The following is a 288358-nucleotide window of genomic DNA, read 5'->3' as shown; positions in this document are numbered from 1 at the left end:
TATCAAATTACGATTTTCAATTTTAAAATATGAACCTATAACAAAAAAAAATAAAATATATTTAATAAATAAAAGAAAGCAATTTTTAACATTATATGTTTTTATACTTATCTGAGTATATGGGAAAGAGGCAACAGGAACCAACAACATTTTACACTTTGAAATGTACTTATACTCTTCAAAATTGTCTATGTGATTAAAATGCTTAACACTATAATAAATATTGTCTTTTATTCACAAACTTTTATAACTTTTTTCGGCAACGACGTCCACTTTGAATATCAGATTTTAAATTAAATCCTCAAAGAAATCTTTCTAAGGCATAGATTCAGAACAACAGTTGTTATTTTCTAGATTGATGAAAAAGTACATAGACTTTAAGAAAATATACTTAAACACTCAAAACGTAAGAATTTTTTTCATTAATTATATCTATACTTTCATAAAATTCAATGAATTAATTCTTAAATTTTGGAAAAATATGAATTTCGAACATAAAAAGTATGAACAGATTCTTAAATTTTAAGAATAAGTTCTTAATACCGAATACAGGGATAACGGTAAAATATCCCTTGTTTTTCGATCAATGAAAAAATACATTCATTTTAAGAAAAATTACTTAAAAACACAAAATTTATGAACTTCTTACAAATGTATTTTTGAAAATAGATTTTTTTCAATTTTAGAAGGGAAAAAGTCAATTTTAAAAATTATTTTAGCTCAAAATACAACTGATTGGAAAATAATAGTAAATTTCATTCATAAAAGTATGTCCAGATTCTATGATTCAGCAAAATATTCTTTCAAATTGGAGTTAGAAGTTTATGAATTTATTCATAAACTTTCGTATTCGTTCTTAAAAAAAATTCATAAAAATATTTTCCATAGGAAAATTTTTATGAAAACTGATTCTTAAATTTTATGAATCTTTCTTAAAACTAAACTTTTTTTTTAAGAATTTGTGCTTAAATTTAGTGAATTTTTCTTAAAAATGTATGAATTTTGGTTTATGAACGAGATTCATAGTTTTTAAGAATAATACTTTTTTCAGTGTAAATGGAAATTTTTTGAACTGCGGCGGTATCGGTACGGAGATTCGCAAATCGCAAAAGTGTTAACCTTTTCCGCGCACAAATTTCACATCCGCTATTTTTCTATAGTTGATGGGATTTTTGTGTGGTATTGTGGGTGGTAGTTTTGATGGGGGCTTTAAAAAATTGTATCTTCTATATGTTTGTGTGTATTTATAGTCGTTTTCATTTTATGACACTTAAACAACAGGATTTGCTATTTCACATATCAAATGGAAAAGTTATCTAAGGATATGTGGGTAAGGATGGGGGGTGGAATGTATAACTACCCTAACTTATACCCATTTTCGTATGTATAGCAAAGGCACCTTGAGGAATTCAAACATGAATATAGGTACGAGTATAAGCTAGTGTGTAGGTTATCAATATTCGAATATTTTACAGAGGTATTTTGGATATAAAGAAAGTGATTCGCTGTACAGTGGTGTTGAAATGTTATGAGCTGAAACTGAATCGGAACCGATAGGTAAATCGCAGCCGAAAATGATAAAATTCTTTCGAAACTGGGTAAATCATAACTGTCACTATATTGAATTGGACTGCCAAAACTGTAAATTCGTAGCCAAAGCTGAACTAAAAAATCACTGTCAAAATCAATAAATAACAGCAGAAATCGATCCTAGCAGAAGAAGGAAACTAGTAAATTTCAGCTTAAAACAAATTGAAGCTGATTAATCGTTGCCAAAGATGGAATATTACAATCAAAATTGATAAATCGTTGCTTAAACTAATGAATCGTACTGCCAAAACTGATAAATCGGATACGTAACTAGAATAAAAATTCCAGCTAAAACAAGTTAATGGCAGCAAAAAATAGTATCGGAACCAAAACAAAATAAATAATAGCTTGAACTAATAAATCGCCACCAAAATCGGTAAGTCGTAGCCAAGTTGGAAAATTGCAGTCAAAACTGAAAAATCGTAGGGAAAACTTATAAATCGTACCCAAAGCTGAACTATTAAATTACACTCAAACAAATAACGCAAACGATTAGTCTAAGGAAAGTTGGAAAATCCCAACCAAAATCGGATAGTGAGATAATATTTTTCCACGATAGAGAATGTGAAAAAAGTGGGTCTTAAAAGTCCGTCAGTCCATCTGCCTGTCATTCTGTCAGGATGTTTGTCGGTCTGTATAAGGGGCTACAGCCTAAACGGATGAGTTGATCCTCTTCAAATTTGGTATGTAGCAATTGTTGGGTCTTTTTCAGAGGGCTTTTTGGAATTAATTTTTTTGAACCAAAAATAACGGTTCCTGTCATACACCAATTTTGGAAAAGTTTAATTTTTTCACACACGGCTGGTACGATTTTGATCAAAAAATTCAAGTATTAGTTTTTATCCTTTCATAAAAAAAGTTTTTTTCAAAAACCGATATTAACGGTACTTCCCATAAAACCGTTTTTTAAATCTAAAAGTTGAGATTTAAAAAACGGTTCTATGGGAAATTAGTTGAATTTCAAGGAATTTTTGTATGCAAAAACATTTATATTGCCTAAATATACCTAAATCAAAAACAAAATTTTGAAAAAAAATAATTTTTCGATTTTTAAAACAAATTTGAAATTTCTTTTTGAAAAATCAAATTTTCGAAAACGTGACATTGATTTTTTATAAATTTTGGTTTCACGTGTTGATTATAAATTTCTACAACTTGGCAAACCAAGTTTTTAATTAAAAAGTTTTTAGTTCTAAGAGCAAGTCGACCATTTTATTTAGATAGAAGATGGTCTCACCTAAAATATGATAAAAGTGTTTTTGGTGTTTTTTTGTATTCGAGTAGGGTTGCCGAGTACTTACTCGTATTTAAGAGCTCCCACCCGATATTTTTTAAATAGAAGAAGGTTTTAATATGTCATAAATTAAAAATAAGTGTTTTTGGTATTATTATAAGCGATTTGAGTAGGGTTGCCAAGTAATTGCTCGTATTTAAGAGTTCGCAACTACTGTTTTTTAGATAAAAGAAAGTATCAGCTAAAGTTCAGTGCATACTTAAGTCTTTTATTGTATAAAAAGTCATACATTTTTGTGCAAAAAAGGTTTTTTGTTTGTTTGTTTTTTTTTTTAATAGGGTTACCATGTTTGAAGGCTTACATTCCATAAATTATTTCAATAATTGTTGTCACTTTTAAGGCTTTTGTTTGAAATATTAAAAATTTTCTTATATTACGAATCTACAAAGAAAAGAAAATTAGCTATTTGACACTTTATCCTTTAAATTAGGGTTGCCACATACATGTTCCTATTTTAAAAGTGGCTGCTATATTTTAAGCCAGTTCTTTTAGTAATAAATCTAGAAGGTAATTGGTCCGTTGAAAACAATGAACAGGAACATAAGTTCATAAAAGATACGTGTAGAGTTATGTCCCACCTGCGATTTTTTTGATGAATAGATTTCCCAAATAATGCAACTTTACTGGCTTCACAGTGTTATGCAACAGAGCTAAAATTGTAGAGTAATGTCCAATCTTTCAACAACAACAATATGGACATTTTTCCGTCTTAAGTGAGACACAAGTGCATAATGAAATAGTGGAATTATGTCCCAGTAAGGTGGGACATGAGTTCATTATGTCCCTGCATCGCAATTTTAAAAATGCTTGTGTCTAATTATTTTAATTTTGATTTGGATGTTTTTTTTTAAATAACATTTGTAGAATTTTCCTGAGCACCACTGTTTCAAAATTCACAGTTTACATTCTTCCAATACATATTTGAAATATCGAAGCCCCATAGGAATGCATACCTATATAAAGGTAACCCAGAGAGCCTGTCTCTGCCTGCTTTTCCTCTTGTGTAGTGTTGTGTTGTGTCGATCCGAAAATATGTATCATGATTTTGAAATTTGTATAAATTTTGAATAACGCAAGGCACAAAATCCAATTTCGTGACTTTCTGAATAATGTACATATTTGTTGTTTGTTGTTTTGTGTTATCTTCTCCACAACACCCCTATCTCCTCACCACCCACCCACCTATTCTCATTCAGAAAAAGATATACTGCACCACATCTACCACGTATTCGTTTTAACATGCAAAAACCTTATATTTCTATACCTTTAGTTCAAGGAAAGCTAAGGAAAAAAAATAATAAATAAATGTTTTCAAAAACTAAGCCTAAGGATACCTGACAAGAGTATAGTAGGTATGAAGAAGTATTATATAGCAACAACAACAAGATTAATAAATACATGGACGATACGATAAAAGAAGCACATAGAAAATCAAATAACAAAACTATGTTTGTAAAAGAGAGCTCTCTTGATGGTATACCTTTGTACCCAGGACCAAAAACTCTCTCCCCCCTCCCTCCCTTTAAATAAGAAAATAAAACAAATTTTTAAAGAACCCAGAAATAAACTCACAATTCTCTCGTCGAGGTAAAAACTTGGGTTTTTGGTTGCCTTTTGAAATATTATATTAGGAAGAATAATTGTATATTTGAAAATGGGCTTCTTTTCTATATGTACCTTACCAACCAACAAAAAAAAAAAAAAAACGGAGTCCATATTTATGTTTCTATGTTTATCCTGTCCTGGTGGTTGGCCGGAAGGAACATTTTTCCATGAAATGTTGTTATATCTTCTAATAAACATATATGAATACGAAAATATTATATTATTTTTTCTTCATGTTTTTTTTTTTTTTTTTTTGAGATTCGGTTGGGATCCAATTTATGTTTGGACTCATGTATTGAAATATAGAAGATATATTTAGAAGGTACAAGAGTTTAAGTTTAAGGCACTACCAGTAACAAGCTTTGGTATAGTTGAGTTCCTATTTAAATTAAGAGGTTTTAGATTATTTAAAAATCTTTATTTTTGTCCCAATTATGGACTGAATTTTATGGAAAGATTTTTTTTTAAACGCTGTGGTTTTCACGGTGTGGTCAAACGTGAAAATCCGACAGTATTTGAATAAAATAGGTAATACAATTTATAAAGTTTTTTTTTGACAATTGGATACCGGACTGACTTAAAAATAAGTAAAATCATACATTTTGATGCCCAATAATGTACAGAAAAGTATAAGTAAGTTCTAAAAGACGTTTTCTTTGGAATTCATGCCCGGAGAATTACCACACCGATCTAATACTTAAATTTTGTTTATAGAGGAATAACGTGACATTCTTACCCATAACCTCATCTTGCATATTCCGTACACCACAGATTTTTCGTATTTTCCATATTAATATGATTAAGTATACCGAATTTCATGACTTTCCGTGTAAAAATGAAATTCCACACCGAACAACAACCGCCGCACGGCTTTTTGAGAGCTATATCACTACCGCACCACAGCCGCACCATGATCAAAAATGTCTATTCTCCTGCATCATCACCGAACCGCAGCCGCATGGTGCGGCGAAATATAATCCCACTAGAGTGCGGGCGGCCAAGCAATGTTTTTTTTTTCAAGTAGAAATTGAATTTCTATTTTTACTCGGGTTTTCGTCAACTAGTCAATGCTACAGTCAAAAATTGAAAAAATATGCCTAATTTTTGTGGTGCAATCTCTATTCCTGAGCTGACCACAGGTTTTCAATTGGGTTAAGGTCAGGACGGTTGCCCAGTTCAATCCAAAACATAAATTTTCAACGAGAGTCACTTTTGAGGTCCGAAGATACCGGGTAAGTGTCGGGAGAAAAAGTTCAAAAGAAAAACTCCAACCCGGCCATATTGTTCAAGGGTCAAATTATCCCCTTTAAAATCATGTTTGGGCTGTTTCATATCTGAAGTCCCCGCAAGACTGAGGCCATAAGAGGGAATGATGATTAGAACCCAATATGCAGAAGTTTTGACGCAAGTGCTGCTTCTCTCGGACATTTTCGGTACCAAACTCGGTTTTGAAACAGGATCTTTCTCTATGCCCTCAAAACCAACAAAAATCAAATCAAAAAATTGTTGTTGTGGATTGACCTGGCAACCGTCCTGACCTCAATCCAATTGAAAACCTGTGGTCAATCAGTAAAAAAGGCTCGGGAATAGAGATTGCACTACAAAAATTAGACATATTTCTTCAATTTTTGATGTATTGTTTCATGACGATAAAATCAAAAATATTTGCGAAAAGCTGCGATTCACTGATGCCTTAAAGATAAAACACACTTATACAAAAACCAAACTAAACACACTTAACTTTATGTATTTGGTAAGGTAATGACATACATATAGACTTGCTGCGGAAACCTGCGGATGGTCAATTTATTGAGTTTTAAAAATTTTGAAAAATATAGTTTTTTTTTACTGGGGGATATTACTGAAAAAAAGAGACGTTTTTAAAAAAAATAAAATGCACGACTGGGTAGTACGAACTTGCTCTTAGAGTTAAAGTTGCTTAAATTTTTAAGACTTTTTATATAGAAATTTGGAAAAAAATAAAATTGTTTAAAAAAAAAAATAAAATAAAATCTGAAATTAAATTGCGCTCCAAAGCAAGTATGCAGTTTTAATTGATATATTAACATGCATTTTTAGAAAAAAAAATTTCAAAATCGTTAGAGCCGTTTTTTAAAAATCTAATTTTTTATAAATAATTTTTCAGAAAAAAAGTTGTAAAATAAAATTGGTACCTATGCCATTTTGTAGAATCCACTAATCAACATCTAAAAACAAAATTTCAAAAAAATTCAATGTCCCGTTTTAGAAAATTTGATTTTTCAAAAAAAAAATTTCAAAATTTTTTTAAAAATCCAAAAATTATTTTTTTCGTTTATATTTAGATTCTATAAATGCTTCTTCACAAAAAGTTTCGTTGAAATCGAATTAGCAGTTTCGGAGATAATCGGATTTGAAAAAAACGGTTCTATGGCAGGTACCGTTAATAATGATGTTCAAAAAAAAATTTTTTCATTGGAAGATAGGCCTTAGCTTAAAACTTACAGTTGTTTTTTTAAACAAAATCGTTGGAGCCGTTTTTGAGATATTTCAATTTTACTAAAATCGGTATATGACAAGTACCGTTATTTTCGGTCCAAAAAAATTAATTCCAAAAACCCCTCTGGAGAGTCGCCAAATAACGCTACATACCAAGTTTGACATTAATCGGTCCATCCGTTTAGGCTGTAGCTCCTTATACAGACAGACAGACAGACGGACTTCCGGGACCCACTTTTTTGGCATTCTCTACCATCGTAATGTCATGGAAAAATGTTATCTCAACTTTTTTTTTTGTACGAATGCATAACTTGATATATAGTACCTATATCGCAAGTAAAAACGGCTTATGTGAAATTGAAGTGGAGAACATTACCAAAAATTCATGTCTTAACTACTTGCTTGTACGATTTATGGTTTTCACTAAAAATGTCAAAAACGTTTAGAAAGTCTATAAAATCAATGCCTTTGTGTTCTACTCAAAAACTGATGATTTTTCAACGAACTTTAATTCGACGGGCATAAGATGTCCATACATTAAATTGTTATGGCTATTTTCTCTTCTTTATACAACATACACCGAACAAAAATCACGTTTCAATAATTTCTCATATTTTCTTGAAAAATTTCACTGGGCAATTTTTGATTCGTTATATTAACCAGAACTTTCCACTTTTAGGTACCTATATGAGTCTGAATACAATTTGACTGGAATAAATAAAGTTTCTCAAATAAAAATACATACAAATTAATTGTTTCAAATTTGTCCTTTTACTTCTTCACTTTCTGGTTAATGATACATTCAAACCCGTTTAAGTGAAACGACAAAAACTTTAGCTTTATTCATTTTTCAGTAAAGCTAATTTTTTTTGTAATAAATGAGTTTTTCTGTTAGCCGAGTTAAGTCAAGCGGGTTGTACTGTACATATTTATTTTAAGAAGTGGATTATTTTCCATTAATGTATATATGGTTTAAAGACAAAATAAAACATAAAATAATTTTGGCCGCCTAAATCTTGCAAATCAACCTATGTGCGACAGAGGTCATGAGTTTTGATTGAAAAATTTAACTTTATTCACACAAAGCCAATACTTACCTAAAAATAACTACCAAAAACTAACATGTCCCAAAATCTACCCACACTATATTTATTTTTCATCCGAAAAACAAAAAATTATTTTATACATTTTTTAGCTGAATAATTTATATTTGTTCTGAGAAAAAATAGCGCACGTTTTATTAATTGCAATATCCTTTGCTGCTGGTTTATTAAACTCTTTTGCAAATACTCTCCTCCCACACCTACCGCATATAAGCACTTGTATTCGGTATATTATTGTTTTAACAAAATTATTTCAATAACTTGCATTTCACGTTTTAAAAAAGAAACAAAAATAACAGCAAACAGAACGCTTAACAAAAAAAAAACCATTCAATTTTTACAATATCCTCAATATAGTATGCAGGAGCATGTACCTTGCCATCAGTTGTATTCGTTTTATTTTCATTTCTTTCAAAAAAAAATTTAAAATAAAACAAAATAACACACAAATCCCAGTCATTATGAAAAATTTTGTTCCTGGAAATCATTTTATTTTTGAAACAACCCACACACACACACACACTTATTATATATCCATCCCCCGGATACAAAAGCACCACCCTTGCAATTAATTTGAATTTATACATTAAAAAGGACACAAAAGTAAAAAATTTAAAAAAATGAAAATAAAATTGTACATTTTGTTGAACATTCCTGCATTTCAACTCTCGCATGGAAGGATATTTTTTTGTTTCATTTTTTTTCTGTGGTAGGTAGGTTATCCTTGCAGTTTTCAACTTCATACATGTGCCTTCATTTTATATCCCGAAATAAATTGTCATTGTCCAAAAATGTGCGGGATCGGGTTGATATGTTTTCTGCTTTTGATGGGATAAAGTTTAAGGATTCTCCTGCTGCCGTTTCTGCAACAGAATATTCAGGAACTCGTTGTGTTAAACAGATTGGTTTGGGGCTTTGGTTGGTTTAACATGTTGCTACAACAAAAAGGATGACCACGTATTTATTTTTTTAATTTTTACCTGTTTCGATGTAATTTTTTATTTTTTTGTTCAAGTCCACCCTCTGCATATGGATAGAATTAAGGTATAGCGAGGCCTTGAGGGAAAATGGGGGGTGAATATGTGGGTGGGTTGGGAATTGTGTGATGGGGGAACCCTTATCGGTTACAATGCATACAATTGCCAGCAACAGCATCAGACAACATTGTCGGCATTTTAATTAAAAAACATTTTCTGACAATGTCACCGAAATTTTTATTCAAACTTTTTATTTCAAAAATAAACAAAAAACAAAAAACAAAAAAAAATTGTTTCTGTATTTGTTTTTTTTTATTTAACTTTTTTTTTTGTTTTGTGTGTTTTTGTATAGTTTTTGAAACTGATATGAGTGCATTTTTATCACAATTAGTTCTTTTTATTTTTGTATTTTTTTTTTGTTTCGAAAAACTTTTTACGGGGAATTATATATGTTCATATGTGATGGAAATATGTATTTTTGAATTGAATAGGCTTTTTGTTTCTTTGATTTATACACAGTTTTTTTTTTTATTTTGAAAAAAGGTTTTAATTCTACAAATGTAAATGAGGTTGTATTACATCTGATTAAAAATTTTTTGCAATTTTGTTTAATTCATGAGAAATATAAAGCGATTCGTTTTCATAATTTACGTATTACTTTTTTTTTCTGGCAATATGTGGTTATTTTAGATGCGTTAATTTTAATGATAAATTTTTGTAAGCAAGTTGATAGTTTATAGATATAACTTGTCGTAAAACACTTTTACAAACTTATTGACGTAGAAAAAACAATTAACCATCAGTCACAAATAAGCTGGATTTCGACGGACAGACAAGCATCTTCCCTTGCAACTAGGACCACCTTCTTAAGAAACAATTTCTAACCTCGGTTGCAAAATAACCGAAGTTGTAAAATAACCAAAAATAACCGTGGTCAAAAAGCGGCTATAAACGGGTTATTAAAATTTTCTGGTTAATTTTGAGTATTTTCGGAGGTTGGTTTTGGGTTAAATTTATACTCAAAATAAACCTTTTAGTCATAAAAGGTTGGTTTCAAAAATTCCTTTTTAAATCAAGGTGATATTTTGGGTATTAATTTACTTTTTTTTTAAACCCAAGTTACTTTCTGGTGGTTTTTAACCAATTTTTATTTGTTAAATAATAACTAAAGTTGGAATTTGGTATTTTAATAACCAAGTTTTTTTAAAAGTATTTTAATAACTCTTTTTTTTACCCAAAGTTTTAAATAAGTTTTTAAATAACGTTTGTATTTGTGTTTTAAGGGTTACAAAATAAGCAAATTTTGATTCCAAATTTTAAGTAAGCTATTTTTAAGCTAGAAATTATCCAAAATAGATCTTAGGTTTAAAACAAAATTTTAAATTACTCATTTTTTCATTACTTCGACCAATTTAAAAATTAACTGACCATTTTCGGTTGTGGAGACGCTCCTGGAACGTCTCTGAGACGTCTTTTTAACCAGATTTGGAACTTTCCGGTTAATTAACCCAGCTTAACATCCAGCTTATTTATGGTTTTCTAACCAAAAATTGTTATTTGGGTTTACATTAATTTTGTTTTAAATAAACTTGCCAAAATTCTTATTTTATTTTTACGATCAATCAAATACCTTCTTATAAAAAATCAATTTAATTTGCATTTTTAAGAATATACAATTTTTTACCAATAAAGACTAAATTTTCGAGGAAAAATAAATAATTTGAAGGTGTTAAATTCAATAGAGCAAAGTTATCAATCATTAAAATTGGCTTTCAAACCGAACTTATGGGATATTTTTAAAACAAAATAAAAAAAAAGCGAATAAACCCTTCTGGAGTTCTGACCCAAATCTTATACTTAAACCCATGTGCATTACCTCAATCAAAATGAAAAAATAAATTCAAAGAAACAAAAAAAAACAAAGAAGAAAAACTACAAAAACAGAAATATATTTCCGATAAGCTAAAGCCACATCGCTTAGCTTGTCAATATAATAATATTGATAAAAGCAATTTCCTATTATTTTTCTTTTTCTTATTTTGGAAAGGCAATTTCTTTTGTCTACTTTTTTTTCCTCCATATAAGAATACAAAAAAAAAAGTAGAAAAGAAAATGGAGAGCAGAATAAAAAAAACAACCCAAATAGCATCATTAAAAACTCAAAAATACTTTGGGTTGTTATTCCACTTATCCTCTCAACATCACTCATCCCATCAAATATATACCCTGCCTACCAACCCTGAGTTCATTCAACTTGACTTTACCCCCCGAAAATCCATCAGTGTTAGGTATATCTATCCCGTATACATATACACAGCTCTCCACTTTTTCCACAGCTACAATAACACACATATACTTATTTAAGTCCATTCTTGCGTCAAAATGTTTACTTTCAAGAATTTTCTTATACTTAAATCTCCATTGTGAAAAAAGGTGCTTATTGAAGACCGGAAACAGAGGCTTGAAAATATCATGGACGAAGAATAAGTCCTAACAAGGCGCCAATTTTCGAGGACGACAAGTTGACAATGAATGATATTTGGTTTTTCTGCTATTGGTGTTTTCTAAACAATTTTCGGTCCAAAAAATTTTGGAACGGTCATATATTTTTATAAGCAAATTTACGCAAAATATTCAAGTTCTTTGACGCAAAAAAGTTTTTGGATGTAGAACTGTAAGCAGGCAATTTTTCACGATTTTCTATTTTTTTAAGTTCAATGTGTACTGTCCGAAATTGATATCTTAGAAAAAGTATTGAAATTGTACCAAGCAATATGCATATCAAAAGAAAGGTAATTTCTCATTTCGTTCAAGTGTGAAAACTAAACAAATATTGGAGACTTGGTCTTCGAGTTCTAACTCCCCAAAGTTAGTTTTACCAATTTTTGACTCAAAAACCTGTTTCTTTCTGTCTTTGAACAACGTAAAACATCTTTTGTATGTAGAACTTTAAGCACGCAATTTGTAACTATTTTCTTTTTTTAGAAGTTCAAAGTGTTGTGTCTAAAATCCATATTTTAGAAAAAGTACTTGATTTGTATCAAGCAATATGGATATCAAAAGAAAGATCATTTCCCATTCCGTTCAGGTGTGAAAACTTAACAAACTTTAGAGACTTGGTCTTCGAGTTCTAACTGCCCAAAGTTAGTTTTACCAATTTTCGACTCAAAAACCTGTTTCTTTCTGTCTTTGAACAAGGTAAAACATCTTTTGTATGTAGAACTTTAAGCACGCAATTTGTAACTATTTTCTTTTTTTAGAAGTTCAAAGTGTTGTGTCTAAAATCCATATTTTAGAAAAAGTACTTGATTTGTATCAAGCAATATGGATATCAAAAGAAAGATCATTTCCCATTCCGTTCAGGTATGAAAACTTAAAAAACTTTAGAGACTTGGTCTTCGAGTTCTAACTGCCCAAAGTTAGTTTTACCAATTTTCGACTCAAAAACCTGTTTTTTCTCTGTCTTTGAACTTTAAAACGGCCCTGTGCAACACTCACCTCCACCAAAAAAAAAGAACCCGATACCATCAAGTATTTTTTCCACTTTAATATCGATAGAGCAAACAAAATAACAACAACAACAAGAAATAAAAATAAATAAAAGAAAAAGCATCCATCGGACAGAAAAAAAAAACATCCTTCATATCATAAAAACCGCCCAACTGTAAAGTCAAACAAATTTGGACACGTTTTCCACATCAGTGCTCTTGCTCAACACTATACACCATCATCGTCATCATCAACAACATCACCATCACCTTCACCATCTTTCAACGATAGAGTCGAGTCTTGAGATGAAGGACGAAAACAACATATACGAAGAGTGAGTCGATACCTACCAATTTATAATAATTATAATTAAGATAATTAAGCTCAAGCATTTTCTCTAAATTCCTTTCAGGTGTAGCTAAACCTACACCTATTGTGTTATTCGGATATCGGGGGGTGAGGGGATTGGGCTTTAGCTTTGGGCTTTCAACGGATCTCGGACAATAAGCCCGGAAATGTCGATGAAATCTGGTTTAGAGAGACACAGAGAAGACTTTGCTGATGTTTGTGTTTGTTTGTTTCGTTAGCCTCGTTCCTCTTAATCCTCTAAGTAAATACATGACAAGGAGTCTTGTGTATATTATTCTTCTCGTATATGAAAGAAAGGAAGAAGGACCTGCACACACACAGATTGTTGTTTCCGATTGTCAAGGTGTTGATTGAAGGTGGCCTAAAGATTCCTTCTGGTTTGGATGGCTTTTCTTCTGTATTTTCATTTTTTGTTCTTCTACTCATCTCGAGAACGGAATTTCTTAATTATCCTTAAGTGGGTTGGCTGAGAAGATTCTGCTTGAAGGCACACACAAGGACTCCCATCAGGAACATCAGTCATTGTACCTTTTGGTTTTGGGTGTTTTTTTTTTTTTTTCTCGATTTTGGTGGGTTTCATTTTCTTCTCACCAGGATAATGACTTTTAACACTCAAAGGACTGACTATACCTTTCAGAATTTTCTACACTTTGAACACAACTGATGGCTTTAACTTGTCGTCGTCGAACGACTTGTTATTTTCACTACGCAGCAGTGTGGTTTTCTGCAGGACCTTATTTCACTTGTCGAAAAGGAAACATTTTTCAGGGTAAAGCTTTGAATTTAATTTAAAATCTTGACGGGATGTTTATAATATGCGTCTGTCATCGTGCAGAACCGCACACCTTTTCCTTTATGTTAATGGGGTAATTTGGAAAATTAATCACCTCCGCCGGAAGGATACATAGGGTAAATTAGGGCATTATGGCATACCTAAGCACAAACTCAAATAACTTTACTACGGACTACAATTTTTACTTCAATCATTTTTTTTAATTAAATTTCATAAAAACGTAACATAAATAAATTATTTAAGAATAAAAATTCAAGCTTTTTAACAAAAAATAAATTAAATTAAAAATAGTCCAAAAAAAACCATATTGCCCTATGTACGGGCAATATGGCGAACCCCATTTACTTCGGAACCCTTTACTTTTTTTACGTATATTCAGCATTTCTGAAATAAAATTGTAAATAAGTTTCATAAAATTAACGTTAAATTGAGGTTATTTTCAAATTTAAAAAAATGCAGAGTTACTTTTGAAATTAGTTTTACATAAGGGCATTATGGCGCAGTCAGGTATAATATAGCGCCATAATGCCCTTATTACATCTGCGCCATATTGCAAGATATACACATATTCACAAAACTCCAAAAACTAAACACAATTCTTACTTCAGTTAAAATATAACAAGTGATATAACCAAACCAAAACTGTACTCTGCGTTTCACTCTTTACAACAAACACGTGCACTGTATACTTACCGAGATACACACAAACAAAAACAAAGCGATATTATATTGGAACCCAGAACCGGTATATTTTTTTTGTTTTCTTTTTTGTTTGGCACAAAAATAAAAGCACTGACCTGCGATCGTCACAAGGCTAGTGTTCGACGAAGGCCAAAGTTTCTGCATTGGTTTTATTTAAATGCGAGTATTGAAAGTATGGTAGTTGAGAGGTGCGCCATAATGCCCGGTGCGCCATAATGCCCGAAGTTACCCTACATCTACGCAGTTGTTGTTGTTTTCTCTTTTTTTTTTTTTATTTTTTTGAAGGAAATACATATTTTTGCTGGATCATTAAACATTTTTGGTTTTTCTTCTGGTTTCTATAATGTGCGTTTTAGTCATTCTCATTCATATGGAGAGGGCGGTTTTTTGAATTGCAGGCGGGAGTGTGGAATTTTTTGTTGATTTATTGTGTGTCGAAGGGGGTGTGACAGATATTCTTTTTTTATTGTAATCATTTTTTTTTTTTTTGTTGCTTTATTATTTTTCTTCAACAATAATGCGTCGTCGTCTCTAAATGAAACCAAATTATGTAGCTGTATATGATGGGAATAATTTTGCTTCCTTTGCGGTTTTACGCGTCGTTAAGTCGTTCATATTTATGTTGGGTGGAGAGAGAAAGAGAGGGTGACCCAGTTTGTTGTACTTTGAAAATTAATTTTTTTTTTATAATTCTTTAACGGAAGCTTGAAATATAGCAAAGTGTTCAGTTATGGACTGATGTTTAAGTAGAGAAGGTTTTTAAGTGTAATTATGTGATAGGCATCAATCTAGATTTGATGATAGCTTCTACTTGATACAGTTTTTCTAATTAAATGCTTTACATTAAAACCTGGTTTAGTTTGTAATCGTTTATCTCATATAAATGTTTTGGATTATATAAATGTAGGCATATTAGGGTGGGTCAAAAAAATCAAAATTCTTTTTTTTATTTATTTTGTGCTCCGAAAAATCGATTGCTAGACAACTCTAGAATATACACACCAAATATGAGCTCTTTATATTAATGGGAAGGTCCTCCGTTTCGCAATTTTCCATTTTTACATTAAGCTCCTACTAAAAAAATCATTTTATTATTAATTGACTTTTTAGCAAATTTCTTTACATCTCCTTGTAGAACGCACTACAAAAAAGTTCTTAAACACTTTTTTTGTTTATCTAACCGTTTAATAGATATTTGAGGTCCAAAAATCGAGAACATTTTTAAAAAGTCGTTTTTTGTTCTTAATTTTGTAACAAATTGAAAAATCATAATAATAAAACGCGCAAAACATATTTTTGTAGAAAACTGATTGCTCCACAAAAAAGGTCTTATTAACTTTTTTCATTAATCTAACCATTCTAAAGTTTTTCGAGGTCAAAGTTAAAAAAAATTATAAAAACATTTACAATCTGCCTTATGTATGTTTTTTTACTTGTTCTATAGGGCAAGTATTGGTTTCGTCGTTTTAATCAAAACCAACATTACGATGACGGAGAATTCCAAAAAAATGGGTCCATCTGTACACATTTGCACAGCCTTAACGCGTTTATGGATTTTCTTCAAATTTGGTACAGATGATTTTATGGAATTCTGAAAGTTGGTTTTTTTTTGTTTTTTTTATATCTCGTTTAGAACGCATACCTCCCATACAAAAAAATACGATATTGCGAATTTCTCGAAAACGGCTCTAACGATTTTGATTAAACTTTGTATACGTAATATTTAAAGCAATGGCAAGAGCAAGTACGTGCGACCCCAGTCGTGCATTTTATTTTCCATTTGAATACGGATGATATAAAAATTTATCTCTCGCGTAGAGATTTTGTTATTCGCGTTAATGCAGATCTTCAGATGATTTAGGTACATGGATTAAATAAATCAAAATTGGTAGAACTGTTTTGCAACTTATGAATACAGTTTTGAAAATATGTATTTTTTTTTTTTTTTTTCAAAATCCAAAAATTTAGTTTTATGAACATTTTACAGCTTTTGATAAAAATTTTTTTTTAATTTGCATTTTCTTTTGTATTTTTTTTTTAATTATAATTTTTTATTTTCAAAAAAAACTTATTCCAACATGGAGATAAACAAACCAAAAAACAGACTTATAAAAAGAGTCGCGACCTAAATTGCCAACCTAGAAACTGCGAGTGGCTTGAAAAACAAGCAATCCAATAATTTTTTTTTGGGTATTTGACCCAAGAAGGTAATCAAAATTATTTGTTGGTAAGTAGTTATTTTTCAATGAAAAAGGATCTTAAAAAGTGTAATTAAATAATATAAAAATTACTTACCATATTTTACAATTTGTGTTAAGTTATAACCAATAAGATATTTCAATATAAAAAAGTTACGCATACACCACAGTGATCCGCAGTTAGGACGCAAACAAAATAATTAAAACAAAATTATAGCTGTCTTAGCAATTACATCAGTCCACCTTTGTTGATCATTCAATAAATATCAAAATTTCGGAGCCACTAATTATCGCAACCTGAAATGGGTAAAGCATTATGTTTCAAACAAAATGGCGGAAGTTTGATGAACTTTTTACTGATTAGAAAAAATACTGCGAAAATTATGTAGTATCTAATAAGTTTTTAGTACCAAGTACCAAGTTCTGCTATATTACTTTTTTGTTAATTTTTTCTTTTTCAGCTTTCGTAAAAAAAAACACTTTAAACTCTCACCTTAAATTTATCAAAATTAAAGAAACTTGCTTTATTGAAAAAAATATGCTTTAAATAAAGCTGATATATCTAGGTATATTATAAAAGTATATACATGGTGTCCCACAGTCACCGCCCCAAATGAAACCATGGATTCCTGAGGTAATTTTAAGTCGAAAAACTTAAGAGGTAATTTTCTCGTTTTCGTCCCGTTTTCGAGTTACCACGGTTTTTATGATTTTTTCTCTTTTGTCCTCTAACTGGCCTTATCTTTGCCAAACTACGTTTGATTAAAAAGATTTTTTTGCAACCAATCAAGAATTTATTGCAGTTTAAGTTTGGCTCAAAACTTTTTTTTCTGCGGACAACCGTTTCTCCACAATTTTTCATCAAACACAATTTTCTTCGTTTTTTAAGTTGTTTTTTACACTTTCATATCATTTAAGTCAAAAAAAAACACGTTAATGAGTACAACTTTTTTGTGCTTTTTATTAAAGCCCAGTTTATTTTCATATCCAAAGAGCACACAAAATTAAGTAATCCATAACATTTTGAAGATGTTCTCCCTCTTATTTCTTGATTTAGGTCACACTCTATTAAATTTAAAGTCGCCTTTCGAAACGGGAAATTTTAAAATTTGTATGCGATTTGACAGATTTTTCATTTTTAATGGAGACTTTAAAAAATATAATGGAGAGTGAATAAATTGGGCCTTAGATAAAAAAAAAACTAGCAAAATCTTAGAAGATGGCTTCAAATATCAAATCAATAACCAATAATAGAATTTTTAATTTTATTTCAGTGTAGTTGAATATTATATTGGTTGCCATAATTTTCAAAACTTTCTTATCAATATTATTAAACTAAAATGCCCTCAAAACTGTATTGTGACAATGTGACACATTATCAATAACCATTATTTATTACTATTTCCAAAGATAAAAACTTTACTTAAAAGATTCTCAAAAACTAAAATGTTATTTATCATTATACTTATTCTTCTTAGCCCTCAAGCTTAACCCACCTACACCACTATCTTTGTCTTATAGATAAACACTTCAAGAAGTCCATTAAAAGCTTAAGAAAATTCCCTTGAGGAAATTCCTTTTGCAAAAGTGTAGGTACATCGCGATAAATAATTTCATTTCATTTCAACAAAAACTTAAACTGAAATAATTCTCAAAATAACTTCCACGAGTCCCACGAGTCTGCTACTTTTTCTGCAACGAGGGAGGTTTAACAAAGTATCAACATACCTGAAACAATTTCCCAGAATTGTAAACGATTATAGCCAACCCAAGTGAGTAAAAGTTTAAACAAAACTTAACAAAACAAAAAAAAAAAAAACTGAAGGAAAAAAGAAAAGAAACAACTTTGGAGCTGCTGCAAAATAAATATAATAAAGAATAACCTAACTACAAACATTTATCTAATTTCAAAAGTAATTAAAACTGGAAGCAGCTGCACTAAAATACCGTTACATGCAGTAAGTCTGTATGTACTTTTACATATTTGTTTATATCATCCTAGAGATACCCTACCCTCTACCCAACTCTCGTGGAACAGAGACAAATAATATATAAAATATAGAAAGGACGACTCCGACGACGAACGCAACGAAGAGTAACAACATGCATCCGAACGAATCCGAAAGTATGCAGGAATTCAATTCAGGTGCATGTTTAATTACAATTTATTCTGCAAATGTAATTTATTTCCCTGTATGCAGTAGTGAATGAGAGTTCCATTGTTGTAAAGTTGTGAAAGTATGTGAACGCGAAAGTTTTTTTTTTTTTTTTGTTATTTCATAAAAAATTTAGAAAGAACCCAAGGAACTATTTAAATACTCATCTCCAAAGTGAAGAGAGCAACAGGAACAAGAATATATGAGTGTTCGGGGTACAATGGGGTTGAAAAGTTATCCAATGGCAGCTGCATATTTCACATAATTCACACGCGGGCGTTATAAACTCATATAAATTTCGAAATTTTTACATTTAAATAGTATAATTGCTTAGGGTGTACATTGTACATATGAGGGGTTAATGATGTAAAAAAGAAGTATTTAGATGGGGTTGGGTCTGCTTTGTCAAGTAGTACCTACAAAAAAAAAAAGGAACTTCAGATTAAATTTAATTTAGATGTAATTTCCTCTGTAATGACCCTCACTCCATTTGGAATGCAAGTTCACATCTACTTTTAAAATTGAAGTACCTACAACTTACATACTCGTACATGTTTTAATATTTATTTCACTTGGAGAGCTCACGAAATATGGTTTGAAGAGTTTTTAGGACTTTATAATCTGCTGCTGATGGAGTCTTATTCCAAAATAAGAAGAACGAAAGGTTACTGTCAGATAAATTACTAATTAAATAAGTAAAAAAACTAAATCGTCTAAATTGTTTATTTTTGAATCACAGAAAGGTTTAGTTTTGTAAATCTCCCGTTTAAGTTTTTCAACGGAAAAATGTTACACATACGCCATAGTGACGCACTTCGATAATAATTATATGTGTGTATATTTCCGTTTAATTGAACTTATTTTTTTTCAAATTTTAAATAAAATTAAAGTTAAACTGAAGATGTTCATGCATTTAAAAGAGCTTTTAAATGTTTTTTAATATTCCCCTTTGAGTTAAGTTTTAGTTAAAGATAAACCGCAGTATCGACGATTAAGGTGCAGCAACTTTGAAATGATTTTTCTTTATTCTTCGCAGAAATCCCAACGTTTTAGTTTACACTAGGCTTTATGGCGACGAGTGAGAGACTTTTTCTTTCCTGTAAAATAATGTCAAAAGGTGTCCCTGGTGATTTTTTCTACTGAAGATGTCCTATATATACTTTCAACGTGGTTATATTAAAATATTTCAATAAAAATAATACTACTTTTTTTGTTAGGATTTATAAAGGCTTTTGATTCCAATTAAGCATTTCTGTTTATAATCAAGTTGAATTGAATCTTTTTTTCAGGTACTTTTTAATAAATAATTAGATGAACTCTTCTGAATTCAACTAACAATAAATATGCCCAGCCAAATTTAAAAGATTAATTTACATTTTATAACGAAATTTGTTTGAAAAAAAACATGAATTTTTTTTAATTTTGTCTTCAAAAATCTGAGTTTAAGGATCAATTTTGCAAATTTTTCTAACTTTTAGAAAATGTAGGTTTACTGTAGAAGTTGTCATTCTGTTTAAATAACTTTGAACTAAATTTGTAAAAAAGTTGCCCTCATCGGTTTATTAACCCTCTGTCAGCATACGGGTGCAAATTTGACAGGACAAACATTAAAAGTGGTCACAAAAAAGTGTCTTTTTAAGGGTGAAAATACATTTTTTTGAATTGTGAATACAATATTCAAATTCCTCGGAATATTCTACATCAATTTCATATATGATTCTATATAAAAAATAGTGAGATCGAAAAAAGTTCTAGTGAAATTTTCACTTCCCCGAAGAGATTTTGCTCCTTAAATACCTATTATAAAAAATTAAATTAATCAAACGAAACGTTTTTATTAAAATTTGGCTAAAATTTATCTTATAAATGCCATAGTTAGAACTAGACCAAATTGAAATTGGACTACACTGGAAGCACTTTCAAATAAAAACAAAAGTTTTTTAGAAAAAAAGATTATATGAAAATGGGAGCTGTTCGGCTTGGTTTTTTCTAGTGCTACCATTTTTTAGTTTTTAGTTGTTTTTTGACATTCAACAAGAACTGCATACCTATTTATATTAAAACTACCAAATTCTGATAACTTTTTCACCTTTCAGCTTCGATCAATTGGTTATTTAGTTTCAATGTATTAAATGTTACGCATACACCATAGTGAACCCTTTGAATACAAATAAAATAAAACAGTTTTTTTGACAATACACTTTTGATTTTTGAGATTGAAGTAACAAATGAAAGCAGAGTTACATTGACTTTTTTGTTAATTGTCTTTATTATTATACAATACATAAATGTTTTGTCTATAGAGTTTGAGAGAAACATAAAAAAATGTCATTTATAGGCTACTTTTTTTTAATTTAGCAGCACTTGCCACAATGACATGTCAGGATTTAATATCCTTACAGCCATTTAATTATACATTTATGTACATATTTAAAAAAATTTCAAAAATGATATTTCTTTTGCATTTTGTTGCTGTAGGGAACTGACATATTTTAGAAATTTGGGTCGAATGTAATTTCACCTTGTTCGATAAAGACAAATTTTTTTAACTGTTAAGGGCGAAGAAGTGATTTAAAATAAAATGCACGACTGAGTCACACGAACTTGCTTAAATTTTTAAGACTTTTTATATAGAAATTTGGAAAATGTAGGTACCGACTATGTCGGTACAAAAAAAAAATAAAATAAAAATTCGTTTTTTAAAAAATTAAAATAAAATTTGAAATCAAATTGCCCTCCAAAACAATTATGCAGTTTTGATTAATAAATTAAGATGCATTTTTAGAACAAAAATTTTCAAAGTCGTTAGAGCCGTTTTTTAAAAAAATTAATTTTTTATAAATAATTTTTGGGAAAAAAAGTTTTAAAATAAAATTGGAATGCCATTTTGTAGAAATCACTAATCAATATCTTAAAACAAAATTTCAAAAAAATTCAATGTCCCGTTTTCGAAAATTTGATTTTTCAAAAAAAAATTTTTAAAAGTTTTTAAAATATCCAAATATATTTTTTTTTTGAAATGTTGTTTTTGGCTTACATTAAAATTATATAATGCTTTTTCACAAAAAGTTTCGTTGAAATCGGATTTGAAAAAATCTATGGCAGGTGCCGTTAACTTGTCTTAAAACTTACATTTGAATTTTTTTAAACAAAATCGTTATAGCCGTTTTTGAGCAATTTCAACTTTACTAAAAAATTAATTCCAAAAACCCCTCTGGAGAGTCGCCAAATAACGCTACATACCAAGTTTAACATTAATCGGTCCATCCGTTTGGGCTGTGGCTCCTTATACAGACAGACAGACAGACGGACTTCCGGGACTCACTTTTTTGGCATTCTCTTCCATCGTAATATCATGGAAAAATTTTAACTCAACTTTTTTTTTTGTAAGAATGCATAACTTGATATATAGTACCTACATATATATCGCAAGTAAAAATATGTATGCGAAGCTTCATTTGGCGTTGGACATCCATGTTGAAAAAAGTGCAGCATTATTTTTATAAACTTTTTTAAGTTAATGTTTTTACTAGGAAGTTTTAGGAAATTGTTCTAACAACAACAACAAGTCGATATTGCCAAATTTATAACTAACTGGATCAATTTCAGACATTATCAAAAGCTAATAAAAGCTTAAAAGTTTGAATTTTCCAAGTCTAATATTTTCAAAAAATTGTAAATATTTACGAATACTTGCCCATCTTACTGTAATATCACAAAAAACTTGTCTATTCCCCGAAGGCTATATAGGAACTTGTGTTCCTTTTAGACATCAGATTCCTATACTCGTAGCATCAAGCAAGAACATTTCACTTGAAAAGTTAAGTTTTCGAACAAAACTCTATCTGGTAGAACGGCGCGTAACTCACACAAACAAACAAAAAAAAAGTAAGAAAAAAAAAAACAAACTTTTCACGCTAAAGAATTTTCCTCATATGGATGTGGCTATCATCAGCATCATATACCCATTTACTCATCTCCTTTCCTGAATTATGAGTTCAAACAACAAAAACAACAACAAAACAGTAACTAAATCGAAAGAAAAAAAAAAAGTAACGCCCGCCACCGCCAATAGTTCGCAAAAAGCGTTACTGCTCTGCTTACTGAAAATGACGTGGAAAAAGATGATGATGACGACGATGATGATGACTATGATCGGATGTTCTACTAAGAAATACTATACGCTGAAAAGCGCAGCGCCAGTAACAACTCGGTAACTCGGGTAGAGAATCGGTAGGTATATTCTCGAAGGAAAAAACTCGTTAAAAGTAATTTTCTTGAGGAACGCACGCTCCACTAGTCAGCAGCGTTCGGGGTGCGGCATGCGGCAGATATCTCTTGTCTCGAAGAAAATGAACGGAAAAAAATCTTGCGAGGAAGAAAAATGAAGAAAAATTCTTTCCAAAGTTACTGATGCTGCTGCTGCTTGGGGTTTGGGAGGATGCTACTTCTTCTGTTGTTGCAAGTATAGTTTCTTTATAGGGTTGTCTTTGCCAGGGGGTTGCGTCGTTGTAACAGCAGTCAACTGCAGGAAGAACAGAGTAGAAGAGAAGGAAATAATAATTCCAGCTGAATGTTAAAGTTTTTGATTGTAATGCTTCGCGCATTGTTAAGCGTTAAGATAATCATCCATAATTGCAGCGCTTTACCGTGCGTCGTCGTTGCTTTATGGAGCTTCTATAACAACGATGTATGCCTCACAATGTGAAAGTGGGAGTTGGTGTATGTGTGTCGGATCCTGGCGCGCGTATACCTGCTGACGAGGATGACGATGATATACTCAACTCACGCCATCTTAATTCTCGTTGAAATATTTTTCTTTTGCTAGATAAGTACTTCTGGTAACAGAAAAGCATAATAAATGGAAAAAAAGGCTGAGTTTGAGGGGGATTCACCAAATAAAACAAACTTTTCCCACCAGCAAAATCGGGAGCCCACCGCGACTTGCAGAAGGTATATATAAATGTAGATTCCACACACATCAAATATAAACAAATGGGACGCGATAGATGGGTATCTTGCCTAAGAGATGGGACCGAGAGAAAAAAGTACCTATAACCAAGAAAAAATAAAGATGAGAAAGCAGATTTGAAAGGAGCTGGAGAGGATGCATGATCTGCTGCCACCTGCTCTATTTCTCATCCATATTCTATTAAATGAGCGAAGGGTTTTCTTTTACACACAAAAGCGGTTTTTTTTTTTGCTTTTCGTGTCGTTGATGTGTGTGTTTATGGTAAATTCATCCTTAAGTGGATATTCTATACCGCATCGTGTCGACAGATAGGCGGTGGAAACTGCTTATGGCGGCAATATGGCGACCGGAACTCTGAGAAAAGTGTAAATTTATGAATAAACATATCTTTTGGGGAAGCTTATGTAGGGTTTTCTATGTTGCAGAGATCTGCCAGGCGACACAGGTTCACTATAAGATGTGTTTGTGTTTACACAAAAAAAAAACATTTTTGGAAAGTCTTATTTTTTCAAAGACGCTCTTAAAACCTTAGGTAAGCAAAGCACACTTATGGAGTGCATCATTTGCGTGTGACAGGACCGTATTTTTATTTTTTGCTAACGCGAAATTTTTTTATACAAGTAAAAGGAACTAGGTAAGTGCCAGTGTCATGAAGGATTATGTTGTGGAAAGGGTCTCTGTTATGGATAGCTGGTAAAAAAGAAACATGTAAGTACTTATATTATGCAAGGAAATATACAATATTGCCTAGGTAATTTGTAGTTGGTGTATTTTTTAAGAAGTAGAAGTTTTCATTCATTATTCAAAGACTTTCACATGAAATTTGAACTCACTTAAGTTCATCACAGATGACAAAAGTGTTCCTTGGTTTGGAAGATGTTTTTGTTTAAATAAAAATAAATAAAAAGAACCCTGTTCTGTTGAACAAAAACATCAAAGTTTTCCAAATTCTTCTGATTTACCTTTTTTAAATTTTCGTACTTATAAAAACTCAAAATATGTTATTAAGGTGGGTCGTTTTTGGGTTTTTTTTTCGAATTTCAAAACTTGTGAATGGTGAAGACTAAGAAGGGGTTAAAAAATAATCAAAATCGGTTAATATCTTCAATCCGCGCATCGGCTCTAAAGCTTGAAAAAATATTAAAAAAAAAATTGTATTTTTACAAAAAAATAATCAAACACCCTAACATCTTTTTTTTTTAATAAAATAGCTTTGGACAACCTTTATATTAGCTAAATGTTTAGTAGACAAAAAAATTGTTCAAATTGGGTAGGGACTTCCGTTCGCACATGCGTTTTGAAATATGTCGAAATATGACAAAATTCCTATTTTTACGAAAAAAATCGTCAAAAATCATTTACACGGCCATTTCTTGACGAAAAGTTAGTCATGAAATTTGGGACACTGAAGCATATTAGTATGAGAAATACGAAAAATCTTCCATCTTTTATTTTTTCAATAATGTGGTTCCAAAATGGCGGACAGAATAAGCGTTTATTGAATTTTCTTTTACAAAACTGAATATAAGCTAGAAATTTTTCTAAATTGATGTCAAAAAGATGTTCGAAAAATAAGTTAATATTGAATATGATAAAAAAGGATTGCCACTTTTAAAACTATAGCTCTTATCTGGCAACCCTATTTTAAACGGAAAATTGTCAAATAACTAATACTGTGATATCTTTGTAGTTTAATCAAATAAAAATTTTCTTAAATTTAAAACAAAATTCTAAATAGTGAGAAAAATTAATAAAATAATATAAGGAATGAAGGACTACAAATATGAGAAATAAAAACACTATTAGGGCTTCTTTGATCAAAAGAGAATGAAATTTTACACACTTAAGGTTATAGCGATCAGGAAAATTTTGTAAATAGATATTTTGTGATGTTTTCATTAGATTTGAAACACAAATGCTATATCTATTTTTAAATTACAAATTAAAAATAATATCTATTAAAAATAAAAAAATGTTGCATTAAAAAATAAATTTTAATGTTATTGCAACTGAAAAATATTTGCATGGCAAATAATAATAATTTGCATTAAAAAAAATATCGCAAATAAAAAATTTTCTCAATATAAAAAAAAATCATTGAATATTTTTACTTAATATTCGTCGAATTTCTTACAACTTTGGCTATTTGACCATACATTAGTTAATTCAACTATACTACTAAGCCCTTAAGGCCAAATAGTCAAAATTGTAAATACCTAGAAATCAATATTTATTTTTTCATATTTTTAATACAAATATTTTTCCGTTGCAATAAAAGTTTTTTTAGTGCAATTTTTTCAGTTGCAATAAAAAAAATCATTTATTGCGTATGTGTAATATAATTTAATTTATTGCAATTAAAAAAAATTAATATAGGTACTATGTATATATTAATTTTTGTAATTGCAATATCTAAATGATTTTTTTTTTAATTTCAAATTCATTTTTTTTTGTCAATTGATATTTTTACAACCCTGAATAATAATAACAGAGCTTTTGTGAAAATAATATTATAATGGCCTTCAGCGTAAGGCCATTTTAAACACTTTAATTACTCTAAAATACTGTTTTTACGTAGCAAAAATGACATACGTATCTTGACTCTTGTAGAAAATTTTCACAAATAAATAGAACCTTGTAATTTTTTTTGTTTGGTGAAACAGAAACCCACAAGAAACTTGAAAGCTCACAAATTCGTTACTTGTAAAATACAAGTTTCGGTGAAACAGAAAATGGATTTTTTCACAAATTTAAAATTTAAAAAGTACAATTTTGTGATCACAAGAAACTGGTGAGACAAAATTTATCGATTTTTTCACAAATACTGTGAAAATTACTTGTAATTAAAAATTTGTAAGTTGGTGAAAGAGGGCCCAGGACTGGTAATAGAGTTCACAAGACGAACGTAGATATCCATAGTCTACTATTGTCTTCTTAGAAATTATTAATTCTTGACTTTCTCTGCGATTGACCATAAAAACAGTTATACCTACTACTACATACTACCTACTACGTCTTTTCAGAATTAAATAATTGTTTACATTATGCTCATTAGTAAAAATGTTTTAAAATTCTAAATTTCAATTTTTTACCACTTTCCTTAATTTAAAGATGCCATTTACAAGTGCAAATTTTTAAATTTGTATGTGATTTGACATTTTAAATTTTAATTTTAGGTAATATAATGGATAGTGAATAAACTGGTGCAACGAAAATAAACTCTTAAGAAATTGCGAGCATTTAGTTTTTACCATTGGCGGAGTACCTAAATTAAAATTTTTTATAGAAGTAACCTTATATAACTTTTTCTGAAAGTTTTGTTTGTGAATTCAAATGTTTATTTTAAAAGTAACGGTTTTTAAACACTAGCGACATCTGAATTTAAAATATATTAAGATATCCTAGACACAATCCAAATTACCGGTTCGTAAAGTTTTGTTAGAATATCTAGAGCTTCACTTTTTGAAAGCTTTCATACAGTGAAGTCTGTAAAAAGATAATCAAAGAAACAAGTTTCCTTGAAAATTATAAGAAGAAGATAAACAGTGTATTATCCTGCCAAATTTTTAAGGTAAAGAAAACTTTTTGAGAATTCTTATTTTTTGAAAGAAAAATGAGACTAAGTGCCGGTTTGTTCACAGTCGATTCTCTTTTAATCAAGGATTATTCCATACAAAAATCCTTGATTAAAAGATAATCGAGTGTCAACAAACCGGCCCTAAATGAGTGATGTAAAGGGAGATGTGCGTGACTGGTGTTTGATTATAAAATTTTTATATGGAATTCATTTTGGCTACATGATTTTCAGAGAATATTCCACTTTATTAAGATCAAAGAACTATAAAATGTAGACTAGGGTGTCGCTTATTTTGAACATTTGGTCAGATAAAAATAACCGACAATATCAGACTCTATTAAATATTGAAATTGATGGCTACTTTTCACTTTCTAACCTTGTTTAAAAAAAAAAATAAAAAAAATGTTTACCTTTAACTATTCATAGTACTGAAAACATTTGCCTTTTTTGAGTTTTTAAGACAAAAAGTTTTTCGATAATTTGTATGAAAAGTTTTAAAATGATATACACTCCTGCTCAAAATTAACGCACGCTGTTTTTCTTCCATAGTATTACCCCTGTATCTCATTTTAAATGGCTTTAAAATTCTTTGGTCTATTTTTGTTTTGTGTTTGCTTATTGTTTACCAAGTCTCAAAAATGCTAAACTGCGACAGTATTATTAACCAAAAAAAAAGATAAATCAAATTTAACAACTCAACGGGCCTTACTAATAATCAAATTTAAAGCTCAGTTAAATATTTAACTGAGCTTTAAATATTTCTCCATACCAATAACCAATTTAATAGGCAGGTTAAGGGTTAACGCCACGTTAATTTTATAGCTGGAAAACTGAACTATAAACGCACGGTTAAATTAAAACGCACGATTTGCACTGTCATTTGACAGCAAAAAAAAAAAACATTCGTCAAGTCAACCAGTTATTGCGAAAAATTAATAATATTGGCGGCAAATTATTAAATATGTAAGTAAATGGAAAAATGTATTTGTTTATAAATATTTATAAACATAATATAATATTCATTACTTTCAGAAAAGGCTGAAAAAGAAAACTTAAAAAGAAATAGATCTGCAAATTTTCATCGTCGTACTTCACGATGGATGAACTTTTTTTGTATGCACTTTTGGCCTCCTTGCTTTGGCTCCATTTTTTTAACTTTTACAACCAAAATAAAAATATATGAAGGTATGTAGGTATTTTGTACTTATGTTTTGTTCATTATTATCTACATTACATGCAAAAAATGTCACTTCAATGATGTCATTTTGACAACAAATGTAATAGATCTGGTAATAGAAGCACAATTGGTAAGGCCCAACGTCTAAAAACTGATATTGAAATATTTTTTGTTTTTTTTTTTTTTTTTAATTTTAAAAAATGGAAGCAAGTGACAGTTCTTTCCAATAATTTTATTCAATACTCGGTATTGTCTCCTCTTGTGCATGTGACAACCTGGACTCGTCTAATCATTCCACGAATTAGCTTTTGAAGGTTTTGTTGTAACTCTTCCTCCAGTGCATTTTTCAATTGATCAAGACTGCTTGGAGGTGGATTTCGGTAGCGAATGCACGTTTTCGACATTTCTAAGACATGTTCTATTGAATTTAAATCGGGATTTCTGTGTGGTCAATCCAAAACTGGCATATTAAACTCTTGAAGATATTCTCAAATCACTCTAGCATGCATTATCGTGCACCAGACTAAATTGTGGACCAAATCTAGGAGTAATTGGAACCGCATGCTGTTCGAGAATATCAGTCAAGTATCTTTGGGTACTTAACGTAGGTTTAGGAGAGCTCACTAACTCCGTACGTGTTGTAAAGCAAATAAAATCAATGATCTGATCCGGATCACGGGAACAATAAAACACAGCTATTGTTGTTTTGAAATTAAACTAAAATACTATTTGGATTAATTTTTAAAAACTGCTACCTTACATTCCTAAGAACTATCGAAGGGGGTAAAAGATGCTGTATATTCATTATACTGATTGGCTAAAATCCTTTATTTCCACGTACTTTAAATGCAAAATTTTGTGCCTTAGAATACAGGTTGAGCAAAATACTGTTTGTCAAACTTCAGTTAAAAATATACAAAGAATTGTAAAGCTTTTATTAGCCCTAAAACTTAACAGCTAACTCTTGAATTCCATCTATCTCATAAAAAAAAAACTATAATTTCTTATAAATATTTTTAAATTTATTTATTTTTATTTGTTTTTATTAAAAAGATGTACAATTTACAATAACAAATAATTTTTTTTATAAAACATTTTTTTTATATTATGCAAACTTACAATTATATATATATATATTAAATATTTAATATTAAAATCTTTTTTAAAATACATACATTGGCATATTAATTTTATTAAAATTTGATTTGAACTTTTTAAACACTTAAATACAATACTGTTTTTTTTTTTCTTTTATTATTATTATTATTTTTTTGTTTATCTAATAACACAATCTGTAAGGTACTCAATTGTTTTGTTTTTAGCTTCTCGATAGCTAATTTACATATATACGCCTCATTGGAAAACTCTCACTATAATTATCGATTTGTGCATTTCTCTCTTAATTTGCTGTCATTTTTTCTTCTCGAACTTTCTTACCAAACGCAACTAACTCATCAACCATATCATACTTAACCAAATCTAGTACAATTCCTGTTAAGCGTTTCTTGAATAACGGTGTTGTTTTTTCGTTCAATAATTCAAATTCCTCCACCAAAACTCGACTCTTCTTTTCCATTTCCAAATCGATATTATTATTTTGCTCTTGGTTTCTGTCTTCGGAATCTGATCCTTCAGAAGAAAGTTCATGTATCGCTTCGGAGACTTCATCCAAATCTGGCAAATCACTTGAGTCACAAATGAAGAAAGGCACTGAAAATATCGCCATGCAGAAACCATAAGGTCCATAGGTTTTAAGGTGACTATTTAAAACTGATCGAGGAAATATGACCTCAGGATCTAAATTAAAGAGCCGCAAATGTTCAGTTAAAGTTGCATGGTAGACATTTATAAATTCATCAAAATGAGCATCTCGAAGTTCCTTTTCAGTGCAAGCAAACAGATAGTGTACGATATCTAAGACCGGAGAAGCATATCGAGACATTTGGAAATCGATGAGTTTAGCATCGATAGGGTTGTTGCATTCCTGAAAGATAAAGAGAAAAAAGAAATCGTTAAGTTTTGAGTTAAGATAGGTAAATATCGAAAAATAAACTATTTTAAAGATTTTGACATAAGTTACAACACTATAATCGCTTAGATTAGAACTGACCACTAAGTTTCGTTAAGTTTTCATGAGTTACTATTTCATTAGAAAAGTGACAGCTAGTATTTGACAGGTTTCTAATACCCCAGAAGATATTGAAAGAAATCAAGTAAACTTAACGAAAAATTTGGATAAAAGCTTTAAAGTCATAACAAGGCTTAAAAATTGAAAAAAAACGGAATTTGACAGTTGGAGATAAAAGTTTGTTTCATCAAAACGCATTTAACACCTCGTAGTGTCAAAAATATCACCACGCAATAAAAATACAAATCGAAGACTGTAAAATTTCTATCGTAAACATTTTTTTTTGTTATCAAAAACAACAACTCCTTGAAACGGCGCCAAAAATACAATTTATCTATCAAATTGCAGACGCACGTGTTGGCATTAAAAAAAATTCGCCAAATCGATTCTATGCGAATCATCTATAGGTATCAAGGCTATGTCATTGACTATCATCAGTATGCGGTATGCACAAACTTGTACAAATTCTTATCTACGCAAAATTTGTATTTGAAATATAATAACAATAAAAACAGCTTGCAACGCTTCGTTATCGTAAAAACCATGAAAATCGTGATAAGATTTTCCATTCACCGGAATTCGGAAGATCTCTTGTTCAAGAGTGAACAAAAACAATAACAACAAAAAAATTATAAAACAAACAAAGCTTAATAAATAACTCGACGAAACTAGTTTCACAGAGTATATTCGCCCCTGCTTTGGAGAGAAGTCACAAGCCATTGTCTAAATGTTATCACGATAATGCAGCTGCTTCAATGCGCATTCACTTTCAAAACTAGGTTAAACACTCACTATATTTCTACCCCTCATAAGGCTTTATCAACAAAAAAAATTATGAAACAATAAACATTTTGCATAGTTACTTACGTCATAACGATAAAGAACGTTATTGTTCCAGAAGTCACCGTGACAGATCACCGCATACGGCGCACATCCACCTCCATCGACAGATCTCAATCCAATTTCTTTGAACGTATCTTCGAATATTTGCACCACTTTCATTAGTTCTGTTCGATTTGATCGATGTTTATCGTCGGCGATCATTTCCTTTGTACGGCGAACATATTTCTTGGCAAATTCAATGGTAACTTGGTCCATGGTTGGAGTGTAGAGATTGTCATTGAAACGTAACTCTCCAATGAGCTTTTGAAATAATTCCGGTTTCTTAGCTTGTATGACAAATGACATTGCGTGATATTTTGCCAAAGCTTTCAAAGCTGAAATGGCAAGTTCGAAAGTTGGTAAGTTCGAACGGGAATTTCGACTGAATCCGCCTTGGATTAGATCTTCGAAAATGAAAAACTCTTCAAGATCCTTGAGTGATGCGTGATAAACTTTTGGTATAGCATTGAAAGCTTCCTCCACTGGGATTCTCTCTTCCTCTTGGATTTCTTGAAAAGCTCGCAAAACATCATTGTACATGAAAGCTTCACGTTTGTAGTAATCAGCAACTCTCATGTGTATCCTGCGGGCTGGATTGGATGGAGCGATTTTTAAGACGCAAAAAAATGGTTCCCTTGTTTTGTTGGGACAACTGATCTTGGCTTGTAACACCAGTCCATAAGAATTCTCACCAATACCAGCCAATTGGCTAGTCTCCAAAATATACTTATTGTCAAAACCTTCCTTTTGGACAATTTTTGCTATTGCTTCCAGCAAACCTAATGGTAGAACCTCTGAAGTCATCTTTTTTCTGACAGTTTTATTTTCTTCTAAAAAGTTTTCTCTTTTAACAAAATTGTGTTGCCTTTCTAATGGTTGAACACTGACTGATAGCTCTTCGAAACATCTATAAAGCTTTTATACACGTTGTGTTTAGGTTCTATTTCGTTTTTTATTTTGCTTCTAATCTCAAGTATCTAACGCTGATTGAGTGGTGGCAGCGGCAATGGCGGTGAGCGACGCACGACGATGTATATCAGTGCTATAGTGCACTTATAGAAGCGTTATAGTAGTAAGTGTGTATCAGTAGGGGTTGTTGCTTTTGTGAGTATTTGAGTATCGACTTAGTTGCTTAGAACTTTTGTAAGAAAGCTTTTTTGTTCGCGCTGCTCACGATGATGAAGGGTATTAGTGCTATCAATTGCAGCAATGCATTTGAAAGGTGTGTGCGGTGTAAATATGCAATATATTGAAGGTGTCAATAGTATTTGTTGCAACTCAATAAAAAACAAAGGGTTGACGCGCAATTTGTGTGATGAGTGACCTATAAATAGAGGAAATTGTAATATTGCACTCGGAAAAGAATACTTCTATAAGAGAGCGAGAACAAGGGTTGAATGAACTTAGGGGTATTTATAAGAATTATAACGAAGTGGTGTGTACGTTTGCAAGGTCGTTTAATGTGGGAATTTTTTTTTTTTTTTTTTGTTATGTGATGTTGTTTTGTGTTTGGAGAGGATTTTGAACTCTAGAAGAGTTTTGTGTTCTGTTGAATGAAATAAAGCTTTTTTTTTTGTATTTTCGTGGGTCTGATGGGAAAAGCTTTTGTTGTTTTGTTTACGTTTTGAGTATAGGGTGAATGACTGACTGAAGGTCAGTGTTACACACTCATATGATGTAATTTTGGCGGCATAAATTATGTGAAGCGTCAGAAAAGGTTTGTAGACGAAAAATGGAATTAATAATTGTTTGTAATTTATAGATGGCATAAGTTTATCATAACGATTGTTAGATATGAGTGGATTTGGAATAAGTGGACTTTGAAAATTTGCGGCTTGGGTTTATTGAACTTTTGAAGTGTTTTTTTTTTTAGAAATATTGAACTACGTGACTCACGTCAGTTAGACTATAATTATATAATAAATAATAATAATAAAAATAAGAACAGAACCTTTTGGGATATTTGGTTTGGGATATTTGGTTTACAATCTAATTGTTAAAATTGGATAATAAATTGGGAATAAGTTTCCAGAAAGTAGGTATAAGCTTGTAATTGTCCTTCTGGATTTGAAACGACGATGCAGAAGGCTCAACTTTGCTCATCTGGACAATACGCCTGTCATCTACGACGGTCTTTTTTCTTTTTCTACCGCACGTTTCGGGTTTTTCGTTGAGTTTATTGCATTGGCTACCATTGTAGGGGACCATCCTAATATAACCTTGAATTTCCAAGTAGGTTTTCCCTTCTTCAAGCAGCTTTCGTATAAGTTTCCGTAATCCGAACTGCAGTGTTTTGCTCTTCGAACTTTTAATAGATTAAAACCGAAACAAATCGTTTTTTGTTGAAAAATTGTTCAAATTATATGAGTACTTACTTTTAAAGCAAAAATAAATATTCTAAGCTATAAACCGCTTTTAAATTCTTCAAAAATAACTTTAACTACTATTATTTTGAACAGGCCAAATTAGAAAGAACAACCAAAGGTCAATGAAAAATTATTTAGCACCTTCTTTTTCATTTTAAACCTACGATACATTTATTAGTAATTGACCGTTACAAACTTTGACATCAAAGAAATTAAATTTTTAACCGTAAAAGCACAGTAAATATAAAAAATGTTATTTTGTTGCAGGCACTACTATTATTTTGAACACAGCTGTACATCTAAGCTCTTTTATTAACATATTCATACTTTTACTTCTTGCATGTCAACTGGGCATCCAAATTTTGATGCCATTAGAAAAGTAATCTAATCAGTTTCATGTACGTCAACTTGCCTGCACGTGTTAACTTACAAACTGCCTGAGGGGTTCGCCAAGTTGACCTCAGAAATCGGAGGCAAGCCTCCATGTTTTGTATTGTTCCATTTGTAAGTCCAACTTAATGCTGGTGGTTTTGCATTTGCTTGTATCAAGAGGTCTTTAAAAAGCTTTTTACAAGTCTAACCGAAGTGTACCATCTTACACTTTTGTGATAATCGAATACAATCTTCTTTTAATGCCTTTAAAACGTTTTGAAGTAGATTGAGGTAAACTAAAAAAAAAAAACAATTAGGGTCATTTGCTGACAAGAAACTTTAATATTTATGGTGTATATAAACAACGTTATAGGGTCTACCTGAATTGTTTTTAATAATAATAATAATAATTTTAACTATGAACGATTCCGACAAACAATTTGGGTTCTATAAAGCTTTACAGATGCAATTTTTGCTTCTGTTAAGCATTATAGAAGGAAAATTGTTAGTAGGGATGTCCTACCAAATTTCGGTGTAAAAAGTTATACTCGAAAAGACATACTAAAAAAACACTTTTGACTCAAATGAAAACTATACCCATAAGTGAAATACTGAATGTTGCCATAATATTTTGAATCGAACAAACCTTTTTAATAGCCGTTACCTGTTGGAGGTAGTAGACTTTTTATGAGAAAACGATAAATCTAGTACTACAAACTATATACATAAGCCGCGTTCCTTTGAATGTGGTAGTTTACTCATAAGTAGATAATCTATAGTTAGTACATTTTCTACTAGAACTGCTCATACTCTTCTTCCCGAGTAGACGGAATTTGCATTGATTTCGTTGAAAGTGTGTTCTTTTAAAATTTGAACATCGAGCTAGTCGAGCAGAGGAGTGATAGATTACAAGATTACTAATCAACTAGGTACTCATGAGTAGTCTACCATCTCCGAAAGAACACTTTTAAAAGCCGCATTTATTAAAAATTTAAAATTTATGGTAGGTTCATCATGACATTTTCAAGAGGTCATCAAAAGTGCTAGAACACTAAACCAATTCGTAATATTAGCCCTGTTCCATTGGAGGTGGTAGTCTACCAATAGTAAATATTTTGGTTAATCAAGTAGTATCATCTACTCATGCTCTTCTTTCGGAGTAGATAAGATTTGCAGCGGCGGCCTTACGAATTGCGAGGCTCCAGGCGGCAGGTCTTTGTGAGGCCCCTTTGTCCTTCTTGATAAATATTTGATGCGAAAGAAGGTCTGCTTGTTTGGTGTTTGGATTTCTCTTGTTTGACAAGTTCCATTTAAGTTTTAGATTAGGTATTTAAAATAGTTTATATTGAAAGATTTACAAAAGAAATTTCTGGGACAAAATTCGTCAGAGTGGAGAGATTTTATTTTACTCTCTAAGCGCTATCTTCTTCGAAAAAAAGGACAGTTTTTGAAATTGGGAACAGAATCAGAGCAAAAATATTTAAATATGACTAAATTCGCAAGTCTCAAACTGAGTGTGGAAAAGGCATATATTTAAGGCTTATAAAGTATATAAATGGGTCAAAGGAACGCAGCTGTTATAACAGAAAATCATGGTTTTTATTCAAAATAAATTCTCTGTCATCATTAAATTGCAAAACTTCTATTTTAATTTTATTTTTCCACTGATTACCAAAATGCAAACAAAAATTTTGAGTTTGTTTTGTAAACAGAATATCCCCTTTAGAAAACGAAAGCAACTGTGTTATGCGATTTGACCGATCTTCAATTATTTCGAGGCGCGATATTCAAGTAGGTAGATACTACATAATAAATTTTTCAAATATGTTTTAAATGTATAAATTATTTTAGTTAATAGCCTCGCGCGACAAACCAAGAAAACTTTGCAAAAAGAGGTATAGATTTTTTTCACTATATTTTTGTTTTATTTAAAACTTTTGATTTTGATTCTTAAGAGCAAGGCAAGAGCGAGGCCCCGCTACGCTATGTAATAATCTGAATAAATAGTTTAGAATCAAAATCAAAAGTTTTAAATAAAAAATATAATGAAAAAAATTTATAAATATTTTAAAAAGTTTTCTTGGGTTTTTGCGAGAGGCCCCCGCAAGAGCGAGGCCGCCACTGACAATTTGTATTGAATTCGTTGAAATTGCGTTCCATTGAAAATCTCTAGTAAACTATTAGTAGTACTTTGCCACCTCCCAAAGGAACAGGTCTATTATGTACTAGTTATCTCAGACATAATTCTTAATTAGCACATTGAACCCATAACAACAAACAAAATTTTGCAACTTTGTATCAAAAGACTAACTACACTATACAATACATTGTAACATAACAGCTTTACTGAAAATTAAATAAATTAAAAGTCTCAATTCAATGAAAGATCATTCACCCTTAGCTTCAATAATACAAAAAAGCTTTGATACTTCAAAGATAAACCTCTGCCTAGGTAACATAAAAATAAGCTTTTCAAAAATTCTAAATAATTATGATTGGATCCTTCTGGAACATGAGTACCTACCTATTTAATTTATTGTTTCTATGTTGATAATATTTTTCAATACCTAATTCATTGAACTAATTGCACGAGTACCTTAGATAATATTTATGTCAATGAACCTCTCTCTAATCAATTTGCCAAAAATCCCCCAAGATACGATAAGCCTTATGAGCATATTACTGACATTCCGCAAAATTCAATTAAAAAAAGCTTTTTGCAGCGAGCAAAACATACCTGTGTTCAATTTGCGAGAGAGCCCAGAGAACATGAATCATTATGATTTCCTCTCCTTATTATATTTTTTTGCTCTTATCAGTATTTTTGTACTCAATAAGTTCAATCACCTTTTGACCATGAACACGGCTTATTTATCATTCAATCTTGTAAAATATTTTATAACAACCCCCAAGCACCAGACCTCACTTGATGACATAACTTGCATTTTATTCAATTTCCTCGTTCAAATTGCACACTGCTGTCAACAGCAGCAAAAAGCACCGCCATTTATCCTACCACCTGTCATCGCACAAGCAAGCAAGAGTTGAATGCACTCACTGGCTCGTGGGTATATAAAAGTGACGTATGAGACTCATTCAGCACACTAATTACACCAACAACTAGCGCAAATATTCTTCGTTCAATAAATTCAAGTGGCAGTGGGTGACCTCGAATTATATGCGTTCGTGTGAAAAAATGGAAAGAAGAAGGAGGAGAGACTGGGTGCTTTTATATTTATTATTCTAATCGATTCTATTTGCGCACGATCGTTAGATAGTTTCCTGAATTAATAGATAAATCGCGCAAACACTGCTAGCGCATATAAAAATGGCAATGATATCATCTTTTTCCATCGCTCTCCAAGCTAAATGCTATTTTGCAAAAGTTAATGACATTGCAATTGAGTCGACCTTGAGAGTAAAAACTACGAGTATATAATACAACAACAATAAAGTAGATACCCGCATGTTGTGTCGATATACTAGTATCGACTGAGTGCAGAGAAGGAACTTTTTTTTGTTTTGTTTTTATTCAACAACAACAACAACATGGATGTGTGTATGTATCCACATTATGGAAGAGCTTTTTTGCAATCTAGGGCAGTGGCCCAATGGGGAACCGAGTCACGCTCATGACACGAAGAGGAAAAAATGTAAACAACCAAAGGCGGAAGCAATATTCTGTGGAATGTGTATCGTAAAAGCTTTTTTCAATTCATTACTTTTTATTTTTATTTGTCGTGTAAATTTGGATGTGCAAACTGGTTGTTTGGGGAAAAGGGGAGGTGATTTGTTTTGTTATTGCGATCGTCATCGGTTTGCCTGGAGTCAGAAAACGTCAGAATTGTGGAGTTGGTTATTTTTGGATGAGATAATTTTGTTATTTAGGTTCTTATAATGATTCTTTAATTTATGTATTGTATTTTGTATGATTGTTGGTTATACTAATTATTTCTCTTTCTTATGTGATTTAGGATCAAAAGCATGTGCATAACCCTCTCAGGGCCGTTAGAGCTTATTCCTGGGAATATTCATTTTTTTATATTGACTTCATTAAGGACTTTGCACATGAGAGCGACCAACGAATGAACGAATGGACGAACAAATGAGATTTAACACATTTCAACGACTCAATTTCAAACAAAAAATGATTCAAATTATAAGAAACCAATTGATACTAATGTTAGAATACTAAAATTTGCATTTTGGTTGCTAAAATAAGAAAAATTTGTAAAAACAATTTGGTAGTTACGAATTGCAGTTTGGTTGCTACGAATTGTCAAACTCTATTCGCGTTCCACATACCATCCACACTACAACGAATAAATTGTTCGCGCGCGACTTAACCTCAAAATTACTCTTGTTTTTGTTTTCTATTATACAATTCGTCGCTGTCTGCGAATTGAAATATTAACTCATGTGAAAGATATGTCAAAATATGCGACCATCCACAGTTCGCAGTTCGTAGTTCGTAGTTCGTAGCTCATGTGCAAAGTCCTTTAGTCTGATGATAGGCTAAAGTGCCATTCGTAGGGATATGCGAACTGCGTCTGCGAATTGCTAATAGTCGCTGAATTTGACATTTCATTCATATGAGTGGTCGCAGAGAGCTGCCCGACAAACAATTTTGGTTCTATAAAGCTTTACAGATGCAATTGTTGCTTCTATAAAGCATTATAGAAGCAAAATTGTTAGTAGGGTGCGAACTATAATACAAAAATTGAAACTAAATCAAAAATGAGGTTTAATTCGTGCGAATTATTTGTTCGTAACTTTGTGGAATGCGTTTTGTATTGGTTGATTTTGAAAAAGCATTCGATCGACAACCACGAGATCTGATATGGGTGGCCCTCAGACAACGAGGAGTTCCGGAAACCTATGTGCGGATAATTATGGACATGTATGATGGAGCAGTAACTAAAGTAAGATGTGCAGCTGGAGTCACCGAAGAATTCGAAATCACAGTAGGTGTACACCAGGGAAGCGTCTTGAGTCCTCTGCTCTTTATTACCGTTCTTGATTACCTGCTTGAAGGCAAAGTGACGGACCCAAAAGTGCATCAGTTATTCTTTGCTGACGATGGAGCCATCATAAGTGAAGACCCGATATCCCTGCAACGAGCACTTGATGTATGGGTGGATGTTCTAGAAGGTAGTGGGTACCGCATAAGCGCGAAAAAGACAGAATACCTATGCTGCCCATTTTCTGATCCACACAGGCCTATTCCTGACATTTATTTGAATGGTGTAGTGCTTCCCAAGTGTGAAAAGTTTAAATATCTGGGGTCTATGATAAATAACGAAGGTACTTGTGATGACGATATCAATCATCGCGTAAGCGTAGGGTGGATGAAGTGGCGGGAAAATTCTGCCATCTTCTGTGATCGAAAAATGCCCCCTAAGCTGAAAGGAAGACTCTACACCGCAGTTGTGCGTCCAGCACTCACATACGGTTCACAATGTTGGACTATGTACAAAAAGTATGAGAGTAAGTTAACGGCAGCTGAGATGAAGATGCTTCGTATCACAGCAGGAGTAACAAAGCTTGATAGAATTAGAAGTACGAAGATCCGAGGAAGCCTTCATGTTAAAAACACCATCTCCCAAAACCGGGAGGCTTGCCGCCGATTTCTGAGGTCAACCCGGCGAACCCCACAGGCGGATCACTAGTGTGAAGCAGTTACGTGGGATAGTTATGATCCCCTCGACATCGAGATCATAACAGCGCCGAGAAAAAGGAAGAAGAAAAGACCGCAAATTTAAATTTGACAGTTCGCAGATCGGAGTTGTTGGTCGCATAAAAAATATTAAAATGTGTTTATTTTGTATTTTTAACCAGTTTTACACAATATTCTATATTTATATTATGTAAATATTATAATCATTTATTCTTATTTGAATTGTTTTAAAGTGAATAAGTTAATAATTGCTTTAAAAGAAGATTTTAAAAATTATTCGCAGATGCAGTTCGTAGCTCATATGAATGGCACTTAACTGATGATTGAAAAATCAGGACTTAGCTAAATAAACCAAAATGAACATATGCCTGCACAAGTTTATGACTTTATATCACGCATATGCGCATTTTAGCAAGCCTTATTGGGTACTATTAACCGTTTCCATATTAAGGTATCAGTATAATATTAGATGGTGGAAATTTTATCGTGATTAACAACTTGATATAAAAATATAATATTCCTTATACCAGCAATTTTTAACTAATACGAAAACCATGGTTTAAGAAGAGAAGGAATGATCATAAGAGTCGCCATTTTACAAAATGGAGTAATAAGTTTTTGACTTTTAATTTCGCAAAGTCAAAAGCAACAATAATTTCCAAGACAAATTTGGAAACAACAACAATTTCAATGGGGCAGCTGTCAAAAACTTAGGAAGTCATAATTATTTTCTTTCATCTGACAGTTCTCGATACAGACTTTCTTCGCGTGATCATACCTACTTTTCTTATACCATGTACGAAAACTACTCATAAGTAAAACACTGAACGCTGCTACACAATTTTGAATCGAACATACCTTTTTAATAGCCGCGTTCCTTTGGAGGTTGTATTATACTACATCATGAGCAGTAGATCTAGATCTAGTATTTCCAAAGGCTCCAAAATCAATCTTATCTTACAGCACTTTTTGTGTGGAAGTTCCATAGTTTCAAACATATTTATACTTGAAAATAAAATATGGAGAAATAGGTAACTTTCCTAATCTCTCAAAGTGAAAACTGACAATCCATTCCATACTTTACTAAGCCTGACGGATACAAGTTGAAAAGTTATCGCGGTAATAGGTACACTTGAGCCTAGTACGCAGATCGCGCTTAATTTTAGCTGAACTTTTTCCCTCCAAAAATCAGTTAAATTTTGAAGTCTAAAATTTATAGAGAATACCTACTAGAATTTTATTAGTAGGTTTCTATTTTTCTTACATTGACATTATTCGTTTGATAGTCTAATTGACAATTTGAAAAATAAGGGAAAAATCAGAGATGAAAAATGTGTTCTACCAAAATTAACACTGTTATACAAAATCTATTTTAAAAGTTTGTATTTACAAAATTTGATCTTTGGCAGAATATGTAGTAGTAATAGGAAACCAAAATTAGGTTTTGTTTTTTTGCTGGAACTGTATGAGAGTTAAAATTTAGCTCATCGAATAGGTGTATCGACCGAAAAACATCTTTGTGAACTCAGAGGTTATTTAAGGAAACACAAAATTCGTTTCTAATTTGTTGGACAAAATTTGGTAAAAATAACAAAATTTGGTAAAAATAAACTAATTAAATGTTACTTCTTCAAACCTCGAATGTATTGCTGGCAGGTATAACAAGCAAAAAATTGAATAAACGAAAAAAAAACCTTAAGCAAGATGAATTTTGAAAGAACCAAATCAGTTTCCTCTATAACAAAATTCACTAAATGTGATAATTGATATAATAACCCATCAAAATATTATTCAAAGAATTCCATGCTCCTAAAAAAAAATAAACAACAACAAATTACGTCTCAATATTCTTAGAAATATCTATTCTTAAGAACACACATCGCATTTATAATGAAGCTCGAAGCTTTGCAAAACATCAAACATATAAGTTTAAAACGCATTTGTCCTACCTGCGAAGAAGAATCAGCATCAACAATCCTCGTTTGTTTTTTTGTTTTTTTTTTTTTTTCAACCTTGAATTCAGAATTCGTGTTTTTTATTTTTTTTTTTTTGTTCTGCAACCTTGAACATCTCTTAGACGAACATACCTAATCTTGATACGAATAAGAAAAGAAAAAAAACTCGATGAAATTTGATGAAGTTTGGTTGCAGTTGAAGGACAAACTTGGGTATGTTTATGTTGATAAAGAACGTTTGTATTCGAAATTATTTGTTATTTTCTTGTGCACACTTTTGCATAGATAATGCGCAAAAATACAGTCGAGTCTGCTTAACTGATATGCAAATTTTAAAATAATCAAAATAAATTATGTTAATTGATATGCAAATTTTAAAGCAGTGTTGTGAATTTGAAAAATATAATGAAGAATATCAAATCCTGTGTTTTCTTCTCATTTCAAAAATCACTTAGGGCGGAATTCATATTCGTCACTCAAGTTAAGAAATATCTTAAGCATTCGCTCAGGTGAATTCTTATTCATAGTCATCACTGGAGTTGAAATTTTTCTCAAGTAAACGTCTGAGGAGGCTTTTTTACTTGAGAAAACGCTTAAGTTTTTTTTCAATCAGTTGACATTAAAACGCAAGTGTCATTGCGAGCGTTTGTTTTTTGTATTATTTAACCATTCAAATGTGTTCTAAATTTTATAATAAAATAAATGAATCGCGAATATTTGTTTGAGTTGTACAGGTGGGAAGACGAATTCGACGAGTATATTGGCGAATTATTAAAAAAATGTTTTTTTTGATGACAGTTAATTCAAATCTTTCAAATTTTCGAGTTTAAGAAAAAAATTCCCTTTAGACAAGATATATTTTTTACTCAAGTGACAGCCCTATTTTTAATTACCTTGAGCGATTCTTGAAATATTTCTCAACTTACTGGAGTTGAGAAAAATCTTAACTCGAGTAACGACTATTAATTCCGCTCTTAAACACTCAGAACTTTCAGTTCAAAACGGATTCAACTTGCATAACTTCAATGAACTTCAGTTCTATTACAGAGTAAAGTAAACAAACAGAACAAAAAACAATTGAACGCAATTTTCTTTAAATATTGAGTGCGTTCAGACCACCATGAACAATTTCTTGCTAGCGTATTTTGTTTATTATTTCATTTAAACGAATTACGCAAAAGTGAGAATTTTGAGTAAATTTAATTTTTGATAATAAAAGGTCTAACAATTAATTCAAATACATAATTACATTTCTATCGATGGCACTTCAGGGGTAGACAGACAATTAATAACATAAGCAATTTTGAATGAAACTTACCTTATCGATGTGTACCCTTTATCATAAATCTTTGTTCTCACTTTGAACAGACATTAAGCTAACAATTATTGTGCATTGTTTAGGTTTGGAAGAACCACAAAAAGTTCCCGGTTATACTACTGACCCATATAATTTTTGAGAACAAACATTCAAAAACAAAGAGACACGAGACGAAAAAATGATTAAGATTGCTTTAATGAAAATTACGTCTCACATTTACCGACTAATGATGATCATGTGAGAGTTTACTGATCGTGTTTTAAATATGCACCCACTGCCACTTATTGACATACAAATTATATTTTTAATCTTTTTTTTTTATTTGAATTAACTTTTCCGTTTTAATATTGACATTAATATTTTAGAACAACATTTAAGCAAATATAAATAAAAAAAAATTAAAACTTAATATTATTTGAAAAAATAATCAAAATAAATTAAGTTAAAACTAATAAAAAAAAATAATACATAAGAAAGAACTACATTAAGCTAAAACAACGGAAAAGCAACTGAGGTTGTAAGCTGCTAATTGTGTTAGCGGGACCCTTTTATAAGCGAACAAAAAAATTTTGATTTTGTTTGCTTTGCTTGCAGAAATAAAAGGGAACCACGAAAAATTAAGTTAATGTGTAAGTAGGGTGTGTGTTGAATACACACACAAACAAATAATTACACTGACACACTGACGACTGACCAAAAAGTGTTACATATTTGGTCAAACAAAAAAAAGTATGACGAATACCATGGCTCGCAGGTGTATGGTCAAAGTCTTTGGGTGAATGTGGTGAGTCAACAACAAGAAGTGTTGAGCCAAATTTTAGGTAGGTGCAGGTTATAATGAAGAGAAATTTTTGGGAAGCTTAACTTAAATATGATGGTAGAACGGATTGGGGTGAGGTATTGTAGCACATGTTTTCAAAAGTTCGCATTTTTTTTAGAATTTTTTTTGATAAATATTAGTTTAACAGTAAAAAGTGATAAAGTCAAACAAGCATATATCATTATGTAATCCTGATTTTGGTCTAATAGAACCTTGCCGTTTCAGAAAGGGGGTAATTTCTATATATCACACCCGTTGCTTCTTTCTAAAATATGATATTTCAATTTATCGTACTTGTCATTTCCACGGTGGCTTTTTTTATTAAATAATACAAATTAAAAATTAAATAGGTAAAATAGGTTTTGAAATTAGTTAAAACAAAATTAAACATTCAATACTAAATTAAGGACTTTAATTAAGGTATACATACATAGATAAAACGTACATAGCACCCAAATGACTTTATTTATTGATATAAGTTAGTTATTTTGGAGCTTCTTAAGATTCCACTGTGGCAACTGCTTTGACATAGGTTAAATACCACTTTTTATTACGCATTCAACCATACTTTTAGCATCCTAAAATGATCCACAAACAATTGTATAGTTTTATTGATTTTTAAGCAAAAAAAAGTTACGCATACACCACAGTGACCATCAAAGCTTTTTTTTTTCTAAGCATGAGAGAAGTGTGTAAGAAAAGTCCTGGTTTTCGGACGCCTCCCCCCGAAATATACAATTAAAAAAAAAAAAAAAACATTTGTCTTTATCTCCGAAACAATTACCTACTTTAACCGAAAATGTTGTTTTTACAAAGTTGCAGGAAATATATTTTTTTTCTGTGTGAGCATTATTCTTAAGGTTGTTATTTTATTTTTTGTTTTTTAGTCCTTGAGAAAGTAATATTATTTTTACATGCGATATAATATGTAAGTACATACATCGGTAGATACTATATAATTCCATGACATTTCGATGATAGAGAATGCAAGAAAGTGTGTTTCAAAATTTTGCTTGTGTGTCTATCGGTATTTATTTCGAGTTCCAGCCTAAAGCAAAGAAGTGAATTACTTAAAACTTCGTATTTTTTTCTGATTCGCTAAAGGGGAAATTGAAATTTTTTTTAGGACCAAAATCAACGGTACATTCTTTCCATATGACGAATATAAAAAAAGTGTTTTCTCTTTGGATTTAAAAAAAAAAGTACAAAATATGGCTTAAGATAGGAAACAAATTATAAAACAAAACCACGCCTACACCTTCAATATTGTACTTTATCTTTTTTGAAGCCAAAAAGAAAACCCATTCTTTAATGTTAACACAAACATTAGTTGCTGTGATGAAGGGTTTTCAAAATTTTATACAAAGAAAATATGGTGCAAACAAAATTCTCAAAAAGAGTACTTTTCGTGAAAAAAAAGTGTTTTTTTGTCCATACCATTAGGTACACCAAATTAATTATAATTTTGAAAAAAAACAGACTGCCTATATTTCTTTCTACAAAACAGCTGTTTTTTTTTAATAATGTTACATGAAATCTTACGTTTTTTTGAGTAATTAAAGTGTAAATTTGAATAAATAGGCCAAAATTGTAAACAATGATAAAAATTTTTTTTTTTGAATTCAAGCTTTTTTCATTTTTTGAATTTTACTAGAACATGTTCTATAGTATACTAATGTAAAATTTTTTTTACACCATCAGAAAATAGACATTTTAACGAAAGTCATGCTCACCGACTTTTTGAAAAAAGCTGATATTTTGACACGTGAATTTTCGATTGAAAATAAGGGTGTTTTTTTTTTGGTATTAAGTCAAAATAAGGTGAACAAATTAATATTTTAAATCAAATAAATTACAGTGTATTTGGGACATAATAAGGTAAGTTTTCACCAAATTTCGTAGAAAAATTTTTGTTTTTGAAAAAGATGGAAATAAAAAACCAAAAACTCGGTTTTTTGATTTTTTCACATAAATTTTAAAGGTTATGTGAAAAAATTGTTGATACAAAAGTTGTAGATCTTTTTATTACCTACAACTTTGCCATATAACTTTTTTCTATAGGATTTGTAGTTTTGCCGGAAATCGAGATATACCATTTACCATTAAAAACTCAACCCACCCACTTCCCGAACTCGGCTCGCCCGTAATTTATTTTTCCTTTCATTCTTATCATATTCCCCTCCTTTTCCAATGGGTTTCATCCTACTATGATTTTTTTGTACTTTTTAATGTTTTTGAAGGCATCGCCACTGGTCTATGAGCATAAAATCGGTAAAATCTCGGAATCCAGGGAAAGTCGATGAATCTGTAAAACTAGTAGAGGGCTGCATTATTAAAAGGCCAAATAATAATAGACGCCAAACTATGAAACATGAAAATGACGTTTTCCAAAAGTTCGAATACGGGTAGCGGGGAAACCACGCAACTTAAAATTAAATCATTATAGATTCACTTCCTTACAGTCCTAGAGAACATCCCTACAAAGTTTGAGCAGAATCTAAAATGAGACATCAATTCCGATTGAACGCTTGCATACGGAATGACAGCAAACGGTCCTTAAATATTGTTGTAATCGACAGCGGTGAATTTTTTGTTTTTAACTTTCTTATTTGAACTTTTAATAATTCAGCCCTATACTAGTTTTACAGATTCATCGACTTTCCATGGATTCCGAGGTATAAATCTAATTTGACTTAACTATAAGATGTTTTCCCGCTTAAATTAAGTGGATTTATTTTAAATGTGCACATACACATATAAAATTTCCAACTTTTTACAAAAAGTTTTTCCTTGTGGTCATGTTCCTCATAATAACTTACTTGTAGTCTTTATTTTGCAGCTCCAGCTCCTTTGTCAATCACATATTCCAATCTTATTTGTTAATATGTGCTTTCTTTAAATTGCCAAAATACATTTGTAGAAACTTAAAAAGATAAAAGACTTTTAAAGTCCCAAGTCCACAATAAGTTTAACAAAAGAAAAAAAAAAAGATGTAAATTACTTTTTGTAAACGCACTGATCAATCATAAAAATAAATATAAAAAAAAACCCACGGAATTTACTTACCAAAAGAGAAAACAAAAACGAGCCGTCAAAAGATCGTTGAAATATTTTTTCATCATCATTATCAAAACTGTAATAGCAATATTTTATGAAGAAAGAAATGACAAAGATCAATGAACTTCAGGTGGGCCAAACCTCATTTGTATGCCAGTTGGATATGAGCATCTTTTTTTCATTTTGTGACAATTATTTTTACCTTCGCACTACTGACCGACTGCGTGTGATAGCCCGCCTTTGTACGAACGAGCTCATTGGCCACTTAAGTAAACAGAGTGCGAGTAAACGAGTTCCCCCTAAAAATAGATTCTCTCCCCGTGTGTTTTACGTACCTTTTTGACAACCTTCTTTAATCTAACGCTTGCCAATGGCACGAAAGTGAAAGTGGTTTGGCGATCATGGTTGCCCTGGACAGTTCTGGGGTCATTGACCAGCAAAGACTATAAAAAATAAATTAGATACCTGCTAGGTGTTTGAAATTTTTTTGGAAGGTTTTGATAACTCGTTAAGATTTATGCAATGATTATGATGAAATTAACATAACAAAATAGATAGTTTGATTATCTTTTGAATTCAAAATAAGCTATATTCGTTAGTTTCTAACCATCTTAAGGCGGTATCGAAATAGCGCCTAATTTTGCAATTTTATTAAACCTGATGCAGGTCATAAAATTTGATTAACTTTTTCTATCACAAAATTTGCAATTTGCATTTTAGTCATTTCAGTTCTGCACATTTTTATTAGAATTCAAACTCTGTAGTAAGGTCCCAAGGCATGAATTGTTTTATTTATTTATTTTAACTTGACGTTTTTATTTAAAAATATTTTTTTTCCAAAGTACTGTTAAAAAATCAATTTTAATTTTAGTGAAAGATTTTAAAATCTAAAAAACAAAACAAAAAAGGCGTCTATTGTAGGGGAGATGGGGGTACATTTGACACTTAGTTTTTAACCCTCTACTGCATGAATTGATATTAGCGGACGAAAAAATTAAAAAATGCTTTACATGGGTTCTTTTGGTTGGTTTAAAAAATTTGTTTATAAGCCAAATTTGGCTTCGTATGTATTAAGGGTTAACAATTTTTACTAATTCTATTTATTCAGATTATGTAAAGAATAAAATTAAAAATATCAGGAGATAAATATTTATCATTTAAAAACAAAATAAAGTAAAATAAATACATTGCATTATAAAAGGTTGAGAATTAATTCAAATTTGGCTTATTTTAAGCCATATATATATTTTTTCTGATTCACATTCTTTCCACTGTCAAAGTAAGTCTTGCTCCAACATTTTCACCCACTCCTAGATCTTAAAAAAAACTTAAAAGTTATAAAATGATTGAAAAATATTATAGGTGAGCCTCCCTCCCCCTTAATTTTTTGTGGTTACGCCCCTGGAAATGGGGTTAACATAAAAAAAATATCTCTAAAAGTGAAGGGGCTCCATTTCTGAAGTAAAACATAGCTTCCAAGCAAAATAAAAATGTAAAGGAACAAAATTTTTCAACAAAAAAATTTAACAAATTGTGTAGATTTAAAACCCCTTAATGCATACGAAGCCAAATATGGCTTCCGTACTTTTTTCCCTCTCAAGACCAGGCCAATAATTTTTTTTTTCAATAAAAATTGGTTCATAGCATACATAATAAGACAATCGATCAAAAATAAATTTTTAATTCCACTTTTCTTACCAAACAAACGCAGTAATTAACACTTAAAGTATGAATATATTCTACACTTTCGATTTCAATGCACACGACTGATCGACTCACCTGTGATCATAAAATACACCTTTATTTTGTGTCGGACACACGAAAAAACTATCTCTATGGGTTCTCAGAAACACAAAGAAGAGGATTGTATTTAATCTTTACCATTTTTTTGTGACAGAGAAGAGAAAAGTGCATACAAACAGACAAAACCATATTTGGCTTCGTATGCAGTAGAGGGTTTTAAAGGTCTGTATTTTCGAAAACTGTTAATTTTTTCCAATGTTTTGTATTTGATTTATTGACTATTCAAGATTATACTAACAGTAATTTTTTTTGTTTTACCATATTACAACATTTAAAAAAGAATGTTTTCTAAAAAAAGTCATTTTGTCAAAAGTGCCACATTTGACTTTAAAAGGGGTACATTTGACAATGGTGGATTAAACCCCACATCGTGTGCATTATATTTTTAAAACTATCAGCGAATCTTGCTTGTCTATTGTTTAATTAGAAAAAAAAAATTAATTTTTGGTTTTAAACAATCTACTAAACAATATAACGAAAAAAAAATCAAAAAAATTATTTTCTAAAAAGAAGAAGAAAAAACAAAAAACCATAAAATATTTCAAAAAAACTCTCCATTTAAATCTTAATCAAAATTAATCGATATCGATTTATTTTAAAATAATTTATTTAATATATAATTCCCCAAAATCAACTTAAAACTGTGCCCACATTGCAAAAGTCAAAGGTGAACCGAAGGAGCCACAGAACTGTTTTTCTTTTTTTTTCAATAACTAATACTATTTTTTTACAAAGCTGGTTTTAATTTACTTAATTTTAAGCTTAGTGCTATCAAAATATTGATTCACCATAAAAAAAAACTGTTTTATTAGGTTCAGAAATCGCTTACATACCGGTGGTCAAAAATTAGATCAGAAATACAGAAAACACGAAAACACGTGGTACTTCGCGAAAAGTTAATGAAAGACTGCGAAATTTCTCAAAATTTCTTTAAATCAAACTAAGCTTCTTTCTTCATCCAAACTATTGTTAATTAAGGGCACGATCATACCGAAAAACGCAAAGTCAAATGTGCCCCGGTTTCAAATGTATCTCCGCTTACCCTACCTTCTGTGCTTCATATAAAGTTCAATATGCCTTTGGCTTTAACTGCAATTAACATTTTCATCATGCGAGAATTTTTTGTTAGGATTTAACAAAATACATACATACATACATACATAATATGTAGCTGAACGTAACTTTGAATTGGATTTGCAAAACCAAGAGAAGAATTTTCTGTATTAAAAGTACGAAATTTCAGTATAAAAAAGGTTACGTATACGCCACAGTAACCCATTTCGATATTTTGTAACAGAATGGTTGTGGGGAAATTTTTTTTTAAATTTATTAAATAAATATTTTACCTATGTACCATAAAAAAAAGTTCAGGCCAAAAAACATATATTAAGGTACTAAGTGGATCAGAGGCTTTTCTGTTTTGAGTAGTGCATTCGCTTAGTACGTTTTAAATCTTTTCGAAAGTACATAAATTAATGCCAAATAGAAAACTACAGAGATATTTTATGTATTCAAATAAATGTTAGCTTTTTATGTAGTTTTTGCCAGTTCTACTAGACCTTATTTGGACGTTTGAGCCACTGCTGAAACTTTTTCGTTTTTTTTGAAAACCATAAATCAAGCTGACAATTTTTAGAAAAAAAAAAATAAATAAAAAAATGTGATAGTTTTTGTACAAAAGTAGAAAGTGATTACTTAAGAATGCGTTTGTGAACGTATTATATTATTTTAGAAAGATTTGTCCGAAACGTCAATCAGAACGGATGCATTATTAGAAAATTGTCCAATATCGATTGAAACGGATACCATATCAGCCATATTAATTCCAAACTATAAAACTAGTTTTATTTGGAACTAGTTTTATATGAAAAAAAGTTTAGTGAATATATTAAGTTTTATTATTTAGATCAATCAGTAGAATTACCGTATTTAAATGAATGGCTTCGAGTTTCAGTTATCAAATCTCTCAATCTCAAAATTGTGTTTAGCAAATGAGTTTGCAATGTTTTTTTCACAAAATATTGTGCATCTGTTTTCCAACTTACCCTTACAAATACGTCCTCAGCAACAATTTTAAGATACAAACCAACACACAAAAAGGCAGCTTCTGCATCAAATGAGACTGGTGATGCTACAAAATCTACACATGAGAGATCACTTACTAAAGTTTAGCTTGCCTACAAAACCGCGCACAATAAAGGAGCATTATATTACCCGGAAGCTGCTTCTAACCTTTCAATTAGGATTGTTCCAAAAATTATAAGGAATTTCAAAATTGTAACAATTTATTATGCCCTTTTCACAACGAATTAAAATCTAGATTTTGAGCAAAAATTTATTCGATTTTAGTTTCCATAGTCTAATTCATAATAATCTAGATTACGACAGAATCTCTCCAAAATGCAATTGGTTTTGAATAAATCACTATCGGGTTGGTCCTCGTAAAATAGCTATAACCCCGCAGTCTATGAAGTTAGTAGTAACACACACAAGTTGTTGTTGTTCACTCAAAACCTTAAATGTAAATTGATTACTCATAAAATTAAAGTGGTGTAACTCCTTGCAATTATTGCATTTCGATATAACAATATATTAAAAGCAAAAAAACAATATATTAAAAGCAAAAAAACGCAAGGGGCCTTATCACGGATTGCATTCGTATCGAAAATTTGCTACGATTCCCGAAAAATTTCCGATTCGAATGGAATTCGTGAATCTTGATAGGGCCCAATGTTTCTGATACTAGTCCCACACAGTTTCCACACTATCCCCCCTAAAAGCACCTTTATGCCATATGGAGTTTTATGAATTAACCGGCTGGGCCGGCCTAATCACGAATTGAAATAATCTACGAACAAGAAAAAATAATCACACAATCCGTTCGTATTAAAAAATTTCACACTAACTGTCATTCATTACGAACGAAATTTCTGGGGGTCTATTACGTAAAACGAAACGAGCGGCAAGTCAACGATACTGAAGTAAACGATAGTCACGACAAAGAGCGATTATGTAAAACAAGAAAGTCGTTTGGCCAAACTAGACCGAAAAAAATATTTTTTTTTAGACTCACATGAATTCTACCAGCAAACGCAATAATATTGTGACAGCTGAACGAAAACGAAAGTTAAACGATAGGTAAATGGCAGTCGTAAAGATTAACGAGTATCGTTGAAGTAAAACGATTATCGTAATACGTAGTCGCATTTCAACGAAAAAGAAATAGTTTTAACGATAATCGTTTTACAGAATAGGGCCCCTGATCATTAAAAGGGTTTGGTCGGATTGACTTGTTTTTAGTCTCTCTGGATTCTTCATTCAAAAATACTTATTATCATGTATAGAATGTATAGAATAGGTCAGAAAAAAAAATAATTCAATTTTATTAACCTAAACCTCCCAGTTCGACTTAAAAGATTGCAATATTTATAAAAATTTTAAGGTGAGTTATGTTGTTCAAACAAAGATAGGTATTTCTAAAAATTTTAGCCTATTTCAGACCGAGAATCTCGTTCATGACGCTTCTTATTAGGTTAAGCAAATCTTAATCCCTTTTAATTACCTCTTTCTCAGTAATTACTTCTCACTGTAAGAAATAACACCCACTAATGATTTTTATTCTTACGAAGAAAAAGAAAAAACATACAAATTAAACCTAATTCTTCTTCTTCCTTTTTTTCTCGGCGCTGTTATGATCTCGATGTCGAGGGGATCATAACCTTCCCACGTTACTGCTTCACACTAGTGATCCGCCTGTGGGGTTCGCCGGGTTGACCTCAGAAATCGGCGGCAAGCCTCCCGGTTTTGTATTGTTCCGTTTCTGAGGCCAATTGAATGCTGGTGTTTTTGCATTTGCTTGTACCAGGAGTTTTTAGGCCTACCTTTCTTTTTATTTCTTTTTATTTTACAAATTAAACCTAATGTCTAGTAAATTTTTAACTTTTTTTATTATTTAATTTTTATTTACATCAATTTCCAACTATAGTAAATTGTATTCCGTATTCAGCAAAAAAAATAATAGAAAAACAAAAAAAAAAAAAGTTGTAGTAGTAATTTCCAACAAAATACATATGAGTTCACAATAATATATATATTATTTAATAATAAAAAAAAAGAATTACAAATATATATTAAAGTTTAAATAGATAAATTTGAAGAAAGCCTTTTTTTCAAAAAAAATAGGTTTTCCTTGAGTAACAGAAAAAATTCTTCATTGATTGCAGGTCATAAATTTATTGGTGCTCTTATTTTATAAAGTTTATTTTTTATTATTAATTCGTCTTCTTTTTTTTTTTTTTTTTGTTGTTTGTTGTCCTTTTAGATGTTACTCTTTTCGGTTCTTTTCTCGATTCTTTCTATTTCTCTCTTTATTATTCTTTTTATTTAACTATAAACTATATAATGCATTACAAACTAGGTAATAAGAATACAAACTTAGAACAAAAAAGAGGAGAAAGATACAACTAAATGGAGAATTAGGGGGCGGGGAGGAGTGTTTCTTCTGTTTTTTGTTTGTTTTTATTTTGTTTTTTCTTCTTGAAGGAGACACACGTGGCAGACCAATATATTTCTCCAGTTTTGGCGGTTTTCATTTGCGTTGTATTATTTTAGAATTTATTCATCAAAAAAATGATGATTGATTATAATGTGTGTAATGCTTTTGTTTTGTTTTTTGATTTTGGAATTTTTTGTTTTTATTATTTCTTTTAATTTATTAATTATTAAATGGAGATGGAGTAGCATTTAAACTACGGAGTCTTTGCGAATCCTGAAAAAAAAAACAAAATTAATAAACAAAATCAGGTTATTTTGAGTTTTCTAACATACCACATGTAATTTTCAGTCTGTGGAGCTCTCATGACGCCAACGCCGCCACCCAAACGACGATAATTCATGCAGCCACATAGGCGCCATTGGTTGGTCTCAGGATCATAAACCTCAATTGTTTTCAAATACGCTGACCCATCAAAGCCACCAACAGCGTATAGTTGTCCATTAACTACAGCTAGACCAACCTTTTAGAACAAACAAAATTATAAAAGTCTTCTTTTAGAACAAAAGATTTGTTAAACTTACTCCACTTCGTCTAGATGTCATAGCAACAATTGGACTCCAGGTATTTGTATGTGGATTATAGCGTTCGGCAGATGATAGTTCCATGCAATCATCGCGTCCGCCAACGGCATAAATGTAATTGTTGAATACAGCACAGCCTAAGTGTTTTCGCCGCGTTGACATTGGATTAACGGCACACCATTTATTTTGTCTAAATTTTATTAATCAAATTAATTTAAGCCTCTCATTATATTAATGTTTAAAAACAAACCTAGGATCATAACGTTCGACAGTGTTGAGTGGGCACTGTCCATCTGAGCCACCGATAGCATACAAATAGCCTCCAAGAACGGCTACAGCAACTCCGAGTCTTCGAGTTGTCATTGGAGCCACCTAAATAAAAAAAAAACCAATCCATTAACAATCAACTCAAAACATTCCAAAATCTTCTTCTCACCTTTGACCATTTATTTTCTTTGGGATCATATCTTTCAACATGGTTCAAACATTGCACCCCATCTTGTCCGCCAACGGCATACAGAAATCCATCAAGGACTGCCACACCCACACTTGTGCGGCATGATGTAGTCGGTGCTACATCGCAGGACCATTGGTTTGTCTGAGGATCATACCTCTCGATGCTGTTCAAATAGCTCTGGCCATCGTGACCACCAACAGCATAAAGTAAATCATTCAAAACTGCGACTCCAACGCCACAGCGACGCTTGCTCATGGGCGCCACCATCTTCCAGTCATTTGTCTGGGGATCGAAACGTTCCACCGATGCGATAGCATCGCCCGAACACCATCCACCCACGGCGAAGAGAACCTCACCGCGACGTGTTGGCTTTCGCGGACGAGTACGTGGACCCTGCATCAATGGACGTTCTTGTGGAAGCAATAAATAATTTTTGGCCTCATCGACCAAGTCTCGGCAGGCTTCATCGGATCGAACTAGCAGATCAGAGCCCACAGTGCCAACAAGGAATTTGGGACTTAATAGGGGCAATCGGACGTGTTGGAGGACCTGAGCTAAATGTTGTCTTCGATCGGCCACATTGTACTTCAACCAGGACATCACTGCATTGAAGACTTGCTCCTCGGATCGAACATTCAGCTCATCGCTGCAAATTATATCGACCAGCTGGCCGACGGGCAACAACAGGAACTCCTCACTCTCCATAACCTCTTGGAAGTTGTGCTGTGTGAATTTGTCAGCAATGCGTAGCAGTTCCCGGCACGAATGTGTATCGGCAAATGCTCGTATGCCCAAGCAATTTGTCGGATCCAATTGCCTTTTGAGAAACTCACAACAAATGTCCTGGATCTCGACGAGTTGCAAGAGACAAGCTGCTGGCAGCAGTGTTTGGACATTGGATTCCTCGACAATGATGTGTGCCGTATAACAAAAATCAATTAAAAGTTCCATGGCATTTTCATCGATGTCGCGTATAGTGACTTCGGTTTGTCGTGACTCCTCCAGCTCACCTGTAAACATGGCCCGGAAGTAGGGGCTGCATGCGGACAGGATCACTCGATGGGCAAAGATTTTGCGCCCGCCTACATTCAACACAACATCGCACAACTCACGGTGACGCCGTAGGAGATTCAACTCCGACAGTGTCACCTTGGGATGCTTCTCTGAGGTGTGCGATAGACGCGCCGGCGACGGCGGCCGATCCCCCAATAGTGGATCGCCCATTCTGTTTGCCGCCAAACGCAGCGGGGCAGAAGCCCAGCCCCACACAGCGTCTATCTGAAATTATAAAAAAACGTTGAGATTAAATTTAAATTTTTTGCTTGAGGTTAAATCCATAATGAAGAGTTTCAAATGAAAAGTAACTTTTTGATAATAAAAGTAAGTATTTTGGAGAAGAGATCTTTAAATTCATAAGGATAATTAAAAATATATTTTCAAGATATTTCAATTAAATTAGTTAAGAAACAAGCGATATAAGTGCAGTCGATCGTATCAATGGAGGAAAATTTGAACTTTTAGCCATGGACTGGACAAAATTTATATTTTATTCCACTCTTAGCAAATTATAATTATTTAAATAGGGGCCAAGGATTTGTTATAGGAAAAAGAGTTTTTTCTTTGAAAGTCTCATAGCTGAGGCCCTAGCAAGTAAGTTGATACAATCGAGTGTGCTCGATACAATCTAGTATCGGCAGCATTTAATTTGGTTTAATGGAGAACGCTCGATTGTACCAATATACTTAAAAGCGAATAATTCGAAAACTGTATTCTATACCTGTCTTGAAAAAACTCAAAATATAGAAAAATAACTAAGTGATTATGAAATACATATTTAATATTGGAAAAGGCTATTTACAATCAACTGCCAAATGAAAATTTAGAGCAATACTTCACCCATCCTATCAAAATACTGGATACTGAAAATTAAAGGAGCATGCAAAATTCGTAAACTCAATAATTCAGACGATGTAGCTATCATAAGCGATAATCAGGCACATGAACTCGCTTATCTGAATTTTAACGTCAGAGTAACTCTTATCTGGGTCTTACATATGGGTAATTCCATGGAAGGGTTTCTGCCGACTTAACTTACTAAAAAGTCAAACAAAAAACAACCATAACCCTTCCATAGAATTACCGATTATGTCACATTGGCATTAAATTTAGTAAGCGAGCCAGGAAAGGATCAGCCTTTTATGACTAACTTGAAAAAAACACTCCTCTAGAAGTTATGAAATCAAATTATTTTATATATTCTTAGTTGAACTAAATAAAATAGCATTAGCAATTGTGTATAAATTCTATCGAAAAGAAAAAGCCCACTTTCTATAAAACCCAAACAAAATAATGTGTAGAGCTTGGCAAAACAATGCCTGTGTAAAAGGACATCCCTCATAACAAATTTTGAAGGAGTAATAGTAACTGTCGTGAGTGAAAAATTCATAGACTCAATGAACAATACAAGTTTTGTGAGTTTGATATCAACTATTTTCACTTTAAAAGGCTATAACGAAGATAAAAATAGAACTCGTCTCCAAGCATAATTCCAGCAATTGAAAAGCTAAAGGGTCGTTGGAGTTATGACTTTAGGAAATTTTCTAGCCATTTGTTTTAGCTAAACGAGAGGATATAATGAAAGAAGACAATGAACTGACGCGAAGAGTTGGACTGGGAAAGAAACTTTCACAATACTGTATGTACTGTGCATAAATCAATAATTAAAGACGAGAAACGGTCTCGCCACCACATTCCTACCTGATAAGAGGAATGAGAAAAATGGAAAACATCATTTTGGAATCATTGCTCAGATTGAGGGCAATTGTATGGGTTTCAGTTTTTTTTTAGAAATTGAATATGGTTTGCTGGAGTTCAAGCTGGCTGGAAGAGAATTTTGAGTGCGACCTTGAGGTACCTAACTCAGCTCTGATGCTATTAAGCAAGTAAAAGATAGAATCTCATTCTCTGTTTTCATGCCCGTGCGTTTAAATAGTTTGCAAGATTCGAACGCTTAAGTGAAATGCGGTTTTGCATGGAAATTACCCTCTTCAAAGCTTTGTCAATTCTACACCAGAGACTTTTTAACCTGGAATTATTAATGTTAGCTTTATCAATGCTCAAAAGACAGGACAAAAAAAAACAAATTAAATGACATTTCTTTTTAGAAGTAAAGGTTTCCATGGGAACAGTTAGGAAAGTAATTCCCTCATAGTCATTTTTTTATTACTCAAAGTGAGCTAATTATCAAAATAAAGGTAAGCCCTGCCAACTCAAAAAGTAGTGTATTAAAGGAATATTCCGATATTCAAAAGGGACAAAAACTAGGCCAGTAAAAAACATCAGTTTAACTCTAATCAACTCTAATAAAAAAAAACGGTACCTTTAAACAAAGGATTAACTCCATGTTTTTGTGTTTTTTGTCATTACACCAGACAATACCTCCTATCTTCTCAACGTCCAAACAGCGATATGCATCTTTCTTGCAAATCAGACACTAATTACTTCTTAATTAACTTAAAACAACAACCCATTTTTCCCAAAATAACACGAACAAAAAAAAAAGTGTATGTAGGTTAACATTTTTTTACTTGCGATATAGGTACTATAGGGCAAGTTTAGGATTCGTAAAAAAAATCGAACTCGAGATAACAATTTTACATGACATTACGATGATGGAGAATGCCAAAAAAGTGGGTCCGGCAATTCTGTCTGTCTGTCTGTCTGTCTGTCTGTCTGTCTGTCTGTCCGTCTGTCTCTATCTGGAGCTGCAGCCTAAACGAGTGAAGTGATTTTCTTCAAACTTGGTAGTTAGCAGTTTTTGGTGATTCCCTAGAGGGGAAATTGAAATTTTTTTTTTATGACCAAAACTAACGGTACCTGCCATATAACGGAAATAGAAAAGTTAATTTTTTTCAAAAACGGCTCTAACGATTTTGATTAAAATTTTTGTGTGTAATACTACACATAAGGGCCAACTTTTTAAATAAAAAAAATATTTTTTGTACCGTTATTAACGGTACCTGTCATAGAACGGTTTTTTTCGTTTCTGAATATCTCGTACAAAATTAACCCGATTTAAATGAAAATTTTTATACAAAAGTGTGTTAGTTAAGATAATATTAAAATTTTAGAAAATTTTCAAAAAACGCATTTTTGGTTTTTTAAAAAATATTTCAAAATTTTTTTTTGAAAAATCAATTTTTTGAAAACGGATCAATGAAAAATTTTGAAATTTAGTTTTTATGTGTAAATTAATTATTTCTTCAAAATGGCATACCAACTTTTTTTTTGAAAAATGTTAAAAAAATTTTATATATAAAAAATTATTTTTTTAAAAAACGGCTCCTACAATTTTCAAAATTTTTTTTCTAAAAATACCTTTTTATACGAGAAATAAAATGGCATATTTGTTTTTTTTTTTAAGATATTTTAAAACGGAGTTTTATTAATTATAAAAACAGATTTAATTTTTTTATACTACTTATGAAATTTCTTCAAAATATCGAATTTTAAATTTCTTGAATAAAAAGCTTTAACATTATAGTTACTTTAAGCATAAGAGCAAGTACGTGCGACCCCAGTCGTGCAATTTATTACATCTAGATACCTGCGTAGGTAGTACATAGATCCAAATAACAATCAAAATGTCCTTGAATGCTTTTCTCTCGTCGTAGTATAATTGATATGGCAAAGATATATGTAGGTACACAAACGAAAAACAAAACAACGCAGAAATTATAAAAGACAAATTATGCTTTTGTGTACGCATGGCTCAGAAAAAAAAAACACACAAAAAAAAAATAACAATCCTTAAAGATAGGTCAATAACTCAAACAAAAAATGAAAGAAAAAAAAAATAAATAAATTTTGAAACAAAAACCTTGAGGATAACCTATCTACTTTACCTTCCAGCCTACAACCTACAAAACTTGGTGGCTCTGTACACCATTCATTTAACACTCATTTTCAATGTAAACAAAGGTCAAACTGATGAATTTATCAAAAAAAGTTGTTACAAGCAAAAGTGGAGAGTATCCATGACAGAAAAGGAAGGTATTGTACCTAACAATTTACGTTGTTTGTTTTGTGTAACAACACTTTTTGATGACCATTTGTTTAGAGGCTTAAATACGCGATGGTAAATTAACAACAACAAAAAACGCCTTCCGCCCGAACACCTGTCTCTCATAATCAACTTGCAACGGATGTGTGTGGTGCGCCCACAATACACAATTTTGTTCCCTCAATTATTCATCATTATGTGTAGCAACTACTGCAGGGCCGCCGCTACCATATGTGCGAAATGTGCGGCGCACAAAGGCGCCAACCGTTTAGGGGCGGAAAATTAAGAGATCGATTTAACTCAATTTATAGAGCACGCTCCAAGTCTACGGAAAAAAAACAATTGTTTTCTTTAAAATAATTTAACGTGTTAACATTTTCATCACTACGTAGTGCTCACACACAATCTACTAAAAATCTGTATATTTTGTTCAACATTGCTTATTTTATTGATGAAAAAGAACAGCAAAAATACACAGTTGAGAAAATCACCGACAAAGGCCCAGATAAAAGGAAAAAAAAAAAGTTTTGTGTCTCTAAGTAAAGTATTCACCAAGCGCTCATAGCTTTATGAGCGCTCATACCGGCTCTAAAACATAGCTTAAATTTAGTAGTTCATGATGCTGCAAATATTTCGCACGAAACTATAAATTTTCTTAATGTCATTCAAGAAATGTATGTGTTCTTTTCGGCTTCCACAAAGAGATGATCCATAATCTTACAACATGTGCCAGATATTAAATTGAAAGCTTTAAGCGCTACGCAATGGTCTACAAAAATAGATGCAGGCCACCCATTACGGTACAATCTCGAAAAAATATTTGATGCTTTTTGGAAATCTCGGAGAGTAATTCTTCGGAATAGGATTCCACAACATCACATAAGGCTCATTCGCTTGCATTAAACATTCAAACCTATAAATTTATTTGCTCGGTAGTAATTTGGTTTGATATTTTGAACAACATAAATGCTTTGAGCAAAATGATGCAAAATCCAACAATCAATACTCAAATGTGTGTTAATCTTTTAGATAAATTAATAATTAATTAATAAATAAAAAATTATTTAGGGTCCACTATGTGCCAACAAAGATTCACTAATTTAGAATCTAAGAACGGTTCGATTCCAAGCAAATCATAGAAGACTTTGTTTCTATTAAAGTGAGAAGGGTTCAATTCTACTAGCATAGCATAAAATAATGCGAATGCATTATATGTTTATTTATTTATTATTATTTCATCAAACAGATATGCATTTTATACATATTTAATTAAAATTACTAGATAAATTAGTTACCACTCAGGTTACTTAAAATAAATAATAGCTGTTTTTTAAATATATTTCTATTGTAAGCTAAAGAAATCGACATCGTTAGAAATAGCATTAGTTCTCGTAAACATCTAGTAAAAGGCTCATTTTGGATATAATTAAATCTATGGAAAGGTTAAAAGAATAAGCATCTGGATCGAAGATACCTTGAAGAAGCATAAATCTTTATCAATGATACCAAATAAGGACAGTTTATATTTTTATTTAATATGTCCCTTACAAAAATAACACAAAAAAAATTACGACAAACCGGAAGCTTTATTAGGCCAATAAGTTGACAACGAGTTTCATACAAGGGCATTCGAATGTTCCAATGTAAACGATACATCACAAGTCTTGTAAAACGTTTTTGTATATATGTTCAAGCCTTTCTGAGGCATTTTTATAAAATGGGCTCCAAATAACAGAGCAGTATTCTAAAACGAATCGAACAAAGGAATTGAAAAGGGATTTGAGGGTATACGAATCGGTGAACTCTTTGGTGTTCCTCGATATGAAACCTAACATTCCCTTTAGCTACAATGTAGTCAATGTGAAGGTCAAAGCTTAGTTTTTGATCAAATACCTATGACCCCGAGATCCTTCTTTTCAGTGATTCTGATCAGAGGTGTATTACCAATTTTATACTCATAAAACAGGGGACTGGGAACGATAATAAGACATAACTTGGCACTTAGACACATTGAGAAAAAGTTGTTTGTTTTTTACACCACGCATCAAGATCTTCTTGAAGAAGTATACAATCGGAATACGACTTTATTTGACAGTAGATTTTTAAGTCGTTGGCAAATAAAAGTTTTTTTAGAGAGAGGGAATATCATTAATAAGAATTAAAAATAGTAAAGGACCTAGGTGGCTTCCTTGAGGGACGCCGGAAGAAACATTGATAGGATGGGAATTTACATTATTTAAATGGACGTATTGGATACGATCACATAAATACGATTGTAACCATTTAAGAATGTTGGAATGAAAACCAAAATTATTTAATAATGTATGAACATTTCTGTAATAATTATTATTAATATTTTTTGCAATATTCAATATAAAATCTATATTTATTAACACATTAGCTATAATACATATACAGGGTGTCCCAAAAGTAATGGATCAAACGAAATATGCTGATAGGCCACCTTTAGGGCTCTCAGAATTTGGTAACTTGTTCACCCCAAATCCTTACGGTTTTCGATTTAATGCAATTTTTGTGAAATTTTGAAAAATCCCGACTTTGCAACAGTATTTTGCTTCCTCCGCTCATAATTGATTTTTGTTTTTCACAATTCTTTCACTAAAACATTGCCTAATAATAAGAAATAATTAATTAATCAAAATATTTTTCATTTCATACGCCATTTTGCTGCAAATTAATTTACAGTTCCATGTTTTATAAAAACTCAATTTCTTTCTTTTATTTCAGAGCAACACCCTGAAAAAAATTTGTATGGTGTGGCACTGGTTTATTATTTTGAAAACTTGCCGTGTTATTGCAGTTTTCAAAAATGTATACAAATTTCCAAAGTTGAAATTAGAAAGAAAGATATTACAATTTGAATGCAAAAAAACAGACGTTTTCAGAGCAAAATAACAAACAAAAATCGAGGCTTTTGTTCAAAAAGAAATAAACAGTCGAGAAAATGTGTTTATTTTTCTTTGTTATTTTTCTGTGAAAAGCCCTGTTTTGTTGCTTTTAAATTGTAATATCTTCAGTTCTAACTTCAACTTTGGAAACTTTTATACATTTTTGAAAACTGCAACAACACAACAAGTTTTCAAAATAATAAATCAGTGCCACATCATACGAATTTTTTTCAGGGTGTTGCTCTGAAATAAAAGAAAGAAATTGAGTTTTTATAAAACATGGAACTGTTAATTAATTTGCAGCAAAATGGCATATGAAATGAAAAATATTTTGATTAATTAATTATTTCTTATTATTAGGCAATGTTTTAGTGAAAGAATTGTGAAAAACAAAAATCAATTATGAGCGGAGGAAGCAAAATACTGTTGCAAAGTCGGGATTTTTCGAAATTTCACAAAAACTGCATTAAATCGAAAACCGTAAGGATTTGGGATGAACAAGTTACCAAATTCTGAGAGCCCTAAAGTTGACCTAGCAGCATATTTCGTTTGATCCATTACTTTTGGGACACCCTGTAGAATTTATTTTTATGTTATTAATTTATTTCAAATAAATGTAAATTAATTTTGTAAAAAAGAATAATGCATTATTGCTTATTTTGTTGGTTTTGATTCTTAAAAAAGATAAAATTGGGATTGGGTTTGAAAAAGATTAAGTTGTAATTGGATTTGATATTCCCTCATAAAACGTAGGGCGGCATTTTGGGCTCTGGCACGCGGGCGCCAAAACAACCCAGTGGCGGCCCTGCAAATACTAGCAAACGTGATTAAAAGACACTCATTGGTTTGGTTGAAGGATGACGAGGGGAGGAGGTAGAACTTCCCTGTGGGTCTTATTTCTTTCATGGTTTACCAACTTTTCAATTAATTTCTTTGCCAGAAAGAAAAGAAAGACGACTCAACTTTTTCTCTCTCCAAGTTTGCACCACGACCTTTGTTCTTCTTCTTCTCCACTCATCGTATACTGGAGTTGATGATGAATGGAGAATTCAGAAAAGATCTTGGGAGAAAAAAAGACATACAATAAATCAATCCAAAAACCCTCAAAGTTATATTTTTGTCGTATCTACAAATTCCATTCCCAGAATTATTATTGCCCAATATTTTCTTACCTAAAAATAGTATAAATGCTTTGGAGAGGAGTGGAGACGGGGATCGAAATGTAAATGGAAGAAAAATAGAAACAACATGACACACAAAAAAAAACACGGGGTGTTACGCCCGAAATTCAAGGGACTTTTGCTGTGTGAAAAGGGGGTCGGGGGCGGAAGGGCGCACGTAGTCAGTCAGTATAGATGAAAGAATTACACACACACACACACACAAAGCCAGCTGCTTTTCAATGCAAAATTTTCACAATTCCCATCGACATTTTCACTTGAAATAATTAAAATTCACTAAAATACACATTAAATTAAACAAATTATGAAATTTTTTAAACAAACCTTTGTGGTTCTTTTATCCACGGAGGAGCCAAAACACGAAAACCAATTGCAGTGAATTTTCAACAGCGTCGACAAACACTCCACTTTCTTAAAACGGCGGCATTTATTTGCATTCTTTTTTGTCAAATTCCTTTTTAATAATATGGAATTTATCGATTTGAAATGTATTTCATCTATTTGCTGATATTTTTCACACGAATTTTTTCAAAAAAAAATAAAATTTTCTCACGAAAAAATTAGAAAATGAAAATTTTCTCTCGTTCTCGTCTCACTCGCCTTCGTTGTCGATTTTATATTTTTTTTTTCTCTCTCTTGTTGTTGACTTTTTGTGTGCTGATGGTTGGTAGATATGGCTGGCTACTTTTGTGCTGGTTTTTTGTGGAAAGTTTTTCTATTTTTTCTACAATGAATAAAAATGGTTGCTCGAGTTTTTTGGTGGGGGAATGTTGGTAGAAGTGTTTGTCATTTTGGGTAAAGGGGTGTGTTCAAATGGTAGGGAATTTATTTTTTATATATGAATTGTTTTAAGGTCGTGTTTATACCAAGACTCTACTCAAGTGAAAGTGATTAATTTGAACATTGACTTAATATATATGGACTGCTAGAAGCATATTCAGGTTGGTTCCACTTGTTTCTTCGCGATACTAGCGCCCTAAAAAAAAGCGGAGAATAAGTGCAACATTTTTGATGAAGTGCGAAAGGAACAAATATAGAAAAACAGAGAAAGCACTACCTTTTAACGACAGATGTCATTCACTAAAAGTTTCCTCTTTTCGCCGTCTAAGGTTATACCGCTAGTAGAGCTAGAAAGATGTGGAATCATTTTTTTTTTTAATTTTTGTATGGAAAAGTCAAACGACTAGCAGTCCATATATAATAGGTCAATGAATTTGAAACATACAAATGTTGTGTGAATTGAGGCCTGGCTACACAATAGGTGTGTTTTTTATTACCACCGGTCTTAACTGGACAAAAAAAACGCAGTCGGGACTAAGCAATTTACATGTTAAATGCAACAACACTTTAGCCCCTTGGGCTTAGTTGCTTAGCACGGAGAATTCTCTGGGCTTAACTTTTTCAACAGATTTAAATCTGTGCTACCAAATTAACTTGTTCGTAAATTGTTTAGAATTTGTTTAAAAACATCAAAACTGATGTTTGGAATGACAATTATTATTTTAAATATTTATTTAATGATTAGTTAAACTATTTTTTTTCAAAAACACACAAGAAAACCCAAAAGCGAAAAAAATGATAACTTTATATTTTTTTGTGTCAGCTGATTTCGGAACATTTAGTATGCAGTGCTGCCAATTTTTCTCGCTAAGCCCCGAGGCGTTTTTTTTAACCAGTTAAGCCCGGTGGTAATAAAAAAAACACCTAGTGTTGTGCCCAATCACGTTCCAAATCACGTAGCCCCCGCATGTGATTTTTCAATCGATTGAAAAATCACCGTGTAGCCCGGCACTTGGTTATCATTAGCTGTGTTTTGTTTTCCTCGTGATCCGGATCAGATCATTGTTTTTATTAGCTTTACAACAAAAGAAGGATTTTGTTTTGTTATTGTAGCTGCGTTCCTTTGGAAATATTTATCTACTTTTTAGTACTTAAAGCTGCTTTGAACTACTTTTTCAGTATCGCAAATAAATCAATGATCTGATCCGGATCACGAGGAAAATAAAACACAGCTATTTTCATTGAACCAAAAATTATTTCCAATTTTGAAAGGTAGATTGCTTTTGTACATCGGTAGGGAGAATTTGAAGCGAAACGAAATTTTCCATGCACAAAATAGTCAGCTATGTGCCTGGCTACACAGTGATTTTTCAATCGATTGAAAAATCACATGCGGTGGCTACACACTGTTGTGCCCAATCACGTTCCACTTTTACATTTTTCTAGGAACAAATGTCAAAAAGAGGAAAAATTTAGCAATGGATCTGTACTGCCCTCAGAAAATTCAGTTCCCTTCATGAGCATCTTCCCCCCTCACTCATCATCCCTCTTGCCTACAACCCGACAAACAATTTTGGTTCTATAAAGCTTTACAAATGCAATTGTTGCTTCTGTAAAGCAACAATTGACGCGCAACCCTATGTAGTTCATCTATCTTCCGATACTCCTATAGTCACATGAGTAATCTGCGGTGTCACTTCTATTTGTAATTATTCAATGCTTCGAACATTATTTGTCCACGCAAGATTAAGTGGAGACTTTTTCTTTACAGCGGCTTCAAATATTTATATTTTGCGCGTGAACTGCGTACTGCTTGGAAAAATATTCAAGACAAAATTTGTCCCGAGAAAAAATTTGTTTGAAGCCTTAACTCAAAAGTGAAAAGGTATACAAAAGTAAAAATTTTCAAACGCATTTTTGTATAGTTTTTCGGCCCTCAAAATTAAAACAAATGATGCAGAAAGCTTATTTTTTGGTCTAATAAACAATTTTTATACTCTTTTTCACAAAACAATTGCGCTAGCCAGAAAAAAAAAGTGAAAAAGTACAAAAGTGAAAATATTTTATGTGAACTTTTGATCATATGATTGAAATTTAAATTTTTTAGGTTTTATTTGGGCTTTAATGATCTTTATTTTTGGATGCAATTAATGAAACACTAATTCATCTTTTTGTTACCCTACGTTTCGCCGGTTTCTTTCCAGCTTCCTCAGGGGATTTTTTATTTGATTTTAGTGGTGAAAAATTAAATTTTAGTACATTTTTATTATTGTTGTTTGAATTTAAAATTTTTAAATAAATAATTTAATAAATGAACATGAAAAACTAAACAAAAACACTACAACAAAAACTTAGAGCTATTATCACAATTTCTTATCACAGACTTTAATTTATGGCAACACTATATGTGTATATATAGTATATATATAGTGTTGCCATAAATTAAAGTCTGTGATAAGAAATTGTGATAATAGCTCTAAGTTTTTGTTGTAGTGTTTTTGTTTAGTTTTTCATGTTCATTTATTAAATTATTTATTTAAAAATTTTAAATTCAAACAACAATAATAAAAATGTACTAAAATTTAATTTTTCACCACTAAAATCAAATAAAAAATCCCCTGAGGAAGCTGGAAAGAAACCGGCGAAACGTAGGGTAACAAAAAGATGAATTAGTGTTTCATTAATTGCATCCAAAAATAAAGATCATTAAAGCCCAAATAAAACCTAAGAAAATATTTTTTTTCTGGCTAGCGCAATTGTTTTGTGAAAAAGAGCATACAAATTGTTTTTTTAGGCCAAAAAATAAGCTTTATGCAACATTTGTTTTAATTTTCCAGCCCGTAAAACTATACAAAAACGCGTTTGAAAATTTTCACTTTTTGAGCCAATGTAGTTAAGGCTTTAAGCCTTGAGAAATAAAATTTTTCCCGATCGTTAGGCCAAAATCGACTCGTGAAAAGTCGGCATTATAGCGGAATGGTCCTATATAGGTAAATGAAACTGTCATTCAGTCGTTTGTTTTTAAAATTTAATTTATCGTGGCTTTTAGCTAACACGTCTAGAGATAAAAATTGTGGAGATAAAATTTACTTTAGGCTTGAAAGTAAACATTTAAAATATTTTGGATCAAAAAATTTTTATTCAACTTTTAATTTTTTTTTGAAACACATCAACTCCGTCACATCCCTGTTTACTCGTCTAGTTTTCTTTCCTTTTTTTTCTTCCAACAAAAAAATTTGTTATTTCATTTTTCCTCACAGCTGAGAGCCAACGTTTCACTTGACACTTTTTGTGGTTGACAAAAGCTAAAAAAGCGAGTCAACCACTTTTCGAAGACGAGAGTACGAGAGACAACAATAAAAAAGATGACAAAATTTGTCTAGACGTTTCATATATTTGGCGTATATTTTTTTTTTCATCCGTAAACAAGATTGCGACAAAAAACGTTCATCATTTTTCTTGGTTGATTTTCACCCACAAAAGGAAATAATAAACAACAAAAATTACTTTTTAACCTTTTAACAAAAAATAAAAGTTGCATTAAAAAACTTTTTGTTAAAAAATGCAAAGTGTTATCAATACCGTCAAAGGTACGGCCTTAGGAGTCGCTGAATATTTAACTCCAGTTCTCAAGGTAAAAAAACTACTTTTCTATTTCTTTTGTGAATGTGAAAGTTCTCCCACATTCTCTTGTCACAAAAAAAGACGAAAATTCCAATTTGAAACTCTGGCCAATGAACGAAGAAAAAAGATGATTCATTCATTCAATTGTTTGTTGTTTTGTTATTTTGTATAGGAAAGCAAATTTAGGGAAACAGGAGTTTTGACTCCAGAAGAATTTGTTGCCGCTGGCGAGCATTTAGTGCACCACTGTCCTACGTGGCAATGGGCAGCCGGAGATGAGTCCAAAGCAAAGCCTTATCTGCCCAAAGGTGAGTTTGATCATCTGCCAACAAATTGGACATTATTCTTTTAGAAATGCGATTGCACTTTTTTGTTTTGTATTTATTTTGAATTGCAGATAAGCAATTCTTAATAACTCGCAATGTTGCTTGTTCGCGACGTTGCAAGCAAATGGAATATGTGGGCGAGGAGATTGTGGTTGAGAATGAGGGTGGCGATGGTTGGGTGGAGACACATCAGCTGAATGAGGATGGAGTCGCCGAGTTGGATGAGAAAGTGTGCGAGATGACATTGAGTGGAAGGGATGACGACGATGAAGATGTTCAAGATATGGACGAGCACATCAATCAGCAGCAGAATGAGGATGATGACGACGATGATGATGAGGCTATTGATATGGAAGAGTTTGAAGAGAATGGAATGTTGGAGTTAGTTGATCCAGTAAGTATTTAGTTTTTTTTATGGGGATGACGAATGAGTCAGAGCACCTCATCTCCAAGCGCACAGCAATTAGTTTGATCTCGAACGATGATAATAGTCTATTGAATAGACCTTTTTGGATGGAACAAATTCGTTCAAGACTTTTTATTGGCGATTATGATTCCTTGGCATACAAGAATACTCTAGCCAAAAGTGCTACTAAATCCGTTGGTGCATTTCTGAGAAAACGGCAACACTGGTCGGTTTTCAGTTTTTTTGATTTAACTCGAAAACCAAGCTTGACTTTGAAATGGTTCAAAGACACTTTTCATAGCAAATTAAATTTTCTGTCAAGTTAAGATGGTTAAAAAATTTTTAAAATTATTTTTGACTAAAATTCTAACCTAAAATCAAAGAAAAAAAAGTTAAAAAATTGACAATTTTATTTTTTTTTACTAAATCAAGGGGCATTTTGTGTATGTAGCCGGGACGTCCAAACTTTGTACTAATGAAATAAAGTAGAGGTAAAATCCTTTGATAATATGCAATTTTTAATTTTTTTTCTCAAGAAACAACTTAAATGTACCTATTCAAAAATTAGCACTTTTTCTAAATTTTTGACTTTTTTAGTTAAAAGCAAGTTTTTAAAACTCCATAAAATCGTATTAATTGGTAACTTTTAGACTTTTAAAGTAAGCATACTTCGAGGGATTGATTTAATATAAACTAAATATGACAAACAAAAAAATTTATTTGCATCCTTATGGCCTTTTGTGCAATTTTGTGTATGTGCATTTTTATAAATTCGGGTCGAATGGATGGGCAGAGAGCCATTAGCTTTGGTCTATTGCATAGAAGAACATTTAATACCAACATTTTTACTGTTTTCAATGGCCTGAAAAACAATTCTTGTAAAATCCGCGACCAACGAAAAGTTTCTCTTGAAAAACGAAAAAAATACTCTAATGAGTTTGAAACAAAATAGCTCAGGCAAATTAGTAAATCAAATTGCACTTTTCGCGGGACAAATTTTTTTCATAAAACGTGTTTAGGTGAATGTCCTTATCGTAAAATTGAATTTTTTGGGATGATAAGATATCGGGAACAGCCGCCATCTTGGAAAAGAGGTCGGTGCCGTTTTTATTTTATAACTCCATTTTTACTCATTTAAACCAAAAATGTCCGAGGATAAACTTATTATCAATTAAATTATCTAAAAAATGATATACAAATGAATTCCGTGAGTTAGTTAAATTCAATTTTATAGTCGGTCAAAGTCCGGGTTCTTCTCGCAAGGTTAAGACAATATGACATTTTTTCAAATAGCTGAAGAACTTTTGATTTGTTTGGGATTTTCTTAAAAAATGAATTATAGCACTTTTAATTATCTATGAAATGAGCCCTTTATCGTTACTGTAACCAACATAATGTATAAGTTATCTAACGTCGAAGTTCACATTCTACCAGTCAAAAGTGAGAAAATATCAAGTTTTCTTCTATTAGACCGAGCAAATTTTTGAAGTGGAGGTATAACCAAAATATAAGTAAACAGTTTTTTAACTATATTCGTCTAAATATTGAATTCAAAGTTTGAAATCTTTAATGTTAACCTTTATATGGTTTTCGAGGTTTTAAATGAAGTGAATTTTCCAATTAATGTGAATAAGCTAAAGTGACACTATTTAAAATTCTAAATATAAGAACTGATGCCCTGTCATTTTTCCTAAACATGAACACCTCAATCTCAGCATTACGATAAGTATAACTCAAGATATGAGGTGTGTAAGCCGTTATGTTTTCGAGACTATTGTGTTTAATTTTTGATTGTTTATTTGAACTATTGAAATTCCAAATATGTTCAGTTAAAAAATCGTATATCATGACTTCGACGTTTGGTTGCTTCTACAATGTGATGGTTACAAAAACAATAAAAGGTTCATTTCATAGATAATTAAAAGTGCTATATTTCATTCTTTTAGAAAATCCCAAACAAATCAAAAGTTCTTCAGATATTTTAAAAAATGTCATATTGTCTTAACCTTGAGAGAAGAACCCGGACTTTGACCGACTATAAAATTGAATTTAACTAACTCATGGAATTCATTTGTATATCATTTTTTAGATAATTTAATTGATAATAAGTCTATCCTCGGACATTTTTGGTTTAAATGAGTAAAAATGGAGTTATAAAATAAAAACGGCACCGACCTCTTTTCCAAGATGGCGACTGTTCACGATATCTTATCATCCCAAAAAATTCACTTTTACGATAAGGACATTCACCTAAACACGTTCCATGAAAAAAATTTGTCCCGCGAAAAGTGCAATTTGATTTACTAATTTGCCTGAGCTATTTTGTTTCAAACTCATTAGAGTATTTTTTTCGTTTTTCAAGAGAAACTTTTCGTTGGTCGCGGATTTTACAAGAATTGTTTTTCAGGCCATTGAAAACAGTAAAAGAGTTGGTATTAAATGTTCTTCTATGCAATAGACCAAAGCTAATGGCTCTCTGTCCATCCATTCGACCCGAATTTATAAAAATGCACATACACAAAATTGCACAAAAGGCCATAAGGATGCAAATAAATTTTTTTGTTTGTCATATTTAGTTTATATTAAATCAATCCCTCGAAGTATGCTTACTTTAAAAGTCTAAAAGTTACCAATTAATACGATTTTATGGAGTTTTAAAAACTTGCTTTTAACTAAAAAAGTCAAAAATTTAGAAAAAGTGTTATTTTTTGAATAGGTACATTTAAGTTGTTTCTTGAGAAAAAAAATTAAAAATTGCATATTATCAAAGGATTTTACCTCTACTTTATTTCATTAGTACAAAGTTTGGACGTCCCGGCTACATACACAAAATGCCCCTTGATTTAGTAAAAAAAAATAAAATTGTCAATTTTTTAACTTTTTTTTCTTTGATTTTAGGTTAGAATTTTAGTCAAAAATAATTTTAAAAATTTTGTAACCATCTTAACTTGACAGAAAATTTAATTTGCTATGAAAAGTGTCTTTGAACCATTTCAAAGTCAAGCTTGGTTTTCGAGTTAAATCAAAAAAACTGAAAACCGACCAGTGTTGCCGTTTTCTCAGAAATGCACCAACGGATTTAGTAGCACTTTTGGCTAGAGTATTCTTGTATGCCAAGGAATCATAATCGCCAATAAAAAGTCTTGAACGAATTTGTTCTATTTTTGCTCTGGAGCTCGGGTCTATTAAATAGACTATAAGGGCAATTCAATTTTTTTTCTAGCTGAGAGAGTCTATAAGTTAGCGCACAATAAGCGATAAGATTGTGTTTAGTCAACGAAAAAGACTGTATTTTTTCTTCTTCTTTCACAAATGAAATTACATTAAATTTATGAAGTATAATTGCTTCTCAATTGCGAGCAATTGTATTACGTTGCATCAAATTTTTGCACGTTTAAAATTAAATACAAATTATGGACATGAGTAAATGGCACGTACCTACTAGCTTTTATAGTTTCAATGAATAAATGAAATGGAGAGGAATGTGACATGCAGATTTATTATGTCCCGCTCTTAATATGACCGATTTAGTTTTTTTCAATCTTTGATTTATTGGTGCATTGTCCAGAATATTGTTCGTTGCGGTATTTGAAATTAGGCTTGATAGTAAGAAAACTAGCGGTTCAAGACTCAGCTTCAATACTTTCCAATTGGGTCAGTTGGAAACATCTTAGGTAATTCGTCAGAGCGGATTTAGTCCGATTACAAACGAATCGGCCAGTTAAGAACCCCTGCACACTACAGACTTTCTATCGGCCGATAGTTTAGTCGGGTTGGGCTCCTAGTGTGCGCACAGGCAGCCGACTAAATAGTTGGGTCGCTAGGAAATATTTTAGTTTGAAGGCAATTGTGTAACTTTTTTTTCGATCAAACAAACTTTTTGATCGGCCGATACTTAATCGTTGTAGTGTGCGCACTTTCATACATTTTGATACTGATTAGAGCCCCCGCACACTACAAACTTTATATCGGCCGATAGTTTAGTCGGGTTGGGCTCCTAGTGTGCGCACAGGCAGCCGACTAAATAGTTGGGTCGCTAGGAAATATTTTAGTTTGAAGGCAATTGTGTAACTTTTTTTTCGATCAAACAAACTTTTTGATCGGCCGATACTTAATCGGTGTAGTGTGCGCATTCTAATACATTTTCATACTGATTAAGAGACCGACTAAACTGTCGGCCGATAGAAAGTTTGTAGTGTGCGGGGGCTCTTATACATGTCGGATTAACACCTCGAAGCATATTTCGTATGAAATCGGAGAATTTCCGCTCCGACAGATTACTTTGCTAGGGCCGAGATTCGTAAATATGCATCATTTTAAACAGGTTTAAAATTTTAGTGCGTATTTTTGAGTATTTCCTAATTTTATAGCAAAATGCTTAACAGCAACAATATTAGCTGTGTTCCTTTGGTCTTAAGTATCTACTGCAAAGTACTTCTCGTTGTGTTCAACTCCATTTCTTCTATAGAAAAAATTACTTTGAATGGATTTAGAAGTACTAAAGAGTACTTTGCTGAGCCCAAAGGAACACAGCCATTATCAACACAAAGAATTATAAACACAACTTAAAAATTCATACTCTGAAAGTTGATATCAACATAAATTTTGTTTTTTTAAGAATAAAGAATAAAACATTTAGAAACAAGTGACAATAATGTTGTCCTAACCTAACCTAACCTCTTTCATTGTGGTGACGAAAATGTCTCTTGCATCTCCCAGGCACATTCTTTTGAAACCAAATCCAGGTTTCTGGGGGTTTCCAAACTTGGTGTAACGTCTTGAAGATATTTTGAAACTATACCACACCACTGATATTATAGAATAGATTTTTTTCTGTACAAGAAATATAGTGAGTGTTTAGGGCAAGTTTAGGGTTTTGTTAAAAAAAAAATTAAAATCGACATATCAATCAGACATTACGATGATAGAAAATGCCAAAATTGTGGGTCTCGGAATTCTATCTGTCAGTCGATATTTACCTAGAGCTAAAGCCTTAACCGTTTCAGAGATTTTCTTTTAACTTGATAGTTAACAGTTTTCCCCAATGGCGGATTGAAATTTCAAAAACCTGCTCTAACTAAAATTTTTGTGTATAATTTAGTAGGTGAAACCCTTTTTTTTTTAATAAAAACTATTTTTGAACCGTTATTAAGGGTACCTCCGATACAACCATATTTTTACATTACATTATATTACATATTAATCAAATCCGAAGATGAATCTTCGGACTAGACACACTTACAGCTTCGGAAACTTAGTCCATTTGGCTGATACAGCACAATACATTTATACAACAGAGAAAGACAATAGAAAGAACAACAGAAACACATATAACACATAACTACGTGGCACAGAGGGGGAGACATCGTTGACAATTGTCTCATGTTATCGCACAGGTGGCTTCAGTTAAGCTGGCGATTTAGAAAAAACTTCTGAGCCGACCGCTGGGTTCGAACCCACGGTGTCTGGCTCTGAAGTCATCTACCTATTCCTCTGTGCCATGGCCACCTGCACTATATTTTTGATTTCTGAATTTCTTCTAAACCACTAACCCGACTTCAACAGAAATTTATATTCGAGTTCGCAAGGTCAAGATTTACCAGATGGCGTAACACTTTCTTCAAAACTCGCCGCAAGAGAGCAGAAGTTTCGTCACAAAATTTATCTGTTTACATGTTTATGAATTTTTTTTATTTTACTTTTACCACAAGAAAAAATTCTACACAAATCGATTTTCCAAAAAATTAACTTATTTGTAATAAGTTAATAACAAGAAAAAAAATGTTTTCGGAATTTTTCAATAGTTCCTCATGGTTTCGGAGAGAAAAATATCTCAGAGCCAGAGCTCAAATTTAAAAAAAGAGTGGAACGAATGGAGTGAACGAATGGAGACTTGCCATAGTATCCTCCATTTGTACAACTACAATGGTATGAATCTTTTAAACACCCAAAACAAAATTTTGTCTTCAACCTTGGATTATAGCTTAGAACTCTGCCAACGACCGACCAAAATTTATAGTCGGTCAGGTTTAAAAAAAAACCACAATCATTGATATACTTACCTTTAACCTTTAATAGCGTAAATAGGTTAATGATGATGAAATGCATAATTTTTCAAAAGTTCATTGAAATTCTGGCTTATGCTGATGATATTGACAATCCTACGTGATATAGTAAAAGGAAAAGAAAATTATATGCTGTAATCATTCTCTTAAATAGAAGCACTTGTGAAATAGATTTGAAAGCAAGACAATTTCCAAGTAGGTACCTTTCTGATAGGAAATCTAGTCTCTCATAAGAGCGGTTCGGGTTTCTTTGAATTTGTTTCCTAACTGCCTAATGATTGTTAAAACATTTAAAAACAAATATTTTGCGATGGAGGAATAAATAGCTTTTCTAGTCCAGGGTTACGAACACTAATTCTTAGCCCTGGATCAGAAAGGCTATACTGCTTACTAGACTATTGTATCAAAAAATATTGTATTTTAAAACTTCAGCCCCTTTGTAGTTTTAAAGCTAAAAATAAAAGTGACTGATTAAAATGCTAAAGAATTGTTCTTATTATAGAGACTGCTGTTTTGGTTTAATTTTAGATTCAATAAACTATAAACTTTTTGTTCACTAACTAGGCTGTGGCTACAAGAAAACCCGAATCATCCAAAGCATCGACTTCGGATGGTCGTGATAGTGGTGATGGTGGTGACTCAGTTTTACACACAAGGACTTATGATTTGCACATTACTTATGACAAGTACTATCAGACACCACGTCTCTGGGTAGTTGGATATGATGAGGTAAGCTCTACAATCATGAATCATTTTTCATAATCCTTTTTTTATATATATTTTTTGAAAATAGAACCGCAAACCACTAACAGTTGAACAGATGTACGAAGATGTTAGCCAAGATCACGCCAAAAAGACTGTCACCATGGAAAGCCATCCACATTTGCCCGGTCCGAATATGGCTTCTGTACATCCTTGTCGTCATGCTGATATCATGAAGAAGATTATTCAAACTGTCGAAGAAGGCGGTGGTCAATTGGGGGTGCATCTTTATTTGATTATATTCCTTAAATTCGTTCAAACTGTCATACCAACTATTGAGTATGACTTTACACAGAATTTCACAATGTAAAATCGTAGAAAAAAAAACATTAGATGGCATGACTGAGTTGGATAAAGACGTATTTTGACAGAAGAGGGTTTCAATTTTTTATTTAGGATGGAAGTTCTTTAAAAAAAATATTCCCCAGGCACTTAGTGGTTGGGATAGGAGTCACTTTCATCACGATTGCTTGTGGGTATATCTCTATTGCTTGTGGGTATATCTCTAGGTAAAGCTCAAAACAATGTATTACCAACGTTTATAAGAGTTTACAGCTGGCTGGAAATAATTGCGATTCATTTGTTTTGGGCTATAACAATGAGTTCATCAAATACTTATTTAATTACCGACCTTAATCCAAATTTAGATGTTCTCCCTATTTCTAAGACTCTTCAATCATGGTAGTTTTTTCCCAACTCAGTACAATGCTGCGGGTTTTTTGTCTAATTTTTTATTAATTCGCTTTCACTTCAAATTTTGTCTTGTTAATATGAATCCATCAGAATATCATCCCTATCACATATTCCATTGTTATTGGAATTATTTGTCGTCGAGTCTCCCATTATCCATTAGCTGTGGAAAATATCATACAAATTCCCATTACGATTAGATAATGTAATTAACTGATAACAATGGAATTTATGAAATGGCTTAGTATCACATCATAACTATATTTTTGCTTGCATTTGCTTGCTTTCGAAACAAAAAGTCACCCCTCTCTCCCAGCGAGACGATATTAATGAGAAAGAAAAACAAGAGTTAAGGCTGCATTATTCGGATAAGTGTAAGGTTATAATTAAAAATAATAATAATTCAATTTTAATTTTCTTTTTCTTCTGCGTCAGCTTAAGGCACACTAAAAAAATAAAATATTTTATTATTATAAATTTCAATTGTAAACATAACGATTTTAAATTTTACATTACATTCATAAATGTTTTTATTCAAATCTAAAACAAACAAGAAGAAAAAAAAAAAACAGAAATCTTTATATAAGTGCAACAACAAGAAAAAAACAATTTATTCATTAGTTCTATTTTATAAAACAAATAAATATATTATAAAAAATATATCTACATATATATTATAAAATTAAAACATAAAATAAACAATTTTGAAATAGTGGTTCCTTTCAAGAAAAATAAAGGGACCCAGGTTTGCAATGCAAATAAAAAAATTTTGTTTTATTTTATTCATGACACCGTTAAAATAAACAATTAAATTTCTTTTAAAGTCTTGAATGCATATTCAGATGATAAGAAATGTCTGTTGATACATTTTGAATAAAATTCTTTGAGCCGCAAACGATATTTTTAAATAAACTTAAAATAATTGAAATGGTCAGATTCCTTATTTGATTATTGTGCAGAAAAAAAAACTAACAATAGTCGCTTGAAGGTATAACTACAACGGGCACTTTTTGCAAAAAGTGAAAATTTTCAGAAGCATTTTGTGATAAACAAATGATAAGATAGCAACATTTAAAAATTAAAATAATGATGCAGAAAGCTTATTTTTTTATTTCAAAAACAATTTTTGTACTTTTTTCTAAAATCAAATGGCCATAATAGTTACACCTAAATATTCGTGTGGTCTTTGAATAAATTTTGGTAACCTTTTTTGAGAAATCAAAAACTCCAAAAAATGGTTAGGTATTTTTACAAAAGTTAATTTTTTTAAATTAAGAAAAATCACACCTAGAATAATATTCTCTTACTCTGGCCTGTCACGAATTCTATTCGTATCGGAAATTTGCTACGATTCACGAAAAAACAATCACGGAATCCGTTCGTAATGGAAAATTTCATACAACTCGTCACTACGATCGGATTTTGTGATTTTTTTTCCGATACGAATGGAATTCGTGATAAGCGGCCCTACTATCTGTTAGTATGTAAGGTTTGAAGAACCTTAACTATGAATGTATGTATGTCAATCGGTGTGGGATTCATCCATCCATTTCTAAAAGCCAGTCACACTTGAATACAAATTCCTCCTTACTTTTTGTACTTGAACAAAAATCCGTTAAATTAGGTATTGTGTAGTGTAACATTAAATGAATCATTGAAAAGAATGGAAAATGTGAAACAGAAAATGTGTGTGTGAAATGGAAAATGTGAAAAACTTGTGAGGTAATTTTCTCGTTTTTACTTCGTTCTTAAGTTATAACGGTTTTTATTTTTTAATTTGTTGTGCTTGTTTAAAAATGGAAATATGTATTCTTATTTTGTATAAAACAGTTTAATTACCTATACATCATTCACAAGACGAGAACGTTAAATTTTTTTCAACCTTTTCTATTTAAAAATTTATTGAGATAGGAAGCATTTGAGTCTGTCAGTTTGTATTGTTGCCGATTCTGAAAAAATAGTGCAATAGCAATGCAGTTTTTTTAATGATGATGTAACCAACAATAAGATTATTAGAACCATAAGAGATCACTTTTCCCTGATTCCCAAACATTCGGTTGAAATGTTAAGCTGGGTCCACACTAGGTTGATCAACACGTTCAACATGCGTTCCAAATCAACATAAGCGCTGTTCCATTGGAGGTGGCAGTTTACTCGTGAGTAGAAATCTAGTACACTACAACTACACATTCCTATCTCCTCGAGTAGAAGATCATGTGTTAATTCTAGTAAGTATAAAATCTAATCATGAGTAAACTACCACCTCCAATGGAACGGGGCTATAATGAACAGTAAAACCTTTCCAAACTTGGTCAATTGATGTGTTGGCTCAAATATGCCGATTCCGGCAAAATCGTTAAGCCTTAACTACACAGGTTCAAAAAGTGAAAAAGTACAAAAATGAAAATTTTCAAACGCATTTTTGCAATTTGAATACTCTTTTTCACAAAACAATTGCGCTAGCCAGAAAAACAATATTTTCACTTTTGTACTGTTTCAAAAAGTGGTGTATATAGTTAAGCATTTAAGAATTTTAAATCTTTTGTTTCTCATTAGATGGGAGATAGAATTTTGAAATGAGTTCGAAAAAGAGAACAGATTTTTTTCACTTTTTCAAGTTCGCTGTAGTTATGGCTTTATTGGAAAAGCAACTTTTTCACTTTCCTACTACATATCGATTTCTTAATCATCATACAAAAATATTTTTCAGGCTACCAAAAAAAGTCCCCATAACATACCCTATTTTAACTAAATACCTCATATTTTTACTCTTAATCTTAACACATAGATGTCTCTCGCAATATCTTCCAAAAAAAGAGTATTTTGGCATCACTTATTTGCATATATATATCATCTCTCTCACTCTCCCACCCATATATTCATACCTTTTCTGCGATTTCACTCTTCGTCGTGTGTCCCACATACGAGCAAATACATAAGCAAGAAATTATTATATATATAAGATCTGCAAAGAGTATTCACTATTTTAGCCGCCATATTTTATTTCAAATATACCAAGAATTTTTTCTCCTCTCCCTCGACAGCATTCGTCTCTCGCTCTTCTACTTTCAACACAAAAAAAAACCAACCAACAACTCAGCTTCGACATTTATTTCGTTTTCCCATTACCAATAGCAAGTTCATATTCCTGTGTGGTGGCGACGAATTGAATTGTATAGTGACTTTAACCGTGTGTGACTTCAATTTTTCCCTGATAGCAACCAGCAAAAAAAATCCCATCAATCTTCTCTTCTTTGAAAATAACAAAATTCCCAACAACCAAAGTTTTTGTTTTTGATTTCAATTCCCAAATATCCGGTTTCGCGAGTGTAAAAATTATTGCTCTGCTCCATAAAAAGAACCGTAAGATAGAAAAAAAAAATCTTCCATCAGCAGAGAAAAAAAAATTCTCTGCGAGCGACGAACGAGTCGTGTGTGTGTGTGTATGTATGCGGGTATTGTTGGATGGAGAAGCATAGAGAAAATTCTTCTTATATACACACAACAGCGAGTATATAAATATACTTTACCTTCCCTTTTGGTTTCTATCTACCATCACCGTCATCATCGCTCATCGTCGTCGTCAGTAGAATTTCTTTTGGTCGTGCAACGTACGCGTGTGTACGTGTAGATAGAGTGGAGATTTTCTCGACGTGTGAAATCGGAGAAAAAATTTAGTTATTCTCAGAGAAGAAAAAAAAAAACAATAATAGAAGTGAAATTTCTGGCAAATTTTATTCGTATTCTACAATTCGAATGAATTTACTTCGAATTTGATCGATTGATTCGAAAAAAAAAGAAACGTGAAAAAATCGAATCGAAATCAGATACCCAGTGCTAAAGGGAAATTTTTTCTTCCTCATTCTTTTTTTTTTCTACATCATATCAGTGACTTTGCCGTTCGTCGTCGTTATCATCCTCTCTCTATCTCTCTCCGAGGGATTTGTATTGACAGGCTACTCTCGCGCTCTCGCTTGCTCTCTCTGTTTTAGTGCATTACACTATATATTTATATGTATATGTTGCGATAATTGGGATTTTTTTTTTTTCTGGTGAAAATATATGTAATTTTATTTCTTAATTCCTATTAAATAGAGAGAAGAAAGTTTTAAGAAAAAGAGGAATTTCTTTCCTTTGAATTGAAAAAAAGTGAAGTGAGAAAAAAACTTCAAGAGAAGGAGAGGAAATTTATTAGCGCTGCGTATACAACAGCAGCCCACCCCCTTTGACCTCCCACCCGTTTTTTTTTTACCTACGTCGTTGTCGGGTTAACCATAGCCAACTTCACAAACTGTATACATACACAATAAAATTTATTGGCGACGACAAGTACAAGCAAAAGCAAGCTCCAAGACGAGCAGCAGCTAGTACACGACGACACTTTTTTTTTTTTGTTGGAGAGTGAGAAGAAAAAATCGCTATTAGAAGCGTTTTGTTGATTAATATTTTTCTTCTACACTCGTTCAATTCCATTTTGGAATAACCAAAAACCGTCTAAATGATGGCGTTGCCAATGAACTCTTTATATTCGCTTACGTGGGGCGATTATGGAAGCTCGCTTGTGTCGGCCATTCAACTTTTGCGCTGCCATGGTGATTTGGTAGACTGCACCTTGGCGGCTGGCGGCCGAAGTTTCCCAGCTCATAAAATAGTCTTATGTGCAGCTAGTCCTTTTCTTTTGGAATTGCTAAAGGTAAGTATTTTGTTCCAAAAACAAAATTCATTAATAGGTGCTCTTATTGTTATCACAATTTAAATTCTTATCATCTCCCGCCCAATTTGATTTCTTTTCTAATAAACTGAGTAGCGAACTCTGCTGCAAAGTTGATGATGTGAGTGGTTGTAGAGACCATGAACGTGATACTTACAAGTGTCAAATTGGCAGAGTGGTGTTTTTAACCATTTACCACTTTCGAGTTTAGCTCGCTCCTGAGATTGAGCTTAAGATATTTTGTAAACAGAGATCATTTAATTTATAGTTGTTGTTGCCTCCTCTGCCTCTGCTTTTTGCCTTTTCAGAGTCTACACATCACACACATTCATAAATGATAAATAATATATAAAAGGCATTCTGCTGCTGCTTTCTGCAACACCACACAGAGAGGAAAGAGAAGTGCCCTCTTTTGTTTTTCTTGTACCTTACTCTACTCTACCTATATAATATTTTCTTAGCAAAATCGACCGACGAACGAGCCATGAGCAACGACGACAACCGACACCAACAGCGCACAGAGAAGTGTGTTGGTGTTTTTTTTAGTTTAGTTAAAATGTTCAATTCCCTCACTGAGAAGAGGAAGAATTAAAGTGGCTCTGGCTCTGACTCTGCCTCCGTCTCTGGGTTTGAGTGTTGATTCCTCTCAATCTTTGGTGGATTTGTGACTCTAGCTCTACCCTCTGCTCAATTCTCGACAAATGTCCGGAGACGGAGATTTGGATAGCCTCTCGCTTAAAAAGTTTGTTTACAATCATTATCATCCTCGTGGTGGCCACCACCACAATCATGAGACACATCAAAAATGCTCTAGATTCCCTCTCGATTTGGTTTGTTTTGTTATCCCTCCAACTCATGGTGACACCTTTTTCAGGTGTTTCTTTTCCCAATCACACAAGTCCCAATTAGAAGGATTTATTTAAAGAGATTGAACAACAAAAAACCTAACAAACATTATCAACCCTTAAAAAATCTAGTTTTGAGATGAGACTGAATTGGATTTCTAAGTTGGATATAAGCAAAGGCAAAAAACTAAGCAGGGGTAATTTTTGTATTTCTCAGGAAAGAAAAAGGGAAGAAAAACAAAAAAATATTATACCTACATTGATTGATGCTCTGGCTCTGACTCTGCTGCTGCTGCTGCTTGCTGCTCTTCTCTAAAAATTAATGTTTTGAGTACAGTTTCTCTTTGCTGTTGTCCACATTTTTTTTTATTTTTTTTTTATATGATTTTTGCTTTCTTCTTCCAAATCGAGTTGCGTTTTTGGTCGTCTGTAAAAATTTGAAAAGAGTGAATAAAATGAGAAATCATACATACATTTATATAATATATATTAAATGAGCAGTGAGCGAGGATTGTTTTGGTTGCTCAATAAAATTGAATTCTTGTGTTTTGTGTCTGTGAGACACAAGCACTGTTGATCAGTTATTTTATATGAAATAGTTCTTTGGTGGTGGTTAAGGAAGAAAGGTTGCTCTGGGTAATTTATTTTTGTTCCCTTTTGATTTGTTAGGTTGGTGTGAGATATGCGGGAGATGAACTATTGGAACACATGTTTTTAATGATTGTTTAGTTTTGGTTTGTCCATTTTTTGATTCACTGATTGAGGAAACCTTATGAATTTAGATCATTTTCTAAAAAAAAAAAAATATGGGAAAGAAGCTCTTAGATAAAAATATAGCAGTTTTCTAATAACAAGCAAGGCAAATGACACATGCTTATGTGGAGCCAGTTCATAAGCGATGCTCAAGGCCTACCACTAAGTAGTCTTGTCTATGACGTAAAAATTCTTCACAGTTGGCGACAGTATTGTGACGAGCTTTTAAATGAAAAATTTCCCAGGATATGCTTTCCAACAGCCGAACCTAATTTAGACGAACTACCCGACCTTACAGTCGACGAAGTTAGTGTGGAGGTGAAGAACTCCAAGAAAGGAAAAACGATTGGTCCAGACGAATTACCCTTTGAGTTCTGGAAGAAGATGGGATACATCGTTTCTAAATGGCTCACGATTCTCATCTCCAAATGCCAAATCAGTCGAGAGAAAGTTACCTTCTTCCAATCTACAAAGGAAAAGGGGACTCACGAAACTGTGATAACTACCAATACATTAAGCTGATGCCACACACCGTTGAACCGGTGTCTGATGACCAGCGCGGGTTTGTCTGGGGTAAATCAACCACAGATGCAATACAGATTTTAAGAATCCGAATGGAAAAACACCGTGATTCGTCAAGGGATTTGCATATTGTGCTAGTTGATTTCGAAAAGGCATTCGATAGACAACCACGAGATCTGATATGGGTGTCCTTGAGACAGCGAGGGATTCCGGAAACGTACGTGTGAATGATCATGGACATGTAGGAGTAAGTAAAAACGAAGGTAAAATGCCCCGCAGGATTCACCGAAGAGTTCCCAATCAAAGTCGGTGTGCACCAGGGAAGCGTCCTGAGTCCTTTGCCCTTTATCACAGTCCTTGATTTTTTGCTTGAAGGAAAAGTGACGGATCCAAAAGTAAATCAGTTATTATTTGCTGATGATGGAGCCATCATTATTGAAAATCCAACATCCTTGCAACGAGCACTTGATGTATGGGTGGATGGGATGTTCTGGAGAGAAGTGGATACCGCATTAGTTCGAAAAATATCCAGACGCCTCTATTCCGGACACCTACCGGGATTGAACAATTCTTCCCAAGTGTGAAAAGTACAAATATCTTGGATTTATGATGAAAACTTATGAGAGTAAATTGACAGCCGCTGAGATGAAGATGCTTCGCATGAAAGCAGGATGCAGGAGTAACAAAAGCTTGATCGAATCAGAATCAAGAAAATCCGAGCAAGACTTAACGTCAAAAATACCGTCTTGGATAAAATACAGCATGACCGCTTATAAAATTCAGCATGACCGCTTAAGCTGGTACTGTCATGTACAAAGAAGAAACCCTGAGAACCCAGTTCAGAAGGCGATCGCATACGACGTTCCAACGCAATCGCGAAGAAGAGGTAGGCCTTAGAACTTATGGAGAAATGAGATAGATCTCAAGAAAATGTACTGAAAAGTGAAATAAGAGCTTAAGCTCATTTTTATTGCATACCAACCAATTTCCCACATTAAACATTCAAAAACTTGGAGCTAGAATGTTAAAATCATATATATAAAAAAATACACAAATACCAATAGAGGGAAAAAAGATGATTCAAACAAGGAAACATTTGACGACCTTCTTGAGAAAACGTGTGATAAGTGCCCGAAATACGAAGTTAACTTTCTATACATTTTATATGGGTTGAACTAGTTAGAGAATTTGTGTACCTATTTTGGACTCATTTAAACTGACAACGGTGCACATATCTTCTTCAAGCTAAGAAGGCATTTATGCAGTAAAGCGTCCTCTCTCAAAGAACTTCGGAACACATGTATGGATCCTGTATGGGTCGGAGACATAGACATTGGTTTATTCAAAAAGATGAGTTCAAACTCATTTAGAATGTTTTCTTGAGATCGATTCCAATGAAATACTTTAAAAAGTGTTAAGTGCATTTGACCTCTTGAAAGGGCTAGTAAAAACCTTCAAGGCTGCTTTGATAGAAAGATTCTTCGAGTAAATTAAACATGCTTTGCAGAGATATTGACTTGGTACGAAAGTTCAAAACATCAGCTAAGATTCCTGAGAACCGAACAGTGTATGAGCACTGATGAATGAAACATGCCCTTTAAGGCAGACCGGATTACAGCGCATTGATGTTGCTTATCCCGGAATTTACAACTTTGCGAAACAAAGAGCTGCTCGTCTTTACAGTGTTTTTTGCTTTTAAAGATAACATAAAATGAATGATATTTTAAGATTATTCTTTTAATTTAGTGAAGGCAACATTTCCTTCGCTATCATAACTATAAATAAAATTGCATAGTTATTTGTTGTAAATCCCCCTTCATGGTCTGTAAGAAATTCATAGCCATGTTCGTCGGTATCGATATTTTTAATGAATAGAAAAATATGTATACACACACAAGTATATGCGCTCTTGGGTTCGTAGTTCATAGTTAATGATTTAATGAGCTCACAATGTCGTGATTCATGACTTAACTGCAATAAATTATTCAAAAGCTATCTATATGATTCATATTTAAAAAAAAGTGCTTAATACTGATGTCATTACATCGATCAATATTCTCTTCAAGTCACCTAGAACCCTAACAATTTTATCTAGAATTTTGCACCTTAAGTCGTTGAATGTTATTTTCAAGGCGGAGTTATGCTTTGGAAGCTATTTTCTATTTTTGTACGATTTGTCACAAATGACTCGGTCCCGAATAACTACGGATTAGTAGAAAACCAGGAATAACTTCAAACTCGTACAAAAGCGTTCTTAAAACTTCTTTTCCCTTTAACCGTTCAAGTGAAATTTCAAACAAAATATCTTGCCAATTTCACAATGCCAGCGTAGTTTCAGACTGATATACTGACGTCGCTAATATTAACAGGAACGTTTTGAGCTTCATGAGGTCTGTAAGACATGACACCAATTTGAAAATAAAAGATTGCTGAAAATGAAATAGAAGAAGCCTGGGCAATATAAACATATGTACATTTATGCTGTGTTCCATTAGATGTAATTTGTCACTTTAGGTTTCTTGAGTTCCAGAGATTTTTTTCTGTCAGATTAATATAGTATAAAATTTGTTTAAAAAATGTTAAGTTTGATTTTCATTTCTTGGTATTTTCGGAAAGCTTTAACCCCGAAAAGAAAAAGTAACTGACTATGTACTACATTTTTTCCCTTGCTTTTGTAGAAGTAATGACACTTAGTTGATATGTAGGTAAGGACCAAGTTGGACCTAGTGACACTTCAACTCTAGATCTTTAGATCATTTTTTATGGTTTGGCTTTTGTGGAAGTACTCCAAATAACCCACCCGAAACTACACTTGTTAAGCATGGTATCGATCCTGAAAGAACAATATCACAGCGTTGATGAATTTCAGATTATATAATATCTGAAGTTAATATAACCAATTTGAATAGAGAGAATTTTAACACCCCGACAAAATCGAGGACATCATAAAACTGTTTAGGGCAAATGTAAATATTGTAAAAAAAATAATTATTAATTAGGGTGGTGCAAAAAATGTTTCTTTTTTCATTTTTCGAAAAATTTAGATTTTAATGACACAGAAAATTTCTAAGTTGTGTTCTTTGATACAATGAGTTTAAATTGATTTTTTTCGTATTAGGGTGGATCTAAAACAGTTGCTTGTGAAATTCGAAAAAAATCAAATCTTCGATAATTTTGGTCCAATGGTTATGGACCGAATTATCGAAGAAAAAAAAATTCCATTAGGGTGGTTTAAATTTCTTTTACTAATTATTGAAAAAAATTAATTTTCACTTAGAGAAAGTTTGTAAAACATGGTTTATAAAATACATACATATGAAAAAAAAAATTTTTTTTGAACACCCTAATTAAAAATATTTTTTTCCATCGATAATTTGTTTCAAATGTGAACCACTCGGTTTTTTATATTCCGCTATGAAAAGTAGAAAAGAATATGTATTTTTTTTTTGCGCCACCCTAATGTAACACGGTTTACAAATTTTCTGTATTATTAAAAACAATATTTTCGAAAACTAAAAAAGGAAACATTTTTTTGCTTATACCAAACTCATTCTGTGGTCATTTTTTAAATTTTTTTTCTGACGTTTATGAACTTAATAGGCGGATCTTAGTGAAAAGCAGATACGTGGGAGATTTATGATCCCCTCCACATCGTGATTATAATAGCGCCGAATATAAAAAGGAAGATTGTGGCTGATTGTGTTTTTTTAAAAAATATTATTCAGTGGCGAAAAATTAATGAATACTTAAGTGCACCTGTAAATGTTTTGTTTTTCCTACTTTACCTTCAAATTATCTGATACACCTGCCGACAACCGATTTACAGGTACCTACCTAGCTGTGTAAGTTAAAAACAAACTGTTCGGCAGTCAGTTCAAATATGCGTTACCATATCACCTTTTATAACCACCTTCCAAACCTTAAATTCTTGGGTTCTTAAAAACAATAGTTAGAGATAACAAAATAGTTCGGTAGGTATTCATGTTTGAAAAAGGATCGTAAGAACTTTCACTTTTTAATAAGTGTGATCTAGTTGTTTCTGTGTGTATTTGTATTCATATTCATTGTTGATTAACGTATCAAACCATTGTATGTATGTATAATATATGTATTTAGCTGCGACCAACTTTCAATACTCTCGTTCGAAAAAAAGTGCGTTGAACTGTCGATGTCGGTGGAACATTAAAATTCTTTTTCCTCCTCTCTGTTTACAAAATGTATACTTCTTCTCTTTAACCGTCCACTCATCTATATTAAAGGGCAACGGGAACGGTATAAATTAATTGTAAATGATGAGAGCAACTGAAACATCATTTATAAAGAGAAAATTGTTCATGTTCATCTCTTAAGTCGATGATATTCAAAATGTTTTTTTTTTTTTTTTTCATTTTTGAGTACCAAACCATCTGTATCTTTTGGTCTCAAATTTCAAAATAAACATTTGTATACACATTGTGATAATTTCATTTGTTTTCAACTCTCTTTTGTGTTCAATTTGAACTCACCAACAACACCTATGTACTTATCTTATTTATGTAAATATTCATTCATCTTTTGTTATTATTTTGATTTTTTGTTTATATTTATGTTTTTTCTTATTTTTTTTTTTGCAGAACACCCCATGTAAACATCCAGTGGTAATGCTTGCCGGTGTAAATGCCAATGATCTAGAGGCTCTACTTGAATTTGTTTATCGCGGCGAAGTAAGTGTTGATCACGCTCAGCTGCCATCATTGTTGCAGGCAGCACAATGTCTTAATATTCAAGGGCTAGCCCCACAAACAGTTACAAAAGATGATTATACACATTCAATTCAATTGCAACATATGATACCACAACATGTTAAGACCGTTATTGATGTATGCCAGGAAGAGGTAAGTTATCAAATTTGTATCTGTGATAAATTTAGTTACTTTAATTATTAGCTGCTTTCCTTTGGCAACACTTATCTGCTACTAAGTACTTAAAGCTGATTTGAAATACTTTTTCAATAGAGCAAAAGTAGTTCAAGGTAGATTTAAGTACTAAGTAGTAGATAAATGTTGCCAAAGGAACGCAGCTAATAAATATTATAAGAATTATAGCAAAATCTGATTTCCAAGAAAGACATCTTACAATTATTCGCTTTTCATGTGCAGTGGAAAACTAGAATGTATTCCGTTTGAAATTGAATTTTATTTTGAACCATTAGCTTCGGATGTTATTTTGATTTATGCGGGCTGTCTTAAAAATTTCGGGAAACAGTAATTAAAACCAGAAATTTATAAACAGAAATGCTTTATTGCTTTTAAAAATTAACAATTTCTTGAAGCACTTTGAACAATCCGAAGTTTACAGCTGTAAAACGTGGGTTTTGACAGCCTCAACTGCTTCTTGGGGTGATGCAAAGCATTTGTCCAAGCATCAGATACATTATCTGATATTAGGACATTTTTTCGATATAATTTCATTTTTTCGATTTCAAATTAATTGAAAAATGATGTCAAAACACGAACTGAAAGATGAGGTCTGAGACAACTTGAATGTATGTATTCAATAATGCCAAAGGTGTCAAATGTTTTCAAAATCTGTCATCATAAATGGTGTCACCTAACCCAATTTGGTGTCCCATGCTCACTTTTATTTAACATTGTGGTAAACGATCTAATATTAAGCCTTGGAAATATTTAGAGTGGTTGCATTGCATACACAAAAAAAGAGTCGCCATTGCCGTATCAGGAAAGCGAAGCTAAATATGTGCGTCTTTTTTTTTTGTTACACCTCAGATACATTCTTTAAGACAAAATTTGTTTAATAAACGAATATACAAAAAAGAGTCAGAAAGGTTTGCTCCTCAACCTTGCGAAAAGCTTCTTCTTCTCCCTTTTTCGGCGCTGTTATGATCTTGATCTCAAGGGGATCATAACTCTTGCAATAAATGGTTCAATATGTTACCTCACAAAGCACAGTGGGTACCTTCCCATACAAAGTGTGGTCAAAATTAAAATGCTTACATTATTTTAAAGAAAATGCACAAAAAACTGCAAAATATTTATAAAATTAGGTTTTTAATAGTTTTTATGCATATGAAAAATGCCGTAAATCGAGCATAATTGTGCATCAAATTGGGTAGTGTTAGTTTTTTTTTTACTAAATGTTATTCATTTTACATTTTCATATAAACTTTTCTTGAAAAAAAACATTTTTTTTAATATATGTACATAATGTTAGTCTAATCAAATAAGTACATTTATTTGCGCCTCCCTATATAACTCGAGAAAAGGAAAAAAACGGGAAAAATATATATGTACTGTTATGTATTTTGAAAGGTAGAACATTATTCTACATTTCAGTACCACTTTTGTAGCGGGAAATCGTGGGAAACCAACTAAGGGGGAATTTCATAGTCGTTACTCAAGCTAAGATTTTTCTTAACTTAAGCCTTCACCCTGAGTAGAGTAAAATATTGCCTTGACAAAATATTTTTTTTCAATCAAACTCACAAAATTTGACTGATTTGAGGAAACTATCATCTAAAATTATATATTTTTTAATAATTCCCGTAGCGTTTATTTCTTTAATGTTAAATATCGTCTGTCGCAACAAAAACAAAACCAAAATTGTGGATAGTTTAAAAGTGAACTTAATGTTTCTTTTTTACAAAAACGACGGAACGGACGCAACGGATTCTATGGGTTGGGGCCTGTATACCACTTCCCAATATACCGACTCATAATTCAGAATTTATTTGCAATCATAATCGCTTTATCAAAAGCTCCAGCTTAATAATTTAGATGGGAAATTCCTAAAAATCTGCTTTGATATCACAATGGATCTATTAATAGTCGAAGTATGTCAATCGTTTATTTAAGTACATATTTGTCTTAAATATTATTAATTTTAAATTTGATTTGGCTTGGAAAGCGTCCATGACTTTGTCTAAGCTCAAGATGAGATGAGTAAGTAATTCAGTAAAATCTCTTTCAAGAAATTTTGTTTAATAAAACAACCTCGATTTTGAACAATCATCGGGAAATTCCGAAGGAATCTAAGGGATTAAGCTCTTTGATCAATGAAATAAATTAACCAAAATGGTTATATGAAATGAAACTGGACGTGGACGTACTCTAATAACTAAGTTTGGTCAAACTAAATACTCAAATGATACTTTGTTTTCAGGACCAAGAACAACTGATTGCTACTATAAACACCGCTCCCCAACAGACCGTACATGCTCAAGTAGTCGAAGACATTCAACATCAACAAGGCCCAATAATTCAAGATGTAGGTGAGGTTAAAGATGCTATCAACCAATTCTTGCCAGCCCGTAAAAGGAGACCGCGTGTTAAGAAAATGTCACGTAAGTTATCAATTAATAAATAAAAAGTCTGCAGTTATTATAATTCATTCCATTACAGCTACTGAATCAAAAATTGCAAGGACCGACGGAATGGAAAGTATCATGCCATCACCAATAACGACAAATCAAAATCAAACACAAACTATTACCCAGACACATGAAAATGGCGAAACTATTTCAATGGCAGCATCGACACCAATCAAGACAGAAATTCTCAAGACAAACGAATCAATTACCTTCTCGGATGCTAGTTTAACACCAACAACAACAACAAATGTATCGGCTACTTCAACTGGTGATGGTTCAACAACAAAAATTGGAAGTGGAAGTAAGTCGTAATCAATTTTACAGATTTTATTAATTAAATAATTGTGTTGCTTTAAGAAGGAAGATCAAGATCACAATCTGAGCAGCCAGCAACTTGTCCCATATGCTATGCAGTTATACGCCAATCAAGAAACCTAAGACGCCATTTAGAACTACGGCATTTTGCTAAACCTGGAGTCAAAAAAGAACGAAAGGGTAATAAAGAGTTAAGAAAGAGTCTAGATTTCAAATTCATTCAATTTTATTTGTAGTTGTCCCAGGTGGAACCAAAAAACTACTCACAACATCAAGCACAGCAAATTCTAGTACGAATACAACAACAGTAGTCAGCGGAACTATACCCCAAGTTCAAACAGTGCAATCCCTACACACAGTTCAAGCAGTGCAAGTCAAAAAGGAACCCGATTCCATCTCAACAGGTGGCAATCAAGTATCTGTAGCTGTAAGCACATCATCACAGCAACAACAACAACAGCAGCAACAGCAACAACAACAGCAACAGGTCCAAGTACAGCAACAACAACATCAACAAGTTCACCATCAAATAATTGATCAATCGGGTAATATAACAACTGCAACTGGCAATGGACAACCAACAATTGTGACACAACAAGAGCACACAGATGGCACAACATCGTTGTCTATAGCTCAAGTTCAAACGCTGCAGGGCCATCAATTGATAGGCAATATCAATCAGGTGAATATGCATGAATACCATCATCACCAACACCAGTTGTGAGACATATAGAAACATAAATAAAAAAAAAAATACAATCCAACCACGACCACCACAACTTAAAAAAAAAAAAAAAAAAATCAACCAATCCAATCAACCTACCTCCAACTTCTTATTTTATTTCTTTGCTTTTCTTTATTTTGTAAGTAAAATTAACTTTATACTTAACACTTTTTTTACTTTTCTTCAAAGCTTTTGTTTGTATAGTTAACTTAATAGTTTAGTTGTATTGGTAGTAGTGCAGGAATGTTGGAAATTTTGGTTTTTCGTTGGGTGTATTGAAAATGTTTCGTTTTAAATTTTAAAATATTTTAGATAATCTAATTTAAATATTTAGTCAGCTTCCCAAGTATACATAGTCAACTAGATTATAATCTTTGTTATTTAGAAAAACCTATATATTTTTTTGAGTGTATTAGATGAGTTAAGGGAAAAGTTCATTTTTAATTTTGTGCAATAGATCTGTTACAAATCTGTATATTAAAAACTATTTTTATTTTTTAACTTTTTTTTGTACAAGTCAACGAAATTTAAGTTTACAAGTCGGATACATTTTAGTTTTTTTTTTTCACATTTAACGTTCTTAAATGCAGCTCCATGTAGTCAATTAATCTGCCAAAGAATCTAAGAGTTCCTTGTTGTACTTTAAGTCTCGAACGTTTATTGAGTTGCTAGCTAATGAATGTAATTGAAATATCAAAAAGAGTGAGGCATAATTTAGTGTACAAAATTGAAGATACAAATTGTAATATTTATAAACAACATATGATACAGTAATATACAGTAATATAATAACCTTTTAAATATAATAAAAAGTAGTTTCACAGATTTTTTACAAAAAAAGATATACAAATTAAAACTGACTGTAAGATCACACATTTTTGATAGCTCAATCCTAGTAGGTAGATCGACCTAAATTTTAGATTCCATACAAAATTCTCTTAAAAATTGAGCCGAACTAAAATATATTCAAGAACTGCCGGCAGTTCCTGTTACAAATCTTATTTTTGTTTCCAATTTTTAATATTGTATCTGCCACAATTTATAGCAAGGAAAACGGGGGAAAAAATATTGGGCCATATTCATAGACACTCTCTAAACGGCTTCTGGAGTTTATTCTATTCAAATCACAAAATGTGAAAAACCCCAGTCTAAGATAAACTGGGGTCTAAAAACGACTATGAATATGGTCCATTAGCTTTAATTTAGTGCAATCTACGTACTAGACTTTAAAGACAAAGTTTATCCATCATTAAAAATACAGCACATTGGCATGTAATTAATACAAAAATAGCTATGAGCACAACAGAAGATTTCTAAAAATGACACACTTTGCACGATAAAGCTATGCATGAACCAAAACCTTAAATTATTTAAAAGAGTTCTTATCGATTTTTTTTTTTATGGAAAAAGGAGTAGGAAGGGGTATAAGATTTGGTCTAAGTGTCCACCACTATCAAAGCCTGTATCGTTTTCCTTAGATAGTTTATTTATATAAAGGTGTCAAGAAAAATAAAAATGTTGGATAAAAAAACCCACAGTCAAAGAAGGATACGAGAAAAAAAAATGTTTTTGGACTAAATAAGAAAAGTTTTTCCGAGGTGTTTTGTTTCGGTGACGAGCAAAGATGAATTTTGGAATTTAACAACAACCTTTTTACTCCTTGAGATTTTTTTTCCTTCGATGATTTTTTGAACAAAAGCTTCATATTCGCTTATCTCGCATCAAATATCCATTCTTTAAAAAAATTTGACGTATTATTATTATAAAAGTACAAAATGTGCCAAGGGTTCGAACTGTTTTCCTACTATCTATCTACTCTATTGAATAATCTAGGAATAGGGAAACATAAAAATTAATTGATAACGAAGAAAAAAATAACAAAAATAATAAAAAATTATTAAAATTATTTTAATTTTAAGTGGAGTGATCGAAAATCGACCAAAATAAGGCCTCTTAGTAAGGGTACGACAGATCTAACTGATGAGCCCACTGTCGTACCTGGGCGAAACGCTTTATAAATTTTTGGAGTTGAGGTCACTTGAACTTGTGTTAAAAATTAATTGTCTCAAAAAAGAATGGCAAAATTTCCTTAATGTAAATTGAAAAAAGTAGCTTCAAAAAATTGAATTTCGACTTAAAGTTTTCAAAAAGGGACAGCCAGAGATTTAATTAACTATTGCCTTAACTTTTGTTTTCTGAGATAACATTTCTCAGCATCTTTAAATTCTTACACAACGCATATTTAAAGCTTGTGATTATGCTGTAGACGATTTAATGGTTTTTCTTGTCTTTAAAAAATGAAACAAAGTTTCTGGTTGCTCCAAGGCACGAAAATAAATTTCAAAAAAATTATACATTTTCGACATGCTGGACAAAACCTAGTTAATAAAAATGCTCTTTGTGCTGAAGACTCATCTGGCGAAGAGATAAATTCTAAAGCATTGAGTTCAAAGCTTTATATTTTTTTTTCTTCAATAGAAATAAAGTACAGTTGTTTTTAATATTTTATAAATTTAGGTAGATTAGCGGCGATACAGTCAGGAGTAATATTTTACTAATTAAAGGATTTTAACCTTTACTAAACTGCTTGCCATCAATCAGCCAACTGAAATATACATAGTTTTCAATTTAAAAAATACACTTTTTAAGAACTTGTATCCCAACTAAACCTAAATTTGTTAGTTGGATGAGTAAGAAAAATCACTTTAGTCTTCAATGGTCCTTTATATATTTTAAAACTTTATTTACATGTTACTACTTAGTTAATAAGATAAATCGGCTCTAGCTAAACAATATTTAACAAACTTAATTTATTTCACACGGTGATTGTTTTTTTTTTATATTTAATAATACTTTTTTTTTAATAAATAAAGCATATTTTTTTACACATTTTTTACACTAATTGAAAATCGCTTGTCAATCAACATATCTAATTTTATTTTTATTAACAAAGGTGCTAAAAAGGGTTGAATTTTGGTTTAAAAAAACATCATGTGTATTTATATAATCTTATATCCTATAGAAAAATATATATATTTTATTATGTTAAACATATTTATTTACTTAAACTACAAGTCTTGAAAATTTATTGTTTTATTCTATTTCTTTTCTTCTTATTTTGATTTAAGTTTGTAAAAAAAAACATATTTAAGCCTGTAGATATATTTATATATATAATATATTTATGTAGTTAAAATTGAAAAAAAGAAAAAAATAATAAAAATGAATTTCTTCTCAATTATACATAAAAAACAAAAAAAAAATCATTTTTTTTTCTTTATTTATTTATTATTTTTTATCTTCTTTGCATTTTGTAGATTTCATTATTGTTTGTACTCTCTATTTCCAAATGTGCCTTTCTCAAACCTCCCTCCTCCCTTATGTGATTAAAAAAAAAAATACATTATTTACGTATATAATACAAAAAACCAAATTGAATTTATATTAATTAATAGCAAATAACCAAATTCATGTTGACCAATTCTTGTCTTTTTTTTCTTCAATTTTTTCTCTTTTCATCTCCACAAAACAAAAAAAAATCAATAAAAAAATAAAAAATATTGAAAAAAAAATCTCAAAAAAAAAAAATCGTTAAACAAAAATTCCATTGTAGCAGAAAAATCATAACATTTTGGTTAAAAAGGTTTTTATTTTAAAAGGCAACAATAATACGTAATGATGATCAAAACCAAATTCGCCCGATGACAACAGGTTATATTTCATAAACCTGGTGCCGACGGCGGAGACCAATGCAACCTCGACTATCACAACAACTGCAGAGCATCGACAACGGCAACAACAGGGTCATAATCAGCAGGTAATACGACAACAGTTTTACCATCATGAGCAACAGCATCAGCAGTATGTTGAAGAACATCATTTACAACAACATCAACATATTAGCCACCATCACCATCATGTTGTTGAGTCGAGTGAGGTCATCGAAGAATCGGACGAACAGCATTATCATGAACTCGATCATTATAAACCGGAAGAGCCAGATGGGGAAGAGCATCATCTGATTGAAGAAGAACCTCCCCATGATGGAAATGTCGATCGACCACCTCCTGATCATGACCCTCTTGATGATGACGATGATGACGAGGAGCAATTCTTTCTCAAATGAAACAAAGCAAACAAAAATATATACAAAAACAAAAGAATGATATCAAAAATTGATCATAATGGATTTTTTTAAATTTAATTTTTTTCTAAACTTTAAGTTCAGGTGCTGTAAATACTTAATTAAAATTAGTAAGTAGGTGTAAACATAAATTATTATGTAAAACAAGAAAAAAAAATAAACAAAAAATTATAATTAACTTGATTGTGTATAAATGTGTGTCAACTTGTAAGCAAAACTAACTTTTAATTATAAAAAACAAACAAAATCTACATACATAAATATATATTTGTATTTTTAAAATGTAAAACAAATTTAAAATTTCTATCTCGAGACATTTAAGGCAAAATTTTGTTGTAAAATATGATAAAAACCTAAAAAATAATATTTATTAAAAATTTCTATATATATACAAAGTTATATATAAATTTAAAAAATAAAAAAAATACCAACGTAGTTTGATATATGTAATAATAAAAACAAAAAAAAATATAGCGTCGGTGAAACCAGAAAAGTGTGTAACTCCAAATTTTCTGAAAATTAGATTTGAATGCCATCTGTTAGACAAACCTGATATCTACCGTTCCCTAAACTGGGAATCCCCTTAAAGTTCATAGTTTTTATTTTATTAGCAAATTAGAAAATGAAAACTCATACAAATGCCTTCAAAACGATTTTGTTTTTTTGTTCTCCTATAAAATTTCCTAAAATGGAGTTATACACTTTTCTGGTTTCACCGACGATAGATATTATTATTATGTATGTAAACGGTGTAATAAGTATTTTTTAAAAAAAGCAAACAAAACAATTTTTAAATTATAAAACAAAAAGTAGCACAACAAACTTAAAATAAATTAATATTGAATTTGATTCAACATAAAGAAAAACAAAAAAATGTTTTAAAATGTAATTAAATTAAAAATTAGTAAAAAGTAAAAAGAAAAAAAAAATGAATTATAAAAAAAAGTGTTTAAAATTTAACTAAAATTATTTTATGTATCTTAAATTAAAAAAAATTGCAATCGTAAGTGGAAGAGATGGAAGTAAATATAGAGTAAAATGAAAAACAAAAATACGTGGAATATATATAAAAAAAAAGAAATCATTGAAAAAGAAAACGCAATAAATGAGTTTGTTCGTAAATTTATTTTAAAAGTTTTTTTAATTTCTATATTTTCGTTCAAGTGCGTTGGTACGTATTTTGGAAAAATTTGTTGCTTCATCATCTCATGAGAAAATTTGTTTTTTTTTCGAAAACTTTTTGCACCTATTTTTCATATAAAACCACTTAAACTAGAACTGATATGGAAGTTAATTCGAATAGAAGACGACATTATCAATGCAGTTTTTTTTCGCATGGATTTAAAAATAGGATTGAATGTTGTTCCTCATGCAATTGAAATTTTTCGGTGGAATGCAGAAAAAGTGGCAGTTTATTCCAGGCAAAAAAAAAAAAAAAAATATTTCGAGAGAAAAGTTTTCCACGTGACTTACAATTGGATTGGTTTGTCTGTGAGATGTCAACGAGTTCTTTTGTTTGATCTGAAATGTTCGTCAATAACGAGTTAAAAATACACATCAACCACGACCTCAAAACTACTCGAATGCAATGTAAAATGAACTACTCTATTATTCTACTCTATTCCTAAAGTGGAATAAAATCTACTACTTTCAAAATGAGAAGTCCGAATGTGAAATTTTTGCTCCTGTTAACTCGTTTCTGAATGGGAAAAGCATTCGAATACAAAAAAACTGTTGCAACAAATATGATAGGGAAACAAACCAGGAATGTGTTAGGATTTTGAAAGAAAATCAAAGTGTTTAAGAAAATAAATTTTATTTTTCGGGTAATATTCAAGCTGAAATATAACACAAAATAAAAAAATGATTTGTTGACGCTAAGAAAATATATGAAGAGTCAGCAAATAAACACAAAATGTGCTTGAATTTTAAGTTGAAGTAAAATAATAATCAACTTCCGGTGTAAAGATGATGCTTTTCAATTAGGGTAGTGTTTTCGATCATACAAAAAGCAGGTGCATTCATGAATTCAACCAGGCTATATGAAAACCGTAAAAAAATCCCAAAATATGCATTTAAGGCCTTCGATGTTTTAAAGGAAAAAAAATATGTAATTATGCACAAAAATATATCGACTATTCGTACAAAAACTCTTTCGAATAGAAACACAAACATTCAAGGATATTTCTGAATTCAAAGCTTGTTCTGTCTGAAGGTTTATTTTAACAAAAAGCCAAACCTAAAAATAACTGATACCTATAACAAAATTAAGATCCCTTTTAAATTCTCGTAAGTAAAAATTCCTTTAAGTTTTAAACGTTACAATTTTTTTCTTGGTTTTAAAGGTTTCAAATTAAATATCAAGAAGAAGATTTTGAAAGTATCAATTTTGATTCGTCTAAAAAAAATCAATGAGACATAAAGAAAAAATTTGAATGTCTACAAAAATATACCAAGTCTAAGAAACCAGATAAGAATTTCAATAGGATGTATTTCATTCAATGGATGGTAGGTAAGTAACTGTCAAATATATTTATTAATTTACTGTGCATGTTCAGGGAAAATTGTGGACTAGATTATACAGGGTGTCCCAAAAGTAATGGATCAAACGAAATATGCTGATTGGGGAACTTAAGGGCTCTCAGAATTTGGTAACTTGTTCATCCCAAATCCTTACGGTTTTCGATTTAATGCAATATTTGTGAAATTTCGAAAAATTCCTACTTGGCAACAGTATTTTGCTTCCTGCGCCCATTATTGATTTTTGTTTTTTTAAATTCTTTTACGAAAACACTGCCAAATAATTAGGAACAATAAATTAATCAATATATTTTTTATTCCATACGCCATTTCGCTGCAAATTAACTAACAGTTTCAAGTTTTATAAAAAATCTATTTCTAACTTTTATTTGAGAGCAACACCGCAAACAAATTTCGTACGGTGTGACACTGGTTTATTATTTTAAAAACTTGTCCCAGTATTGCAGTTTTCAAAAAAGTATAAAAGTTTCCAAAGTTTAAGCTAGATCGCAAATTATTACAATTTTAATTCAACAAAACAGGGTTTTTCAGAGCAAAAAACAAACAAAAATAAACAAATTTTCTTGAACAGTTGTTTGTTTATTTCTCTTTGAACAAAAGCCTCTCTTTTTGTTTGAATTTTTTCTTTGAGAAACCTTGTTTTGTTGAATTCAAATTGCAATATTTTGCGATCTAACTTCAACTTTGGAAATATTTATACTTTTTTGAAAACTGCAATACTGGGACAAGTTTTTAAAATAATAAACCAGTGTCACACCGTACGAAATTTGTTTGCGGTGTTGCTCTCAAATAAAAGTTAGAAATAGATTTTTTATAAAACTTGAAACTGTTAGTTAATTTGCAGCGAAATGGCGTATGGAATAAAAAATATATTGATTAATTTATTGTTCCTAATTATTTTGCAATGTTTTCGTGAAAGAATTTAAAAAAACAAAAATCAATAATGGGCGCAGGAAGCAAAATACTGTTGCCAAGTAGGAATTTTTCGAAATTTCACAAATATTGCATTAAATCGAAAACCGTAAGGATTTGGGATGAACAAGTTACCAAATTCTGAGAGCCCTTAAGTTACCCAATCAGCATATTTCGTTTGATCCATTACTTTTGGGACACCCTGTATAGTGTAAGCTATTTTCTGAACGGAAATTACGTAGACGATTAAATCGATAAGAGATTTTTCTTGGATTTAAGTCTCGAATTAAGTTTTTGTTCAACGATATATGTTCATACCAAATAGACCTATGCATTTTGGTACAAAAAATACAATTCAATTTTTTTCGGATTTTCGAAAAAAAAACAAGGTTAACCCCTTCCCGAAAAAATGCATTTAAAAATTTCCTCCAAATCCATCGATTTGAGGTCTGGTTTTAGAGTTTGAATTTGAACAAATATTCAAAGATAAGCGAACAGAAACATTTTCACAAAAAAATGCATTTTAAAAAATTTCCTCTAAATCCATTGAGTGAGGTACCAAAAGAAAGGAAAAGAAAGCCCTAATCGTGATTAAAATTGAAACCCAAAGGTTTCATTAAGGTAGGCTTACTGAGTTATTTGCAATCGATATATTTTTTTCTAACTTTTGCAGGCAGACATCTAAGTCTCGAAACAACCTTTTATTCAAAGACATGAGTTCATATGAGACATATGCATTTAGGTAAAAAAATAATAATCAATTATTTTCGGATTTTCGAAAAAAAAATCAAGGTTAGCCCCTTACCGAAAAAAATGCATTTTGAAAAATCCAAAACTTTCCTTGAGGTCATGTTTCAGAGTTTTTTGCAATCGAAATATTATTTTTAATGTTTAAGGGTTTTAAAGGGAAAAAACTAGTTTATTTTTTTTTTTCTTACTTTCGGAAGCTGATAATATGCATTTGCATCAAATTTCGAAAGGAAATAGCATAGCTACATAATTTGAAAGAAAATAGAATATGGTCTTACACTTACCTTTATCAATAGTCTTCGAAAATCCTTCTAATTTGCTCAAATGAAAAACCCACCATTAATTTTGTAATATAATTTATATTTTCCTACATTTCTTTATTTTTTACATCGACAACTTAATCCGAAAAAAAAAATATATTTATATGTTGTATATACATTTTACAATATAACAAAAATAAAATTAAAAAAATAAATTTTTCAATAAAAAAAAAAATAAAACAAAGTTAGGGAAAAATCCTAACGTTTCACAATGAAAATACATATATTTTTTTTGTTTTAAAAAACTGTAGAAAATGCATGGAAGAGAGGAGGACGAGAGGGTTTAATAAAAATAATTTAAATTGAATGTGTTTTTATTATTTTTTTTTTTATTAAAAATGGACGCGCGGGGTAGGTCATTTTAAACGGAGGTAAAAATCCTGGCACTATTTGATTTTTTTTTTTGATAAAACAAATTTATTAATATTTTTTGTTTTGTTTTTAAATTTATTTCTTAAATTTACTTATTTTGAAATTATTTTTATTTTTTGTTTTCTTTAATTTCCTAGAGGCACAACTACAAAATGTTACACTGCAAAATGTGTGTAGGTTATATTTTTTTTTTGATTTCTTTTCTTTTTGGGATGATTTAAAGGAGGACTTTATTTGGGGGGAGAATCCCTTTAAGTACAGGTCTCGATTAGTTTTGAAAAAAAAAACCGATCCTTTAAGCTTTTCATTCGTATTATAACCTCAACACATTGTTGTTTTTTAATTATTTTGTTTTCACTACAGAACTAAGTTTTGGTTTTATTTGCGTCCCCATTTGCTCAGCCTTTTAAGATTAAAACACTCTCCAAAGAATTTGTCCAGAGAATGATAAAGATGTGGCCTAACACCGGCCAAACCGTGATCTTCATCAGGGTAGCTCTGTAAAAAAGAAAAAAAATAAAGTTTTAATCAAGTTAGAAAATGCAGATAAGTCGACTTACGATTTGTTTGAAGAGAATATCCCTTCGTTCTAAATTTTTGGCTAAGATCATTGCTTGTTGGTAATGGACATTATCGTCTAGAGTTCCATGGACCAGCAGGAATTTCTTTCCTTTGAATTTCGTGGCCAAAGTACTCAATCGGGAGTTGGCATAACCTTGTGGGTTTTCATCGGGAACTCCCATATATCGTTCCGTGTAAATGGAATCTGTACACAAAGTTACATTATGACTCAATATTGACCAAAAAATGATATGATCTTACCATAATAAGCCCAATCTGTTACGGGAGCTATTGAAGCTGCACATTTAAATGTTCCTGACTGATCGTTAGCCAAAGCCATTGCAGCTGCATAACCACCATAACTCCATCCCCAGATACCAGTTCGATTAGCATCAATATAAGGCAACTTTTGATGCAGTGATCTATCATGATAAAAAAGGGTATTTAATTCGAATTCGTCTAAAGCTCTGTTTTGGGAAAATTTTACCTTGTAACATCAATTTGATCGGTGATTTCGACAGTTCCCAACTTCAAGTAAATCGAATGAAGCAGTTTATCACCTCTCAAGCCCGATCCTCGTCCATCAATCTTTGCATAGATCACCGATTGATTCGATGACAAATAAGTACCCCAATCCATACCCCATTTGTCAATAACAGAGTAAGAGTCTGGCCCGCCATAGACATCAACAAGCATTGGATACTTTGTATCGCCACTACGATCAACATTTGGAGGCAATTGAAGGAGAACTTTAGCTGTGAATCCATTGGCAATGTTGATTGTGTGGATTTCTTGCTCTGGCATGGCAATGGTTGCCAATTCATTCTTCAAATTTGAATTTATTTCCCAATCATAGACTTTATTGATAAGAACCTCTCCTGTGGACAAAAAAACCATACATTTTGGAACTTGCTAGATCAATAAATTGTCTTACCATTAGAGTATGACCATTCGTAGACAGCATGAGCTGGGACACCTGGACCCAGAGAACTTATCACAACATAATTGGACTCACTGAATTCAGCTCCAAAATAACTTTGTTGGGTACCTAATTTCGAAAAAAATTAGGTTAAATCCGATAGAAGAAACATATTTGTTTAAATTGCTTCTATAAAGCCTTATAGAAGCTTTACAGAAGTAATTTATTTTTTTGATACTTACCATCAATAACAAGATTACATGTAAGGCATTGTGGCTTTTGGTCTTTTGCTGCTTTAATTGCATAAACATGCAAAGAATTTGAGGCATTTTCGGTATTGGCCGTATAGAAGATAATATTTCGTTCTGCATCCCAATGAAGTATCGCTGTTACCACATACTTTCCGCTAGTAATTGGCAATACAGCACCATTGGAATTTTTTGTCGATAAAAGACTTATATGTCTGAAATTACCATCCGAATCTTGTCGATGTGGCAGTAACAATGCAATTTCACTGCCATCTCTATTCTTTAAAGGTTCCGTAAACAAATCAACCCAACCGGTCTTTGATTCTATACTAAAAGGTTCGGTCCTGCGAAGTCCTTCGAAGACTTGTATATAAGCGGCATTCTGAATACGATTCATCCATACCGAGAGGACATTTTGATCGTTTAACCATGTTACGACGGTTATAATGTGACTCTGAGTGTTAAGAGCACTTGGAACGGGTACACCCGTCAAGAAATCATTGGATTTCATAGCCAATTGTAAATCAGCGGTGAAAAGTTTAACAAAGGGATTTGGTGAACCAGCTTTGGGATAGGCAACAGGTTGATTCCATGGGTATTGGTATCGTAAATCTCCAGCTTCACCATAATAAGGGAAATTGATGATTTTCGTCGGTGAATCATCAAATTGTATAAATGCAATTTTTGTACCATTTGGATTAAACCAAACGGCGGAATTTGTTCCAAAGACTTCTTCTTCATAGACCCAATCTGGAATGCCATTCAAAATGGTTGGACTTGTACTTGTGGTTAATTGAATTTCATCACTATCGAATGCTGTTGGTTTGTAGTAAAGATTTCTTTCGAAATTGATAATGAGGGCATTGCCAACGGGTGACCATTGGACTAGATAGAGACGTTCTTGGTTGCCTTTGATCTTGAGTGGTTGTACGGCACCAGTTTCAAGATCAACAATATCATATTCGGCTTGAAAACTATGTCGAAAGATCTTTAAAAAAAGAAAACAAAAAATTATATTATTTTTCAAATACGATCCACATAGATTCCACAATGTAGAAATCACTTACCTTGAGATGATTTTTCCCCAAAAGTAGATATTTTCCATCGGCGGATTTTTCAAAAACTGAATATTGTTGTTTATCATCATGCCATAATTGTGTTTGTTTACCGTTGGCAACATTATATTCATAAACGTGCTACAATGGAATATAAAAATTATTAATTGTTCTATTTTTTATAAATTTTGTTCGATCTTACATTAAGTTCCTTATACATAATATTTGCTCCCGATGTCCATGATCCATTGAATCTTCTCGCTTGTAATTTCCCCGTTAAAATATCATCTAGCTTAATACCATTGCCGGTTTGTGCTGAGGGTAGATCATTTGATTCGCTGCTATTTACTAATAAGATTACAGCTACGGTAATGAGACCGATTAGGACAATAGCGCCAATCACTCCCAAGATTATACGAATATTTCGAATTCGTTTTTTGGAATAAATTAGGTCCTGGAATTGAAAAATAAGATTTTTTTGTATGAGTAATTGAAGTTTTGAAATAGTTTAGGTAGAAATTCAGTGATTTAATTCATTCATTCATCCTATTTTTCAAAAAATGTCTGGATTATTTCGAGTACAAACAAACTGACTTCGAATAAGCAGGAAAAAATTCCTAAAAAGGTATACAGAGGTCTTCTGTATGTTTTCCCTTAAACCTCTATCAAGTTTCCATTGGAGTATGAAAAGCGGAATTTCCCCAAAAACTAGGTTTGCAGGATAGTTACCAAATGTTGCTGAAAAAAATGTTTGAATTCTTAGCAGTTTTGAAAAGTTTTTGAAAATTATTTCATATTGACTCTAGATTATGGGTGTTTTCATATACGTCGGAAATCTGCGTCAGTCCAATCGTCTTTCTGCTTTGCTGCATTAATGAACACACCAATTCTGCAGAATGTTTGCAGGCCTGCGTTGGTACAATTTTCAGCAGTCACTGAGTGTTCATAAACGTCAGAAAAAAAATATAAAAAAATTACCACAGAATGAGTTTTGTTTAAGCAAAAAAACATTTCTTTTTCAGTTCCCGAAAATATTGTTTTTAATAACACGAAAAATTTGTAAACCGTGTTACATTAGGGTGGCTAAAAAAAAATACTTTCTTTAAAAAAAAAAATAATAAAAACACCGAGTAGTTCACATTTAAAACAAATTATCTATGGAAAAAATATTTTTAATTAGGGTGTTCAAGAAAGTTTTTTTATGCGTTTGAAAAAAAAGAAATGATTTTTAGTGCACAGAAAGTTTGTTAAGTGCGTTTTTGCTATAGTAATATTAAATTCATGCCGAATTAATTAAATTGAATTTGGTTGAATGTTAAATATACCATTTTTCTGAGCGCCCTAATTCGAAAATACCTACCCCAATTTTACATTATATTTCATAAACCATGTTTTACAAACTTTCTCTGCAGTGAAAAATAATTTTTGTAATTAATTAAAAAAAAAGTTTGAACCCCCCTAATGGAAATTTTTTTTTTCTTCGATAATTTGGTCAAAACAATATTCACGTTGATTTTTTTGGAATTCTTCAAGCAACTGTAGAAGATAACATTTCTTAGAGCCACCCTAATACGAAAATAATTTAATATAAACTCATTATCTCAAAAAACACGATTTCGAAATTTTCTGTGTCATTTAAATTTAAATTTTTCGAAAAATGAAAAAAGAAACATTTTTTGCACCACCCTAATTAATATTTTTGCTTTTCATTTTTTTCTAACAATATTTAAGTTTATTAACAAAAAAAATCGAATCAAGAGCCAAATAAATTTCTTCTTGAGTTCTGCAGCAATAAAATTTTGGCTGCGCAATCTGCCCGATGTTGACGACATACTGACGTTTATGAACAGCAGAACTGCAGTTAGACTATCGCAGATCTGACTTTATGAACACGACTAACGCAGGCCTAAGTTAGGCAGACGTTTATGAAAACACCATATATCGTCGTCGCGGTCGGTCCAAAGGAAAAACTCACTAACTACATACGTTTTCAATACAGCAGTTAGTAAGTTTTTCCTTTGAACCGACTCACGATATAATAATTTGCATAACCGTTTAAATTTTTCAATGAAAAAGATTACGCATACACCACAGTGACCAACTAAGTTTAACCTAAAAAAAACTAAGAAAAATAACTAAGAAAATTAATCGCTGAAATTGTGAAACAATTAAACTGAAGTTGACGATTTACATGTGCGGTTCTGAGATCCCGAAATGCGACATTGTAGTTTTTACCCGGGGCGAAAAAAGCGTGATTACCCGCAAATTATCTCATTTTGGTTCTAGTTAAAACAGTAGCTTCATTTGAAACCCTGATTTGTGTAATTTTAAAATACTCATCTACGCATTGTGACTAAATATATTTAAAGATTATATAAGATTAAATATATAAGTATTTTATATAAAGCTTATAATATTTCAGTTTACCCTTCTGAAGCAATATTTTTATTTTTTATTTGTAAAAAGATGATATAAATTTTCAAAATTTTAAGAACCAATTAAAAAATACCGAATTCTTTTCGCTGATAGTATAGTCTTAAAATTTGTACAGTCTTTCTCCTTTTGCAATTTTTATTCTTGCTCCGTCAGATACTCTAACCCCAAACCTGCCCTTCGTAATGTGTATCAGTTTTACACATATGGTCGTACTCTCAGTTCATAAAAGAGTGTGTTTATTTTTTTCTTTTTTTTTTTTTTGTTATTTTTCATTTTTCCTGAACTAATCAAACTCCCTTTAGTAATAACGATAAGTGCGTCGGGGAATTTTTCATTTTTTAAGTTATTGCAAATGACCAAGTATTGGTTTTGTGTAAAAAACAAAACGTAAATTACAATCGAGTAAATAAATCGAGAGAGCAAAAAATTAAAGAAGCTTCAAAATTATACCAATTACAATTTAAATAAGTAATTTTAAAATGTTAGTAATTTATGTGTGCTTCATTTTACACTTTGGATTCAATTCTGTTAAACATTAAGACATTAAATCCTTAATCCATACAAGCAACTACTTACGACACAGTTGAGTGTTTAATTTTATGGCAATTGCTTTTTTAAAATGAAATTGTGTATGTTTAAAAAGAAATACCATCAAGGATTTCCTTATATCCTTGCGTTAGCAACAGACAACACAAAAAAAAAAATAATAAAATCAAATCCCTGAAATCAACGCAATTTTGCAGAATACAAATTGTTAATATAAAAACGGCAATAAAAATAAATCTATTCTTTTGTCTGTTGCTAGATGCCTACTTGAATTACATCATTATTGGTTTTCAATTACAATAAATTCCTTAATTTTGAAGAAGGAAATCTAAAAATTTAAATAAATTTAATGAAGATTATTTAAAAAGGCTTTATAAGATTTTTGTGGTAAATGATTGAATCTAAATAAATTGAATTCCACGAAACAGAAAGAAAAACTTCATATTAATGACTAAATTTTCAATCAACAAATTCAAACTTGTGCCAAAAGAGTACACTTATAATTATAATTTTTAAATAAAGTTATTTAAATCAATTATTTTCGAGATAATCGATTTAAAATTATTTTCGAAATTCCCAAATTTCGACTTTTAAATCGACTATTTCGAAAATAATTAATTTAAATAATTTTATTTAAAAATGATAATTACGTGTACTCTTTTGGCTTTTGAAAAAGGTATCATTCATAGCTGTAAGTGTTGCCGTCGTTCATTAATAATTTTTTTTTTTTGTTTTAAGTCAATTTTTATAAAATTGCCCTTCCCGCCTAAATGGGGGAGATAGACCCCCCTCCCATAGTAGAAAATTATTGTATTGAACTCCTCTATAAAACGCCGTCATCAATTCTCATCTTATCGCACTCGTACCCGTAAGTGCACTTTTTCTCATTAACTCTTCTCTATTTTGAAAGTTTGTTGATGTATGTACATGTAAAAAATTTAGGAAATTTGATAGTCTATAAAAAGTATTAAGAATGATTTTTAGATCGGATGGCAATTGGATGAGATAAACATTAAAATCCGTTTTTTAGTCCGAAATTTCAACAGTTTTTCGACAATAACTTTTTATTGGTAAGAGCTATCAAAAATTTTGTCTTAACAAAACTGTAGAGAACGTGATATTCTATAAAAGTAAACAGAAATAATTACTCTACGGCCAATAACGGCGGAGAAAATCAAGTATTTTCTTTTTTCAGCTTTTTTTTTTAAATGGCGCACGAAGCAAAGGGTTATTTTGTTCGAACTTTGTGGTTTTAGAATCCTCAAAAGGGCCTCTTTAAAATAAAACAATAAAATTCTTCTTAGCTGTATTTGTAGATATATTTTGCTAATTTTTCCTGGACTATAACTAAAAAATGCAAATGCAACCTGCAAAAAGACAAAGTAAAACAAAAAAAGAAAAAATGAGGGAAGTTATAAAGCTTTTTGAAAATAAGTCCGAATGCCGAAGTAACAGAAAGTTTCTTAAATATCTATTAATTTATGACAACACTCTTTTCAAAAAGGAAGCAATTAAATGTTTTCAATTCATCTGCTTCTTTGTAGCCTTTTTTTCTTTTATAACGAATATAAATCTCTGCTCGTTATAATTCCTTGAAACAAAAAGTATGTTCTCGATTGAAATTCACAAGTAACATAAAATGTACTTCCTTTCAGATACCATTTTTGTGCTTCCATATTTATTGTAAAGTTTCAAGGTTTAGAAAATGATACGATGTAAAGGTACATTATTTTGAGCATCCTTATCAAGGCCTAGAAGTAAAACTCTTGTAGTATCATTTTCCAATGTATCTCAAAATGTTAGATATAAATATTTACATCAAGAGAAAAGTTTACTTCAATAAAAAAAGGCAGAATATGGATTCTAGGCTAAAGAAGGATTTAAAAAATCATTACTTTAAGCGTTCATCAAAATATTTATAGTCAATTAGATGCGAAATCTCTTTTTTTTTATTCTTCAACATGAATATTTTTTTTATTCCATATCGTATATATAATTCATTTCTTTTCCATTGCTTCTTTCAGCCATACTGATTCCCATCGTAACCCATTTCCCGTAGTACTACGTGTTTTTAATTTTTCCATGCCATTAATTTCGAAATCGCTATATCACTCTTTTTATATGTATATCGAGATGATTTAAGAGGCTCTTTCTTTTGTTTTTATTCATTTTCCAAACATTTAGTTATGTTAAAGACTAGGTTAAGTTGTTTTTTTTTTTTGGAGGAAATGTTATGTTTTGTATGGTTGACAACTTGAAGATCTCTTTCATTTCAAGGTTTTTGAGGATATCGACGTTTGACAATGGAGACTAAGTAAGAGCGGAAGCTGGAAGATTTATCGATAGAGGTCAACACACAAGTTTAAAAATAATGGTTCAATAACTTGGTTGAAAGACTGCGATTATGTCACAAACTATTAGCTGTCAAAAGCTAGTGTTCAATAAGCCTTATGTCTGTAATGGCGGGTTCTTTACACCGATTTCCGTTTTCTCAGAACAACTGCCTCATTTTTTTCATTTTCAGAAACAAAGGTAGTACCTACTTCTTGGTAAATCGATTTTAATTTTTGCGAGTATCAGTGTTTGTTAACACAGTTTTGTCTGCGACTTTTTGTTGTCGTGTCCGTTCTAACTTCCGCCAGTAAAGTTATCGTAATAAGTTGAAGAGGCTTTTCAATTTTAAATTTCACGCCACTTAAGTCACGAAAAAGCATAATCCCCAAGCAATCATACAAAACTATATAAACCTACCTAATACATTACACATAGTTCGAAGTCTGTGAATGCAAATTCCTTCTCACATAAAATCGCCGCTGCTGGACAGTGTCTCTTCTCTACCGTGTGTTGTCGTCGTCGCCGTCATCGTCAAAGTTGATTCTATAAGTGAAAGCATAACCAAGCACAACGTGTGACGATGTGGCAAATAATTATGTTCAACCCACAACACGCTGCTGCACCTTATAATGGACACTACTTGCATCATATAATCTCTCTATCTCTTTCTCTCTCTATCTTGTCACAGTCACAACAACTATATAGAATTCCATTCGAATCACGTATTAGCAAATGCGGGTGGCACTTTGAGGAGACACAAAGTTTTGAATATTGCAGCTTAAACTATTGAAAAAGACGACACGTGAAAGATAGAAGACAGACAGCAAAATTAAAGACGAACTAAAATATTAAGAATTCAATGCACGCATTTGGTGGTTTTAAAGCTATACCCTTTGCACTCACTTGAATTGCACCCGTTCGGTTTGCTAGCCGCTTTGGTTTATACGATTCCATAGAATATGTCCAGGGGTGGAGTTATTATAAGGCGAAACTTTTATACTTCTAGAATTTTTACGGAAAAACCATTCCAACTTCTATAAAGCCTTATGAAAGTTATTGTTATTTTTAAATGTGTTTATCGTGCATTCATAAATAACTATAAACTCTTACTTTCCGAATTTCTTGCTTCTATAAAATAACTTATCGAAGTCTTACCGATTTATCGATAAAAAAATTTAAAATATGTACTTGTATATAATTTTAAAGAAATTGTTACAGAAGTTATAACTTCTACAAGAAATCTGATTTAAAGAAAACTTTATAGAAGTCTTACACAAGCTTCATTGTGTAAAATTTCAATGTTTCCATTGTTGAAATAGCTTTTGTGTTAATTTAAAGGATTCCTATTCCGGTCACCTTAAAAAAAAAACTTCGTTTTATAAATATCTCTTTCCGAAATACCAGCTTGTTCTTTCTTCTATAAAGTTAATGTTGAAGACTTAACGAAGGTTAATAAACATACTTAAAACTCTTTAAATTAACTTTAAAGAAGTTTTTATAGAAGTTATAACTTGTACAAGAATTTATTTCTGAAGAAAACTTTATAGAAGCTAAACCGGGTGAGGTTTTATTTTTCTAATGTTTAAAACCTGTTTCACTCTTATTCCAGCCCTGACACACACAGAATCATTATATTATGATGTATGCAGTCATATACTGTGAAATAGGCAAAAGGAAGTGTTAATTATCCTTTTTTTTTGTGGTGGCGAGTCGAGTTAGCGAACGAGGTTTATATTTTACTTTGCATGCTAATTATGACATTTGAATATACACTCGTATAGTATATCTTTTGAAAGGGCGACACTTTTAGGTATGTACCGAACTTACTATAGGCAAAGTTTTTTTTTTTTGTTGCTTTTGTCATTTTATCAAAATTTATGCGACATCACGTCCGACGAGCTTCCCATAATAAGATAAAACCATCAGGAAAGAACCTTCTATGTTATAGTAGGTAGAGGTACTTGGTTTATGATGGGTAACACAAAAAAAAAAATCAAAGCTGCAGATTGAATCATTTTTTCCTTTGAAAAATTCAAACACACCATCAGAGATGACCAAAAAATTCCAAGTACCTATATAATATTTTTTTGTTTGCATTTTGCTTTTAACTTTGAGATACAAAGTAGGTACAACGAGTATTTTTATTTATATTTTTTTTTTTTGTTTAACTATATTTTTGTTTTGCTTTTTTTTCAAAAGAATTGAATTCAATGGGAAGAATATTGTGCTTTGCATTTCAATAAGAGGGTTTGACAGTTTTGAAGACAACATCATGTCTCACTTTCTGGTCTCTCTTTTTTTTATGCCGGTTTTTACTTCGACTTGGCTTTATACCTTACAACATGGGGACGGCTCTGTGTAAAGCTTTTGATTTATGAACCGTAAAAACAGAGTAATAAAGTAATTAGCTTTAACGTACACAGACGGAAGTGTTGTGACATATTTGTTGTTGTTTTTCTTTGTTTTTTGTAGGTAATATGCTGTCGGCAGCGGGCTTCAATTCATCGGAAGTGAAGATTGTTTGTTTCATGATAAAGGTGTGATGTAGATTTGACGAGGCGACGACGACAAAGATGATGAGAGAGTTATTAGAATTATTTGAAAATAAATACGCGCATTAATGTATTTGATGATGTGGATGAATTAGTTGTGATTGATGTTTCTAAATGATTTCAAGCTCTAAAAGATTATGAGTGTCCTTCAAAGTGAGATGACATAGTCCTTTGTATATAAATAATAAATAACAATCATTGCAAAAGGAAGTGCGATACTATTCGAAGCATGAAACTTCAACATTCAAGTGTCAATTAAGATAAATGAAATGATTAATGGCTCTTTAATGTTTTTGAAATCGGTAATAAACATTCAAGATAATCTTTTAACCGTAGGTAAGTATCATTGCTTTTTCCAAAGTTTAATTGAAATTTATTTTTTCATACTGAAAATTGTACTTAAATTGAGTAGAAGAATATCCGGTACCTGAAAGCCCAGAAAAGTTATTCTAGTGTTTCTTGCTTATAAATTCAGGTTTCATATAGAATTTCTTCTGTTCAGGAGATATAGCTCGATAAAAACTTAAAAAAATCTTATCTCGAAAACATATTCATTCTATTTTTTGTAAATGCAATTTCCGAGTCCCTAAGGTCAAAATATGTATAAATTGCTTATTTTTGAAATCAATTCTGTTAATGCTGTTAATTAAAATGTTTCCACATAAAAATAAAAAGATTTTCTGTTTATGTTGAATCGGGCTTTTTTGGTCACTTCCTTCTATATGCAAATAAAAATCTTTATTTCATACTTTTCCCCAACGTTTCGTCTTAAGAGAAATTAAGAGCTGTGTAATTTTCTGTTATATAATTCAAATTTAAATTCAAATTGTTTTTCATTTAGTTTTTCTGAAGTTTAACTTTTATTTATTAAATGTCAATAATTTATATTTTTATTTTAGAAAATTCAAAAGTTTTTAATTATTAATCATCTGTCAATTAATAAATGTAACAAAATAATATTTTCATGTAATTTTTGTAATTAGTGTAAAAAGTTTTCAATATAATATTTAACAGATTTAATAAAATACCCCTGAAGAAGTCGAGAAATTACGACGAAACGTAGGGAAAAAGTTTGAAATAAAGATTTTTATTTGCATATAGAAGGAAGTGACAAAAAAAGCCCGATTCAACATAAACAATTATAGTTCAAATAATTGGTCAAATTATCATTAATTCAAAAGATTTTCTGCTTAAATTAAGTGGATTTCTTTTAGACATTCAAGAAATTAAGAAGATTTGTCCGCTTAATTTAATGTGAAATCCGCTTGTATTTAGGTGTTAATTTTTTTCTGTGAACGATACGGCTTGTTGCACAGACTAACTTATTCAATGTAGATCTTTAACAAAATTCTAAAAGTGTTTAACCATCTTCGAATTTTCATTTTTAACACTTGCTGATTGCATTTTGTGACACCGGACAAAAACTAAACTATATTTTTTTTTCCGAGCGAGGTCTTAGAACCCCGCATGTAAATGTTCAAGTTAAGTTAGTTATTTATTTTAAAATTTAATCAGCTATTAAATATTTTTTTAATTTTGGGTGAACTTATTTGGTCACTGTGGTGTATGCGTAACCTTTTTTTTTTTTGAAAATTGTTAGTTCTTGTCAATCAAATCCACACAATTTCCGTTGCCCAGTTTAATTATAATTTATCAATAAATTTAACTTATGAAAGCCTACGAAAATTTTGAAGAATTCTGTGTAGAATTTCAAAAGGAGACGAATTCAATGTTTTAGTGTAACACCCGTGACGATGAGATGTATCATATTAATTCAATTATTTTAGCTAGATTCAAATTTATTTTTTAAACTAGACATTAAGGTTCCGGTGTCTACAATTTTTCTAACGCGAGTAAGTGATTTCAAGCGATATCATAGCCCTTATCATAAGTTTTGATTTCTTTACTGAAAAAAAAGTTTAATAGCTGATTTAATCAAAATCCGTTTTTTCGCTATCGGAAAATTTTAGATTTAGAAAAACAAACTAATAATTTTGTTTACCTTTATGACCAAAAACACGATCTTATCTTTTTAACATTTTATAATTATTTTTCTTGATAAAGTAAATATTAACTCTATTACAGTTGCTATACTTATCAATTAGTTCGATCAAACATTTCTTTATATTAAGATATTTCATTACACTTGAAAAACAAAAAAAAAAAAAAAACCTAATGAATTAGTGTCCGAAGCTTATCGCTACAACAAGAAACGGAAAGCCCGTCAACCATTTAAGGCTGATTTTAATCTACTAGGTACAATCACAAAATTTATGTCAAAAGTAATATTTATTAGATTATCAACAGAACAATTATTATGAAAAAGGTATTGAATAGTAAAAAAATCATTATTTCGCTCAAATATGTATAATCTAAGCAAGTTCTAAGTTCAATTTAAGTTGTAAATTAATAAAATCCAAAGCGTTTTTTATTTTCCTTTTTAATATTGGTCTAATACATTAACAAGTCTCAATTTAAACTAAAACGATAAGATTAGTTTTTTTAAGACTGCAGAACACGTTCACAAATAAGTACTAAACAACTTCAAGGTTGAGAAAAAAGAAATGCACTTAAAAAAGCAAAATCATTATAGTTAGTATTCTTATCACATCCATTATAGTTTGAGCTTAGTGGATTTAAAATTGATTGTTTTTGTCAATTCATACCACGAATTTGATAAATAGATCATTAGAAAACCATTGCACTCCTACACTCTGTTGAAAATGCCCCAGTTACCCAAAAAGATATTGCCAAACAATGAAAATCTCAAAGCCAAGTTATAATCCGATATCAATAAGATTGAGTAAACAAAAAGGTTTCATAAATCTCGGATTCCACATGAGCCAGCTGTACATCGGGCTGTGTAAATTTTTTGAGAGAAACAAAAAAAAAAATCCAAAAATTGATATAAGAAAGAGAAACTCGCATACGGAATACCAAAGTTCCAACTCACGACCGACATGGTCTTCAAGTCAGACTTACTTTTTGATGCACGTAAAGTAAATGTACACTTTTGTTCATTGCACGTCTTGGTCGGTTGACCAACGAACGTCTTCGGTCGTTGCGTTGTCGTTATCGATGACGAGACGCGAACAAACGGACGCATTCAGGTAAAACGTGCCGTGCACAATATTCATTCATGATAGGCATAGTACGAGTATACACAACAATTCAATGCCTTCCATTTCCGTCACTTTCTTTTCAAACTGTCACTTTTCGTCTTTGCAATCAAGTGCTAAAGAAGGTCTATAGAAGGTAGGTTTTATCTAATTTATCTTCAACTGGTGGCCATGCCTCCATATCAACCATTGCTTAGAAAGGTATACGTATATTCGAAAAAAATTGAAAATAGATACTTTTCGCAAATTTGAAATGTATCACCATCACCAAAGCTATGCGGATAGTTTGCTGTCAGAATAATAAAATATTCGATTATGTCATTATATTGGCTTTCAACTATTTCAACGTTATACGGTGTGTGGTGTGGTTTGAGGTGTGTGGTGGTGTTTTGCTGTGTGGTGTGGTTGCGTTGCAGGGTTAACAGATCATATTTAACAATACGATACGACAAATACCAACTAAGTCAGCGGTTACATTAGATTTAATTGTATGGAATTTTCAATTTTTCAGGTGTTCGCAATAATGGACAGTGAAATTCAATAAAATAGCAATTGTCAATTTGAAGTGACGTTGTGAATCTCAAAGAAGGATTTATTTTGGTTCACATGGTCGCATTTTACACGTGGTCCAATAAGTCGTATCAGTATTATAGACAGTGCGTTTGATTGCTATGGATAAGGGATCTAGTCCCATTTTCCAGACATAATCTAGTGTTCACTTTTATCTACAGTCTATACAGACATAAATGTACTTTAGATATTCACGAATTCATGTAATGTCATCTCCGATCTCATTTGACAGTTTGAACTGCGTTACTTTTCTGAAACGTCAAATTTGTTTGGTCTATCTCGGTTTTCATCAACGGGAATTTTTTAAACAACTTGTATCTATAAACAAATGGGAATTTAAGTTTTTCTTCATAACGTAACATAACGTAACGTACGGAAATCAACTAACAAACAACGTTTGTTATATTGAAAATGGCTGAATTTAAATACGCGCTTAAAAGTTTCGCGGGGCGGTGCCCCGAGGCCCCAACTGACGCTAGGGCCCTGACTGGAGACAATGCAGAGAAGGAAACTGTTATTATAAATAAAGTAGAAAAAATATATCCTCAGGGACCTCAAAAAATGCTACTAAAATAATCTAAGCGACCAACAAATCATACTTCTGGGGCCCCCAAAAAAAGAGAAAGGCGTATACATATCCTTTTTAAAAAAATGTCGAAATGGCCCCTTAAAATTAATATTGTCCCGGAGCCCCGGCAACTCAACGTACGCCTCTGATGGTCGCGTTCTGATTTCTGAACACACAGAAACAGTCTTTTGAATGAAAACATTAAAAAAAAACTTTGAAGCTTTGAACACTAGACAAAAAAGATTGAGTTTGAGAGTTCAAGTTCTGTTATTATGCAAAAAAAGAAAAACGAGTAACAAAATGAACGATGTCGATGTTTTGCAGATTTAACGTCGATGTATCGGCGATGTATCGGCTTAAGAAACATCGATGTATACATCGATGTTTTTAACAAAAACATCGATGTTTTGAAAACATCGATGTATCGTTTGCATCCCTAGTCCCTTGGTCCGGGAAGTTTATTACATTTAAAATGTATATTATCAAGAAAATTTCCAACAAACAATTTCCCTTCCATTAAGCCTTACAGATGCAAATACAGCTTCTGTTAAGCTTTATAGAAGCGAAATATCTTATTCTTTATTTTTGAAAATGGGAAGAATCAGGAAGATACATAAAACTGTTTTTTCTACTTCAAACATCTGTTCCATTCAATATTGTTCCTTAAAATTCATTGTTCTCCTAAATCTGTCAAATACGATTTGACAGATGCCACTTACGTACCCAAAACTATCAAACCCGGCCAATTTTTCCCGATTCATAAAAGAACAATTCTTTGTTTGAGAAAAGAAAATAGCAAAAAAAAAAAAAACTCAATTTAATCCAGAAAACTGACAAACACTGAAAGTGACCGCACATCTGCTCTCAAACAATGAAAACATCCCATCCTCCCTTTATATTCCATCTTGTAAACGAAGAAGAAGAAAAAAATCTTCATTGAATTTAGTTCATCTTCTTCTTCTTCGTTCTTTTTAATAAATTTTTTTTTCCTCCTCCTCTACAAGATCCACATAGAGATATACTTTTTTATGTGAACAATATTTGTTGTTGACCAAGAAAACTTCAATATTAACATCAAAATCCTCAATCAAATAGCTTTTCATTTTCAATTTTCAAAAGTAGAGTCCTTCACTGTGTAGCATAGAACCATAGAGAAAAAGTATAGGCATCCAAAACAACACAGCGCGCTGTCATATCTCCCCAAAGGCATGAGAACAAACAAACAAATAAAATGACATGAATTGACTCCATCAGTTTGGTCCTTTTTTCTTCCTATACCTATTTTCAATTTCTACCTTCCTAGAAAGCGTTGCAACAGAAAAATACCAACAAACATAAAAAATAAATTTCGAAAAAAACTTACAAAACGAAAACCCATGCAACTGCCGGAAGCAGCAAGCCAGTGTCAGTATCCGTTTCCTATTTTATTTTTTTTTGCGCTTTACCTTACAACATCCTAGACAATTTCATATAAATATTTCCATTGGTCCCTCTGTCTGCATTCAATTTATCAAATCCTTAAATTAACATTTGTGTTTGCACCGTGCCGCACCGCACCACCTTGCCACCGCTCCGTCTGCGCCGTGCCGTCTCGCATCACCTTAATGTTTCTATCTATCTATCTGCTTTATGCATATATACATTGGAATAACCGTTATGACTTTAACAAACCTAACCTCAATTCTCAATGGCGCCCAACGATGATGATGGAGAAACAAACACACAGTTGTAGTGTACTAGGAAAGGAATGGAAAAAGGAAAGGTACACATATAACGGTAACACGGTAGTAGTTCGCTCATGAACTTTACTGCAGTGGAGAGTTATGAAAATGAAATTTCCACTTTCGTTCGTTGCCATTGCCGTTGGTTTGGTTTGTAGGTATTTTGTATTCTTTTACTTTGATTGAAGGCCACATGGGAAAATGTGGTGAAGTTCAGTTTTATTTCTATTTTTTTTTTGTCCTTTTTTTGTTTTATGTAATGTTTTTTTTTTTTTTCATTTCTATCTTTTAGTTTTTTTGTTGGTGTTGTTGTCAATACTCGAAACAGTGTTGTGGTATTTTATACCACAGAGAGAGATTTGTTATGTATTTTTTAAGGTATGATTTGTAGTGGTCCTCGTTTTGTAACGAAGAGAGATCACTTGCAAAGTTTTTTTTGGTCGTTAAAATACATTTTTTAAGTTTCAATTGCAAATGAAGTGGGAACATTTTTTGTATAGGTACGTTGAATGGGAAGGTCTTGGTGAAGGTCATTAAAAAAAAAAACTGAATTATAATTTTAAAGTATACTGAAATATGAGAGGTTCTTATATGTGACATTGAAAATTTTGGAAAACATTGAGTTTTGTACATTATTTCATAGTTTTTTTTTCACTTTTTCGATTCATTTGGATAAGTTAAGTGCTGAAATGTTTAATAGAAAATAGATAATAACAGAGCATAAAGCATAAATTATGTAGGGTAAATTATTTAGGAGGTCTAGCCAAAAAAATTTTTTCTCGAATATAATTTTAACCTTGTCGTTTTAAATTAAAAAGGAAAATTGCTTCAAATGTGGGATATATTCCAAAATAAAAATAAAAATATAATAAAAGGTTTGATTTTTCCGAATTTGTTACAATTTTTCAAATTTGTTACTATTGTTAAATTTTTACACAACATTCAAAAGAAGGAAATCTTGGAAACAGTATAAACAAATTCTAGGCGATACCCTCGATTTTTTTAACGACTTCAATTTGTTTTATGGCTAAGAGGCATATTGGGACAAGGTACATTTTTGTTATATAAATTCTCAGCTAGCTGAAAATTGGTAATATTGTTGGAAACACCATCATAAATGAAATTTAAAAATGTCCTTATCAATCCGAGACCTAGAAAAAAATTTACTTGGGGTCAAAAGTCACAAAAACGGAGTTTACACGATATTAGGCAAAACGGTAAGTCGAATTACCGATTCAAAAAGTTTAAGTTGAGTTGTAATCGTCATAATAAGGCCTATTCTGAAAAAAATTCCCAATTGAAAAGTTCCTGAAATTTCATTATCTTTTAGCTTTAAGATACTGAGATCCCTGGAACTTTTCAGTTGGGATCCCTTTTCCAGAAAACTTTTCATACGGATTTTGTGTTTAGAATAGACTTGATTATGACGATTACAACTCAACTTCAACTTTTTGAATCGGTATATCTCAAAAACGGTAGGTCTTAGGAAAAAAAGTTAAGTGACACTTTTTATATATAATAATTATTTGATCTACAATTTTTGCAAAGATTTTTTTGAAAAGACTTAAAGTTTTGCTGAAAATCGTAAAAAAACCGTTTTTGTGACCTTTGACACCAAGTAAATTTTTTCCAGGCCTCGGATCGATGAGGATTTCTTAAATTTCATTTATGATTGTGTTTCCAACAATCCTACCAATTTTCAACTTGATGGGAATTTTTGTAACCTCACCCCTTTTTTTAGTCTAATTTGACCGGACTATTTATTCATTTTGAGTTAGAGCGAAATACAAAGCAGATACAAGTACCAGTTCACAAATAAATGGTGGAAACCCAAAAACAACTGCGTTTAAAAGCCCAGTAAAAATAGACTGTTTAAAGGAAAAAATAGTAACAGGCAGATTTTTTGAACTCAGGTTGAGATTGAGTTACTTTTAAATCTGTTAAAAGCCCTGAAGTTTTCTCCTTCTGATAGTCTTGTAATATGGGCTCAAAGGTCACAAAAACTTATACCTTAAAGACTGTAGGTTTCAGAGCAAATGGTCTGCAAACTTGTAACTTAACTAATTTTACATACAATTTTTTTGCATCACTTTTATCTCTGAAACCTACAGTTTTTGTGATTTTTTGTTCGTCCTGGTAAACGGCATTGGCTAATCAGTTGTTCATTCTTTAAAAGTAGATAACGGTGCAAAATCATGGTTTTCAAGTTATGCGAAATAATCCACATTCGTGTAGTGCGGCTAAACATTTCCATATCTGAAAAAACATAAGAGTGAACTATAAAACGAATAGAAAATCTGAAAAATCTGACTCTTCTTAAAAAAATCGACGTTTTTATCGAATTCATTAAGGGGGGAAATCCCTCCAGACGACACCTTTTTCACTATTTTTTTATGAAAAACTGAAAGCACTTATTGAAATTTGGAAAAAGACAAGATATTACTGACATTATCAAGAATTGAAAAAAAATTTTTTGAAATGAAAAAATAACAAAATGGCGGCTCTGGAGCCTTTCAAAGTTGACGCTTCTAGTTTGCGCCGTGCAATGTACAGGTCCAGGAAATCATCTTAAATTTTTCCGTTAGATGATATTAGTACGCATTGCATGAACCTAAATTTTTTTAAATGAAAAATAAAAATTAGAAATCAAAAAAAAGAAAAAAAAACATGTTTTTTTTACAAAGAAGTAGTTAAAAAAAATATTTACTGTACAAATTTTATTCAACTCTTAGGTTCATGTTGTGGCCAATGATTTAAGGAGTAATTTGCTTCAAATTTCAAGTCGATAGCTTCATTAGTTTTTGAGTAACATTGCACGGCGCGGAAAAAAACTAGTTTCGAAAAAAATGCGTTTAAAGTTTTCGTTTTCGTACTATGGTAGGTTCGGAGCGCATTGGTTTCGGGACTATCTAGGCACTTTTGAGGCTTCATTTAAGGCTAAGACCACTGAAAATAGTTTCTTCGGTTGATAAATAAATTTATTACGCAAAAAAAAATGCAAAAATAAAAAATTCCGGAGGGATTTCCCCCCTTAATTCATAAGTCGTTTAAAAGTGTTTAAAGAAAGTCTTAAGAACTTCGGAAAAAATTTTTGTATCAGTTCTTAAAGACCTTTAAAAGGCTCAACATTTTATAAAGAATAGACTTCTTATGGAAGCTTTAACCAAGTGAAAATTTAGCTTCCGTTACACTTTATAGAAATTTAAATGTTACTTTTGGGTAAAACAGAAGAGTCAATTAATAAAGTCAGAAAGGAGTTCATAAATAGAGAATAACAATAAACTCGCTCGTGGTTCACTCTACCTTTTGCTTTGTGGATTTTAGACTTGAGCCTTTAAAGTTTTTATTCACAAATAAATCCTCCAAGAAAAGTTCTTTTCACGACAAAAAACCGCTCTTTTCATATTCGAAACAATTTGGTAAAATATAAGAACGCTTGAGTATGTCTATGTTATTAGGCCGACATATCCAATATTTTTTGCTACACAAATAGTTTTTTTTTCCAATGAGTCTTGTAGAGCGTAACAGTTGGAAAAAGAATAACCAAGCAATTAAGATAGTTGGGATGTCAATCGTGCACACCATGCTGGAGGACAGAAGAAATAAAGATAATGTTTAACTAGATTCTTTTTCTTCTTTTTTCTCAATCTTCTTTTTAGTAAAATCTTCAACTTTCTTCTGTTATCCTTGTATTTAATGAAAAACCACTTATTCTTTTCAATAAAATTCTTTTACTTCTAATCCTTTCAACAAAAAAAAGTCCTTCTTAGAACAAAAACAACATCTAAATAGGGCATCATACATTTTGCATTTCATACTAAACAGTCTGCAATGTTTGCTTTTGTACTTTTACTTTTTTTTTTTGTATGTATTTTGTTTCATTCATTTTTCCTTTTCAGCTCACCTGTTATCCATGGGTGTCAGTGTCGATCCTTTGGATGTGTCAACAAACCTCCACTATTTCAGGTGTAATTAAACAAATTGGAATAAGGACAGTCAATGATTTTCTATTTACCCTTTCCTCCATCATAGAGAATGAGTATAAAACAGAAAGAGAACGAGAGAGTGAATAGTGTTGAAGTATAGAAGTACAAGGATAAACTCAATGCATGAGTACGTGTATAGAAAGTCGCCTTAATTAACCCGTGTGTCCTTTGGGGGGTTGTATGTGATTTTAAGTTATCTGCTTATATCTATACATATTGGAATACTGCCTTAGGACTGCGGATGTAATTTTTCTTTTTTCCATTTGGGAATTTTTATTTCATCCGTTTTTTTTCAAAGAAGAAAAAAAATTAAAAAAAAAAATAAAACAGAAGGAGAAAAATGAAAAGGATTTCCGTGCATTTGAAAATGCAAAGAATCAGAGAATAACCCAATGATACATGTGGGAAAGTATACTCTGAGTGAGTGGGTGTATAGAACATACATATTTTCTTTCTGAAAGACTAAATGAGGGACCATAATAATATGTTTTGCCTGCCGGATGTGAGGCAAAGCATGTGAGGTGAGCCATTGAAATATTCACACCGGATTCACAAGAGGAAGGGCAATCCCATAACAGTGTGCCTTGCTTTACTTCTTTATATATATTTTTTTTTGTCCATTTCCTTTTTAAAATCCTTGATACTATCATCAAGGATTGTGTGTGGGTTAAAACAAACGAAATTGAAATGAGGAAAAAACTTAACAAAAAAAGAAAAAAAAAAAACTCAAAAAACAAATGGATACAATTAACTGGAAACTTTAAAAATACATGAAATAATGTTGTTGTTGTTGTTGTACCTTCATTTTAGAGAGAACGATATATATCCTTGTGTCTTATACACCCACAGGGTTTGATCTGATTTAGATGTTTTTGGCTAAAAGCTTAACCCCAAACACACATTATATTACACTCACACACGTACCTTTTCGTAGGACTGTTCGTATGCTAGTTCGCAAGGACAATTTGGTAGGTGATGACGAGTTGTAGTTGTGGCGGGTGGATTCCAATAGATATCATGAATGTCGCCCCTTCCGTATGGGTTCCAACATATGTTACGTTTGTGCATTGGTGGCCCATATACCTGAGGGATAAGAATTATAATAGGAATTCTGTGTTTTTTTGTTGGGTGTTCTTTTTGCTAAGTTGGAAAAGTTCAAAATTTTACTTTTAACTTTTTTTGTTTGTTTTAATTTTGCTACTTAAAGAACATAACTGGCATTGAACGCAAACGAACGAGTGGTGAAAAGCAGGTGTGAATTATAGAAAACGAGCATTATTTTTAATTGTTTTTTTTTTTTTTTAATTTTTTATAATTTAACAAATTTAAAGAAGAAAAAGAAAAAAATTAATTGTTTGAAGAAAACATCATGCCTATAAGAATGCAAATAATTAAAAGTTAAAAAGGGAAAAACTAAAAAAGTCTTGAAAAAGAAGGCAAGCTTAAAATTGTTTAAAAATTTTGTTGAAAAAAAAAAAAAAATTGTAATAAATTTTAACCTCTTACCACTCTAAAATATAATGGAAGAGTGGAAAACTAGGTAAATTGCTTGGTCTTACCTACTTACTAACGGCTGAAGGAGTTTTTCAAAAAAATTTTCCTCCTGTTAGCTTATATGTGTGTATATGTTTTTGCATCTTAATTGCCACAACCAGCACATGCATGCATTGTTGTTGGCGGTGGAAAGTTTGTTTTCAGTTTTTTGTTTTGTGTGCGGTTTTTTTTTTGTTTGGATGGGTTTTTTAAAGCGCGTTAATAGGTTGGGTTTTTTGTTTATGGAGGAAAAGAGATTTCCTCATAAATTGCAATATGGAAATTGTTAGTGTAATCAAGCCTAATTGATGACTTCCTCAGTGTGGATTTTTAATTACAGCTTTTAAGGGATTTTCTTAAGTGTGTTGGATTTTTTTTTTGTTTTTTGAACAATGTCAAGTGTAGGTATAATAATTTTGTTCTAGTTTGTGTGTGGAATTAGCTGAAGTTTTGAAGTTTAATTTTGTGTAGGTTTTTTTTTTGTTTATGGAAATTATTATGAGTAAAGTTTGAATAAACACAACTAGGTCATACCCCGAATCTGACAATAATTCATATGAATTATTTTGGAACAAAGAATATTTTGGAATGTTTACGAAAAATTGGGGTAACGTTTTTAGGTTGTGTTAAGGTTTTGTAGGATTAAATGGTTTAAATTAATTTTTTTTTTTTTATAGATTCAAAATCAGGTTTATAAGCGAAAAAACAAGTCGAACGAAATTCATAGTTTAGGCAGGAAGGTTTCCATAGGTATATTTTTTTTGTTTCATTGATTAAGGGACTTTTAAAAATTAAGGAAATCACTGTCATATTACATATATTCTTCATGCAACTGTTATTTAAAAGAGTTTTTTCCAAGAATATGTTTTCGAGACAAATGCTGGAAAAACAATTTCAAGTGAGGACCATTTTGTTTTTTTTTTCAAAGCATCGCACGAATACTAAATTATTGCAGGAGATGTTTATGACGATTGCTATTATTTGTTATAAGTAATTGGCAAACGTTTGATATTTGCTTGGTTTTCAGTAAATTTTAAACTTATCTGATCACTGTGGCGTATGCGTAACTTTTTTTTAAATTTACATAAAAACATTTGCGAAAAAAATGCAATAGCTTGCTTTTTTGGTTCAAAGAACCTACTTATTTTTAGCTTAGGTATTCATTTTACTATGCTTTTTGTTTGATTTTATCATAAATTGGTAACAGTTTTGACTTCATTCCTACTTTTTATAATATATTAACATAATTGACTTTTTTGACGTTATATAATTTTCAACTATATTTTTCAGCAAATAACATGAAAAAATAAAAATTACAATATTCAACAAAACTAAATATTTAATTTTTCGTTTAATATTCTTTATATGAATACAAATTCGAAAAAAATCAATTTCGTCATCAAAGTTGGCAGCTTTTTCGTATTCTTCATTACTTCTCGTAATATTGTTCAGTGTAGAAAATTTTACGACTTTTCGTCCGATATAACAAGCAAGTCCAATAGAGCAAGTAAAAATAATTAAAATTTAAATTATTCCAAGTGGTTGAATTTACCTATAACATTTTTTTTCGAAAAATGGAAATTGAAAATTTAGTACATTTAAATTTGACTTTCCGTTTCAAAAATTGAAATCGAAAGCTTTGAAACTGTTTTTTGTGAATAATTGGCTGAAGGTCTTATTTAACTTAGTCTTAAAAAGAGACCAGAAGCATATTTATGAAAAGGTACTATTTTCTATTATTTTGAACCCATAAAAAATACTCTTTTATCCAAAATATTTTCACGTACTCATTTTTAAATCACATGCAGTTTGGCAAGAGCTTTTGCCTTAAATGTTTCTCGATCACTTTAGGAAAACGTTATGGCACATGTGGCAGTGAATTTGGGTCCCTTTGTTTACATGCGGTATATCAATTCAAAGTCAGAGAACGTTCAACAGGAAGTTTAAATGTACGCGGTCACTATGGCGTATGTGGAACATATTAATATCTCTATTCAACAAAATCTCTTGCAAAAATGATTTTTTTAACTCTTATGTATTTTTAGACAAGTAAAGCAAAATAAGCAATAGGTTTTTTTGTTTTGAAAGGTAGGTGGAAAATGTTGAATTTATAGCAATGTAAGCTCTCCTCGACGTCAAATATGTACATATATTGCAGTTTTGAAAAAAAAAAACATTTCGCACAACTAACGATTATAGAGAATCATAGAAAAATAGTGCAGCTGTCTCCTTCTTGGCCTTTTTTATCAAAATGTTTCCTAGAATGTATTGCAAACAATTGTTATTTAAATCGACTGATTTTTACACACAATTGTTGCCACCATTTTACGACTTTTAAAATCGAACTTCTTTAAATAACTCACTATCGGGAAAACAATCTGTCTAGAAAGAATATTGAAGCCAATTCTGAGTGGGTCGTAGATAAGTACACGGTTAAAAATTCTGTAGTATTTTTTAATACAGCTCTTGTATTAAAGCAATTTTCAATAGAAAATATATTACATTTTAATACTTCCAAAATATTAAAATTATTTTTAATCTTTTTTGTATTAAATTTCAATATTTAAGTATTAAGTTTACTACTTGTAATACAAAAATTATTAGAAAATAATCTGCGTGGGTTAAATTCTAATCTTGTATTGAATTTTAATACCGCTGTACTAGATTTAAATATTTTTGTATTACATTTTAATATATTCAATTGTATAAATACAATAATATTAAATTTTAATCAAACGACGCCAGCAGCCAGAAAAAATCCATTGTTTGAGGTACCTTTTCTATAAAAAAAAAATGAAATCAGAAAATGTAAATTTGTACTAATTTTAAGGCGCTTTGTGTTTTTTCGAAGCAAAATGCATACATTGCAGATGAATTTTGATCGGCAGAAGATTTTACATGCCACAGTTTGTGAAACAGATAAACTAGAGAAAATAATATCACCATTATTATATTATTTATGATTATTGATTAGTATTTATTTTCAGTAATGAATTGAGGAAAAGAATACATTTTATTAATTTTAAATACTTTTGGTATTAAATTGAAATATTTTGTATAATCTTTTAATAAAATTGTTATTAGAAATTAATATAAAAGATTAAATTTTAATATGCAATACTAGTAATTTAATACATTTGGTATTAAATTCTAATATAAACTGTATTATTTTTTAATACAACTATATTAAATTTTAATACATTTTGTATTAAATAAAAATTTTAATACTTGTCATGTATTAAATTTTAATACATTTCTGGTGTAGACCTATATGTAACCCAAAAAATATTAAAAAATACTCCAGAATTTTTAACCGTGTAGTTCTTGTTAGTTCAGTTGAACATAATCTTGTCTAAATATTGGTCTCAAAGAAAAACCAATAGCTCCTAGACATAAATCAATTCATATTCATTAAATATTCAATAGATACCACTAAGTCCGAACTATCAATCCTTTACAAAAATATTATCCTCTTTCTCATGAATCATAAAACATCTGCTCTGATTTTCTTTTTTAAGTTTGTTTTCTGGATGAAAGAAAAACAAACTGATAAAATTCCAATTAAACCATTCCAACAAAAAAAAAAAAAATAACCAAACTGACTCCTGTTTGTCTGACCACATTTACACTCTCAAAACCCATTGTCATCAATTCTACCTTAAATCAACTTGTACTCTCTCTGCGATCCCCAAAACCCAGACGTTGTCTCCTTATTTTTTAATCAACCTAATTCTCCGATCAAACCACTAAGACTATAATGTAACTCTGGAAAATCATATCTTCTTCTATCAGCTGGTGCAGTTTTTTTTTTCAAATATTTTTTTGTTCTGTTTTACGTTCTTTTTCTCTACTACAAGCAGAGTAGAACAATTGCAATCACAACTAAAAAAAAAAAAAAAGTGACATTATTCCCAAGCACTCTATGGAATTTGGTGCTAAGCCAAGTTAACCAAAAGACTTTATACCTTTTCTCTTCCTCTTCTCTATTCCCCATACACACAAAAATATAACGTCAAAAGCTGAGTGTTGGAAAAAATAAGAAAAAATGAAAAAAAAACCTATGAGAAAAACATACAGACAGATTGCCACATTGTCAACACCCTCTTCCTGCCTAGACTACACTATGAAGACGACGACGCTTTTATTGTGATCTCCTGTCTGCCCTTACACCACTGCTCCCTTTGGAGGGGGAGGGAAAACACATAACCTTCTTTTTCGAGGTAAAAATGGCACTCATCTTCGTACCCAATTCTCTCTCACCCCCAATCAACACTTGCCAACCGAGAGAACACGAACAAAAAACAAAAATATAAAAAAAAAACACCTTGTGAGAGAAAAATAGAGAGATTAATTCTCATTGCGATTTTAGTCCTTCTCGTCGTCGTATAGCACAGTCGAGTCGTCCTCATCGCCATTTATGACCGGAATTCCGGATGCAAGCTGATTGGAAGACATAAAACGAGCACTCACCGTGTACTCTCTGTAGGCACCAATACCTACAATTTGTTTTTTACCCAGCCATCCTTTAATCCTTATTCTCTGTAAATTTTCAATTTTTGATCGGAAGCATCTAATGGAAGCAAATAGGTTTGTACGAATCGAGTAAACTCGTCTTAGTTCATGGTAGAGGAGAAGTTTCACCAGATTGAATCCAATCAGTCTTTTATCAAAAAACAAATAGACAAAATAGACAAATCTATCTCTATCACTTCCGGTGAAATTAATTGGCTAAAAAGGATATACACAGATTCTCTCACAGCACAAAATTCAGTCAGTCAGAGAGTGCTTATAGTTGAAAAAGTTTTGGAAATCAACACATTCCAAAGGCAAAAGAATTCAATTAATTCGAACTACAAAATAAAATTTTCTTCTCAAAAAAAAAAATTGAATAAAAAACAAGTAAACAAGAAAAAAATTGTAAAAAAAAACTTCTACAAGATGCAATAACAATTAGAAATTTACAAGGTTTAAAATGGAGTAGGGATTGGCTTTCAAAAAACAATGTATTTGGGGAGGTAGTAAAAAACTTACCTGATCACTTCGGCCTATTTCGGCCGTTGCTGTTTCGTTCCTCGACATTCTTCTTCCTCTCTCGTTGAGTCTCTGTTAGTTAGTGGTGTAATGTTGATTGTACATACGCAATGCTGTTTGCGAGTTTTGTTCTATTTCATTGAACATATACGATACGTTAGATGGTGTTGTTGTTGGCTGATTAATTTGTGGTTTGCGGTGATGGTGGAAGGTATCTAACATTTGTTGATGGTCTAAACTGTATGGTTGTTTAGTTAGATTTATACAAAACCAATTAGAATTTTGGGATTTTGAGTTGGGTAATTTGTGTAAAGGTTGAAATAAATTGCCCAAAATTTGATGATGGTTCATTTAAAACAAGGAAATGAGATTTTACGATGGTTAAAGCGAATTAACAGGAGGAAATTACATTTTGAAATTTAACAATTATGACGTGTTTATAATAAAGGTCAAACTTTGTTTAAACAGGTTTAACTGACGCAGATGAAATCGACTTTTTTTTATTTGATTTTGATGTAACTATATCGATACCTTCCCGTAAGAATGTAAAATGACTTTTTGATGTCGAAATATAATATGAGTTAAGGGCCACGTTTTGTTACCATTTTGGTTGTTCTATCCTGTATGCAAATGAAACTAGAATAATGTTGTTTTTTGCGTTTCCTGAACAATTTTAGAAATATCGCTTAATACATTCTTACGGGAAGGTATCGATATGTTTAAATCAGAAAAATTTCATTTACTCTTTTGGAGGTTTGTTGCAGATACGTCTTATGGGACTGGGTGGCAGTTTTTCATCGTTATGGTCTAGTATGCAGTTCGAGCTAAATTTTAGCTGCCATACAAAAATCTGCCATATCCTTACGAAATGTATCTAAATTGTTGTCTTTACTATCAGAATTATGCTTAAAATAGGTCTTAACATTTTTTTTTAATGTGAAAGGGTTTGTTTCAGGTACATACATACGACCAAATGTGGGTTTATTGAAAAAAAAAAACTAAATAATAATTATGGTACCCTATTGAAAATCCAGCAATTATGTATGTTGAACTTAAGAATGGAACCAAGCAGGGGAGGATCCAGGATATTTTTCTGGGTGGGGCACAAGGGACGGATTGGCAAAACAAAATCAGCAATAACAGTTAGAAATAAAATGACGACTGACTAACAAGCAGCGAATTTTAACGACGCACAGTGCGGTATTTTGGTCTAAAACCTGGCCAAAAATATTTTGGCACATTTTCCACATCAAATAGGTACCAAATGACAAAAAAGTTATTCGGAAGGAAAAATTTTAATTTTCTTGTTACAGTAAAAGCCACTTAAGTGCTTACCTATTTACCTCCTGATTAGCCGGGAGAAAAAAAAAATATAAAAAATCATAAAATGCATGTACAATGCTGTGCTTTATTAAAGTTAGTACCTAATCTATTCCTTATTTTATTTTTTGACTTAAGTTGTTTCATTAAATAGTTTTTGAGAAATTGAGTTTTAAAGATAAAATTTAGAAAAAAAAAATGTCTACGTTTTTTAATTGATTTTGTATAAAATTTTGCAATTATATCATGGACATATTTATAATATGTATTATTTAATGACCTAGTAGTTTTTAGTCAAATACTTAAATCTTCATTCTAATAAATATTAAAGTTCTAAAAGAATAACAAAAAAAAACTGAAACATACTTTTTCCCCGGGAAACCCAGTTTTTTTTTTTTTTTTTATTTGCATTAAAATTTTTTATATCTCAAGAATATTGTGTTCAAATTGTAGGTCTATTGGAGCCAAATTGACCAAGTTATGGGTATTTTAATACTTCGCTTACGAAAGTTTTAGTCCAGAGTTCATAACTTTAAATCGTTCTCCCCACAACTAATGTTTTTAAAGCCGGTGCCCCTCATAACTTCAAAACTAATGCACCGATTCTTTTGAAATTTGGAACACTATTTTTTTTTTTACATATTTTTAAAGGTATCCCTGGAGAAATTTTCTCAATAACATAATGTTTATAAAAATCTATAAGTAAGGGTCGCTTTTGAGGAGTTTTTTTCAAGGGGTCTTTATTTTCGGGGTGCAATTTTGGGCAAACTTCTGAAATGCAAGTTTGTTCTACATATCCAGCAGTTCAATAATATATAGGCAATGTTGTGGAGTGTTGCGCTATTTTAAAAACACTAATGTTAAAAAAAAAACAACGAAAAAAGTGCAAATTTTTTAAGTGTGAACTTCAATCCCTCCGTATGGAAAAATAGAGTTGAGTATATAATTAAATTTTTTTTTTAGAATACCATTCATACCTTGATTGTCGATGTCCATATCAAAATTTTTCACCAAAATCACTTTGAAGTTAAAAAAAAAAACACTTAGAAAATTCATTTTTTTTTAAATCGAAAAAAGATTCGTGTTTACCCATCAACAAATAGTCGTTTATTTATTGGTGAGGTGGAACTTTTCATGGGAAAGAGATGCAACAAACAATAAAAATCACATTTTCAGCCAGAAATAGACAAAAGTTTCACCCAAGTTCTTTCTGTTATTATTCATATATTTTAACAACTCTTATAATTTGATTTGCTTTAAGTATGAACCAGTTTGGGGGGGGGGGGGGGGAGGGGCACGTGCCCCCGTGCCCCCCCCCCCCCCTGGATCAGCCGGTGGAACCAAGAATCTAAAGTTTTATAATATCTAATATCATGATTAAAAGGTTTCTGTTTTTTTTTTTTTGTTCTTAAAGAAACATTTTTGTACAAATTTTAAATTAAGTATTATTTTTGTCAAGTGTTTATATGGTACAAATTCTGAATTTCAATTTTTTCTTTGAAAAAAAAGTACATTCACTCAAAATATGTTTGTAAACCTTAGATTCTTAGTTTCTTTTTTAACAAATAAAACCTGATATTAAATATTTATATCAGCTGTTTTAAAACCTTTGCCCCTAAAAAAAAAAACACTTTTCACTTGCTTTCATGAGTGAAACATTTTTTATTATGCCTATTTTAAATGTACTAGAAGTGAGGTTGGATTTTACTATGCTTTCGTTATTGTATTAATGGGCGTTATATAATCAAATAATTTTTAAGTTTTTTGAACAAATTGGTGGTTAGGAAAAACAAAATAAATAAAAAAAGAAGATTTTTTTGGGTTTTATATGCCTTAGTTTTACTTAATTTAATTTTTTCTCTTGCATAAATAAATATCTTATTAATGTATGAACCATTACAATTTTGCGAATTTTTTTTCGCCTAAAACAAAAATTATTTTTGATCTATTCACATTGTATATTAATGTTCTTTTTTTAAATAAAATTAAAATCACTCTATTTTAATGATCAAAAATATTCAAGAAAAATTCGATGAAAAAACTGCTGGGGTGTCAAATTTGGGAACAGTGAATTTCGCCTGAGTTTTTGATGGCGGTGGTCGAATAAATAAATTTAATTTTCAATCCAGCGCAAAGCTGTCAAAAATCATAAATTCTGAAATTTTATTTCAAATATTTATCTTATTTATTTATTTAGTTCAAGTGTTAAAAAATTCAAATATTCTTTTGCAGAGTTTTAAGGGGATTAGAAATAATGGAACCCTTTTTTTAAGCGTCTTGTCCGACAAAAAAATGAAAATTTTTTAAAAGTACCTAATTTTTCTACATTACAATACAGAAAGTTTGGAATATTTTTAACTCTATAAGAAGGATATCAAATCGAAATCGACATCATAATTCAAATTTTTTATCGCTCTCTTTTTAAAAACATTTATTTTCGGTAAAAAGACATATTTCCGTTTTGAGTTATCTAAGTTTTTAAGCTGCATTAAGTTTTTTTATTAACGCAAAAATTATTGTTTAAAAGATTAGTCATGGGAAACTTGTAAGGGTTCTTTGATCTTCAATAATTTAATAGCACCATAGTGCTTCTATGGGTATAGATCGAAGCGTCATAAAAAACACAACTGAGAAATCTTCTTTCTTATGAAATTCTTGTGAGGTTCAAAGTTAGTTACATATGGCGAAATTTATGATTATTTTTCCAATTTTGTGATTGAAAAATCTGAAGTTGTTAAACTCTTGGATTATTTTTGTTCAAGCCATTCGAATTTAAGATTCAAAAGACTCGTGTCATATTTTTTTCAATCTTGACTAACATTATGAACATTTAGTATATCTTTCTACTGCATTAGCAAGTATAAATATCCATCATGTCCTCGTTTATACGTTTCAGCATAAGCATACCTTTGACACATTATATTGGCAAACTGTCAAACCGAAATGAAAAGAAAAAACACTCTCATTTTAGTTTATACGAGTATATGAAAAATGTTTTATAGAAAAACGCATTACATCCACATGAAATGTCAAAGTAAAGCCCATCTCTTCTTTTTGCCTTATATATAAAAATTCATATATGTATGTATAGTCGTTTTTACTGTTATATATCGTTGTCGCTGTCGTAAATCTCGCACTAATCTGCATCGTTAAATCCCATTTTATTATCTCCAGGTGAAGTCTACTGGAAATGCAAATTTTTGCAAATCTGATTTAAAAACAAAAAAAAACTTTTCCTTTCCCTTATAACACTCTCTCGCAGATATAATATACCTTCTCCTCGAGAGTTAAAGACACATCGAGGTGTTTTTGTTCATACAAAAAGTACCATAATTCTCGAGCACATACCAAAGTGACTTGAAGTGGAAAAAAAAGCAACACACACGAACCAGAGGAGAGAAAAACGAACACCTTCACCTCTTCTATAGAGCCACATCCGGCGGCAATCAATAAACATCATCCTTGCCTTGAGTATGGAATAGCATCTCATAAACAGATATATTCGCTCTCCACAAATGGGACAAGTTCATCGTTCATCTACCTTTTCTACCTTCTACCCCAATATTAAACCTCAATCGTGTCCAAGGAAAGTCTTCTTTGAAATTCACATGAAAATATCCTTTTTCATTTTTTTTAAAGCTTCTTCCTTTACTCGTATCTCTCTCTAGTTCCTACCTCGACATTGGTTATGGATGAGAAATATTGGAGCAAGAAATAATATTCTAAAAAAAAAGGTAAGAAGTCTTCTTCACTTCATACAACTTGCCCCATTGCCTGCTTATACCTTATAGAAATTGCTTACTCCTCTTCCACACCGAACCGACCCGGAAAAAGGCATACACCACGACTCGACTTGGTTATGGGTTTAGTTTGGTTCGGCTCAATGAGATAGCTTAAATGGAAAAAGGAGATGCTATCGGATGTGTTCAGCTATGTGTGTTTGAGAGCCTCTACTCTACTACCCCACAAAGTATAAAGTCGCAGCAATTATTTTGAGGTCTGTGTACACTTTTATCTAATGTCATGATGCGATGGAGAAAAAAAAAATGAAAAACCAAGAAGAAAATTAAATCGAAAAAATAAAAAAAAAAATTGAACGAAATAAAATATAAAGAAGAAAAAATAGAAAACGTTCAAGGTAATTGCCTCATTTCTTTGGATTTTCTATATCATCTCGCTCAGCCTCTTTCTTGAAACCCCCAATTCACGACTTTTCTATGTCATCCTGGCTTTGAAAGGCGGCCGAAACCCCTAGGATATGACCAAGACCAAACCCAAACATGGCCATTCTGATAGTTATTGATGTTTTTCTCTTTCTCTGTGGCATTATTATAGAAGAAGAAAATAGTGGGTTTTTGGAGAGTTTTGGGTTCGTTCTACTCTGCCTACATAAGTGTTAAGTCCTGTTAAGCCCCCACAAGGCCAATTAGATAATCCTTTTGGTGAGATGGCTATAAGTTCGGCCAGCAAAGAAGTGAGGATAAGAAGGATATTTGATATTAATAAGTGGACTTAAGGATGAAATTGGAGAATGTCAAGAAATTCACCCTTTTTTCTAAGGCAGCACTCGCACTCAAAAAAATGTAGAAATATCATCATCAGGAGCAGAAAGTAACTCCTCTTGCTTTTTGCCAATGATGATGTTGATGATGGGGGAAGATATTTTATTTTTTTTTTTTTATTGTTTGCTTTTCTTTTCTTTTTTATTTTTTTTTTTTGTATGTTGCTTTTGCTCTGTGCTCTCGCTAATATAATGAGTTTATGATAATGACCTGACCATGGCATCCGAAACGAACGAAAATGAAACGAGTTCGAGGTTAGAGGCGAAAAATTCCTTCGTATTTTTGATTCAATTAGAAAATTTTTGTTGAGAAGGGGGGCTGACTGAACCAAGGCGAACACAGCAATTTTTGATTCGCAAATTGGATTGTATCAAAATTCATTAAGGAAATTTATCATTTTAAGGATGAAAATTAAGATAATTAGATCTCTCTATAAGAATCTAAGGGGATTATGTAATTAATGTATTCTGCTCGATGGAGCGTTTGAAAACTCACAAGTTGGTGGTTTTTGTTGTTTTCAACTTTTTTTTTTTCATTTTTCCTTGAAAATCTATCTATTTGGTTAGGTTGAAGGAGAAGAAAAGAGGATAGTGGAATTAATTCGCAATTAATTTCCATTAAAATTTAACTCAAAGTCAACAATTTCTTCATAATCATTTTTTTATTTTTTTTTTTTTTGTTCATCAAAAATTTGTCAAGTGAAATTGCTTACATAACCTTAAAATGTGAAGGATTATTATTTTTTTTAAGCTCTTATAGAAATGTCCAAAGAAAAAACACCTCATTTAAAGGTGCTTAAAGTTAATTCAAATCATTTAATCATTTAAGGATTTTAAATAAATCCTCAAGGAAACGAAGGTAAGGTACACTTGAAAGCCCACAGGTTGTTATCCTTTTTTGTTGTTTGGTAGGAAAGTAGGTGGAAAAGCAGAAGAAAATAAAAAAATAGTGAAGAGATCAAGCCTTATTAGGGACAAATGAATTAAGGGGAAATGGTCGAGAGTAATTTGTTTCAATTCTAGATGATTGTGACCATCACAGAAAAGGTTTAAGTTTAAAGGTGAGGCCGCTTGTGGATAGAAAAGATGACTAATGAGAAAACTATGAAAGAGGACATTATTTAAAACATTTGCATTATTATGTGTGATACTTATATTATATGTTAATATTTAATCAGATGAATGGATGGGTTAAAATTGAAATATTTTGCCCACATATGAATTGTTATATTTGTTTATGGTGTAAAAAAAAAAGATACATTTGGCTGATTAGTTTTAGGTAGTAAACTTTTTTTTTTTTAAGTCTAGTTTTACCGGTTTCCCGGGACTGTTCCGTATTTCCCCCGGATTTTAGTTTAAGAAACCCGGGACGTATTCAGTGTCGCGTATTTAGACTACATTTTTGGGCCTCTTTGATATTTCGGGGCCACTTAGATACAAAAAAAGTACGTATACGCCATACATTTTTTTTGTATGGTTTATTTATTTTTTAGGTTTATTTTAATGTTTTAATATGTTCGTAATGCACTTTGCTATACCTACTTACTTAAAATTTCTATCATAAAAGTAGTAAATACTTGTACTAAAAATTAAATATTTAGAGACCCCTAAAATAAATTTTTTTTTAGCTTAGAATTGATAGTTCTTGGGGCCTCTGTTCTGAAGTAATACGCATGTACACATTTGATTTTCCATCATCAAACATAGTTTATTTCTTTCGGGGCCCCTGAAAAATTATTTTTGGGGCCAAAAAATTAAGTGTTTAGAGGCCCCTAAAATATAATATAATTTTTTTGGAGCCAAGAATTAATAGGTATTGGGGCCTCTGTTCTGAAGTAATATTCGGAATGCTACCAATAACGTAATGTTTTTATTTTGGGCCCTGATGTATTTATGTTGGGGCCCCTGAATTGATATTTAATTTTCCATTTGACTGTTTTGAACCACTGAATTAATAGATTTTGAGGATCCTCAAATAAAATATCAAAGAATCTGAAGTGAAAAAAATAATTTTTGTCATGCCATCAGAAAATTTGATTTAAATTATTTCAAAGAAAATGTTCCCATAAACTCGTTTAAGAATGTAGTTTCTAAAACAAATTTCATATAATTTTTAAATTTTCATTAAATTCTTATTAAATTAATTTAAAAAATATTTTTATGAAACTTTAATATTCTAAGGAATCTTGCATTTTGTTTAAATTTTATAAAACTTTTTGTCTCGGGTTTCGCTGCCAAAAATATGGTAACTGTAACAAAAAAAACACACTTTTCCCTCTGTTCGGAGTAATCGTCTACCAGCGTTTAACTTTTTATAAACACTATATCTTTTGTTTGCGTTAATGTTTAAAGTTAAGTATTGGTGAATCTTAGGTTAAGTTCAAATTTCGATCATTTTGTATAGAACCATCAAACATATTTTTTAAATTAAAATCGACCTAAATGACAATTTTTTATCACTAATTTACATTTTCTCAAGCTTGTTATGGATATAAGCTAGATCTCATTTCGTCTTTAAATGAAATATTCATAGAAAATCATTTGCGTGAAATTAGTTGCTTAAAATTCCATAGCTTCTATTTATTTGGAATTAAAATTGCTCTTCTAACAAATGTTCAGTTTTCAGATTTTATCTTAGTTTTTTTTTTCTCATTGGGATTAATCCTCTGTAACTGATTAAATGACTTGAAACATCGTTCTTCCTTTTTTATTTCCTGAGCTGTATTAAAATAATTCAAATTTAACATTCTTTAAATGCATACTTCAATAATAATTACCTAAGTTTAAAAAAATGGATTAAAACAAAAATGTTCCAGTATACAAATAAAAATTATGAAGAAATACAACATCATAGAGTGCGCTTTGAAATTTGATTGGGGAGCGAAATTCCGCAATGAAAAATGATCTCAATTTAGATTTGTTGTCGGGATTGTTTTATTTATATTCCCTAAATTGAATACTTCCCACAACATTTTACTCAATTTTATTTTTGGTGGAAAAAACCAAACTAGCTACATAGAGCCACAGGGAATATTTGGTCAGTTGAGGATATTAAATTGATGTTAGAAAATAATACATTTTGTTTGGAGGAAAGAAAACAAAAATTCTCGCGAAATTTTTCATATTTCCCAAATGAATTCCCTAATTCGTTTCTTTGTCTGGTGATTTATTAGAAAAAAAAGTCTTACAAAAAAATTCTTTAACAAAAAATGATGAAAGTGTTGGCCATGAGTTGAAAAAAAAAAAATACATAAAAATTGTTTGATTCCCGAAATTGAAAATGTTAATTTTTCTTCTATGAAACAATTCCTCAGACAATTTGCTTTAACCGGCATCAAAATTGACTGTGTAGACGAGATTATACAAACTCACAGCTCCAAATCAAGTCTCACTCTCAGACTGGTTCATAAATTGAACGTGCAGAAACATCGCAATCTTCTTCCTGATAATCAACCTTTTTTTAGAAAGACTTTCCCAATTATTGTTTTCCTCAACTTTTCAATTTTATTCATAAGAAAACAATAAGTAAAAATCATAAAAAAACTCTTATCTTCGTCATCATTACTCCATCGACAAAGAATTACTTTTCCAGAAGAGCTCATCATCCAAACGATTACTCTTGCAAAAGTGCAAACTTAATAATAATTTTTTTCAATTTTATTACACTTAACAGTCTACAGCAATAAATCGCCATAACTATCAAATTAAATTGTTGCTGCAAAAAAATACTCCAAAGAAAAAGACAAAAAAAACTATCACAACAATAATGAGAAAAAAAAATCTCGAAAAAGACGAAGACCTCTTACAAATGGCTCAGAAAAAAAGGATAAACAAGTAAGAAAATAAAAACCTAACGACAGTGTATTTCCCCAGTTATGACAACTTGCCGATGATGTATTATCAAACAATTACTGAAAATTTTTATTCAAAATCCTGTTTGAATGCCAGGAAATAAGGACACACAAAACAAAATAATACCTACACAAATTCAGAAAAAAAAATTGAAAAAGAAAAAAACAAAACAGCCACCCAGCCAAACCGTGTTGAGAGAAGCATTGCAACTGTTTTACTTTTTCATCTATCTGGCTGACAAATTGGCACGGAACCAAATTTTCGTTCGTCGTCGTTCATTTGCCTGCCGACCGAACTCCCGCCCGATCCATATCTGCATGGTTGGTCTTTTTCTGTAATAAAAAAAATCCTCTTTACCCTGATTCCTGCCATCCCACTTTTCCCTTCTCTCCTATCCTCTCCTCATGATTTCGAACGTATACTAAATATGAATATGGGAACACGCTGGAGGTTGTTGTCGAACACTTTCGAAATTTTTGAAGAATATTAATGAAAATCGGATTTGGTCGTTGAATATTTTGAGCTTCTTTGGACCATTGCCGTCGGTCGTCGTCTCCGTCGTCTAGTAGGTAGGAGTCGTAGTCTGAAGAGAGCTATGAGAGCAACGAAACGAACGACCAAACCAAACCAACCAACAAAAAAATCGCATTGACCCCCTTTTTTGTGTGCATTCCAGTGTTGCGTCCGGCCGGCGCGTCCCGCCCCTATATCGTAAATTATCATCTTTTTTATTTTTTTTTGCTGTTTTCGGGGTCGAAAACATTTTGTCGATACTTTGTCTTGTATCTTGATAAAGTGAAGGGGACAATAATAAACCAAAGTGTTCTTGGACGTTCCAAGGAGAGAAAAGAGAGTGCGGTAAAGTAATATGGATGGAGATGCTGATGCGGTGGTGCTGACTGGCTAACTGCACTGACACTATACAAGCTGCATGGGAGGGATCTTGAGCATTGAGTGATTAATTGGAAAATGTTTTAATGAAAAGTGGGAGAGAGGACAAAAAAATTTAAAAAATTTACAAACTGCAAACAAGAAAAATTTTGTAAAGAAAAATATATTGCGTATACGCCATAGAGTCCACAATCTATTGTGTCTACTTTTTTGTATTTGCTGTTGTTATTATTTTTTTTAAGTTGGATTATCCTAGCCTGGCGCCTAAGAGCTTATTTTTACTGACTATAAAGGATATATTTTTTTATTTACTACATATTTGAACAACAATAATGATGTAGCCAATTTATTTAAAATTGTAAAACCATTATGGATTTCATAGAGAGAGAGAAAAAGATAGAGAAAGAGTAGAATTATTGTGTGCTTTTGTTTACGTGTATTTGGATATTTACTGAAGTGAAACTATTTATTGTGGCTCAAGGTTGTTCTAGAAGAAGAATTATGAAATATTGGCAGAAACAGAAATATAACAGAAAAAAATTAAAATAAATAAAAACAATGAGCTAAAGTTTCACAAAGTGTTTTCCTTTAGTTTTTTCCTATAATTTTTTGTTTATATTTGGAGAGGGTAGATATTTATTTTCGAAAAAGAACACGACATTATGATTCTTCAAAATGTGAAAACGCAACATTTGACTCCATTGGACGTACAGGGCTTTTATTCAAATTCTAAAGCAAAGGTAAAACATTTTCAAAAAAAAAAACAAAATTTTTGTGGATAGTTCCAAAAACAAAATTTTTAAAAAAAGGTAAGTATTCTGGGTGAAGTTTTTACTATTAAAATATTGGAAATATAGACTAAGAATCATTTTCCACATTATCCTTGACGAAATCTTATTACCAACAAAAGTTTGTCTTGGGTCAAATTTGGCTTGGTTTTCGATTTCAAAGTGAACATTTTCTCAGAAATGTGCTAATTAAATTTATCGGAATTTAAGCATATAAATAGATCTTCTTCGTTGTTAAATATTTTAAAAATTGGTGTTAAATAGTTTTATTTTTGGTTATTTAGATTCAAAAAAATTCTTGGAAATGCCACACACCAAGTTTGAAGTAAAACTACCTGTCAGAGTAGGCTGGTACTTCTTTTATATCGCACGTAAAAATTAAGCTTTGGATATAGACTTCAATCAAATTTTTTTGATGAGGTTCTTGTCTACATTTTACAACGTTTTCAAAAAGGTATAAATCATTTCTAGGACCAGGGGTTTAGGCAGGGCATGCATAATTTTTTAGGTTTATTAAAGCAAGAATGTTTTATTAAAACAAGCATATGAAATAGCATGAAAAATAAAATACAACCGTTGGCGTTGTTTAATGTAGACAAGAACGTCATCAAAAAAATTTGATTGTAGTATACATCTAAAAATATGGCCTCATAAGTCAACACATACCTATTTCAAATGTTAAAAAACTTTAACCCTCTTGGGGCGCCATCTAGTGTCAAAATAAAAATCGAAAAAATTAAAGGAATTTTTTTTTATTATTTAGAAACAGTTTTTCTACTTAGGAACTTGATTAAAAAATAACTAACGCCCTAATGTATACACTTATACCTATTATAACAAAAAAATATTTCCCAAACTAAAAACCAAATCAGAGGAAATTATTATATTATCTCTGATATTTGTACATTATTCAATTTCATCCAACGCTGAATGAACTATAAAAAATTGGATATTGTCAACATCCTGATACAGCAGTGCTTAATATTAAAAAATTGTCACTTGCACAGGGACAACTAGTGAATGTCAGAACCCGTACATCATACTCGTCAACTTATATCAAACAAGTTAAAAATCATATTGTTTCAAATTGTCATATGATGACCATGTGTGTTTCTGGTGATTTATTTTATTCAAACAACAAAAGCAAGATATGAACTAATTGCCATTATTTATAACAGCATTAGCGAAAAAAATTTCAAAAATCCATTTTACAAAAAAATTTAATCTCCTGCATTTTTGCCAAATAGAGGAACTTATGACATCATCAACAAAGTTACAAAAAAAAAACTACTCATCCTGCAGGTATATTCCAGCATAATCATATTTTCTATCTATATTTCAATTAAATTACACAACAGTGTTCATCCATTTGATTGAATACTTTTACCTTGTTGGACCAAAAAAAAACTTTAAAAAAAAAACAACAACAACAAAAAAAATCTCTGTCCATGGGATAGTGCAGTGAATGTATTTCATCATTTCATCATGCATGAGCAACAATAAAGACATCACACAGAGTGTTTGTTCCGAACAAAAGGACTCAACAAAAAAAAAATATTAAAAAAAAAGAAACACAAAAAAAAATCCGTTACACATTCAAAACCCTTCAGGCATATTGCTTTCTCATAAGAGGATTCTCTATAGAAGCAGAGTATACCTATATACGACTCTCATCTCGTATAATACACCCTCCCAGCTTCAGGCCTCTTAAGCGATATCTGAATATAGCCTCGCTAGCACATATATGGTAATCTTATGCCTCTGGCACATTACACACTCTCTACAAATTGTCTTCGAAAAGATTATAAGGACACCCCAAAGACGGTAAAATATTTATCAATTAACCAAATGCATCTATGAATGAATGAACTAACCACAATTTAATGGATTACGTGGGATGCAATTTTGAATGATCCGCAATCGTCCTTGTCATCATCATCATCTCGAAATTCAACTCAACTCAACTCAACAGTTTAAATGGAAGAGAGGTCCTTGTTGTTTCTAAAGTTCATTGGAAATATTCAAGGAGGTATATTTAGAGGGTTGAGTGAGGTATCTATCTACCTTTGAGTAGAAAAGATTTATTTATATCTTTGGCAAAAGAAACGACCCATTCGAGTGCGTTCATCGACATAATCGAAATCGTTTTATAAATCAAAACTGCTGCTGCTTCTACTGGATGAAGGAGAAACCTTCTCTCATCGATTTCCATCCAAAGAGAGCTCTTGTGGTGAAGAACTCATTACATTTATGTAAATTGCCAGAGTGATTTATGGATGAGATGCAGGATTATACACATATATAAATGTGGGATTTGAATACGGATTTTATACAACTCCATATACAACAACCAACCAACATTCATCCAAACGAAACAAAACTGATTGTGTAAGCCACATGCTTGATGTTCAACTCTCACAAAGGGCGTCCTGGAAAAATCCTGTGCCTAAAAATATAAGATAAACAGTCAACAGAAAAAAAAAAAAAATGTTTTATATCAAACAAAAAACATCAGAGAGTGGCAAAAAAAAAAACTGTAAAAACAGAAAAAAATCGGAGGCGAAAAAATACCACGTTTCACGCAGCAACAAATAACAATGAAGCAAAAGTACTATACTATACCACTACCACATCAGCAGCCTCAACTTCAGCCAGGATACACTCACTCTAGTCTCGCTGCCTGCTCAAGCTAACATATGAAATAAGCAATGCCACCGCATTTACACTACAATATCTCTACTCGCTATGTGGGGAGTCCTGAAGTTTTTCCATTAAGCGATTTTGCGATTTTGCTCCAGCTTGCTCATTGTTTGCGTTTTTTACTCAGCACAATATAGTAGTAGCAACAGCAGCGGAATCGGCAGCTTTAACATTAGCTTAGGTTGCGGGTGGGCGAAGGGGGGTGGATGTAAGTGAATTGTGGTTGGGACCCTTCGGTGAGTGACTGCACCCATTTTTTCTCATCTCGTATATATTTTTTTTTTACCTTAAACAGTCGTCCCAAATAGTTTTGAATACTAAAGCAAATATATGTAAAACCAAACTACAACAACAACATAAAAATCGCTAGAAAATCTCCAAGCTTCAAACTACACACACAATATTGTATGAGTGTGTGGTGTATTTGCAATTATTTTTATTTTTCTATTTTTTTTTTAGTTTTTTTTTTTTTTTATGTACGAGGATATGTTTTTTTAGGGGGTGTGAGGGTGGGTTTTTTCCTACCCCAAAGTTCCACTACGGAAATAATAATGGTAGAGATTTTGAAGAGATTTCGATTTGGATTTGTGGCTATGGGCCATTTCATCAGGTGGTTTGGTTAAAATTTATATTTTATGCCAATTTCGAATTTAGCTTACAGATGTTCAGTTCGAGTTCAATTCGGTTCGGTTCATTCCATCGTCATCGTCATTTTTGGGTTTTGGTGGTCTTGAGATGGAATTTTGGTTTGATGAAGCTTGAATAACATTTAAAAGTACCTATATGTATAAAGAACGAACTACACATGTGTAAAAATTTGGTTTATGCAAAAAAAAAAAAGTTTTAAAATTTGGGTCAGCATGAAAATGTGTGGAAAACAAAATTTTATTTTCTTGGAATAAAAGTTCTTGAAATATTTTGTAAGTTTCGTTTTTTTTTTTGCTGATAAATTGGGAAAAAAAAACTTTTGCTTTTATTTTGTGAATATATGAACACATGAATTGACCTTTTAGATGTTGTTGAGTTTGGAGATTATACGGTTTTGCATAAAAGATTAAACATGTAAACTTGGAATAATTGTAAACAATTTATTATTCACTTTTAAAACTACATAATTCTTAATATTTGTAAAGTATACAACTTATGACAAGATGTTTTTCTAGCTTACATTTATTAGTACTTAGAATATCAATGAGCAAAAGTCATCAAAATTTACATGAAGAAAGTTTGAGTTTAGAAATGTACTTATTGTTCATTGAAAAAATGAGGTTAAGGAAATAATTTCTTATAAGGAGACTAAATTGAATAAAATTCAATTTAGGAAAAAAAAAAGAAATATGGTCAAGTTAGTAATTTCCCAATAATTAATTAACTATTAATTCTTAGACACGAACGTAGTGGCGATGAAGTCAGTAATTTTTTCGCTTAAGCAAGAGACTTAAACATAGTCTCAGTAAACTAGCCAAGCCCGCCATTATTGCAAAATATCAAAGTGTTTTTGATTTTGGTGAGACAAATTTTTTTGTTTAGATTAATAAAAAAATTATTTTTATTCGAACAAGCCCGTAAACATAAATAATCACGTTGTTTGAGTTACTATGTCCCGTTTCAGAATTGAATTCACTTTCAAAAACTCAAACGTAGCGAAATGATAAAATGTAAATCAACAACGTGCTTTAAAAAATGTCGGGTGCAAACTCCAAAAATTATCAATTCTTAATATTTTCGGCACATCATCGCTAAAACTAAGCCAAACTTGAGAATCTTATCCAAGGGACTTTTTGCTGTTGTATATTCATAGTCTGTCATATTTTTCGATTTTGTTCGTATTAAAAAAAAAAGTTAAGAAAATGTGTAATAACCCTCTGTCGGCACACGGGTGCGAATTTGGCAGGACAAAAATGAAAAGTGGTCACAGAAAAGTGTCTTTATAAGGTTGAAAATACATTTTTTTGAAATTGTGAATACAGTATTCGAATTTCTTGGAAAATTCTACATCAATTTCATATATAATGATTCTCCATAAAATAGTGAGACCGAAAAAAGTTCTAGCGCCATGCAAAAGTATAAACCAAATTCGCAAAAAAGAGGTGTGCCTACTGATACTGAGGGATAAACATGACAATGTATAAACTATGAAACACGGATCAGTAAAAGATTTCGTTTGTAATTTCAATTCGTCCTCTAGAGACTAACCTCAGATCCTTCGGTCTAAGCTGTCAAATTTAAAAAAACAACCCCCGTTCGGCCCATGCAGCTAGACATTTATTTTTCACATAATTCAGTAATCATAATTTCAAATTCTTCTTCCGAAAAATGAGCCATTTTTCAAAACAAATTGGAGGCCATTAGAGGGAAAAAATTGCTCTTAAATGAATTGAAAAACCTTTCCACATAAACAATCAAAAATTCAAAACTATTGAAGTTGTTTTTGAAAGAATTAAGTTAGTTGATTGTGATCATAAGAAAATGATTTCAATTTCCCCTTTAGAAAATCACCCAAAACCCTTAACTACACAATTTGAAGAAAATCGAATGAGAGGTTTGGGCTGTAGCTCTTCTGATAAAAATTGCTTAAAGAATATTTATAAAAAAATCTTAATTGAATTTGAAAATTTTATTTTAAATTCTAAAACTATTTCTTTCCTGAACTATGAAACTACTTAACCAGTCATCTTTAGATTAGTGTATATTCAGATTTAACTAATTATAGGACTTAACTCATATTCACCTGCCCCAAGCCACATGAAAATTTTAATCTGTACCTATGTCTTTTAATTTTTTTTGTTGTTCCATTTAAAATCAAAATCTAACTCAATCGTTACCGCAAATAGCTGCATATAAATAACATAAACTGTTCTATTTTTCACTTCTGCAAACTTCTTGACTGCAGTCATAGTTAAATTTAAATAAAAATTAACATTCTCTAGTTAATTCATTAAAACAAAATTTAAACAACTATTTTTAGTTGTTTAAAACTGTTCCAACTTGTCCATATTATGTTTTATTAAATTTAAAAACTTCATAAATTGAATTAAATATATTATGCACATAATTTCTCTGATATTTTCTTTTTTTCCTCATGGAAACAATGTTAGTTTGAAAACTATACAAAAAAAAAAAAAACTTGTGACTGTCATCTCCGTTTTCCTAGAACGGTGTAGAAGTAGAACATTAAAATTAAAGTAGGAGTAGATTGTAATTGGTTCCATAGAATTTAATTTGAAAGGAAACAAAAACGAATCTAAATAATAAATTTTTTTTAAAATATTCCAAAAACTATTTTTTCAGGGACACAAAAGTCGTATTTTTATTGCCATATAATAGAAACTTTTTGTTAGGTTCACAAAAGTTCTAATAGTTTTCCTCTCATTTTACTCTTGTAAATTTCATTCGTTCGATTAGCTTATTGAACAAAAACAAAAAAAAATAATATTTAAATCCCAAAAATGCCTTACGGATGCCAAAAATTCTATAATCATAATTTCTCTTGTTGTGCGTTACTTTGAAAAGTCAATAACGAAAGTTTTTTTTTTTTTTTTTTTTACTTGAAAATAACTTCACCATCACTTAATGGAAAACTTTCCACCAAAAACTAGAGCAATTCGGTATATATTCAGAATATAAGAAACCACACCAATAGCATCCTTACACAAAAAAGTTTAATATCCTTCCAACAAATTATAGACAAACAACTTAGAACTTCGATAGAAGAGTGTGTGTTTCGCCTGAGAGCAAACCATTTTCTTCTTTCAACTCAAGCTAAAGCAAACCCATATATTTGATTACACTCTCAAGAACACAAGTCTCTTGCAAACTCTATAGTTTAAGTTTCTCTCCTTTTTCCTTGCAAAACAAAACAGCATATGTGAGCTGTGTGGTGTTTGTTTGTAACTTAGTAAGACATTAAAATCCAGCATTTATTTATTTCAGACAAATACCGAAAAACTAAAATTCCTTCTTCCTTCTTGTTCCAATTAGTTCACTGCTAGCTACCCAATTTATTTTGAAAGCTGCATTCCATTCCACCCCCAGCTCACAGCTCACAAAACAAACCATCAAGGACTATTAAAAGTAGAAGTAGTAGTAGTTAGGACTCGCTTGGAATTAGCAGCTGAACAAAGCGCAACTTTCAACGAGATGCCCCATAACAACTGATTTTTGATGATGATGATGATGATGGTGAAAATGGGTATAGTGTTGGGTACCCCCTCAACAAAAATTCCAAACAAATGAAAAGTTTTTTCATTCGAAAAATATAATAATAAAAAAAAAAATCAAATCAAATGGGGGAAAAAAATAACTAACGAATGAAATGTCCAAAGTTCCACCTTTTGTTGGCTCGAGCTTTATTTGTAGTCTTTACCGAACGAGCGAATATATCCTCTTTGTATAATTTTTTAATTTTATTTCTTTTTTTTTATATTCTGAGGCTGTTGGTGGTGATAGTGTTGTGTTGTTGTTATTTCTTATCCTGACAACACAAAAATTGTTAAATGCCCCACTCCCCATCGCAATCCTCCTTCTTCTACTGACTGACAGAAAAATATTAATTGAAGTATCCTTCGGCTTTTTCCGTCTAGAGTTTTTTCTCCCATTTTCCGGGTGAATTCCGTTGAATGTGAATAGTGGCGAATGGTGAAAATATGAGAAAATCCTTAAATAATACTCTGTCTGATAAATAGAGAGAAAAAGAGAGTCAGTAGTGAAAGGACGACAGTCAACTTTCATGTTTCACAAACGAAAAATCCAAAAAACCAAAAAAAAAAAAAAATTCAAAAAAAATAAATAAACATATTAAATACGAGGATACCGAGTATGTGCTTGATGGGACGGCTCCTTTTTGAAATAAACAAGGATTTATTCAAGGTGATGATGATGATAGCATTGGTTTTTTTTTTTTTTGGTGATGGTGATGGCAATGGTGATGCCGCCGCTGATGATGATATAACCTACTCATCACATTTTATTTAAATTAATTCGTGCACAATCTGTGAAATTATATTGCCTACTCTATACTCTGCTTCTCCCTTCTCCAGCCTCAAAAAATGTTTTTTATCTTCTTTCTTTTTTTTTAATTTAATTTTATTTGATTCATTTTATTTTTTTTTTCTTTATTTTTTTGGTTGGGAGAAGGTCAATTTTTATTAAACGTTTTCTTTTGAAAATTGCAATATTGGGATACTTCTGGTTTCAATTGAAAACTATCTATCTCTTTTATGTGTGGGGATATATATGCAGTTTGCTGCTGCACACAGAAATCATGCAATGCTATTCAACGGATGAACATACACTGAGCGAAAATTTTTGATGAAATCAATATGAGTGAATATTTTGATTGAATGAGGGGTGAACGTTTGTGTATTTGAAGTGGTAATTGCAAGTTATTGCTTCTATAAGGCTTACATTGACTATATTTTACTAGCAAAGGTTTATTTCATGATTTTAAAGTTTTAAAATAAATATATGAATTTAGAATTTACTATCTGTCAAATAACAGTGAAAATATAGAATATTTTACATAAATTTAAATTTCCAATTTCCACAAATGATTTGTGACTTCACAAATGAACTCACTTTTTCGAAGTTTATTCTTGAGAAATGAGTTCTTAAAAGGTACGATTAATAATACAAGCTAACGCTTACGCAACATTTATCATAAATTTTTATAAATCTTTTTTTCAAAGCTAATTTGAGCCAAATTATTGCTGGTTGATGTCGTTTTGATACCATATATCTTGTGACCTGATTTGTTTGTAGAATCGTTGGTTTTCCTTGTGGGCCTAAACTTTCTCTTCCAATGATGAGACTTCTAACGAGCAAAAAAATGTAATCTTTATTTCGTCTAAGAAGTTATTTTGATCTTCAATTGGGCGCCATTTTTAAGTGATTTTCATTTTTAACTGGGTTCTGTTTTTAACTTTTGGGGGATAGACACAAATGATCTGATTGCACATAGGAGGTGATCTTGGTTCTCAATTGGGCGCCATTTCTAACTTTAGGATGATGGAACGCAAGAGTAAGTGATGAATGTCCAAAGCCAATAATCTAAAATAGAAAATCCCAAAAAATAAAATGATGGGAAGCCAAAATGCCCTAAAAAAAGGTCAAACAAAAAAATCTCCAAAAGAAAATCCCAAAATTTTAGGAAGGAAATTTGTTTGCATTTCAATTTAACAATCTTTAATCATAATAAGAGTGAAAATTGTAACTGTAACGTGTCAAAAAAAAACTTTTTGTTTTTGACTGAACCTGAATGTTAAATTTGTCAAGTACAAAAATATGTATATTAATTACAATAGCTGCGTTCCTTTGGAAATATTTATCTAATTTTTAGTACTTAAAGCTGCTTTAAACTACTTTTTCAATATAGTAGTTCTTATATAGTAGTTCAAAGTAGTTTTAAGTACTAAAAAGTAGATAAATATTTCCAAAGGAACGCAGCTAATAACTGTTTTCAAAATGTGAATTACATTATTCTTGAATTTTAATACGATTTCTAAGTAAAATAGTTCAAAGAGGTAATCGAATTATGTTTTTATTAGTATTGTAAAAAGTATGTACAAATTTTAGAGATACTGAAAAAAAAAAGATTATTTTCTTGAGGATTTTGTTCTTTGAACCCTTTTCACCCTGGAAATTTTTTTTTTAGCTAAAATTTTGTGTCTTCCGAAACATAAAGATCTACCAATGGTCGCCTAAGGGCTGAAGCCACTGGCTTCTATTTCAAATTTTATCAGCAAATACAAAAATTATCTGATTTTGCTAATGTAGTGACTTAAGTTTTTAGTTGGGCGCCATTTTTCATCATCAAATCATGAAGCACAAAGACCTAAGAAATGGTCACCTAGGATTTTGTGAAGAATTTGGTTTTCATTTTGGCGCCATTTCTGAGTATCAGATGATTAAACATAAAGATCTAGCAATAAATAGCATAAGAATCTAAGCATCAAATCATATTTGAAAGATATGTCTCAAAAGATTTTGATTAACTCGAATGGAAAAAATAGAACGCTTTTGGCCATAATGTTCTTTTTATATTCGTGCACCTTGTGCACGAGCTACTGAAGTATCATTTTATTTTGAAAAGATATTTTGGTCAAAGAAAAACACTTTGTGTTACCAGTTGGGCTGGGCACCACTTTCAAAAGAAAGAACAAGTTGTAAGATAGTAGGTAGTAATTTTTCAAAACTTGGATAATTTCTTGGATAAATTCTGCGGATAAAAAAAGAGGAAACAATTAACAGAAATGTCATTGTGATTTAAGGTTGGTATTTACAAAGTATTTCTGAATTTTTCGTTTTTGGAAAACTTTTAGTGGAATGTTATCATCGAATTTGATGTTAAAAGTGTTAAGATTGCAGACATTTAACGATAAGCTAATCGACTTGTTAATTAAATCGTCTTGAGTCCCGATTCCCCGCACTAAATATTTAACAAAATTTGTTACATGTTATAAAATTGTGTCTTATTTGTGAGAAGTTTATCCGAAAGTTACTGTCTAATTTATGGGAATGGAAATTAACTTTTTAATATTTCCTTTCAATACCAGCGAGGATTTAAAATAATATTTATTTTTACAGGCATGAAAAAGAAGAACCAAATTGTACCAACAATAATAAGTTCAAGGCGAATTGCTCTGTGCCACTTTTTTTTAAACAAGTATTGACCTTACAAATACATTTTTCAACTGTCTATGAATTCTGTAGGTAAAACTCAGGTCCTTTTTCTGTGTATTCACTTATTTTATTAGTTTTCCTCTGGGTGTACCCATCACCAGAAAACACATTAAAACGATCCTAGGTTTTACGTGTATATCCTATTGAGAATTCCTCTATAGCACAAAATATGCAGAAAACTTTGCTTCTAAAGAATTTCAACCAATCCCGTATCTATATCTATTCGAAGACAAGATGACGATACCTACACCAACGACGATGATGTCGACGACGAAGAAGAACAAGTTTAGAATAAAAGTGGACATTAATGACACTCAAATTGTAGTTTAATGATAAAAGTATATAAGAGGGGAAGCGCGCCCACATGTAGTAGATACTTATGTTAAGAACTTGTATAGCCAGAGCCGAGCAAATGACATGCCATCATCGTAGCTTTTGCTGCCCCGCATTTCCTCTAAAATTCTCACTTTTCTATGCGCTATGTTCTTCAAAACTTAACTTAAATCTGCAAACTATGGACAAAAGTTAGTCTTGAAATTAAATTTTGCTAATTGACGAAGTTTTTGATGATGTAATGGTGGGTTTAAAAGGATGTCTCTTAGCAGTTTGTAACTTCCTTTTTCCGGGTAGTTGATTGTTGTGGCGGGCGGCGGCGGCGGTCGGTGGTAGTAAGAAAGTTTTCATAGCAAGTTCTAAGATCCGGAACGATTTAATTGTAATTAAAATCGAAAGTATGTAGGAGACTTTTTGGTGTGTTTATTGAGGTCAAACTTTGTTTTAAGTTGTTAAATAGCATGTCGTTACTCTTTTGATACTTTTTATATTCTTATACAAGGTTATATAGGTGAAGAAAATAAAATTAAGGTGGATTTGAAGAAAAAAAGGATTTGATTGTACGGAAGCAAAAATTTAGAGCATGTTTGAAGAGATTTTCTTTGTAAAAACCTTTTGTAGTTGATACAATGACTATAGTTGCTATTGGGATCAAAATAAATAAGAAAATAAGAAATTTTGGAAAAATTTGTCTTTCAGTGTGAACATGACCTAAAAATAAAAAAAAATAAAGCCCTGATCACACGATGAAACCGAGCATGCTGATACTCGACATTTCGTTTTTATGTCTTTTGAATTCAAAAATACTTTTCTGGTCTTTCATTTGTGTTTCTATTTCCAATTTGAGACAGAAAATGTCGTCCAGTGTAAACATGGTCCAAAACCATTAAAAATAAAGAATTCAATTGCTTATAGAAGTTTTAACTTCTTATAAGTTATTTAAATACTGTTAAAGAAACTTAACCAAAGAAAGCTTGTTTTTCGGATAAGCTTGGTTAGTAAATTTATAGAAGCTTTTTAGAAATTACCAAGTTTTGTATTTGATTTTTGGCTTGATATTCAATAATCTAGCTCGGACACTTTTTGGCTTTGACATTGAATAATTTAGCTCGGATATTTGTTTGTTTTAACATCTGCTATTTGAACTGATTAAGATTTTGATTTCATTAATGAATATAGTAGGATGGCCGAGTGGGTAGAGTGGCGGACTGACACCAAACAGATACGAAGTTCGATTCCTGGGTGTGGTAAAAAAATTATATACTTTTAAAATTATTATTAATAGTTATACTAAAAACTAATAGAATGTTATTTATAATTTCAGATTAAAAGATAAAATTCATGATTTAAAATCAAATCAAACCCAATTTTTGTTTTTGTAGTTGTTTTTAATTTCTATAAAACATGTTCTAAAGAGCTATACAAGCTCTTCCGAAGCTATCTATAAAATCTCAAAGCTGTGGTAGAGCTTCGGTAAAGCTTCGTTTAAGTTTATTATAGACTTATTACATTCTTATAAAGGGTCAAACTTGTATAACGTTCTCCTTTATCCATGCCCCCATGACCAACAACCTTTCTAAAGTTAAAAAGAAGTTGAAATGTAGCTTCTGTAATACCTTTAACGAAGCTGAAATGTTAGTTGGGATAGCCATGGAAAAAGCATTCTATGTAAATCAGTTCAGTGTGTAGAAAGAAAGTGGTTACATTTAAGATTGTTTGTGTAAAATTTAGAGTTGTTCGTGTTTACTTGTGTACACAGAAATTCGTATTCACGTAAATAATTTCGCAAGAGTGACTCCAATTTGTTTTACAGATAGAGTTCGAAATATAAAATGCCAAATATAGCTCTCACAAACCTGGGCTTCTTTTCAGTCATTATTTGCTCAGCTGTCAAAGTTTTATAGACAGATAGATAGTCAAAGTTTTACAACATAGCCGCTTATTCAACTTTTGCTGGTATAAGGCTTTACAGATGCTATTGTTGGTTCTATAAAGCCTTAAAGAAGAACAATTTTTATGACAGCATTTTTTTTTCATAAAATTTATGTCTGCTGAATATTTGCACTGACTATAATATTTACGCCTTCGGTATAGGATCTTAAGTCTTAACTTCTGGAGTGTTGAAATAACATTTTAATAAGCTCAAAGTATTTACTCAAAACTTAAAGAATTTATTTAAAGCCAGACAAGCATCCAGCATTTAAATCTCGTGCCATGTTTAAAGTGTTAATCGTGACTATAATTTACACCTTGAAGTATTTTTTCCCTCTTACCGCTAAGTTACATCAGCACAAACATATCACAACTTTGCAACATTTTTGCAAAAAACTAAAAAAAAAAATGTGTGTGTCCACATTAATGCAAACCAAACAGAAAAAAATGAAAAACCCACTAAACCTTGCTTTGCCACATAGTAAATCCAGTCAAACCTACCTATATGCATAACAAATACAAACTCTCCACAATTAACACAAAACAAACCAGGTAAGTACACACAAACACACTCATCCACACCAAACTCGGTTTAGTACCCAGGTTTTCAGTTAAATATAAATTAAAAGTCGCTTACAACACATACACCAGATTTACTTAACGATGACTGCAGAGCAGAGTATACTTTGTGTGTAGTGTGTGCATTCACCAATTAAAATTTCCCATCTCAAAAAAAAAAAAAAACAAATCACGTTTGTGAACGCATCCGCTTCCTCATGCCCACCGACCAACGAGTAAACTATAATATAATCCTTTGCTCTATCTCATTCTCTATATTTTCAAAACCACATCAGAGAGTACTCTTGGCGGCATCTCTAAAGCCAAAGCCGACAATCCACCCGATTACGATTTGACCTAAAAGTCCCGTCCCGGCTATATAATAAACCCGAACATATCCAAGTCTGCACATTTTACAGCATCGCATGCAAAACAAAATCAAAGCAACAACAATGCAAATCCAAGACCATCCAAACAACCAGCATTTTACTACTGTGCTGCCATCTACTAAAGCCGTTGTGCTGTCATAGTGCAATCGTAATTTGCAATAAACCACTATGAGCGCCAATTTAGCGTAAAAAGTGAAAGTCTACACTGATTTGCCGAACAACGACGAATCAACTTACGAACGAACAAACGACACGGCTACATTGATGCTTGATGCTGCTCTGATGACGATGACGACTCACTGTGTAAACGACTTGGTTGACGACGATGACTACCAACTACGACAACAATCTCATGCCAGCAATTTTAACTATACGACAGCTATAGTACTTTGACTTTACATGTTTTTTTTTACTCGCACTGTGCCTCTGTGGAATCTGTGGAAAGCACAGTGGAGGGAGTATGGGAGACGAATGAATGTGTGAACGTGGCAAAAACTGGCAAAAAAGTAAAAAAGTTTACTGAACTTTTTAATGTCACGCTCGCGGCTGCTAGAGAAACGCGCGGCGGCGAGCTCCCATCGACGCCATAATTATAAACCGTCATCATTCTCTAGTTGTCAGTGTGGATTGTGTGAAGAGTATGGTGGCATGGATAGAGGCTTCAGATGCTAGAGCAAATTCTCGCAACGTTCGTGTTGTCGTGGAAGTTCATTTTTGTGTTTTTTTTTGTACGACTATGTCAGTAGGCAGCATGCAGCCCATGCAAACCTTTGCTTCTATTATACACCTATAGCAGCCCCATAAGGACCAGGATGCGGGTTTGAGTAAAATTCATGAGAAAAACAACGTTGTTCGGGAAAAAATTCGTCGCGCCTTTGCGCCCCAATTAACATTTTGAGGGATAGTAGAAGGGTGAAAAATTTGTATGTGTGTTCGGTTTTCTTTCTTTTTTTTCGTCAATATAATTTTCCAGTTCATTACTGTAGAGAGAGAGAGAGAGTTGGCAACCTGCTAGGTTTCATCATTTGACATAACAACCCTGACCTGTCTTTCCATGGATGACAGCGGCAATCGATGAGTTTATCTCATCGTCGTTCATTGTCGACAAAAAGCAAAAACAAAAAAAAAGATTTAAAAAATGATTTTTGAATTCGAACACGAAAATGGCCGAGTTCAGGGATTTTATATTGCTACTTGAAATTTTATTAGTACCGCCTCATCATCGAATAGAGAGAGCGAATGACTTTAATCTGGCAATTTTGGGCTTTTTTTTTTGGGAGACAGGCATCATAATATTGTACCACACATATCGGATTCGGAATGATAGAAAAATGATAGGTTAGATATTTTATTTGCCATTTGGAATTGATGTTAAAAAAAAGGGGGGAGTGGTTGAATTTTGGTTAGAAAATGTGTGTATTTTGAATATTTAAGCAATGATGGCGGACGACGGACGGGTTAACCCAGAGTTCTATTTAGAAATGATTTAGATATTTGATTGTGGTTCAATGTGTTATATAGAACCCCCATCAGAACCACAATTCACACCAAAATGATTTGTGGATTTGTTTTTTTTTTTTTTTTAGCAAATTTATTCAATGAAATTTGAGGATAGGGATTTGGAGGAATTTAAAAGTTTTAGCTGATAAATTTATGCACGAAATTTTGTTTTTTTCGTGTTTGATGTCCAAGGAGATCTTTTACGAATTGAACCGGAAAGTATTAAATAAAAATCAATTCTCTAAATTCATTTTTATTCAAATAACTGTAAGTTTAGGTAGTTTTAAATTATTTTAAAAGTATTGAACATTTCCAAGTCTCCCAAACCATCGAAGACAAAAAATGCTCTTTTTATTTCTGCTTTCAACGTAAAAGACATTAGTCGGTGAAATGACATTTGGCGGAAATTCTCTCTCCAAAGGCCACTGAATGCAACCAGAATTACTTTGCAGGATTCAAATGAACACGTCTTTTAGGAAAAGCTGCAAAATATAGCTGATCTTTAAGCAGAGTGCACATTATATTGATTTGTGGAGATCGTAACGTTTGATCAAAAAAGTGTACTAAAAGTTCACAGTTTGATTAATAACGATGCTCATATTTCTTGAACCAAACGTTACTTTGATTAAAATCGGTAAAAATTGAGAAATGGGAGTTGAATTCAAAACTGACATTTCACTGATATTCAATATCAAAAATGACACGACTGCAATTAACTGAAAATGCTGCTGAACAGCTTACAAAAAAGTGTTGATCGAAATATATGGACAGTGTTTCTTTTATTCAAGGTGACAGTGTAAGCGAATCTGTCAAAGCCAAATCTGACAACTCAAACTTTGATGAATATGACAAAAACAAATTTTAAATTTAAATTAATTTTGGTATTAATTTACTAGCTTAAATGTTGCTGACTGCTTAAAGACTCTTGTTAAATTGATTTTTTTTGTATTAAAAAGAATAATTTAACAGTTCCCATAAATGCTTTCTAGTAGAAAAACAAATGTCAGTGTCATCAAAGTGAACAGTTTGACGTTTGAGCACTTCATGCTTCAAAGCTCTATTGCTTAATTCTGTTTCTCGCTCTTTATAATTTACACGTTGAGCGTCAAAAAAAAAATTAAAATAAAAAATTTAGGTGGAGTTGCATTGAAAATGCCATAGATACAAATTTGTTTTTGGATCAACGCAATCATTTTCTCTTTTAATAGAATTCCATTTAACTTTTTTCTCTCTCTCGACACTCTTGTGGTAACGCTGCGTGAAAAAAGGCTTACAGGTTCCCAAAAACCACAGCGTCATCTCTGAGCACAGAGTCACCGCTCGACGCTCGAGTAGATAGACACGCAATATCACCGAACTTGTAACGTAATCGTGCGGTGACGCTGGGGTAGAAAAAAGACTCACAGGTTCCAAAAACATCATCAGCGTGAGCGCACGATCACTCGATTGATGCAGCGTCACCACACTTGTGTATGTTTCCTGTAGAATCAAATGGTGTCAAAACACGCATGTTTGCATCACGCTTAAATGGAAACCCTCGTGCGACTTGCAGCAGGTTCCTAAAACACCGCAACGTCACCTCAGCGTTACCGCACGATCAGTAGATTGACGCAACGATATCTCACTTCAGATTTACTCGTACAGTAACGCTAGGGTAAAAAAAATTCAAAGGTACAAATTCAAAATCTATTTTGGTGTTCTGAAGAAGACCTAGTGCTGTCAACTGTCAAAGTGAAAATTCCAAAATTTCTTCCAAAACTCCAACAGGATGTGCAAATCAAAGCCTGCACAGTCTTCCACATCAACAATTTACTCTACCTACTGGCCTATTGAAGAACTACATCTTCCTTTTAGTGTTTCCATTTAGAGCACAAAATTCCTGCTGAATCAAAAAAAATGAACAAAAAACCGTCACTTTCTCCTTTCAAATTTACGTTTTAATAAAGTTTTGTAAAAGGATGAAAATTGACACAGTGCATGAATACGATGGATGCTGAATGATGAAGATACGACTCTATCACTGTAGACATAACCTCTTGACAGGCAGCAGGCAAAGCAAAGACCTAGTAATTATTAGAAGCCTTTGGCCTCCAAATCAAAATTGCGATTTTGTCTCTTCTTTGATGGTTTCATTTCTTTTTTGTTCGTTCACCTTCTGTCTGTGTGCAAAGAAGAAAAGAGAAGGCAACTTGCAATAAAGAAAGACTCGCGCTGCCACCATATCCTTTAGAAATTCAAAGTAAATATAGAATTCATTTTATATATTTTGCGCACTTTTCCCAAACCAAAACCAAAACCTCTCGCTCTCGATCTTTTACACCTTTTTTTTTGACATTTCCTATATACTCGCTTTCATATCAAAAGTCTCATTTCTACATCAGGATGCGAACGAAGAACACAACCTTGACATACTGAGTGTTGCCTTTAGGGTGGCAACACAAGCCCATCATAATATCAGAACCACAGAGTGAATATAAGGTATAAGAGGATATGGATGCTTGTGTTTTTTCGGTTTTTTTTAGTGTTGTTATTCACAAAATAATACAACTTTTTCTCAGACCATTATTCCATCCACTTGAGCATATGGATGGTATAATGCCTTAACATGCACCAGCTCTCCTTTAGCTGCTGCCAACTGCATTTATTGACTTTTCCATCACAAGAATACAAGGCATGTTCACGTTCAGTTCAACTCTCTTGGACACAACACAATACACTTACACACACACATGCAATTCACTCATACATAAAATCGTATTTACTGGACCAACTGGCCAGTAGGCAGTGTATGAGTAGAGCACTCAATTCCACTCTTGCTCTTGAACAATACAATTTTGTGTCTGAGGGCAGTACAAGGATCTGATATTAACCCCCCTCTCCCCCTTGGCAATTCAAAAGTTGTATTGTGTGCACACACAACTTTTGGTATAATCTTTATGGGTGCCAAATATTCGAATTTCCTAATTGTATTGTGTCGCCGTGCTGGGAATGAAATACCAGCCATGTTCCTAGTCCATGTTCTTCGTCTCTCTCTCTCATCCCATTTATCTGACATCTCGACTGACCATCAGTTTGACATGAAGGATATCTCCAATGAATGTGAAATTAAATTTAAGACTCCTCTGATTGTAATGATGAGATGAGAGAACGATGACAATTTGCCGAGAATCATCACAGAATCGAGAGAATTGCAATAAGCTCTTACTGAGACATTTTTGGTGCAAGCTGTTGTTTTTTGTTCGTACGTGACAGCGCCCCCTGGTGTAACCTCACTCCGCTTCGTTTAGGATGAACCAAACATAAAGCATTGTTGACAGCGCCGCATAGAATATAATTGGGGGGAACCTTTTTTATTCCGAGCCAATGGAGCATTCCTTGGGGTTCGTTAGTTATAAACAATTCCTCTATCTATCTTTTTCCTTCTCTCTCTCTCTCTCTCTCTCTCTGTCGTCTTCGTCTTTTGCTGGCGATAGTACAAAGTTTTAACTTCCTCTTCCGCAGCAGCAACATCATTTCAAAGCATTGTACTTCTGTACTTACACAGCAGATTCATTTTTGTATTCCCGAGCCTCCTCACTCCCCAGTGCCCTCTGTGTGACAGTTGTAGTCAAGTCAGTTTAGTATGACATCAAGGCGATGGGTGCCAAAGTGAAATCAGGAAGTTCTCGAGAAGGATTTAATTAATGTTTTCTGTTGTGTGATTATTATCGTTTGATGGGTGTAATAGTTCGAGAAATTCTCTTCTTATTTTGTTGAAGAAGAAGATCAAGAAGATTAGTTTTTGTGTATTTTTTTTTTTTGTTGATGATTGAGGGCAGAGTATAGGGACTGAGAGAGTTAAGTACCATTTGAGTCAACAATAACTCAAAATGTCCATTGGACGACATTTTTGCTAAGGGAAAATGTGTGTGTATCTTACTCTTGCACATTAGAAAACAAAAACAATAACATTTTCAACTACTCTGGAATTTTGTAATTCACTTTTGATGATGATAGTGTGTATTGAGGTTAAGAGGATTGTAATAGGAGAAAAGTAGGTAAAAGTAATTTATTCAAAAGTTTTGTGATGTTGTTGAAGTTTCTAAGATGAAACAAGTCGAGGAAAAAGGATTCGCATGATCACGAAACTGGTGTGTCAATGTTTTAAAAGACACGTATTTTAGTTCGATGCATATATTTATATATCTAAAAAGAACACCATAGAAGCAAACGTGTTTCAAGTAGTCCATGGAGGTGAATATTGAAAGATACGACAAAACCAGCAGCATTATTAAATCTTTTGGGAGTTTTTTCTTCTAACAACAACGCGGCGTAGGTATACCTACGTTATGTTAGAAAATTTGTTATTTAAATTTTTATATGACCTTGTTGTTTGTTGTGTTTTGTTTTATAATTGCACGATACGACTGAAAAAGTGTGCACTCAAGTGGAGTTGATTTGATTCTCTTTTGGGCTTTTGAGATTTTTGGGGAGGGGATTGTGTTCTTCTTCTAAAAAATATAATGAGATACTCTTTATAAGAGTAAAAGGAAATTTGCTAAGAATTTCTCAAGGAAATTTTTGAAGATTTATTTGAAATGAAGGATGTAATATTCATTCGGATTATTCAAGCAGTTTCAAATTAGAAGAAAATTGGGGAATATTTTTACGAAAAGTCATTTGAAGCAACTTTATATTTCAGAGTTCCTTGGTTTGCAAAGGGAAAGACCATTGTTTGGTAATTTAAACAAAAAAAAAATGCTATTTATTTTTAAACTGTTCACAATGTGAGTCGATCAGTATTGTTCTAAAAATTTTTGAACTTTATATTTTTACAATCGTTAATTTTATCAAAAGCGTCAATCGTCAATCTGCGTGTTAACACATCCGTAAATAAGTTGACAGTGTTATCAGCGACATCATATCCTTAAACTCACAAAGAGACACAACTTACCAAGATCAAAGTCTAAGCGATAGCCTGGATAAGCTAATGATAGTAGAAGCAGAGCCCGACTCAGGACAACACGACTTTGTACACCCCGACTCACGATAGCCCGATTAAACCCATAGCCCGACTCAAGATAGCCCGAGTCATCGTAACTCGACTCAGGTAAGAACTCGACCTGAGTCGAGTTGCTATGAGTCGGGTTATCTTGAGTCGGGCTATGGGTTTAATCGGGCTGTCGTGAGTCGGGGTGTACAAAGTCGTGTTGTCCTGAATCAGGCTATACCCTTCCCCTAATGATAACGGATTAAGACATTGATTATGAAAAATGTGAATTTATGAATAAGTCTGAAAGAAAAAGTCCAAACCTTTTACGAAGGTGGTCCATTTTTTTAGATTTCACATTTTTGCTATTCCCCACTTAAAAACTTGTTACATATACAGGGTGTCCGGTAGAAAATGGATAAGCCTGAAATGGTTGATAGGTGCACTTTTAACTGTTCTGAAACCGAATAGAAAAAGTTTCTATCGCAAACAGTTTAGAAAATATTAGCTTTTTTTCGTTCAGTGTACTTTAAATTTCATCATCTTACGTTTTCTTTAACCACAACCACGAATGAATGAATTTTATAAATTTCTTATTTTTATAATTTTCTACAACAATTGGCTCACTACATAAGAAGTTAAAAAATTTTAAAACTGTTGCATCTTTTTTTTTTTTAAATTTTGAAATTTGTTTTTCGATGCAAAATGTGAAAAAAAAAATTTTATGAAAATTTTCAAACACCTGTGGTATAAAAAAAAATCCAAAGGAACGTAGGTGGCCAACTTTTTTAAAAATATGCGCGTCCAAAGGGGATTGCAGAATGGTGAAAGTTTTTATCAAATCTAGAGTTACTAGGTAGTTTTATTGGTACCAAAGTGAAAAAAAATCCTATTAATTTAATAACTTATTTTAACTGTAAGATCTTAAGTTTTTCACATTGCTGCCACAAATGCATGGATTCCATACGTTTTTTTAATCAGTCATATTTTACAATAATTCTTCTTACACATAACTATTAAAAAAGCGTTATAACCGTTGAACAATGGCTATAAAATAAATAATTTAACTTTTTTTTAATGCAAAGTAGAAAAAAATATTTGTTTGCTAATTTGCTAATAACCAGTTTAAAAGATAAAATAAGAAGTGGCTCACAATATTAACTGTAAATTAAATTGCATCTAACAAATATTGGACGTTTTTCGTAGCCCAATAAGATTGGGAATTGAACACAAATTCGAAAACATTGCAACATTTTTGATGAGTTTGCATTGGGCCGAAAATCTCAATTTTTCTTTAAAACGAGATCATTAAGAAGTCAAAACTCAAAACAAGCTGTCCCGATGCACAATTGCATTCCCATGCTTAAACTGAGCAAACAAATATTTTTTTCTACTTCGCATTAAAAAAAAAGTTAAATTATTTTTTTTATAGCCATTGTCCAACGGTTATAACGCTTTTTTAATAGTTATGTGTAAGAAGAATTATTGTAAAATATGACTGATTAAAAAAACGTATGGAATCCATGCATTTGTGGCAGCAATGTGAAAAACTTAAGATCTTACAGTTAAAATAATTTATTAAATTAATAGGCTTTTTTTGCACTTTGGTACCAATAACTTCCTAGTAACTATAGATTTGATAAAAACTTTCACCATTCTGCAATCCCCTTTGGACGCGCATATTTTTAAAAAAGTTGGCCACCTACGTTCCTTTGGATTTTTTTTTATACCACAGGTGTTTGAAAATTTTCATAAAATTTTTTTTTTCACATTTTGCATCGAAAAACAAATTTCAAAATTTTTTAAAAAAAAAGATGCAACAGTTTTAAAATTTTTTAACTTCTTATGTAGTGAGCCAATTGTTGTAGAAAATTATAAAAATAAGAAATTTATAAAATTCATTCATTCGTGGTTGTGGTTAAAGAAAACGTAAGATGATGAAATTTAAAGTACACTGAACGAAAAAAAGCTAATATTTTCTAAACTGGTTGCGATAGAAACTTTTTCTATTCGGTTTCAGAACAGTAAAAAGTGCACCTATCAACCATTTCAGGCTTATCCATTTTTTACCGGACACCCTGTATATTTTGTATTAAACACATAAAATATCAGCTTTTTAGCTGAGTTGGATCTGGGTGCTCAACAAGCTCAAAGTTTTTGCTTTGGTGCTGTTCTAGTTAGGTGCCCATGCCCATAAAAAATGAAATTTGTTTACTCGGTTGTCGCGAACTTGTAAAATGATTATTCAATTATCGAACTTGTCATTCCCGTTGTCATAGTCTTTGTCATATTGATAAGCGAATCACATTTAAGCCATTGTAATTAAAAAATAATCATATTGGTTAAATTTACCTGATTCCATCTAAATGAAGGTTGTACCTACTCATTAATCTGAGTAGAAGGTTAAAAAATTAAATTATAATTATGTCATGACTTTCACCTCACATTTTTTGAAAAAATATTTTCTAAGAAATGAAGATAGGCCTACAATTAAAACTTCGCAACTTTTTCATTCCCTTCTTCATTCATAGCAGACAAAAAAAAAAATTGCATGTTATGTATTGTCAAGAACATGCCCTTCAGACTTAACACTTTTCACACAATTCACCAAGGTCGCCAATTCACAAAAACAAAACAACACATACAAAAAAGGCCCTTCTAGACTTATTACATAATAAAATTTTATAATTTGACTTCTTTTCATCATTAGACAAAATCTTTTTACCTTCATCCATAAGATGAACAAAAAAGGGATGCATTCTATGAACAATAGGAATGTCGTGAATAAGAACAAAGCAAAAAACAAAAACAAAAAAAACAACTTAAATATTTTCACTTTCCACACTTGGAGGCTTTTTAAATAACGAAAATAATAAAACATTAGACAATAGCTTCGAGGAATTTTAAAAAAAAAAAAAAAACAAGAACAAAAAAACAGAATTAAAAAAAAAACAATAACAAAAAAATAAGAATAAGAACAAAAGACCCCGAAGATAACAATGCCTAAGTAAGTTTAGTCACGTCTTTGTATCTAGAGATACATTCTCTGTCAATGTAGTCAGTTAATGTTAACGAAAACCCAATGATGTGCGATTAAACAGATTATTATGGATTAGGGTTGCCATCATTTATTTAATGTCAATGTCATGACACAATTTCACAGATGTTTTGACAAAGAAAATAAAAAAAAAAAAAATTGAATTAATCCTTAGTTTAAATTTTTAAAGAATCATTTTGGCTAACCTTGGCAACCCTATTCACCTCCAAACTCTACAAAAAAGACGCACACGGATAAGTTCCAACTTAAATGATGAAACTCGTGTATATAACAGGAATAGCAATTCCTTCGTGCCAGCAGCACAGCAAGCATCAGCAATTGACATTGAATCTAATTTCCCCAGTGTTCGCGAGGCATTAGAATTGTTAATTTTCTTTTGCGCACTGTGTTACCTCCTTAATGCCATGTGGTTTGTCAACCTAAGAAATGCCGGGCAAAAAAGACCTTCGTTGTCGTCGTTTCGTTTTCATTTTCGTTTATTCGACTCGAGTCGGAACATTTTTAAGGGATGCAAATGTAAAACAATTGAATGCAGAATGACAGAACTATAACTTCCCCAAAGCTGTTCATAAATTCACGTTGAAATTGCACAATAAAACTAGGGGATGTGTTCGTTTCTGTCGACAACAGCCAAAGCTAAGCTAAATGAAGGCGGGCAAAAGGGGTCAGGACACAGGACGCGACATCACGAACAAATGACACTATATACTATAAACCCTGAGCTCTGGGAGGAGGATGGTTAGATCTTTTTGCAGATAGTTATCCATTCTGTTCTTGGAAAAAAGGGTTGAAAGGTGAAACTTGTTACGTGGGGGCACGAATGAATGGCTATACAGAAAAGGATTGTCGTTGTCGTTAAGTTACAAAACAAATAGCAAAGTCGGATGAAGTGTGAATGTTGAGTTTTAATGATTTCGCGAAAACAAATTAGAGTTTGTAGCCCCAGTTAGCTTTAATACCTTACCTATCTTGTGTTTCTGTTTTTTGCTTTCAGCAATTAATAGTTAACCACAAATTCAACAGAATAGCTGAATGGATGGAAATTCCTATGGGAGATGGAAAATATGGTTTTCCTAGAAAATGAGGAGATTTTGAAGTACCCAGCAGCAGGACAGGTATAGAATAGAAGTTGCAATTTTCCAAGTCATTGCTCTTTTGCGGAAATATATAATGTTGTTTGTTTTTGTTAGAAAGGGGGCGCTGCTGCTGTTGTTATTGTGGACATGAAAGAAAGCTTAACGAGTTATCTAGGTTTTCTTACTGGCGTTATGACTTTCTGAGGTTATATTTGTGAGGATTAATTTAACGATGCGAAAAAAAGGAAATTCCTAGCTTGTAAACATTAATATTCACAATATATATATACAATTCTTGGTGAGTAACCTATTTTATGTTCAACCAACTGGATATAGTACTTCATATTGTGCGCCTTCTGGGTGAAAAAGACATCAACCTTTAATTATACAATAGCTACTATATTCTGATTCCGAAATGTTTTGTGGAAGGTGTTAGTTATATTTCTTAAAGGGAATGCAAGAAGGAAATGTTGCTTGACAATATTTTATGGACAATAAAAAGGAGTTAGAGTAAGAACATAAAGTTAGAATTAGAATTACAGATGGTTTCATATAAACAACAAAAGTATTTGGACTTCAAAAGTAAAATACCTTCCATTGGTCCAGATAGCTCCATTTGCGCATTGTAACTAAAGAATTTTGAAGTGCTTTTTTGAGTCATGAGCTTCCTAAAAACCAAGAAATACTGTAAAATTTTTTTTCTACAATGTACCTACATTTATCGGCTACGATTCTCCAGCTTTGGTTAGAATAATACCAGATTTAGCTGCGATTTACTAGTTGAAACTTTTAGCTTTAATTAACCAGTTTCATCTTCAAATTACTAGTTTCGACTGCAATTTACTAGTTTATTAAATTTTTTCTTAGCACAACATACTTTTTTTTCAATGAGCAATTTTCCATAAAACTACATCTCCCTCTAGGCTCTAAAATAAAGCATCTCTATGTAATGATACAAATGTTTCACATTCTTACTTTAAAGTTCAAAAAATGATCAAAAAATGTCAGAGACATATAAAAATGTTAATCCATAAAAAAAGTTACTCATACACCACAGTGACCGTTAAAATTAAAAAAATTCAATATTATGCAGTTTTTATTTGAATATTAATTTTGAAGTTTTATGTAAAGAAGCGTTTATAATTTTGTTCTTTATTTTCATTTACTATACTAGAAGCTGTAGAATTTCATTATTAAGAACGCTAAGTACCAATATTCCTTCTTCACTACACAAAACAGAATAAATAAAAAATATAATTTCTTTTGTCAGGATAATTTTAAATTTTTCAAAGTGTGATTTGTTCATCAATTTATAAAATTAAATATAAATTCTCTGCCACAATAACTCACACACATATAAAATGAAAATTGAAAAAATTCCCTTCACTCTTTCATCTTTTAGAAAATAACTGGTCAAAAACCTTACAATAAAACAATATTTTTCATATGTTTTTTACCAACCATATTCCCAAGGAGGCCCCAAGGCTCATGTCGTTGTATGTTCCTTATGCCGGCACTGTAAATAACTTTTTTTTTTATGATATGTTATGGTTGTTTTAATGTTGAACTACTTTGGGAGTGGTTTTAATTAAAATGGTCATTTGTTCACAATAACGCAACAACTTATTATATTACACTTGAGCAGAAAAAAAAGGGAAGAGTTAAGCTTTAGGTTTATGTGTATAATTGTTAATTACAGCAAAGGGAGCAAAACAAAAACTAATTAGGGATTAATTATTACATCAGCTAAGTACGAAAAATAAAATGGTAAAGCTTTAGTGCATGAAGAGAAGATGTTTAAGGAAGCAATTATCTTTGTCTTGTTCCTTTATTGGGAAAGGAGATAATCGTTGTTCGTTTGTTTGTGTGGGAAATAGAACCTTCTTAATTAATTGGTTCAAGTTTTGATTTGATCGTTTATCCCTAAAATATAATCTGTTATTATTGATTCTTCTGTTATCAACGTAAATCACTGAAGGTAATTTTGACAGGATTGAGGGAAATTTCAATTTCACCATTCCACTCTTATCCCTGCTGTACGTGAGCAAATTTCTTGGAATTAGGATCAATATTTGTAATACAAGACTGTCTTGGGTTCCCTAATTCAAAATTTTGTATCAAAATTCTTTCTTCTCGCAGGAAACTCCTAAATAAAAATCTAATACAGAAAGTTTCCATTGCAAAGTCAAAAAGTTTAGCTTTCAATTAATTTTTATATTTTTTTTTTTTTTCGAAATACCTATAACTGAGAATATTTGGGATTTTATTTTTAATTCAATGAGATTGCGTTATGACCACCTGTTAAGGGTAACCACCTGCTTATTTTGTCCTTTCCATAAAAAAAAATGACATCTATACAAGGTGTTTAGATATTTGTGTAGATGAAGTGTAGAAGTTGTCTTTAAATTATGGAACTTATTCTTAACACCAAAAGTTTTCTTATTTTTGAAAGATAAAGTTTTTGGTTAAACACTCTCATTCCACAACCACACACACAAAAAGAATTATTAAATTTCCAAAAAAAAAAAACTGTATATAACATAAAGACTAAAAAAGTGCAAAAATATGCCATAACACATAAAGTAGTCCTGCAGGACAATGACTTATGCCCAATGAGAGAGATTGTGAAGCAGCAGAGGAAACCGGAAGCAGTGTGCCATCGTTTTTCCCGAACTTAATCTGTTGAAAGCAGGAAAAGTTATCTCTCTATTGTAGTCTTCATATTTTTTGTCCTGTTTTTCTTTTCTCATTTTTTTTATTTTTTGTTCTTTATTATTATTATTTCTTTTTTTTTTATTCGTCTTTTCTTCTAAAACTAAAACTTTAGTTTAAAGGCCTGCTTGCTTCTTTTTGAAGTCCTTTTTCTTCTCATATAGTAGAGTAGAAGTAGTATTATATATCGGCAGAGAGCAAAAGAAGAGGTGTGCAAACTTATGGGTAGAATAAAACGACGGCCGGGCGCAAGAAATGGAACATTGACATGTTTTTCATTTGAAAATTTTCATAATATTCAGAAAAGTTTTTCGACATTTCATATAGAAATAGAATAGGGTAGGATAGGGGATATACCATATTATATAAAGAAGAGATATGAAGACAAAGTGCTGAGAATTTTGGTGTTTTCTTTATCTGTTTTTTTTTTTGTGAGTGTGTTTGTTTTATTCTTCCTCTCTATTTTGCTGACTAAAAAGTTTAAGTTTGATTTACTCTTTATATAAATGTGATTTTATATGTGAGTTTTATTTTATTTTCGTCATTTTATTTTTTTTTTTTTTTTTTTTTTTGAAAAAGTTATAAGCACTTTTAAAAGAAAATAAATGTCTTTTAAGTTGATTGTTTGACAAGTATTTGGAAATAATGTCAATTCTATAGGAAATTTGAAAGAGATTAGCCAACAAAAAAGAGATTATTTAAAATGATAAATATTTTTTTTTTGATTGATGGTAGTTTTTTTTTTGTTTTTATTGTTTGACTTTAAGAATTTGTTATAGTTTTTATCATGAGTTGTGATTATTTGTGAATAATTTTATCTTTAGAATTTTAATGTTTGAATATTTATTTTTTTTTTCACACAGGAAATAGATAGAGTTTTATTTTAGGGGGTCACCTAGTAAACTTATAAGTAACTTATGTATAAGAATTGGTGGTCCAAAAAACATGTTTTTTTTCGATATTCGGTCGCTATCTTAAACGCAAGAGGGCGCTGACAACTATTCAATATTAAGGTTTTTGGAATCTTAGTTTTTGATAAACTTTTTTAAAAGTAAATATTTTATTTAAGTTTTAATTATCTTTATAAAACATATTAAATATTTCTTTCAAAAAAATTTGAGCAATAATTAATAACAAGTATTAACTATTACAAAAAGTGCAACATAAAAAAATACGTGACGAAATAGACTTGGGAGTGATGCCAGAATTTAAGTATAATTTCGATTTTTTTTTTCAGAACTTTAATTTTTTTCAAAAATAAATACAATTTTTACTTGCGATATAGAAATTGGAAATTTGTTTTTTAGGACCAAAACTAACGGTACATGTCATAAGTTAGATCTATCGTACCCTTACTAAGACGCCTTATTTTGGTCGATGTTTACCGACACTATATAAAACTCACGACAGATCTAACTGATGAGCCCACTGTCGTACCTGGGCGAAACGCTTTATAAATTTTTGGAGTTGAGGTCACTTGAACTTATAAATTGAATTATACTCAATCGCTTCATTTAAAATAAAAATAATTTTAATAATTTTTATTATTTTAGTTATTTTTTCTTCGTTATGGTACATGTCACATAAAGAAAAATTAATTTTTCTCAGAAGCGGCTCTAACGATTTTAATAAAACTATTTGTGTGTAATGTTAAATATAACATACAACTTTTACATACAAAAAATTAACGGTACCTGCCATTGTTTTTTTGGTTTCTCAATATCTTGAACATTACTATTCCAATTTCAACGTAAATTTTTATACAAAAGCGTTTATGTAACTTTAGTCCTAAAAATATATTCAAAAAACACATTTTTGGATTTTTTAAAAATATTTTAAAATTTTTTTTTGAAAAATCAAATTTTTGAAAACTGGTTAATGAATTAAATCAAAATTTCGTTTTGATGTGCTGAATAATATATTTGTATACATGGTGTACCAACTTTTTTTTTTCTAATGTTAGACAATTTTCTCTTACGATTTTCGAAATTTTGAATTTTTTTTTAAATTTTTATACAAGAAATCAAGTGGGATAGGAAGATCATCTAAAACGATGTTTAATTAATTATAAAAAAAGATTTTACTTGTTTTACTCTACTAATGAAATTCCTGAAAAATAAACTCCTGCTCAAAATTAACGCACACATTTTTCGTCTGAAGTTATACCCCTGCATCTTATTTTAAAAGGCTTTAAAATTCTTTGGTGCATTTTTTTTGTGTTTTGTTATTGTTTAGCAAGTCGAAAAAATGCTTAACTGCAACAGTATTATCAACCAAAAAAAAGATAAACCAAATTTAACAATTCAAGGTCTGAAAACTGATTATAAAATAATTTTTATTTTTAAGAAGAAAAATTTAAAAAAAATGGAAGCGGGTGACGGTTCTTTCCCATAATTGTATGCAATACTTGGTATAGTCTCCTCTAGCGCATATGACAACCTGGAGTCGTTTGTCCATTCCACTAATTAACTTTTGAAGGTTTTGTTTTAACACTTCTTTCACTGAAGTTTTCAGTTGATCAAGACTGCTTGGAGGTGGATTTCGGTCGCGAATGCATCTTTTCAATATTTCCTACACATGTTCTATTGAATTCAAATCCAGATTAAAATCTTGAAGATATTCTCAAACTACTCTAGCATGCATTATCGTGCATCAGACTAAACTGTGGACCAAATCTAGGGGTGATTGGAACCAGATGCTGTTCGAGGGCATCAGTCAAGTATTTTTGGGTACTTAACTTAGGTCTAGAAAGGCTCGCTAACTCCGTAGGTGTTGTAAAGCAGATTTAACTCCATGAAATTTTATGACTCTTCTTTAAAAGGCTCGCGGGTTAACAGACGGACTTCAGCAAATCTCTCCCCAAATCTTCCCGACAAACATATTATTCCATACCTTTAATTTAAGATCACTATTGTCTCATTTGAGAAAATAACCATGATGCTATGACATAAAGTAATAGCAGGACTTTATTTTAAAATAAATAGGATGTGCGTTAAATTTGAGCAGAAGTGTAATAAATTTTAAATTTTCCCTAATTTAGTTGAATAAAAAAGTTTTATTATTAGAGTTACTTTTATCATAAGAGAAATTACGTGCGACCCCAGTCGTACATTTTATTTAATATCGATCAGCACCCCCTTCTACATAAGAAACTAGGCTGAAAATTCAACAGTATAATACTTTAATGCAACTTGATTCATATTTTATCAATAAATTATAGGAGTTTTTAATAAAATTTTAATTTGAAAGGTTCACTGTGGTGTATGAGTGCTATTTTTTTTAATTGATCTATTTCTTCTACTTTAATTCTCATAAATAAACATAATTCACATCCACTTGAACTTTCCCCACATTAAGTCTGGGTTTAATCGCAAGAAAACGATGAATGTATGCATTCATGAACAAAAAAAAAAAAAAACATATTAAATTTTTATTACAAACATAAAAACCAACAAAAAAAATCCTCAAATTGAAACCCTCTCCAGCTTAACGACTGTCTGTTGTTTATTCCTTAAATACGGATGTTACCGGTTCGTATATTATCAATTTAACTTCCAAACGTGAATAAAATTCTACCTTTTATTCTTCTTGATAATGGGGTTGATGGCCAACGCATTTTTTTTTTCTTCATTTCTAAATACAATACTAAAGTCAAGGTTCCTTTTTTTAAAAGCTATTTCCATGTAAAGAAGAAGGTAACTTATGTCTGTTTTAGATGTTATATACATAAGGATTCTAGGAAATGTGTATATATGTAATTTTTAACGACCTTGAGTTATTTATTTTCTCCCAGAGACACACACAAATAATTATACGTCTTGTTTTGTCTGGGGAAATGTTATATTTTCTACAGACGACTGCTTTTATTATCTCGCACATATTATAAGACTTTTACATATAAAAACAAGAAAAAAAAAATAAATGTAGCTATATCCCCATTAAGCCTGTCTTGCTCAATCTATCTCTCACATGCGTTAGGTAATTTTGCACTTCTTTAATATTAGTCTCCAATGGATTTTCAGTGTTAACCAACAAAATGACAATAATAATCCCACAACCACAACAACAAAAATAAAATAATAAAGAAAACCCATCCTCTTTTTCATACAAAATAAATAATCTTCTTAATGAGATCCCACTTCTGACATAAGTAATTAAGGTCCCTTGAACACATTTTGTTACTTTTTAAGCAACACAAAAATGCCTTAACAAAAACATTCACAAATCATGCGTTAGATCCAATTGAGAATCATAAACAGAAAATAGCGCGCAAACAAAATAACCACCACGAAAACAACGTTAACACAATTTCCTTATGATTTATTTAAGAAAACAACACATAATAGAGACTAGGACACCCATTCCGCCTGCCTCACAGTGTGGCATTTTAGCGATTTTTTCTGCGTTTTTATAAAAAAAAGTGTTTTTTTTTTTAACTTAAAAGTGATTTTAGTGAAAAAATTTGATATGGACATTGACAATCAAGGTATTTATGGTATTTAAAAAAAAATTAATTGTATATGCAACTCTTTTTTTTTGCATTCGGAGGGGATAAAGTACACACTTAAAAAATTGCACTTTTTTCGTTGTTTTTTTTAAACATTTGTGTTTTTAAAATAGTGCAAAACGCCGCAACATAGTCTAACCTATGTATTATAAAACTGTTGGATATGTAGAACAATCTTGCATTTTAAGATTTTGCCCGAGTTTGCCCCTCCGGAAATTAAGACCCCTTTGAAAAAACTCCTCAAAAACGACCCTTACTAATAGATTTTTATATTATTCCATTGAATGTATTATGAAAAAATTTCTCCAGGGATACTTTTAAAAATGTGTACAGAAATAGTGTTTCAAATTTCAGCAGAATCATTGCAGTTGTTTTGAAGTAATAAGGCTTTGAAAACGTTAGTTGTCGGGAGAACGATTTAAAGTTTTGAACTCTGGAATAAAATATTCGTAAGCGAAGTATTAAAATACTCATAACTTTGTCAATTTGGCTCCAATCGACCTAAAATTTTGACACAATATTTTAATGCATTCAAAATAAATAACAAATTTGAATGCAAATAAAACAAAAACAGGAAACAGGGTTTCCCTGAAAAAATTATGTTTCAGTTTTTTTTTTTTATTTCTTAGGAACTTTGATGTTTATTGGAATGGATTCTTTAGTATTTGACAGGTCATTAAATAATGATAAAAAAGGTCCATAATATTGCAAAATTTTATACAGAATCAATTAAAAAAATTTCTAATTTTCATCTTTAAAACTTAATTTCTCAAAAACTATTTAATGAAACAACTTTAGTCAAAAAGCAAAATAAAGAATAAACTACTAGATTTAAGAAAAGTTATAGCACAGGACTGTACGTGAATTTTTTGATTTTTAATCATTTTTTTTTTCACGGCTAATCGGGAGTTAAGCACTTAAGTGGGTTTTACTGTACCAAGAAAATGAAAAATTTTCTATCCAAATAACTTTTTAGTCATTTAGTACCTATTTGATGTGAAAAATGTGCCCAAATATTTTTGGCCACGTTTTAGACCAAAATACCGCACTGTGCTCCGCCTTTTGTATGATGTGTTGAGAGAATGTCACCTAATAGACTTGGCGACAATAGCAACTTCCAGATAAAATAACCACAAGTGCTTGTCACCATTTTGTGTGTGCGGCACACCGCATGAATAGTGTAATACTTCTAGCTAGCTTGCTCACCAGGGGGCGGTGTGAGTTTAAGTTTATTTCGTTATATTAGTTTGTTTGTAGATATCTTTTAGAATAGTAGAGGTAGTTATATCTGGCTCAAGCTGTTCATCTTCCCGGTCCAATGCCGTACACAATTCGCAAAAGCCAACACAAAAACGAAAAAAAAAAAAAGTAGAAGATCCGCAAGACGATGAAGATGATGATGATGATGAAGATGTTGATGATGATGAAAAACACTTAACTATTTAGATAGCTTGAATAGGGGATACTTATGGTGTATCTTTTGCGGAAAAAAAGAGGATAACAATGACATAAAAGAGCTAAACCGCCTGAACAATATCCTCTTCTATACTATATCTGAATCAAACAGAAGAAAAAAAAAAAAGATTTCAAGAAGGCGGGCTTATAAAAAGAAGAAGAGGAACCTTCAAAGTATAGCTGTCAAGTAAACACAAAAACAACAACAACAAACAATAAGAAAAAGATCCCAACTTTAACTACTCCTCTGCACTTTGACTGCCACTTAACTACTGACACTGCTTACCTAGTAAGTAGATACGGATGCATCACAGACAAGCTTCGTAGAGAGGTCGATTGGAAGGTAAGTTAAAATAGTTATACCTCGACAAGCCCCTGCACCCATCAAATCGGTTCGCAGATGTATCTTTGTATTTGAAAAATTCTTCTCAAGTAATAAAAATGTCTGTTCAATTGAATTAAGCTGACTTGGGGGTTTTTCGGGATGAAGAAAATATATAGGGAATATAACAAAAAGATAGTCATAAATCGGGGGCACGCAGCACAGAGGTGGATTCTATTTCTCGGTGCTGTGTGGATTATATTTGTGTGCGATGGAGGAATGCGGGCAAGAACAGATTAGGGGTCGTATTGTTGACGATGTGTTGTTTGTGCGGTGATGGTTAGGGTTGTGATGGAATCATATCGGTGAATTGGGGTTACGAAGGGAGAAGAAGAAGATTGTTGAAAGTTTAAGTACCGCATAAGCACATGAGAATCGTTTTTTTTTTTTTTTTTTATAGATTCTTTTTCAATCTTTCCCATCTTTTAACGTTGGTTGGGTTGGATTGGGGGTTGTTTTTGTTTGCATTTTTGAGAGTTTTTGAGTCTTGTTATTATTATTTCCAAGTCATCGACTTGATTTTTATCGATTCACCTAAAAAAAGCAAACTTGTGGTGACGTTTTTCCAACAAGATGGAGTTTGTATGACACAAACACAATTTTTTGGGTCTTATTTCCTGCGGGGATATCGAATATATAAAAATAATAACCATTCCCATCACTATGATTGTGCTAGCTGATGAAGGAGGAAATCTAATCGTTAGCGTTTTTATGTCAGAAGCAGAACAGAACAAGTCGATATCAAAAAAAAAAAAAAAAAAATAAATAATAATAATAAATTTTATTGTTGTTTTGGCATATAAAAATATATGGCAATGCGGATAAGATTAACAAGATTTTCGCTGTCAGATACATAAATAAAGTGCCTAAGTATGTTTGACACATAGTTGTAACCCAAATAAGAAAGATATGTATACAAAATGTTTGTATATTTCATTCGTATAAAGTGGGTAAATATAATACAGCAAAACCAAACTAATTGAATGTATATTCAGAATCAGAAGATATTTGTACATAATATTTGGTCTTTAGAGAAGGAAGGTCTTTTAAGAGGATATCCAACACAATTTCAGAGGGTAGAAATAAATGAGAGAGTATGTAGTTCCTAAAGTCAATGGGAAAATATTGAATTTAGAGAATTGTCGAATTTGAGATTGTACTTATGTTTCATAATAACCCAATATCTAAAATATACAATTTATGAATATACATATAACTTATATAAATGAATCGAATATAAATACGGGTATTATAAAGGAAAAGGTGTAAAGGTGTGATAAATTACATTATAATTCGATTAGGTATTGATTATATGGTTGAACCATAGCAAAATATAGGGGGTTTGTTGTTCTTTTCTTTTGGGTGAAATGTTTGCACTTGAAATTTTGTTACGTTATGGGTAAAAGATTAGCACACTAAAGTTGGAAAGTTATGACATTTACAAATTGTGTTATACAAATTTATGTAGGTAGGTACCTATCGCAAAAGTGTGTCATACGAATATGTGGGTACAAAATGTAATACATACATTTTGCAAATTGGAATAAATTTTTCTTTTCCTTTTTCTTTAAACTTTCACATTCAAATTAAAATATAAAAAAAATCGGTAGCAGACGGGAATGTAAGGAGACCCACGTGTGTTGTGGGGAAAACATTTCAATAAAAAAAAAAAATATAAAAATGATTTGTTCCTTCTTTTATTTTTGAAGAAATAATTTGCTAGGTAATCTTTATAGGTACCTAATAAGTAATAAAAAAAAAAACGGTTATTTAATCTGGTAGTAGTTTTGAGCAAAGTTAGTTAAAATTGTAGTTAAAAAAAGTTATTTAAAAGAAAATAATTATTAAAAATGTTCTGCATTAAAAAAAACTCAATGAAAAATGTGTGAATTTTATATATTTTTTTTTAATATTCGTCAAATTTCTAACAATTTTGACTATTTGAATTTAAATTAGTAATTTCCACCATAATATTGAATTACCTATTGCAATTACAATTTTTTGGATGCAAATTACTTTTATTTACAATATTTTTTTGTAATTAATACTTATTTAATTTGTAATGGAAAGCAAATGTACTAAAAATATTTTCTACAAAATTGTCTAAATTCATAGAGAATAGGTTCTTAGCTGCTGCCGTGATAGTGACCTTCACAGTGGTCTGAAATAAATCAATTTAAAAAAGCTCATCAAATAAGAATGTTGTAACGTTAAATCTCAATAAAAGTAAAATAAATTAAAATGAAAAAAAGTTTTAAAATTCACGTGAAAATTTGATGATTTTTGGCCTGTCAAAAAAAATAGATTAATCCGTGATTTTTCCGTTAGACTATCAGAAGAAAAAATGTCAATATAAAAAAAAAACTTTTATTCCTTGGAATAAGCTCTAACTGAGGTTTATCTGACTATTAAAAACAATGACACAATAGTTGAACATGTGAAATAGAAATCTAGAAGTTTCTACATCCCTTTAAATAGATACTTGCCTTCCTGTTAGGTAATGTGAAAAAAAAAATTAAAAAAATCGGTTACTAACGAAATTGTTTGCAGACGTTTTCGTATTTAAAGAAGTTCCCAACAAATCAGAGTTTTAATATTAATTGCAACCAACTGAATTAACTTTAGTTCGGTAAAAGATAGGATAAGTTTTTATTAGAACATGTGGTGCCACACTCAGTAACTCAGTAAAACTATATTACTTGAATAATGAAAAAAAAAGAAATATCAAGGCCTTCTACTTTATAGTTTCGAAGTCCATCATTATTTGTGTACGATATTATTGGAACAGTAAAACCCGAAATAACAATCAATTGATAAGGTTATGGGCTGATAAATCTTCACCAGTAAAACCATTAAAATAAAGTGGACATCAAAGTTTATACATATGGGCCTTAAAACCCTATTTTGAGTTATGAGGCCTCATCAAATCTCTTAAATAATAAATATAAAGTTATTACAATTTGATTTGTGTCAAAAAAAAGAAAAAAAAAGAACAAATACTTAAAAATAAAGTTTTTAGTGCCTTAAAACCATGTTGACTAGTTGTTAGTTTTCCAAAAAAGTATAAATTTGAAAATAAATATCCTGCCAAAGTGATAGAAGATTTTCTTGACACCTGAATTAAATTATAAGTTATGTGATTTTGAATTTTGGTTTAATTTTTTTAATATAAAAAGAATCCGTTAGTGTCTTATTGGAAGTATATTTATGTACTTATTTAGATAGAGATATGATATAGATTTTTTTTTAAATAATTACCTCATTGTATTATTAATACCTATTTATTTTTCAATTTTTCAATGCCACAAACTTCATATTTAGTATTTCAACGCTTAACAAAAAAAAAAATATTTATAAATCAGTTGTTAATTTTTTGAATCGTTTTTCCATATATGTACGAGTATAACAGAGAAAGTTAAAATAAACAGATTTTTTTTTGTGTATAAATTGAAATGATTGAAATTTTCCAAACATAATTTATGCGCAATTTTCAGAAAAACATTTTTACTATAGATTGGTACTTGTGTCTATTTACTTAAACAAAAACAATAAAAAAAAACACTTTGCTTACGTCTACGTCTATGATGTTTTTTTTTTTTTTTCATTTGCATATTTATATTCGATCATTTTGAAAAAACACCAATTGGTTAAACAATAATCTATTTACAGTTGCTAATTTTTTTTTTGTTATTTGATTAATTCTGGAAATACGAGTAAACATTTAAAGTGTTGAGGTATTGTTTAAAGCTGATATAATAAATTGCCTACACGCATGTATTTTTTTTTTTGTTGAATTTTAAGTTTTACATAACAATATTAAAAATTTAAAACAAATACCTAAACTTAATCAGAAAATTATTATTTTTTGTGTTGTCAGTCAAAAATTAAATTAGAAAAAATGTCCCCTTGGCTAGGGTTTTTTAAACAAAATAATCAAAAACAGCGAAAGTCGACTAAATAGTTGACAAGTTAAATAAAAAAAGAAAATGGTGGAAACAGATGGATAAATGAAAACTAAAAATGTGGAAAATGTCATTTCTTTGTTGACGACTTTTTATTTTTAAACAGTGTATATTTTTAATTTTCAATTTTACTGTGTACCTAACCTTTTGTAATTCTAATTTAAAAAGCATCTAAATCCTATTCCGAAAGCTTATAAAAAATTTGAAAATAATTGCATTGCACTGCATAAACTTTATGATTACATATTTTAGCTTTATTTGAATTTGTGTAAATTTTGTTGGTATAAAACACATTTAAATACTATTTAATTTATTATTAAGAACAATAAACATTATTTTGTTAGAAAAAAAAACAATCAAATAATCATCAAAAATAGTAAACATAATAATTACTCAACAAATATTCAATCTGCCACTCCTGCAATATAAATACTTAAAATTTTGTCTATTTTTAGACCTTTTACCCAGCTTTTATACGACTTCTCTATTTTATTGTCATTTAAAATTGTCAACTTAAACTGCGATTTATCTACAGACTATTAATGAATTAATTAAAAATTCCCTACACAGGTTGTTTAGGAGAGGGTGGTTTGGTATAGTTGTGTCTCGTTGAAATAAATTTATTTTGTGCAATAAATTTGTTTATACACTGAACTGACTCTCAGACTCGTTGAATTGTTACGCGCTTAAGCTTCAAATTCATTCAAATTTACCCTTAAAATCAATTCAAAAATACAAATAATTGAACACAAGGAAGGGAATAACTATGCGAGCGCATATTATTTTTGATAGTCTATGAAAATGTGTTGGGAAATGGTTTTTAATATTCATGAGGTGCATTTAATGTGACTGAAAATACACAAAAAGGATCAATAAGGAAAAAAACATAATAATTGTTAATAATAGTACATCGTCGAAGACCCAGATCCTTTTAACTGTAAGCCGGGCAAAGTATGCAACACTTTTCTAGTATTGAATGAGAAGCAATTTGACATTTATTTTTAATTGAACGACGAGTTGCTCTCAGTGTTTTTATAGCTTTTTAGCCTTTAAAGTACCAACTAAATTATACTTAATGACTCTCTGATTTAATAGCAACTAATCAAGACCAAAAACGTCAAAATCAAAGGAGTAGTTCGCAAGCAATTAAGTCTTAACTGACCTAACTCCAAAATTAAAAAAAAAAAAAAAAAATCTGCCGAAAAATTCGGTTCATTTTTGACGTGTAAGCTAGTTTGTTGTGAGGTTTAGTATCTTTATAAGTGTCACCCTGTTAAAACCAAATATGTTACTGGTGTTCATATTAAGTTTATAAGAATAAGAACGGATAACTGAAACTTCATCCCAAAAACTATTGATTTCCAACGAATAAACTTGTGTCATTTGTAAATCACTTTCTAATAATAATTTTAATAGACTAGGCCAACACACAAATGGTTTTTAATATTCATGAGGTTTCGTAATGTGACTGAAAATATACTAAACCGATCAGGAATCACCTGTGAGCTACGCAAAGTAATCAATACTTTCGTTGTATTGAATATGAAGTGATTTTACATTTTTTTTTTAATTGAACGACGAATTGCACCCTATCTCTTTATCACTTTTTAGCCTTCAAAGAATTAAATTAATTATACTTAATAAGTCTCTACTTCAATTGCAACGACTCAAGACCAAAAACTTCAAAATCAATGGAGTACTTCGTAAGGAAATAAGTTTTTTTGTTGTGAGAATTAGTAACTTTATAAGTGTCACCATATTAAAACCAACTGAGTTGCTAGTATTTATATTCAGCTTTTAGGAAAACTGAAAGTCCATCCCAAAAACTATTGATTTAGAACGAACAAACTTGTGTGTCATTAATAAATCACTTTCTAATTTGCAACTTGATCTCTAAGACTATCAAATTACACTCGCTATTCGCTCGTTGTTCCTCATTCCTACAGTACAGCAGCAGTGTGAGGAGTAATAGAATGTTATAGTGAAAAGTTAATTTGCATTTTCGCAAAAGAAGACTAAGACTACGACGATGACGATGAGAACTATACGACAAGGATCGACCGACGACGAACGACGTAAACAATAAAAGAAAGCTCCCCATATCTACTACTACTCTGTGTAATGAGAAACCAAATCCGCCCACATTGTTGGTCGTGCGGTGCACCCATGAGCTCTTCGGTGGTTTTTCATTGAGGAAGAAGAATAAAGATGTGCCGGAGTTTTGCAGAGTATAATATTTCTATTCTCTCATTGCATCTTGCGGATTTCTTTCACGGATGCACAGCAGCAGCACATTCTGCGTCCGAGAGAAGCTTTAGTTTCATAGTTTCCATAACATCCAGCAGAAGGCTGGAGCAGAGTTTTCTGTTGTTTTTGTTGTTGCTATATGTTTTACTTGCCTTCACTTTTCGCAATTATTGAAGACTCTGCAGTGTACCTTACTACTACCTACTACCCCCAAAAAAAGGGGGCGACAAAAAAGTGAAATCTACATATAAATTGAGATAATATTGCGCGGGTAGCACAAGTGATTTTATTTTTTTTTTATTTTACTTTACTTTACTCCTTATTTTAATTTATTCGTTTGCGGTTTGCCAATAGTCAACTCTGTTTTATAGGAAAGTATCTATCTATCTATAGGTTTTTATTTTATATGGTAAACTATAGATTGGCAGCCGTGTGCGATGGAACGTTACGTATGTAAAGTTAACGCGAATCGATTCACACATGTGGTTTGTGGAAAGGGATTTTTTTTTTCGATGAGGGAAAAAATTTATAAAAAAGAAAGATTGATAGATATAACGCAGGCCAATGACATAAAGTGATTGTGTTTGGCTTAGAGGGTTTCTTCGTTTCTTGGAAATCTGATAGATGAGGATGACGACGGACGAGAAAGGCAAAAGTCGATAGCGAAGGCGCCAACACACATAGATGACTTCAGGCATTTTAATGAGGTCAAAAATCATGTCCGAGATGGGAACCTAGATTACATCCTCTATTTTTCTCTCTCAACAACATGCCAACTGCATAATAAATCGGTGAATATTTTTTTTTTTCAACACATTTTTTTCTGTTTGGTTTATTTAAAAAAAGCAATTTCTCATTAGTATGGATTTGTTACTATAAGAACATAAATTCATAATTTGTACATATATCTATAATACGTAAATGTATGTATCCTGAACTTTTATATAAAATGGCAAGAAATTAAAAATTTTCAAAATATTAATGACGCGAATTAAAGAATTTGGTTGTAAGTAATAAGTTAAACATCTTCAGCATTGCCCAACTTAGTAGCAATATTAAGTAAAAATTTTAAATTGCAACATTTTAGCAAACTTATATTTTTGACAAGACTTGTTTGAAGATTTCGAGTCTTAAATAAAAACTTACGAAAATTATACCAATGAAACATAAGCATGCACTTTATTTCTTTTTGACGGAAATTACTTTTCATTTCAGGACTAAACTAATACAGAATGTTTTCCTTAAATTTCTTAAAATTTCAGCTAAAAGAAACATATTTTTTAAACAATTTTTCCGTGCTTGTTTTTTATTGACGTTTTGAAAAATGTTTCTTATGTGAATAATTTCTTTTTGCCACAAAAAATCAATTATTTTTTATGTTCTTTCAAAAAATACCGGGAAATACTGGCATCTCATATTCTATTTGCTAAAAGAGATCAATTATTTTTGATTTCAGATCAAATTTCCCATATATCGATTTTTAACGAGATTTACACCTATTTGCACACGCACTTTCACACACGCCGCGCCGCAGTATTTGACATTTATGTGGACATTTGTTTTTTATAAATTCTTGATTAGGTTTTTTAAGTACGGACAAATTGTTCCTACACAGCTATGAATAAAAATAAATCAAATGACAATATCCATTATTTGCCACGAGGGATTAATAGATTTGATACAAAAATCTCTGTTTCAAATGAAAATCGACATTAATACATATTTATTTATTTTATAATAATATTTATAATTATTATAAAATTATAAATATTTATTATCTATAATAAGAATGCTCATGTATAAAGTATTTTTACTGATTTCCGAAGTGAACAAAAATATTTTCTCGAAATTAGTGCATCAAGTATAAAATTATGTAGGTACAAAATTGCTCTGAAAGTGTCAACAAGTAATTAACTTTTAATCTGTTCGATTAGACATAGACATTTTAATAACAATATTAAGTTTAATCTTGATTGATAAACAAATAATATTTATTTAAGATTAAAAAATACACTAGGTATACGTCAACAGAAATCTTTAACTGCTTTTTTTTTTTTTGTAAAACTACGTAAGAAAGTTAACTCGAAGATTAAAGGTATAATATTTTTTATGAATCAAGGGTGAAATCGGTTATTTTCATACATATTTGCTTGTTGATTGTAAAAATTGACACTTTTGTAACATGTGATTTGTTAGACAACTGGAAAGTGACATTGACCTATTTACCTTCTATACGATTGCATTCGAGTAGGTATTTATAAAGAAAATACAGTTTTTTAACCTAATAATTCTGTCAACCAATAATGCCCTATCTTCAAAGCAATTAATCGGAATACCCAAAATGTTTATGAACGTAAAGACATCAATTTGAAAAGTTTTTTACTTGACATAATTCGTTAATATTTTCAATTCTTTTGAGACCACTGATTTTGGTAGAAACTATCGACGGAAAAAGTTATTTAAAAAGCAATATCTTGGAGATGCATTGATAGATTTGGCTGCAGTTATTGGAAATTTGCTAAAAACTTCCAACGATGATACATCGGTTTTTCAAAAAAAAAAAACTTTAAACCCTAAAATTTTTGGAAAGTTTGATTTTGTTTTCAATTTTTTACATGTTGCGTTCTATACTTTTGTCCGAAAACTAAGAATGCTTATTGGGTAGTAAACTTATTAGGTAAACACCTGTGGTTAAAAAAGATTTCAAAAAATAAAAAAAAAAAAAAAAATTAAATACTATGTAAAGATCGAAACATACCATAAAAAAATAATTTTAGTGGATTTTTAATTCCAGTTTTATTTAATGTAGCTGTGTTAAGAATATTAAAATTGCGAAATATTCTTTTCGTTTTTTTTTTAAATAAAATGATAAATAGTTTTTTTTCCTTGTTATTGGTAAAAGCAAATCATGCTGTAAGAATAATGTTTTGAAAAAAATTAATCTTGGAAAATAGTAAATTTTATTAATTTTATCGTGTATATTTATGTATGTCGTTTTCGATTGGAATCACTCAAGGATTCACTAATACTGAAATCCAATAAAACAGTTTGAATTACTTTCACTCAATTCTATTTTTTTTTGTGTTTGTGTTTGTTTTTCTGTGAAATTTAAAATGTCAAATATGGCATAAGACTTGAAAAATAATTAATATGTGAAGAAAATAGTACCTAATATTCAACAAATTAATCGGGAATTCGTTTTGCAAGATATTTTTAAAGCTTAGGTAATTTATTTGTTTGAAAATAAATAAACAAATTAATTTCAGAAAACGAAAAAAATTTTAATGAAAAATAATAAAAAACAATGATTGACATGTATTCATGTATTAGTGCTTCTTGATTTGATTCTGATTTTAAATCAAGAAGAGAATTTCTCTTCTGAGAAGCGTTCTGGCTGTCATTTTCATGCCAATAAAACGGTTTCAGAAGTCTTCTGAATGATTCCGGACGCTTCCGGAGAGCCAATCGAAAACGACATTAGTAAAATAAGGGATCATCGGATCATGTATAACTAAGAATCTGCATTTGGAAAAATTTAAATTTTATGTGATTTTGAACCATAAAGTCAGAAGATTTCGAGGATGATTTTAACTAAAGTGATTTTCTTATGATTGGGGACAAAAAAAAATAAGTAAGAGTTAAAGCGAAGATTAAAGTAAAGATTAAAGGATTTATATCTACTCGGTCTGATAAAAGTGCTACAGGTTTTTCACATTAAGTTCACCCTTTAACATTCTTTTTGCAAAATTAATTCACTTTTATACAAAAAAGATAATTTGTTTATTTCTAAATCAATTTTATCTATTGTACTCAGATAGGGTTTTTAAGGTTTTCACTACACACTTAAAATTGGCATTTAGGTAAAAAAAGGTGTTTTAAGCTACAAAAATTCCTGTTTCGTCAGTTTTCAGTATTTTTACTTGCGATATAGGTACTATATATCAAGTTATGCATTCGTACAAAAAAAAAAGTTGAGATAACATTTTTCCATGACATTACGATGGTAGACAATGCCAAAAAAGTGGGTCCCGGAAGTCCGTCTGTCTGTCTGTCAGTCTGTCAGTCTGTCAGTCTGTCAGTCTGTCTGTCTGTATAAGGAGCTACAGCCTAAACGGATGGACCGATTAATGTCAAACTTGGTATATAGCGTTATTTGGTGACTCTCCAGAGGCGTTTTTGGAATTAATTTTTTTGGACCAAAAATAACGGTACTTGTCATATACCGATTTTAGTAAAATTGAAATATCTCGAAAACGGCTCCAACGATTTTGTTTAAAAAATTTAAATGTTAGTTTTAAGCTAAGGTCTATCTTTCAATGAAAACATTTTTTTTTTAATCATTATTAACGGTACCTGCCATAGAATCATTTTTTTCAAATCCGATTATCTCCGAAACTGCTTATTCGATTTCATCGAAACTTTTTGTGAAGAAGCATTTATATAATTTAAATATAAGCCAAAATTTTGAAAAAAATAATTTTTGGATTTTTAAAAAAATTTTGAAATTTTTTTTTTTGAAAAATCAAATTTTCGAAAACGGGACATTGAATTTTTTTGAAATTTTGTTTTTAAATGTTGATTAGTGATTTCTACAGAATGGCATACCAATTTTATTTTTAAACTTTTTTTTCCAAAAAATTATTTATAAAAAATTATTTTTTTAAAAAACGGCTCTAACGATTTTGAAAATTTTTTTTCTAAAAATGCATCTTAATATATCAATCAAAACTGCATACTTGTTTTGGAGGGCAATTAAATTTTAAATTTTAGATTTTATTTTATTTTTTTTTTTTAACGAATTTTATTTTTTTTTCCAAATTTCTATATAAAAAGTCTTAAAAATTTAAGCAACTTTAACTCTAAGAGCAAGTTCGTGCGACCCAGTCGTGCATTTTATTTTAAATTACAAAAAAATCAGGGGTCGAACTACGACATACGTGATACGTTCGTTAACGTTTTGACTATATGCTCTCTCTATTTAATCAGAAGAAAATGATAGCGACATAAAGCGTCAATACGTTAAGGCCGTAGTTCGACCCCAGTTTTGTTACTAAATAAAGATTTGGAAGTTTTCATTTTAACATCTGCAAAATAATAAATTAAATTTGCAAAATATTGAATTTAATTTGCAAATTTAGGTATGCATATTTCACAAAAGGTTAAAATTAATGAAAAAAATTATCACGATTGTCGCAGTGTCTTGAAGGGATATCAATTTCCAAAATTAGTTTCACTTTTTTAGTTTTCAATAATCGAATTAGGCTTTAAAACGGGATAAGGTTCTGTTAACGTCTAAACTTTAAATTCCAAATAGCTACACTGAGGGAAAAAATAAATTGAAGTTGAAACGCCTTTGTTTCAAAGATGAACTAGGTACTTTGATTTAGGTATGTGACTTTAAGATACGAAACCATAAGAAATTAACCTTTTTTCCACGTTGATTTTAAAATGTTTATCTTCAATGGTGGTTTTCATTGATTCTACGTTGTTTTATGGTGGCTTTTCCCTCAGTGTAGGGTACTTTAAAAAATTTAGGCCCAATTTATTCACACTCCAATATATTTCAAAACTTTATTAAAAATATGAAATGTGTCGAATCACTTACAAATTTTAAAATGACGTTTTTAATGGAGACTTTGAATGTAGTGGATTGTGAATGAATTCGGCGTTAGTTCTTCGTGATTTTTCTTACATTTAAAATCTTCAATAAAAAACTATGTTTCAAAATTTAAAATTTTATGCACACAAAAAATTCTTTTAAAAATGGGATGGGATATTCACTATTGCAAGCTGCTTAAAAACCCGGAAAAGTCAAAAATTGTTATTATAAATTTTAAAGTACAAATTTACACGAAAAAGTTTGCCATCTCAAATTAAATTTAAACAAAATATCATGCAAATTGATGATTGATAAGTTAGGTTTATAACATCACTTTACCATCAATCAAACAAACTGAGGCTCACTTGCACTAAACTTTGTTTCAGTTTTTTTTTCACAAAAAAATTTAATTTAAAAATTTCATAATCAGAGTAAGGTTCTAAAACAATAAGTTTTATACTAGTCAAACATTTATTCGCCAAATAGCAAAACAGGTTGTTTATCGCTAACGTTTTATGGAGCATAAAAATATTTGTACAATAATTTTTTTTTTTTTTCATTTCATAAAAAATATAACTAGGCCAATTTTTCAAGCCTCTGGCTAAAACCAAACTCCGACTTCAGACAAGACCAGTTTTTTTTTTTACTCTTAAATATTAAATTACTCCACCATTAAAATTACAAAAAAGAAAATTCTTTAGGTAAACCAAAAAAAAATCCAACAATTTTTTTTTCGACTAAATCAGTTACCTCTTACAAACTCTGTTAGGTAGGTACTCACGATATTTTATTTTGGACAATTTAAATCAACCTTTTTTTTTTCTTTTGAGGGGGGGACAGTCCCAAAAAAAAAATCCCCGTTATTGAATTTCTTGAGAAAATCCCAAAAAAAAATTAAATTCAATTTAATTTGTTTTTCCTTCTTCCTCTTCTTGTGATCAATCAAATTACACTTGCACCACTTGATATCAATTTTATTGCTCACAGAAGATCCACATTCTATAGCAATTTATCAAAAATAATTTGTTTTAATTTAACATCAAATACACATTACATAGAAGGTATTTTCTCTCCATATGTATAAACAAGGTCACAATCCAAGTTGTTTTGTATTAAATTAAAAAAAAAAAAAAAAATAAATCTGTTAAACAAAACAGAAAAAAAAAACCCAACTACTAAACAATTTGATTATGTGTTTAGAAAAATTTAATTTTTTTTATTACTTTTTTTCTTTAAACTTTGCCCGTTTGTGAATCAGATTTTGTGTCTTTTTCTTGACACTCTACTGACACTTTCGTGTTTTGCGCGCGTATCACAGACAACACGGCGACCAAACGACGTGTATTTTATATTAAAATGGAAATATGGACAGAAACTACGAAAGACTCCGATAGTCAGCTCTCCACCAGCGCACAGAAGGAACCTTTCCTCTCGGACACTCACTTGCAACTGAAAAACTGATTGAAATGTCTAAAACGGATTTGCTTTGCTTTTTGCCTTGTGTCGTCTACTTGCCAGCCTTCCTGCCTGCCTGCACCAACTGACACTCGTTTTGTTGGCTTTTCGATGCCGCAATCTTCATATTGACAGCTCCACACTGAAGCAGAAGCATTCGCAGTCTGGAGAGGGAGCGAGCTCCACCATCAACAACATTGAACACAGCAGGCCTCCTTTCACTCCCAACTCTCCTACACACCACGATAAGCAGCTGCCACCACCACACACCATTTCAAATATACAACAAACGGAACAGTAACAGAGAGCACTTACGATTAGCGGTATGTAGGGGGCGCTTCGACTTCACCCATCACCAGAGAGGTATTAAGAGGAGAGGAGAGTAAAAGATGACAATAATAAAGATAATGATGGAGATGGAGAATAGCAAAAACAAGAGAATTCAACCAACAACGATTTCCGAATCGAGAACCAAACGACGAGAGGACAAATAAAAGGTGCACACAACACACAGAGAATCAAACAGAACATGTGCTCCCTCTGTGCTCCATTTGGTCGTTTTTTGTTGAATGTTTGAGAGGAGGTCTCTAGAGGATACTTATCTAGAGTTTTTGTTTTGTTACTCATTCGCCATAGAGACCGCACAATGCACCGCGCTACTCCGCGGCGAAGAATGAGAACCACAAGAAAACGACAACAGCTGTTGGGATGAATAGTAAATAAGAGTGTGGTGAATTTCGGCAGTGGGCCAAATGTGCCGCTTTTATTTTTGACAGGTTCATAACAAATCGAGGTGGGTTTTAAGAGTTTTGTGTGGTGAAAGCGTTTATTCTTTGTTTTGAATTTTTCTATTTGGGGGGGATGAAAGTTTTTGAGAGAGATGACATTTGAGAGAGAGAAAGAGAAAGAAAAGCTATTTCGCTGGTTGTTTTGATTTGTAAAAGTTAATTTGAGTTCATTGATGCGGTTTTAGCCGTAGGGTGGAATCAGCACAGCACGGCACCAATGTGACGTCATCATAATTGGTGGCACCGACAACGACGACAACGGACGAGAACAACACAGCAGCGACAGTCAAGGTAGTTAGTTGTATGTCGTTCGATTAACTGATATAGATCGAATTGCACAGCGAGTACACAGTAGAAGAGAGTAGAGCATAGCGTTGAACTTGACATAAGCTAGCAATGGTTGTGTGTGACTATGGCATGTTTCTGCAATTTTTCTACTTGGATGAGTTATATTGTTTTTTTTTTTGCTTCCCTTACTTTTTTTGATTCGTTGACATAGAGAGTATCAGCTAGGTACCAGAATGAAGTGACATTGCATGGAGTAGGTATAAAGAATTAGATTTATCGAGAGATTTAGGGTATATTGGATTGGTATAACCTCTCCAGTCTGGAAAGAAGATGTAGAGATTTGAACAAATTTTGTAACGATTATTTAGTGCAACACACCGTTAAAGAGGTTTACACACATTACATTGAGTAAAGTTTCATTTTAAAGAAGTTTGCACAGAATGTTGATGGTGGCGTATACGTGACTTGTTGTGTTGAAATAAACGTCAGCGATGAGATAGTAATTGTAAAACTATGAGGTGTCATTATAAAAAAAGAAGTGTATCTTGTGACATGTTGTCGGATTTTGTTTAAGTCACGATTACACGATTCCTTTCCATTTTTATTGTGAATTTTAATTCTTTAATTCTTTATGCAATAAATATAATTTAAGATCTGTTTCAGAAAGAGTTTAATTTTGACGTCAAAAAGGGGTTTTAATTTATGGACAGTTAATTCATTAAACTGCAGGTATTTAAAAAAATGATGAGATAATTACAAGTTTGAGAATTTTTCTTGAGAAGAATTAGAGGATGTAAGGTGCCTCTTTGGGGGAACTTTTGATTAAATTATATTAAAGTTTTAATAAAACATTAAAATAAGGTAAGAAAGTGGGTGTCACAATTTTGTTTGTTTACAAGCTACAAAGTAATTGTTTGGTAGATTCACATTAAAAGACGAAGTAAGCGTTTGTTTGTAGTAATCGCTAACTCAGTAAAAACTAATGGATTACCAAGAAATATAGTTTACTTGTTTGAAAATCTTTGATAGAAAGATTTGTATAGATGCATAATTTTAATAGGTTAGTTTAGAGATTTAATTGCCATATCGTCAGCTTAGAGTGAAAAACAGCTAACTCTACTTTTACATTCGTAAAAAAAATTAAATACAGGGTGTCCCACAGTCACCGCCCCAAATGAAAACCATAGATTCCTCAGGTTATTTTAATTCGAAAAACTCAAGTGGCAATTTTCTAGTTCTCGTCCCGTTTTCGAGTCATGACGTTTTTTATGATTTTTGCTCTCTTTTCCTTTAACTGGCTTTATCTTTGCTTAAATACGTCTGACTCGAAACATTTTTTTTACAACCAATCAAGAATTTATTAGATACAGTTTTAGTTTTTCTTAAAAGTTTTTTTTCTGCAGACAACCGTTTCTCAGCAATTTAGCATCAAACACAATTTTTATCGTTTCGTAAGTTATTTTTTACACTTTTATATCATTTAAGTAAAAAAAAAACACGTAAATGAGTATTTTCTTAAAAAAAAAATAAGTTTTTTTTCCAAAAAAAAAAAAAAAAATACCGAAAGTAATTAAAAAAAATAAACAAAATGAGTGAATTTAAAAAATATATAATTTTTAAATACAAAATAAATTTAAATGAACTAAACAAATTTTCTAAGCTTTATCTATTTGTATTTCAAATATTTTTATTCTTTTCATAACTACAATAGCTAAGATAAGATTTTAAAGCTTTTTGAATTTTTAATCAATTTTTATGTGGAGTAAGTAGGTTAGATTTTGAGCTTTTATAATCCCTTTTTGTAATTTAAAGTCTCAAAACTTCTGTTTTATACATATGTTCAATTTCAAAATTAATATTTTTCCATAATTTGTTGCAAATAAGAAGTGAGTGAAAAGTGTCAATTGTCAGCTGTTTGTTTGTTTGTGATAAAAATAAGAGAAAATAAGATTTTAAAAAGTGAATTTCTTAAGAGTATTTAAATTAATAACAAAATAAAATTACGGGAATATTAAAAGTGCTAGCAAATCATTTACGAGTATTTTAGTAAAAAGATCATTAATTTCAAGAAATGATTTTCGAATTTAAAATTTTGCAACTGATATAGACAACAACTGTCAATCTTGTTAAATACGAAGTTGAACTTTTCTGTTCTTTCTTGTTTTGACGGTATTTACAAACCTGTGCTGCTATGATCTGTTCTGATTTAGATTTTTTTCATTAAACAGACCTTATATTCAAGTATTTCAAAAACGTGACGTGCCAGTGAAATTTTTACTTTGAATTCGGAATAAACATACAAAAATTCTTTCGAAATTTAAGTTCAAGCTCAATTTTTTTGGCAACTAGTGTAATCCTTCTACGCAAAGGATTTGCGTAGATAGTACAATAACTATCATAATGAACTACCTATGTATGTATGTTCTTACTAAACTTCCATTTTTTTTTTTATTAAGTCTGGCCTTAATAAACGATGAGACTTATGCCTGATTTACAATATTGCGAGACGACGAGACGAGAGCAAGACGAGATTTTTTCTTGGTCATTTAATTCGTAAGCCATTTCGAATTGTTAAGATTTTTTTATGGTAATTGTTTATTTTTGACAGGAAATAGAAGAATATGTGCAAAAAAAAGGAAATTATTTGGCTAAACATCGAAAACTAGACATCAATTTTACGCTCGCAACGCTCTCATCGTCTCGCAATATCGAGAATCAGGCATTAATTTGTTTTGTAGTTAGATTTCTTCTAAAATAAAAGTCCTTAGCTCGTCGCTTAAAAAAAGGTATATTTTTCAACAAAAAAAAAATTTTTTTGGAAAATAAAAAAAATATGTCTTTAATTCTTTTAATTTATTGCAATATTGAGGCAAAAACTTTTGCTAGGATATTTCGACACAATAGTTTCTTTTGTTAATTAGAAAATCATAAACAAAAAGCAGATTCCAGGGATGTCATGACTTTTTTTTTTTATAATTTCCAAAAATTTATATTTTTCCAAAAAAAAAAAACAATTTTAAGAAGGATAGTTTTTTAAAAACTTTTGCTAGGATATTTCGACACAATAGTTTCTTTTGTTAATTAAAAAATCATTAACAAAAAGCAGATTCCAGGGATGTCATGACTTTTTTTTATAATTTCCAAAAATTTATATTTTTCCAAAAAAAAAAAAAAACAATTTTAAGAAGGATAGTTTTTTAAAAACATTATTCACCGAACTCTCTACTTTCCGGCCTGATTTTTTTGCATTCCCGTTCATCAGAATATTACCAATTTCTTATTCATTACTTTCTATCCAAATATATTTTCATCACAATCGGTGTTCCGCAACGCCGATTTTTCTCCCCATCCTGTTATGTCGTTTGTTTAGTTTAGAGCATTTTTTCTAATTCATACTTGAGAATTTGAACCGAAATTCACTTAATATTAACGAAATATAGGCAATTTAAGAGTAAACAACGTTTTAAATGTTTCAAATCTATGTGCCTTGTTTTGGTACTAATCTTCCGTTCTGACAAAATTTGAGTTACACGAAAAACCTAGCTTATATGTAATATCCAACCATATCCAACCCATTAATAAACAAATCGGTAAAATGATATCTCATTTTAAATTTAAAAAATCAAACCACTTATTTTGTACCTTTTCAAAATTAGCTTTAAACTTATTTATTTTATCAATTCAAGACAAAAAAAAACTCACCTCTCGACTATTTTCAGTTCCATTATTCATCGAATACGCCCTCTTAGTGACCATTTTTCTCTTTGCACGACTTCTTTGCGGTCTGCTATTACTCCTTGACTGCTGTTGAAAAAGATCCTCCTCACTTGAACTCGAAACAGAACTTAAATCCAACGATAAATGCTGCCGTTTACTATCTTCAGTACCCGCATCCGCTAAAACCGAATAACCAATTTGTTTATACCGATCACGATTGCTTTTCACAAATGCACTCCCGCCGCCAGCAGCTGCAGCAATCAAACTACTGGCTTTTCGACTTGTATTTAGTGATAGTTGATGTGGCTTGGAATTTACAAGTGAATCTAGCCACTTGCTCATAGTAAAATACAAAAACACGATAAATAGTTAACAAAAGTTTAATTTGCTTTTTTTTTTGTTAAATAATTTAAAACTTAAAATGGGATTATCATGAGTTTTCGTGACACAAATGCATTTTTTCTAACGCCTTCAATCAGAATTTTAAAAATAAAAATAAAATTTACATAGTTTTTTTGCTTTTTGTAGTTTGGTGTAAAAAAGTGAACCACTATTATACCCTCCTTATTGCCAACATTGCAAGATTAAATAATTAAACAACAGGTTGTTGGTTGTTTAAGTTTAAATATGCAAATGTCGTCGGAAAAGCTTATCTTTAATGAAGGAAACAATAGAGACACGATGACGATGACTACAAAAACGCACCAGTACCGTGCTATAGTGAGGGTGTTCTTTTTTTTATTTCATTGTTGTTCTTTTTTCTTTTTCTTCTTAAAGAAGATAATATTTTTAATGAAAATTCTTTTCATTTTTCATTTTTAACAGAATGAAACTCAACATGCGGTAGACAGAGCTTTTTTTCTTTTAATGTGCGGTCTGGCACATGGGTTTGGGTATACAACACCCTTAGCTTCAAGGGGTAGTCATATCAATTAGAAGAAAAAAAAAAAATGTGTTCTTTTTTAATTGGTATTTTAAGTGGGTTTTCGGGTCAAAATCGTGTGGGTGTAGGTAATTCATTTCGTTTTAGTATCTAACCATAAGATTACTTTTATACTGAATTTTTTGGTTTACAAAAGATTGTATAAGGTTGGAAAGTTGTATGTAATTTTCTAGAAGTTGGAGTTAGGTAATTTTATGGAGAGCAATGCTTATTTTTTTTTTATGAATTTTAATTTTTCTAGTTTGCATGTTTAAAAGCTATTATAGATACAGAGTGCTCATGTGATTTTAATATAGATATAAAATCAGAGTAGTGGTTTTGTAATTGTTGCACTTGTTCATGAAAGTATATCTAACATCAGAACAGATTTACAAAACTTTTTTCAGTCGAGTAATTTTTTTTTTTTTTTGAAGAAAATTTCAAAATACTGAGCAAATATTAACTGAGACAGAACTAACCAAAAAAATTATTTCTGGTGCAAATTAAAGAAAAACTGCCATTTAATCGAGGAAGAATTTAAATTTAATAAAAAATGGAAAAAAGTTAGATGTTCGCAGTTTGTATGATAACTTTTAATGGTAAAATAACTCAAGTCTGTAAAGCTTTCAATTAGGTAACATTTTTTTATACAAACGGAGTTGACAGGCTATAGAGCTCGACAGGCTATAGAGCTTGATTTTTGTGTGCTGAGTTCGAATCCGATGTCAAAACTTCACTCGCACGTCGCGTTTTTGAAATACTTGAGTATAAACAGGTCAAAAACGCGTTTTTTCAGTACAAACTAACGTTTTTTGCAAAACTACTTATGCAATCTCAAAACGCCTTATTGAAACGTAATAAAGGTACCTATCAACTTTTTTTCAAAACTATTTTTATTCTCAAACATATTTAAAAAAAAAAAATTGTGATAGATACATACATACATATCTCAAATCTTGATGCCAAATTTTTTTTTACAAAAGTTTTGATAGTAGGCATAAACTTGAAAATGTCCTATTTGAATTAAAAATATTAAAGTTTACTCGTTTTGCAAATCGAATCGAGCAGTTCCGAAGAGTTCTAAGAATAACCAAACAAAAACGTTGTGTGATTCGTTTGCTTTTGTTTAGGGTTCAACCTTAAGTCTAACCAATTAAGACCATCCTGTCCTTAAAGTACAGTGTAATGTATACGGATAGGATTTGCATACACTTAAAAACGAAAAATATGCGCTCAAAATATCCTCTTTAAAAAAAAATATCTACTTTAAATATGCTTTTAAGGCCACATGAATTTTTAAAATATAAATATTTCTTTGAAATTATAAAAAGATTTTACGTAACTTTTATGAAATCTATAAACGAAACCATTTCCGAGTTCAAAGATGTAACTTTTTGGAAATATTGGGGTTTTCTTTAAAAACAATAAATAAAATTGGCGAAAATTTACTCTTAAATAATCCAATTTATCATTTGAGCGTGTTTTTTATGAGTTTGGACAATTTGCCAGTTTTGCACAGCATTTGCTTACGTTTTTGACTTTTTTCCAATTGACTTTCAGTCACTTTTAGTCAAAAATTTTAAGCGTGAAATTTCGTTATTTTTGCCAATTTTTGCGAAAATATGAACGAAAAACATGCATTTATTTCCAAAATATGTCAAAATATGCAAAAAAAAAAAAATGCTAACAAATGCAAAATATGCAAAAATATGCACTAACGATTGATTGCCATTTTAAAGGAAATATCCTGATTTGTGTACATACTTCATTGCCATGCTTCCGAGGTGTTCCTAAAAAACATGCATTTGCATGGAAACCCGATCCCTAGTAATGTACAAGTCCTTCGATTCAATAATTTGCCTTTAAACAACTCTGCATTGTTTTCCGCTAGTCCAGAATTATTTTATAAGTTAAAATAAAAATCATTTTAATTTAATAACACTGGTAACTTTCGAATTAATTGTCTTCCTAACCTCAGGCAAACGAATCGCAAAGTTTTTCCAAAAAAATTGTGTTTGAAAATATAATTTTTTTTTTAAATTTTGTTTTAAAATTGTACGCGAATTTTTATTTTTTCTTAAGACGAGGGGGTTACAGGATTCAAATAGGAACCTCTGTGAAAACAGTAAAGACAAAAAAATATTTTTAAATTAAATTAAATTATCCCACGCCTCTTTCCCCCCCAGATACCGCACGCGCTGGGGTCCATTTACACCGAGTATGATGGCACTTGCGGTGGCTAGTCATATCGGCACTTAAATTAGAGTTTTTTGAAGAAAAAAAATAAACACGAGATAAGAGCGGGGCTGCTTATTACAAGCAGATACAAAATATAAAAATAAATATGTAACTATATGGGAGCATGGGGAAACATACAACCATATAGAAAAAGAATTAAAATAAAGTATTAAATAAAGTTAAAATTTAAAAATAAGTAAAAAAATTAAAAAAGTGTAGAGAAAAAAACAATAAATAAAATAAAAAAGCATGCTTATGCACTTGTTAGATCAGTAAAAAAAATAAAAAGTCCAGTTTCAGTTTCTCTTTTACTATTTCACTATTTACTAATCTTTACTAATCTTTAGGTCCAAGAGGGCTATGAAATACCATATAGTAGGTTTTTTTGTGTGATCTTGCTGTTATTACAATCAAAAATATTACAATTTTTATTAACATTCCTTAACATTCTCGTAATCGGTTCATTTTTGCCATAATCAGTTCTATGAAGAGCTTGATGAAATTGCGGGGTCGTTCTGAGAGAATAGGAACTTACGTTAAAACTAATTTGCTCGAGGAGGGTGGAGTTTTCAATTACATTACATAAAATTTGGTGTATGAAAATAACATCGGCAACTTCGCGACGTTTTTCTAAAGATTGTAAGTTAATGAGTTGCAAACGTTCTTGATAAGGGGGCAAGTTGAAATTATCAACCCACGGAAGTCCTCTTAAGGCAAAACGGAGGAATCTACGCTGTACTGCTTCAATTCTCTTGATGTGGACTTGGTGATAAGGGGACCAGACTTGGCTAGCATATTCAAGTAAAGGCCTCACAAACGTGGTATAAAGTGATTTCGTAACGTAAGGGTCAGAAAACTCTTTAGACCAGCGCTTGACGAAACCTAAAGCAGAATTAGCCCTAGATATAATATTGTCATAGTGGGATCTGAAGTTAAGTTCATTATCACAAATTACACCCAAATCCTTAATGGTTGTTACTCTTGAAACAATACATTCATTGATAAAATAGTCACGTGGTGGAGGACGGAGTCGTTTGCGGGAATATGTGATTGCTTGGCATTTTTCAACATTAAGATCTAAGTTATTTTTCTGACACCAAACAAAGAAATTGTCTAAATCAATTTGCAAAAGCAAAGGGTCGTTTGACGATGAAATTGTCCTAAAGATTTTCATATCATCTGCGTACGTAGAGACTTCACAATGCTGAATGACTGATTCTACGTCATTGATTGTCAAAATAAAAATTATGGGGCCTAAATGACTTCCTTGTGGGACGCCCGACTTTGCAATAAATGGATCTGAGATTGAAGATCTAAAAAGTACTTGATATTTACGATTATAAAGGTATGAATTCATCCATTGAATAAAACCGGGAGGAAATCCTAGAGCTTTAAGTTTAAACGATATAATTTTATGTGATATTCTATCAAACGCCTTGCTAAAGTCTGTAGCAATGACATCAACTTCGTTCTTATTTTCTAATGATTTCAAAGTGTACGATACAAACTCGGTTAAATTAGTGGTCGTAGATTTGCCTTTCAGAAAACCGTGTTGTCTGGCTGAAAACAATGATTTACAATTAAAATATAGTGTGTCGAAGATAATACTTTCAAAAAGTTTTGGGATGCACGATAATTTGGCAATTGGTCTATAGTTAGCAATATCACTTTTGCATCCCTTTTTGTGAATAGGGATGATGAATGAATCCTTCCAGATTGATGGAAAAAACCCTAGAGTTATGGATTTTTGAAACAGAGTGGCAATAGGTGAGGCTAAATGGGCTACACAATTTTTTAGTACAATCGCGGGCAAGCCATCAGGACCCGATGAGAAATCATTCTTAAGTTTATGAATTTTTTGTATCACGTCTTCAACAGTAATATTAATTGATACTAAAGATGTTTGGTTACAGTTATTCATGTAGGTGAAATAGTTACTATCAGGCACAAAGTTACTATCAGAAAACGCAAGACTGAAAAAATTGGCAAATAAATTAGTTATAACTTTAGAATCACTAGAAGAGTGATTTAAATAATTTAAGGTATTAGGATAACCGTCTGACTTTCTTTTTAGATTAATAAATTGCCAAAAACGCTTAGGGTTTGAAATTAAATCAATTTGCATTTGATTGATGTAGTCATCGTAGAGAAGTTTTGAAAGGCTCGAAAATTCATTGCTTACATCCATATAAAGAGAAAAATCCATGTCTGATCTAGATCTTAAATATTTCTTCCATAGAGCGTTTCGGGAGTTGCGTAGAGAACGAAGCTCCTTTGAATACCATGGGGGTGAAGAAGACATATTTTTCTTTTGTGAATATGGTACTGACTGGTAAAAACATTCGAAAATGGCTACGTAAAAATTGGTGGTTAAACTATCGATACTATCGTTGACACTATTTAAAATAAGATCAAAATTTATATTACTTAGAAGCTCATTCAGTTTGTTAAAGTTAGCCTTCCGGAAATTAAAACAATATTGTTTTTCAGACTCTACTTCTGAGTTACAATGTTCATAGGCGAAACTTAAGCATAGTGGTGGATGATACAGGTCAATAGTTGAGAGAATAAGGTTACTTTCCTTTACGATGCAGTTATGAGCATCATTGGAGAAGATCAGATCGAGTTGCCTATTCAAGTTATTTTTTATATCGCTAATCTGAAGTAAGCCGCAATCAGACAGATTATCAGTGAATAAAGTTTCTTTTTCGGTTGTTGCGTTAGTTGCAATAAAATGTGAGTCATCATCGGACTTTGACCACGACAGATTAGGAAGATTAAAATCACCTAGGACCAATAAGTTATCATGAACTTCAATAGTGTCATCCAAGAAGTCAACTGCATTAATGAGATTTTGATAAGTTTCGATGGGGCTGCAAGGTCGCAAATAGCAGCACATAATATAAATGTTTTTTCGCATAAGTTTAATTTTTACACAAATCATTTCAATGTTTTCGGTATTAGGAATTTCAATCAGAGAACTGTCGTAACTAGTGTTAACAGCAATAAGAACCCCTCTTCCAGACCTATTCCCTAATTCTAACTGACCATCTTTACGGTAAACATTATAGTCTGATGAAAAAAATTCATTACTATTAAAATCATTAGTTAAATTAGTTTCGCTTAAAGCAAAAACATCAAAAGGAAGCTCTTGCGACTTTAAGAATACATCAGAAGCTTTGGAGCGGAGTCCCCTTACATTTTGATAATAAAGGGACAAGCATATTAGTTTTTTGGAGCTGCATTTAAATGGATTTTTGACCCTTGTGTGTTTTTGTTTACAAATTCTTGAATAAATGTGTTATCAGGCCATGATGAAGGGTGCATCAACAAATTAAACATAGGTTCGGGAACTGAAACTTTAAATGATGCTACTCTTCCATTAGACCTAGTAATGTTTTTACATTTCACTAAGTTTAGGTCATTAGAAACGTTATTTTTAATAAGGACAGACTTAATGTGATCTAAAATGTCTGTATGAGATGTTGAAATATCAAATTTAGAGATAAATATATTTTTGGGACAGGGTACAACTCTAGGTTGAAATATGTTTACTGGAGAATTAGTATTAGCAATAGGCAAAGTGATGTTGGTTGGGTTTTGAGTTTGAATTGAGTTTACATTGATGTTATTATTAGATAAACTTTCAGTGTTTATTGTAAGATTATTGTTGTGAACATGAAACTGCATTTCTTCCTGAATAGACATTGAAACAGGGTTTTCAAGAGCATTGACCGAAGTTTGGTTGGTAGTGGGAATCGTGGAATTAGAAATTTCAATATTGATCAATTTATTTAAACTATCTTTGGTACTTTTTAACTCATTCTCCAAAGCTGCGAAATGATTGTTGCTTTCATCAAAATTATTATTGCTTATTGTTAATAAATTCTCAACTTCATTTGAAAGTTTGAGAACGGATTCAGAAATTTTGTTATTAGTTGAGTTATTAAATGTATTGTGATTATTAATATTTTTATTAATCAATATATTTTGTCGTAACAGAAAATATTAAACAAAATTATGATAGTTTTAGGGTAGATATTTTTTCGAAATTTCAAACGCCAATACTAATTAAAGAAATGTTTTAGATCACTCACTAAGGATTTTACAATTTTCGGCTCTGATTTCGTCAGCTTTGAGGTATTTATCGGCGGTTTAAAATATAAAACATATACAGTTATATTTATTAGTTTTTGTTAAATTGATTATCGAAGGATATTTTAAGTGATCTAAGCTTGCTTAAATATTTAATTTGCCTTTAGACAAGCTTGCTTATATTCTTATCTATTTTATCGGTTTAGTCAAAATTAAAATAGTATTTGGATTCTAAATCCATACAAAACTCTACAACACAGCTTAACTTTTAGCCTATCAATGCCTTATATTATCGAACGAATCAAAATAATCCTAATCCAGCATAGCGGTTGCTAAAAATATCCCCAAATATAGGAAAATAGTTGGTTTGAATACCACTTTTCACTTTTCATTTTCGTTCATGTTCTAAAACTTCGACATTTTGCAAATCACATAACAATTTCTTGTTTAAGTTTTGAGCTCTTGGGGGGGGGGGGGGGGTCATGACCCCGTGACCCCCCCCTGTATACGCCGTTGTTTAAAGCAAAATAGGTGTTTTTGTTTAGAATAAAATAGTTTTTAACGGATTTTTTTTATTTGCAAAAAATATTTTTTTATAATTTGTAATGGAATGCAAATGCTTAAAAAAGTGATTTTTTACAACCTTGAAAAATGGGTTGCAGATTGTCTTAGTATCTTAGGATTTTGTATTGCAAAAGCTTTAAATCATAACTCAAATTTTAAGAATAAACTTTGTTTTTTGTTTACTCCTTGAAGGATTTAAAAATCGAAACTTCAAATGAACGGCAAACGAATATTTTTTTTTTAATTGTAATTGTATGCATTTATAAAAGTAGTTGTTTTATCGCGCGATTTTTAAAACAAAAAGAAATAAATAGGTTTTGATTGCAAAATCGGGATAGTAAAAATTAGACCAAATAAAAAACGATAGATTTTTCTAAATTCATTTTATTCACCCAAATAACATAGGTTGTACAAATTGACCTGACAACCAAAATGTTGTCATTGTAACCTTTAAACAAATATAATTTATAAAAAAATTAAAGTAGGTAATATTTGTTTAAAACAAAAAAAAAAAAAAATAAACTTAAAGCCAAGTAAGAAGATCGCGCTCAATTTTAGGTGACTTTTTTTTCTCCGTTTTTCTTGATTTAATTTTCGTCGGCTCAATTCTGACAGATAAAAAAATGTGTAGTTGAAAAGAAATGTGTTATTTTCTAGATGAATCTGCGCTCAAACCCAGCTAAGGGAAAAAAACGAAGGGAAAAAACAGTTTTACTCATTTTTTATCTATTTTTAATGATTTTTACTTGCTCTATATTACAAGTTAGTATTGGTTTCGCGTAGAAAAAAAATTTGAGGTTTTAATCAAAACCAACATTACGATGATGGAGAAGATCAAAAAAGTGGTTTTCATCATGCCGTCCGTCGGTCTGTGCGTCTGTGCGCCTGTGCGTCCGTGCGTCTGTGCATCTGTGCGTCCATCTGTACATCGAGCTAGGGCCTAAACGGATAGATGGATTTGCTTGAAACTTGGTACAGATGCTTTTTACGTTATTCCCTAGACCAGTTGTTTTTTATTTATTTAATATCTTCTTTTTAACGCATATCTCCCATATAACGTTTTCGAGGTATTGCAATTTTCTCGAAAACGGCCCTAACGATTTTTAATAAAATTTGGTATACGTAATAGACTTATTGATTCTAACAAAACTGCGTCATCAAAGCATAAGCCAATTTTATTAAAAATTTACAGACATCATTTTGAAGTATAAAATGTAAAAAAAAAATTTAAACATTAAAAAAAAATTTTCATATTTAATTTTTAAACTTTCGATTTTTTTTTTTTTTTTATTTTTTTTCTCGACACTAAACAAAATCTTCCAATAGATATTTAAGATAAAGATACTGTGAACTACAAGAGCAAGTATACGTGCGACCCAGTCGTGCATTTTATTAAAAAAAGAGATTTTAAAATGCGGGATACCGATACGCTCCTATTTTTAACAACAATGCCAAATTCTTAAAATGCGGCCTAACTTCATTCAACTTATAAAAATTCCGACTTCTACTAAAAAAAGGGGATTTCTTGTTTTTGAATATTTTCTATATCTATGTAAATTTCTTTATTTAATGGTTCGATGCTTCCAATACAATGTAATGAATAAATGCACTTTCACTTTTTACTTTATCATGGCTGTTAAAAACATTCTAATTTATCTAAGGTATTTTATTCAATTAAAAATCATTTCTACTCAAATATTTCAACAAAAAGCTTTAAACAATATTCATAACAAAAAAGCAAAAGCCAGCTAAGCACAAGGTAGAAATACCTATCAAGAATAGAAATTTGTTACTTTAAATTCTTAGAATTTTCTTCCCTGTCAGCAAAGTACGTATCGAGAGAAAGTTTTATAGGATTACCCGTTGACGTTAGAGATCCACTGCATATGACACCATCTTCTTAAACTAAGATTAACTTAGGTATATTATCAGTTGGATTGCAGGTGGTTTTTGACATGAAGAGTTAAGACGTGATTTATAGCTGAAATTGAATTCTTGTTAAGAATACATCGCCGTCGATGCATTGGCTCTGAGGTCTTTATTATTAGAGAAGCTTTTGTATTTAATGATAATTTTATATTTATTGAGACACGTCCGATTGATTTCTTATGACTAACTTTATCAGTCACGCATATTTTTTGTAAACAGATTTTGTTATTGCCTTATTTAAATGTTTTCTTTCTTTAATTTTTTGTTCTACTCGTTTTTATCTTTTTAAATCTCAAATTTTGTTTTCATTTTTAACCACCAGTTGACCATTTAATTTAATACATACAAACAAAAAAATACCTGTGTTAATTTCTTCCCCAATTTACTTTAAAATTCCCTTCCTTCACAGTCCAAAGCTCTAAATGATCCAATCTAATAAATTAAAAATCTATATTTATTTTGATGGAGGTTCAGCTGACTTTTACACCAAACTGATTACAAAACAATTTATTACAACCCATTCAAGCTGAGCTAAGCTGGTAAAAGCTCTGTAACTAATCTCTTGGTGGTTTTCGCTGGGCTAAGCAATAACATAATCAATCAAAAGAAAAATTCATATTGTTACATTCAACTTCCGGTTGGAGTAATTTTTTCTCTCTTTCCTGTGTTCTCTTAATTACAAACATAAATCAAATAATTAATTGATTAGCCAAAAGAACCAATAATTAAAATTAATGAAATCCACTAACCGCCAAAAGTTCTCATACTCTTTCCATTCTGTGTGCATTTTTTTGTTCACTTGGGAAATCGAGTGAAAAATTCGCACCACTACCAAAAGCTGTGATATAAAAATAGCTCCCACATGTTATTCAAAAAATACTCCTCCTCCTTCCAGACTTGAATTAGTGTGCGATTGCAGACACCTGTCATAAAAATGCCTTAAAGCATATTTTAGCAAGAAAAAAAAATAAAATTAAAAAAAAAAACATAAAAGAGATTTATTGAGATTAATCTATTAATAGGTTTTTTGACTGTTTTTGTTGTTGTTGTGTGTTTGCCACATGGGGGCGCTTGTGTATTTGTATTGATTCATATTTTTCAGTTATTTTTTTTATCATTTTTTTTTTTACAAAGAGGAAATCGACTAAATGCGTTGGCTTCTAAATCGAGAGAAAAATATGGAAAGCAATTAAAATATTTAGCAGTTTTGTAGTTTCGTAGTTCATGCAAAAAAAAAAAAAAAAACGAGAGAAAAAAATAGAAAAAAAGTTCTGTTCTTTTACTTTATAATTTTTTTTTCTCTCTCTCTTTGTGAAAATAAATTAATTCGAAAGTTGAAGAACTTCCATTGCGCTACAAATAACAGTCGAGTATACAGCAGAGTTGTGCAGTAGTCATTCATCATATAAACCTATATAACAGTTGTATATAAGTTGCATTAATTAAAAAAGATGAAAAAAAAAAACATACTTCAATGTGCAACTGGGTTAATGTCAAAAGTCCCACATTCTAGACATTTTGAAGTATCTCAAGTTAAGTTTTTTTTTTTTACTTCTTTGGATTACCTACACACGTTATCCGGAGAGTGCAAATGTTATGGAGTTAACTATATACCTACTGCAGAAACTTGTTTCTATGTTTTTTTTTTTTTTGTGGAAAATTTTACAGTAATGACTTGGAATTCTACTCGACATATACAATATATTGACATATGTGATGTTGCGGTTTATATATAACGAAGCCTATTATATGAGTTGACTCTGACTCTGAAGCTGCAGCTATAGTCGTGTGTGCATGATGAACTCTTGTGGTATTTTATAGTTTTCAAAGAGAGGTGTGAACTTTATGATTTTTGCTTGTGTGAATCTTAAAGTGTGGTTTAGGTTTAAGAAGTAATTTCTAAGGTAAAAGAAATAGAGGCTTTGGTCTAAGTTTGTTAAGTTTTTTTTTTTTTAATTTTACAAAAGTTTATTAATGTCAATTTTTTCAATTAAATTTTTCTTTCTGTCAGTTAATTTGTTCTTTAAATGTCACCCATCTGTCAATTTTCATCAGTAAAAAATGCCACTATCTGAAAAGTGACATTTAGCTTCATTTAACTGCAAAAAAGCATATTGTACCTATAATTCAGACATTATATTTCCAATATTTCACTATCCATGAATTCTTTTTTTTTTTTTTTCTTGGATTTATTAAAACAATAAGAAAATAGAATTGTATCTTATCTGAGAATGAGACAGTATATAAATTCGGTACGTTTTGCATATCTTAAACAAACATACCTTACACTTTAATTAACGTTAATTTTCTCTTCTTCTGTTCGTTTTCTTTTGATAAAGATTTATTTGCATTTTTTTGAATAAAGAAAACAAAGATAACTTTAAACAAATCTCGTTACTCTTTAAACAACACTATCAGTATCAGTGTTCGTGTTTCGTGTACTTTAATACCTAAATAAAAATATGTAGTAGATTTGCAAGTTCCAAGCCTAAATTCTTTTGTTTTTTTTTTATTGTATTATATAGGAATTCAAATAAAATGGTTATATCATTAATTTTGTCACTTCTGAAGTGAATATAAAACTTATGGTCACGAAAAGTTACATTGTTATTGATTAATGGTCTTTTTTGTATATAAATCCGTTGACAAGACAACAAAGTGTTGTTAAGATTTTATTATATCAAACGGGTTTCAGTTCTTTTTGTGACACTTACGGTTACACCCTCTTGATAAATGTCTTGAAAGAGAAATAAAATATAAAAGTGTTGTGTTCATAAATGATTCAATATGAATCATTGTTACAACTCTGTTAGATAAACATTATGTATTTACAATTTTACATACGTATTACCATTCGCTTTTAATATTTATATTTCAATTTTCTCATTAAATAGTTTAACATTGATAACATTCCCGTTTAAATACCAAAACTAAGAATTTCTATAGTCAAATCAAAATATAGAAAAATCTTGCAATATTGGCCGATTTTTGGCAACAATATTTCACCAATTTTCTATCAACCATGTAAACATCCAATTTTATCTCTCAAAAGTGACAGAATAAGAAAACTGAATGCTGAAAATATTTGCTTTTGATTGTACCAGAAGTCCTTAGGCCTACCTTTTTTCTTATTTCGCTAACGTATTAGAACGTTGTATGTTTAAATACAACGTTATTTTCAAATAACATTGGTTGGCAACGAAAATAGAGCTTGAACCAAACCCTACTTTTGTAAAGAATTTTTGTGTGCTGAGTCCGAATCCAAAGTCGAAATTTCACTAACACGTCACGTTTTGAAATACTTGAATATTAACAGGTCAAAAACGCATTTTTTGTGTACATTTGACGTCGAATTACATCACCGTTAAGTATTTTTTTTTTGCAAAACTACTTATGCAATCTCGAAACGCCATATTAAAACGTCCTTAAGGTATTAATCTATTTTTTTTTTTCTCAAACATGTTGAAAAAAGAAATTCATGATAAATACCTCAAGATCTTGCTTGTTTTATTTTTCAAAGTAATGAATGGTTTTTTGAACAAAATTTCAGTTTGCGTCTTCTGATTTTCACTTAAAAAAAAAAAAACTAAACGGGAAAATACATAATATATTTTTGACTAAACATCAAAAAGAACTATAAATTGTGTGGATCAGAATCAAAACCCATTATATCCACTTTTCAAAAAAAATGACTTAGGTATGAGGTTTTGTTTCTAGTATTCAAATACATACGTTGCGCCCAAGTTTGAGTCTCTAACTGCATTTTTTGGCGTAGAAATCAGACCACAAAGTTAGAGGTTAATTTCAAAACCCATTTTATCCACTTGAGTTTTTGTTTCAAAACCCATTATATCCAAACAATTTTATTCGCATCAAAATCCATTATATCCATTCAAAATATTATTTCTAAAATAAATTTGAAATTCAAAAACCATTTTATCCATGGGATGAGATTAGATGGGAATATCCGATAATTTATACGGATTTTTGAAAAAAAAATTTCGGCATTTAGGTTTGAATTTATTTGTTCAAGAAAGTAGGCGTAGTTAAAAAAAAGGAAATAAAGTTTTCTCGTTTTTAATTGAGTTTTTTTGAATGCCATATTTTCTTATTTTGGCCTGAAATTCAGAGGTGATTTTCAAAATCCATTATATCCATATTTGTTTTGGGTATAGCTCTAAAACTAAAACCCTCAGATCACGATTTCTGGACTTGAATTGTAGGGAATCCTAATTGAATCAATCCTGCATTTAAAAAAGTACTAAAAAATGTTTCATTTACGAGATACAAGTTTTTCTCGATTTACTCGAAATCAAAAAAAGTGGATAAAATGGGTTTTGATTCTGATCCACACAATTGAAAATTAGTTTTTGAGACTTAAAGCGAAAATAGTGATGAGTGTAGCTCCAAGACTAGACGTGAAAGAATAAATCTGTAAACAGTTTTGAATTCAGCACGCTAAATTTAATTCACTTAACAAAGTTCTTGCTCCCGACTTTTTTTTGTTTTTTTTTTTTTTTTTGCGACCAGTGTAATTGGACGATAGTAATTAATCTTAGTCTTTGGCACTCTTAAGGGACAAATTAAGTGTAAAAACAGCTTTTTGAAAGTGAGTCAAGTTAGGTTTTTTTTTAATTCTTTCTAAAATCCTAAGAATTGGAAAAAAACCAAAATTAACGAAGAAAGTCGTAAATACCTATATGGAAATTAAAGTCCCCATTAAAAAATTGAAACCTGTCAAATCACACTTAAATTTTTTCATAATCGAGACTCTAGATTTTATAGAAGATGAATAAATCAGGGCTAAGTGTTTTGTTTTAAAATCTTCTTTAAAAAATCTTTTAAATCACGCTTACCAGTAGAATTATTTATATTTAAAGATTGTTTCTTGGGAGAAAGACTCAATACGTTATTGAATTGAATTGAACTAGAACATTGCCCATAAAATTGAAAATTGTATACCTACCTATTATTCTGTTATAGTTGTTTGAAATTTCCATGACAAATTTAGAAAAAAAATTCCCCATCAGATACGCTATTTTTACCAATAATCCACAAAAACACATTTAAATTATGAAAAATACAGAAAAAAACACCTTCGAAATTGTTTCCTTCATAAAAAATAATTTATTAACAAAAAAACAGATAAACAACAGCAGCAAAAAAACCGACGTCACACGTTCACCCAAACAACGTTACACATAAATAACAACCGATAAGTTATTTACTTAAAATTAAAAAAATATTAATAAATCAATAAAATTACTTAATCTACCATATATATAATTAAATCAATTTCTCTTAAAAAATCTCACACTGGAATTTTTGATTTAATTAACAAGTACCAATCAAAAGGTATGCAGTTTTATTGAAAAACTAACAGATTCATAATAGACACTCAATTATTATAAATCGCCATCAAAAGCTGGAAATAGTATTGCTACAATTCATTTAAATTTTGCATATTTATACATTTATTTATGAACAAACAGACAAACACTATATAATCATCGGATTAAATAGAAAAAAAAATTAATGGAAATACTAAGTTAACACCCTTGGCCTCTTGGGTAATCAAGAAAAAAACACCGATAGACTTTTTCCTCTGAGTTATTACAAATCTGAGGCATTTATTGGTTATACTCTGGGAAGGGGGTAAAGTGACGCACAAATCACAAAATAAACACACCTTGCTCAGAACGATCGGACGTTAAAGATCGGCACCAAACGATAACGACTTTTTTGTTCGTAATATTTTTTTTTTTCAAACTTGTAGAAAAAATCGCGACTAACAACGACAACACGGCGGCGGACCACAAACTGCCGTCATCAGACTGATCTAAGTCGTTTTCGTTGAATCAAATTGAACTTTGCAGGTTCCTCCATGTGCCAATGGATGCCGCATCCAGAGGAGATTTTCACTCTCCACGAGATTTTTTTTTGGTGTCGTTTTGGATGTCGTAGTTGCCTATATAGTTTGGATATTGCTAGCTGTGCAGTTTCTCGTAGTACGATACGATACACGCGACAATATGGAAGCTTTTAGTGGAAAATATCTTAGAGGCACCAAAGACTGCTGAGGGAGAACAGCTAAACAAAAACTACACAAACAACTACGATCAGATAATTTTCCTGTTTTTTTTTTTTTTTTTTGTTAAATAAACTGAAACTGTGCCGATCGACGGCGGAGGCAGAACGATGGATACAAAGTACCATTTAAGAGGCCAAATGTACGGTTCAGCTGAACTTTAGTCTTATATTTTACAGTAGTTTATTATAAGTTAACGAACTTATTAAATGAAATGGTGGCAAATGGTAACGTTTTAGTTTTTATTAATTTTTTGCCTGAAGACAAAATTATTACACGCTATTTCTGTGTTAGTAACAAGTTTGTCGATTTGTTGATAGATTCAATTTTTATGTGATGCGATCATTAAGTATTTCTGAAAAGATGAGGATAGTAGAAAAAGCAAATTTAATTAGGTATAGTGGTAGCTATGATTAAATGAAAAAATTTCGGTATTGAAATTAATGTTAGAAAAAAAGTTATGTATACGCCCGAGTGTATTATTTTATTTTTTTATTCTAAACAGATTGTCGGCTAAAAACTTCTGATAAAAATGTGTTCTAACTGAAACTGGAATGACGTCGAAGCATTAATCATTGACAACATTATCTTTGGAAATAAAAAGCGCATTTGAAGGAGGAAGTATTTCAATATTAAGGTTTTTTTCATAAATGATTTTGAAAAAAAGCTTGACCACACTGGAAGGGTATGCGGTAGCGGTACGGATAATTCTATGCAAAAATTGTCAACTGGAACATTAATGTTCAGATGTGCAATTTTTTTCATTTTTTTCCGGTGTGGTCAAGCCTTAAGATATAAATTGAATGGATAGTAAAAAACGGGATTTTAAAATCGGGATTTTAAAAAATCAAGATTTTAAAAAACAGTATTAAAAAAACGGGATTTTAATGGCAGGAATTTAAAAAACAAGATTATGAAAATCGGGCTAGGGTTCAGATGTTCTTCGGCTCTCAAAAAGCAGTAGATTGGTGCTTCGGTGGTGGTTCGTACTCATGACAATCTTTAGCGCTGGAAAGTGAAAAGCAAGTTTAATTGTTAGGTGCATGACATGATTGATTGAATTTTCAGTGTTGAAATTATTTATTTAAAAAAAAAAAATTACGTATACACCCGAGTGAATAATTTAATTTTGTATTATAAACAAATTGTTGGCTCAAAACTTTGGAACAAAATGAACTCTTAATGAAATTAGAATGACTTTGAAGCATGAAACAGTTATTGACAACCTTATTTGTGGAAATACCTTTCATCACTATCAAGGAAGAGTTCTACGACCTCTTATATCGAGCCCAAACATTTTTAAATTCAATTTTAAATATAAATCTAATAAGACAAAAAGAGGCTATGTCCTGTATATTTCTAAATTTTTAAATTGTACCTACAAAATATTAACAGTGTTATTAAAAATAAATTTAAAAACGAAATTCCTCATTGATAGCGCTGTTATTGCCTTACTTATAGAAAAAATTACAAGTGAAGATCTCTAAATTAGAGAAAAAAAAAATATTAAAAAAAATCTCTCCAACCTTACAAAAAAGAAAGAATCATTAAAAATATTATCTCTTCTCTTTTGCAATTTTTGTATAGGTAGGTACCTATTTTACTTTGTTATTTTCTTACTCCATCTCACGAGAAAAAACAACAAATACGAACTTTTTTCATGCTGAAACCTACAAATTAACATCTTTCTTCATTAAATACAATTTTTTTTTTTATTATCTTCTTTCTTAATTTATCTGAGAGATTTGTTTTTGTCTGTTTACTTTGGGCACCTCTTTCTTCGCGGCACCTACTTTTGTTTGGCTTTTAGCCTCCGAAGAGTTTTTTTTTTGTGAATTTCTGTTTGTCCAAAAATACAAAAGACCAAACCAAAATCTCCACCTGCATATACCCTCTACACCATCATCATCCAATTCAGACCAGAAGATCAATGTACCATAAAAAGTCGACGTCGGTCGTCGAAGAGTCACCTTTTAGAGAGATGTAGAAGAATCTTCACAAAAGAAGCTGAAAGTTTTTTTCAGGTGATTTTTTTTTTGTTGTATTTTCAAACCGACAACACCGGTTGCGAAGAGATTTCTATGTGTACAAACTTCAACTCACCTGATAGAAAGTAAAAGTACATTTCAACGGATTCATGCTTTTGAAGTTTTTTTTTCTCTCGTTTCTTTTGGGTGAAAACAATAGAAACAAAAATCTATCTATGGAGAATAGAGAGTAAAAGATATACGAGAGTTATACATACTAGTAGTTTGCAACATAAAATCAACTTTTATCTTAACCTTTTTTGTTCACCTTTTTTTTATTGTTTGGAAAGATTTTTAATAGTCACATAGGTACCCTTCTTCTGCGTTAAGAAATCTGTAAATATTTCATCGAACAAAATAGTGGAACAAGTAATCATTTCAGTACTGCGTAAATACATTTTCTGGTTTCACTCATTTATTATTTAAAAGAGATTAGAATAACTAAACTGTTATACTGTTATACAAACAATATTATTGAACCCTTTTAAAAAGGAATCTAGCTTTTGTATGCGGATATTAAGTGTGCAATAATAACTACTATAACACTTCTTTAATATGCATTTCAAGCAATCAGCAATATATTCATCTCTCAAACGTCAAATTGTCTAAGAATCTGACATTTATAATTTCGTTAAAAGCAGGTAGGGAAATTGAGTCAATTAATTTTCTAGTTTTATTAGAGATTAGAGTCAATTTAGTTTTTTTTTCATGATTAAACGTAAGCCGGTCTTTTATAAACCTCTCAACTTTACATCTGTCAGTCTAATCAAATTATGAATTGCCCTTATTGGTGAAAGCATATTTTTATGAATCTACTCTCTTGCGTATGACAGACTAGTAAACTGTTATACTCGAAAGTCACTAGGTCCAGGTTTTTTGTCAGCACTTGGTGCCACAAATTTACTTTTTATTTATTTATTAAATTACCAACTTAGCAGAAAAATTGTTAAACTTATCAATATAATTTGACAGATCTTGAAATTATAGGTACTCAATATTTTCTTGTCAAAATGATAATGTCCCCACGGTGAAAAGGGCTAAAGACAACCAAACGTCAAAGTTGTCAGAAATTGTATTTAATTGTTCAAATTGGACTCACTCCACCGACTAATTTTGGATTTCTGTGAGTCCAAAGATTTTAAATGACGGTGTTCACATTGGCCATACTCCGCCAATTCATTTTGACATATCTATGTTGCTTTTTCACTTGGACTTCATAAAAGCTGAAACACAATCACGCTTCAGGGCGTCGCTTCGTTGCGTTACGTTGAGAAATCCTCAAAGCGCGCTTCTGTCACTTTGACTTTGAACAGCTGATTGCAACATAAAATCTGCTGTCAAATAAAAAAAACACACTCACTCACAAAATTATTGGGCCAAGTCTTTATCTTGATTTAATTGTGGAAAAATGAAAAAGGATATTAATGTGTTTAAAAAATGCATAGAAATTTGTTTATTCTTTAATCCGATATTTATAAAAACAAAACCAATCAAAATATATTGTTTTTAACAATAAAACTCAGTCTAAAACATTATTAAATTTTTTTTGTTTTTAATACGTAAATTGTTTTGATTTAAAATATCTCGATGTCGTTTTTTTTGTGCAAAATCTATATAGAGAAATTAAAAAACACACCTAGGTTTGCAATAATTTATTTTTTTTAATTCACATTTGGCGCAATAATAATGTGGGTGACTGTAACTATGTCTGATAAATGTCAGAAAGCGAGCAAAAGTTCAGTCTGGTTGAACTTTTGCTCGCTTTCTTACGTTTCCTTACGTTTGTCAAAAAAAGCGTACGTAAGAAAAGCGTCATTGTGTGAGGATACACAGATTTCCTATAGTTGAACTTTTCGCAGTTGTCAAAATCGACGGCAAAGCGTGATTGTGTTTCAGCTTTAATGAGAAAGAGATTGCCAAAGGAAGGAAATTTTAAGCTCATTTAAAACTTGCGCTCAAAGATTTTTTAAGTAAGACAAAAAATCTCATCTGAGCGCTCACTGTTTTTGTATGAGATTTCGGAGACGAACATTTTTTGGATTCAATTTCTCAGTTTTTTTCTCTTTCTTTAATTTTTTTTTTTTTTTTTTTTTGTCATTGTTTTGGTTTTTTTTTTTTTTGGTGGTGTGCAGCTATAAAAATGCTAAAAACATGTAAAATTTAATGAAAATTTGAAGAAAATGTTATTATTTTGAGCTTTCTTCACAAAATAACTAATTTTGAAATAATTTTTTATCACAATTTAATATTTGAAGAAAAATTGCACTTGTGTGAAGTGGGAGTTGAAAAATTGGATTCATGTGAGAAACTCGTTCCACAAAATTATTTTCCTCTCTTCCAAAATGACATTTAGCCTTCAGAGATCTCTTCTTGGTGGGACGCGCCTAATGAATCGGTGGAGTGAGTCTCTAATGTGAACATCACCGTCATTCGAAATCTTTGGATTCACAGAAATGTCAAATGAAACGTCAATGAAATGTCAATGAAACAAAAAAATTACTGACAAATTTGACGTTTGGTTTTTTTAAGTCCTTTTCATTAATTTAGGACTTAGAAGAAGAAATGCTTCTTTTTGAAAAAGTGTATTTCACTCATTTAGATCCAACTTTAACCCAATTGTGTCCCACTGTATGAAGTTTAGGAAATTTGCGTATGGTTTAACTAAAGCAAATTGTGCTGCTGCGTTTCTCATATACTTGACCTAAAAGAATGTTTAGTTAAGTAGCCAGAGAGCTTGTCCGCTTGACTACTATTGAGGAATTTCTATAGCAATTCCGAGAGAGTTATACACACACAATATAGCACCCTTAGGACAATCACCTTTGTTCGGGTTTTTAACTTCTTTTCACTTTTGTGCGTGTTTCTTCTGTTTGTGTTGGCTCTCTATGTGTAAGTATGGATAGTATCTTTTGTATCTTTCAGGGTTATTATAGAACCATGCGGAGGAGGTTATTCGTTTTTATTTTTTTTATATTCATCTTAAAGTGGGTCACACCATTGAGTGAAAAAGTAGTCTTTTCATCATATATAACAGCTTCTGGTTCTTTTCGTCCATCTTCTTTTTTTTTTTGCATCTTTTCTGGTGGTGATGTTTGTTCTCTGTATAGGAAGTATAATTTATTGCTATTTTCATTCAGAGTTTGTGTCTCTTGAATTATGAATATATGGTAAAGCGCCTGCTGTCTATTGACGGTGAGGCGAGTAATGCTTTAAGCGTGTCAGTTTTATGTCCAGTCCAAAAACACTCACTCGTACGGACACTAATCTATGCGTCCTTCAACTTGAAGATGAATGCTTTAGATCACATTGAAAACTCACAGAGAGAGGGGCATAATTTAACATGCGTTTTCCTCAGAGGGATGGCTTTTCACGTGTGGTTTCATGGTTTGATGTGTAATAAGGGGAGAGGGGGGTTTGAGGGGGGTAACATCATACATCAATGCGGTTTGTGGTGCCTACATATTCTCTGAGGACACATATCGGACATCATACTGACTGGCCCGAATTCTATAGCCATTCATATGAAATGCGATGGGTTTTTTTTTTCAAAAGTTTTTCTTCAAAACTATGCAAATAGTTATAACCGCACGGACCTGGCCTGCCTGCCTGCCTTGCCTATAGAGAAAATAAAAAGTTTGTTTCATAACATTTTTGTTGTCAATATTGATGTAAGGTCATTTGAATTTTTTTTTTTTTGCTCCTTGGTGAATATTCTGCACGTGTTTTTTGTGTAACTTATTTTTTTTTAACATTTCCTTTTAAGAAAAAACATCTCATTTCTCTTATTTATTTACATCCGTAAAAATGATATAAAATTGTTTGACCTAGTTTTTTTTTTTTGGTTTGCTGTAAATTGGGGGTTAAGTGTGATAGATTGGTATTGATATACGAGGGGATAATGGATGAGAGGGGGGTGAAATGATGGAAACTTTCGCTGGCGATCTGATTTTAATAAATCATCATCTGTCAGTAAATGTGTCTTATCGGCAAAAAAGTTGGGAATTTTTGTTTACTCACAACAAAGTTAAAAATTATTGTGGTTTTTTTTTGAAGGGGGATGTAATTTGTATGGATTAACTTTATGAGCTTATAGTAGTAATTAATTTTTAATACACTTCGCTGTACAAACAAGTTATATAAGACATACCTAAATTTGTAAAAATAATAATTTAAAGGGAGAATTAAAAAAAACTCTGATATCTAGATGTTTCTTAGATCAAAACACTATAATCCAACGAAATTAAATTAAATTTTAACTTTTCTTTAAAAATACAAACATCATTAATTAATTTACACTCATTTAAAATGCAGATGACACAACAGTCAACATGCGACCTTTGCGGTATGTCGTGAATAGGTTGACTTGACATCACTGAATTTATTAATCTAGTAAAAAAATAATTTAAAATGTTAGCTCTAGTTTGATATTTATGTAAATAGCCTAAATAAATTAAAAGTCATTCCGGGAACGCTTTGTGGGAAATTTTCTATTATTAAAATTGTATTTTCGTTTACGGTGTTATGATAATTATGAGAATCACCGCAACATATCATTAAAAATGTATGGTTTATTTTCATATGGTGAGATAAAAAACTTAAACATTGAAGATCAAAATGTCATTCCGGGAAAACTAATTTTGACTATGACAGATTTACATATTATAGTGTTCTTGACATGGCTTTGAATAATTGTGCAGTTGTTATGAACTAGCGCTTTATTCTGTATTTAAAGTAGTATTATTATTAGTTATTTACTAATACTTTCGTGAAAATTATTTAAAATAAAATTTTTAAAAGGAAACCTCGTATAAAATATCGTCACCCGGGCGCCAGTTTTCGGTAGTTTAGATAATAACGATGAGCTCCTGGGTCCATTCCATTTTCATTTAATGGCTGCCACCAATGTGTTTCTGTTTGTTCGTTGCCCAAGTGACTCATTGAAAATGGATAAGCGTCAATCATGCCACTTTTAAAATACTTTTTGTAAAGATGATATATTTTTAATTTAACCTTTACCACATCGCAAAATGGAAAAGTTTTCCGTACACGTTTCATGAACACCCTCTAAAATCAACTTAAGTAAATATGTTTATTTGGTGCTAGAAAGTGAAAAAGGAAAATAAAAAACAATTCAAAAAATTTTTTTACTATTTTAATAGATATATTTTTTGCAAATATACTCCCACCTTTTGCAGTCAATTTAGTTAATTTTATCGTCAAAATTAAACATGAAAAGTTTTAAACATTTACTAGGTAAGGTACATTCAAATGGTAAGCTTTACCTACCACACAAAATTGTGCAGGAAAGCTTACCTCATTTTGGTAAAGTTTTTTAATACAAATTTTAACAGCTCATTTTTACCAATTTACCACGTTTACCACACTTACGCACTTCATGAATTCCGCTACAGCTACAGCTTAAAAGTATTTGAATCCCCAACTCATTTTTGTTAAAAGAAAAAAGGTGAAATAATTACTTGTACACAGAGAAAAAAAACTCAAGGTAAAATCAAAGGGAAAAATTGATAATTTTTTTAAAATAATGATTCTCAACCTTTTATTTTGTTTTTTTTTTCTCAATTCGATTTGTACTGGGGTCGAATTACGGCACACGATTACGATCATACATTAACGTTTTGACTATTTCTGTCTCTATTTAGCTATAAGAAAACGATAAGGACACATAGCAACCATTCGTTAACGAACGTATGTCGTAATTCGACCCCTGGTTTCGTTTTAAAATGACAAGAATTATACTTTTTTGATCTAAACAATGTAAGAACTAGATGTTTTAGTTTTGATTCAACATGAAACACGGTCTTTACATTTCAAACAAAAGGATTTCCCTTGTGAATTGAAAAACACAAAATCGTTCCTGGTTCAATTTCCGGCTGTGGTTGGAAGTTGGAAGCAATTAAAAAATAAGATTAAAACATTTAGAGAAAAGAGCGAGAGAGAGAGGGAAGTGCACAGAGAAGATAGAAAAGTGCAAATTTGGCGTAGATTTTTTTTAGATAGATAAAAAAGTTGTTTTAACATGAACGAAATGTTGTCTCTAAAGGAATGGAGTCCTTTTAAAATAATCCGAAATACCTATAATGAATCATGTTTACTTTTAATAATTTTACCTTGTTTTTTTCTGTGTAATTTTTTGTTGTTCGACCCTGTGAAAAATTTTTGCTTCGACAACACGGCTTTTGCCATGTTAATTGACTTTTACAAAAAAGATTTCCAACGACTGCCAGTAACAGAAACAAAACGAGCTCCCGACTGCTTTCTTGTTAACAAAATATAGTAAACTTTATGAATGAAAACTTTGCTAAACTAAAGCGACATATCCCAGCTACCAATTTTGCTTCTATAAAGCTTTACGGAAGCAAAAGTAGCATCAAAAAGGCTTATAGCCTGTTTTCATAATAGCCCAAATGAGATAATTTCGCAAATTTTCTCATTTCGAATGTCAAATTGCATAGAAAAAAATTTAATTTGAAATCTTGGGTCGAATTACGATCATACGTTAACGTTTTAACTATTTATGTCTCTATTGAATCAGTAGAAAAAAATAGGGACACATAGCTGAACTGACCTAATTTGAACTCATCTAATTTTGGGCTCTAGAGAAAACAGGGATGCAACAGAAACTGTCAAAGACAAATCTGACAACCCCGGCCTTGATGAAGAGCCAGATACAAATTTTAAATTTAATAAAACACGGGTTTTACCTAAATTAATTTTCGTATGAATTTATTAGCTAAATTATTCCTGTAAAGACTCTTGTTAAATTGATTTTTTTGTTGTTAAAAAACATAACTTTATAGTTTCCAAAAATAGGTGTGTTTTTTTGTTTATCTATATAGATTTTGTGCAAAAAAACGACATCGAGATTTTTGAAATCAAAACAATTTACGTGTTAAAAACAACAAAAACTTTATCTGTATAGATTTTTGAAAAATGCAGATAATTATCCAGATTTTACTTTCTCTCGATAAAAACAGTAGTGCCAAGGTAGTTTAACTGTTGTGTTCATACAGAAATATCTGAAAATATTAGGTGTGTTTTTTATTACCACCGGTCTTAACTGGACAAAAAAAAAACGCCTCGGGGCTTAACCTGAAATCTTGGCAGCACTGTATATTGAATGTTCCGAAAACAGCAGACACAACAAAAATTTAGAGTTGTCATATTTTTCGCTTTCGTCATTTTCTTGTATTTTTCATGTATGTTTTACAAAGAGATACAAAAATGTATGCTAGCAAAACTATTTTAATACATTTTGTCCTTCCAAACGTGAGTTTTCACGTTTTTAAACAAATTCTAAGCAATTTATGAAAAAATTTGTTTGGTAGCACAGATTTAAAACTCTTCAAAAAGTTAAGCCCAGAGAAATCTCCGGGCTAAACAACTAATCCCAAAGGGGCTAAGGTGTTGTTATATTTGACATGTAAATTGCTTAGCCCAGACTGCGTTTTTTTTTTGTCTAGTTAAGACCGGTTGTAATAAAAAACACACCTATTAACAAAAAAAAAAACGAAGAAAACGAAGAAAACGAGGTTTGAAAAAAGCTCTCATAGAAAAAAATAATCAAAAATTTGTTTGACATGGTTGCATTGAAATGTTTATATGTGTGTATAAAATTACCAAAGTTTTTTCGAAAAATTAGAAATAAAAATAAAAAAGTTTTCACATTTGATTTTTTAAAAATCGAAAAAAAATTCAATATGGCTACCTTCAAACGCTTATAACACAAGAACGACGCAACTAATGATAATGGTCATGGTCTTAAAATGTAGCTAAGAATATACAGATAATTTTTGGTTTTTTGTGAAAAAACAATTTTTTTGAATCCAACATGGATGCCATGGCCATATGAACATTTTTGTTTGCATCCAACATGAATGTAATGGCCTTCATTGTATATATATTTCCATAGTACTATCATGAAGTAAAACGATCTTAGGAACTCTAGTGGTGACTTGAAAAATCAGAATTTGTATGAAAAAAACACACTGAGCGCCACCTCAAAAAAGTGGCGACATGAACTAATACTAAATTCGACTTCATGATAGTACTATAGAAATATATATACAATGATGGCCTTCCCACTTCGGAGTTAAAATAAAAAAAAAACAAAAGCAACATTTTTGACAGACAACTGCCAAAGTATATGTACAGTGGTGCCAAATGTTTGCATGGATTTCAAAAATCCCGATGTCGTTTTTATACACAAAATCTATATAGATAAACAAAAAAACACACCTAATGATTTCTTATGGAAAAACAAATTTCAAGTTCATCAAAGTGGACAGTTTGACTTTTGAGTACTTCCCTTCAAGCAAGAAAACTGAGTTCAGAAAAGACACTCCGACCTCAAAACGAGAAAAACGGGATTGCACGCACACACTTGCAACTTTTTGTGTATGAACACAAAGTCGAAGGAGAAATAGTGGTGAAAAAACCAATACACCAAAATCGGCTCCGCGGTGATTATAATTTCCATACTAATTTCAGCCGCTGCCGCCGTGGGACCCATTTCGTAGTCGAGGTCGGAATCAGGTGGAGCGGATTCGGACCGAGGTCGGACTCGTTTGCTTGAAGGGTTGCTTAGAAGCCCTATTAGGTATAGCAGCAAAATTGAAATGAGTTTTTTTTTGTTTTAATAATGTAATTAATAGTTTTTGTTAATCTAACACGTTTCTGTATTAATCAAATTTTATTTACACAGTGACTTATCCCAATTCTAACAACAACGCAATAACGTATTTCTAATATAAAAAAAAAAAAATGTCGCAGTCATGTCGCTCTCAAAGAGTCACCAGCAGCTTCAATGTGATTCCACCTTTAAATATGAAATGTTTTATTTCACAGTTTGAGAAAAGCTGTAATTGTCAATTGTAAAGTGACAGCCCTCATGACATTTCTTTATTTATTTCAGGCATGTAAATAAACAAAAAATCTACTTTTCATGGATCCCAAAGAAAATAAAATTATTTTAACTTATTTAAATGGAACTGGTTTCATTTTTAATTCAAAAGGTAAGTAAATTAAATCTCCATCTTAAATACTTCAATAATTTACTTTATCAGATTACATGACAGTGAGAAAAAACCATAGAATTATTGGTTCAATGGTTGGAACAAGTTGCTCACGAGGATGGTCTGGAAATAGTACTTGTAAGTTAAAATAATAAATAAATTAAATTAAAAATACTTAACAAAACATAAATAAAGGTCTTCCTGTTGAATTAACCAAATATGAAACGCAATTGTTGATTGAGAAAGGCATCGCCGAATTGGTTAGTAAAACTGAATCTCTCCTCCGCCCACCGACAGAAGAAGATGTTGAAATGTACAAAAAAGAAACTGAATCAAGACTTCAGAGCCAGGAAGAACATTTAAAAGACGGTAAGGTCAAAGAATCATTGCATTATATTGACAAAATTATTTATGGGAAAAGAAAAAAGCTTCTAAAATCAGGAGTTCTGGAAAAAGGTAAACACAAAAATCATTACCATAGAGCTATTAACCATTGAATACTTTCTAGACATAAAACTATCAAAAGAAGAAGTTCTACAAGAAATCAGAGATAGTGTACAATACGATCGAAAGAATGCCTTAGTTGAAATTCATTGTGAACATCCAAGAATTCATGGTAACTTTTTTAATCTATTCATGTTTACATAAAATTCTTATTCAAGTTTTCATATTTAAGAGGGAACTTTGATGACCCTCCCAGAAGATAATTCTTTAAAATATAGAGTTTTTAAAGATTTCTGGGAACGTGGCAAGTTTGTGACGTGCGGTGAAGCATTCGGAGCAGATTTCATTGTCTATCCTGGTGATCCAATTGTCTTCCATGCTTCTCATATTGTTATTGTTTTAGACAAGCCTACAATCAATCCATTGCAGTTGATTGCAAAGGTGAGATTGTCAGTTATTGTTAATAAATTGTGTGTATTTGCTTATGAGGGTAAGGAAGGTGAATTGTCTTATCAAACTGTTCAATGGGAAGGAAATAAAGATGATAGAAAACTTTAGCAAAATATATTTTCATTTATCATTAAAATCATTTATCATTGAATCATTTATTTTCAAAACATGATAAGTCTATAATTTTTCAGGAGAAGAACATTTTTTTTTTTGCCTAGGTACAGAATACCATTTCGTTTTTAATTTTTGGAGCGATAGTTCAAAAGATAAAAAATAAAAACGCTTTTGGACTTATCATACTTTGAAAATAAACGGATGTGAAATTAGTTTTAACCCTCTACTGCATATGAAGCCAAATATGGTTTTGTCTATTTGTATGCAGTTTTCTCTTCTCTGTGACAAAAAAATTATAAAGATTCAATACAATCCTCTTCTTTGTGTTTCTGAGAACCCATAAGGATAGTTTTTTCGTGTGTCCGACACAAAATAAAGGTGTATTTTATGATCACAGGTGAGTCGATCAGTCGTGTGCATTGAAATCGAAAGTGTAGAATATATTCATACTTTAAGTGTTAATTACTGCGTTTGTTTGGAAAGAAAAGTTGAATTAAAAATTTATTTTTGATCGATTGTCTGACTATGTATGCTATGAACCAATTTTTATTGAAAAAAAGTTATTGGCCTGGTCTTGGGAGGGCAAAAAGTACGTCAGCCATATTTGGCTTCGTATGCATTAAGGGGTTTTAAATCTACACAATTTGTTAAATTTTTTTGTTGGAAAATTTTGTTCCTTTACATTTCTTTTTGCTTAGAAGCTTCAGAAATGGAGCCCCTTCGCTTTAGAGACATTTTTTTTATGTTAACCCCATTTCCAGGGGCGTATTTTTCAATCATATTAATACTTTTTAGTGTTTTTAAGATCTGGGAGTGGGTGAAAATGTTGGAGCAAGACTTACTTTGACAGTGGAAAGAATGTGAACCAGAAAAAAATATATATAACGGAAAAAAACAAATTGCTTTTCTCAGTTCCATGGCTTAAACTGAGCCAAATTTGAATTAATTCTTAACCTTCTGTAATGCAATGTATTTGTTTTACTTTATTTTGTTTTTAAATGATAAATATTTATCTTTTAATTTTTTAAATTTTATTCTTTACATAATCTGAATAAATAAAATTAGTAAAATTTCTTACCCCTTTATGCATACGAAGCCAAATTTGGCTTATAAACAATTTTTTGTAAACAAATTAATTTAAACAAATTTTTTTAATGTAAACCGTTTTGAAATAACCCAAAGAACCCATGTAAAGCATTTTTTAATTTTTTCGTCCGCTAATATTAATTTATGCAGTAGAGGGTTAAAATGGATATACAATTTTGCTTCATCCCCAGTCTATCACACAATTGTATTTGAGATTAAAATATAATGTCCGGAGTGCTTATTTAACTTTCAAGACGCTTTAAACTTAAGATTTTCAGCCAGTAGCCTAATATAGCATTCACACATAAAGAAGCTGTTGTTTATTTTTAAAAGATGATAAGTCCGGGACTTATCATGTTTTTGATACTAAAAAAATGTTTCGCGTAGCAGTAAAATCGGATATAGATGGAGTAGATACTTCATATTTTGAAGACAGACATGGTTATCCCTAGAGTAACAATTTTGTCAAAAATAAACGAATTTTGAAAAAAAGTGGACTTATCATGTTTTGAAAATAAATGATTCAATTGAGTAGTGTAATTAAATAGAAAATTGCAAATAAATTTTTACTAAATTCGTGATTCGTGAAGCACTTTTTTCTCTTTTATTTTGTATCAAAAACATAAATTTAGAGATACTCCTTTCTATAAAAATAAGAGGATCAATGCTCAAAAATTCATCGATTCAGCTTCAATCGCATTTTCTGGCAAACTATCATTTATGACTTAACCCCTTTGTACCCGGCGGCAAAGAATTATATCAGCAGAACTGCGATTTTAATGATTTTTTTTTCAAACTTGAAATTAAAATTCAGATTTTTATTTTCTTGGATTTTTTGCTTTACCATTTTCAAAAACTAAAATATACCGTGCTTTATCTACTTCGACACCATGAATGGGTTTTAGGTATTTCCATTTAAAATTGGATCTTAAAAATAAAATTTTTTGGTACCAGTTCCAGAGATACCCAAAGGAGATGGGAAACTTTCGTACGTTTTACCCCCCAAAACCCATTTTTTTATTTCGTGTTGTTGTAATTTCTTTTGTATTCGTGGATAAATTTGAAAAACACACACAGTGTAACCATAGTGTTTTCTCGCATACTTAGCCAAAAGCGTTCGTTTTTTCACGCATACTTATCCAAAAGTGTCAGAAGTTTCCCATCTCCTTTGGGTATCTCTGCCAGTACGTTCAATAGTGAGCTCGATATATATATGGTTTTCAGTATTTGATAAAGAATTTACTGAGGCAATTTACAAAAATAGTATTTAATGTATTTTTTTGAACTTATTTTTAACAATAATGTTGAATTTGAAATCGATTATATCGAAAAAAATTGATAGAAATAAATTGATTTAAAAATTAAAAGTATCATTGATAACTGTAAGTTATGCCGTTGTTTTTTAATAATTTTTTTTTATGATTTAAAGTATTTGCCCCTCCCGCCTAAAGGGGAGACATAGACCCCCGCTCCCAAATTGATACCTCACATTGAAGTGCTATGTTTTGTTCGAAAGCACTACCAAAAATGGATACTATTATGAAAAAACATTGCATACTGACAAAAAGAAAATATTGCATACTTAAAAGATAAAAACATTGCATACTTAAAAGAACCACTTTAAGTTCTTCCCTAATAATTAAGTATGCCCATGCCCACCCTATACTAACTATCCTAATAATACTTAAGCCTTAACTACATTGGCTCAAAAAGTGAAAAAGTACAAAAGTGAAAATTTTCACACGCATTTTTGTATAGTTTTTCGGAATGAAAAATTAAAACAAATGATGCAGAAAGCTTATTTTTTGGTCTAATAAACAATTTGTATACTCTTTTTCACAAAACAATTGCGCTAGCCAGAAAAAAAATATTTTCACTTTTGTACTTTTTCAAAAAGTGGCGTATGTAGTTAAGCCTTTACTATGTAAATGTCAAAAAAAAAAAAAAACTAATCGAAAAAATTACATCCGTTCTAAAAAGCCAATTTGTAAAAATCTTGATCACATTTTAATCGTGAATTTGTATTAAAAACAGATGAATGTAAGTACAAATTTAAAATCAATTTTTATTAAGTTTTATTTAAACTTTATTATTTTTCTATTAAAGGATTTTGTAACTTTTCCTCTAAAAAACTTGTGTTTGGTAGTTAAAGCTTGGTACGTAGATCGAAGCATTATTCTACTTCTGCTGGCAAAATTGTGACAAGAAAAAAAAATAAATAAAACAAAATTGAAAAAAACTCAAACAAAATTAAGGGGGACTCTTTATTAAAAATACTTTAAAAAGCCTGGTACGCTGCTCGCGCTAAATTTTATCTCCCATACAGATTATCGAAAATTTTTAGCCGAGATAAAATGGATCCCATACAAGTTATCGATAACTTGTATGGGAATTTTATCTCAGCTAAAATTTAGCGCGAGCAGCGTACCAGGCTAAAGTGAAGACGAAATATAAAATTCAGAATCTAATGGAAATAAATGAAAATAAATTCAATCTATCTAATTTAAAAGAAGAAAAATATTTTGTAAATTGACAGAATTTACTTGATTTCTTCAACTTCAAAATTTTGCGCGACATAAAAAAATGTTTTGTAGAGATTAATGTCGTTTTCTATTGACGAATCTCAGAAAGAGATTTGTGAATCTGTGAAAGCTGAAAGGGGGGGGGGGGGGGGTGAAGAGGGAAAATAGTGGAAAAATCTCAGATTTCATGATCTATTTGCGTCTTGAGATTCAAAAAAATGACAAAAAAATGAATCTGAGAATCAGCAATCTGAATCTTGACTTTTATCAAGATTCACGCAGATTATTTTTTTTATACGCACAGATTTCGTGCACAATTACTAAACTAGATTTCATATTTTATTTGCAGTGGAAAATCTGAGATTTTTACACAAAAATCTCAAGAGTCAATAGAAAACGACATAAAATTGTAGATATAAAATTTGTTTTTCCCATAGTCATAAAAAATTTAAAAAAATTTTAAAAATTGTGACTGGTTAAAAGAGTCCAAATTATTTAGTTCCAATTTCTAACTAGTTTATGTATCACCTTAAACAGTTTACGAAGCTCTGTAAATAAATTTTCTTTTGCCAACCAAACTGAAACAAAATGAAATCAAAACACAAATGAATCACTTTTTTGACGTTTCTGGAAAAAAAATCTAATCTTTTCGGCAAAGCAAAAGTGTTTGTTGGATTAATTATTTTTGCATTGCAAAAAAAATAAGTATTTAGAAAAACAAATAAAACTCCAATTTTAAAAAGAAAATTCAGACAAAAAATGTCTGTAAATACAGCTCATACCAATGGTGGTGTGCTTATTCACTATGGAGAATAGTAAGTAATTTAGAATATTGTAAAAAATTACAGAAAAAACAGTTTAATAAAAAGTTACGACGTCATAGGAATTTTATGAGGTCACGAGATTATAATCAAACAATTTATTTGTTTTTGTTTTATTAAATTTAATCAATACGATGTACCTATGTTTTGGGTTTTAGAAAAAATAAATTCTTTTATCTGGAATCATAAAAACTGGTTCAATAAAAGTTGATTAAATTAAAATAAAATTCGTCATTTTATTTTTTGTCACCAAAAACAACAACAAAATCATGTTTTTTATTTTATCTGTCTATTCCTCAAACTATTCATAAATCTCATTTATTTTTATTATTTCTGGTTGAATTATTTTTTTCTAAATTGTTATAAAATTTGGATAGAATTTCACAAGATTGTTGTCGACTTTCCGAAGAAAAATATCGGAAATTCTAATTAAATAGGCGTCTCTATTAGCAACATGTAATTCCCCGTTACAAGACCTTTATAACTTACATACATATAATCTAGACATAGGAATAAAAAATATGTACCTAACTAGATATAAATATATGTAAATACCAATAAATCTATATAATCGGCGTTGTTCTTATTTAAGTATGAATAAATTATATTACTTGACCAAAACACCTTCACACCTAATAGTCGAGCCAAATTAAACATAAAATTTGTAAAATCTCGGAATCCAGGGAAAGTCGATGCATCTGAAAATCGAGTATAGGGCTGCATTATTAAAGGGTCAAATAAGAAAGTTAAACAAAAAAATTTCACCGCTCTCCATGGACCGTTTACTGTCATTCCGTATGCAAGCGTCAATCGGAATTGATGTCTCATTTTAGATTTTGCTCAAACTTTGTAGGGATGTTATCTAGGACTGTAAGGAAGCAAATCCATGATGATTTAATTTTAAGTTGGGTGGTTTCCCCGCTACCCGCATTCGAACTTTTTCAGAAGGTCATATTTATGTTATTATAGCTTTGCGTCTACTAAATATATCTTTTTGTTTGAAACGCAGTTTTAAAGCTTAAGAATAGTAATTTTTGAATATATATTAAAAAACTACGTAATAATTATCCCTGAATTAAAAATAATTTTTGAGAAACTGGTAATATTGCTGATTTTTCATGGTTTTTGACTGGCTCCAGAACCTTGGTTATTATATGTACGAGGCTTATACTTACCAAATATTAAAAACAGATATTTTTCAACAAAATAAATCTAAAATGAACTCGATAGCTGTACTCCTTATGCAAAAATTTTAAGTTCAAAGTATTGAGTTTTTTAAAAAAGCTAATTTTTATACTGTCATATACCACGATTTGACTAAACGAAGAAATGTGAAACTTACAGTGTGTCAAGTTAAGAGTACGAACTAAATATGCTATAAATTTCATGCTTCTATCTTATGTCAAAGATAATGCAATCATAGCCTTAAGTAGTGGTTATTTTGGCTTTTTAGCATTTTTGCGAATTTTCAAACAAGTGGTACACTAAGAAGATGTGAAAATAACACAATTTTTTTTCAGAACTTAAAGTTCAAAGTTTCAACTTAACACACTGCACAGTGGTTCCGTAGTAGGCCATAGGCCGAAATATCGATGTCAATATAATGACGTCATTTTTCGTTATATTTGTTATAAAAAGCCTATTCTTTAAGATAGCATAACAGACATTTTGAGAAAATAACGGAACTTTTCATATCGACCATGAAAAGTTGTCGAAAAAAGTCTGATTTCAATGCTTTATTTTTGGTCCCGAATCAACTTAAACTTTTAAGTGTATTTTTCGGTTAAAATTATTTTTAAAGTTTTTTTTTTGTTATGGAACTTAAAGTTGAAGGTATGTACTTTATTTAAAGAGTTTACAATTCTATTTTATTTAAAATTTTCAATAAAAAACAGACTATAAAAAGACAGGTTCAAATTCCATACTTTTGTTTTTCTTCTCACTTTACTGAAACTTTTAACTATGTTGTCATCAATATAAATACATGATTCATATACATAAATTTTCTCTAGCACGTGTAGTTTCTTAAACAATTTAATCTGTCTGCGAATAAGTGCGACGGGCTACGACTGACTCTTTCACACTCATTGTTTCAATTTTACCCATATTTCTCATATTTAAAACTTTTTCAAAAAAAATTTTTTTTTTTTAAGTTTTTATGTTTTCCTTAAGTTTTTGCACATATTTTTATAAAAATATATGATATCAAGCAAGCTTTAAATCTGAAATGTAACATAAAAATTATGACTGAAATTGAAAAAAAAAAACCAAATAAATAATTTTAAAAAATAACTTATGATTTGTTTGTATGTAGATTCAAGGCTTCTTTTTACATTTTGTTATTAAATATATACAAGATTTCTTTATAAAACAATTCTTTTTAAATTTATTCATTTTTTATTGCTAAAAAAATATATTCTCACACATATTCAAGTATATTTTGTTGCTTTCCTAACCATAATCCCCTATGGCCGCCCTTCTTAGAAACCGGTACCACTGTGCACTGTAAGTTTCATGTTTCTATCTTTAGTCAAATCGCAAAAAATCGTAGTAAAAAAATATAAATTTAAATATGAAATTAATCAATGAAATAAACTGCCTCAATCAATTTCTTATCAAATACTGAAAACCATATGCTTCTATGCCTTATAATATCCGAGAAAATTGAAAATAAGAAAATTACCTTTTTATCAGATTTTCATTTTCTTAACTATTTTCGCTTATATTCTGAAGAATTCTGAAGAAAATTTGCCTTCACCCAAACTCGCACCCTTCCCAAATCCTATAAAAGTGTGCCCAAGCTGGGGGGTTGCAAAGGGGCATACAAATTTTGACTTTGAAGTTGATTATTTCGAGATGATTTAAAAATTAGAATCAAGTGCACAATTCTAGCTTTTGAAAAAGGTATTATTCATAACTGTAAATGTTGCCGTTGTTTTTTTAATAATTTGTTTTGTATTTACCGTGATATTTTAGAAAATTGCCCCTCCCGACTAAACGGGGGAGATGGACCCCCCCTCCCATTTAAAAAAATTATTGTATTAAACTCCTCTACAAAATACCGTCGTCTAAGAACTTTTGATTTTTATTCCAAATTGTCCTGATTAGAAATACAAAAGTATGAATAAATTTTGAAAATGAGCAGCTAGGATTTCAATTCCAACGGATTTTGCACGTATAATCATCAACAAATACAACCCAACTTGCAGTTTTTGTCGAAATTTTTGTGCAACCTATCGATGCTTCCTGCCCACAGTGCCCAAGCACTTAAAATTTGATTCGTGAAAGCTTACATTGGGTCTTCTTAAAAAACCCTTCAAAATCTATTTTTAAGATTTCTTGTTATTGCAAAAAAGGCACAATAAAAACTTCTTGGAACAAATTTTTAAAGAGAAAAAAAGATCCATTGCAGTGCCAAACATTGTTTTTGCGATTACCGAACAGTTGACGCAATTTGGAGCTTACTTGACTGTATTTCTCTATTTAATTCTGCCCTGTTATATTGATGTCGAATTAAAACTCACACTAATGATCCGTGGGATCATCAGGTTGACCTCAGAAAGCGGTGATAAGCCTATCGGTTTTGCATTTCCTTGTAACAGGAATATTAAGGTCTATATGTCTTCTTAGTTCTAGGTTGTAATTCTGTACTTACTTAGAGTGACGCCTTAAGATGGCGTTACAATCCATTGTGGATTCATGCCTCATTCAACAAGTTTCTCCAGCCAGCTGCATACTTCCAATTTCGCACGCAAAGTTGATTGAGTTCGCCTTTCTCTTGCGTGCGCCATCTTTCCTCTAATGCATTCCATTGTATATATATTTCTATAGTACTATCATGAAGTAAAACGATCTTAGGAACTCTAGTGGTGACTTGAAAAATCAGAATTTGTATGAAAAAAACACACTGAGCGCCACCTCAAAAAAGTGGCGACATGAACTAATACTAAATTCGACTTCATGATAGTACTATAGAAATATATATACAATGATGCATTCTCCATATTTTTGTTTCTATTGGTAACTTCCGGGAAATTAAGGGAGATGCGGTCAGCAAAAGTTCTGGCCCTATATTGTGATAAAAGTTTTTTGACGTCAAATTTTCTTCAATATGCGGTCATATACATTCGCAGGTTGAGAAAGAGTTCGCAAGGTCAGGTTTTACATAAGTACCAAATGGCGTGACTCTATCTACAAAACTCGCCGTTAGAAAGCAGAAGTGTCGCTATCAAATTCATCTGTTTGAAATGTAAATTTAGTTATATGATTTTCTTATTTTACTTTTCCTGAAAAATCGCGTTTTTTTATTTGTTACTATTTTTCTCAACATGCGATATATAGAGTTTAACAACAATTTTGGCTCTTCGGAACCTGACGTTAATCACTACATGATAAATTTAGTTGACTATAGAGTGTCAATTCTCCTTTACTTCATCAAATAACTGTTTAATATTATGACTCCATGCCGTTGCAAAGTTGATCAGGCTGCAGAAAGTGTTTTCCGATATGTTTGCCGATATTGGCTTTGAAATCGCCAACGATGTCGTTTGTGCACCTATCATTCGTACATATGAATTTACATGACAACCATGAAAATGTATGCAGAAGGAAAACGAAAAAAATTCTTGGGCTCTTAATGGCAAAAGCGTACTTCGTTCTGACTTTCTTCTTTTAATAAAAATATTGATTCAAGGTTTATGAAACGTTTAGTTTACCTTCTCTCTCTGCAAGTTTCATGGCTTTGATGTTTTATGGTATTTTGCCTAATCATGTTCTTTATTCCTATGATCCCTCAAACTCAAACTTACCTGTGTATTCAAATATGTATTGACATCACTTTTCAATATCCTATAAACATTTTCTTCTCTTATCTCAGAAACGAAAGTCTTTGACTTTAACTAAATTAAGATTTATTTCATTGTGATAAATGCTATCACTGAAATAAAAACCTTATTATTGGCTTTTTGGGACCAATTACAGATTTTACTGTCCCTTTGAAAAAAAAAACACCTTTTCACCTAATTTTTTTTTTATAAAAACTCTTTATTCTTGCTTTCTTTCCCATAATTCAACGTTTTTACCAAATTTCATTAGGGTGACCCGTTATTTTTGTTTTCTCTAAAAAAAAAAACACCCTTTTAACCATGATATTCTAATAGACACTTTAGATTCTTGTTTCTAATCTCAAAAGTAACATAATTGCTAAATTTTAATAACGTACCACATTTTATCTACACCTAAAAATAACACCCTTTCAGAATTATTTTATTCGTAATTCCCATTGGAAAGACAATATTTTTTTATAAATTTCGTAAGGGTAACTTTTATACCATTGATTTTATCGGAATTATCGGGGATTTTCCCTATTTCAAAAAAAAAAAAAAAAACACCCTTTCACCTAAAATATTTCTATAGACTGCTTAGATTTTTAGTTTCTGTTATAAATGAAATATTTGTACCAGTTTTCGTTGGTGTAACATTTTTGTCCAGTTTTTATGGTACTAATTCCGAATTTCATCATTTCTTAAAAAAAAAAAACACCCTTGCACTCAAGATAATTTTGTAGACTTTTTAAATTATTAGCTCTTATAAGAGAAGAAACTTTTTCACCAAGTTTAGTTTTCTCACACATAACTCAACCCATCAAAAAACACGTCTTCATCAAAAATATTTTTAGAAATTTTATGAAACCTTTATCTAAAACCTTCATTCCAAATTTTTGTTTGTATGTAATAAAAATGAGCTCTTATCTCACTTTTCAGTACATTTTCTTGAGAACTATCTCAGTTACTTGAAATAGATCTCCAGAAAATGTAGCTTAAGACCATTCTTTTTGCATATGAGCCTTTGCCCATAAGCAAGAAATTCTAAAAATTAAATAAATTCTTCTTTAATTTTATTATAATCTTTTTTCTTTTACAGCATTCTAATTCACAGTGAAAATGTGAGCTTGGATTTTGTCGGACAGGATAATCCAATATTCAAAGGAACCAAAAATGGACACATTTATTTGACATCACATCGAATGATCTTCAATAGCAAGAAGCAAAATGAAGAATTGATGTCATTCAGTGCTCCATTTATAGCTATGAGTGATGTAAGTTGTTTTTTTTTAAGCCTCCTTGCTACCCAAACACTTAACTTTTCCTCATCTTGTTTAGGTTGATATTGAGCAACCAGTTTTCGGTGCCAATTATATTAAAGGCAAAGTTCGTGCTCAACCAAATGGCAATTTCATTGGTGAAGTAAAATTCAAGTTGTATTTCAAATCTGGCGGAGCTATTGAATATGGACAGGCAATGTTACGAGCTGCATCTATCGCTCAGCAAAATATGCGTAATTCCAATGGTAACTTTGATGATCCACCACCATACACTCCATCTGGGGCATGGCATGAGGCTCCACCACCAGCCTATCAACCACCACCAGGCTACTACGGATGGATTCCACAGAATGATGCCTTTACTGGCCCAGCACCCAATTCGGTATTTGTGAGCGATAATCCACCACCATATCCAGGAATTGGTACACGTATGTAGAATTTTTTTATCTGTTCATTTTGTTCCTAACTAACCTTCTCGGCAAATTGAGAGAGTACAAATTGGCATATATGTGGTTTCCTTTTTTTTTTAAATTAATAAAACAGCGCCAACTTACCAGAATCATCAGAATTACCCAAGTGAGCCACAACAAGGAGGCTATGGAGGTGGTGGCTATCCTCCACAAACTGGTGGATATGGAGGAGCTGCTGGATATCCAATGCCTGGTTATGCTGCACCACAAGGTGCTGGTGGATATCCAGGTCAAGGAGGATATCCTCAAGGAGGTGGCTATGCACCACCTCAGGGAGCTTATGGACCACCACCTTCTTATGGTGGATTCACTGTTCCTCCACAACAGGGTGGCTTCCCAACTCAACCCGGGTATCCCCCATACGGACAACAGCCAGGAGCATCGGCTCCACCAGTTGGTGGATACACTCCAGCAATGCCAAACGGCTATCCAGGCTATCCCGGACAGGGTGGAAGCAATGGACCATCCGGATCAATGGGATTTTCAGCACCCCCAGCAAGTAAGTAGGAAAGAATTTATTTGTGTGTTGATTGGGGTCATGGGTAAATTGGGTATCAGCGAGTGTATGTACAAATTTAGACACAAAAAAAACAGCACCTTTCCCAAGATTGAAGTGAAAAATTTTCATTTCTTTTCTTCCTCTTTGCAGCTACATAAGCTCCACAATAAACAAACAAAACTGTCAACTCCAAAACCGTTTGAAGGTATTTTTTCGTTTGTTGTTTTTTTTTTTAACCCTCCTTTTTCAAAATCATTTTCAAAAACCAAAAAAACAAAAAAACTGCCGAGAAGGTCAAAATCACAAACGCGTGCACCTAACCTCCTTTTTTTCGTTTCCTTAACCATTCGTTGTGTTACAAAAAAATTTCCGTTGTGTTACTTTTTTGCAGATCGTCGCTATAACCGTTACTATTATCCATATAATAGTTTTTATTTCATACCAATTCCTGTTATTTTTGTATAATTTCCAAAAAAATAAAACTCAAGTTTCTTTATAAGTTAGGTAAGCTTTAACAGTTGTTTGTATATATTTTTAGTTTTTTTTTTTCTTTTTCTTGCAGCTGATTCGCGCTTGTAAAATTATGCTTTTTTTAAAGCTTTTAAATCGATGGGAAATTTATTTTACTGATAAATATTTGTTGATGTATTTGCTTATTCTAGATTCCAAGGAAGCTGAAGCCTTGAGGAGCGCATTCAATACAACAGAAAACCAAAGGAATAACCAACAACATCAACAACAACAACAACAACAACATCCGAATGATATGCCCCCACCATCTTATGGTGTAAGATTTTTTTAAAATTAAATTTTTACTTGAGTTTTTTCAAATTCCATTTGTTTTCTTATTTTTTATTGCAGGATCTACCACCAACTTATAATTCATTAAATGACCGAAGAAACTATTAAGAAGCATTCCTTTCAATTTCAACGATGTTTTTTTTTGTTTGTTTTTTATTAAATTTATATTTTTAATCCAAAATAATATCAAAACTTTTCTTAGAAAAGCAAAACAAAAAACCCAAAAATAGTATGTGCACCACGGTGATTGGGGTTGAAATTTATATATAAATACAAAAAACAATAAAACTTTTAACCTTGCATGCTATAACGTTAAATGATATATTATACAAACCTACATAAAAAAATGCTTTTGTTAATTTACAATAGCAACAGTTATAATAAAAAATAAAAATACTAAAAAAAATTGCTTATAAAGTATAAAAAAAAACTATTACAAGTATTTAAAAAAATTATTCTTTATTTTTGTTTAAATTTGGATCTTATTTTTATTTATTGTTTTTTTTTTTAATATTTTGTTAAAATTTTTAAATCTCTGTAGAATCTTGTAAAGATCAATTTATTTATTATTGTGTATTGATAAATTAAGAATATAATAAAGAATAATTTTCAAAATATATTTTAAAACGAGTATTATTGTTTTTGAAGAAAATATTTTACATTACGGATTCAAATTAAGGTCTTATAAGACTTTCGAATCGGAAAAAGTTCTTTTGTTGGTTATTGTTAAAAGTGAATTGAAATAATTTTCACTAATTCACTTTTTGGTATACAGTGGACGTCCAGTATAACGAATGATATAATGTTTGATTTTCATTTACCATATCGAGCGCGTTTGCTATTTCGATCGACTTTTCATTTAAAAAATCCAATAAATTGATTGGTAAATTTATTTATGTTTTACAGCTTATATGAAATTAAATGGTTCTGCTATCTTTTTTTAATCATATTTAACAAAATTATTTAAAGAAAATAAAACAATTAACGACCTTGTCCCACTTTAAGTTGAGATCTAAGGTAAACATGTCAATAACTTCATATCAAACTATAACGACGCAATGAAAAAAAGTTATTTTGAGATGTTAATGTAAATCTTAAAAACTGTTCGTTATATCGACGTCCACTGTAATTATAGTTCTGTGAAAAAAAACCGAAACCTAACGTCTATAACTTTAAAGATGAATATTTAGAAGTAAATGAGAAAGTAAAATAATTTCGTATTCACGGACTGGTCATAACAGATTTAAGAATGAAGATATTTTCATTTAATACTCAATAATCATAGTAAAATTGCCCAACTTACACGACCTAAGATTATCGAAAAACTTCCTTTTTGAGAGAATTTCATCCTCTTGCTTAATGGGACAAATTTAAAACATTTTGGTACAAAAATTTGCCAAACATATCTAATTGCATTTTTGATGCAAACAACGTTTTAAATACTATTTAAACCAGAGATTTTTGTAGGATATTATTATTTTTTTCTGGGAAATGGATACTGTCAAGAGATATTTTTGTAACTGTGAGCTAATAAATTTTTTTTATAGCGGATTAAACAAAAGAGTTGACCTGTTCTCCCATAAGTAAGGTTTTAAAACACCAAATTTTAATATTTATCAACTATTAATTGATAGTTGACACTCGCAATACGGGTGTAAGATACTCGTACCATGTTACACAGGATAAGATAAATCCAAGTTATTGGTTGAGGATGAGATATTTGGAGTATTATTTTCATTATTGCTAGTTTGTCTAAGAAATTTGTAAAAAAAAATATCCCTCATACGCCACAGTTACCGGTTTAAATTTAACTATATTTAATTGATGCAATTTTTTTTTAATACAAACAAATGGTCTTTATTGAGTGTGATCTGATCATTTCACAGATGAATTTTATTTACTGTGGCCATAAAAAAACTTTTAATGTAGTGACTATTTTCAGTGAAACGGTACATATTTCAGAAAACCCACTTCCCATGATGGTACAGGGATAAAATTCGGCATGAACGTTTCATTTGCATTGAGAGCTAAGAACCAAAAGAGTGCATCGAAATATTTTGAGAAACGGTGTTTTGTTTTTAAGAGAGTAAAAACGTTGTGGAACAAGTACAAAAAACACCCTGTTAAAATAATGGGAGATTTAAAGAAAACAAAACAAGTCCATTTCAACTTATTCCGAGAAAAAGTAAGAATGCCATCAGACAGTGCTCAGTAAATACTACAAGACCTCAACATTGGTTTATTTTTGACAAAAGATATGTGCCGTTTTTCTCCTGGACCCTTCAATTGGTTTTATAGTCATCAAGAGTAAAAAAGAAGACAATGTTATAGTAATTTTAAATAAATTTAACTTTACTAATATGAAAAAAATTGGCAGTGAATGTCAACTAAACATAAAATTCAACCAAATGGAAATTTCAAAAGAAAGTTTAATTTAAAATGTTTTTTAAATCAGAGGAATTTGCTTTTGAATTTGATAAAACTTTGCTATGTCGAAAGTGGAGAAAAGCGTTACTTGTTGTCATAGTACTTACCATCTTGGGTGTGGTATAAAGCTCCTTTGGAAGTTCACAAACCACCTTCATATTAAAAAAATGGTTGCCAACTACTGAATTATTTGAAAGTCCATCTAACAATTCGGTGTATATGGTAGTTAATTTGCCAATTCACATCCAATTTAAATAAAACAAAAGTCAATGTTTTAAGGAATATTATGTAAGACTTGAATTTTATTTTAAAGCCTGCTTTAAATTAATAATAATATTTAAAACAAAAAAAAAATGAATGCTCAATGAATTAAATTAAATTTTGTTTAAACTTAACATTAAGGCCATTTTAGACTCAAACCAAAAAATAAATAACTGATTAACTTACAAATCGAAAAAAAGACAAACTTAAAAAATAAATATCAAATAAAACAACGTTAATACCAACGAAAAAAATAATAAATTTATGACGTAATGCTGTTATCTGTGAAACGTAACTTATGATCAGACGTCAACGAGTCCAATAATGGAGTCTGACTGTATTGCTCTCCAATGCTACTATTATTCCTCTGATCGCTACACTTTCCACATGGCCCAAAAATCCACTTAAATTTACGTTTGAACGATCGTTTCTTCTTCATTTGAGTATTGGATTGATTGGCAAAGTTGGTGGTATCATTGGGATTGATCTTTTCGAATAACATAAATTCCTCACGGAGAGCATTTTCTGATGAGGAGTCATCACCCTCCTCGGTGTCGATAGCTGAATCACTCGGAGCACTGTCCACTCGATTCGGTGTGGATTGATGCTCTGCCGTGGGTGTAGGGGGATTCGAATTATTCCGACGACGAATTTGTCGTTGAATGTGACCCAAATGATCGTTGGAATAATTGAGTGGCAATGGCTGAACAGTTGCGACGATTTTTTGATCGTAGAGCCCGATACTATTGTTATTATTGTCATCGGTTGTTGGTGGAGCTTCATACAGCTCGAAATCAGTTTGAGTTGCAGTTGTGGTTCGCTGCTGTTTGTAGACCAAAGTTGGTAATGACAGTCTGGGGCGTGATTGATTAGCACGATATTCCATGCCAACGCTGTGCATCGAGTGGCGTTTAGCCTTGTCTTTAGCATTTAACAGCTCTACACGCAAACAGTCGACATTCCGACGTAGCCTTGTTGCCTCGATCATCTTCTCCTGAAGACTTTCCTGCAAGTATTCATTGAGTGCTTTCAAGCAAACCACCTCTTGTTCCTTTTCGACCATAAACTTGGCGATGTCAGATGGGTCTTCTTCGGTTTCTGGATGGTTTTCGGTTCCATCAAAGTCCAACTTATTGTTGGTATCATCTTTGGCATTTGGAGTAGAAAAACGACGAAGATAGTCTCTAGTCGATTTTCTTAACTCCTCTTCAGCTTTTTGGCTTTCAATGAATTCTCGAACTTTACTCTTAACATGGGGATATCTTCGTTTTGTATAGGCTGAGTGCAGATCTTGATATGATCGCACTTTGTGTGGATAGTCTTCTTCATCGTGACGTTCGGGAACCTTTACAGGAACACTTTGAGTTGTCTCGCGGCTATGACCGGAAGACGATTGTCCAGAAGTTGATGCTGATAGATTGCGATCATTTAGTGGGGATGAAGAAAGACTTGATGAAACGTTACATTTGCAATTATTATTGATCTTGGTTGTGTAGAGATCATCATCGGGAAAGCTCTCATCGCTAATGCTCATTGTGTTTTTTTGTGGGTTGAAGATATTTCGTTTGTTTACACGCGATAACAAAGCAAAATGCAAAGTTAATAAAGAAATAAATTTAATATTTAATTTTAACTTTAATTTAATTAACATAAAACTAATAACGTTGAAAAAAAATTAATTATAATTAAGACGATCATTTTGCAAACGGGGAAATGTAGGAAACGAAGAACTTGAGCCATGTACGGAATATGACTGAAGTTTGGTGCATAATTCTCGAGGCGAAAAACAGTTACCCATCGATTTAATAACAAGTTTGGCTGAAAAAATGTAGAAGATTATAATAATTTGGGGATCATCGATGATCGATGATAGGGTGTACCCGGTTAAAGTTGGATAAAGTTCGCTGCAAATTTGTTCACAAAATAAAAAGTTTTGAGGTTTAAATTTACTGTAAATATAAAACATTTATCCTATATAAAAAAATCTTCAAATTGCGAATTAGTTGAAAGGATATTGGAAAAAAAAACCAGTTAAAAAAAAAAAACTTTGTTGAAATTTAAAAATATACATATATGTACATATATCTTAAAAAATGAATGTGAAATTAAAAAACAAATTTAGTGAAAATAGAAATTTGTTGGCATAAAAAAAAAATTATTGCAAAAAGTTGACTAAAATTATGGAAATACATTTAATGCCCGCATTTTGCATGAAATTTTATTTTTAATTCATTATGACATTTTTTTCTTAAATTTGTTTTGGAATTACTTTTTTGATGTTTTTTGTTTCCAATGCAAAAATTCTCGAAATAGAATAGTTTTTGTTTTAATACAAAAAATTTGAAATGTCAAAAAATATTTTTTTAAGGAAACAAACTGAAAATAAAATGCACGACTGGGTCACACGTACCTACTTGCTCTTGAATAGAAATTACTAAATTTTCTAAGTCTTTTATAAAAAATTTGGCAAATGTATGTAGGTACATATATGTACATATGAAAATAAAATAATAAAAAAAAAGATATATAATTTGTTCTTCAAATGAAAAAAAAAAAAACAGTCTTTTAATGAAATTGAGCTCCAAACAAAGTATCCAGTTTAATTTATATTATAAAGGTGCATTTTTAGAAAAAAAAATTTCAAAATCTTTAGAGCGGTTTAAAAAAAAAAAAACTAATTTTTATGTTTGGGCAACATAAATGTGTTTGTATTAAAAAATTCGTTTAAATTAAAATGATTATTTGGGAGATAGCAAATTAGAAAATGAAAACTCATACAAATGCCTTCAAAACGATTTTGTTTTTTTGCTCTCCTATAAAATTTGCTAAAATGGAGTTACACACTTTTCTGGTTTCACCGACGATATGACAGGTACCGTTATTTTTAGTCCAAAAAATTAATTCCAAATTTTTTTAAAATTCTTGTTGGTACGAATGCATAAGTTGATATAGGTAACCTATATCGCAAGTAAAAATGAACATCAGTCTTATAGCGTTTGCAAGCCTTTAAATTAATTTAGAGAATTGAGAAATTGAGCAATTTTACTTGGTGTAAGAAAAAAAGAAGACTAGAGAAATATGAAAAATAAGCAATGATTAATCATATTTATTACTAAAAACCAAACGTTTCTAGGAGGTTTAGCTGTTGAATTATTTGCAATCAAAATATTTCTTTTTTCTTACATTCAGAAGACGATATTTTTTGAACAAAGTGTCGCAACAGGTTTTGAGTTAAAGATATGAGTTCATAAATAAACAGGCTTATGCAATAAGGTTAAAAAAATTTAAAATATATAAAAAAAATATTTTTAAGATTTTTGAAAAAATTCCGAAATTTCCTTGCCAAAAAAAAATATATTTTCAAAAATTTCCTCCAAATCCATCAAGTGAGGCATCAAAAAAAAAGGTATCTTAAAGTTCTAGTTTTTTACTATTCTCAACTTAATTTCTCTTTGGGTAGATACTCTGAAATTGTGCATTTTTTCACAAAAAAAAAAAAAAAAAACACCCGTGAGAGATAAAACAATTTCCCCTTCTTGCGAATTTCTGCACAAAAAATTTCTTCGGACAAAAATCTGAAATCTGTCAAAAGGTAGATAGTGCTTTATCTGTTTTTCTTTATTTGTTCTTGTCGCACAACATAAACAAAACAAACTACAAACATGGCTGTGCGGCCTTGTCTTATTTTTTATTTATTTAGCGTTTTAGTGTTGTAATTCTCAAAATAAATGAATGTTTTATGAAAAAAATTATAAAAAAGTTTTTAAAAAATAATAGGTACAAAGTGGTTTTTATATTTTTCGTTTTTTAATTTTTTTTTCAATTGGTGTTGTTGTTTACATTTTTGTTGGTGTTAAAAAAAAGCAGACAATTTTGTCTAAAAGTATTTGGGTTCTTTTGCTTAATTTTTTTTTTCTCTGAGAGGATTTCATCCCCACTTCTTAAAATTTGACAGGTTTCATATTTGTGTCAAAATTTTTGCTTTGGCATCCATTGATAACCCCAGGGCTCTGCACTGGCTGCCCCAATGGTACGCCGCAAATTCTTTTTATGTTAAATCCAGAATATGTTTTCAATTTTCCGTAATAATGTTACTTTTTTAAACCAAACTAGAAGTCACAAATTAGAATATTTCTTCAAAAAATCATTAGTTATGTTAACCAGGAACCGCATCAAAAAGGCAATCCCATACAACGTTCCAAAATGATCGCAAAGTAAAAAAAAGTGTGTAGACCTAAAAACTTCTGCTTCAAGCAAATGCAACAACACCATTATTCAGTTGGCCTCAGAAATTGAACAAATAAAAAACTGGGAGGCTTGTCGTCCATTTCTGAGTTCACCCCCGGTGAACCCGACAGGCCGAACACTATTGTAGAGTTATGATCCCCTCGACATCATAACAGTACCAAATAAAAGGAAGAAGAAGAAACTAAAGTGCTCACTGCGGCGTATGCGTAACTTATTTTATTCTATTTATAACTCGATGACACTTTTTTTTTTATTCAAACCTCGAAATTGTTTGAACACGAGCCATTACTTGTGTAAAAGTCATGAATTAATTTTGTTGACCCCGCAGTACTAAATTTCTTATCTCTCCTGGACTACAAGTTTATATGAACTTAGCAAAGCTCCAAGAAAAAAAAAAAACTTAAACTAAACCAGCAAACAATTCTAAACAAGAAACTTCTTTGAAACCAACTTCTAAATATTTTTGTTTTCAACATTAACAAAATTTCAAATTTAGAAAACCGTTAAAAAAAAATTCCAAAACCCACCACACAATTCCATGAACTATTTATACCTCTGAAAACTACCTCTCTGTTCTAAATATTTATATCTGCCAAAAAAAAACCCCCACATTACAATTCACCACCATCTATGACACTTGGGTGCAGAAATAATCAATATTTCGATGCATGCGCTGCAGCCCACAGTGAAAATTTCAACTTTCCACTGAAAACACACATCTCGAGAAATGGTTCGCGGAAAATAGCAAATTTTTGCTTTAATTTGCTCGATAAAATTTGTTCCTATTTATAAAAAAAAATTCCAACTAAAGATTATCTCCTCCAGTTTTCGGTCTCTGTTAAAAATAGCTTAAAGTGAATTTAAAAAAAAATGTCTGGATTTTTTTTCAAAATCCATGACATATTTTTACAATCTTTCTCACTAAAACAGCTATAAACACACGAAATCCCTCTGCATCGCTGAAAAGTGGCGAAAAAAAAAGTGAACCATAAGAAAATATACGACGACACGACGTATTCGACAAAAAAAAATAACAATTCCGGAAACAAGAAGTTTTCAAGTCAAAAATTATGCCAACTTGAGTTGAGTTGAGTACAGTGAGTGCGTGTGTGAATATTACATCACAAAACACAAAGTATCTGGTGTTTTCATTTTTTTTTTTTGAAGAGGAGAGATAATCTTTCTGACGCCTTGAATTACTGCGGTCCGACTAAGCGACGCGAAACTATCCGAAAACCCCATTTTTTTTTAGTGTGGGTCAACCCGGTATAGTGGGTGTTGGGATTAACATTAAGCATTTGTTTACCAGCTAATTTGACGACGACACTATGGAAAGTGCCCAGGCAACAACTTATGAACCCCTCGAAGGACGTAGAGTAAATCATCACGAACCGATGGATAGTCCAGAAATCGATGTCGGTCCACCCAAGGACAGGAAACATGTAGTCTACTTGGCGCTACTCGCTGCTGGAATTGGATTCGTTTTGCCCTATAATAGGTTGGTATAAAAAATGATGATGATGGTCAATTGGGAGATGTTCACCTGCCCTGCCCAAAAAAAAAGATTTTTTCTCCTGTCAAAATCGATTTATTTCGACAGAATTTCGTGATCAGTTCACATACGTCAGGTGTTTCAGGTATTTCAAGGTGATGCGTATTTTAAATCAGAACGTATAATCCGCGACTGTGATGGATGGGTTATTTTTTTTTGAGAGGCTCCACCTGTTACAAAAAAAAGTCCTTCAGCTTAATGTACACGCAGGGCTTAAAAAAGGGTATGAGCTTTAAATTTCGAATCCAAGTGTAGAAAGGGGGTATAAATTCTTACAAACTATACCTCTCTACGATGCAAAAATTCCTTGAGCCAACCAACGATGAATATGTAATTAGGGTGTACCTCAAGTTTATTTGGACTCTTTCCACCATGCTTCCGATGCGATATCGTTGTTTTTCGTGTGTACCGCAATGTTGACGTAATGTTTTTTTGAACCAAAAAAAGTATAGAAGAAACCTCATCCTCGAAATGTTGTTTTTTTAGCACAGTCATAGTCAGTGGGAAAGTAAACGATAGAAAATGATATGGCAGAGGTCGAGTTGAGGAAGATTTTTTTTTATATTATGACGAGAGAGCACGACCGACGATGAGTTGTTTTGATACGAAGTTGTATGCGAATATGTGAATAAGAGGCTTATTAAAGCAAAGTAGAATGTTTCATTGAATGATGGGGTTCATTTTAAATTCAGTGCAGGATTTAATTGTTAAGACGCATCAAGAGCAAATTTATTTGTGAGTTCAAGCTTCAAGGCCGTTTGTCACTAAATAGGGCATTGGTTTTAGATAGTGATGGAAACTATCGAATAAAAACAATCAAACTATTGATAGTAGTGAAATATTCATTTATTCGATAGTTTTAAATCATTCATTCATTCATGTATACTATTTTCATTCGATAGTTTTTTATTCGAATAGTTTTTTTTATTCGATAGTTTTTTCATTCGAATAGTTTTTTTTCAACGATAGTGTTTTCATTCGAATGGTTTCTTTATACAATTTTTTTTTTTCATTCAAATAGTTTTTTTATTATTCGATATTTTATTCGATTGTTTATTCGGTAGTTTTATTCTATAGTTTTCATTCGGGAAACCGACGAAGTTACGAATACCAGAGTTACGGGTGACAGAGCTACGAGCGTCAAAGTTACGCGAAACCGAAGTTACGAAAAACTAGAGTTACGAATTCTAAAGTTATGTTAAGCTATGACATGTGATTTTTGGGTTGGCAACAATTGCGAGGAACGATATGGAATTCGCGTAACTTTGACGGCCGTAACTCTGTCGCGCGTAACTCTTTTATTCGTAACTCCGTTACCATTTCTTTTCATTCAAATGAATGAATGAATAAATGAATGAATGAACTATTCGAAAGTTCAAATCATTCGATAGTTCCCATCACTAGTTTTAGGAAATATAGATTTTTAAACATTCTGTTAGTTGTTGTATTGGAATGTTATTGATTGATTTTTGACATTTCTGAGTTTCTTAATAGTGTTAAATGTTGAATTAAGCATCAGTAAGCATATGTTGCATATATTCAACATTTTCTGTTGTTAATTTTGGAGAATGTTTAAACAGAAACACCTTGGTTATTATCAAATCCGCTACTGATTGTATTTATATTGATACACAGATGCTATCAGATATGAGTAACAGATTTATTTTATAATAATTTTCTTAGAATTATGTTTTTGTGATTTGATTTTATAAGGAAATTGATAAGGTCAATGTTATTAGGAAGAGTATTTTCTTTTTTTGGAATTTAATTTAAATATATTTTCATTTTTCGTTCATTAATTCTAATGATTCCACAATTTTGAAGAAATAATGGTTTGCGTAGGTATTTTTTATAACATTTTTAACAAAACACGTTTCATAAGAATTTGGTTGAAAAATACTTGTTATCTAAAATTACGGCAACGTTTTTTTTTTTTCTGATTAAAAGGAAGGATGAAAAGTGCTCACACAAATATTTTGGATAAATGCTTGTTTTTTTTTGGAAAATAGGTAAAAATATGATACAAGTCTCACAAAATCAATGATAGAAATAGTTTCGTCACGGGTGGGACATTTTTACAATGAACTTTTTGTATACATTTCAAATTCTACACATATAGTACATAGTTATTCAAAATTTAATTTCTTAAAAATAACAGTAAATTTCGTTGATCAATTACACTGTGATAGTTCAAAAAACCGACAGAGGGCTCTCATGTCTACTAAAGATAATTCGAGTATGCTGAACACGATGGCGTACTTAGTTTTTCTGGATCAGGTCAAATAAGAAAGATTTTTGCGTTTGAAATTTTGTTTGCACATGCCAAAAATGAGGGTATAAAACACCATATATTTTCCAATTTTTAATTTTTTATCTATGTAAAATGATGGAAAATCTATTTTTTTGGAAGTATTATTCGTAAAAAAGTTATTTGAAAAAAAATCTGTGGAATGACTATTTAAATCGTTATTTTATGGAAAAAAACGTCGATTTTTCTTAAATTTTTTAACTATAAAGGTACAAATGTATGCGAAAACTCCACATTTTTATGTAGACACCTTTTATATGTTAGTACTCTGGAATATTATACATATGTAGATGTAAATATTTAATTAAAAAATCGGGCATGGTATCAATATTTTAATTTAAATTCTTTCAATTTGTTTTAAAATTAAAACATATTTACTATTACTTCCATCTGCATACTGCATTATATGAGCTTACATACATACACATTACACAACACATAATATATTTGTCACAGTCCATCTCTAACTTAAGGGGGTTTGTCACGCTTATCTGTTTTGACTCCTTTAACGGTCATCTATTTTTTTTTTATTTTTTTAGCTACTTGAGCCCATGGGTGTTTTGCCCCCTTCCGATCTTACCTGATATTCTAGAATATTTTTTTTCTTAAGGTTCAAACCTTTAGGATTCATTCTCTCACCATAAATACTCTTGAATATCAACCTTTCATTATAAAAAAGAATAAGTTAAAATTTTTAACTATCTCACGGTAAAAAGTGCAACTTACTTTTAACATAAACGGTAACGATCAGATCGTTGCCACCGAGTGCTGCATTTTAAGTAATACGAAAAATATTAGAAAAATTGAAGAAAAATCGATGAATTTTTCCATTAAAATAATGATTTAAATAGTCTTTCGATAGATTTTTTTTTAAATAACTTTTTTTTACGAATAATACTTCCAAAAAAATAGATTTTCCATCATTTTACATAGATAAAAAATCAAAAATTAGAAAATATTTGGCATGTGCAAACAAAATTTCAAACGCATAAATCTTTCTTATTTGACCTAATCCAGAAAAACTAAGTACGCCATCGTGTTCAGAATACTCGAATTATCTTTAGTAGATATGAGAGTCCTCTGTCGGAAAAAAAAAGTTCCATTTTCGAACACAGTGTTATTAAACTAATTAATGGAAAATGTTTCAACTTGATAATTTTTGAAAATAGACAGGATATATTCAAAATTTAAATAGATTCGCTTGTTTGACAAGCGATTTACAGAATTTCTGCGAGTCTATTTAAATTTTGTTTTCATATCCTTTGGCTTTGTACATACAGAATACATTCGTAGCTTCTATAATTAAAAGCGAATAATTAAATTTAAAAGTAAAAGTGACCTCAACTCCAAAGCGTTTCACGGTTTCACCCACTGTCGTCCGTGGGCGAAATGCTTTGGAGTTTTGAACTTTAAAATTGAATTATATGTATTCAATCGCTCCACTTTAAATAAAAATAAAGTTTTTATTATTTTTTCTTCGTTTCTTAAAGCGAATAGGTAACTAATATAAAAATGATAATTTTGTTTATGAGTTAAAGGGTGTTTTTTTTTTTGTTTAAGGTGGAACACAAATGTGGAATTGCTGCCAAACAACTTTTAGTTTTATTGACTTCAGAAGTTAATACAAATTCTATATTTTCCTAATTGTAAGATAAAATAAGTTTTTAAATGTTTTGGTCGAAGGCCAACTGTGATATATGTAAAATTTATACATGAAATATACGGGTTCAGTCTCGAAAAGTGTTCAGTGAGTACAATCTTAGCCATTTTCTCCATTCAAAATGTTAATCTAAACAAAGTATTTCTACCCCAAAACAGCCTTTTCGGTAATCCTTGAGTATTGGGCAAACTCCTAGGAAATGGAAAACATCTTCCCGTTCTTTTGGCAGCTCTAGTCTCTAGTTGAGAAATGAAGTCTAAGCCGATGAGTGCACCTCTGCCATTCCAAAGTAACGGAGAGGAGATATTGACTTTGTTTAAAGGTTATCTCGTTGAAGAAGCAATCTTTTTCTTGAAACTTTGTAGGTTTTAAGGGCTCATGATAAAGTTGATCTTCTAGAAGTTTCACGAAAAACTAATTAAACGTAGCCAAATTATTCACAAATAAAGCGGTAACGGAGAAGACGCGTACAAGTCTTCTCCGTAACCGTCTTTGTCTGTTAATAATTAAATAATTAAACTATTTTGAATTAGTTTTTCTTGAAACTTCTAGAACTTCAACTTTATCATGAGCCCTTAAGACCTACCAAGCTTCAAGAAAAAAGATTGCTTCTTCAACTAGATAAACTGAATAATAAGCGTGAAAATGTCCTTAAAATGCAAATAGAATGGCCTTTAAATAACAGCCTTAAGTGTTTTTAGTTACGAAGTAGGTCTTGGGGTTCAAGAAGTGGTTTACTTAAATGAAGTACACTGAGGGAAAAAACAACTTAAAATCAACGAGAACCACGTTGATTCAACTATTTTTCGGAATGATTTTGCGTTGAAGACGAAAATTTTAAAATCAAAGTAGAACATCGTTAGTTCAAAGTGGTTTTCACTTACAAAACATACTTAAATCAAAGTTGTCAATTTTAGCAAGAAAAGCTAAAGTGCGACAAAAATCGAAAATTTTTTTACGTTGTTTCAAATTTAATTTAAAGATGTTTCAGATTACATTTTACATTGCGTTTTTTCCCTCAGTGTATGCTTTGTAAATGGAGGATTCAGAATTCAGGCCTTTTTTCAGCAAGTCCCCAAATTTCACAATTTCACTATCTTCATCAGCTGAAATTGATAATGCTACTCTTTTACGCACGTTCCTACGAAATTATCTAATAGCTTCTGGTAGTAAGTATACAAGTCGGAGAAAGCTTTCTTCACCCATCCATCGCCGTAACTCTTGTCACATAACATCGGGGCAGCCACAAGGCAGTGCTCCGAGCCCCCCAACGTATGCCGGGGATCCAAGAAAAAATTCTGTAGTAAAGAAACATGTTTATGTAAATAAATTATAACTCAGCAACCAGACCTCCAAGAAACCCTTAGGTTTCATTTAGGAATAGTGCTTAAAAATTCCTTTAATTTGATGGCTCACTCGATGCATTTTTTTCGGCAAGGGGTACCCCTTAGATTTTTTTATCAAAAATCTGAAAAAAATAAATTTGTAATTTTTGTACCTAAACGCTTAGGCATGTTCGCTGTGAACTCCTTGGCAGCCTGAAAGTTCCTACTTTTAATAAAAAAAAACCGAGGAGCCTTAATTCAATTTTAAAGTTCAAGTGACCTCAACTCCAAAGCGTTTCGCCCAGGTACGACAGTGGGCTCATCTCATCAGTTAGATATGTCGTACCCTTACTAAGATGCCTTATTTTGGTCGATGTTTACCGACACTTATAAAATTAACAGCATGAATATACTGTGAATTTTAATACTCTAAGGGAATTTGTTTAAATTCAGACAATTTCAGAGCCTTTCCACAGTATCAAACGACATACCCCTAAATTGCGGAAGCGCGGAAGACTCTATTTTTTTAAATGCAACTTCACACAGAATCCAATACGAGAAAATATGCACAGAAAGAATTCCAGAACTTTCCTTTAAAAAATAATAATTAAAGGGACTTAAAATGGCCACTAGACAAAATGTCTAGCAATTCTTTCGTGAGAATGTTAAAAAAATGTTAAAACGATTCCGTTTTTACCTGGCTTTTGTCTTAATCTATTATATATATTAAAGTTTGGTTTTGGGAACGGGTCGTAATTCTGTATTCCAAAATTCTGTATGACCAAAATTCTGTATCTGAAGAAAAAATTCTGTATGAACATAATTCTGTATTCCATTATTCTGCCCTTCTATTATTCTGTATTTCAAAATTCTGTAAATCCAAAATTCTGTTTTTCAAAATTCTACAAATCCATTATTCTGCTTTTAAAAATTCTGTAATTTTAAATCTCTACATTAAATCATGTCCCTCAAGTAAGCCGAGCAAGTACCCAAATATTATATCAAGTGCTCCCCTACTTTTGGAAAAACTTAATGTTCTGCTAACTCGATTTAAAGTTAGCAGAGCAATTACCAGAAAATGCCTTAAACTGTTAGTAAAAAATTCGGGTTTGGTTTAATATTTAGGTGCCAAACAAAAATTCAAAAAAAAAAAAAATTTTTTACAAAAATTATTTTTTTTCTGTGATCTTCGAAAAAAAATTGTTTTTTGAAATTATCTTGAATAATTAAGTGCTTTGAGTTAAGTACCAAATTTTCGAAAAAACTTCCGAGATTTTCCATTAAAAAAAAATATTTTCATTTTCCATATAAATTCATGTTCTACTAACTTGAATTTGTTTTTTTTTCAAAAAATTCCACTTTTTCGAAAAAAATTGGACATAAATAATTGAATGTTCGACTAATTTGAATTAAGCGCTCCATTTTCAGATAAGTTTTCCTAGATTTTCATGTTCTGCTGGCTTGAATTTAATTTTTCTCAAAAAATTCAATTTTTTTCGACAAAATTCGAATTGAGTTATTAAGTGCATGACTAATTTGAGTTAAGTACCCTATTTTCCAAAAATTTTTTCTTCGTTATTAAACATAAAACCATCGACACACAATTTATCCTTTCCTTTATTAGGTTTTAATAATTTAATATTTTCCAATTTTCTGAATTCATTTTATATCACGATTAACTCATAACACTTAACTTTAGCTGGCGAACGCAAACTGCTTCAAGGTTCTGCATAGAAAATATCAAAATTCTGTAATCCAAAAATTTTTGAAAAACAACCTAATTTTTAGGGACATTTTTGAGTAGTTTTTATTTTTTTTGGAATTTTTAAAAGTCTGCAAAAAATCTCAAACTTATAGGAAATATAGGTTTTAATCATGCGCATGCATAAGCATTTTGCATAGGCCATTTTTCTAAAGGTTTTAAAGTTAACATTTTTAAACTCATTTTATGAATTTTTCAAGTTTTGATCCTCTTTTTCATTTGAAAATTAAAAATAAAAACAAGAAATGGCGGAACGAAGTCCGCCGGGTCAGCTAGTATATGAAAAAATGCTGCATCATACAATACAACGCATAAACTATAAAACCACAAAAACTCTGCCAAGAGATTGCTTTTCAAAAGGGAAGTAGTTAAACTTTTGCAATTTCTCAGAAAAGTAAAACTGTTAAATTGTGATTTTCCACATAATTTTCAGCCTATTTTAGGAAACTGATGCATGCTCTTTTCTGTTTAAGTGACTAATGGATCCTTTGCAATAAAGACAATCACTCCTCAATTTTCTCCAGCCCTATTTTTAAATTCTAGGTATAAGAAAGAAAAATCGTTTATTGAACTTTTTTATAGATTGGTACTGGTTACCAAGAGTTTTGTATGCAGCAGGAGCTCCGAATAGTCCCAAGAGTCATTTGAAGATTTCCAGTTGCAAAATGAAAAAAAAAAAAAAAAAACAATCTAAAATCGATTTTAAATATCCCCAAGTCTAGTATGACTCAGTATTTTTTGCGATCCACTTTTGCATTTTATTTATTTTTGTTTTCATTCTATTCTATTCCTTTCATCAGAGGTCAGCATTTAACTATTGTGTAAATATTGGCACAATTTTAATAAACTAATTACGCCAATAATGTAGCTCAAGTAATCACATCGATATACTATACACCCAAGGGAGGTTTTTTTGAGTGAAGGCTAGTCGCGCAGAAAAGTAGTCCTTAAGTAGATATTGACTGTGTGTTTGATAGTGCGACGACTGACGTCTATTAGACTTTAAAGCGAAAGGCAAACCAAACAACTAGAAAAAAAAACGTGAATAGAAAATGAATAGAAAGTAGATAACCAAACAGACCTACTTCTCAAAACTAGGTAGGTAGGACACTATTATATTTTTCCTTCCTTCCGTCTTCTTGGAAAGGTGATTATAAAAGAATATACAAAAACACACAAATTATATCGAGGATAATCACGTTGGACTCGTTATCATAAACCAAAATGAAAACAAAAACATGAAAAAAAAACTAAAGAAGTGGTTGCAATTATGCAAGTTTTACACTCCGCTTCAACTGAATAAGCACACAAATTTTCAAAGGTATTTTTCCATTTTTTCCTAAGATTGAGCTTTCATGTATTATTTGATGATGTTTACAGTTAGTCTGCGATGTTGAGAAACCAAATCAGAAAGAATAATTCTCAAAGTACCGCTATTTTTTTTCGTGTTCTCTTACAAAGCGTCCCATATGGAAAAATGCAGTTTTTTTTTGCGTCAACTGAATAGACACACGGTCTTTCAAGGTCAATATCTTCGTTGTTTATGAGAGTTTTGAGGTGTTTGGCATACCAAATCAAAGGTTGAAATGTTCTCAGTGAGATTTTGTCATTTAATTAAAATTAAAAAAAAAGTAGTAGATTAAAAGCTTTGAATACTGTCGACAGAGCTAAAATTAATTTGTTAACGGAACAAGTACTGACCGGGTCTGCTATAGCTACCAAAATTGATCGGAGTTTTAGTGTGTTGCCTATTCGTACCTCAAAAATAAAAGTTCGTACAGGAAAAATATGAATTGAGGTAAAAAACGGCAAAAATAGCAGTTAATCGACGAGAAATTTTGAGATCTGCCTCCAATTCATTTGACTCTGGGGCAAAAATCAAACAAAAAGCTGGTGTTTCTGCAAGTGTTTCAACACTCCGCAGAGTAATTAACAGCACAGATCATTTTAACCCATTAAAAGTCCAAAAGAAACCACCTTTAAACAAGAAAAAAAAAAGGTATTCGCTTAGAATTTTCTAGACTCCATATGATCTGGAAAAATGAGTGACGCAAAGTTGTTTTTTTTCGTTTGAAAAAGGTCAATTTTGATGGATTCATAATTGAAGTCATCGGGGCTATCAAAATTGACCTTTTTCAAACGAAAAAAACCACTTTGAGTCACTCATTTTTCCAGCTCATATGGAGTCTAGAAAATTCTAAACGAATACCTTTTTGTTGCTTGTTTAAAGGTGGTTTCTTTTGGACTTTTAATGGGTTAAAATGATCTGTGCTGTTAATTACTCTGCGGAGTGTTGAAACACTTGCAGAAACACCAGCTTTTTGTTTGATTTTTGCCCCAGAGTCAAATGAATTGGAGGCAGATCTCAAAATTTCTCGTCGATTAACTGCTATTTTTGCCGTTTTTTACCTCAATTCATATTTTTCCTGTACGAACTTTTATTTTTGAGGTACGAATAGGCAACACACTAAAACTCCGATCAATTTTGGTAGCTATAGCAGACCCGGTCAGTACTTGTTCCGTTAACAAATTAATTTTAGCTCTGTCGACAGTATTCAAAGCTTTTAATCTACTACTTTTTTTTTAATTTTAATTAAATGACAAAATCTCACTGAGAACATTTCAACCTTTGATTTGGTATGCCAAACACCTCAAAACTCTCATAAACAACGAAGATATTGACCTTGAAAGACCGTGTGTCTATTCAGTTGACGCAAAAAAAAACTGCATTTTTCCATATGGGACGCTTTGTAAGAGAACAAGAAAAAAAATAGCGGTACTTTGAGAATTATTCTTTCTGATTTGGTTTCTCAACATCGCAGACTAACTGTAAACATCATCAAATAATACATGAAAGCTCAATCTTAGGAAAAAATGGAAAAAATACCTTTGAAAATTTGTGTGCTTATTCAGTTGAAGCGGAGTGTATATGTTGTTTTTTTTTTTTTTTTTTTTTTTTTAACGAGATGAACAACAACCATCTTTTTGGTTTATGTGATACGAACAAGTGATCCCATTTTGAAGCATAATAATTTAGGCGAGTATGATGCAAGAGAGTTAAAAAAAGTTTGCAACTTTGTTGAAAAGTGAAGTACCAAATTCAGCCGGCTGTGAATTTTTCAAGATGAAATGTCTGTGGATGGTGGTAAACAAGGAATTACGAAAAGAATTTTTAACAAATTAAAGACTGTCTGCTGGGTTCTCGTTAGACTTTTTTTAGTGTGGGTTCTAGTACCTATTCACTCAAGTGGATATATGCAAAATATTGTTTTTTTAAGGAAGAGGAACAACTGGATTTTTGTGTAAAATTTTTTAAGGATTAAATTTAAAAATTTCGGACAAAATTGAATATATCCAGCTGAACCTCTACATTTCACTTACTTAAAAAAACAGAAGAAACACAACCGCTATATATGATAGGTCTGATTGTTGTTTTTTCTGTGATATTTACGAAAGTAATAGACCAGTCCGTGCTACCAATTGGAGTACTTCGTGATACTTAGTAGAAAAATCCGTGATACATATAAAAGCTATACCAAAGAATGCTGTGATATTTGCCCAATAGGTCTTTGTTAGGCACTTTGTGGAGGAAACCGTGATACTTCTCGGAGAAATCCTTTATACTTTACTTTATACATGATACTTATCACAGAAATCCTTGATACCAACCATAAAAGTCAATAACCTGAAATTACCGCAAAAGTCAATTATACTTTGCATAGTGATCCGTGATACTTTCCAAAAAGACCATGATTTTTATTTCGTGATGTTTACCGAAGAAATCCGTGATACTAACCTGGTTATTCGTGATACTTTCTGTGAATTATAATTCTTGCATGATAATCAGTGATACTTGAAAGAAAAATCCTCAATACGTGATAAATATCACAAAAAACTGTGATAGGCACTTAGTGAAAGAATCTGTGATACTTATAGTAGAAATGCATGATATCCACCGGAAATCCATAATCCTCAACGACTTACAAATTTACGAAAGAAGTCCATTATAGTTTGCTTAGCAATCCGTGATACTAATGTGTGACTGATACTTTACAGAGAAATCTAAATTTTTGCTGGAATATCCGTGACACTATAGAAGCTTAGTGTAAGAATACGTGATACTTATCGGAGAAATACGTAATACTTGCCCGAGCATTTAATGATACTTATCACAGAAATCCTTGATACTCACCAAAAAAGTCAATGACTTGAAAATTACCGCAGAAGTCCATGATAATAGCTTAGCGATCTGTGATACTGGGGTGATCTGTGATATTTACCGTGATCCGTGATAGTAACTGGAGGAATCCACAATACTTATCGAGGGAATCCCTTCAACCTACCGTAGAAATACGTGATACATATATGTGATACTTTTCAGAGGAATCCCTGATTTTAACCAGAATATCCATAATGTTTATGGAAGAATTTCGTGATAGTAACTGAAGGATATTTCTGACACTTACCATAAAGACATCCGTGATACTAATCAGTTAAACTTTCCCTTTCTAATAGAAATTTAATAGAAAATCGGTGGTATTTAACGTTATAAATTTGTGATACTAACCGTGTTAATCTGTGGCATTATCCGTGATACTATCTAAAAAAAATCTGTGATACTAATCGAAGAAATTCGTGTTACTAGGAAATCTGTGATATTTCCTGGAGAAAAGCTGTCAGAAGTCCATGAAAGGAACTTAGTGAAAGAATCCGTGATACTATCAGCCTCAAGTCTCGGCAGCTAAAGGCTATGTATATACATTATACTGTACATTTATTGTAAAGTTATAATAAATAATAATAATAATAATAAATACTTATCGGATAAATTCGTATTACTTAACCGATTAATCAATGATAGTTACTTATAACAGAAATCCTTGATACTTAATAAAAAAAAAAGAAGTCCACGGTACTTTGCGTAGTAATCCGTGGTACTAATTCTTTATACTTTCCAGAGAAATCCAAGATTTTTACTAAAAAACTTGTGATATTAATTGGAGAAATCAATGTAGGTTCTTAGACAAAGAATCCTTAATATTTATCGGATGAATCCGTAATTCTCAACGAAGAAATCAATGATATTTATTACAGAAATACGTGATACTTGCCCGTAAAGTAAGCGAATTGAAGTCCAAGATAATTTGTGTAGTGAGTCGTGATATTAATTCGTGATACTTTGCAGAGAAATGGAGATGATTCTGTGGTGCTAACAGGGTTTATCTGTGATACTAACTGCAGAATTCTACCAAAGCAACCGAAGAAATCACTGTCTCTTACCATAGCAATCTGTGATACTTTATGGAAAAACTACAGAAATAAATTTGGAGATCATATCACCAAAGTCGTGAACAAGAGGAAAAATCGATTTAAATAGAGCGGAATCATTTAAAAAGGACTTTACTGTGTATTTATATCATTCGAAATATTTACAAACCCAAAAGATTCAAAGTCGATAAAATACCAAAATAAATAGGTACTGAAACATGAATCACATCAAGGTTAACCAAAGTACTTTTTCTGATAAAGATAACCCAAATAAAATTTATAAACATAATCTCGAACATGCTTAACTCTCTATAAGCACACAAATTTCATGTCCTTTAAGTACCTATTTCTATATAGAATCGAATTTGTTTATCACACATATCAGGATGTAGGTATTATAGATTCGTATTAATTTTTTGGATAGGCTCCCAGATTGAAAATGATGATAACCGAGAGAGAGCCTCCATTCATCTAACAACCATCAGGGAAAGGAGTACCTAACATACAATACACACAATAACTACTATGGGCTATCGATTTATTCGGTTTTTATTGTTTTTGAAAAATGAAAAAAAAAGGAAAAAAAAATCCAGGACACTTTAACCCATCCAAATGACACCAACAGAGAGCTCTACTATTTTCCAGCAGAAGTGGCAGTATATAAAGTGTATATATGAATAGATAGATAGCCATTCGCCACAAAGTGCTTATACGGATGAGCAACACAAAAAAAAATACTATTTTTTCCCTCATTCCTCGCTAAATGTGGATTTTTCTTTTATTTTACAAGGCGCCACAAAAAAATGTGCCACATATAGAAATCCCAACCCAACCTAACCCCCAAAGATATGATATTGCTTCGAATAAATGATACGTGGGTGGCGAGTATCCTTTGATTAAAGTTCAACCTTTTTATTATCTCTGTATTTTTTTTTGTTTGTTGTTTTCTATGTTTTTTGCAAGAAAGTTTATACTGTTGTATCTACTGACACCTTTCTAATATTGTGTGGGGTTACGGGCGAAAGGTGAAAAGAGCCTTGACTTTGAAAAACAATCCAAAGTAGGAAGAAAAACATTACTAAAAGTCTTTTTTTTTCTGTTGTCTTTCTCTCTGTCTCTCTGTTCAATTTGTCGAAGAATATAATTCAATCATGTAGATAAAATGAATGACATGTTGAAGAGAGAAAATGATTATTGGCTAGTGGCACAAGTCCAGATCCATGATGATGATTTGCTTCTATTTTTTCTATGTCGAGCGAATGATTGCATTTGATTTGAAATTTTCTTTTGAGAAAGAGTGTTTAGTATTTTTGGCTTCTGGGGTTTTATTTACAGTTAGCCAGATGATATTGATTGCAATCTTTGAGCTTAAATGGAGCCAATAAGTTTGACAGTTATAAAAATACAATGGCAACCCTAAATTGATTTTTATGGTTTTTGTTTTTGTAATTGTTTTTTTTTTTTACTGGCAAATATTGACTTAAAGTTTGCTGAATATCATAAATGTACGCTTCAATGTTCATAAAACCTCAGCTGAATCTGAGAAATGTTAGCTGAAAATTAGCTGAATGTGGTTAATCTTTGTGAAAAGTGCTCAATCGTAGCTGAAATTGATTAACCTCAGACGAAATTATGCGAAAACTTATAAATATCAGCTAGACATGAGCTGAATTTAGTGAATCTCTAATAAAACTGGTTAATATTTGCAAAAACTCTTGAATTTTCAAAGAAAATGGTAATCTTAGTAGAAACTCTCAAGCATATCAGCTGATACTCTCAAGCAGAGATAAACTCGGCTGAATTTGGTTTGTCTCAGCTGAATTTCGGAAACATCAGCTGAAACTTACAAATTTCAGCTGAAAATGGTTAATATCTGAAATTGGTAAGTGTCACCTGAAAACTGGGTACCTAAATGAAAAAAAAAAAAACATAACTGAAGCTTTCAAATATCAGCCGATATTTGAGCTGAATTTGGTGAATCTACAGAGAAAATTGGTTAATCTCAACGAAAACTGTTTGATTACGAAGAACTGATAAACGTTAGTAGAAAATGTAAAACATTGGTATAAGCTAAAACTCTGCTGAATTTGGTTAAATTTACATAACTTACAAATTTTAACTGCAGAGCTCAGCGGAAGCTGCAAAGACTTAACTGAAACATGGTAAACTTCAGATCTAAGCTGAATTTCTTTTATTACAGCTGAAACTTACCAATTTCAGCTAATCTCAACTCTGCTGAATTTAGAAAATAATTACTGAATTCAGCTTTATGTAATGAATTTAGAAGAGTTGTGGATAGTATCATCTGAAACTTAGCTGAAACATAACTTTTGATTAAGTAAATCATCAGTTGAAACTAGTTAACATCAGCTGAAACTCATCTGAATTTGTTTAATTTTAGTAAAATCAGTTAAAATCCGCTGAATAAGTTATATTTGAGCTAAAACTTTAATTTGAAATAGTTTTATCTCTAGCGAAACTCAGCTGAAATGATAAATATCTCCTGAAACGAGGGCTGAATTGAAAAAATATATCAACCAAAAAAGGTGAATTTTAGCTGAAGGTTAATCTGTTTTCGGTTCTAGATAACTTTTTCGATTTGAGTTTTGTAGGAGACCTACTTGGAGGCACTTCAACTTTTTTGTTTCCTGAAAGATTGGTTTTCTAATTCTGCTTAAATATTTTTCTTTTCAGCTTCATCATAGCTGCAGATTATTGGCAAGCCCGCTTTCCCGGACGCTCAGTTGCCCTGGACATGTCCATGACCTACATAATTGTAGCCTTTGCCACAGTCCTGCTGAATAATGTTTTCCTATCGCTGGCACCATTCCGGATACGTGTACTTTTCGGCTATATCATATCGTTTACCACATTGATATTTGTAGCTGTTTGTGAAGTTGCATGGCATATGTTTGCTGCTAATACCGCTTATTCTGTAAACTTGGCTGCAGTTTCGCTAGTTGCTATTGGTTGTACAGGTAAAAGAGACTCAAAAACTGTAATTTATCAAAAATTTCTAAGGTTTCTTCAATTTTAGTACAACAATCAAGCTTTTATGGATTTGCTAGCATGTTGCCAAAACAATATACTCAAGCTGTAATGGCCGGTGAAAGTTTAGCCGGATTTCTGGTGTCTTCCAATCGTGTTGTGACCAAATTACTTATTCAAAATGATCGTGTTTCAACTGTTATCTTCTTTTTGACATCAACAATGTACATTGCATTTAGTTATGTGTTGCACATTATGACCATACATTCACCATTTGTCCGATATCACATGAAGGCATGTGCCAAAATTGTTTTGAGACCCGATGAAGATCGATTGGTAAGCTAGCATCTATAAATTATCCAGCCCTAACCATTTTTTAAAGTTTTATTCATACCAGAATGATGCACTGGACGGAGATACAGCTACAGCTAAATATGGGGTGCTGACTTTGGAATCAAGTCCGCCATCGATGCAAGCAACTGGAAATGCACCAACAGCATTAAGTTTTAGGTGAGTTTTGTGGTGAAATTCATTTGAAATTTGACATAAGTAAGGTGAATTTGATTGTATTTCTAGTAATCCTGTGTATGAGCTGTCAAATCCAACAGCTGGTGAATCTGTCATTGAGGGTTTGAATAATCTACCCGAAGTTCCAACAACTCCCCAAGAGCAACCCAATGTCGCGTATAAAGTGGAACACATTCTCACCCCAGGACAGTGCAATCCTGGCAAATTGACAGATCTCCGAAATGGCTTCGATTCACGATGGAGAGTTGCCCAAGCTATCTATCCTTACATGGTTTGCATAGCTCTGGCTTATTGTGTTACTCTCTCGCTCTATCCCGGTATCGAGTCGGAAATAATTTCCTGCAGCTTGGGAACATGGTTGCCAGTCTTGCTCATGTTCACCTTCAATACAGCGGATGTTATTGGAAAAATCTTGGCCGCTGTGCCATACACATGGTCACGCCGGCAATTAATCTTGATGTCTGGCTTGAGAATTGTCTTGGTGCCCATGCTCTTACTCTGCTGTGCCCCACGTGCACATCCAGTTATTTCTGGTGAAACTGCTGCTTTTATCTTCACCATTGGTTTAGGAGTTAGTAACGGTCTTGCAGGAAGTCTTCCAATGATGCTTGCACCAGCCAAGGTCCCTGGAACCCTTAAAGAGGTCACAGGAAATATGATGACTCTGTCATACAATGTCGGTCTGACAGCTGGCTCACTGATTGGCTATGTGTTTGAGTCAATGTTGGGGGCCCAATTGACCAATCCCTGCCCCACATACCCTTACATTCCGTCACACATGATTATTGACAATTCCAATCTACATCATGTCACCACACCCAACAGCACCATTCTTATGACCACTCTGGCTCCCACAACTCCAACAACACTATCAACGTCAACTGCTGTTGCCACCACAATTGCAACAACTACAACAACTCTTTTGACAACATTGGCATCATCAATGGCTGCCCTGCCAACCACAATGGGAACACTATTCACCACAATTACATCTGACAGTGGTCAGATGGGAGAAGAAACTGTCACAAAACTCATCCAAACAGCTGTCACAACAACTCTTGCGCCAGATTCAACGACAGTTTCGACAGATCGTTTTTAAATCTCAAACGTCACTAAAGTGACAGACAAAAATAAAACCAAAACAAAAGAAATATGAAAAATGTAGTGTCTCTGTAGTAAGAGTTTTTTTTTGTATTTGTTATGCAGATTTACACTTTAAGTGGAACAAAATTGTTATTTTTTTGTATGAAAAAAAAGGTAGGAAATCGACGGACTGAATAAAAATAAAAAAAATAAAAAAACAAACAAACCCTAAATGACTTAAGTAACTTTTTACAAACAGAGCTCGCCTTGAAAATGGGAAATTAGACGAGTTTAAAATTTTCGAATTGAAAAAAAAAAAAAATAAAAAAATGAACTTTCTCACAAAATAAATAAAATAAAAATATATATTTTTAATATTTGCAACAACAACAAACAACAGCAGCAGCAGCATTAAAGTAAAGTTATATACATAGATCTTCTACCACAGAAACTTTTGCAAAAACAGTAAACTTTATAACTTTCGTCTTTAACTAAAAAATAATTTCCTTATACGTATATAGCATTATAATTGTTACTTAATTTGAAACAAAACAGAGATGGGTTGACAACACTGGTGGTCGTGTGTTTAAAAGTACGAACAAACACCACAAATGGATGAGTGGAGCTTTGATAACAATGTTGCAAGATATCTGCAAAATTTGACATTTGATGATCATCTGAAATGTCAAAAAAAAAACTTAAAGCTAAGCTTACACTAAAACAAGAAAAAACAAAAAAAAATATAATTGAATGCTTGTGGCATTGTTATAGGGCTAATGTATTTCGTTGTGAATAATTGTTTTTAAATAAATTTTTTAGGCACATATGATAAATTATAAGAAAAAACTAAAAAAAAAATATTTATTTATACATAAAAAAAATAATACAAAAAATAAAGATTAATTTTATTTTGCAATGTAAATAAATTACTCACAACAAATAAAATAAACAATCCCAAAACAACTCATAGTGTTAAATTAATTAAAATAAAAAACTAAATTAAGAGAGAGAAAATGTGTTATTTTTGTTTATAAGTTGTGTTTTACGGTACCTTGATTTTATTATTATTATTTTTTTTTAATTTAGAAAAAATAAAAGAAAACTTATATTTAGACAAGCAAAATGATAAAAAAATACTATAAAATTATATATATATTATATAATACGAGTATATGGAACATATTTGTATGTGTCAAAGACACTAATTTAAAAATAATAAAACTTGATAGACAAAACAAAATAAAAAATACAAAAAATGAAAAGAAAAAAATATGAAATAAATTATATAAGTACGCCGCGTATACATCGATGTAAGGATGTAAGCGTAAAATCAATGCAGTTATTGTAAAATATTGATACGTTTATGAAAAATAAAAAAAAAAGAAATAATACAAAAAACCGATACAAATTGTTGATGTTTTTCATTTAATTTGGAAGGGTATGTAAAGTACAGTCGTCTTACAGGTATTTTAATCAAGAATGCTACCCGCGTAAGTTTACTATTTTTACTTGCAATGTATGTAGGTACAAGAGGTCAAATGTATGATTCGTAAAAAAATCTAATGCGAGATAACAATCAGACATGACATTACGACGATGAAGAAGGCCAAGGAGGTGGGTCCTGCAATTGGTATTGATTTGTGAGTATTGCAAAAAATAAGACCCAATTATTAAAATTAAAAAAAAAAAAGTTTTTTGAACTATTATAATGGTCCTTTTTTATACCTCAGAGCATATCAGGGAACTGTCGAAAAAAATACTTATTATTTGTTTAGCCTTAATTTTTATTTCTGAAAGGAGAATGGACATTTTGGACGTTGAGCGGCCATTCATGAAATTGGTATCAAATGAAAGAGCTATATCTTAGGAAAAACTTTTACATTGAAAGTTTCGCGGTATTACTTTAAGAATGCAAGATATTGCAATATTAGTATTGTTAATGCATCGTTTAATGTGTGAGGGAAAAATTGAATTATATTTTTATTTTAAATATATAATATGAAGCTCTGTCATTTTCCCTGACCCTGAAGACATTGATCTTGAAAATCCGACCAATAGAACTCTTAATACAAGATTTTTAAGCCAAACACTTTTGTTTTTGTTCGAAAGTTTTTCAAACGATTCAAACTAACAAAAAATTGAACATGAAAACTCTTGAACATGAAAATTTTCAAAAAAAAGACACATTTTTAGATTTAAAAAAAAATATTTCAAACATTTTTTTTGTTGAAAAATCAATGTCTTGAAAACGGGTTGATTTTGTTTTGAAATTTGGTTTTAATATTAAATTAATATTTTCTTAAGAATCATATTTTTTTTTTTTTTTTTTTGAAAAAGAAAATTTTGATACATACATTTTTTGTTTTTAAACGGTTCAAACGATTTTCTTTTTTTTTTCTAATTCAAACAAATACGAAATAAATAAACTCGATTTGTTCATTTAACAAGAATTATAAAATTTTGTCATAACGTCTGCGGAAAATAAAATTGTTCTAAGTAAAAAAAAAGCCAATTTTACAGGGGATGATTTTTAAATTTCAAATTGATTGAAAGCGATATTTTTTTTCAAGTTATGTTTTTTATAAAGTTTGTTCTTTCCTTTTGAATAAACCATACAAACATACTTCATTAGTAAATAGGTACATGGACCAAAAAACTATATAGCGCCTAAAAAGTTAGTGAATTTTGAAATAAAATATGGACATTTTTATCAATATACTTTCATATATTTTAGTTGACATAAAATGGTTATATTTTAATCTATTATAAAATAACATTTGCACCGATATGTTTTAAATGATATTTCTATATTTATGACAGTTTAAACAGAAAGTGATCAAAAACAAAGAACTGCTTTACTGCAGTTTTATTTGAAATTAAACCCTTAAACCCTCCTTTTTGAAACTATAGAAACAACGTAAGTCTCCTATGAAGTTAAATCACAGAAAAATTAATTTCAATTAAATATTCTTAATAGATTACACTGGTCAACAAGGTTTTTGCCACAAGAACCAAAATATACTTTTCTAGTAGTTTTTGGAGTGCTAAATCCGAATCTGAAGTCAGAAAAATTTGATTGGCCTCAGTTTTTGAAATAATACCGTTAGAAAATGTCAAAAAACGTAATTTTGGCTGTTTCCGAGGTTATGTTTTTATGTGGAGTAATTCATTATGAATAAATTTGTAACGGTGCCTATAAGAGCTAGTTTTATTCTTTAAAAAAATGTTTAAATCTTTCCGATACCTATCTCTTTTTTTGCCCGAGATATTTAAAATTTAAGTAGCGGTCTTTGACTCAGAAACAGCACTGGCCAACCAAATTAAACTTTTTTTGCCACAAGAATCAAAATATACTTTTCTGAAGGTTTTTGGGTTGCTGAACTCGAATCCACAATCAGAAAAATTCTATTAGCCTTCGTTCTTGAAATATTACCGTTATAAAATGCAAAAAAAAGGTTTTTTTTTTTAAACGGTTATATTTCAAGAACGGAGGCTAATAGGATTTTTTTTGATTGCGGATTTGAGTTCAGCAATTCAAATACCTTCAGAAAAGTATATTTTGGTTTTTGTGGCAAAAATTCTGTGACCAGTGACTTAAACTTTATATTAAGATTAGTTTCTCTTTGGCTTATTAACTGAAACTTAAGATATCTCGAGCAATAAAAGAGATATCGGGAAAATTTAAACAGTTTTTGAAAGAAGAATATTTGTTCTTATAATAACCGTTACAAATTTGTTTATAATGAACTACTCCACATAAAAACAGAACCTCGAAAACAGCCAAAATAAGGTTTTTTTAGCATTTTATAACGCTAATATTTCAAAAACGGAGGCCAATCAAATTTTTCTGACTTCAAATTCGGACTCAGCACCCCAAAAACTACTAGAAAAGTATATTTTAGTTCTTGTGGCAAAAAAAAGTTAAATTTTGTTGACCAGTGTTACCTATTACCAAAAATCAGCTTTAAAACTTAAAATACCTCTGCGTTACCAAGATCAAGCATAATTTTACCGTTATTTGTACACAATTCGATCCAAATTTGGGTTTCAAACATGTAAAAGTAAAAAATGTCAATTTTATAACTTTATTATAGTTTTTCTACTAATTTATACTTTTTCTTCAAGAAAAATGAAAATAAAAAAAAGGAACATTTTTTTAAAGCATGAACTAAAAAGTGGACTTATAACAAAATATACGATAAGTTAATGTGAATAATAATATTGCAAAAGAAAATTCCTTCATAAACAGTTTTTATTGAATATTCCGTCAATAAACACGGTTTATCAAGGAATTGTAACACGATTATGTTAACGAAACAGGGCGGATCTGTGTTTCAACTTTCAACCGAGCAAAATACTCACTCCTGGGGGAAAATATTTTAAATCTTTATGATTAAAATCTTTTTTACAATTAATAAATGATAAAAATAAGTGTTTTCACTGTTTTTTTTATTTAAAGCTTTCAATGAAGAAACTTTTTCTTATTCGTCAAGTAAATTCCAACACCTTCTTACCGACTTTCGAGAGAAAGATATAAATTGCTCTTCTATGCTAGAACCAAATATTTTTTCGAATGCCTGAAATGTAATTCTCACTAGCTGGCACTAAAATTTAGTACTTAAGTACTAAACATTTAGCACGTACAATGTTTTAAAAAATTGAACATTTATTGTCCGAAAATATTTGTGTATATGATTTTCTTTTTAGGATTCTATAAAAAGGACCATGGTAGAAAAATGTTCCTTTCCTATACATCTCCATTGCTTATAAGATAACAATGATATTTCAATTTTAGAACTTATGAGGTACTATGTTTTAGCTTGTTTTAATTTTTATAATTATTTTTTATGAATATTTTACTTAGAGCCACTTGCTAAAACTAAACTTAAATAATTTAAGTAAAGCATAAATTCTTATTCCCTACTTTTTCCTCCGCGGAAACTGTCGCATAAAGTTTTATGTAGAACTTAAATTTTTCTAGCTCTTATTAAGTAAAAATTTTACAAAAAAAATTATTACGATATTCAGAAATTTTAAAATAAATTATTTTAAATTGAGATGAAAGCGATATTTAAAAGGGGTTAGGGATGATATTAATGAATATTAAACTCTTTTATATCCTTACAAGTGACCCTTTGTATAGTTTATGGAAAAAGATTATAGAATTTCAATTCAACAATTGTTCTCAAAAATATTTTATTCCACAACCTTTCATGACTTCCTGTGTATTATTCAGCTTTATGGTAAAAAATATAAAATTGTTCTAAGGGTAGTTTCGATTCTTAGAACAAAATTTATTCGAACTTAATTCAGAACAGAATTCAGGGGATGAAATAAAAAGGGATTATAATCTGTTAAAGCAATTGGGGTGGTATTTTTCGAAATTGGAGTAAATTGTATTTGAGGAGAAACCAGATAGATATATTTATGGAAGCCAAACACTATAATAGGTACCTAATCAAAAATTATATTATTACATCTTAGAATTATTTTTATAGAAACATTTAATAAAAATCTACATTTTTTTGTGTAATTCAATACTCAAACCAAAATAGTGTTAGTGCTCGAGAAGAACACAGTTTAGGACAAACCGAATTCTTACATCACGTATATCTTGTTAAAGACTGAATCGATTTTATTGAAATTTTTTCAGACAGCTTAATAATACCAAACATTGAACGTATCACCCTATAATTTTCTTATCATAAGATTTAATCTATTAACTCTTTCCCTCTTTTTGTGTTGCATTTGCGCTTCCCGCTTTACAAAAAACTGAGCATATTTCTTCTATTAAAAAATGAATTGTTTAAAGCTCTAAATTAGTAATTTTAATAATTTGCTTTTGCTTAAGCTTTCAATTACATTTTTAATCATTCTGCATTCAGTTGTTAACGAGTGGTCGCTCGACCACTTTACTCTTCTAAATCATTTATGAACAAGTAATATAGTTTCATAAGAACTACGAATTAGGTATATCATAGAATTAAATAAAAATCACGATAGTTTATTGTGTTGAAAATATGAAAATACTCTTAATTCAAAATTTGGAACATTTATAAACAAACACAAGAGGCAAACAATTACGATACACATGGATTTTGGTAAAAAAAAACACAATACTAACATTAATCACACTAAATAAAGATAATACAATTCTACACAATCATCACAAATCATGCAATAAATTCCAACAAATCGCAATAAACTTTTGTCTGTAATTCGTCAAATAAGACCTGTCGTAAACTTTTTTTGATTTCTGAATTTCTCTTAAGCAACTAAAATTTTGATGCAGAAGCGTTGAAGTAACCGTTATATAAAAATTTTACAAAATTAAAAAAAAGGTTTTTGGCTTTATAAAAAAAATATTTCAAAATCATTTTTTTGAAAATGGTTCCAAATTTGGTTTTTTTTTTTTAATTTTTATTATTTTTTTTTATAAGCATATCAACTTCATTTTTTCAATGTTAGAAAAATTTTATATGTAGATAAGAAATTGTTTTCTTAAAAAACGACCGTTTCAATTTCCAATTTTTCTAAAATTTATTTCTTATACAAGAAATTAGATGACATTATTCGGTAACCGAATTTATTTTGGTCCTCTATCAGCGATTTTTTAAATACCTCATTTTCACACTCAAGTGACACTAGTATATCTCGAAAAGTTATATTAAAATCAAAAAGTAAGATCAAAATTATAAGGTACTCGGTTATATGCAAATTTTGACACCTTTTGCTATAAAATATAAGGAGACACACAAATCTTCAAAAAGTGATGAGAAACTTTACTTTATAGTTATAGTTAGCTACAAGAGCTTCTTTTGGTAAGGAAATACAGTGGCGTACGTTGAGTTGCGGAGGCCCCGGGGCAGGACTAAATTTGGGGGCCCATTTGATATTTGGGTCCCATTTGATATAGAAAATAAGAACAAATAAAAAAGTACGTAAACGCCCTACTTTTTTTTTTTTTGGGGTCCCTGATGTATCATTTGTTGGTCGCTAAGATTATTTAAGTAATATTTTTTGAAGCTCTAAGATAATAGGTATATAAGTTTTCGTTCAAAAAAGCTATTTATTTGTTTGGGGCCCCTCAGGTAATATTTTTTTGATTCATTACACCGGTTTACAAGGGTTTTGTTGCCGAAACAAAAATATATTTTTCTGAAGGTTTTTGGTGCTGAACTCGAATTCGAAGTCAGAAACAACTAATCAGCTCCCGTTTTTGAGATATTACCGTTAGAAAATGCAAAAATACGTTTTTTTTTTAATTCTTCGGACCTTATTCTTTTGTATAAAGAAAATTGTTTGAGCATATTAAGTATAACGGTTTCTATAAGAACTGTTTTCCATCTTTCGACACCTGTTTAAATCTTTTCAATATCTTTTATATTGCCCGAGATATCTCAAACTGAAGTAAGTGGGTTTGGCTTCATATATCATAAAGAAGATAATGCGTTATAAAATTTATAAAAATACCAAACAACTTAGGATATCTCGGGCAGTAAAAAAGATATCGGAAAGATTTAAACAGATTTAAAAAGGTGGTAAATAGTACTTACGAAAACCGTTACTAAATATGCTCAAAAAATGTTCCTTATATAAAAGAATAAGGTCCGAAGTACTGCATTTTCTAACGGTAATATTTCAAAAACGGGAGCTGATTAATTTTTTTTTGACTTCAGATTCGAGTTCAGCACACCGAAAACCTTCAGAAACCTTTGTTTCGGCAACAAAAAAAAAGTTTAATTTTGTTAACCAGTGTTATGCATAACATTGAAGAATATAATTTGTCTCTCTTGTGTTCGAAGTGATTCATATAAAACATCTTATCTTTTTGCTTCGTTATATGCATGTATAAAAAGTTGCCTTCTCTGCATTGTCTCCATTTGGGGCCCCGGGGCAGTGCCCCGCTTGCCCCAATGGTGTGTACGCCCCTGGGAAAAGATATTGAACATAGGATTCGGAAACTTTTGTTTGTATTAAAGATTTTATAATTAAAAAATAAAATTAATTTTCACAATTTTGCCATCATTTTGACGTATATCTCAATGAAAGCGCTTAATTTCAAGTTACTATCTTCAACTGATCATATCGATAAAATAGACAATTATTATATCCACCGAAGATAAGTTTATCAATCAATCAGTCATTAAAAACTTATAAATCAATGAAAACCCCATAAAATGAATTCTTTAAAATTATTTGTCTTTGGTGGAGGATGACTCGATAGAATTCGATGCCTGATGAAATGTGTGATATTTGGTGGTAGGGTTGCCAAGTTTTAATTAAAAAAATAAACTTTTTGTTTATACTTGATAAAATAACTTTATCTCGCTCTTAACTTTATTGCATTAGGGCATTTTGTTATTATATAATGAGAGGCATTATTATGAATTTCTGTTAATTCACATATAATCTATGTTATCAACTTATCTTCTTCGATTATGTTTATCTATCAGAGTTCGAATTTGATATAAATATTCTATATACAACTTGTTTCTTTAGGTTTAAATCATAATATCAAGAAATGTGGTCGTTAGTTCTGTTCCTCGTTCTTGGACTGTTTGGGTCTAAAATTTCTGTCGAAGCTGCTAATTGTACAATTCAAGCAAAAGGAAATTCGAAATTTCCAAATGATTTTACTTTTGGTGTTGCAACATCAGCTTATCAAATAGAAGGTGGTTGGAATGCAGATGGCAAAGGATTATCAATTTGGGATGAATACACACACAATTATCCTGATAGAATCAAGGATCGATCCAATGGTGATTCATCTGCAGAATCATATCGACTTTTTGATTTGGATTTAAAAGCATTAAAGGATCTTGGGGTGAGTCTGTGACAATTTTGATTCAAAAAATTTCAATTTTTGACAAAAATTATTAAAAACAGGTAAACCAATATCGTTTTTCTATCGCTTGGACTCGAATCTTTCCAATTGGCCATGTTCATTTGAAAAATCAAAAAGGAATCGATTACTACAATAGTGTTATCGATAAACTTCTGGCAAATGGCATTGAACCAATTGTTACTATGTATCACTGGGATATGCCAGTTGATTTACAAAAGTTTGGTGGTTTTTCTAATTCTCAAATAGTTGAACATTTTTCGAACTACGCGGAGGAACTATTCAAATTATTCGGAGATAGGGTAAATTAAACATTGTTTAGCAGTTTTTTGAAACATTTTTTTGAGATTTTTGTTAAAGGTTAAAATATGGATAACATTAAATGAACCACATAAAATTTGTAAAGAAGGTTATGGACTTGCCGAGTCACCACCTTTAATAGCGGCTTCTGGAGTTGGCGACTATATTTGCTATACAAATTTGCTTAAGGCACATGGTGCAACTTATCGTTTGTATAAAGAGAAATTTGCTAAAGAACAAAAAGGAAAAGTAGGTATTTCTTTGGATTGTAGATTTTACTTTTCGAAAACAAATAATACAGATGATATCGATCGTGCAATGCAATATACTGTAAGTTTTCGAAATTGTCCAATACTTTTTTAAGTTATGACTAATTCAAAAATTTTAGTTGGGACTTTTAGCACATCCAATATTTAGTAAAACTGGTGATTTTCCTGCGATAGTTTTGAAAGAAATCGAAAAGAGCAGTTTAGAAATAGAAGGAAGAAAAAAATCTCGACTTCCAAGTCTTGGTGAATATTGGACTAACATTATTAAAGGCTCTGCTGATTTTATGGGTGTTAACTATTACACCTCGAGATATGTAACACCTTCCACTGAACCTTTAGGTGAAAATCCATCAATGGAAAGAGATCAAAATTATCAGCTTGATGTTGATCCAAATTGGCCAAGAGCAAATGCAGACTGGATGTATTGTGTTCCGGAAGGATTGGAAAATCTTTTGAAGTAATTTTTTTATATAAAAGAAAAATTTAGTAGTTTTTGACTTTCTGTCTTTCAACAGATATATTCGGGATGAGTATGACAATGTTGAGGTTAAGATCACAGAGAATGGATGGCCAGACTCTGGTGAAATAAATGATGATGAACGTATTAATTACTTTAAGGTAGGTTTTCATTTCAAATAAATAAAATAGTAATTAAATTTGTGTTTATACTTTTTAGAGTCACATTCAAGCTGTTTTGAACGCTGTCAATGATGGATGCAATACTACGGCATACTCTGCTTGGAGCTTGATTGATAATTTTGAATGGAATCAAGGATATACGTAAGTTGGATCAATATAAAAGATCTTAACGTAGTTTAAACAATATTTTTCTTTTTTAATCGTTTCAGAATGAAATTTGGTTTATTTTCTGTTGATATGAGAAGTGCAAAGAAAGAACGCACACCCAAGAAATCGGCACTTTTGTACAAAAAGATCATTGAAACAAAATCAGTTCCTGATAGTGTTTGATTATTTGTATTAAAGAATAAAGTATTTATAGAAAATTGATATTTCAACAATATGTACATATTTAATAAAATCTAAAATGCAAGTTGCTTTGAATTTTCAAACCGTTTATATCCGGCTCTGGTACACATTTTCCAAGTTTGAACGGGTAGACGGATATTCTTCAAATTTGATATACAGAAGATTTTTATGTAAATGTGAAAGTTGTTTTGTTTAGCGTTCTAATATTTCGCTCAGAATTAGAATAATATAGTGGTTTAAAAATCACAAAAACCGTAAGTGACTCACTGACCAACTGATCGATTGTCAAAATTTGGAGAATCTCCCAATTAAAATCGCAGTACCTTGTAATTTGGCAAAAAAAAATCGAAAATTTGAGATTTTCCATTTTCACTGAATTTTTCATCGTAGAATCTTGAAACTTGGTCAGAAACATTTTATAATATGAGAATTTTTCGCCAGGGAACGCACATAGGTCAATTTAAAGTATTATGTGTGTTTTACTCAAAAATAGCTGATTTTTAAACGAACTTTCTTTTGATGGGCATTGGGCATAATACATAATGTACTCCATATATTATATTGTTGGCTATTTTCTCTTCTTTTATACCATATACACCGAAAAAAAATCACTCTTCGGGACATCTTCGGGACAACTTCGGGACATCTTCGGGACATCTTCGGGACATGCCGGGTACATCTTCGGGACATCTTCGGGACATCTTCGGTACATCTTCGGGACATCTTTGGGACATCTTCGGGACATCTTCGGGACATCTTCGGGACATCTTCGGGACATCTTCGGGACATGCTCGGGACATGTTCGGGACATCTTCGGGACATATTCGGGACATCTTCGGGACATCTTCGGGACATCTTCGGGACATCTTCGGCACATCTTCGGGACATCTTCGGGACATCTTCGGGACATGCTCGGGACATCTTCGGGACATCTTCGGGACATCTTCGGGACATCTTCGGGACATCTTCGGGACATCTTCGGGACATGCTCGGGACATGTTCGGGACATCTTCGGGACATCTTCGGGAAATCTTCGGGACATCTTCGGGACATCTTCGGGACATCTTCGGGACATCTTCGGGACATGCTCGGGACATCTTCGGGACATCTTCGGGACATGCTCGGGACATCTTCGGGACATCTTCGGGACATCTTCGGGACATCTTCGGGACATCTTCGGGACATCTTCGGGACATCTTCGGGACATCTTCGGGACATGCTCGGGAGATCTTCGGGACATCTACGGGACATGCTCGGGACATACTCGAGACATCTTGGGGACATGCTCGGGAGATCTTCGGGACATCTTCGGGACATCTTCGGGACATGTTCGGGACATGTTCGGGACATGTTCGGGACATCTTCGGGACATGTTCGGGACATCTTCGGGACATCTTCGGGACATGCTCGTGACATCTTCGGGACATCTTCGGGACATGCTCGGGAGATCTTCGGGACATCTTCGGGACATCTTCGGGACATGTTCGGGACATGTTCGGGACATCTTCGGGACATCTTCGGGACATCTTCGGGACATCTTCGGGACATGCTCGGGACATCTTCGGGACATCTTCGGGACATCTTCGGGACATCTTCGGGACATCTTCGGGACATATTCGGGACATCTTCGGGACATATTCGGGACATCTTCGGGACATCTTCGGGACATCTTCGGGACATGCTCGGGACATCTTCGGGACATCTTCGGAACATCTTCGGGACATCTTCGGGACATCTTCGGGACATCTTCGGGACATGCTCGGGACATCTTCGGGACATCTTCGGGACATCTTCGGGACATCTTCGGGACATCTTCGGGACATGCTCGGGACATGTTCGGGACATCTTCGGGACATCTTCGGGAAATCTTCGGGACATCTTCGGGACATCTTCGGGACATCTTCGGGACATCTTCGGGACATGCTCGGGACATCTTCGGGACATCTTCGGGACATCTTCGGGACATCTTCGGGACATCTTCGGGACATGCTCGGGACATCTTCGGGACATCTTTGGGACATCTTCAGGACATCTTCGGGACATCTTCGGGACATCTTCGGGACATCTTCGGGACATCTTCGGGACATGCTCGGGACAACTTCGGGACATCTTCGGGACATCTTCGGGACATCTTCGGGACATCTTCGGGACATGCTCGGGACATCTTCGGGACATCTTCGGGACATGCTCGGGATATCTTCGGGACATCTTCGGGACATGCTCGGGAGATCTTCGGGACATCTTCGGGACATCTTCGGGACATGTTCGGGACATGTTCGGGACATCTTCGGGACATCTTCGGGACATCTTCGGGACATCTTCGGGACATCTTCGGGACATGCTCGGGACATCTTCGGGACATCTTCGGGACATCTTCGGGACATCTTCGGGACATATTCGGGACATCTTCGGGACATCTTCGGGACATCTTTGGGACATCTTCGGGACATCTTCGGGACATCTTCGGGACATCTTCGGGACATGCTCGGGACATCTTCGGGGCATCTTCGGGACATCTTCGGGACATGCTCGGGACATCTTCGGGACATCTTCGGGACATCTTCGGGACATCTTCGGGACATGCTCGGGACAACTTCGGGACATCTTCGGGACATCTTCGGGACATCTTCGGGACATCTTCGGGACATGCTCGGGACATGCTCGGGACATGTTCGGGACATCTTCAGGACATCTTTGGGACATCTTCGGGACATCTGCGGGACATCTTCGGGACATATTCGGGACATCTTCGGGACATCTTCGGGACATCTTCGGGACATCTTCGGGACATCTTCGGGACATCTTCGGGACATCTTCGGGACATCTTCGGGACATCTTCGGGACATGCTCGGGACATCTTCGGGACATCTTCGGAACATCTTCGGGACATCTTCGGGACAGCTTCGGGACATCTTCGGGACATCTTCAGGACATGCTCGGGACATCTTCGGGACATCTTCCGGACATGCTCGGGACATGTTCGGGACATGTTCGGGACATGTTCGGGACATGTTCGGGACATGTTCGGGACATGTTCGGGACATCTTCGGGACATCTTCGGGACATGCTCGGGACATCTTCGGGACATCTTCGGGACATCTTCGGAACATCTTCGGGACATCTTCGGGACATCTTCGGGACATCTTCGGGACATCTTCGGGACATCTTCGGGACATCTTCGGGACATCTTCGGGACATCTTCGGGACATCTTCGGGACATCTTCGGGACATCTTCGGGACATCTTCGGGACATCTTCGGGACATCTTCGGGACATCTTCGGGACATCTTCGGGACATCTTCGGGACATGTTCGGGACATCTTCGGGACATCTTCGGGACATCTTCGGGACATCTTCGGGACATCTTCGGGACATGCTCGGGACAGCTTCGGGACATCTTCGGGACATCTTCGGGACATCTTCGGGACATATTCGGGACATCTTCGGGACATCTTCGGGACATCTTTGGGACATCTTCGGGACATCTTCGGGACATCTTCGGGACATCTTCGGGACATGCTCGGGACATCTTCGGGGCATCTTCGGGACATCTTCGGGACATCTTCGGGACATGCTCGGGACATCTTCGGGACATCTTCGGGACATCTTCGGGACATCTTCGGGACATGCTCGGGACAACTTCGGGACATCTTCGGGACATCTTCGGGACATCTTCGGGACATCTTCGGGACATGCTCGGGACATGCTCGGGACATGTTCGGGACATCTTCGGGACATCTTCAGGACATCTTTGGGACATCTTCGGGACATCTGCGGGACATCTTCGGGACATGCTCGGGACAACTTCGGGACATCTTCGGGACATCTTCGGGACATTTTCGGGACATCTTCGGGACATGCTCGGGACATCTTCGGGACATCTTCGGGACATGCTCGGGACATCTTCGGGACATCTTCGGGACATCTTCGGGACATCTTCGGGACATCTTCGGGACATGCTCGGGACATGTTCGGGACATCTTCGGGACATCTTCGGGAAATCTTCGGGACATCTTCGGGACATCTTCGGGACATCTTCGGGACATCTTCGGGACATGCTCGGGACATCTTCGGGACATCTTCGGGACATCTTCGGGATATCTTCGGGACATCTTCGGGACATCTTCGGGACATCTTCGGGACATCTTCGGGACATCTTCGGGACATCTTCGGGACATGCTCGGGACATCTTCGGGACATCTTCGGGACATCTTCGGGACATCTTCGGGACATTTTCGGGACATCTTCGGGACATGCTCGGGACATCTTCGGGACATCTTCGGGACATCTTCGGGACATCTTCGGGACATGCTCGGGACATCTTCGGGACATCTTCGGGACATCTTCGGGACATCTTCGGGACATCTTCGGGATATCTTCGGGACATCTTCGGGACATCTTCGGGACATCTTCGGGACATGCTCGGGACATCTTCGGGACATCTTCGGGACATCTTCGGGACATCTTCGGGACATCTTCGGGACATGCTCGGGACATGTTCGGGACATCTTCGGGACATCTTCGGGAAATCTTCGGGACATCTTCGGGACATCTTCGGGACATCTTCGGGACATGCTCGGGACATCTTCGGGACATCTTCGGGACATCTTCGGGACATCTTCGGGACATCTTCGGAACATCTTCGGGACATCTTCGGGACATATTCGGGACATCTTCGGGACATCTTCGGGACATCTTCGGGACATCTTCGGGACATCTTCGGGACATGCTCGGGACATCTTCGGGACATCTTCGGGACATGCTCGGGACATCTTCGGGACATGCTCGGGAGATCTTCGGGACATCTTCGGGACATCTTCGGGACAACTTCGGGACAACTTCGGGACATCTTCGGGACATGCTCGGGACATGCTCGGGACATCTTCGGGACATCTTCGGGACATGCTCGGGACATGCTCGAGACATCTTCGGGACATGCTCGGGACATCTTCGGGACATGCTCGGGGCATGCTCGAGACATGCTCAGGACATGCTCGGGACATCTTCGGGACATCTTCGGGACATCTTCGGGACATCTTCGGGATATGCTCGTTACATCTTCGGGAGATCTTCGGGATATCTTTGGGACATCTTCGAGATATCTTCGGTATATTCCGGGACATCTTCAGGACATGCTCGTGACATCTTCGGGACAGCTTCGGGACTCGGGACATGCACGGGACATGCACGAGACATCTTTTTGACATCTTCGGGACATCTTCTGGAGATGTTCGGGACATGCTCGGGACATCTTTGGGATATTTTCGGGACATCTTCGGGACATCTTCGGGATATCTTCGGGATATGCTCGGGACATGCTCGGGACATCTTCGTTACATGCTCGGGACATCTTCGGGACATCTTCGGGACATCTTCGGGACATCTTCGGGACATCTTCGGGACATGCTCGGGACATCTTCGGGACATCTTCGGGACATGCTCGGGACAACTTCGGGACATCTTCGGGACTGGCTCGGGACATCTTCGGGACATCTTCGGGACATCTTCGGGACATCTTCGGGACATCTTCGGGACATCTTCGGGACATCTTCGGGACATGCTCGGGACAACTTCGGGACATCTTCGTTACATGCTCGGGACATCTTCGGGACATCTTCGGGACTTGCTCGGGACATCTTCGGGACATCTTCGGGACATGCTTGGGACAACTTCGGGACATCTTCGGGACTTGCTCGGGACATCTTCGGGACATTCTCGAGACATGCTCGGGACATATTCGGGACATGCTCGGGACATGCTCGGGACATGCTCGGGACATGCTCGGGACATGCTCGGGACATGCTCGGGACATGCTCGGGACATGCTCGGGACATGCTCGGGACATGATCATTACATTCTCGGGATATCTTCAGGACATCTTCGGGACATGCTCAGGACATGCTCGGGACATGCTCGGGACGTGATCGGGATATGCTCGGGACATGCGGGGGACAACTTCGGGACATGCTCGGGACATGCTTGGGACATGCTCGGGACATGCCCGGGATATGCTCGGGACATGCTCGGGACATTGTCGGGACATGCTCTGAACATGCTCGGGACATCTTCGGGACATGCTTTTCACTTTTCAAGCAAAAAAAAATTTTTTTTTCCATAATTTCTCATATTTTCTTTACAAAAACTTCTGATTCGTTATTAACCAAAACTTTCCACTTTTTACCTACTTCCAAAAAGGATGAGGTGTTCAATTCGTCTGGATTTTTTTTTATGTTTGTTATTATGATTACTAAAGAAACCAATTTTGATAATTCTTTTTGTATTGGAAAGCTGGTGCTTGCAATGTGGTCCCATTTCAATTTCGTCCAGTTATGGCTACAGAAACTATGAGAATCACCATAAAACCCGTTTTGATCCATGGAAGTCGGTTTTGTTTTTTTTTGATAAAAATGATTATTTGAAACACTTTTGGATCAAACTAATTTCATCGTCATTTACCAAAACTCTACGCACTTGTTCCGAAAATTCAAATAAATCCGTTTACTTTGGGCATATTAATAATTTCTCTGTAAAGAAATCATTTAAAATACCGTTATCAGTTCAAAGACCATCACAAATTTGTATACACGTGGTTGTTATCTCTTTAATTTAATAATAGAGTAAGACCTTTTTCCCTTATATCCGGCTGAATTAGTTAAACCAGCAGAGAATTCAACATAATTTCTTTCAAACCTTATCAAACATCATACACTCCGAAGTTTGACCTCCCCCACATCAAACCTTTTCAAACATCGAACAAATTCAGCTTCAAACCAAAAGAGTTCAAAAATCCTCATCTCTGCGCAAGATATTCCCAATATCCTCTTCTCAGAGAAAAAACTTGACAAGAGTATTTTTATCCAAATGAATTGAGCATGGAATTTTCCAATTCTCAGTCAGTCCTCGCAGTTATCCGTTTACATCTTTGCGACCTATCCCACGGAAATAGATTTAGCTTCACATCTTACCAGGTCACTTGGGCACTGGGTTCCTTATGATTTTTTGTCTACTTTCTATTTCGTCCTTGTTGGGGTGTATTTTTATTTTTTTTTTTTATTTACTACACATTTTCGTCACACACAGTTGTTAGAAGGTTTGTTGGCTGGGTGCTGGGGATAAATTCATTTCATTTCGAATGAAAGACAAAAAAAATCCACTCCTGCTGATGATGGCTGTAGTTGTTGGTGTCACACAGGGACACATGATATTCTCTAGTCCGTAACACAGAATAGAAAATGCAATTTCACCCCCAATGAGATTTTATAAACAACAAAAGATAAAAATCCTTAAAAAAAAACAAAAATTTAAAATTCCAAAAGAATATAAATTTTTACAAGTGGTTGTTGTAGAGTTGTAGTAGTAGAAAAAAGGGATATTTTTAGCTTCATACACACTCACATTCAACAGACACACAAATGTGAATTTATTATAAGGTTTTTATTTTTTTTTTGCTTCTTGTTTTATTTATTTTTATTTTTATTCTTTTTTTTTTGGAAAATTTATATATTTTTTTAATTAATTCCCTGTTCCTCGAAAGGTTTTGTGTTGTATAGTTTGCGCAATCCTTCGCAACGTAACGCAAACAAGCAAGCGAACAACGTCAACGATATTTAAGCGGGGGGTTGGGTTTGGTTTCATTTATTATTTTGTTTTGATTATATGGTTGTGAGTTGAGCTACAAAAAAAAAAAAAAAAAAAAAACATAACGAAAGAGCAGGGTTTTAATTATTTCGTGTACCGTTAATATCATTTTAAAGGAGAGTCGTCGTTGTTGTTGTTGTTAGGGAGGATGATGATGATGATGTATAAATTATATTTTATACGCGAGTATGAACGACGCCATGTATAGAAGTATTCCACGGTACACGCTCACGCTCATACAACAACAACAACAAAAATTAAATTTTAATTTCAATTTATACAGAGAGTGAGTGATTAAGCTTTGTCCTCCTGACACATTCATCGTGGCTAAGTGGGGGCAAAAAATAAAAAAAAAAAATACACAAAAGATGAAAACTACATAAACCTGAATTTAAATACTGGTAAAATTAATTATGTCGTTAAATTTTATTTTATTTTTAAAAATTATTTTCACATTTTTAAAGAAAAAAATAAATAATATAGTATACAGCTTATTTTGTTAAGTATTGTTATTGGCGATGGAGAGGTGTTCTTTTATTTATTTTTTTTTTGTATTCTCCATGGAAATGGCTCAGTTTAACTGCTTTTTTACGGAAATAGTATTAACGCTTATTTAAGAATATAAATAAAATGTTCTTTTTACGAGGAACTCATTTCCGTGTTTTAAGTGGTTCTGGGCGAGGAGAACAAATTAACACCGACAGAAATAAAAATGAGTAGTGCTTTGTTTTATAGATTGAAATAGAATTTTGGGACCAATTAACGTTGGAAACAATAGTTGAAAACGAGTTGGAAATTCGAAATGGATTTCGAATAATTGCACAGTTGCATGTGTAAAAATTTTTAATCTATGATTTTCAACTTTTTTAGTTGAACGCATTACAGCTTTTTTGTCATCAATTTGGTAAGTTACTGTTGACTTTTACCATTTTAGCAATTTATATTCGATACTGCATCCCTTGACTTATTTAAGAATACATTTTAAGCGGAAAAAGTATAATTTAAAAAAAAACCAAGATTAATTTTAAAACTACAAAATTACGAAAAATTATTATTATTATTATATACATAGTACTTCGTACATGAATGTACGAACTACTGACACTTATCAGCGCGGCAACTGAGGCCATTTGGCTGAGACAACACCAGACAATGACAAAGAGAAGGACAGATAGACACAAAGAAAGAACATATAACATAGAACTACGTGGCACAGAGGAGGAGACATAGTTGAAAATTGTCTCATATTATCGCACAGGTGGCTTCAGTTAAGCTGGCGATTTAGAAAAAACTTCTGAGCCGACCGTTGGGCTCGAACCCACGATGTCTGGCTCTGAAGTCATCTACTTATTCCTCTGTGCCATGGCCACCTGCCGAAAAATGAAAATTTTAGATTTGTGAGGGGATTTCGCAATCCATCAATATCGTATTCAATCTTCAATTAAGTTTAACATTTATTGCCTTGATGGATGAGGAATAAGCTATATTATTGTAATTAATAGTGCATTTTGTTCAAATTGGCATTTATTTCCCATAAAACTTTCTGTTTCTGAAGCTAAAAAAGTGTAAAAATATCCGATTTTCGTAAATAAAAAAAAAAAACACGTGAACATTTAAGTCATTAATGGAATATAATAATATGACTTGAAAAATAGAAAACTGAATTTTCTTTCAAATGACACCTAAACATCATTAAATGGAACTCTTTCTGAAAAAAGTATGAAACTGAGTATATAGAAATTACGCATTCTTTGATGGAATCAAACAGTTCCAGGCTTCCTAGATGAGGAATATAAGCTTTATTTTAAACACTAATAATATAGTTTGTTTAGAATTGTTCTATGTTTCTTTTGGGAGCGGGTCAAAATACTGCTTTAAAAAATCTGCTTTTTTAACGAAAATTAAATTTTTCAAAATTCTAGTTTTTTCTATTTTGAATTTAAAAATTCAACTAATTTTGTTTTATTTTTTTTTCATAGCAAATGCGCTTACAGCTCATTAATGTACTTCAACTTTAATACTTTCCCTACTTTTTTCCGCTGTGGATTTGGGCCTCAACCAACAAGCTTCGCCAGCCAGCTCTATCCTTAGCTCGTTACTTCCAGTTTCGCACGCCAAGTTGATTGAGGTCCCCTTCCACTTGGTTGCGACACCTCAGACGAGGTCTTCCTCTACTGCGCCGTCCCTCTGGGTTGGAGTCGAAAACTTTCCGGGCCGGAGCATTGTTGTCCATGCGCTCCACGTGACTTAGCCATCTCAGGCGCTGCACCTTCACTCTCTTGGCTAGGTTAGCGTCCTTGTACAACCCGTAAAGCTCGTTGCTGTATCTTCTTCTCCAATCACCATCATAATAATCCATTTGGCAATAAAATTTGACAATATATGACTTACAAAATAACCCAGCAAACATTTTAATTCAGAATTGAAACATAAATAAATCACAAAAGTGAAGAAACTGACCGGCAAAGAATTCACTTATGATGCAATTTGAATTCTTTTACTTTTTTTATATGAATGATTTATGATTCCAAAATTCTTCATTTAATCTTCATTAAAATGAATGTATATATTAATTTAATTTTATATATTAATTTAATTTAAATTCAGAAAAATTAATGAAAACTGAGTTTTGGGTAGGAATTTTTCATTTTTGGTGATGAAAGTCTGAATTTTCAGAAAATCTTATGATTTTGGCAAAAGTATTGCTTTGCATCAAATTTTACAATTTTAATATCCCTCCCTGGAGGAGCAATAAATTATTTTCTTTTAATCAATCTCTGTCTGAATTTAACAATTCTGAGCTTGATAGATAGGAAATAAATTATATTTTGGACTTAAATAATATATTTTGCTCCAAATTTCACACACTTGACCTTAAATCATCTTTTTCTAGATCAAAAAAACTGTGACAAAATTTTCAACTTTTTAAGATGTTTTGTTAATGGATCAACATAACAACCATTCTCAACAAAATTTAACAGTTCATGGCTTAAATTATGAGGGACTAATTATGTGTATTTTTGATGGTAACATTGTATTAAGTTCCAAAAATCATGTATTTATTCTGAAAATTATGTGTTTCTGAGAAATTATATTTAAAAACACTTTTCAATAGAATTTTGGTAAAAAAAAAATCCTCATAATTTTTATTCTATTTTTTATGCTTTAATTCTTCTTTTGTTTTGTTGAAAATACCACAAAATCATTCATCGAATGGAAACAATTAAAATCTATAGCAATTCGCATGTATTGATATTGATTGTTCGAAAGTGTATACAAGAACAAAAACCACTTGAATAGCAAGGATGGGGTTGTGAGGTGGGAAGATTATTATTGCTATTTTGCAATCCATGTGTAATTTGTATTAGAGCTTTTGTACAAATTGCCAACTGACCTCATGAGTTGAATAGAGGGTCATGGTTCAAGGCTTTATGCTTATGCATGACTTAATTAGTTAAGTGTAGAGGTAATTACATTAAACTCCAAACTATTACTATAAGACTGTGAATGCCTTTAAATATATACGGGTATGTTGGATAGTCAAAGCTAATAGAGGTTAATGAAACAAGCGAATCATAAATGCTTGTTAATAAATTGTGGGATAAATAATATGACAGTATTATATTGATCATTATTATTATTCCTTTCGAAATGTACTGTCATACTAAAGGAAGTTTTGCTTATTTCTAAGAAATATAAATTTGTCAAAAAGCTAGGTATATTAAAATTTAAGTGTAGTACAATCGATATCAGCTCATCACTTTCAAAAACAAGGTGGTTTTAGTGTGGAAATCTCTTTTTAACAGTATTTTTTTTAATATGTCAAGAATTCAGTCGATTAAAGCCCATGTATAGTAATAGGATTTTTGAAGGCAAAAATTGTCACAAGCTTGTGTTCCGGCTTTTGGCACCTGTTTTCCCAATTTGAATAAAATAATAAAATGCACATGGATTCGGGGCATTTCAGAGTGTCTTCCTTCCTAAGGATTGGACAATTCTGTTTTCTTACTGGAAACGTAATAAAATCTCCTTTTATATTGAATACGATTTCCGCGACTTTTCGTTAAAAAATCTATAATTTCACATAAGCAGACATAAGCAGAATTGATTTTCTAGCGTCACACCCGTTACATCTAATTTTAAGAGTTTAACAAGTAAATACATTAGGTACCTGCTTTATTTATTAAAAAGTACACAACCCATGAACAATATAAAGAACGACTGGGTCGCACAAACTTGCTCTTAGAGTTAAAGTTGCTTAAATTTTTAAGACTTTTTATACAGAAATTTGGAAAAAAAAAAATAAAATTCGTTTAAAAAAAAAAAAAAATTTGAAATTAAATTGCCCTCCAAAACAAGTATGCAGTTTTGATTGATATATTAACATGCATTTTTAGAAAAAAAAAAATTTTCAAAATCGTTAGAGCCGTTTTTTTAAAAACTAATTTTTTATAAATAATTTTTTGGAAAAAAAGTTTTAAAATAAAATTGGTATGCCATTTTGTAGAAATCACTAATCAACATCTAAAAACAAAATTTCAAAAAAATTCAATGTCCCGTTTTCAAAAATTTCAAAATTTTTTTAAAAATCCAAAAATAATTTTTTTCAAAATTTTATTTTTGGCTTATATTTAAATTATATAAATGCTTCTTCACAAAAAGTTTCGTTGAAATCGAATAAGCAGTTTCGGAGATAAGGGGATTTGAAAAAAAAACGCTTCTATGGCAGGTACCGTTAATAATGATTTTCAAAAAAAAAAAAATTTTCTCTGAAAGATAGACCTTAGCTTAAAACTAACATTTGAATTTTTTAAACAAAATCGGACAGACGGACTTCCGGGACCCACTTTTTTGGCATTGTCTACCATCGTAATGTCATGGAAAAATGTTATCTCAACTTTTTTTTTTGTACGAATGCATAACTTGATATATAGTACCTATATCGCAAGTAAAAAATGAAGTACACTGAGGGAAAAAATAAATTGAAGTTGAAAAGTCTTTGTTTTAAAGATGAACTACTTTGATTTATGTTACTTTAAAATAGGTTACCACTAAAAATTTAAGTTTTTTCCACGTTGATTTTAAAATGTTTATCTTCAACGCAAAATCATTCCGAATAAAAGTTAAATCAATGTTGTTTTCATTGATTTTACGTTGTTTTATTGTTACTTTTCCCTCAGTGTAACTCACACCCGTTACAATGGAAATACCTTAAAGCAACTTTAACAACAAGTGGAAATAATTGCGACTCGTACATTTTGTCTTTTGTCATATTTGATGTACTTAGTAAGTTTATAAAAAAACAGACAAAATGTGACATTACATGTAGAATACACATTATTCTTAGTTACAAACCAATAAGACCCTACATTAAATTCAACCAAACGAGATGTCTCTATTTATATTTCATTAAAACTGGCTCGTTTATAAAGTCAAGGTTATTCTTTGAGTAACCATTTAATAGAAAACAAAAATTCCAAATTGTATTCGCTTCAAATATTACACCAACATTTAAAAATGTTGTAATTTTCACATCATATATTTTTGTGGTCTTAACAAACAATAACAAAGATCTTTCTAATGAAACCAAAATAACCGCAACGTCAAAAAAAAAAAGGAAAATTTATTTTTGTATTTTATAAACAATTTCTCCGAATCAAGAGTCCTTCAGGCATGAAGTTAAATTAACTAACATTTTCAGAATATAACAAGATTCACACATGCGAAATAAGGTGCATCCTAGAAAAATATTATTTGATACACTTTTTTTTTCTTCTAAAAATAAAAACACAAAATGTTAATAATGAAGAGTTAATATTGGAGTAACTAAAGCTCAAAAATTGGCAATATTAGGGAACCCGGCCGAACAGCTTAGATTTTGATAATCTTCTTTTTTAAATTGCCGGTGTTGCCGTTTTGATTTTTTAAATTTAATTGAAGATTTTCGTGAACAACAAAATTTTTTTTCAAAATTTTTCTTAAATTTCATAAATTAATTGATGCCAAAAGATTGTCTACGAAATTCAAAAAAAAAAAAGGGAAGTGAGGGACAAACGTTCAAGCGATAGATGCAATTTTCTTATTAATTGACTTCAAACACAAAAAAAAATATTTGAGCGCAACGGCAACACCTACAATATTTAAATATACATTTTTAAAAAGCTAGAAATTTAAGTTAATTGAAGTAAGGGCTTTTGAAAGAATGGTAACTGAACTCAGATTTTTGAAAAAAAAAACTATTGAAAAAATTTTAGCATGTCGTTTTTAAAACTTTTTCGTAATATAAATTGCATTTATTTTCAAAATTTTTTTTACTGCATTTATTATGATTTGAAATTATAAAAGGAAATGTCAACATGTATTAAGGTTTATGAAAAAAATTTTATTTTCGAAAAACTTTTTTTAATAGAAGTTTTGAAAAAATATTTAACTTATTTTTTTTTTAAAGTTCAACATCTAAACATAAAATTATTTTTTATTCATTTAATAACCCTTACTGTTGAAAGTTAAATAGCAAAAATTGAAAGTTCTTATTTACCAAAGTCTTTGAGAAAATTAATTATTTCAATGCAAAAATTCAGTTTTTATCGAAAAACCCAGCAGAAAACAGTCATTTTGAATTTTTTTTTTTTTTCAAAAGTGTGATATATGTTAATTTTTTTTCATATTTTATTAGAACACGTTTGGAAAAAAGTCATTGTAAAATTTTTTTAGTAACATTTTTTTTTTAAATTCTGAGTTTGAGGATTTAATTTTAAGAGATAAGAATAAAATGTATTTTAAAATATTGTAGGTGTTGCCGTTGTTTTCAAAATATTTTTTTTGTGTTTGAAGTCAGATTGTGAGAAAATTGCATTTATCGCTTTAACTATGGAAGGTTGTCCCTTACTCTCCTATATTTTTTTCCTTAAATTACCTAGAAAATCTTTTGCTATCATTTTTTTTATGAAATTTAAGCAAAAAAAAAATGGTTTTGTTAAAAAAAAATTTAATTTTAATTTTAAAAAACAATACGGCAACATCGGCAATTTTTAATCTATAGACTTTAAAGTACTTTTAATTACCTACGTTTGAAAAAAAAAAAAATAACGTCAAAATAAGAGCTGTTCGGCCGGGTTTCCTAATAATTTGCTTTAGTTACTCTACTATAAATATAATTTGTTAGAAGATAAAATCAAAAATATTTACATTTTAAAATTTATTTGAAACACAACAATCTCTTATTTGTTTCTGGTATATTAAGGATTCTTTGTCCTTGTTAGCATACATAAAGTTATTTTAAGGAAATTCATAAATATGCCATCTGGTCTAACCGATACCAAAATATGGCTTTTGATTAGTTTTATTATAATATTTTCAGAAATTCTCCAGTTTTATATTCCTTTCCAAGAGAATCAAAGGACATGTTAAGGAAACCACCATCACACAAATAATAAATGTATCTCTCTCCCACACAAACAAATCATATAGGTTATGACAATTTTGATTAGCTCAGGTCTCAGGTAATTGATTGAAATTTTCAATTTTGCTTGGCCCAAAAAAACCCAAGTTTGGTCGACAGAATGACACAGAGAGAGAAAAAAAATATATATATCATTTATTCCAATTCCAGGCTTGAAGATTGCAATCATTTCTCAACCAGAAATCTTGAGAGCTTTCAAGCAAAAACCTAGAAGAATATATTTTGTTGGCCATGGAGGAGCATGGACCGGAGCAGAGCAGAGCAGCATCCCAGGCAGGAATAAGAGCATACTCCGTCATCATGTCAACTATCTCCTAATGGACTACAAATACTGTCACCGAGAGTAGATATATAGACTGTCCCTCTTCTTGATGCTGCTGCTGTTTGCTCTGGTCCCAAAATATACGAAAACGAAAAACATAACAATGTCCTCATTTGTATTTATTTCCATTTCCATCTCGGCGAGAGGTTCCACCGCCCCAAAAATATGAAGGCCTAATACACAAGACACAACACAACACATAAAGTCAGCCGCACACAAATCATTTTCTAACCGAAAAGATAAATCTCTCTCTCTCTTGGTCTTGCTGTGTGCTCTCTTTCTGAGAAATCTAGGACCTGGGTCTGGGCCTGGGCTGATGGGTGATTGTTAGAACAGAGTCAGAGCTCTTCTCATTGTGTTGTTTAGAATTTTAAGGTAGAATGAGGATGTACATATATTTGTTTATGTACGACAACATTCAAGGCTTTAAGTTTCGTCGTCGGTAGTCTTTAATTTTGTCGTAAGCCCCCGAGGGGTTTTCTGTTTTCGTATTCGTATTCATTTTCGTGCGCTGACAACGCGGACGACGAAAAATACAAGGACCTTGGCTAAATATGCACCCTGATTGAAATAGCCCCGCAGCAGTTCATTGGCTTTGGCTTACAAGCAACTCCGACGACGACGACGACGAAAAACAAATAAACAAACAAACATCAAAATCCCGAAGGTACACAAACACCACATGGATACTGACTATGGCATAAGGGAATTCTTCCAGTTTCAGTTTTAATAATATCCCAGGCTCCTTAACCATAAATTTTGACTTGGCTCCTTATTAAGGAAAAGGAGCTATCCGCACTCAAGTGATTGGCGCTTAGTATTGGAATGCGGGGAAGGTTTTTTAAGAACTGCTTTGTCGGCCATACTGCTTATGATTTTTTTCGCGTGTCCTGCTTACAAAGAGAGAAAAAAAAATATTTAATGCCAGGATAACAGAACAAAAACTCAGCAGAATACAAAAAAAAAAAAAACAACATAAACACACAAAAGTTAAACATCCATTAAGCTCTTGTTATGCGATTACAATTACGCGAGTTCAGCAGTATCCATGGCTTTAACGTTCCATCTTTCCATTTCGCGCGTCCGTCGTCCGTCGTCGTTGTTACTCCTTAATGTCCTGTCCAGTGGTCCAGAGTCGAGTAAAAAACAGAAGGACTTGATGTCCACTTAGCGTTTTCCAACTATACACTATCTGGTCTTGTTTTTGTTGTTGTTTTTTCTCTCTTTGTTATCCTTTTTGAAGTTGTTGTTGTTTTTGTTGTTGTTATTGTTTGCGTGTGAGCGACCACACGATTCATTCCGGACGGACTATGGAAATGGAAGAAAAAAAAGAAGCTTTAGTTGGTTCTTGTTGTTGTTGTGCAGTTTGCTTTTTGCGATCCTTCGCTAGCATTGTTAATATACATTTTTAATTTTAAATTAGCGTGGTAGCTGAGCCATGCAAAATGTTTCTACCCTTTCTTCTTCTTTTTCAACCCTGGGAACGGCAACGATTTTTCTGGCAATTTGATTCTGGACATTAATAATAAGTTAACCCATCCACATGAACTCACACACACACACAGATTCGAGTCCAGCTTTTTTATGTTTTTGTTGGTTTTGTTCGGACGGAGAGAGATAATATCTTTTGCGTTATGCCTTTCAAGCCTTCGAGCTATGAAAAGATATTTGCATTGAAATTGGGATTAAGTTGCGAATGATGATTTTGTGTGAGAGAAGGAAAGTTTTTTGATGGCATGGTAACGCTGATCGCTGCTGACTATGGTGGACGTGATGTATAAATAAATTAAACCATTCAATGCCTGGAGGAGAAAAGGGAAAAATGTCCTTATCAATTTCTGATTGAACTGTCCGTTTCCGGGGTAGAAAGTCAAATCAAAACTATGTGCGATGAACTCATCTAGTTAATTTTGGCCTGAGGTGTGTAAGCTTACTTTTTTTTGGAATTGGTTTTTGACAGAAATGGGAAATGGGTATACGAAAAAGTTACTATTTTGAGAATTTTCGCGTTCATGTCATCATATCAAAATGTAATCAGGGAAAAGAGACTTTATAATCAAATTAATTTTCGTTTTGTTGAATGGAAATTTGATTTTTGTTAATGAGTTAATTTAGTTAAGTTGAATCAATAGTTTCAAGATTGATGGAGGTTTTGGGAAATAGTTTATATTGAGGGTAAAAAATCTTTATTACTCATTTTATTCATTTTGCGAGAATGCCAAAACTCATTTTCCGAATATTGTTGGAAGAAAGTATGTCCGCAGAATGGCATTGCATTGCCCGATCAAAAGTTTGAATTCTAAACTATGGATGGGTGTAAATTACTAATTGTTTGTCACCTCAGTGAGAATTTTTTTAAAATCTAGTCTTATTTCAGTAATTGGTAAGTGATGTACCAGACAGAACCTTAACTGATGTTTTGGGCTAATCGAATATTTTGGTAAGATATTTCTTCTATTTTTCCCAAGTGTGTTTCTGAACTGGCTTCTCCTCGATTTAGTATTGTTGAAACGGATCATTAACCGGTTACTGTCCTTAGTGTAACACTGATATCTATCTGTTGCTTATCATTTCTTACTAATTTAAGGGTGCTGATTCCGAAAACAACATTAGTTTTTTTTCTAGCAGCTCTAGTTTTTAAATTAGTCATACATGAAAATGCATAGAAATTCATTTTGTATTTTTATTTTACTTACTGAACCGAAATACATTACATTACAAATAAATTTTTCCAGCAAAACTTTAAAAACGCTTGTAATAATAAAATCTAAAAAAAAAATTGTATGAAACTACCCACAAAATGTGAAAAATGAAAATATCTAAAAAAAAACCAATAGAGCTCCTAGAAAGCAACAATTGTAATTTTTAGGCTTAGTGAACCCAATTGCATTAGGTTCGACAAATGTAAACAAACAGTTATAATAAGCATAACTTTTAAATTATTATGATACTGCCCCCAAAAAGTGGAAAACTTGAAAAAAATTATCTACAATTTTTTTATTTGCTAACTTTCTTGTAAAAAAATTTATAATATAATAATTCTTATAGTAAAGTACTTAAGCTAAAGACCTGACATATTTACAGTAGCGAGCAAAACAAAAAAAAAATGCAAACAATAAAAACATTTGCATTTTTTTGCTCGTCTAAAAACGCATATTTATGTAGACTTTTGACGAAATAATGGTTTTGGAGTAAAATATTCCACAAATTGACTCTGTTTAATAAAAATAAAACAGTTTCAATATGCTAAATTTGGTAACTTAGTTCTTGTTCGAAACTCTTTAAACCTTTTTGGTTTGCATTTTTTTTTGCTCGCTACTGTGCATCTGTATGTTTTGTGAAAAAAAAACGAAATAATTTCTTGACTCCAATCATAATTTACAAGAAAAATCTAAGAATTACCTTTTTTTGCGCAAAAAGTATAAAAATAATTTATTGAAAACATTTTTTTATTTTCTCACACTATTAAAACAATTTTTTTCTATCACAACCTATAAGAAGTTTTGTTTCATGTGAAAGATTATTATGTCACCTTTCATATGTTTTGTTTTTCCCGATATTCGGTAAAAAATCAAAAATAAAAAAAAAAAAATACCAATTTTATGTAAATGCATGCGCATGGCCATAACCTATTATGTCCTATATAAGTTTGAGAATTTTTGAATGCTCCAAAAAATTTCTAAAAATAAAAAAAAAACACACAAAAATACCCCTAAAAAGGTTTTTCAAAAATTTATATCTCGAAACGCAAAAAATCCATTTTAGACCTTTTTTTTCATTAGCTTTTGAATGGCATTTTTCAAACTGTCAAACAAAAATTTACCCCTATTTACCCTATTTAGTGATTGAATTTTTGCAAATATTATAACCTTCAAATTAATATCTTTAAAATAAGCTATAGAAGACTTTTGTGTCAAAATAGTTTATTTTCAATTTTTAATTGAAATTTATCCCGCATTGCTAAAAATTTCAGATGGAACGGGAGAAAATGGCGTCACTTTTTCGTGGATGCTGCCATGATTCATCGATTTATATCACCTCAAAAAAAAAAACAAAATAATTTTCTACTTCTTATATTAAGATGATGACTGTTCGGGAGTCAGAAACTAAGGAGTGCATACTTCACATATAAGTAACTTAACTTATTTTAAATTTTCCTTTTCGTTTAAATGAAAAAAAAAAAACACCTACGTTTCTAGGTAGATACTTTGCATTTTCATTATTCCTTCCATACGATTTATTTTGTGAATCTTTTCCTCCTTTCTAACAAAAGTTAAGTATTCTAAGAAATATATCAAATTCGAAGAAAATAAAACTCACCCAAATGCACATCTTAATAAAAAACTTCACTTCACTTCAGGTTATTTTCTTTTCAATGAAAATTTGCATTTAAAAACTAGATTTTTAGGTTAAAAGGACCAAAACCAACACAGAAAAGAAACTTTAATAAAATTAGAGTCTTTGTCTTTCCATACTTCACTTCTAACTCAATTGGAAATTCAAACTCATTACACTCCAAAAAAAAAAAAAAGAAGAAGCAAGCAACACTAAAACATAAAAACCACAAGAAATAGAAAAGAAGACAAAAATTGTCAGTGTGTGTAGTTTGTAGAGTGTCTGTAGGTGAAAGAAGAGAAAAAGAAATTATTATTCAAAACTTTAAATGAAGCGCATTAGTTCTCCACTCAACGAACACATCCTGTTTTATTTTTTTTTCGAAAGGAGCGAATCCAGCTGTCGAAGTCGACCTATCTGCCGCATTTCTATATCTGCAAGTATTCTGTGAGTTAAAAGAAAAACTCTGTAATGAAATTAAAATTCAATTAAAATGCAAGTAATTTTCTCATTTACATTTTAACCATGAATAACGGGGCATACCGAGGAGCACAAAACCCCCAGCCCATCAGCGACAATGGTAACAGCCAACACGACTCTGCCACCAGGATGAGTGGTGGTTATGGAGTTAAGTTCGAACCAGGAACCATCGCATCGCGCTGACGTTTTCCCTAGAGGAGAAGCTGCAACAGCAACATCAACATCCCAGCAATCCTCCAGAGCCGTTTTGTGGCAACACCAACTACAGAAAACTGATGCTGTGTACGGTACCTGTGCAACGAGAAGGACCTACCAAGGATATAGTTTAAAATTATTTTCAATTTCACATGAGTAACGTTCAACGGCAAAGCCACCTTTTATACACACCTTGATGAAATTCCGAGAAGAATCTCTCTCTCTCTCTCTGAATAAAAGTTAACTAACAGATAGGGGAGGAGGGGGTTGGAGGGGGTAGTAGGGGGAGTAGAAGACTAACTAAAGGGATAGAGTTTTAATTTTTTTTTTTTTGTATTTCGGGAGGTGGGAGTGATGGGGACTCAAGAGAGAGAATGCTAAAGGACACAAAGAGTCATCACGATGTGGAGATGAATACACCTAGGGCACACTAATTATGCACCTACTCATACCTCATTTTCGAGTGTGAGAGTAGTCGTCGTCAGTTCATAGCAGCGGAGTGTGTGTGGTATTTACCTACATCTACAAAAAAAAAACTCTCCCATCTGCTTGAATTTTATATATATTTTTGCAAGAGTTTTGTAAAGTGGCAACAACGAGAAGAAAAATATTACAATTTTCAATTGTATAAGAGTGGGCGGGGGGAAGGGGGCGGGCGAGTGATGTGTCAGAATTACTTTTACCTCAAAGTTGCAAGAAAAAAAAAAAAACGAAAAACAGGTAAATGGAATTCACTAGATTTATACGTAACACGCACCCAAGTAGCACTACTGTCTGCATAGAGCTGAAAACTTTGCTTCGCATAAATTAGTTTAAGTGATGACACTTGAAGTGAATTTTTTTTGGTTTTGTTTAATAAAATTAAAATGAAACTTTTTCAATTTTGCATATACAAAATGGAGCAAATGATGTGGGTCCACCGTTGAGTACAACTTCAATATTAAATTGACTAACTAGTTTAGTGATGAATGAGAAGTTTATTTTTTTTTTAAACCAGGTCGAGTTTTTGAGGTAAAACAAACTAATTTGAAAATACTTCAGAATAAATAAAAATCCAAGCGTTGGGATGAAAACTTTTCAAGTGGCTGCACGCACTTGTATTTTTCAATACTTATTGATTTAAAGTATTTAAAGCTTAGGGCGTTTTAATTAACAGAACTCATTATAAAAAGCATGAAGTGAATTTATTTCTAAAGTGGCAACACTAAACTTATTTGATAACACATCAAATTAACTTGTTTTAGGTATAAGAGAAGCTTATAAAACCTATACAAAACAACACTTTTATCGAAGAAGGAAAGTAAAACACCAAAAATTTAGAAGAAAATCTCTTAAGTGGCAACACTAAATTTCCATCTTTTTTGTCGTTCTTATGCATTTTTTAGTACAAAAGTAAACTGATATGTACTTAATGATTTGTATATGTACTTAATGCTATAATATGTACCAGTCTTTGCTTGGGCGCCGTTTTTAAACCGATTTTTTATACATCAATTACATCAAAATTACACCAATGAATCTATAAAGGAAACAAAAAATCAT

At 31.5% G+C, this 288358-nt stretch overlaps 11 protein-coding genes across 25 annotated transcripts; 7 read left to right on the top strand and 4 right to left on the bottom strand.

The window, feature by feature from the left end:
• Positions 1-29630: 29630 nt before the first annotated feature.
• LOC129918832 (uncharacterized) lies at positions 29631-43680 on the bottom strand. Its single transcript, XM_055999576.1, has 3 exons — positions 43179-43680; positions 31476-32814; positions 29631-30464 (listed from the first exon to the last, which is right to left on the bottom strand). The coding sequence occupies exons 2-3, from the start codon at positions 32292-32294 to the stop codon at positions 29880-29882; spliced, it is 1404 nt and encodes a 467-aa protein (XP_055855551.1). The 5' UTR covers positions 32295-32814; positions 43179-43680; the 3' UTR covers positions 29631-29879.
• A 9459-nt stretch (positions 43681-53139) lies between these two features.
• LOC129918499 (kelch-like protein diablo) lies at positions 53140-64232 on the bottom strand. Its single transcript, XM_055999089.1, has 6 exons — positions 63868-64232; positions 54371-55669; positions 54185-54306; positions 53935-54124; positions 53686-53873; positions 53140-53626 (listed from the first exon to the last, which is right to left on the bottom strand). The coding sequence occupies exons 2-6, from the start codon at positions 55613-55615 to the stop codon at positions 53602-53604; spliced, it is 1770 nt and encodes a 589-aa protein (XP_055855064.1). The 5' UTR covers positions 55616-55669; positions 63868-64232; the 3' UTR covers positions 53140-53601.
• A 3366-nt stretch (positions 64233-67598) lies between these two features.
• On the top strand, positions 67599-75818 carry LOC129918501 (ubiquitin-like-conjugating enzyme ATG3). Its single transcript, XM_055999091.1, has 5 exons — positions 67599-67957; positions 68120-68255; positions 68345-68667; positions 75309-75473; positions 75538-75818. Exons 1-5 carry the CDS (start codon positions 67886-67888, stop codon positions 75814-75816), a joined length of 975 nt encoding a protein of 324 aa, XP_055855066.1. The 5' UTR covers positions 67599-67885; the 3' UTR covers positions 75817-75818.
• A 4608-nt stretch (positions 75819-80426) lies between these two features.
• LOC129918180 (transcription factor GAGA) lies at positions 80427-95915 on the top strand. Of its 4 annotated transcripts, none has more exons than XM_055998563.1 (7): positions 80427-80889; positions 87641-87901; positions 90186-90366; positions 90425-90694; positions 90754-90888; positions 90945-91390; positions 95092-95915. In XM_055998563.1, the coding sequence occupies exons 1-7, from the start codon at positions 80695-80697 to the stop codon at positions 95155-95157; spliced, it is 1554 nt and encodes a 517-aa protein (XP_055854538.1). In that variant the 5' UTR covers positions 80427-80694; the 3' UTR covers positions 95158-95915. The 4 variants fall into 4 exon arrangements, with proteins under 4 accessions (XP_055854538.1, XP_055854536.1, XP_055854539.1 ...); XM_055998561.1 differs by having other exon boundaries at positions 90751-90888; XM_055998564.1 differs by having other exon boundaries at positions 90751-90888; positions 95049-95915.
• Positions 95182-95558, top strand: LOC129919386 (histidine-rich glycoprotein-like). Its single transcript, XM_056000245.1, has 2 exons — positions 95182-95235; positions 95280-95558. Exons 1-2 carry the CDS (start codon positions 95182-95184, stop codon positions 95556-95558), a joined length of 333 nt encoding a protein of 110 aa, XP_055856220.1.
• A 4495-nt stretch (positions 95916-100410) lies between the features above and the next one.
• LOC129919942 (venom dipeptidyl peptidase 4) lies at positions 100411-206101 on the bottom strand. Of its 5 annotated transcripts, none has more exons than XM_056001057.1 (11): positions 185345-185735; positions 127651-127888; positions 122011-122169; positions 103457-103708; positions 103267-103395; positions 102194-103187; positions 101967-102080; positions 101520-101910; positions 101294-101454; positions 101032-101237; positions 100411-100969 (listed from the first exon to the last, which is right to left on the bottom strand). In XM_056001057.1, exons 2-11 carry the CDS (start codon positions 127696-127698, stop codon positions 100850-100852), a joined length of 2574 nt encoding a protein of 857 aa, XP_055857032.1. In that variant the 5' UTR covers positions 127699-127888; positions 185345-185735; the 3' UTR covers positions 100411-100849. The 5 variants fall into 5 exon arrangements, with proteins under 5 accessions (XP_055857032.1, XP_055857034.1, XP_055857033.1 ...); XM_056001059.1 differs by having other exon boundaries at positions 127651-127883; XM_056001058.1 differs by having other exon boundaries at positions 185565-185689.
• Positions 206102-217150: 11049 nt separating this feature from the next.
• LOC129918944 (tRNA-splicing endonuclease subunit Sen34) lies at positions 217151-218273 on the top strand. Of its 2 annotated transcripts, none has more exons than XM_055999714.1 (5): positions 217151-217264; positions 217316-217402; positions 217460-217720; positions 217773-217880; positions 217941-218273. In XM_055999714.1, exons 1-5 carry the CDS (start codon positions 217195-217197, stop codon positions 218264-218266), a joined length of 852 nt encoding a protein of 283 aa, XP_055855689.1. In that variant the 5' UTR covers positions 217151-217194; the 3' UTR covers positions 218267-218273. The 2 variants fall into 2 exon arrangements, with proteins under 2 accessions (XP_055855689.1, XP_055855690.1); XM_055999715.1 differs by having other exon boundaries at positions 217168-217264; positions 217328-217402.
• A 4241-nt stretch (positions 218274-222514) lies between these two features.
• On the top strand, positions 222515-231019 carry LOC129918895 (postacrosomal sheath WW domain-binding protein). 5 transcript variants are annotated; one of them, XM_055999645.1, is made up of 6 exons: positions 222515-222695; positions 228624-228798; positions 228863-229232; positions 229348-229773; positions 229924-229978; positions 230165-230277. In XM_055999645.1, the coding sequence occupies exons 1-5, from the start codon at positions 222640-222642 to the stop codon at positions 229929-229931; spliced, it is 1035 nt and encodes a 344-aa protein (XP_055855620.1). In that variant the 5' UTR covers positions 222515-222639; the 3' UTR covers positions 229932-229978; positions 230165-230277. The 5 variants fall into 5 exon arrangements, with proteins under 5 accessions (XP_055855620.1, XP_055855621.1, XP_055855622.1 ...); XM_055999643.1 differs by lacking the exons at positions 229924-229978; positions 230165-230277 and adding exons at positions 230436-230560; positions 230635-231009 and having other exon boundaries at positions 222516-222695; XM_055999644.1 differs by lacking the exon at positions 230165-230277 and adding an exon at positions 230436-230560 and having other exon boundaries at positions 222516-222695.
• A 2277-nt stretch (positions 231020-233296) lies between these two features.
• On the bottom strand, positions 233297-235023 carry LOC129918595 (protein swallow). Its single transcript, XM_055999215.1, has one exon. The coding sequence runs from the start codon at positions 234911-234913 to the stop codon at positions 233525-233527; it is 1389 nt and encodes a 462-aa protein (XP_055855190.1). The 5' UTR covers positions 234914-235023; the 3' UTR covers positions 233297-233524.
• A 3165-nt stretch (positions 235024-238188) lies between these two features.
• Positions 238189-256202, top strand: LOC129918486 (equilibrative nucleoside transporter 4). 2 transcript variants are annotated; one of them, XM_055999071.1, is made up of 5 exons: positions 238189-239008; positions 254080-254363; positions 254423-254709; positions 254771-254883; positions 254950-256202. In XM_055999071.1, exons 1-5 carry the CDS (start codon positions 238839-238841, stop codon positions 255998-256000), a joined length of 1905 nt encoding a protein of 634 aa, XP_055855046.1. In that variant the 5' UTR covers positions 238189-238838; the 3' UTR covers positions 256001-256202. The 2 variants fall into 2 exon arrangements, with proteins under 2 accessions (XP_055855046.1, XP_055855045.1); XM_055999070.1 differs by having other exon boundaries at positions 254756-254883.
• Positions 256203-261884: 5682 nt separating this feature from the next.
• LOC129918523 (myrosinase 1-like) lies at positions 261885-266406 on the top strand. 2 transcript variants are annotated; one of them, XM_055999118.1, is made up of 8 exons: positions 261885-261954; positions 264487-264811; positions 264874-265131; positions 265190-265459; positions 265518-265855; positions 265914-266016; positions 266075-266178; positions 266247-266406. In XM_055999118.1, the coding sequence occupies exons 2-8, from the start codon at positions 264509-264511 to the stop codon at positions 266365-266367; spliced, it is 1497 nt and encodes a 498-aa protein (XP_055855093.1). In that variant the 5' UTR covers positions 261885-261954; positions 264487-264508; the 3' UTR covers positions 266368-266406. The 2 variants fall into 2 exon arrangements, with proteins under 2 accessions (XP_055855093.1, XP_055855092.1); XM_055999117.1 differs by lacking the exon at positions 261885-261954 and adding an exon at positions 261965-262085.
• Positions 266407-288358: the final 21952 nt, after the last annotated feature.

This window comes from Episyrphus balteatus, chromosome 4, assembly GCF_945859705.1.
Source record: "Episyrphus balteatus chromosome 4, idEpiBalt1.1, whole genome shotgun sequence".
NCBI classification, from domain to species: Eukaryota; Metazoa; Arthropoda; class Insecta; order Diptera; family Syrphidae; genus Episyrphus; species Episyrphus balteatus.
This window is presented reverse-complemented; position numbering and strand designations above follow the sequence as displayed.

What these genes read in the sequence shown, in the direction of transcription:
- LOC129918523 (XM_055999118.1), top strand. Translation starts at nt 264,509, where the DNA reads ATGTGGTCGTTAGTTCTGTTCCTCGTTCTTGGACTGTTTGGGTCTAAA. An exon ending in AAGCATTAAAGGATCTTGGG is followed by an intron (nt 264,812 to 264,873) that starts GTGAGTCTGTGA and finishes TATTAAAAACAG; the next exon opens with GTAAACCAATATCGTTTTTC. An exon ending in GAATGGAATCAAGGATATAC is followed by an intron (nt 266,179 to 266,246) that starts GTAAGTTGGATC and finishes TAATCGTTTCAG; the next exon opens with AATGAAATTTGGTTTATTTT.
- LOC129918944 (XM_055999714.1), top strand. Translation starts at nt 217,195, where the DNA reads ATGGATCCCAAAGAAAATAAAATTATTTTAACTTATTTAAATGGAACT. An exon ending in TTTCATTTTTAATTCAAAAG is followed by an intron (nt 217,265 to 217,315) that starts GTAAGTAAATTA and finishes TTACTTTATCAG; the next exon opens with ATTACATGACAGTGAGAAAA. An exon ending in ATCAGGAGTTCTGGAAAAAG is followed by an intron (nt 217,721 to 217,772) that starts GTAAACACAAAA and finishes AATACTTTCTAG; the next exon opens with ACATAAAACTATCAAAAGAA.
- LOC129919386 (XM_056000245.1), top strand. Translation starts at nt 95,182, where the DNA reads ATGCAACCTCGACTATCACAACAACTGCAGAGCATCGACAACGGCAAC. An exon ending in TCGACAACGGCAACAACAGG is followed by an intron (nt 95,236 to 95,279) that starts GTCATAATCAGC and finishes TACCATCATGAG; the next exon opens with CAACAGCATCAGCAGTATGT.
- LOC129918499 (XM_055999089.1), bottom strand. Translation starts at nt 55,615, where the DNA reads ATGGGCGATCCACTATTGGGGGATCGGCCGCCGTCGCCGGCGCGTCTA. An exon ending in TGACATCTAGACGAAGTGGA is followed by an intron (nt 53,874 to 53,934) that starts GTAAGTTTAACA and finishes TTGTTCTAAAAG; the next exon opens with GTTGGTCTAGCTGTAGTTAA. An exon ending in CAGACTGAAAATTACATGTG is followed by an intron (nt 53,627 to 53,685) that starts GTATGTTAGAAA and finishes TTTTTTTTTCAG; the next exon opens with GATTCGCAAAGACTCCGTAG.
- LOC129918832 (XM_055999576.1), bottom strand. Translation starts at nt 32,294, where the DNA reads ATGACTTCAGAGGTTCTACCATTAGGTTTGCTGGAAGCAATAGCAAAA. An exon ending in ACGTTCTTTATCGTTATGAC is followed by an intron (nt 30,465 to 31,475) that starts GTAAGTAACTAT and finishes TTTATCTTTCAG; the next exon opens with GAATGCAACAACCCTATCGA.
- LOC129918180 (XM_055998561.1), top strand. Translation starts at nt 80,695, where the DNA reads ATGATGGCGTTGCCAATGAACTCTTTATATTCGCTTACGTGGGGCGAT. An exon ending in TTCTTTTGGAATTGCTAAAG is followed by an intron (nt 80,890 to 87,640) that starts GTAAGTATTTTG and finishes TTTTTTTTGCAG; the next exon opens with AACACCCCATGTAAACATCC. An exon ending in GCGTGTTAAGAAAATGTCAC is followed by an intron (nt 90,367 to 90,424) that starts GTAAGTTATCAA and finishes ATTCCATTACAG; the next exon opens with CTACTGAATCAAAAATTGCA.
- LOC129918895 (XM_055999643.1), top strand. Translation starts at nt 222,640, where the DNA reads ATGTCTGTAAATACAGCTCATACCAATGGTGGTGTGCTTATTCACTAT. An exon ending in ATTTTCAGCACCCCCAGCAA is followed by an intron (nt 229,774 to 230,435) that starts GTAAGTAGGAAA and finishes TGCTTATTCTAG; the next exon opens with ATTCCAAGGAAGCTGAAGCC. An exon ending in TGCCCCCACCATCTTATGGT is followed by an intron (nt 230,561 to 230,634) that starts GTAAGATTTTTT and finishes TTTTTATTGCAG; the next exon opens with GATCTACCACCAACTTATAA.
- LOC129918595 (XM_055999215.1), bottom strand. Translation starts at nt 234,913, where the DNA reads ATGTTAATTAAATTAAAGTTAAAATTAAATATTAAATTTATTTCTTTA.
- LOC129918486 (XM_055999070.1), top strand. Translation starts at nt 238,839, where the DNA reads ATGGAAAGTGCCCAGGCAACAACTTATGAACCCCTCGAAGGACGTAGA. An exon ending in TTCGTTTTGCCCTATAATAG is followed by an intron (nt 239,009 to 254,079) that starts GTTGGTATAAAA and finishes TTTTCTTTTCAG; the next exon opens with CTTCATCATAGCTGCAGATT. An exon ending in AGTTGCTATTGGTTGTACAG is followed by an intron (nt 254,364 to 254,422) that starts GTAAAAGAGACT and finishes CTTCAATTTTAG; the next exon opens with TACAACAATCAAGCTTTTAT.
- LOC129918501 (XM_055999091.1), top strand. Translation starts at nt 67,886, where the DNA reads ATGCAAAGTGTTATCAATACCGTCAAAGGTACGGCCTTAGGAGTCGCT. An exon ending in TGTTGGAGTTAGTTGATCCA is followed by an intron (nt 68,668 to 75,308) that starts GTAAGTATTTAG and finishes TTCACTAACTAG; the next exon opens with GCTGTGGCTACAAGAAAACC. An exon ending in GGGTAGTTGGATATGATGAG is followed by an intron (nt 75,474 to 75,537) that starts GTAAGCTCTACA and finishes TTTTGAAAATAG; the next exon opens with AACCGCAAACCACTAACAGT.
- LOC129919942 (XM_056001056.1), bottom strand. Translation starts at nt 190,711, where the DNA reads ATGAGCAAGTGGCTAGATTCACTTGTAAATTCCAAGCCACATCAACTA. An exon ending in GAACTGAAAATAGTCGAGAG is followed by an intron (nt 103,709 to 190,354) that starts GTGAGTTTTTTT and finishes TTTCAATTCCAG; the next exon opens with GACCTAATTTATTCCAAAAA. An exon ending in TGGGGAAAAATCATCTCAAG is followed by an intron (nt 103,188 to 103,266) that starts GTAAGTGATTTC and finishes CTTTTTTTAAAG; the next exon opens with ATCTTTCGACATAGTTTTCA.